The sequence below is a fragment of the Chelonia mydas genome, chromosome 10 (assembly GCF_015237465.2).
Source record: "Chelonia mydas isolate rCheMyd1 chromosome 10, rCheMyd1.pri.v2, whole genome shotgun sequence".
Classification (NCBI taxonomy): domain Eukaryota; kingdom Metazoa; phylum Chordata; order Testudines; family Cheloniidae; genus Chelonia; species Chelonia mydas.
The window spans coordinates 63,578,108-63,832,154 of NC_051250.2; the positions used below are offsets into that span (position 1 = coordinate 63,578,108).

At 41.7% G+C, this 254,047-nt stretch overlaps 1 protein-coding gene and 1 long non-coding RNA gene across 11 annotated transcripts; one reads left to right on the top strand and one right to left on the bottom strand.

Moving 5' to 3' along the window:
- Positions 1–7,357: 7,357 nt before the first annotated feature.
- Positions 7,358–223,556, bottom strand: FBN1 (fibrillin 1). Of its 6 annotated transcripts, none has more exons than XM_043524453.1 (66): positions 223,505–223,556; positions 222,494–222,779; positions 202,011–202,093; positions 200,650–200,748; positions 193,214–193,309; positions 191,081–191,176; positions 140,976–141,173; positions 137,960–138,085; positions 129,951–130,076; positions 125,696–125,854; positions 121,363–121,518; positions 119,033–119,173; positions 117,790–117,909; positions 112,562–112,687; positions 110,113–110,235; positions 104,639–104,761; positions 102,433–102,585; positions 97,882–97,935; positions 96,526–96,651; positions 94,194–94,319; positions 92,977–93,096; positions 91,775–91,912; positions 89,591–89,641; positions 86,287–86,412; positions 85,091–85,318; positions 82,778–82,903; positions 82,554–82,682; positions 80,691–80,816; positions 80,415–80,540; positions 79,226–79,348; positions 74,016–74,141; positions 72,879–73,004; positions 62,080–62,202; positions 61,211–61,333; positions 59,166–59,291; positions 58,053–58,175; positions 57,009–57,131; positions 55,732–55,896; positions 55,263–55,331; positions 55,031–55,156; positions 53,401–53,523; positions 50,801–50,959; positions 49,209–49,280; positions 46,185–46,310; positions 42,068–42,190; positions 37,933–38,058; positions 36,676–36,792; positions 35,670–35,798; positions 34,338–34,457; positions 33,443–33,568; positions 30,308–30,457; positions 27,519–27,584; positions 26,640–26,756; positions 26,293–26,412; positions 25,124–25,246; positions 24,454–24,585; positions 23,870–23,995; positions 23,046–23,252; positions 22,291–22,416; positions 21,934–22,056; positions 19,629–19,745; positions 18,390–18,518; positions 16,782–16,901; positions 13,074–13,305; positions 11,690–11,873; positions 7,358–8,630 (listed from the first exon to the last, which is right to left on the bottom strand). In XM_043524453.1, the coding sequence occupies exons 2-66, from the start codon at positions 222,667–222,669 to the stop codon at positions 8,241–8,243; spliced, it is 8,613 nt and encodes a 2,870-aa protein (XP_043380388.1). In that variant the 5' UTR covers positions 222,670–222,779; positions 223,505–223,556; the 3' UTR covers positions 7,358–8,240. The 6 variants fall into 6 exon arrangements, with proteins under 6 accessions (XP_043380388.1, XP_037766466.1, XP_037766468.1 ...); XM_037910538.2 differs by lacking the exon at positions 223,505–223,556 and adding an exon at positions 223,369–223,502; XM_037910540.2 differs by lacking the exon at positions 223,505–223,556 and adding an exon at positions 223,081–223,502.
- On the top strand, positions 112,108–209,376 carry LOC119567176. 5 transcript variants are annotated; one of them, XR_006284539.1, is made up of 7 exons: positions 112,109–112,432; positions 135,222–135,373; positions 164,864–164,943; positions 192,316–192,499; positions 203,545–203,630; positions 203,760–206,828; positions 208,338–209,376. It is a non-coding gene; the product is annotated as an uncharacterized LOC119567176 (long non-coding RNA). The 5 variants fall into 5 exon arrangements; XR_006284540.1 differs by having other exon boundaries at positions 112,121–112,432; positions 205,724–206,828; XR_006284538.1 differs by having other exon boundaries at positions 112,108–112,432; positions 203,545–206,828.
- Positions 223,557–254,047: the final 30,491 nt, after the last annotated feature.

The following is a 254,047-nucleotide window of genomic DNA, read 5'->3' on the forward strand; positions in this document are numbered from 1 at the left end:
ATTTGTTCCAAATTTGCTCAAGAGTTGGCCCAGGGTTGCTTGAAACAGAGCCCAGTTTCAATGAGAGGTTCATGAACCTTAATAAACCTGGCCCAAGTTTTGGGCTTGTAACGAAACCAGAAACATGCAAGTTTCACCTGGTTTGGGTTTTGTTACAAATGCTTCTCACAGAGCTAGTATTTATTATGATTACAGTTATAAGACATTTAGACGGGCCTGAATGTATACACCATGTTACAAACAGAAAAAGCCCAGACCCATTTTCTGCCCTGTGGAGCTTATAATGTGAATAATATACTGATTTCTGTTTAATTTACATATATGCATAACCAAACATTTATCCCACACCACTTACTTAGCTATTCTAATGGTTTGTTGCAGAAAAGAATCTCCGTGAAGAGGGTGCAATTGGGAGCCATTGGAGTGACAAGAGTTAAGAAAACAAAGCCGAAGCCTTGTGTTGATGGATACATTCATAAAAGTCTGGTTTTGTAGATGACAAAACCGAGATGTTGGCTGAAATGATGTTGTGTTCATCAGGTACATTCTCAATTGTTACTGCAACCTTGGCTCTTCCAAATACCCAGGGAGGATTGGTCTAATAATTAAATCATGGGTCTGAGACTTAGAAGAACTGGATTTTGTTCCTGACTCTGCTACAAATTGTGCTGTGACCCTATGAAGGTACGTAGTGAGAAACCTCTGTGCAGCTGCAACAACCCACCCTGATTGCAACTATCAGCTTTGAGTGTCAAGGGAGAGCGTGGGCCTTATGCTACCACCTTAAACAAGTGGATAGCTGGCTGGGTATGTGAAAAGGGGTCTAGTAAGTTACCTTTCTTATTACCCCAACTCTGTCTGGCCCCAGAAAGGAGCCCTGGGAGGAACTGTGCCTCTGAGGGACAACTTTGTGAGGCAGCAGTACTATGTGCCTTTCTATACTGAAGACTGAGCCTAAAGGCCTTACTGTGTGAGCTTGAGCAAGCCTATTAACTCCTCTGTCCTCCATTCAGAAAATACTTAAACATGTGCTTAAGTCTGTCCCTATTCAGGAAGGCACTTAAGTTAAGCACAAACTTTCTTGAAACAGAACCTCTGTTTTTCAGTTCCCTCTCTGTAAAATGGGGATAACACCACAGCCCTACCTCACAGAGGTTTTGCAAGGATACACACTAATGTTTGCGAGGTGGTCAGAGACTACAGGGCTGGGAGCCATAGAGATGTTATAAATAAACAAACTAAAGAAATATTAAATTGCGGTGCTCAGACCTATGAGAATTCTGGATGCTGTTCAGTATGATGAAAGCTTCCAGCAGGCCTGTGTGAAAAAGTAATATAGTTTTTGGGTACTTAGCAAAGGTTTAACGTAGTGCACGTCTGCTTTGGCAGACGCAATGGGAAATAGTCAGCCTTTCTACACTCTTCTGTATTTAAATATATATGAGAATTCAGAGTTGTGACATAGTGATTGAAACAATTGGCAAGCTCACATGGTTATTTTTTCAGAAATGAAACAGTCTCTGTGCATTAAAGGAAAGGCCCTAATCCAGCCCGCCCATCTCACGGGTAAATTTCATCTTTAGAAAAGTATTTTAGAAGTGGAAGAGAGTCTCTGACATACAGAACACAACATTTCTATGGCCCCAGTGCCTTCACCAGGAGTTGCTTCAGGGCCTTTAGCCCCAAGAGTACTTCTGCTAATGGGGGATTCTAAAGTGTTTCTCTAGCTTTTAAAAACATAAAAAAGCGACGAGTAAAAAACAAGCCTTTTGTTCATGCTGAAGTGAGACATTGTCATTCACACATGAAGATGGTAATAATGTATAGACAACCAAAGTGAAGTATCCCCTAGGAGAAATGGAGCTTCAGAGGGTGAAAGTTTGAGTGCCCTTTATTCCTACTGAAGCCAATTGGAGTTGAGCATGCTCAGCTCCTCGTAGGACTGGGCCAATGGTGCCTTAGGATTTATAGGTGAGCTGCTTTAGGTAGCAGAGTCAGGACTCGCACTCCTGCATCGTCTTTGCCTAAGCTACTGGCATGATGAAAAGCACAGGAAACAGAGGTTAAACTACCCTTCATTTTAATTTCATTACAAACACACAGCATTGGCTTTCCTTAGTTCTCTTCAAGCTCACCTGTTCCCCTCACCCCCATGACACCAGCTTCATTGCTAATTAATTATTGGGCCACATGCAAAATGGCACGGTAATGAGGGATGTTCAGAAACCTCCCTCTTTGGCATCTTCCAGTCAGGCCTTGCTGGAAGTCAACTGACGTCTTGCATTTCAAATGCCCCTCTTGTAGAGGTAGTCTAGGCTCAAGTAACCTACATCTCATCTAACCACCAAGAGCAAGATCCTTCTCAGAGGAACAGTTTATGTGCTAAAGTCACAGAGTGCACAAAGCTTGAGGAGCTCAGGTTTGCTGTGGAGACTCAGTTACTGTATGCTCTATATGCTCATCTTGCTGGCTGACTTAACTCAGAGCACTGAAGACGGCCACTGTGAAGAATACCCTCATGGTCATGCTTCAGGAAGTGGAAGGTTGTGAAAAGTGGCTGCAGAAGGAAAGCGTAGGGGAACAAAGCACTGCATCTGAACTGGCATTCAGGACAGGGCTAAATGTGTTCAGGCAGAGCAAGGACTGCATGCTTAATGACATCTAGGGGTATTAAACAACTTCTATACAATGGGCCTAATGCTGATCTCAGTTACACCAAATAACTCTAATGCAGCCACAGAAATTACTCTGGATGTACACTGGTATCACTGAAATCACGGTCAGGCCAAATACATCACTGCATGCCGTGGGGAAAAAAGGGTAATGCTTCTTTCAATGAGAATGCACCCAGTAGAGTGGATCACATAATTGGTGACCTTTTGCCTCTGAAATGAATCTGAGCATCAGCAAGACTTTAGCCTGCAATAATCCCTACAATACTTTGAAGGGTCTGAACCTTTAATATTACCATGGGCCAATAACTATATTTCAGTGTGACAACCAGCATGCAACTGTCATCAGCTATAATCCCCAACGGCAGTGAACTGTGGGAGAGTGATTCTAAACTTTGCTGATAAAGTATTGTGTCGTGACTAAATTGTAAAGTGAAAGTATGAATGGTCTTTTGCCAGGGCACTTTCACATAAGAACAGAAGAATGGCCATACTGGCTCAGACCAAAGGTCCATCTAGCCCAGTATCCTGTCTTCTGACAGTGGCCAGTGCCAGGTGCCCCAGAGGGAATGAAAAGAAGGGGTAATCATCAAGTGATTCATCCTGTTGCTCATTGCCAGCTTCTGGCAAACAGAGGCTAGGAACACCATCCCTGCCCATCCTGGCTAATAGCCATTGATAGACCTATCCTCCATTAATGTATCTAGTTCTTTTTTGAACCCTGTTATAGCCTTGGCCTTCACAACATCCTCTGGCAAGGAGTTCCACAGGTTGACTGTGCATTGTGTGAAAAAATACCTGTTGTTTGTTTTAAACTTGCTGCGTATTAATTTCATTTGGTGACCCCTAGTTCTTGTGTTATAAAAAGTAAATAACACTTCCCTATTTACTTTCTCCACACCAGTCATGATTTTATAGCTCTCTATCATATCCCCCCTTAGTCGTCTTTTTTCCAAGCTGAAAAGTCCCAGTCTTATTAATTTCTCCTCATATGGAAGCCGTTCCATGCCCCTAATCATTTTTGTTGCCCTTGTCTGAACCTTTTCCAATTCCAATATATCTTTTTTGAGATGGGGCGACCACATCTGCACGCAGTATTCAATATGTGGGCATACCATGGATTTATATAGAGGCAATATATTTTCTGTATTATCATCTATCCCTTTCTTAATGATTTCCAATATTCTGTTCACTTGTTTGTCCGCCATTGCACATTAGATGAGCTTTAGCTGTGGAACACTAGCTTGATGGACACATCCTTTGAAATCTGTGTTTGGTAGGTAATACCTTCTGAGAAGCCCAAGAATAATTTCTTGTCTCATTGATTTTATCCTTTTCCCTTTGGGTGGTATTGCTTGCTCTTGTTTTTCACAGCGTGCAAGCCAACATGACTCCACCTTCTGTTAATCTGTTTTGTGTATTACCTCTGGTAATATCAGCAGGAATGTGTAGAGCAGAGATTGTCCTTGTACAGGTGAAATTTGGGCGCACACACATTTACCCAATACACAGAGTAGGTGTTTAGCCAGGCATCTATACGTTCCTCCCATACTTATGGAGCAGAAGCTAATAGATTTTCTAAAGGTAAAGTTTTCTCTGAGGTGTTATTTTGATATGACCACATTAATGCGATGACTAGCGGTTTGTTCTGGAGAGCGCTCAGAAGGGGACACTCAACTTAGATTTTTCGAGCTGACTACAGTTAATGCCAAAATGTTACAAAGGGCTAAATTCAGGCCACTTTGAATAAGAGAGTGTGAAGAAGGTCACCAAAGTGAGGTGCAATATTTGCACCCAATCCTAGCTCCCCTCACATCCAGAGACCATGCAATAGCATAGAGAGGGTGGTATAGGATGAGGTCTGAAGGTCATGGGCCACCTGTTTTTGTACATACTCCATTATCCCTGGTGCCTCCTTCTTGGCTGGGATTGTGCTCTTGGCATGAGTAATCTGCATGTGCACCCGGGTAAAAGTTGTGCGGGTTCCTTCATGCTGGCTGGAATATGGATATCAAATAGAACTTTCTTGGTCTTTTTATTTTTGTCCCCATTTTGAGTAAAAAAGGAAGAGGAATTTGAACCCATCTGGTATCTATCCAGGTTCCAAGGAGTATGCATATGGCATTTTAACCTTAGTTGCAATGTACTGATTCTGGCTGAAGTAATTCTGATCCATAACACTAGTGTGAGGCTTTATTCACTTTAATGCTGTGGCTTTAAAATGGGAACCTAAAAATTGCTTTTTAAAAAGTGACATTTGCTAGAAAGAGATGTGAAAGGCTCAAAAGGTAAAATCCTGCTCGGTCACTTGGTTTGATTTTAGGTGAGCTCGAATGTCAGCAGTTTGATGTGGACTGGTTAGCATCACACTTACCTGTAGAGACAGGTGTCATCTGAACGTGAGTAAGCAAAACAGTCACAGTGCTCAGAGTCGGTTACAGCAGCAGGCAAAGATCAAATGTATCCGACTCCTAGAGGGCAGTGCCCTACCTATGCTGAGGAGCCTAGACTTGCCTGTGTCAGAGCCCAAATCAGAACTTAAACTACAAGCTAGAAACATTTGCATTAACATTTTACTTTGATATGAAATCCCAGCAAGAGCAGCTACCTGGAAATTGGTCTCAGACCGGCTATAAGAAAGACAAACAGTTTGGGTTCTTTGCAAGACCGTTTAAAAGGGAGACTGTGGAAACAGTCATGTCCTGCCAAAATACACATCATCTGTCAAGCTTACAAGATACTGTTACAATACACAGCAAGTCAAGAGACCGGGTTGATATATACAGTAATGAGACATTTTTGTTAAGCTGTATGTTGACCAGAAATTATAATATTTTGGCACATGCATATAAGTTATGCACAAATTCACTTGCTAAAAGCCACAATTATTTCAAAGAGCTAAAATATGTATCACCATTTCCCCAACTAATATGAAAACTTTTACGTACAAAACCATACTAAAGCTCCTCCTCCCCTTCAACTCTACCGCAAGCTTAGAGTCTCTGTGAACCCACTACCAAGTCAAATACAAGAAAATAATTGTATTTAATTGCTCTTGTAGGTTCCACAAACACTATTGGCTTAGTGCAATATTACTCTTTGTTGTTCACCCCAAATCCAGGAGTAATTAAGAAATTACACTGGCGTCAATAATTATTGAAGCTAAAAGTTCTAAATTACATTGGCAGGATACAGAGGCAAATCTCAATTCAGGGCCCAATCCTGCAAAGAGACACACCTGGGTCTGAATCCTTTAAAGGGACATTGTCAAGATTTTGTAGCATAACATTGGAATTGTTCAAATAGTGTGTTTAGCTGACAGAGAGAACCTTCTGATGATTTCTAAACATCTCTTGTTTGAATATATCACTCCATGGCACAGAAATACTTTAAAATAGTCTCTCTTTTGTGGGACCTACAAAATCACAATATTTCAAACTGCCTTTTTTCCCCTCTGCAGTTTCAGTTAACAAAGATGATTTTCAGAGCTGTGCAGACAACACTGAGGCTGCTGGAGCACGATCAAACATGGTTCGGCATGATAAGGTGTTCTATAAAGATTTACATGTTAAACGAAGAAATCCACTTGACATTGTCTGTAGATTTCTCTAAAATAATTCCTTTTAGTTCCTCTCAGTTTTTATGTACAGGAAAGAAAAAAGAAATATAAACTCCAATGTACATGCCTTCACTGGCATTAAAAAAACCTCACTACCTATTGAAATGGGAATGGTATTTACAATTGTAAAACTCTGAATATGTTTTGCTATATCTAATCAACATGTGGAAAATATGCTGTTCACAACTGTGGCACTATGGTAAATAAAACCAGACACGGCCTATTGAAAACATCATGGTGACCCTCCGTGTGCCAACTTCTTTTTATATTATTAAGCTGGTTATGGAGAAAAAAAAATCTGAGATGAAATCTGATTACAAAAAATACTATTCCTCTGAGTGAATTATTACAGAACCTTTCCCTTTTACAAACTATTGTCGCTCAGTATATTTCCATCTATCAACTACAATGCTGTCCAATCAAGTTTTTCCACTGTATTTTCAGTGCCATGAATTGTTTTCTTTTGGGTATTACATTCTCACATATCAATAGAATATTCTTTTCTTGCTAAAGTGTTAGCTTGTACCACTTCATAGACAAACACTGGCACCTTCACATTATGCATGTCATATAATTTGCAGTTGATTTCAATACTGGATTATCCCTTTGTAATCAGCCTTGGATTATTTGACAATAGCTGTCATGTGGAGGGGAGGAGGAGGGAAGAATGGAATACTTTATGCATGCCAAAGGGGCTTTAGGAGACACGACTTTTGAAAGGAAATGCACGTTTTCCAAATAATGATTTAACATCTGATTTTGCATGTTTTGGCTATTAGTTACTGATTGACAGGATTATTTAGGTCAGGTCATTGGAAATGTTCTAACTTGCCCTTTGGGAGCTACATTTTAAAGAATTCCATTGCTGAATTGAATTGCTGAATAATTCTGTATTTCTCTTCTGTCTGCCTCCGTAGGAAGACTGAATAAACTACAGATGCATATATTCAGTAATGAATCACCTATACATGCAGTATATCCCACACTATACAGGAATGCATGAAGCATAAACATTCAGTCTAGTGTACTGAAGAACTAGTATTAGCAAGAACACAAAGTCACAGAATAAACTAAAAAAACCCACTGTTTTATTGTGACGTTGAACCCTTGTTGATATGAATGATTATGGGTACTCTTGACATGTATTACATAATGTCATGGTGTAGGATGGCACTGATTATCATCTGACTTCTGAGAATGTTTAATGGTCCCTACTGACCTCAGTGCATTTTGGTAAGTCACAGAAATTTCATCATCAGGTTTGTGTATACAGTTAACAAGTAGTTGGTCTTTATAAGCACCATTACAAACCCTCACATTAAGGGTATTATTAATCTAGTTTACAAATGCTTCATTGATAAAAATAGCATGATTACAGTATACACACACTTAATTTACATGTACTGTATTATAGGCATAACTGAGATAAACTACTGAGCTAACTTTGGTTGATTGAAGTATGTAGACTGAATAATTGCAATTTTGGCTTCTAAGTTGTGTAAATATTACAGTGCATTTATAAATCTAGATTGAAAATTTATGAGCACCAAATGGATATCATAAATGGCTGACCTAGTAAGTTGTAGTTGGAGAAGCAAAGTTTAAGAATTACAAAAATAGAGAAGTCCATCAGTTGAAAGCACGTTCTTGTACCTCTGCTGAAATGATGTGTCTCAGCATCAGTGGCCAACCTCCAATGATAAAAGTCCCAGTTTTCAAGATTCAACATATCAAGGTAGCTCAGCTACACTTTAAGAAGCCTGAGAAAGTGGTTGTTTTGAGCTAGGGTATTCATCCTGTACCTTGCTTATGTAATAATATAATAGTGCTCATTCATACAAATGTACTCATGAAAGATTGTACCTATGATATGGAGAATCTGATTGGGAGGAACATTCAGTCCTACCTATCTATCTTTGGTTTTAATTATTTGGTCTTTGGTTGATGAATTAATGAAGCAAAATCTGAATTTTCATTTTCAGGTTATCTCCCAGCTCACCACTGAGGTAGTCTTTGTCATGTTTGTCTTCAAGCTGGTTAAGTTCCTTCTTTTTATAGAGAGGAATACTACTGATTTGTAATGAGTAGGTTCCAGGTATTGGCTTCTTCTTTGTGAAATGAAGGTAGCTTATCCCTTCCTTCTGATTGATTCTAAAGAAACCATCTTCGTTTCCAGAGTCAATTAAATATCGGTTGTGATTTGTCAGTGTTGAGAGAGCGGGAAGAAGTTCCAGGATGCGATCTTTGTTATTAAGCCCAGAGATGTTGAAGGAAAAGACGGCTGTTTTTTCACTATCCCAACTGGCAAGACTGACTTCTGGTTCCATCTCAGGTTGATCCTGCACAAGAACACTAATGTTAGTCTCTGCTTTGCCACAGAACAGTTTCATCCATTTATAAACATTTCTTTCCAACTTAAGAGGCCATCTAATAAAAAAGTTGAAAAGAAAACTATATTGTTGCCTGTCTTAAACGCCAGGCAACCCCACTTGCTCCAACTGAGTTGCAGAGGGTCTAGGTCAGAGCAGGATTTGAACCTTGAACTGAGCAGTTAGTCCTGTGTATGAAGGCAAAAGAAAAGAAAGTCTTAGTTACTTGCAATTAGCATTCTCTGTATGGGTCATCTCAGGCATGCACTGAAAGACGCTGCACGCTGCACATGGCTCTCAGAGCCTTTGAGATGATGCATTTCAGAGTTCAGACCCTTTACTCACCCTCCACACACCTGTGTCGCACTTCCCAGTCTGTCCAAAACAGTAGTGAAGTGAAGCTAACAATGAGCTGTGTGAGGTAATGTGGTTTGTGGAGCAGGCAAGTCATTTACATGCGTGTGACTTAGTTTTCTTCTTTACCAGCTTTCCTCTACCTAGGCACTCTATTGGAACAGGCTTCCAACAGCTTCTGTGCTACAGACTAAGGGAGCTGGAGATGAAGTGGGTGTCAGCTCTTGCCTCTCAGGACACATCTACACTGAAGCCGGAGTTGTATTTTCTTGCTTGAATAGATTGCACTGACTTTGATCGAGCTAGAGCGCTAAAAATAGCAGCGTAGCTGCTGTCGTTAGTGGCAAGAAGTATTAGGTGCCCTGAATACAACCGAGGGTCTTAGGACAGGATTATATTCAGGGTGGCTAATGTCTCCCACCACCTGCACTGTGGCATCTACGCTGCTATTTTTAGCACACTTGCGCTATCAAAGCTAGCATGTGTACATCTACCCTGTGTGGGGGACATTACACCTGCAGTGCCAGTGCAGATATAGCTGAAGTCAAGGTGATTGAGCTCATATAAGACATGAGCTAAACTCCACTGAGATGCGTTATTAGCAACATTTCTATAAGGCAGAGTTTCAAGGAACATAAAAGAATGTCAGCTGGAACGATATTAACTTGGAAACTTCCTGCAGCAGGCAAGGGTATGCCAGTGTAATTCTTCAGCCACAGGGACAAATTGGCCTTCATCAGCTAGCAATCATGCTAAGCTTTGAAACCCTGATGATTTTTAGGGAACAGTTATCAAACCCGTGGCATTCCAGCTTGCTTCACAGTCAACACAGCTTCTTCTTCAAGTATATTTATTGTGCTTTATTAAATCATTGATCTTGCAAGATTATACACTTTGCACCAATTTCAAGGGGCCCAGAGAAGTGCACCCAAAAAACCTTTGTGTGGGCAAAACCCCCCTACTTTTGCACATGTGGATCATGTACCTGTGTACACAACTTGGCTTGCACACACAAACTTGAGTTATTTTACATGTGTGAAGGGTGTCCCTGATACCCCGTGTTAGCACATGAAAAGAAGAGATATCTGCACATGCAAATATATATACGCTGAAAACATGCAGGACGCTTAGCTCGGTAAATGTGCATGTGGTACAGGGACATTTTAGGAGGCCCTTTAAAGTTTTCTGGGTTTCACTCATCACGATGCACAACATAAAACGAAGAGGGCAGGGAATGAATTAAATGCCCTTGGATCTGGTGCCATTTCTAATGTAAATTAATTAAAATTTCTCAAAAAGAAGAATATGAATTTTATAGTATACATTATTGAAGGAAGTTCTCTGGCCTGTGCTATACAAGAGTTCAGACCAGACAATCACAATGGCCCCTTCTGGCCTTACAAACTATCAAAGGAGCCAAATCCTGCAGCCCTCAGTTAGACAAATCTCCCACCAAGGTGAGTGAGAATTCTGCCTGAGTCAGAGTGCAGACTTTAGTTAATGGACATGCAAAGTTGAACCTGCCACTAGGACTTCTTGTGCACAGGCACTGTACGGTGCTGGAAACAGGAGGAGTCTAACATTTTTCTGCCAGGCAAGTTAAGAACAGAACAGGGTTATGACCGTTTGAACACCGAAGTTACTTGCTTTTGTCAATTCAAAACAAACCATAAGGATGAGGCTGATGCAGTGTTTATTTTCCTTTGAATCGATTTTCAGGAATGTTTACTAAAAATGAAAAGAAAACAATCTCCTATTGGAGGGAGTGAAAGGCGACTTGTAAATAGGTGCAGCTAGTTGCATGACACCCTGTTTTTCATGTAAATACAGGTTGTTACGTCATCTATTAACAACATTATTTGGTGCAAGAGGAGGAGGGGGAGTTGGCTGAGCAACACAGCAGATTGTAGTAATTTAAATTTCACAGTCACCCCAACCTAAAGATGTACATTAAATCTACTGGTCACTCCAGTGATCTTCCAACAATTATGTTCTGAATTCAGCTTCCAGCTCGGCTATCTGGGCCACACAGGGAGAACACTATTTGCCTGACTGTCTCTGACAGTCTTTGGTCCAAAGCCAGAGTTGTGTGTGACCAGAAGCACGTCCACATACCTCGTGAAAGGCTGCAGTGACCGGATGTACAGGAATCCCAGCAGTTTCTGTATTTAGCCTTTGGAACACAATATTTTCTTTGGAGAGAGTCCCACAGGCTCCATGCTCAACAGTCCCTTTCAGTGGGGGACTCACCCACTCCCAGAACTAAGCGTCCTTGTTTTGAGACCACAAGGTAACAAAAGTGTTCTACACTCATGCTGTCCTTTGACATCGAGAACTGTTCTCCCTCTTGAGCTCACCCCTTGCTGGAGAGTTCGATGGGCATTTAGCTTTAGTGTTTGACAAGAAACAGGAAATGAGCAAGTGTGTTAGGATCTTCCAAAGATCCAAGGTCTGTATTTTGTAGGTTGCACATGAAGTTCTCCCTGATGACTGTGAGTATCTTCAGAAAGCCCCCCCAGACATGCAAAGTCCCAGAGCAACTCCTTGGGCCATGTTGAACTTACATGCCTGGTTGTAGTCTGAATTTTTCCCTCTAGATTCGTTCTTTGCACCCTAAGTCTCTAATTCTGGCTCTCAGGAAACAGCTCAAATCCCTCCCCAAGAAGGACAATTACCTCTGCTTCATTTGCAATGGTTTCATTAGTGCTTCTGCGCTTCCTTCCTCTCTTGGGATAACCGTTGATTTTACATTCATAGCACGCCTCGGGGGAGAGAGAGTTGTCATCTACTTCATCGCTGATGGGCAATTCTTGACCATGACCATGACCTTTACCCAGTCCCACTCCAGAAACACAGTGTCTGATGAATTAAGAAATGCAAATTAGTTCCATGAAATTAGTTCCACCCCTCAAGAAAAAACCCATACAACATTAAGAACTTGTATTGCTCTAAACACACACAAAAATAACGTAGCCAATTTAAGTGGCAAAATTCCTACTGAGGTCAATAGGCCAAATTCTCTTCTCAGTCACACTTTGGCTTCAGAGAAATTGGCCCAATGGGGCTTTGCCTAAAAAAGGCCTGCAATGTTTGGCCCTATGTAAACACTTAATGATTCATAAACACAGGCCCTGATTTTCAAAAGTAGCTAGTGATTTTGGGTGCCCAAACCGAGACACCTTGATGGGGGATATTCAGGAAGCACTGAGCCTCTTGTCTTAAATGCCTCAAGTTGGGCAACCAAAAATCATTAGTCACTTTTGAAAATGGTGGATGGGACAAAGATCCTGGCCTACAAAGTGCTTGAGCTGAGATTCTTCACACACCTAAAAGTCCCAATGAAGCTAATGGAAGTTTAGGCACCCAAAGACTACAGACCAAGGTCTGTATTTTGTAGGTTGCACATGAAGTTCTAATGAGCATTATTCTCTTATTTTTCATGCCAGCACAGACATATACAGAAAATAATTCCCTTGGAACTTCGATGCCATTCAATGAGAAACTCAGGACCACTCCAATATAATAAGGATATTTCATTCTAATGTCATCAATAAAGACTGGGATAACAGTGATTGTCTTTAGAGCCACACAACTCCCCTTTTCTTAGAGAGGAGCTCTATGCTGCACAGGAATCAAGTTCATACTGAGGGGGGAAAACCTCCCTAGTGCACAGCTCAGGTACGTGGGGTAGGTGCTAGAGTTCTTTGTAGTAGGACAAAAGGAAGGGAGGAATCTTCCCTCCCAACAGGAGTGTCTCAGCAGACACTACTCCAGCTTGTAGTATCCTTTGTGGCCCTGAGCCAACTTCCTTGGCAAGGCCTAGAGAATTCATCGTGCTACAGATCCATCATCCCCACCTTCACCTCTCCTATGGCCCTGCCTCATCTCCCTTGCAGAACTTGGCTCCAAGCATGGGAAGGAGTGTGAAACTCTTGTACGCCTTCCCCAAATCCTACTCCTTTCCCAGCAGCTCTGCTGCCATTGGTTTTGCAGCTCCAGAGGCAAGGGAGCAGATTTTGCCACCTAATGCCTATTAGTTTAAATATGAGAAGCCCTTACCCTTGTCCTATCCTGAAGTAACCAGGTGGGCATCCACAGACATAGCCACCATCAGTATTTGAACAACCATAACTGCATGGGGCTTGCGCAGAACTGCATTCATTGACATCTTGGCAGCCTCCACTAAATTGTTCATACTGAAATCCGGTAGGGCACATACATTTATAGCTTCCCAAAGTATTGTGACAAGATGCTCCTCCACAAACGTGTGCACTGAGGCATTCATTTTCATCTGGAAGGGAAGCACAGCAGATTAGAGACTGGCTTTTATCTTTAGGACTAATTCAGCCTATCCCTCCCCTCTGTAACTTTAGAAAGGCCTAACCTTGATAACTGAACAGATTCAAACATGCTGCCTCATCAGATGTCCAAATCCAAGAACAGGGCTCTGCCTCATCCCTGGTTGCTGCAGCAGGCCCTAGGAGACTACTGCAACCAGAGTAACACAGAGCAACCCTTGGGCTATTCTATACCATACCAGAAGCTGTTTCAGCTCTCAGCCAGCCCAGCTCAAGGGAGCAGAACAGTAGCTTAAGTGCCACCTTCTCCCCCGACCCCCCGCCCCACTTCTCAGCTATGCCAAGTGTAAACTTGATGAAGCTGAAGAGCTGGCCTGGTAACACCATATTTATTATATTGTAAAACATTAAGGGGAAAGAGTGAAGAAATAAAGCATGACAGTTTCTGTAACCACTGAATCTTCTTTTGATTCAAAAAGGAGATATAGATGAGGTACAGTTCCTTACAGAAGAAATGAGCAGGAAAAGCATAGTATTAAAGCACCCTTTGCAAGCATATGTAAATATTAAAGGTGAACAAAGTTTGGACCTGAACTTTCCCCCAGTTCAGTGGTATGGTGAGTTGGAGGTCAGGTTGGACTCATCTACAGTAAATATATGGCTTATTGTTCAGGATGTTTTCTCCAATATGGCAAATTGCAAGAGTGCCTTGAGATTTATTAATGCTACTGTTCTGTGACAAAGTTTAGCTATTTTTCTATATTTTAGAAGCAATCCCTTAAATTTCTTGCAATATTGAGTTATGGCTTGGCACAAAACAGAACTGCCTGGGCTAGAGAAGCAGTCACACACTGTACAAGGCATGGGAGGAACCAAAGCATTTTTTGGTGATTAACTAAATGTGTGTTGCAGCAACATCAGAAAGTCCCTGTACACTTCATGTAATAAGGTCAAAAAGACATAAATTGTTTGCAGAGCCAAGATTGCCAAATTACATGAAGGAAAGATCTTGCAAAAAGCCTATGACACAAATTCTTCCCCTGTGGTATGCCCAGGGCCCCAGCTTAATATCTAACCATACTTAAGACTTTCATATTCTTACATTCAGGAACCAGTAGAACCTAGAGCCTGACCTTGACTCCCTGAAGTCCATAGGAGTTTAGTCATTAACTAAAACGAGGACAGGTTTGGGTTCTATGTCACTAACTATGGCTCAAACCTACATACTTAATTGCTGCTGAACTCATGGTTATCTTGCCTACAGTATGGATGTAAATTTGGGCTAGAAGAAGGTTATAGCAACCACAGCAACTAGGGAAGTTGAACTCATTTTACCTAATTTTGAATCAACCTTTTTGATTTTTTGAATCAAAAGGGTTCTCAACCTTTTTCTTTCTAAGCCGCCCCCCCCGCATGATATAAAAACTCCACGGTCCGCCTGTGCCACAACCTTTTCTGTATATCCAGTAGACGAAAAGCCAGGGCTGGCATTAGGGGGGAGCAAGCAGGGTAACTGCCTGGGTCCCCACGCCACAGGGGGCCCGCAAAGCTAAGTTCTTTGAGCTTCAGCTTCACCCAGGGCAGTGGGGCTCAGGCTTCAGCCCCAGTGAGTCTAACAGCGGCCCTACTCTCCGGTTGATTTTGGCAGACCCTGAAACCAGCTCGCGGCCCCCCAGTGGGCCCCGGACCCCTGGCTGAGAACCACTGAACTAGAATTTAAGTATTGATTTCCATTTATAGGGGGATTGTGATGAGGAAAAGAGGAGAAAAATCCAGTGGAAAATGATATAGTAAATATACCCTATAGAGAGGATCCATTGGTATCAGCCCGGCTTATCAGGGGCTCACTCATTTCTAAGAAACATTGGTAGCATATGCTTCACTTTAGCTAGAAAAATGGGTTTCAACTGTGGAATCATCCTACAAAGACATGGGTTTCAGCTGCAAGCAATAATGATCCAAAATATAGTTTGAGAGAGTTCCTCCATCTTTGATTCAAGAGAGCTGGAAATTACAGTTTATTCTTTTCAGGTTGTTTTTAAAAGGGTGAATTAAATCCCAATTTAAATCAAATCTCCCGCTCCCCCCACATTTAATTAAATCTTTCCATAACCAAACCATTTTTGAATGAGCCTCAAATTCCCCTGCATGTAAAACACACCGAGCGCTGGAGCAGAAATGTCTAGACTCCCCATCCAGGGCTGTGTAATATGTCAGAAAGTTTGGTAAACATAATTAAAAGCAGAGACCTCCCTAGAGCAGCAGAACGATAATGAACAAAGGCATTTTTATATGCTCTTAAAAACAAACAGAGCCAAACAAAGAGTTATGAGGCCCTTAATTCTCAAAGATGGGGTCATCAAACATCTCTCTTTAGCCATCCATGCAAAACTGCAGCTTGTGTGGAACCTAATTAAATCAGACTGGAAATACATGCAATCCTAGCCAGCAGAAAAATAATGTGTCTATCGTTTGAATACGGCAGGTTCATGTTGCCCTGCTGCAGTATAATACAGAGCTGTTTCCTAGGACTTCTGAGACAAGTAGGGCCCAAATCTGTTTGCTGAAATCATATTGAAGATAACATTCTCCATGAGTAACCCCACTGATGTGGGTCACAGCAACCTGGGAAGTAACCAAATTTTAGATGGGGACCAAATGTTTCATTTTAATCTGCAGGTGAATTTATTTCCTAACACACTGAAGAACCAATAGCAGAAACAGTGTTGGGTAGGTGCTCCTTGCGAATTTTACCCCTAAGGTCTGGGGAAGTATCTTTGGGCAGATACAGTCAAATCTGGCTGAATTTTGACAAATCATGTTTTAGATTTGTAATGTGGGCAAACCTCCACAAAGCATTAGGAGAACCTATCATTCACGCATGTGATCTCAGTAGATTTTAAAGCTAGTTCTCAGACACAACAGTCCAGTTGTAGGACTGTAGCTAAAAGAGGGAGATGCAGATGCAGCAGGATTGTTCTGGAATATTAGATGCTTGCAAAGTGTTGTGCTAGATGTTTAATCTTACAGGTCTATTACAATCCAAATACAGCGTTTGATTCTGCCATTTGTTATGTGTCGACAACTCTCAATTAGAGTCCTGTCTGAGTAATGACTGAGAGACCGGTGAGTAAGGTTTTCTGCATTTGGGCCATGTCTGAGTCAACAAAGTACTTATGCATATGAGTAGTAGTTCTCTTGAAGTCAATGGGACTACTCACTAGCGCACACTTAGCTCTGACTAAAGTGCTTTGCTGAAGCAGGGCTTTGGCCATTGGACTTCAATGGGAGTTGAGAGTGCTCAGAATGTCACGAGAGGGCCTCAGTATCGTATCAGGTTTGCCTTCTGCTGCACAGAGTTTTATGAAATACATGGCTAAACAAAATACAGAAACAACCCTCCCCCCTCCATCTTGTTGCTAACACAATTATGGTGTATTTTATTTTGTTAACAAAGACAGTGACTTGCCAACACATTGGTTCCACTGGTAATGCTGGAGATATCCGTGTGGACAGCTACACCTGTATCCTCCAATTATATTCTGGCAACCATGCTGGCACCGGTGGTTTCCATCACATTCATCAACATCTAAAAGGGTGACACACAGTCGAAATGTCAGGAATTCTCTCTTCTCAACGGAGATATTAACCACGTATTTTCCGTGGTTTCTAAAAAAGGTTTTTTTCTTTTCTTTTTAATCCTACTGTCCTCCAAAATCAGTGTCATGTGATCAGTGAGGAGAATTTGTGAAAGGTGGGCAAATATGAGCGGCAATATAAAACTGTAAGATAGAGGAATATCAGAAGAGGAGTAAGCTAACTTCAGTGGTTTCTTGTGTTAGTTCCCTCGTCATCTGGGAATTATTTTATGACACAAAATGTGATCATCTTTTTAAAAAATACTTTTAAAATTGAAAGCAGTGTATCCTAGAAACAGTGGCCTGCGAAATATTTTGCTCAGAATTTAAGCAGTATACATTAAGTACTGTTGCATTCCTTAAGAATGGAGCGTTTATGACTGAATAGAAGCACTGGCAGACAAAAAGATCTAAATGAAGGCCATTTAAAAAAGAATATAATGTGCATTTTAAACCTGTATTGTAAGATTAAATAAAATTTGTCATAAAAAAGGACTGGTTTTTATTAAACATTTCAGGTTCTATCTTTCTGAATCTTTTTCTTCGCAAATTCTATTAACCTTCATTACTCAGGCATCAATCACTCTTCTACTTCACACATGCAAGAAGTGAATTACACGCTGAAATTGACTTTGCACAGTGCTCCTTTGTGCTTCATAGTGTAATCCTTCTTCTAAACTAGACAGAAAGAGCCAAATTCAGAGCTGGTTTAAGTTAATGGCATTGCATGCACTTGCTTATTCCAGCTTTGAATTGGCCCCTGGATGCAAATGACTTCAAATAACTCGGTACAGCTCCTACTTACTTCAGTGAAAGTGAAACTGCATAGCTGAGAGCAATGCGTGTGAGTATTTCCTTGCGTACTCACATCAAATGCATGCTTACTGTTCCCTTCTTCTATGGGGCATGTATACGAGGCCAAATTCATTTCTGGCGCATCCACTGAATTCAGTGAACTTGTGTTTGCTTTCACCAGGGCTCAATAGGATCCACACAGTAGAATTCCCTTCCACACTCGCAGACAGAGCCATCAGAAAATCTAGGTGTCCAGGATTCTCACCTCATTGTCTGTGTTTTGCTTTCTGGATATCTTATTATTTGAATGTATATCAAAGCTGATCTACAAATAGCAACAACTCCCACGGGAAGGGAAGGGGTTCACATATTCTGGGGCAAAATTCAACAGGAAGCCACCAAGCAATGTTGGAACAAAGGTGCTTGGCTCAGCACAGAGGGAAAATCACCGTCTCCTTATGCATTTGGGGAGAAGTGAAGGGAAATCCAAGAGGAACCCTCTTATTCCCAAAATTCCCAGTGGGGCAGCAGAAGTCTGTGTGCTGTTGTCTTTGAGTTTATGATGCCAGATGCCCCAGGCTCATCCTGTTGGGACAACAGAAGACCAGAGGGCTCAAGCTGTCTGTACTATTTACTGTGCCTACCTTCACAGCTGAGTCCAGTCTGGTCAAGGGAGAAGCCACGCTGACATTCACACGTGAAGCTTCCTGGTGTGTTCTGGCAAATACCCCTCGCCCCACACAGATTGATTTCAGAGGCACATTCATTATTATCTAAAGGTAAAACAGATGAAAGTATTACTACTGTTCTGCAAGGTAATTACTCATCTTGAAGATGATCATTCAAGGATGTTAATAGTATAAGAGTGCATGAAAAGCAGAGAAGAAACATAAGTGACACAAGACATTGACATGACTGACACTGCGCTCCTTTCCATCCTGTACCTTGCACCAAAGAAATGGGAAAGAGAAATCCCTACTTTTCCACTTGACAACACTAGCAGGAGATACAATAAGAAGGGAACTGCTCTCAAACCTTCATGCTGGATCCTGACTGATATTCTGCTCTCCTTGTGTACACAGCATGGGCACTGGTGCCGTGGGAGTGCAGAATACTGGAATCAAGATCCAGATTGCAGAACCGAAAAGGAGAGATTCTATTTTACATTGAAACTGTTCTAATATGGATGTATACATAGATCAAGTCATTCAAATGTAAACATTTAGGGCCAACTTATTAAAGATACCTTAACATGGCACCCAACTACAGGCACAACATTGAAACTGCTGATAACTAGTGAAGAAAGGGCCAGAAACATGCACAGTGCTATCAGTGGACAGTCCTTGCACTTGGGGAACTCAAAGACTTGAGTGCAGGAAACAAGGGAAAGGGGGAGGGAGGGAGGAAGGGCCTTTTTTCCACCTCTGCCCCCCACTCTTTCATCCAGTGCAATCCTCCTCTGTCCCTAGGTCTCTAACTACCTGATTTGCTAGTGCATTCATATAGACACCAACACACTCTCATTTACACCAACAACTAATTGCAGTTGCAAAATATAGAGGCTGTTTAAAGAAAATATGGCTCTGTGCACAAACATATCAGTTTCTTCTACAGTAAATAATTGGTACTAGCAGACACAGCAAAGAAAATTTGTTTGCACAATAAACTTATTAGGCCAAATTCCATCCTTTGTGGTTCCCCCAGTGTAAGTGGGAGCAGAATTTGGTCCAGTATTTCAGCATAAACAGCCTCCATTTCTGCACCTCATTTCTTCTGGGAGATGAAGTCACCATTCTGTTACAACACCGTCAGGAATGAGATGCAATAAGAATCCTCAAATGGAAGTTTCCACTTCATGAAGAGCAACGTCTAATGTCACTTACCAATACACGCTGTATGATGCTGAGTGAAACCAGGAGGACACTTACAAGTGAAGCCCCCTATGGTGTTGACACACAGGAACTGGCAGTTATGCTGTTTTGTTGCACATTCATCGAGATCTGAAAGAGTAAGCCAACATTCCTTCCATTTTCAGTCCCTACCAAGGTGCTGACATTTCAATGTCGACACTGAGAGAAGTGGCTGCAAGTTAGCGGTTCAACGTACAAATATTTTGTAGAAGAGTAAAACGTAAAAGTACATTGCACAGGCCTGGCCCAGTACTCTAGCAGAGTAGAACGTGCTACCAGTCAGAGGACCTTGCCTGATGTCAGCTAGTGGGACAGGAGAGCTTCAGGCAAGTAACATTACATTTTGATTGATTTATGTAATGCCCTTAATATCAAAGGGCTGAGTAAAGCCCCTGTAGGTTACAACAGCAATTCCAAACTTGGCATAGGAAATGCCATTTTACTTTGTCATTATTGTTTAAATAGTTCCTTTGGGATCACAGCCCACTTCAGCAGAATACAGTTTATAGCCTGCTGGAGCTCCTTTGGAAGACAATTGACTTCAGTGGTAGCAGACACATATTTTGTAGTAGTATCTATCAGACAAATGATAACGATGGCTCTGATGCTGGAGTGGGTTTCCTTAGTGCAGGCTGTGATGGGGAGGCAGAGTCCTTTTTAATAGAGTAGGACTACATGTGAAGGGAGCTAGAAGCCATTGAAGGATTGGAGATCTGACCTAAAAATGCTTTTACAGATTGAAATAATGCGGGCCAGAAGACAGCATATTGTATAAATTACAGAAATTATGCACCAAATTTTCAAATGGTAGAGTCCCATTTGCATGTATATTAAAATACATATGCAAAGGTGCTTCCACCGTATTGTGCACCTTTACCACAAATACTCACAAACTGGATATTGCAGATGCGAACAGGAATTTAAGTGCACAGCTACCTAGTTGCCTATGCAGTTGCAGTAAATGTATGTGCACTTGCGGATGTGCAATTGTACAAGCTCCTCTTTGCATGTGGCGCTCCACCTCTCAGCATTGAAAAAATTGGTTCTCTAGGATGAATACATGTTAGCATGCAGCCATAAAGCCATCAACGAAAGGAGAGCAAAATGGAAGTTACTGGCGATAGAGAAAATGTCATCATTTTAAGATGAAATTTGAAAAGAGATGGAAATTGGATAAGATGTAGAGCTACAGAGACACTCTTCCAGATGACAAAGCCTGCGGAAGAGAGGTCTCTCCGACCAATGGTTTTGTCGAAAGAGACAAAGAAGAGGCAGAAGCAGTGGAGAGGAAGAGAGACAGAGAATATCCCTGAACTGGATCTGCATGGGGGCACCAGTGAGGCTGTTTGAAAAATGAGGTTTATTGGTAGTTCCTCTTGGGACTTGTGAGAAAGTGGGCAGCAACAGTGGAGAGCTTGATTGTAGGACACTGGGACCTGAAAAAGCCATGGAGCCGGGAGTTGCTTTAGACAAGAGGAGGAGAAATGAAGGCACAGATGAGGGTTTCAGAATTGGTGGAGTCAAAGCAGTTATATGCTTAGGCAATATAGACTCATAGACTTTAAGGCCAGAAAGGACAATCATGATCATCTAGTCTGACCTCCTGCACATCGCTGGTCACAGAACTTCACCCACCCACTCCTGTAGTAGGCCCTTAACCTCTAAATTATTGCCTCTTCCTGTCAAAAGGCAGTTTTGTAGACAGGAGAGGTGTGGCAAGAAAGGTGAGGGTCGAGCATGATGCCAAGGTTACTGGGAGATGGGAGTCAAGGAAGGAAATGGAGGAAACAGAGTATTCTCCTCTCCTTCATTTTCCTCTCTCATCCAGTGCTGCAGGAATGGTTAGTTAAAACACTGCTGATGCTTGACAACGTATTGCAAACATTCAGTCTGAGCTACTATAACTGGCATTAATTAAAATGAAATTATTATTGCAAGGCATGGCTTGAATCAACATGCTTAAAATCAGAAGAAAAATTATTTATACCAGGGAGCAAATATTGAGAAAGAAAAGTCTTAAAAAATATTCACTGCTATAGTTACTGTGACTAGAATATTTCAACTGTCTCCAATATTTTTGGGCTCGCCTCTGCTCTCACATTTACTCCAGTTTTAGACAGCAGAGTTCAGTGGAGCTACTCCTGATTTACACCAGAGTCAGTGAGATCAGAGTCAGACCCTTGGCACGTATGTTGGTAGCTATTTGTCTGTGAAATGTATCTTTGGGTAGATACAGTAAAATCTGTGAAACGTAGAGTTCCTCCATTCAAGTTTTCACCTTTACAGCTTCTCCCATCCTCTTGTAAGATGTACCCTTTTGGACATGAACACTGGTAACTCCCTTCTGTGTTCTTGCAGATGAAATTGCAAGGCTTAGGGGACTGGTTACATTCATTCAGATCTAAAATGAGAAAAAACAGACTCTTTTTGGCACTATCAACCAAGATTTGTAATGAAGAGTTAAAAATATTCAGGAGATTATTTCGCACAAAAATATTCCCCCAAAGCCTGGTAACAAGTGATGTTTTGTTTTCCTGTGATGAAAGGAAACCCTCATTTCTTATTCCTGTAAATTTCCATTCAAGTTCGTCTCTTTAGTAATGTACTGGCAGGTGTAAAATAATGGAAAACCTACCGATGCAAAGGGTGCCCGTTATATCTGGAGTATAGCCAGGTTTACATATGCAGCGATATGATCCTCTCTCATTGATGCACTCTCCATTCCGGCAGACATCGTGAATAACCTTGCACTCATCAATATCTGCAATGCAATAAATATAAATTCAGAGAGAAGACAAATATCTTTAATCAAACCAAACAGGTAATTACACCAAACACAAATGCCAGGTTTCAAGTGTCCTCCATTAGGCACAGACAAAAAGCTCAGATCTGAGTGTGCAAACATCCACGGACACATAGGTGCTGGAACTAAGGGTGCTGCCACACACCCCCGGCTTGAAGTGGTTTCCATTATATACAGGATTTACAGTTTGGTTCAACGGCTCTCAGCACCCCCACTATAAAAACTGTTCCAGCACCATTGCACGTTCATGTGCCAGACTACCTGATGTCTGCATACAAATGTACGTCCTGCCAGCGAATGATCTGGGGAGCCTGCTGAAATTTGGGATTTAGTTGGTGCCTAACCACCTGAGTTGGCTGCTCAAACACCTTTTTGCCTATGCACGAAGGTCCTCAGCAAATTCTGCATTCTCACCGTTGGAAAGTTTGCAGAAAATTTGGACCTAAATGTCTATGCGTTAAAATAAAGGATTTCTGAGTGCTCAAAAATGCAGCAAATGGAGTTTATACTTTATCTCTTGATTTCATAGTCGCTAATGTGGTTTTTTGATTGCAGATTTCCCCTTAAACTTTTACAGACAGAAGTACCTGCTCCATTGGTCATGTATCCTCGGCCATGGGGGCAAAGCTTTTTAAAGGCCACGGTGCCTGGGAAGGGGCAGATCTCACAGTTTGGCCCCCAGCCACGCCCGCCATCGCAGCAGCACTCAGACTTTGTGACAGAGTTCCTATTGCTTGATCCAATCTGACACAGACTTTGTAACACTTCAGTGAAGCAGTAGCCCTCTCTGTTGTCTGAAAGACAAATTATGTTGCAAGTAGAGTACTCGTGGCAATGACTGTAGGGGGGTCATGACATATTAGAAATTTAGTCAGAAATATCAAAGAAAGGGAAGCATACTTAACCCTGGGACTGTGGAAGTGAGAATGAAAGTCTGGCAGCAGCAAGAAAGAGAACATGATGTCTGAGGGAAACAAAGGAGACAAGAAATTTAGTAAGAGGGTAGGAGTGAAGTCACAGTGTGCCTAGAAAAGTTGCACTTCTGTTTGAACCCAGAGAAAAGAAGAAGAAGGGCTGACTGAAAATAGAACGATCATAGACAAAAGGACAGAGTAACTCCCTGCTGATTGATACTAATCAACAGGAGGCTTTCATAATAAGCCAGTGCACTCTAACCAACTGATACAAGAGTACAATTAGCAAAGGAAGAATTTAGTGCCAGGATGGTGCCTAGTGACAGAGGGCTCCACCCTACAGACACTTAGGTAATCCCACTGAGTTCAAACTCTTGAGTAGTTCTGCAAAAACAATAATATATTATTAGCCAGTGAAATAATCCCAACCTACTGCAAACTTCCGGTACCAAATGAGATGCTAGTTGGCTTTGCTAAAGCATTAACCTGGTGCTTACCAAGGCATTCATTCTGGGTGTCACTGGCAGTGAATCCTTCATTGCATTCACATCTATAGCTTCCTATTGTGTTGATACAACGTCCATTCTCACAGATCCCAGGTTTGGTTTGACATTCATTTTCATCTGTATTTTTTTAAAAAGATGTGACAAAAAATAAAATCCATAAACATGTTAGTCCAGGAGTCAAAAAAAAGTATGAAGTTTTGAACTTTGAATATATTCAGCCTGTGGACCCGATTCTCGACTGCCTGTGTCGTCATTAACCTCTGTGCAAAGAGAGTGTACAACGCGGCCTGATTCAAATTCTCCATTCACTAACAATAGTGGTAGCATTTTACACTTATCTTCCATATGTGGCCACATATGTAAGGCATTGGAGAAGTAGGCTCTCCACGACCCTTTACCTGCAATTATGGGCACAATTATACAGGTAGATCTCTCCTCCCCGAATTCCTAAACAATTAGTCAAGTCCAAAATTGCCAATTTTTCTCCAGAATCTGGCTCTATTATCTGAAATTCAGCTCAGCTCTACTGGGAAAACGATTATCTCACAGAAGTTTAACACCTCAGTTTCACTTACCTACACAGCCCTCACCATCCTGTCTGCGCTGATATCCTGGTCCACATATGCACATGTAAGTGCCAATCAAATTTTTACACTCCATTTGTTTTGAGTCACAATCATGAATTCCTTCTTCACATTCATCCTGATCTGAAAGAGTTCATATTACAGAATCATACATACTTACAGAGAGAGATTCTCATGGAAACTCATAATAATGAACTCTTCATTTTGAAAGTGAAATCACAAACAACTTCTTTCTGCTGTGCTAAATTAATAATCGAAAAATACTGGCCTGGAGGTAACTGATTTCACTTAAGGTGGGTAACCCTTTACATTGATACTATTACCCTTTTCATAGATTAATATATTTTAAGACCAATATAATCAACTAGTCTGACCTTCTCCATTATATGAGCAGGCCATAGACTTTCACCCAAAATTTTAAACTTCCCTAGGATGACCAAAGAGCAAGTGTGAAAAATCAGGAAGGGGGAGGAGGGTAATAGGTGCCTATAAAAGACAACCCCCCAAATATCGGGACTGTCCCTATAAAATTGGGACATCTGGGCACCCTAATCTTCCCCTCCAGGGCTCCCCAGGGATTTGTACCTGGGACTGTTAGCATTGAGAGAACTATACCCCAACTTGTCTGAAATTACAGTATCTTCTAACTATGAAACCTTACCTCTGCACATTCTCCTGTCTTCTCTAAGAACGTAGCCAGCTGGACACTTGCATTCATATGATCCGTAGGTGTTCACACATCGGAAGGCACACAGTAGAGAATTCTGAGCACACTCATTTACATCTGTATTCAGACAAACAACCATATGCAAAGTGAAACTTGCTTTTGCAAAAGACACCAGCTGAGAATGTATGTAGTTTAGTTTAGTTATAAATCAGAGATGCTAAATTGCTCAAGGTTAAATTTTACTGTCAGATCTGTGATTCAACTGACTGACTGTACACTTCTGCAGAGGACCAGGGCCACAGAAATCCCTGCTTGCCTAGATTTCCTTATGGGAGCAAGGCAGCAGAAATCACTGCCTGCAGCATCAATCTGGCAATTGGAGTAGTTGCCAGCTTTGTACTGCTAAAATACAATCAGTGTTAAATCAACACCTGCCCCCAGATCTTGTTTACTCTTACACGTGTTGTTGATTCTAGGCATTTTATTTTAGCTACCAACAAGACAACAGGCTCTTCTGTAGCCTGCATTTTACAAAATATTATCCTTATTGTGACCAACATCGCCTGAAACATATTTATTCATGTGCTGTGTAAACTGAACAAAACTACATTTAGTGTTTATGCATTTGATTTACCTCCCACTGAAGTCAATGGGAAACTTTCCACCAACTTCTGTGGGAGTTGGATGAGGCCCTAAGTGCTTATTAACAGTAGCGCAAGCCAATCCAGTGGTAGAATTATTCTCCGGTGCATTGCTGGAGAGAATTAGGTTATGCCAGAAGGTCTGAACTCTCACATCAAAGCCGCATGCATAGTGAATACAATCAGTAACTTTTCTGGAGAGGGTACTGAATGGAACTTGCTTATGTTACTCCCAACTGGGCAATCCATCAGCACGCACTAGCTCAGAAAGTGAAGAAGCTGCTCACTTACCTTTCCAGTTAGAAACAGGGTAACATGGTAAAAGGATTCACATTTGGATTGGGATTCCTGTATTTGAAGTGCTGATGAGGCTAAGGTCTGCCATAGATAGTTGGAGACATTGCACAAGAGTATCTCTAGTTTGCCTGCTTTGGCACCTCAAAATTTATCAATTGTTTCTGAAGTTACTGATGGTTTACCATAAAACTGAAACTGAAAGACCCGTGCATTTGAGAGTCTTACCTTCACATGTCATCATTGGTCCTGGCTCAAATCCCTCATCACAGGTACATTCAAAACCACCTATAACATTCCTACAAGTTCCATTTCCACATGGATTTCCAACAGAGCATTCATCAGTATCTGCAAGCAGTTAAAACAAGACATGAATGCATTTTACAGGAGGCTGAAGCTGCAAGCGTCTGACTCTGATCACGTGCAAGGATTCTGCATTATTCATGAGCATGAGAGTTTAAAAACAAGGAATCAGTAAGGGTCCTAAACTGGAGTCGCATTTATCACTACTACTCTTTATTGTTATACTTGGGCAATTAGGAGTCATTACAATGGAATACAACACTTTTACTTACCTACACATTGAGCTCCCTGAAGGATATAACCAAAAGGACATTCGCAGCGGAAGGATCCATCCGTGTTGATACACTGCCCAAATCTGCAGTTATCTGGGTCAAGGCACTCATCCACATCTTAGCCCAGAAACAAAAATGAAAGGGCTACAGTTAGTGAAATTAATTAAATGCCATTTTTTAGACTAATCTAGCATGACAAACATGAATTTAGGACTGAATATTCCACAACACACAATGAAAATATTTGAAAGGAGATTAGCTCACATGAGGGACAATAGGAACTTTCATGCCAAATATTCCAAGGGCGGCACATAAGTTGCAATGATCTTAAAGGTTGGATAAAGAACCTTCTTAAGAGGGGTCCCAGTGAGAGGAAGCATCATGACATAGTAGCTATCTCACTCTCCTGATACCAAAAGAGTTACCCACAAGATTTGGGCTAGAGTGTTGTTTGTCTACAGAGGGAATTAGACCCAAGAATGTATACAGGTGAATTGGGACTCTGTGGTTTTAGTACTAAGAGATTAAAACTATTTCTTACAGATGAGCTGGTTATAAATGTTGGTAAGAAGCGGAAATATGCAGCTTGGATCCCTTCTCTAGGTTTTTCAGATTTCTCCTGGTATGTCTGCTCATTATAATTTAAGACAGAGAACGGTCTCCTCAAGGTTAATTAATGGAGTGGGAGAGAAGTTCAAGTTTGAATTTTACATTTGTATAAATAATTCCACGCAAAGTGTCTGTACAAAACAAATCCAGGGCTTTTGAAAACATTTGCAGAGAATTGATTTTTAATTGGAAGGGAGGGTGCCTGATGGACAGGAAGTAGCCTGCTAGAGTTATGACCCTACGGTAATGTTCAGAACACCAATCACTTACCAAGCCGTGCATCCCCTGGTCCAATAAGTATGCCAATTCCAAATGGACAAATTTGACGAAATGCCTCTGTAAGTGAAATGCGTATGTTAAACCATGTAACAACAATTAATTACAGATAAATATATTATCAGTTTAACATATGGTGGGACGCAGCTTTCATTTATATATTACATTTAAGAGGGTGTGCGTGTGCACGCACACACACACGTATACATACACACTCAAATGTGGTACATAAAGTATATATACCTACACTCCTTTACATATAAAGTAACTGTATTCACTTCATTTTTATCAGGTACATATATAATCTGACAAACAATTAGCATTGTTTATTTTATCTTTATGGAAGACATTAAGTAAAAGATTTCTATTAAAAGCAGTAAAATGTCAACAACGGTATTCTTTTTTCTTGTAACTAAAATTTCTGAAGAAAATACAGCCTGATCTGATTGTAAACCAATTTGTTGAATCCTGTAGAGCCACAGGTTAATAGCTGCCTTTTATACATCAAGTATTGATTTCAGTACAGATAGACTGAGGTGCTGTTGTCTCAGTTCATCTTAGATTTACAATAGAATTAGTCTGATGTCAACAAACCACTCGAGCTCTTTTTGCAAGATATCAAATGGCAGAAGTCGTGCAAGATCAGGTTGCTGTCCACTCTTTGGTGTGGAGAGCATGTTCCCCCTTGTTTATATGAGTCAGTTAGCACACTCTGGACACTTGAAAAATAAATAAAATCATAAATTTCCACTACACTGAACCAAAAGGTAATGAGAATGGAAATGCTCACAAGATTTCCATCAAGTCAGATTCAGAAAATAGAACCCTTATGATTTTGAGTTAGACCAGGACAAAACCCCCACACAAGCTTTGGGGTTGAATCCAAAACCACCCCTCATCCCAGCCAGCCATTAAATTTGTGCAGGAAAGTGGAGTCTTGGATTTGAGATTAGATCAGACCCACCTTGAGATATTATTTATCTACTCTACACTCAGAATATAACATAGTTATAGTTGCAGATGTTTTGTCTCATGGCTTAATTTTAAAATATTACCTACATTTTGCTGAGATTGTATAAAATGAAATGAAACAAAACAGAACGGTGTACGATAGCATTAAAAATCAATCAAGTGCCAGACCAGCTGTTCCTCACAGAGAGTGAAATTCAGCCCCATGTAGAGTGTCAGCACAAGGGCTATGCATCACACAGGCGTTTAAAGTAGGGCTTAAAATGGGACATAAGTGATGCATAAGCCTTAGGCTGACCACCTGCTCAAGGGCACATTTCACACGGACTGCATCAGGGAATACAATACAATGTTTAAAAAATTCGGCATCCTCCATACTAAGGGAGTTTTCTAGGTTCAGAAATTTGTAAGCAATTTCTTTTTTAAAGATGGAAAAAAATAAAGAGCCTTGATCTTGTCATCTGAGAACAATTCAGACTGGGACAAATGTATGTGTAGGCACTTCAGGAAAACGCTCTGAAGCTCACCATGCTTTTATAATTCACTCTACCTTTTTGACTTGTACAAAGATAGACCAATTTAATCACCCACGCTTAGGGAAGAAGCCTTCAAGAAATAGCACAATAGGGAAACCTGATGTTTTGTTTCTTGGCTTCTGCTCAACATCTCCATGATTTGTTCATGACCTGAACTGCATTAACACATCATTGAAAATAGTAATACTGTTAATCGTGATTTGTCATTCTGAATTAATATACCTGTAACGTAATAGCACTGACACTGTGAATTCCCTAAGTGTCTATTCAGTAAAAAACTGTACACCAATACTTTAACTGAGCACAGCATGTGCTTCAGGGCTATCCTAAATCAGGGCTGCAATGAGTAATCAGTTTCACTGTTCCCCCTGTTATTTGAGTCTTTCATAGCTACAGGATGGAGAAAAACTTTTTAGCAATAAGAAAATGTGCCAAAGACAGGCAAGGAGGTTCAGAGAGGCAAGTGTAATACTTTTAGCTCTACAGTTTTTAAAAAAACTGACTAGATTTCAAGCTTATGGTGGCCCTTCCTAGATTTCATTTTGTTTAGATGAAATTCCCTTGTATCCCATAGATTTTTAAACTAACAGCCTAGCAAGGACTTAATGCTATTCTACCCAAAATTTAAAAAAAAAGATGCATTAGAAAACTTCAGAGTAGAGACTTATCTGACTTTCTTTCCATAAAATAACCCAGAAATGCTACAAATATTTTTTGAGAAACAGGTATGTTTATGCCTTTCTATAGCACAAAGGCCTTTACTTCATCAAAAGAAATATTAAGTGAGATGGTTACTACAGAGAATTCTTTGCTGGATGTCTAGCTGGTGAGTCTTGCCCACATACTCAGGGTTTAGCTGATCAGCATATTTGGGGTCGGGAAGGAATTTTCCTCCAGGGCAGATTGGCAGAGGCCCTGGGGGTTTTTCGCCTTCCTCTGCAGCGTGGGGCACGGGTCACTTGATGCAGGATTCTCTGCACCTTGAAGTCTTTAAACCACAATTTGAGGACTTCAACAGCTCAGACATAGGTTAGAGGTTTGTTACAGGAGTAGGTGGGTGAGATTCTGTGGCCTGCATTGTGCAAGAGGTCAGACTAGACGATCATAATGGTCCCTTCTGAACGTAAAGTCTATGATTCAAACAAAATAATCTGCTAGTCCTTGAGGAAGATCATTCTGTTTTCTAATTCCCACTTCTATGACTCTCAAAGTTATTGTCTGTCTTCTTTCAGTTCTGAGTGCCCATAATACCATGATTGCATTATATCTGATACGTACCATCTCCTTCCTCTGGGCAAAGCTCACATGGGTCGCCCCATCCTTCTCCTTGCAAGGCGCAGCAACATTCTTGCTTGGAATGGTTTCTGGATTTGGGAACTGAGCATTTGCCATCTTCAAATTTGGTAAAGCAATAACTCACTCTCAGATCTGCACAAACAAAAGCACATTATAATACAGCTCTGTATTAAAGACATTAGGACTTGGTGCAATTCGTATGTGAAAATCAAAACTTAAGCTAATTACAAAAGAGCTTCCATATGGATGATCTTAAAAAGCATTGTTGTGGCCAGTGGTTACAGGGGATTGAAACAGAAGAGAGAGCTCTCTCTCTACCAACCAAGGAAGAGAAGATCCATGGGAGAGAATTGTTTACTCTAGCCAGGGAGAAGAGGGGGGAGCTTCCCACTGCTTTAGAAGAGGAGGATGAGCTGTCCTCCTCCCAACCTCACTTTCCTTTCCTGCACCCCCTGAATATTAACTTAATTTATTTACATTCTATTATTAGAGCAATGATCTTTAGCTAATAAACCACGTGGAAACTAAAAAGCGTGAGTTAACCCTTGATGATAATGCTGTATGTAAAAAATAATCGAGTGGCAATTTTCAACAGCACTTTTTTCCTCCTCAATGCTTTACCAAATTAGAGATAAAGGCCCATTGGTTCTGTGGTACCACATTGTGCTCTTACATGTTGGGTAACCTAAACACTGGAACAAAAGTGAGATCGCAGAGCACATGCCTCCAGCAGGCAGACAGCTGGTAACTCCTTAGGTTGGCACTCAGACAGCATAAGGGTCAGCTGCAGAAGCAGCTGCTCATCCAGTTTTCTGGCTACAAGATCAGTGCTGGGCACTGTCCAGACTTCAGAAAAACTCTAGGTAATGTGAAGTTTTAAACAGAAGCTTGTTTGGCTCAGTATACTCAAAAAACCCCAACCTTCCGCTGAAAAAAACACATTGCTTTAAGTTCAATGTACAGAAATAAATTAATTTTCCTGTGACAATCCACATGAAACACCTGTCCTCTTTCAGAAAAGATAAGATGAGGTTGCATTATTTCTACAGTTATTTTCTTGACTTTGTGGGTGATTTTTCAGAAGAAGAGATTGATAGCACATGGGCTTTAAACAACAATGTAAGTGCGGCTACTATTTTCACAGTGCCAAACCAAATGTTTACTGCAGGTTGGATTCATCTCACCAAAACCACAATCTCATTTAGCTACCATGGGATGAAGAGCTCACTAGGGTTTCAACAAGCATCCCTGTCTTGGGCCAAACATAACTACAGAGATCCTGAAAGGTCTTGTCACTGATGATTCTTGCTGGGCCTACTGTACATTGCATTTGTGAAACTGGATATCTGTTTGTGAGTTTGGAAGTTTATATCTACTTGAGCTTCTTCAAAGTCTTTGAGATGTCCAGTAGTTTGCTGCACTTCTGTGCAGGCAGTAACAAGCCTACATCTTTCTATTCCTAGCTGTTCAGTTTTTGATCTCTTTTCTTAGTCAGTTCCATGTTTATGCTCAAAACACTGCACGTGATTCTGGTAGACAGGGCTGGATTAACTCTCCTGTGGACCCGGGGCTATTAGATTTTGTGGTGTCCATGTATACAAGTCTTTTTCCTAATTTAAAACAAAATTATCACAATTATGGCTTCAAGGCTATTAATGCTATACTAAACTTGCCTGTTAATTAACATAAAACCATTCTGTGGTTATATTTCAGTCTTAAAACATGTAGAATATAGTTAAGTTAATTCAAAATAGCCTACCTCTTACCTTACCAGCTGCTATATTAGTTTCTTTCTGGGAGGGAGTTTGGGTGCAGGAGGGGGCTCCAGGCTGGGGCAGATATTGGGGTGCAGGAGAGCGTGAGGGGTGTGGGCTGTGGAAGGGAGTTGGGTGCAGGGGGGGATTCTGAGCTCAGGCAGGAGGTTGGGGTGCAGGAGGTGGTGTGAGGTGTAGGCTCCGGCCGGGAGGCGCTTAGCAGAGGTGGCTCCCAGCTGGCAGCACAGCAGGGCTCAGGCAGGCTGCCGGCCTGCATGCCATGACCCCACGCTGCTCCTGGAAGTGGCTGGCTGCTGACGCGTCTCTGCACACCCCTGGGGGGAAGGGGACAGCGTGTCTCAGTGCGCTGCTCACACCCATACGCGCTGTCCCCACAGCTCCCATTAGCTGGGAACCAGCCAATAGAGGCTGCAGGGACGGTACTGGGGGCAAGGGCAGCATGCGGAGCCACCTCCCCTGACCCATGGGCCACAGAGATGTGCCAGCAGCCGGCCACTTCCAGGAGCGGTGTGGGGCCACGGCATGCAGGCAGCCTGTCTGAGCCCTGTTGCGCTACTGGACTTTTAGTGGCCCGGAGATCACGATCGACTGGCAGAGGCTCCAGAATCGACCAGTTGATCGTGATCGACAGGTTGACCACTTAATTATATATAATTATCGATTTATTTTTGCGGAGCCCCCCTTAGCCCGAGGCCCTGGGCTGCAGCCCCTAAAGCCCCTCCATTAATCCGGCCTTGCTGGTAGAACAAAGGCATCTAAATCCTTTTAAAGCAGAGGGTGTTTACTCTTCTTACAATGCTGCTTTCAAAGGTTCTTTTAGTCTTTTCTTTACCACATCTTCCTGGTGAGGAATAGCATGTATTTGATGCTACTTAACATCTGCTAATCCTTTTTCACATACACTCTGTTCTTTTTGTCTACATTAGTATTACTCTAATGTAAGCTCTTCTGTATATTCATCCTCAGCTCCCACTCCATACACTTTGTTCAAAGTTCAGAGTAGCCGCCTCAGTCTTTATTTTCACCTTTCCCCTCCTCTTTTAAGATTTCTAAACTTTTTCTCCAGGTCGGTGAGGAAAGGTTTCAAGGAGACAGGGTTCCGTTGCTTAACTCTGTGCCTTAACCATATCTTTTCACTCTTAATTGCTCCTCTCTCTCTTGTGCTGAGGAGACAGTGAGAGAGAATCTGGGACAGAGTACATAAGCATGAAGCTTTCTTTTTGAAAAACCACTATTAGATTCTACAGCCTCTTTGTTACTTTAGAAACAGGCATCTAGTAAAGTTTTTAATAAACCCAAAGCAAATAAATATATAAAGACCAAAATGTATAAAATAACTTGCCTTGGCATCTTCTTCCTGTGGAAGACAGTACAAACCCTTCAGGACATAGGCATGTGAAGCTGCCTGGAGTATTGCTGCATGTACCCAAGGCACAGATTTCTGGTTCTTCTACACACTCGTCAATATCTGCAAGAAAAGGAACACAATACTTCAGCAATCAAAACTGCTGTATTGGCAGCTGCAAAACACAAAAGGTAACTGACAATACCCAGCACAGTAATTGAGATCCAGCAGGTATTACACTGCATAGTTTCAGCTGAGAGCAAATCCCTGTGCCTTAACGACAATAAACTTTAGCGCTCTATTCATAATAAATCCAGGTGTGCAATTTGGGACTAACTTCCAAAGATGTTTTCAGTGGGCATGCCCACAATAATGAGACATCTCCAGGCCATACAGGCCTTTAAAAATGTCTTTCCGGGGGTCACGTCCTCCAGTCTTTGCTCAGGCAAAACTCAAGAGGGATTTTTGCTTGAGTAAATACTAAGTGATGACAGCACAGGCTATCTAGCATTTCACATTACCAAGAGAAAAGTAATACTGCGTATTTAGATACCATAGCGATAGGTACCTAGACAGACTAATGGGTTGCCCCCCAAATGAGTAAAAGTCTCTGTGGCTGCATAGCCTAGAAGGATTAATTTAATTATCTATTTTTTTAAATCAATACCATTTATACTTTATCATACATATTATACTGTACACATGTACATAAACTTTACAGGATACTTAATTTTGTTGGAATTATTTTATTTTATGATTAGGTTCAGACACTTGACAGGGGTCAAAAATGACACGTCAAGGCCTAAAGATAGGCATGACTATACATATTATTAGGACTGAGAGCTGATTTTGACCAGGCTGCCATTATGAAATACGAATGACCCTTACATACCTTCACACCTGTCATTTTGCAGAACGTATCCAGGAGGACAGATGCATCTATATGTCCCATCCAGGTTCTGGCACGTGCCAGGTGAGCATCTACCAGGCTCCACTGCACACTCATTGATATCTGCAAGCAAAGAAATGAAGGAACAATATTCAGAACAGTTATTGAGGCAGCTCTAATCCTGCTCACATCAAGTCAAGTGCAAAACTCTCGGTGAAAAGAATGGGAGCATCTATCACTCGCAGGGCTCTCTGAGGGCAGGGAGGCAGTCCTTTTTCACAAGGAGTTTAATGTGCTTATAAATTATCTTATAAATCAAGAAAGACGAAAGATTCCTCAGCCCAAGAATCAATATCAATTCATCCCCATGTCAGACATGGACAGGGATATAAGTGGATTAAATGTATCTGGAAGGGAGCAGGCACCCAAGAAGTGTGAAGTGCCCCCATATGCTGAACACTTTTATTAAGCACCCGAAGCCTTCTGTTACGCTGCTCCCTGTGCCTTAAACAGTCTCCACCACCTTGTCCTCCAAGCATCCACCCTCACCTTCTTTAAAACTGGCCTCCTCCAGGAGTCCTGCCTATCTTCTTCCCTTCACCGCTAATTCCCCACCACCTGCCTTTCCTGATCTGTTCTGTGTCCTGTTGTCTTGCTTTGATTATCTGCCTTACAACCTGATCCTGAAAACACAACTGCATGTATACTTACTTTTATGCACAGTGCCATTGAAATTATACAAAGGAGCAACCATATGGGTGGGAGAAAGGCTCTGCTGGACCAGGCCCCTATGCAAGGGTGCGTGCTGGCCAGGAAAGGTGTCATACTATACATTTGTAAAGTGCCATGGTGATCTAGAGAGCTATGTACATTCTTATTAAGAAGAATCAATAACTATTATAAAAGAATGAAGTAAAATCGGACTCCGATGAAAGGGGAAGATCTGGGAAAGTCACTGGACCTGTTTGTTTCCCTCAAATATATGCAAGATGTTTTTTAAAAAAGATTACACGCAATGGCCTGCAAGGTATTTGACCCCCCCCCGCCAAAAAAAAAGAAAAAGAAATCCCCAGAGAGGAGACAAAGGTAGTTTTAGCCAGTCCTAGAGCAAAATTCCTTCCTGGCTGTGTGCACAATAACTTAATGAGTATTTCAAGGAATACAATATTACAATGCAGCATGCTACCACAGTATTTGTGCTTTTCGACTAGAGCATAGTGATAGCAGGGGAAGTTCTTCTCTAACCTGCCTTTTTCTCACCATTTTACCTGGGAACATGTGCTGAGGATTTACGGTCCTCTTGCCATAGTAACCAATGCTAGATTAAAACCTCACCCACACAGGTCCTGCCCTCGGGGGACACCTCATAGCCATCGTTGCAAAGACACTGGAAAGACCCAACTGTGTTTATGCAGCGGCCATTCCTGCAGAGCATCCCATTTCCACTTGCACATTCGTCCACATCTAAAACAAAAAACTAACATGAGAAATGCATGGCGAATATCCACAAAGATTAAATACACGTAAGAAGGAATTCTGTTTATTAAACTGACTTTCATCCTCACAGCACAATATTGATACATTCAGGGTGGCATAATTATTTATCTGTCTCTTTATCCCCAAATGTGGGCCCTGATTCTTCTAAGGGATATGCACACGTGCGTTCTTTCTCCCACCTGGAGCCCCATTTGCATTCAGTAGGGCCACAGACAGACAGCCTTTCACACACTAGAATCCCATTACTTGCAGAGATTTTAAGTCCACAGTATTCCTGTCCCTTTCTGTCATCTCCTGAAGAAAGTCAAAACAGTTTTCTTCTGTATCATAAATATTTTTGCTTTCCTCAAAAACTATTGGGAAAAAATTGCAGCCAATTTATTGTTTTATGGGATTCTTAGATAGATAGATAGATAGATAGTTAGATAGTTAGATAGATACTTAGAAGTGACTGTATATTCGGAGGCATATGTTCAAGTGGCTGCCAGAAGAGGGGAGTAAATTACATAGCAAGAGATTAGAGAGACAAGGTGGGTGAGGTAATATCTTTTATTGGACCAACGTCTCTTTTATTTTTATTGGTTCAATAAAAGATATTACCTCACCCACTTTGTTTCTCGAATATCCTGGGACTGACACGGCTACAACTACACTGCATAGAGTGTGAGACTGATAAACTGGCTTCCAGAGCAAAGAAATTGCTCTTTACCTCTAATTGTATTGACTATACAGCTGGGATTTGAATTCACTGGAAAAATATGGTGTTTATGACTATGTAATTAGAATAACAGACAATCTTAGAAAACCTGGACTGGTCTCAGCAACAGTTTTAGTACCTCCTTACCTATGCAGTCATTATTGTGTGAGAGAATGAATCCATTGTCACAGCGGCAGTTGAAAGAGCCGACGGTATTTCTACATGTTCCATTGCCACATGGATCTTTTTCACACTCATTAATATCTATGAAAGAAAAGCAGCAACAAGAACTCCTGTTACTAACTGATAGTGAAGAGGGAGGCCAGATAGCCAAACAATGTGCAAAGAAATGAACTAATCCTGGATTACTAAAAGAGCAAATGGGAGAATAGAGATTAAGCTTCCCTAAAAAAAAAAAAAAAAAAGGAAGATATGAGACAGGGTTATACATTTGACTGACAATGTCAAAAGATGGTTTTTTGAGCAAGGGCTGATCCACAACTTGTTTACATGCAGCTTCCATCTTGCCGTTTCCAAAGGAGGCATACATTAACCTTGTCTATAAGGGATCTGCTGTCTTCCCAAGGGCTTTTAGGTGGCTAGCCACTTCTAACCCAGACACGCCCAAAATCTCAGTAAGAAAACTGGGTGAAACCCAGAACAGAGGGTGCATTTCTTCTCTCCCACTCTAATAATGTCCCCATGGAAAAGGGACAAATTGGCCCGAATCTGACTAGTTTTATCTGAGATGAGCACTACGCAAGCAAATGCTTAGAAGGCTTAGATGCAGTAGAGTATATTCTGAATTCACTGATTGCATAAGTGGGCACAAGTCCTCTGAAGTCAGCAAGTAATTTGGCCCTAAACCTGAAGCTTTCAAAGGGCTTAACATGAAAGTTCTTGTTTTACTTAAACAGCTTTGCTTCTGCCTCGCAGGAAATCAGTCCTTTACATGCTTCAGCATTAGACAGTTTTACAATTATTGCATTGCAATGTTGCATTATTAATCTGTGGAACTCATTTCCCCGAGGTATGATTGAAACCAAGGGGTTAGTGAAATTCTAAAAAGGATGGAATATTTATATGAAGAACAAAAACATCTCTCTACAGCTATGTTAGGTAGGATACTTTTTTTTTTTTTAAAGTCATAAGCACTATATGCTTCAGAGTATAAAACAATCACTAGCTGATGCAGAATAAACTTAGCCAATGGTCAGTTCTATCCATAATTGTCAACAAGGTGTTGCTTGCTCCTTTTTCTGAAGCATCTATTACTGGTCACTGTCAGAAGCAGGTCACTGGACGAAAAGTGCCACTGGTCTACTCAGATCTGGCAATTACTATGACAGAGAAAAGGCCTCAAACCCCTTACTCATTAATCTAACAGCATAACTTGATACTTGCCTATGCACATCGTTTGGTCAGCATTGGTTTTGAATCCCGAGTGACATATGCAGTAGAATCCTCCAACAGTGTCAATACACTGGCCATGGCTACAGATATTGGGAATTTCTAGGCATTCGTTGCGATCTGTAAATAAAAGGCATCTGAAAATTGTTCCATAAACCACAAAGCCAGAAACAAACTATAAGTGGCAACTATGAAAACTAGTATCCAATTCATGATTCTAATTTAAAATGACAATTATTCTCTCATGGCAATAAAGTACTAATTTGTTAACACAAAATGGAATATTCATGGTAAATTAATTTTTGCAACATTTGCAGATTTGGAAAATAATTGGGAAAAGTTACTTACAAGTGACTATTTCTAGCTACAGCAACAGGGCACAATGGGAATAAAAATAATGCAATGTAATTGTGTAGGAAAATCTCTCTTATGCTGAATTAAACAGCTTGTAAACAAAGACAATAAACAATTGTGCAGTGGTTTGGGAGGTTTAAGAGCTTTATCTGTTATGGTTATACATACTTCCAGAGGAAAATACTACTTGCTTGCAGACATGTTTGATTATAGTACTGAATGTAATATGATCACCTTGATTAACTATCAGAGAACTCATACAAATGAGAAATGGAGCGAACACTGGCCCTTCCCTGCACTAGGCTCTCAGAAAGCCAAAATCCAATGTGCAAGCAGAGTGGTGCACAAATAATATGGCTACAGTGGTGCACCCAAGTATGGTTGCATCTAAATCTCATCTAAAGTGACATTACGTAAACCACGATCAATGGGAGTGTGATTAGCTTAAAACAGGGACATGCCTGGCAAATAATTTGGACAGCACATTTCCTGACAGTAGCCACAAATGCTTAATAGCACCATCTTGCACAGAAGAGCAACAAAAAGTACCATACCATGCAGTGCTGGCCCAGTGCATGACATGCTGATTTCTGATAGCAGGATGTCTTTTGCACCAGTTGGATATGTGACTACTCACTGCTACCCTTGCTGTGAATGCTTTCCTCTGTAAGTTCAGGATTTAACCAGCAGTCAGAAAAACACATATAAAGAAGCAGAATGTTTACTATTCAGCACATTTCTCCCCATAATAAGAGGAAGTAGAGATGGAAAAAAATCTAGTAAGGTGATCTTGTCTACCTCCATTCCAATGAGGGCTGGTTCCATTCAGTATACTCCTAAGTGTTTTGTCTATTCTCGTTATAAATGACTCAAGAGATGGGGTACTCCCTTTTCTCTTCAAAGCCATTTCACAATCTAACAAATGTGGCTAATTAGGTAAATTTTTCCTTATATTCAGTCGAAAGAAAGAAGCAGCTTCTTCCTGGTGATGGAGAGATCCATGAACAGGAAGTCCCCTGTTCTGTCTTCACAACTTTCAATGTACTCCAAAGTTTGGAGTGCATTCAACTTTCAATGCACTCCAAACTTTATGGCCATCATAGACCCTGGGAGCTTCTTTTGTGATGAACACAGAACATTAGGAACTGGGAAGCAGCACTCTCTTAGGCATTATGAAAGAAAGTTGGATGCAAATTATTATCTTGCCATAACAGGTAACACCTGAAGAATTCTATTTAGATACTGAGAGGAGTAACTAGCTCAATCTGTCTGAGGCAGCAACGGGTCATATTTGGATATAATAGCACACAACCAGTTCTAGTGATACCATTTTCCATGCAGTGGCTGCTCTGTGGGCCCAATCCTACAAGGTGCACAGCACCCTAAACTTCCATTGATTTCAGTAAGGTTGCCAGGCACTTTTCTCAGGGCTTTGCTGGATCAAACCCTTCATCAAACACTTTTATTTTGACTGTGATTGTTCCACCTTATTTTCACTAAATATAAAATAAAAGCAAAATACAGGGAAGTAATGCTTGTGCCAATTTGTATTAGGGTATTGTGGCTCATATCAGAACCTTCCCTGGTTTTCCTGTTCTGTTAAAATGAAGGAATTACAACAACAATCATGTTAACAACATGCTAAATATTTGCACATGTTGCCATGTATCTTAACAAAACAAGCTTTAGTTCTCAAAGTGATTTTCTTTTCTGCCCCTACACCCTTTTCCCATGAAGGTCTCGTAAAACAATGCAAAACTGCACTGCAGTGAAAAGTGCACTTCCTAAAACTCAAAAGCTTAGAAGCAGAAAATCCAAGGAAAATGTTATCAAGTTCCTTTGTAATTATTATTTTGTCCAGAAATGTATACAATGTTTACAGCCACTTGGCACACAATCCCGTATAGAACCTTTGCAATTCTTTAAATAATCAAGATAACAAGAATACCATTCTTGCTATGATGTCATCCTTGGAAAACAGAGTGAATGGAACAGAGAACTGTAGTCCCAGTCAAATAAGTATATTAAAATAATCTCCAGAGTCTTGTTTAAGTCTATAAAAGTGTGAAAAGCTTCTTAAACTTTCTAAGCTAGCTATTGAACATCACCTAGCAGATCACCTTGTCATCAGAGACTACTAAAAGACAGTGATTATTTGTGAAAATCTGAGTGGTAAATAGTGTGCTAAAACTAATGTTAAGATTTTGTCATGGTTATTTTCAGTGAAAGTCACAGACAGGTCGAGAGCAATAAACAAAAATTCACAGCAGCCCATGACCTGTCTGACTTTTACTAAACATAATCGGGGGGATGGGGAAAGAGAGGTGTGTGTGTGTGCTGGAACCCCATGGTGGGGACAACTGACAGCCCGAGCCTTGCCAGGAGGGTGTGGGAACTGCATCGCCACAGTGCAGGGCACATGGCCTTGGCTGAAGCCGTGGGGCGGGGGCACACGGCCCCAGCGGCAGCCATGGGTATATAGTCTCCGGTCCCAGCTGTAGGTGTTGACAGCTGAAGCCGAAAAAGTCACAGGGTCCGTGACTTCTGTGACTAAATCGTATCCTTAGCTATACACATTTAGCAAGTGATAATGCAAACCACAGTAATTATGTAGAGGAAGGGGAAAATACTGCACTTTCCCTGAGATGTTTTTGAATTTTCAGGGCCAGATAACAGTAGTTTTCCTTGGCTTTACCTCCACAGATATATCACAAATGAAAGGTTAAGCACAACAGAGTTCAAGGAAGGAGCTTTAGGGATAGATGGGCACAAATGGCCTATTTAGAAACCTAACTGCCACTTGTGCCTTTGAAAATCTAACTGTTAGTCTTCATGAATTTTCTGACTGTAACACTGACCATGTAAGTTCTTCTAGTTCAGTTTATTCTTAGTTTCATTTTCATTTTTAAGGTTAATTAAATAAAAGCTAGAAAAATATTATGTGTCCATGTATGAGATTCAAATAATCTTTACGTGCTGTATGATACTACTCCATAGCCAGACACTGTGGTCTGTTATGGAGATATATGCACAGGGTCCATCCAGCTAACACTAGTCACGCAGTAAGCACTGTACTGAGTGCAAGTCAAGGCCAGATTTTACTTGTAACCAATAATGAAAATACTTTATTCAGTGTTTGATTCAAAGGATATACTCTTTTGGCAGATGACATTTCAAAGCCCCTCTTTGGAAGTTCTCTGGTTAGACTTATTTTGCAATCACACACCTGAATTTTTGCAGGCATGAAGTGTATTAACCATGAGAGAGATAAAAAAGCAGAACATTCATCAAAACCTTTATATATTGTTAGAAGGCAGGTCCTTACAGCTCAAAAATATAGTCTGCACACATTCCAACTGAGCAGTGGTCCCCAAACTGTGGGGCACTCCCTCTATGGGGGTGTGGAGGAATGTCCAGGGGAGCACCACCCAGGCCCACTCTGCCCCCAGTTCCGCTCCGGCCACAGCCCCAGCTCTCAGCCCCTGGCTACAAGCCCGCTTCCGGCTGCAGCCCCCGGCCCAGGGTGGGGGCGGACCAGGTGGACACATTCCATTACTGGTAAGGGGAGCACGAGAGGAAAAGTTTGAGCACCACTGCAACAGAGGGTTGTTGAGGGGAAAAACCTATCTTCTCCCTACATTTTTATCATCATATTACTTTAGAGTGACACAAACACTACAGCCTTTGTTAAAGAAAAAATATGATTTTAAAGGTTTTATTTTTAAAGCCACTATCTACTGCATACTGAGATACAAACAAGCCTGGAAATACTCACCAGCGCACTGGCCTGTTGACGTGAACCTATAGCCGGCTTTACACTCACAGCGATAGCTGCCAGCCGTGTTGACACATTCTGCATTTCGTTGACACACTGGTCCATTCTGGCATTCATCAATATCTATCAATGCAAGACAGAATATGATTTTTAGGATAAACTGACCATGGACAAGAAAACAAAATGTATTTTTAAACTCAAAGGGATGCTCTCTTACCTACAGTTAAGGAATTTTTTTGTTTGGTACCAAAGGTATTTTTTTGTATTTAATGTATTTTTTTAAATGCAGAGAAAAATACTTCAATGAGAGAAGATTTTTGGTTGGATTTAAATATTTCCCCACCATGATTCTGAACGTGCATGCAATCCATCACTGAAATTCATCCCTTTGCAGGTAGCCAATAGAAGGCTCTTTTGAAATCTATGGGCCTTTGGCTGGCACTCTGACCATGGGTGAATTTCAACCTGTGACCCCAGTCCTGCACTATGAACCCTGCAGGTGAACTGCTGTGTCCACACAAAGATCCACTGAAGTCTCCGAGGTTCCACACTGATCACAGTGCAGGATTGGAGCCCAAGTGTGTAACTCTCAATGACTTTAACAGGAGTTCAACATAATAGTGACATGCAAATAAGACTTTTAATACAATTCTTTCAGTTTTTAATAACCTTAGACTCTAGTAAAAACACAGGTGAGGACAGTTAGGAAAAAAATCATTTTCACCCAACAGTTTTTCTTTGAAATATTTTTTTTTCTTTTGAAAATTCTTAAACTGAATTTAATTATTAATTCTTTACCTGCAACTTAATTGATAAGATTTTTGTTTTAACTAATTTTCCTCCCTGCTGCCTGCCAGCAGAGCAGATGAGCAAATGACACATTTTCCATCTGTAATATTAACCAGTGTCAGTTCCAGTTTATTTACTGTGGGTGGCTGGGGGTTGCATGGGACACACCCATTTACAATAGCTGTACTGTTGTATAGAATTCCTAAAGGCGAACAGGAACTGAAATACCTGCTGTCATGAATAATGCAAGCACTAGCTACCCACAAAGAGGAAGACAGCATTAGAAAGAAGAGAGAGTGTGAGCCAGCCTGGTAGCTAGGGGTAGTAATGTGTAATAACGAACATGCGACCTGGGCCTGAATTTGCATTCTCAGTCCCCAAAAAGGCAAGGGCTGGAAGCATTACAGAGGCAACATGTGCATTTTTCCAGGGGTGGAGTGTTACCTTGGTTATTCAATAGCAACACCTGGGCAGCAGCAAGTGAGTTCTGAAAGCATCTTGCTTTAGCTCCCCTGACTGGCACACACTGTGGTGGGGGAAGGGGTGCACACAAGAAGGTGAGGAGTTATACGAAGAAACAGATAAGGACTTCAAGAAACTAAAGTTTTATTCTGGGTGGCCTATTGCCAAGTGCCTAGCTTTCATGGACTTGTCAGCTTCCCTAGAAGTGCTTCGGTCCTCTTGGGGAGGGTATATTGTTCCCTGGAAAAGTTATTGCCTCCTGGCAGCTGTGTGAAACGGAGGAGATATAGTACCCAAAGCAACTCAGCATTATTCTTCATGAAGAAAATACAAAGCATTTTGTTTGCGTTGTAGCTGTGTTTTTTTAATCATACAGTAGGTTTAAAAAGATATATTTTTCATTCCAGATACTATTTTGAAACTTGATAAATGCATCAGCCACATCCCTTTAAAGAGCATCAGCTAACCTATGGGACATAGCAGATACTCATGCGGACAGACAGTGTGATCTAACAGAAAGAGAACTGGACCGGGACTCTGCAGACATGGGTTCTATTCCCGGATCTGTCACTGACTTGCTCAAATATGAAACGGCAGAACTACTAACTGTGGTATGTAACTGATCATTTAAATCGGCTTCTGTACCAGATGACTGGAGGATAGCTAATTTTTCAAAAAGACTCCAGAGGCAATCCTGGCAATTACATGCTGGTAAGCTAACTTCAGTACCAGGCAAACTGGTTGAACTATAGTACAGAACAGCATTATCAGACATGTAGATGAACATGATTTGTTGGGGAAGAGTCAACATGGCTTTCGTAAAGGAAGTCATGCTTCACCAATCTATTAGAATTCTTTGAGGGGTTCAGCTAACATGTGGACAAGGGTGATCCAGTGGGTATAGTGTACTTGGACTTTCAGAAAGCCTTTGACAAGGTCCCTCACCAAAGGCTCTTAAGCAAAGTAACCAGTCATGGGATAAGAGGGAAGGTCCTCTCATGGATCATTAACTGATTAAAAGACAGAAAACAAAGGGTAGGAACAAATGATCAGTTTTCAGAACGAAGAGAGATAAATAGTGGTGTCCCCCAGGGGTGTGTACTGGAACCAGTGCCGTGCATCATATTCATAAATGATCTGGAAAAAGGTGTAAACAGCGAGGTGGCAAAATTTGCAGATGATAGAAAATAACTCAAGATATTTAAGTCCAAAGCAGACTGTGAAGAGTTACAAAACGATCTCACAAAACTGGGTGACTGGACAACAAAATGGCAGATGAAATTCAATGTTGATAAATGCAAAGTAATGTACATTGGAAAACAATCCCAAATGTATGTACAAAATGATGGGATCTAAATTAGCTGCTACCATTCAAGAAAGATATCTTGGAGTCACTGAGAATAGTTCTCCTAAACAGCCACTCAGTGTGCGGCAGCAGTCAAAAAAGCTAGCAGAATGTTAGGAACCATTAGGAAAGGGATAGAAAATAAGAGAAAATATCATAATGCCTCTATATAAATCCATGGCATGCCCACACCTTGAACACTGCATGCAGTTCTGGTCACCCATCTCAAAAAAGATATATTAGAATTGGAAAAGGTACAGAGAAGGGTAACAAAAATGATTAGGGGAATGGAACAGCTTCTGTATGAGGAGAGATTAAAAAGACTTGGACTTTTCACCTTAGAAAAGAGACGACTAAGGGGATATGACAGAGGCCTATAAAATCGTGGCTGGTGTGGAGAAGGTGACTAAGGAAGTGTTATTTACTCCTTCACTTAACATGCAAACCAGGGGTCACCCAACGAAATTAATAGGCAGCAGGTTTCAAACAGACAAAAGGCTGTACTTCTTCACACAGCGCACAGTCCAGGGGATGTTGTGAAAGCCAAAACTATAACGGGATTTAAAAAAGAACTAGATAAGTTCGTGGAGGATAGGTCCATCAATGGCTATTAGCCAGGATAGGCAGGGATGCAACTCCATGCTCTGGGTGTGGGAGTGGACGACTGGGGATGGATCACTCAACAATTGCTTGTTCTGTTCATTCCCTCTGATGCACCTGGCATTGGCTGCTGTCGTAAGACAGGACACTGGGCTAGATGGACCACTGGTCTGACCCAGTATGGCCGTTCTTATGTTCACAACCACCACAGAAAATGAAGGAAATCCATACCATAATCTTTAATTGTTTCCTGACAGTGACTAAGGGCTTTTGTACATGGCATGGCAAAGCACTCCAGAGAAATGCGATATGTTTTGTGCACTAATGTGCTGCGCTCTAACTCCCTGTATAGACCACGCTGACGTGCTCTAAAAGGTACCTAGTTGTCTAGTCCAGGCAGCTAGAGCACAACATGCGAGCTTTCTCTACAAATCACATCATTCTAGGGCATTCTGCCAGCACCGAGTAGCCAGCCCCTAACACACTGAACATTTATCCAGATTTACTTTACATGAGAATCCACTACAATATTTTTGATCATGCCTTTGATCTTATTTTCATTACGAAAAAAATATCAGCTTGGAAGTGAACGCTGGTCTTGATCTGACATGGGAAGACCACCCACTGCTCATATTTACATCCAGACCATGAAAAGTAAGAAGATTCACTTGCCACAACTGGTTGACTCAAACTCATTCAAGACTTTTATACTAATTGGAAAATCGGGTACTTTGTTTCCAATAGAAAACATATATGGCACCAGATTTTCCAGCAGGAAGCCAAAATGTCTTCATTAAGACATGCCTGGCCCACATTTCTCTGATCCTAGTATATACCCCTGTTATGGATGAATTTCAAGTACATTAGATTTGCCAGTATTTGACCCAATTTCTGTTTGTGATGGAAGTATAAGCCTCTTACCTTCACATATCAGCAACTTGTCATTGTAAAAGAATCCCACTGGACACTCGCATCTGAAGCTGCCAACCATGTTTATACAGACTCCATTCTCACAGACTCCAGGGATCTCTCGGCATTCATCAATATCTGTAACAATCGATTTTTAAATAGTCTGAAAGTGCCAATTCATTCAATCCCCTTCTACAGAAATGTTTTCTTATTATCATGGGATATTATCACAATGTTTATATTAGCAGCATGATCCTGTTACCGTGTAAAAAGGCATCAGACATTCAATAATTCCTACGCATGCTGGAAAACTAACTAGTCTACTCAATGGCTCTCATTTTTCACTATACCCAAGATATACCCAGCCCAGGGCAAGTTAGGCCTGCACAGGACTCTCAAATTCCATCCCCTATCTGATCTGTCCACTTCCTGCCCCTGACATGCCTCCTGCTATCTGTTATGCTGGAGGTAAGGCTGCAGGTGTGAGAAGCAGCAGAACCATCTTCACCAGCCTGCATACCTGCAGACAGTTCCCCTGCATGGGGGTAATTCTTCACTTGCCATTTCTAGCCACTTTAAGGCCACTTTGTGCTACTCACATGGAACAAAGTATCCTTGGGGACCAGAGAATCCAGCTTAACCTATTTTGTTGTTATAAACTGAGCTTCTTCTATATTAATTAAAAAAAGCTCATCATTCTCTAAGAGCCTGATCAAAGAACTCACTGAAGACAATGGAAAGACACTGTCTTTAGACCAGGCCCTCTGTCCTTCAGCATTTGTTATAACAACTTTACATCCACTTCCACCACCTGTTAAAGCTTGGTTAGTTTTATGCTCTTTTACAAAAGTTCTGAAGGTACCAATGACTAATGATATTTTAAATGCCTGAAACATACTATGCTTTTCATTGATTATGTCTACCAATTGTCCTTCCTGTTTTAGCAGATTTGTGAGGCAATTCATTGTTTTTGGCCCTAAAAACGCAGCCAAAACATAAATAGTACAAATCTCACTTATTGGGCTCTTTAGGTGTACGTCTCTTTAGGGGTCTAACTTCAGCATACAGGTCAGAAAATCCATGAAAGCCTTTTCCTTTAGTAAAGAATGCTGTCTGCAGGGATCCACAGAAGCCAATGAACATTAGGGGAAGGGATACACTACAGAGCTCTCTTCACACCTAAGGTACTTTGCTTCTGATTTTGAAGGGGCCAGTTTTGCTCCTGGATTAAGCTTTTAATTTCCTACACAAGATTTGCTGCTGCTGCTGCTGATTTTTAGCCTGCTGATTATAAAAAGTGAGTCAAGGCAGAATCTAACTCGGTCTCTGTCTCCCACCATCAGAAGCAATCATCCCATATAAGGATGCAGAACTCTAATGGCAAAAATGGAACATAAACATAATGGGAAGAAAGTAACTCAGCATTTCCAGCAGTGCACAATGTGGACTGCTGCTGCAGTGGTGTAAGCCAGTATGCCTACTGCAGTGGTTCTCAATCTATTTAACATTGTGGGCCACATATGCAGTTCTCCGTGGGTTATGTGGGCCACATCCACACAATATCTATACTACCTGTAGGGCACGGAGGATGTCACATGGGCTGCAGCTGTGGGCTGATTGGGCCACAAGCGGGCCATGGGTTGAGAACCACTGACCTATGGTGTGTAAGAAGTGGGAGTGGCTACTACTGCCCTCCTGAAGTAGTAAAAGAAGCAGTTCAGGTATCACAACCCAGCAAGGCCTATGAAGATCCCAAGAATCACTGAAAAAGTGTGTGTTTGCTGCACAATGTAGCCCTGAGTGAGCAACTTGTCTCACCAGTGTGGCTAGGGATACACTAGTACATGAGGACACCAAAAGTCAGCTGCATTGGCTGCTGCACTCCAGTTGGAACAGGGCTAGCAGAATAAAATAACTACAGCTGCCAGGGGTGCAGGCTGCAACATGTGCTATTAACTGCTACCGCAGGATCTGCAGATGGTGCACATTTACATTACCCCACCCCTGCCTAGGGTGACTCCATCCTCATTTGCACAGCGCACACCACATTATGTTGTACAGAGAATACTCAGACCAAGCAGGGCTGGACACAGCCTCACATGACTGCCTCTGATTGAGCAGGTGGTGAGCAGGTACTTTACTACTTGCCACCTAAAGCTCATGTGTAACTTCATGTGCTGGTCATAGGGTGCATGATGATTTTGGTCAATGAGATCTGGTGCTTTGCTCCTCAAAAGACCAGGAACAAAATGTACAATATGTTTCTAGTAATTCTTTTTCTTATTATACATTACATCTTATTAGAATTGATTGATTAGACCCAATTGTAGGGTTCTATAGTGCCCATCACCATAATATATGGATATAATTCACTTTGTTGATGTCTATATACTATAGTTCTGCTTGTCTGTTGTACAACGATTGCTCCACCTCTCATTTGTCTTTTTGTGGGAATAAAAACAAAAGGAAGCCCCCACTAGGGATGAATTTGGCCTCTTTGACAAAAACAAAACAAAAAGAGAAAAGGAGGAATTCATTTGTCACACACAATACCAATGTTACACACGATACCGCAATGTGAGAAATATTTTAGTGGAACAGAAAAAAGGATTGTTGGGTTAATTCAATACACAGAGGGATTGGTGTGAAACGTCAGATTAAATCTGTGCTTTAGTCAAAAGGAAACACTCCTAATTCCTCTGAAACCCAATGCCGATTGGCCTTATTCCCAGAACCTCTCCACTCTCTGGTGTCTACAAGCCATTCATCTAGCTCGATTACCGTTTCTTCAGAGCTTTAGATTGTCATGATCACAAGCAGCAATAATCAGAGCTGCCAGCTAGAAGGAGTTAGGCAGAAAGTTTGCAGGATCTGATTTAAGACAAGGGTTAAGGGTTGCACAGAAAGTTGAATTTCGTGGCATTGTTTAGTCTTTATTTCTTTCCAGGAAAGAGCTGACTGTGAAAACAATGCCTTCCTTTCCCTAGTACATACGTAGTGTGGAATTTAACTCAAAACAGAGTAATCACAACTCACCAACTGGTAAACCTGTATAAATGTCAATGAAGAAACCAGGCCTTTGACTTCCACAGAGTGTTGCAAATTCATCTGTAGCAGGAAAAAAAAAAAAAAAGACAACAGTTATCTCGAATGTATCAAATTAAGTGAGTAATTTCACCCCAAGCCTGAGAAAAATGCAGTCTCCACTTTTTTCTGTACCTTTTGAGGGACAGATTTTCACACAAGGCATGTGTACCTTGCATGAGTGCACACTCTCCTGCCAGATTTGTAATGGGGTTCTGATCCCAAGCCCAGTGAAGCCAGTGGAAAGACTCTCATTGGCTTTGGATCGGATACTTCGTTTAGGTATTATTATTAGGTACACACTTGTCAGGTTATGTGGGTGCACTGTACTTTGTATGCACAGGTCGAGCTCTGTACTTCACAAACCGTCATAATTTGGAAATCAACACATAATTTTTGAAAATTGCAAACGACCAGGATGGAGCCAGTTCTCAGGTCTGATAAGTCTGTTTTGCACCAGCTCACCAGCATGAAGCAGAGGAACACCTGGTGAATCCAGCTTGCTGAAGATTCCCCCAGTGTGGAGGAATCATGCAGTGGCACAGGACTGTCACAGTGACTCCTATGCTACACGCTTCCTGTACCCCGCATAGGGTCCATCCTTGGAAGGGGCTGAGGTGCCCCTGCAATCCCTGGCTGCTGGAAGAAGAGAAGAGTGAGGGGAGATTTGATAGCAGCCTTCAGCTACCTGAAGAGGGTTCCCAAAGAGGTTGGAGCTAGGCTGTTCTCAATGGTGGCAGATGACAGAACAAGAAGCAATGGTCTCAAGTTCCAGTGGGGGAGATCTAGGTTGGATATTAGGAAACACTATTTCACCAGGAGGGTGATGAAGCACTGGAATGGGTTACTTCGGGAGGTGGTGGAATCTCCATCCTTAGAGGTTTTTAAGGCCCGGATTGACAAAGCCCTGGCTGGGATGATTTAGGTGGTGTTGGTCCTGCTCTGAGCAGGGGATTGGACTAGATGACCTCCTGAGGTCTTTTCCAACCCTAATCTTCTATGATTCTATGGAAAGGCTCCTTGGGGCTCTTGGCAGCCATGGGTAAAATACAATTGTGTTTTATGATGAGGACTGCGCTGGGCCTGGCTGCCCCAGGATCAGGGGAACATACAGATGTCTTAGCACCACCTATGACCCCGCTCCTGGTCACATGCCAAACACAGCTTGGCTGGCCCATAGCATCTGCCCTATACATGTTTGTCAAAGGGGGCAGATGGACAGTCGTGCAGAACAAAGTCCTCCAGTAATTCACAGAACAGGCTGAGCATAGCAGCAGGAGTGCAGAGTGCTCTACAGTGACCTACTCATGTGCCTCAACCCTTACTTAAAAGGATCATCTCCAGGGCACAAAGTATAATGAGAAATGTATTATTTAATATGTGTATATTTGTATACATATACTTGTAATATTTGTACACATATACGCACACAATTGTACAAAATACATAGCACTTTCCTCTCTCTAGCAATTCATTTTATAGCAGCTTGCAGTAATGTTATCATTAACGGGGCCTTTTTCAGCTCGCTTTCAAATTAAACGTACCGGTGCTTGGGATGGGGCATTGTTCACAAGGCTTATTCCAGGCACGGCCAATATTGTAGGAACAGCAGCACATCTTCTTGGTCATATTAAAGAGCAGTTCTCCATCGCAGGTTTGATTGTCAGCATAATAATTTCTGTAGCACAGACTCCTCCTCATATCTGCAAAGAAAACAAAAATATCATGACGGTACTGAAATACATGAAGTGTCTATGAGAGCCCACTCTTATTAGACAGCCTCCTTTCCCAAAGTTCCTGAGCACAGTTCTATGCTACCTTTACTAGGTCCCCTCTTTTAGTCCCTCAAGCGGTCGCCAAAGGAAGCTTGTTCTGTAGTGTTTTATATCAGTCACCCCCAGCCCTTGTGGAGTCACCCCTAAAATTTGGGTGTTTTTTTTATTTTTGTTGTAAAACTGGCCATAACTCAGATCAGACTCACCAAAGGATTCACTAAGGCCTGCAAACCCTGGCCCAGACTTGAGCAAACCTAAGCACATTTATGGCTGATCTTAAAATCATGCACAGTTTATGACTTCACATCATTCTGATGCAAAACCAGGTGAAACTCAGTGGTTTTCCCAAATTACGCATAGAGATTTTAGGTCTGTATCAGCTCAAAAGCCAAAGTGAAAGATGGAGGAGGCCAAACACAGCTAAACTGAGACCAAAGGAAACAAGATTGCCACACAGTGCAGAAACCACCCAAAACCTCAGGGGAGTCACTGCAAAGCTTCTATGCTGTGATAAATCTTGAGAGGTGGACCCAAATCTGTACTCGCTGACACTGTTCAAGGGTTGTATGGTGTCAGGAACAGGAGCATTTGGCCCATCTTCTCTTGATAAATGTCCTTATAAATAGTGCAGGCCGCTACTGTATGCACTATTTTACAACAGTACATATTCAGGGTGAGATTGTGCCTGGCCCTGCACAGGTTGTTAGGCAAGGGTCACCGGCAGTGGTGAGCTGGAGCCGGTTCGCACCAGTTTGCTAGAACCGGTTGTTAAATTTAGAAGCCCTTTTAGAACCGGTTGTTCCGCGAGGGACAACCAGTTCTAAAAGGGCTTCTAAATTTAATCGGCCAAAAGTGGTGCCTCAGGCACCGACTCCATGGGTGCTCCAGCCCTGGAGCACCCAAGGGGAAAATTTGGTCGGTGCAGAGCACCCACCGGCAGCTCCTCACCCCACCCCCGGCCCCAGCTCACCTCTGCTCCGCCTCCTCCCCTGAACGCGCTGCCCCGCTCTGCTTCTCCGCCCTCCCAGGCTTCCCGCAAATCAGCTGTTGGCGTGGGAAGCCGGGGCGGGCTGAGAAGCAAGTCATGGCTTCCTGCTCAGGCCCAGGGAGGCAGAGCGGAGGTGAGCTCGGGGGGGCGCGAGGAGGGCCGCCCGCGCCGCAGCAGGTAACCGGGGGGGGCTGCGCAGGGGAACCACTCCCCGCCCCAGTTCACCTCCGCCACCCTCAGCCTGAGCGGGAAGCCGCGGCCTGCTTCTCAGTCCTCCCCTGCTTCCCGCCGAATAGCTGATTCATGGGAAGCTGGGGGGGAGGGAGGGCACGGAGAAGCAGAGCAGGGCGGTGCGTTCAGGGGAGGAGGCAGAGGTGGGGGGGGCGCGGAGAAGCAGAGCAGGGCGGTGCATTCAGGGGAGGAGGTGGAGGCGAGCTGGGGCTGGGCACGGGGCGGGGAGGAGTCAGGGGACAGGGGAGGGGGGTGGATGGGGCAGGAGTCCCGGAGGCGGGCAACGACCCCCTCAAGGGGTGACAAGGGAACCTGTTCTTAAGATTTTGGCAGCTCATCACTGGTCACGGGCGTCTCCATCTTCTGGTCCGGAGCAAGGGCGAGGCACTGTAACAATTCTTGAGCACAAGACAGGCATCACAAGGAGTCTGGGATTCTATCAGCACCACTGGTGTTGGACTCCGCAAAGTGGGAGATATAGGACAAGTGTGCAGCCATGGCTAAAATGCCGTTGTGAGCTCCGCTGGGGCGGTGTACATCACTCCTAATACGGCCACTGGTTTTACAGCCACAATTTGGCCTTAATGCTCTACAAAGATACGGTTCTTGGTCTTTTGGGGCCCGATCTTGGTCTCACTAACGTCAGTGGAAGTTTTGTCACGGACTTCAATGAGAGCAAGAACAAGCCCTTGATGTTAGGAATTACCACCATAAAACCATTACAGCCAGCCAACAGTTTTACAATGAACTCTCCAGTTGGGAGGCCTGTGCAGAGATCAATAGCATGATATGGCTCATGAAAACTCAACCTTGCCAAGAGATTAAAATGTGAAATTCATGCCATACAAAGAGTACATATGACACTTTCTGCTGTGGGTAGAAGGAAATGGGAACATGTCATTATGCTGATTTAAACACTCTACATTGATCTGTGAATTGTGTTTTTTAGTAAAACTCTGACAACAACCTGTCTTCATTGACTTAATACAAATAAAGAAATAGGCCAGAACCTTGGTTGGTGTCAATCGGCATTAACTCCATTCAAGTCAATGATAATTCTTTTCTATAAGTGAACTCCACAGAGCTATGCTGATTTACATCATCAGAAGCCCTGACATGCAATGTAGAAGGAACACTTTAAAAAACTCACCCATACAGTTGTTGCCACCATTGACTTGCATGTAGTCGGGAGGACAGATACAGGTGTAGTTCCCAACAGTGTTATAACAAGTGCCAGGTCCACAAATGCCAGGTGTTTCACATTCATTAATATCTATAAGAAAACAATAAGACATTAAATAATTGCAGCAGATTTTGGTCTAAATTTCTTTTGTGAATCGGTGAATTTGGGTTAACCTCTTTTAGCAGCGCTCAGGGTAGCAATGTACTCGCTGGGGACACTTAAAGGAAATCTGAGCAGCTGGGTCATGATGGGGCAGGCCTGCATGGCAGAAGGGGTGATTCCATGATTAGACAGGTCTATAGGTGAGCCTTAAGGGCTCACAACTAGCCAGGGGAGTGGGCCCCTGGCATATTCAATGGGTCCAGAACAGTGAGAATCCATTTCCTCTCTGCACCTGTTATCCAGAAATATTTTGGAGATGCTTTGAAGTAAGGTGGTTTCAGGACAGATCACACATTCTACACTCCTGGTCTCTCTATCTCTTTGTGACAAGAGGGCTCAGTGATCAGTCTGTCCAGGTGTGTCCGCATCCATAAGTCTGACAGGGGCCTACAACTGGTGGACAGAGGCAGAGAGCCCATCTGAACACAGGATGCTGCAGTGGACTGCTCAGGCCTTTAGGGAGTTTGAGCTATTGAGCAGGAAAGGTGAAAGAGCTGCTCCCATCAAATGATGACACACAGACACACACACACCCCAAGGGGTTCCAAGCCACAGGAACAGGATAAAACTGGAAACTTAAAATATATTAAAAAAATCACTAAGTAGCCTTCTGCATTTTAAACAATCTATAGGGATAGGTAGATTTATATCTCCTCTCTACTGCACAGGAAACCAGATGTTGAGCTCTATATGGTGCAGAACTTCATGGAAAGTCTTTGTGTCTGATTTTTAATTTGTAAGCTCTCCAGGGCATGAATCTTCCTGTAGGTTTGCACAGGGCTCAACACGTTGTGGGCCTATGAGAAACAAACAATTATAGCAATGAGCTGGGAGGCTGAAGGCAACCTGGAAAATGAAAAACTAGTGATCAGATTTGGGGAGTTGGGCTAAAACTTTGTACAAAATACAACCTGATGGCTGCGGGACCGGGTTTAAGTATATGGCTGTGATGTTCTGAATGCATGCTACCAGTGGCAGGGGAGAAGGGGAGAGGGAAGGTTGTAATATGACAGATATTTTCAGTCAGAGACTCAGATCATCATGCTTTAGCCTGCAGGAAGACGGACAATAAGCTATGGTTAAAATGGACAATGCCACTTCAGCCAGCCCAACAAACACAAGCAGCAAGCTGCTTGTTGGTTTTAGTGCATGGTCATGTAAAGAACTATATTGTCCATCAGCAAACAGCTATTTCGTAGAGATGATCAAAATTTTAAGCAAACATTTGCAAAAATTTCCATTTAATCAAAAAGGAATTTTCTGTTGAAAAACTTTTTGGAGGAAAACTTTTGTCCAGCTCTACTATTTCTGCAATTACACTGTTGGTTTGACTGTTGGTGTACTTTTAAGGAACAGATAATTTTGATGGATGCTCAGTTGTCAATATTTGGTAAGAAATAAATGCCCATGCCGAGTAAACCCTAAGACTACATACCATCACATACTCGAGAGTCTTCATTCAAATAGTAGCCATTTGGACACTGACAGTGGAAACTACCAAATGTATTAATACATTTTCCTCCTTGGCAAAGTCCAGGTAGTTCTTGACACTCATCAATATCTAACAAAGTAAACACAACAACATTATTTCATGCCATGAAAAATCAAGTTAGTCACAGAACGTTGCAATTTAAGACATGTAAAAGCATGAAAAAAATAAGCATTACCCTCCAATATAACTGTAATAGGGTTTGGTCGGAATCCTTCCCCTCCAGGGCACAGAACCTTATATTCAGCTGAAAACAAAAGAGATTTTATGAACCTAAAATAGTTGAAACATCTTCATCACAATGATCTTTGAACTTGTAAAGCTTATTACAGCACAATATAGAACAGCCTAATACTAAAACAAGGGCCCACTGTGCAAAATCAGGTATCACTTTTCTCATTGGCTAACACAGAGTCTGCTGTCCAAGCAATAGCACAACTATGCAGGAGCCATTACAATGCACCTGCTGATTGATAATATCTGCACCAGCAGATTTTGTACCATAACTGGTGTAATTTTCAGGCAGTTTAGTACTTGTATGTACCCAGTACATGATTTTATTAGCACTCCCACTGTCTAGAGAAAATAGGAGAGACAGAAAGACGCATGCATATATGGTTAGGTATAATCCAGTGAAGCTGACTTACTTGAGTTCACAGGTGGGCAATGTTCACAGGGAATCCCCCAAGCTCTCCCCAGGGAGCAACAGCAAGAGGCCTTGGAAACACCAACCCCAATCTCATTGCTGCAGACTATATCTCCATTGTCTCCTCGCGGTCTAATATCCAAGTAACAGTTGCCAGAACGTGTGTCTATTCAAAATGCACACAAAAAACATACATTACATCTGATGGAGGGGAAGAAAGTTTTGTTTCCTTGTGCTTCCCCTGTCTGTCTGTCTGTCCCCATCTATTGTCTCTTGTCTTATGCTTCGGTTGCAAGCTCTTTGGGGCAGGAACCATCTTTTTGTTCTGTGCTTGTACAGAGCCTAGCACAACAGGGTCCTGGTCCATGATTAGTGCTTCTAGGTTCTATGGTAATACAAATAAATGAATTAATAATATTCGGGCAGTCTCAATGCTGAGAGAGAGAGAGAGAGAGACAGAGAGAGAGGGCGCACTCCAAATTACCTTCATTTCACATAAGAAAGCTGTGGTTGGAAGTAATTTACTCTCACGATTACACTGGGCTCACTCTGCGAACAGTCTCACTGCAATCAGTGGGACTGCTCATAGACTAAGGAACTTCTGAGCAAGAGTGGCAGACCCAGGTCCTTCATCATTTAGGTGCCTATTCTTATTCTCACATCCTTGTATTAGCACCTTCCTCCAATCCTAGGAACTGCTACTCTTTCCTGTCCTTGAAATTGAGATTTACAAATGAAACAATCTATTCAACACATATACTTAGAAATTAAAATGCATTTCAACTGAAGGAAACAATCCAGGACCAGAGAGCTACAGGGAGGTTCTGAGAAAGTTGGGGCCTAATCCTTCAGAATTTACTCACAAGAGTATCTCCTTTGATGATGATAATTAAGTCTGGCCGAGTTGTACTCAAAGCAGGATCCAAGGGGTGTAATACTGATTTTATGCCACACCTTTGTGTTTCTTCAGTCTTAAGGCCAGACAGAGGCTGGTTTGGCCCTGGTGCAATTTAAAGCAGTCTCTAAATTGTGCACAGCTGCAGCAAGTCCCAAGGGGCTGTTCTGGCAGCAGGGAATGGCTGAAGTGCAGTATTGCTCAGGCCACATTCCCTACCGTCCGCCACACCCTGTTAGGCAGCAGCAGTAGGGTGGGAACTGCAGAGTATGCTCCAAGAGCTTTCCATTACACCCTGGGAATCCTCAGATGGCTGTTTAAGCTAGAGTTACTGCCCCTTTGTGCCACTTCATCTCTAAATAATACAGGAAATGACAGCTTACCAACGCAGCCAACACGGGTGGGGTTCAGCTCAAAATCAGGAGGGCACTCACAGGTGTAACTACCAGGGGTATTGACACACGTGCCACTGATACAGGTTGTGGGGTCTGCGCATTCGTTAACATCTGAAACAACAAGGGGGCAGTTAGCGAATTCCCCAATATTCCACCTAAACCAACAACATGCCAGGTGTCAGACTGTCAGTCTCAGGAAATAATCAGTTCCATTGCTTGTTGTGGGGTGTATGTTCCCTCTACAGAAATCTACACACAAAAAATCACTGAAACTGTGGAAGCAGAGCACTAGTCCGACACGAATTCAATATTTCACTGAGAAATACTCCATTTTTGCCAGAAAAAATAATTCTACAAAATGAAATGCACTGTAAGAGAGGCCAAAACATTAATCACATTGATCAAAAATATCAAGCAGAGAAATCATTTTGAGGGCCATACTGTTCCATATGTCTCTGGGAGCAGAAATTACAGGGCCCAGCAGATCCCAACCTGTGGGAGATGTGGAAGGGAAGGCGCGACACCTCTTCTCCATCAATCCCCTCTTCCCTTGACCAGTAGAACCCCAGAGATTCACACCTCAGCAGGGAAAAGATTCGGGGATGACGGCACAGCCCCCAAAATCAGGCAAAATATTTGTGTGTAACTTCCTACTGTCCCTATTTTGCCCACTGTGCTGTTTTGCACTGAAGGATCTAGTACAGTTCCATATTTTCTTATTTATAATCTCATTGTTATGATATAGCTAAAGCTTTGCTTAAGGAGTTGGTCAAGATAACAACAGCTATGTTCAGAGGCCGCTCCAGAGTCTGCCACTCTCGACAAAACTTCGGTGTGCTGCTGCCTCCTTCTAGTCGTAGAGCAGCGGATTTGGCGTTTGAGTGAATGGCATTGTGACCTGACACACTGGGTCATAACAACTCTCAAATTTGGCCCAGCTGCCCCTCTGACATGATGGATGCCGTAGGTAGCAGCCCAGTTCATTGACAGCTAGCTATGTTAAAAATGATCTTGCTTAAAATCAGTCTTCACCTGTGCAGTTACCACCGGTTCTGTCCAGTTCATAGCCTGTCTCGCACTCGCATCGGAATAGACCGGGGAGGTTATGACAAGTCCCATAGACACAGATGTTAGGAAGGGAGCACTCATCAATATCTGTAAGAACAAAAAGGAGGGGAAAATTAGGTTCTGTGATCTTTTCGCTATAAACTTCGGACTAAAAACTTGTCTGAATAAGCATTCAGAAAAGTAAGCATGGAACTGGATTCTGATTGCTCCTGCATGTTTTGTAAAATGTTTTAGATTTGCAATACTAATATATAGGATTTGCATTTGTAGGCAACAGGGTCCAAACTAGAACCCCTTACTAAATTGCTTTGGAAGTGAAATTAAGCTCTATGCAGATGGCCAGCACAAGGGGCTGAAGGGTTAAGTGGGACTTAAGTGATGCACAGGCTTTTGCAAAGAAATTAAATTCACCTTTTATTCAGTTTCACTGCATATGACAGATTTTTAGACATACTGTGCTTATTTCTTGGGTGTAACTTCTATGGTGTTTTGCCTGAGTGAGGACTGCAGTATCAGACTCACTGTTTATAGTATACTTATATGAACTGCATAATGAATGACTAACTTGATCCAGTAACAAAGAGAACATATTTACAAAGGACGTTAAAATACTTCTGCAGTCAGTATACACACCAGCGACTTCAAGAGAAGATTGTTGTAGCAACAGGAGAGAGGCACCATGCAGGCTTTTTAAAGTTAGTTTGAAGATTATATAGTTTCAAAGTAAATGGATTCAGAGTTGAAATACTAAGAAATCTAATTTTGTTTTTAGTTTACATAGAATTTTAACTTTCACAATTCATGCCTCTTCCTTTATAAGTAAGAAACAATACACGGAACAAATTTTGCTGGAAAAAGTACCAAATCCTATTTATAGTGTACCTATGAACTTCATCAAATCAGTGTCCAGATGCATGAACTGAAAAAAGTAACAAAAAACTTTACCCTAAAATATTTTGGAAGTGAATGCAGTTTTCAACAGTAAACACAACTGCAACCAATTGCAACATTTTTCAAATATAAAATATTATTCAGGCAGATTTTGTCGAGTGTTATTTAAAGACTACAGTGAATTACCTTCACATGCTTTCTCATCTGGACTTGGTAGAAATCCCATTTCACATTCACAGCGATACCCTCCTGGAGCATTGAGACATTGCCCATTCTCACAGAGATTCAGGTTTTCTGAGCATTCATCAAGGTCTGTTAAAGGAAGAGGAATTGCATTATATTGTAAATATTTTTCTCATTGATGTTCAGTTCAGCTAAGACACATATATATCCAAAAGTCTTCACTGTTACATTAATTGAGAGCATTTTCAGAAGAAATTATAGTCAGGTTATGTGCAGGTCTTGTCATACTAAAAGGCTTGGGGCATTTCTGTCACTTTGAAAATAAAATTTCTAATGAAAAAGAAAAAAGAAGCAATTAGTCTAGATTTTTAAAAGTGGTTAAAATTAGCAAGAAGTGGAGGGAGATTGGTGACTGCTGTGAAACAGCAGAGCCTAGAAGCCCCAGCTGAGATCAGGCCTCTATTGTACAAGGTGCTGTACAATGTACAAATAAATAGCAAGAGATAGTCTCTGCTACAAAGAGTTTCCACTCTAACAAGGCAAAGACAGACAAAGAGAGGGAGTGGAGACAGAGCCAGACAGCGGTGAAGGTCACCCGACGGGTTAGTGGCTGAGCTGGGAACAGTGCCCTAGCCACTGGACCACACTACCTCTCAGAGAGTTTGGCTCTTAGTCTTTAGCTGACATTTTACACATCACAAAAACAGCACATTTGCTGCAATGCAGTTTGGCTGGCAGTCTCAGCTTATAGAAACCCAGGACTGGAAAAGCAAACATACTGCATATCAAGATTGATGTGCACACATTGCACAGGTGTGCTGGAAACACTACATAGTACTAGTCTAGTGAATTCTATCCAGCTCTCAAATCCGTGAGCAATAAACATTACAAGCATTTCAAGAGGAGTTCTAGCAAAATCCAGAAACTTAATTAATACTCATTAATCCCCTCCTCCCCAAAGATACAGTTCATATACACCTCAAAATTAAGGAAGAACATCTAGAAAATAAAAAAATGGAGGTCACAAAGGCCACTTGAGAAGCTGAATCAGATTCAAGAATTGTATAAAGAGCATTAACAGAATAATTCAAATGTAATTAACTTCAAACGTGGTGCTAGATTCTCAACTGGTGTAAACCAGCACAGATAACAGAGCGCTGCTGATTTACCCAAGCTGAGGATCTGGCCTACTCTCTATATCTCTATATATTGAAGGGGTTTACACTGCAGCCTATCAACTTCTACATCAAATTAGTAGCAATAGCGACTGATGTGACGTGCTAATCTGTGGTCAAAGTAGAAGACTTAAGTCTGAGTGGGGAATGTCTCTGGTGACAATTTACACAAGACATTATTCAAAAGTAGCTACTTTGGCCCATCTATGTATGAGCACCACATCCTAAGGGTACTATGCTGATCATGCAATAAGAGGGCAGTGAACACATGCTCACTTCTGAAAAGGAAAAAAAAAAAAAACATTTTAGGCAACTATATAAAGGAATTTTAACAGATGTGCCCCATTACTCAAATGTTACGTGGGTGGCCAATAATCTGGTTTATTAACTGGTCCAGTTATACCACCATGCACTGTTTTAATAAGTTTGCCACCCACATCTCTTTACAAGCAACTGCCATGAAAACCTTCCATCTTCACAAGGGAAAAAAAATGCTGTCAAGTTATACTGGTCAACTTTTTCTTGCCAGATGATGTCATGCTACCTGAAATGGGAGACACTGCAACATGACATATCATAATGCACCTTAACATGAGGCTGGAAAGTGTCAAAGAAAACACTTTGGTCTCATGACTCACACTGCCAAAGCCTGATCCTGTAATTGATACACACTTATAAGTCCCATTCAATGGGAATTCTGGGCATAGAAAGACTGCAGGATCAGGTTTTAGTTTTCGATTGTAAATATCGACCCAACATTGCACATTTAAATTAGTCTACCTATAAGCAGTGGGTAAATTTTCCCTAGAACTAGTCACTAAGATTCATGGGTATTATATGCCGAGAGTTGCATCACTGCAAAAGAAAGCTCACCTGTACAAGTGAAGCCATCCCCAGTGTAGCCGTCCTTGCAAAGGCAACGGTAAGAGCCCATTGTGTTCTTGCAATTGGCATGTGGGCTGCACATGTGTGTTCCATTGGAGCATTCATCCAGATCTTTAATATAACAAAAATTGCATTAGTAAAACCAAATCCATCGTCAATGCAACCTTTAAAATGCTCAATTCATAGCACAGGGAAACTCTACTTTAAACAATCTTTCACAAAAACAAAAAAACACACATTCATGATTTTTTACTTGACATGTTTTAACAGACTTTAAGAAAACACCCGGCATTTATCACTGGATATTCTGGGTTGGTGCATTCAGTAGTTTAGGGCAGTCCAGCTGTTCTCTCTCATTTTGAAGGGAGATTTCTTTTTTCTTCTGTTCATGACAGGCACTTCCCTTCCCCACTCAGATATTCTTCTCTGACAGGAAAACAGGATTTCCAGCATATTTGCAACTCAGCTAAGAAAGTTTGCTAGGATGTCTGTGTCACTTGGGAATCACCGAGACCCCTCCCTTAAAGATAAAGGGTAAAATGCTGGCTCCACTGAAGTCAATGGCAAAACTCCCATTGACTTCAATGGAATCAGGATATCCCTTCAAGTGCACAAACTATCTCCATACATTGCTTCATTTCCACCAGCCTTGCAAGCCAAGCAAGAGAAACTGTTCATGCTGACATGTCTCCCACATGACAGTGAATTCTTCCTTTGTAGTGTAAGATAAACTGACATCTTTAATGTGTGTGACAATTTATTTTAAAGTTGTGGATACAATGTTGCTTTCCACAGCTGTCTAAACACTTTTATTGATGGCTTACAATGCTAAATCAGACATAATGTATGAAACTCACCTGTGCATTTGATGCCATCTCCAATCCAACCTGAGCTGCACTCACATTTGAAACTCCCTGCCGTATTCGTACATATGGCATGTCTGTCACAGTTATGGGCTCCAATTTCACACTCATTGATATCTGTAATAACACGGGGGGAGGGGTGTTTGTGAAAGAGCTCACACATCAAACTTTTCTTACGTCCAGTAAGACTACGTTTCTTTCTTAAATTGCTTCTAACTGCTAGTAGCATTTAAGCATTAGGCATAAAAGAAAGACTCATTGCAAAGAAAAGCTACTGAATAGTTGGCTTATTTCAAACATGTATTGGCCTACTATTTTGTGTTTTGTTTGGCGGGGGGAGGGAAGGTTGGGCAGTTTTTAAAGCAGCACTTTTGAAGCACATAGCACCTAGGAGCCCTATGGTGTAATATACTCTAAAGCCCCAGTAACATCTGCAGTGCAAGGAGTGCCGTATTTGTTCTTTTCATTGGTGTGATGCTGGAAGAGTGTTGGTATGGGGATTCACAGGCCTCCAGGAAGAAGGGGAACAGCAGCCATGGAGATCGCTAGAGCAGTGAAGCTGCAGCAGATGCTCCGTAGCCTGGGGTTCTGTTTCCCCCAGACAGCCTTAGAAAGCCCTTTGGCAAAACCCGTTTAACTCAGACCCAGTGCCAGGACCAGGATTTGTACCCTACATTAGGGAGACACCGACATTTTACCAGCCTGTATCCTGACCTGTACTTGGTAGCTGAGGAAAAGGATGCAAAGTCTGCATTACACTGTTACCACCCAAGCCCTGGGCGTTGCTGGGGGCTCAGGGCTGCTCTAAATTGCACTGAGCAGTCACAGGCCCCAAGAGGCCATTCTTCCAGCAAGGGATCACCGGGGCGTAGCACTGGGCATACTCCATACAGCATGAATGGGGATGGTGCTATATGCCAGCTCTGCTCCACTAGCATGCCAAGGGTATCCCCCACCACCAGTAAAGCCAATGTTTGCACTGCCAGAGTGATGCAAAGCAGACAGAATGGGAGACGGGGGGGGGGGGGGGAGGGGAAGGATTTGGCCCACTATGTTTGGTCCTTTTGTGAAGGCAGACGGGAGAAAAGCACAGGACTGAGAGTATGTGGGAGTATTATTTATCAGGAACCCAACACATCTAAACAAAGGGAAGAAAAGGACACCATCCTTAAAGACAACATATAGCCAGCTATACTATTCCTCAACCTTCCCAGGCTTGCCAGCACATTCCATTTTAGCACTTGTTGTTTTCCCCTTACTTTGATTCTTGGGCAGTGTAAAATTGTAGAGAGAGAAAAACAAACCTAATGCAGCTCTTTCCTTATCACAACACAAAATTAGTGCTTAATATAAGCACTTGGAGAACTGGTATAAACTCAAAGAATGTTTTCAGAAATGATTTCTGGTAACTAAAACAAATGCTGCAGGAATTCTCTCACACACGAGCCATGGCTTTTACAACATTTACTGTATCCTAGGACTCTAGGTGTGTTTTGTTCTACTTCCATACAAGATGTAAACTGTCTAGAATTCACATCAAGCCTCTTAGAGTTTCTGTCAGTTGTTTCCAGCCCTTTTAACTGCCTTTAGTGGTAACTTAGGCCAAATCATCCCATTCTGCAGAACAGCCGACGGAAAGGAAAAATGAAGGCAAAAAAACCCTACTCTGCATGATTTAACATACAGAGAACCCAACCCATTCTCCTCTTGAGGTAGATTAAAAAGGGTCGGGGATCTGGACTAGGAACCATGGAAATTCCCAGCCCCAAACCCAAGGATCTCAATGCATCTACTATCATGCCTAACAGAAATTGTCCAACTAATACCAGTTAGGGAGAGGAGCAACTGGGGAGAGTTTTATATTTCTAATTTTTTTTTAAATATTAGCTAACTATTGTATAATCAAGATATGTCTAAACACCATCTTGCTTTGTTTCTTGTATTCCTTTCTTCTACCCTTTCTTTGCCTGTCTGTTTGCCTTTTAGACTGTAAGATCTGTGCCCTTCTTAGGGGAAGAAACCTACCTAGAGAACTCACTCCTAGATCCTCCCCCTTCCAGAGGTGCTGTGACTCTGGGAAGAGGGAACTGAGGACATGCAGGCCAACTCCCTTCATTTTGCAAGTTTGGGTGACAGTATTGAGCCTGCTGCATTTTATTTTTTCTCCTCTACGCAGAGCAATGGAGGAGGTAGGGTCCAATTTTTTCTGTGGCGTTTCTACTAAAATGAGAGAGGAGTCTGAAGAAAAAACCTGAGATGAACATCCCCAGTATTTGGGTCGGTCCAAAATTTGGTTGCTGGGGTCCATATCAAGATCTGAATCTGGCAGCCTGAGTCCATTTCTCATTAATGCAGACTAACACTAGCAATCCTAGAAATCATGCAAATGAGCACTTTTTTTAAAAAAGTTTAAAAACAAGGCCAGGAACAGATAACCCTATAACATATTTTCCTTAATCATGTGCAGAAACTTGTAAGATGATAATATTACCCTAGGCAGGAAACAAGTGTCTATTAAAGACCTTAAGGATGGTCAAGAAAGCTAATTTTGGTTTAGAGTGAAGAGAAAGGCTAGAAAGAAGTTCCAGCGGTCAACTACAGTATGTAGTGACAAGAAAAAACAGGCAAGCTGTCTGCATCTTTAATCTTGACATGAATATTTTAAAAAAGTTGTTAAACCACTGGTAATACTAAGGGTGCTCTGTATTTGATTACTTGAGGCTCTGAAATATTCAAGTGATCACATGCTTCTTTATAACCTTTTGAGCACAACAAAACAACATAAAAAAACAACATCATGCCAGATTTTTCTGCCAAGAATTTTTTAAACCACCAGTAAACACCAAATGGAAACTTGCATGCAATAGTTATGCTAGTTATGTTATATTCAGATTCAATTTTGTAAGGCAACTTCAGAAATAGTAAACAGACCTATATCATCTGATCACAGACACAGTCCAGCTCCCATTGACCCCACTGGGAGCAGGGTCCATCCTTCTGCTTTTATAAAGCTAGATGCTGGAAGCTTGATTCTCTCATCATGTCTTGCAATGCCAAGGAACGAATGGACATTCACTCCACTTGGGTCTAGTTATATCCTACTATTTAGTATTCTAATGGTCCAATCTTTCCATGGCAAAAAAACCTACAGGCTAACGGCAGCCCTGTGTAAAGGGGTCAATGAAATTAATGGGAGTTGTGTCCAATTATACTGGGGCTTAATTTGGCCTGAGGATGCTGTAAGTACTGAATTCAGACTTCTCAGGATGACATACAAAAGAGAAAGTGAGCTCTGAAGGGGAAAGCTTTTAGTGAAACAGATCTCTCCCAGAACAGCAAAGGGCCAGATTCTGTCACCTTTCCTCAAAGTATGAAGTGCCCTACTCTACAAATAGTTCCATATATTTGCATGGGACTGCTCAAGGAGTAAAGCACCACTCAACTGGAATAAGAGTACTAAAATCGGGGGCAAAGAGAACACAGGAAAATCCTAGCCAAGCCAGAATTTGACACCAGACTTTAGTCCAACAAAATTCCCATTGACTTTAGTGGGATTCTTACTAAAATAAAGAGTGCAAGGTCAAGTCACTGATCTGTATAAACACTCTCTTTGCCTAAATTTCCTCCAGTGTGAAAGTTTCCCTTTAAATATAACGCTATGGGAAGCCAACAAAAACAAAGGAATTACAATCTAAGGCTCACACCGCATCCTCAGCTGGTCCCATTGTGCGCCCGTACCACAGCACATGTGTTCTCATCTTTGTAATCACATTACTCCCATTGACACCAAGGGAGCTGTCTGACTATAGCAGATGACTATGCTCCTGGTAAATAACAGGCAGCTCTGGCACCATAGCAATTCCAGGCTCAGTGGGGACAAACCGTCAGTCTTCATTTACTGTTAGCTATTTTACTTCTTTTTGACTTCTAATATTCATTGTTCTCATGCATTAAGTAACAAATAAGGTGTCTCCCATTAATCACAGAGGCACAAATGTTTCTAATTGTGCATGAGCAACAATACATATGCACAACTGGCATATGCAATTACTGCACTTATGCTCACAAAAGTGGCAACTGCTTGAACAAATAACCAGCTAACATGCATGCACAATGACTACACCAATTACGTATGTGTATTTCTGCATGTTCTGAAAATCCAGGGCAGAAAGCAGAGATGGCAGAGACCTATTTAGTGGTACATCATCAGAGCCTTGCTCATGCTTTGGGAACCCTCTGCATTTCCTTGCACCTGAATGGAGAAGCCATGCCACCAGTACTGGCAGGAGCAAGGACAGTGGCAGAAGGAGGCCAGACTTTTTGAATAAATTATGTTTTTTTACATTTGGACTGCAGTATCACCCTGAAGCTAATGCACTGAAAGACTATGAAAACTTACACACTCACCCCCAGACAGAGAACCCATGCAAGGTTCTATGAACCATTTACACTTCACATTAAGGGCTTCAGTGGGGCTTAAGTAGACTAGAGGGCCTGGAGCATGCTGTCTATAGGGGTGAATTTAATCCAATATCAATCTGTGAACCAGCTCTGTTTAGCTGGAATTATTTTTTTGATACAGTCTCCCACAATATTTTTGCCAGCAAGTTAAAGAATTATGGGCTGGATGAATGGAATATAAGGTGGATAGAAAGCTGGCTAGATCATCGGGCTGAACAGGTAGTGATCAATGGCTCCATGTCTAGCTGGCAGCTGGTATCAAGCGGAGTGCTCCAAGCGTCGGTCCTGGGGCCGGTTTTGTTCAATATCTTCATTAATGATCTGGAGGATGGCGTGGATTGCACCCTCAACAAGTCTGCAGATGACACTAAACTGAGAGGAGTGGTAGATACGCTGGAGGGTAGGGATAGGAGACAGAGGGACCTAGACAAACTGGAGGATTGGGCCAAAAGAAATCTGATGAGGTTCAACAAGGACAAGTGCAGAGTCCTGCACTTAGGATGGAAGAATCCCATGCACCGCTACAGACTAGGGACCGAATGGCTAGGCAGCAGTTCTGCAGAAAAGGACCTAGGGGTTACAGTGGATGAGAAGCTGGATATGAGTCAACAGTGTGTCCTTGTTGCCAAGAAGACTAACGGCATTTTGGGCTGTATAAGTAGGAGCATTGCCAGCAGATCGAGGGACGTGATCGTTCCCCTCTATTTGGCATTGGTGAGGCCACATCTGGAGTACTGTGTCCAGTTTTGGGCCCCACACTACAAGAAGGATGCTGAAAAATTGGAAAGAGCCCAGTGGAGGGCAACAAAAATGATTAGGGGGCTGGAGCACATGATTTATGAGGAGAGGCTGAGGGAACTGGGATTATTTAGTCTGCAGAAGAGAAGAATGAGGAGGGATTTGATAGCTGCTTTCAACTACCTGAAAGGGGGTTCCAAAGAGGATGGATGTGGGCTGTTCTCAGTGGTAGCTGATGACAGAACAAGGAGTAATGGTCTCAAGTTGCAGTTGGGGAGGTTTAGGATGGATATTAGGAAAAACTTTTTCACTAGGAGGGTGGTGAAGCACTGGAATGGGTTACCTAGGGAGGTGGTGGAATCTCCTTCCTTAGGGGTTTTTAAGGTCAGGCTTGACAAAGCCCTGGCTGGGATGATTTAGTTGGGGATTGGTCCTGCTTTGAGCAGTGGGCTGGACTAGATGACCTCCTGACGTCCCTTCCAACCCTGATATTCTATGATTTTCATGTCTGCAAACTTCCGTAAAAGTATTTTCTGATTTTTATTTATTGGCTCTTTCTGAAAATATGTCAACTTTATCAGACTGATGTTCCATTTGTATTTTGAGTTTGTGCCCAGATCCCATGGAGAAGGTCACATAGAAGTCACATGGCATATACCCTCCTGGGTCCCTGCCTGATGGAGAAAATCCCATATCAGCAGGTGGGTCAGCAGAAGCAATTTGTAGAAAATGGATTTGCGTAGAAAAGTAGAGCTCAGCTGAAATTCATCCTCTGACACAACTAGAGAAACCTAGCGGGGGGAACTTTAATTTCTCCTGGTCTTAGCCCCATGACTTCCTGACTCTGACAAGCAGTGAGTGGCCTAGGAAACCATTACCTTCTTTTGGGAACTGTCTTGCTTTTTATTCAACATAACGGTGAGCATCTCCCAGTTTTACATGGGTCAATTCATTTGCTTGACATACACCATCAGCTTTCTGTACTTCCCCCACTTGATGTATTATCATCATTTACTATTGGACTTGATATAGCCTGCTCCCAAATTCATAAGGGGAAATGTATGTGTTTCACGGACATCAGAGTTCTGCTGTGCCACCAGACTGAGGCATAATGTGTTTTTAATGGATGGAGGCTAGAGGAGGGGCAAGGAAGAGAGGGAGACAGGCTTAAGAATGTAGCACATTTTACACGCTGCAATGTTAGGGCTACTCTGTGTCAATGGGATGGCTCTTGAGCGACAGCTGCAGGGCTGGATCCTTGCTTTTACCTTACTCTTTTGCAATGTGTTTGTTTTCAGGTATGCGGTCATTAACAGTCATACTGACCGCTCTTTTATATATAATCATCTTCACAAGGATGGGTGAGAGTGGGCTTTTTGCTCTAATTCATTTCTCTGTTCAGGGCTGGTGTCAGGGGGTGGCAAGCACAGCAATTGCCCTGCAAAGCTAAGTTGCTCAGGCTTTGGCTTCAACCCTGTGTGGCAGGGCTTGGGCTTTGGCAGGGGTGGCCTTAGACTCACTGGGGCTCAGGGCAGAAAGCCAGAGCAGACCGACCCCCCCCACTCGCAGCACAGGGCTAAAGCCAAAGCCCAAACCCCCCCACTGCACAGTGTTGAAAACCTCGGGTGTGGGCTTCAGCCCTGCATGGCAGGGCTTGGGCTTTCTGCCCTGGGCCCCAGTGAGTCTGACGCTGGCCATGTCTCTATTACACCCATGGCGCTCAATGCTGCTCACTCCTTACTCAACCCATACTCCCACTGATCTCACTGGGAGTCCTGGCTGAGTCAGAACTACAGAATTGTGCCCACATTCTGTTACTGAACTTTTCTCAATTCTCTGAACCTGCTGTGGAGAAGGCTGGTTTATTTTCTGCTGCTTTCGTTACCTGACTTTTATAAACATTCATCTTCAATGCTCTGACGGTTTGAGCCCAATTCTGCCCTAATGTGTACCCCAAGCAAACCTGTTGCAAGAACAGGAGCTTATCTAGTCCCCACACTACTCTCACTGACATCAATAGAAGTTGCATGCATGCAGTGGCAACAGGATAGGATACACGGAGCATAAGTCAGAGCTGAATTTGTCCCTCATTGTGTACAGCATATGTAGATCAAATCCAGTAAATCTATGGCTTTAAATCTACCAGAGTGGGATACTATGAACTCACAGGCAACACTTGGGCATGGGCAATGAACCACAGGGAAGAAAAGGGGAGTTTGTCCCAATACAGGATTTTACCTGTGCATGAATACAAAGAATTTATGTTCCCCACCACATAATGTGCACACACACAGTGATGGGAAATTTTGCAGACAGCTGCACAATCTGGAATGAGGGGAGGGGCTCTGCGCACCTCTATACCTGACCCACAATCCTCTTCTCTAGCAACTACATCCCATTCCCTCTATGAAAAATTAAAATCAGCTCACCTAATTTGGTTATGGGAAAGCCTGTTTTATAGGTAAATAAAAACGAAACATTTGTAGCACTCTCCCTAGACTGGCTTCATAGGCTATGTACATCTTTGCTTAAAACAAACTGTTTTCCTAAACTCTGTCCACATTCTTACTGGGAACTGAAGGGAAAAAACCTAACATCTGTGTGGGATGAGAATGTAAGGCAGTGGGTGGATTCTGAATACTGCTAAATGATTGGGGAAAACAACATGTTTACTTGTTAAAATGGAAACAATCAGTAATGACAAGGGAGGTGAAATATTTAGACAAAACTGTAATGTAACCCAGAGGACATTATTTAGTTGTTCTCAGGAAACAGAGAACCTCCCCTTCGAAAATCCATACACATTTTTGTAATTTTTTTCACAGGAGTGCTTGTTCTTTTAAAAAAGTGAATGATTTTGACTTATCTATACGAGGCAAAGAATTATGCGCTATGACCAGGGCGCTGTTCAGCACAAGTGCACAATCCCTTCTATGATACCAGCACTAAATGCTGCTTCCACAGTGCTCATCTGCTTGGTCACAGGAACTCTGGCTGTAACACTAGATTTGTGCAGAGAATGATGGGAGAGTTCAACAGTCTATAGACAAAAAGCGTTTTTTATTTTAATGCCCAGGAATGTGCACATTTTGACTGCAGTGGGGACTGTACAATCATCCCTTTTCTAGGCCATCAGCTTGGGACAGTCTTCATTTCTCTGTCACCCTTCACACCCCCATCACCTTCACACACTGCCAGCCCTTGTGTTCACGTCCCTTTTGTCTTCATTTGCTGCCCACTAGCTGTGTTTTCAGTAGTAGTGGGATGCTGACACAGCAGTAATCCCAGTGAGCCAGCTGTGATAGGACAAGGAATGCTACTGGGAGAGCACAGCGAGAATGGAGCCAACCTTAAGTGATGCAGTTCTAACCCGATGAGATTTTCTTGTTTTTAAATGCGTTCCATTACCCTGATTCAGTAATGCTCTCCCCTGAGCTGGGCCACCAGCTGACCAAGCATTTGTACACAAAGCCAGTTACACGTAAGGCGAGCCTGTCCCCTCCTGTACACAAACTGCAGGTCTGTGCAGACTCCAGCCCTCTCTGCCTGGCGAGCTGCTGAGCTAACTAGATAGCTGCACAGCAGCGCCCCTTGTGGTGGTCTACAAGAAGCGTTTCCCTCTGCTTTACTATACATACTTCCCCTCCCCAATAACCTGCAGAGCCAAAGCAGCTGCTCTTCAGGCTTTCCGGCCCCTCCCTTGCTGCCACCCTCCTCCCCACAGAAAGAAGCTGCTCTTGAGATACAAAGACCTTTCAGCTTCCCTCTCCATTCTCTTCACAATGTCAAGCCCTCCTCTCCCCCTTGCACTGGCTGTGACTGGCTAAGTGACTCTGTGGCTGAGAGAGTAGTTATACTCAATATTTCGAGCTGAAGATGTAAATTCCAGCTCGAGGAGACATACCCACACTAGCACTGATCAAGCTGGCACACTAAAAATAGTGTGTCTTGGACAAGTATGTACTCAGGGTGACTAGCCTCTCCTTCCACTCACGCTGCCATGGCTTTAGCATTCCAGCTGGATCAGAACTAGCATGGTGGGGTGGCGGGGGAAGGGGCTGTCTGTGTTTGCTCATGCTGGATTTTATATCTCCATCTCGAGATGTAGCGGGGTGACGAGCTAGGATGGGTGAGTAAGGGAGGGGGCGGGAGTGGCTACTTTGGGAAGGATAAAGAGAGGGAAAGGCTGATGAAATACTTTAGAAAACAGAAGTACCAGAAATAGCTGGCTCTTTCTATCTGGATATCAGTGCTTAAATTAGAGGAAAAGGTTGGAAGGAAGAGATTTCTCAGCCGTACTCTATTAGTAAACCAACACTGTCATGGATGAGTTTTCAAGTGAGATTTTTTTCCCAGTTGGCCTACACCAGATGTCACCAATATGGCAAGGATTTCCAGAAACTTTTCCTCCGAATAATACCCCAGATCCTTTCCCTGTAGGACCTTTATTTGCCCTTCCACCTCCTACCAATTACTTAATATTTCCTGGCTGCTTTAACTGACCAGTATAGCCCTGCAGATGTCACAAACCAATATTTGTGTCATCACTTTTCATTTCCCTGAGAGTGATAGCTGCGGTGGATGTGACTGAACATCACAAGGAATTTTCAAGTCTGCAGAACTAAAGCTCTGTATCTTTTTGTGTAATTTAGAGTAGAAACAAAGAATGTTGAAATGTTGGTCTACAGGGTAAAATCAAGGACTTCTTGGATTTAGATCAGTTCACGTCTGTAAAAGGCAGCTGTTACTAATGCACAACTTCAGGCGAGGTCCAATGTACCAAGTAGAACACCAGCTCCCCCATTGTTTTATGTAAGCTGTAAAAAATCAGCATAATCTCTTTTTGACACCTATTGTACAATATTAATAATATACTTCTGTAAGGACAGACTTATCAGCATATATACTTGTCTCATAAAGGTTGCCAGAACTGTGTTTACTCTAAATCCGTATTCAAAATTAAATTAAACATATGTTTGTGCTCATATTTTGGGCAAAGCTCATGACTCTCAACACCTTGGCTCAGATACTAGCATCTTGTGTTTTTAATGCTATCCTCTGAACGTGTAAGTCTGAACCTCAGCACTGTTGGCTAGCTGCTGCTGTGAAATAATTTACATTTTGGTTTTGCCGAAATATGTTTATAATTCAGCTAGTCAGGTATCTGTACTTCTGCCACTTTGCAAAAACTGAAAATATATTTTAGGATAGATTTAAAGCCACTAGTGTTTGCCAAAATAATATTTGGAATAGATGCCTATTACTTGCATATACAGTGATCTAATCCAAATCCAACGTGGTGGTCTTCATGTGGTCTTGTCATGTTACGCTGAATTACATGTTCTTTTCGGTCATACCAGCAACCATATAATAATAGGCCCAACTTTGCTCCCAATGGGATATTTGTCATTCACTTCAATGGGAGAAGGATCAGGCCCAATATTATGCCATACAAACACAACACCAACTCAGTGACTCTGTACAGTGTAACATTTTGCAGAGAACAGAAATCAAACAGATACAAGAGAGGTTTTAAAAGCTAGAAAAGGGAAATGAAGAATCAGATGATGATAATTATTAACTTTAAAATTTACCTGTACAACCAGTGGTTCCTTTTTTGCCTGAATATCCCATATCACAATGACAGATAAATGAGCCTTTTGTATTCTCACAGCTTCCACTTAGACAGATGTTTGGATTCAGGTCACACTCGTTGACATCTAGAAAACATAATTTTAAGATTTTACAAAATTCTTAGACCGTAACTAACCCAATGTCTTGGAGACATTAGTACTGGTACAAAAATGTGTCTACATGTGCAGAGAAAAAAATAAATTAGGCTAAATATTCTTCACCAATGTAAAATACTGTACATTTCCAAATCAGATTTAATATTGCTATGTTATTGCACTGATATTTATTTCCCAGCCCCTCTTATCTTTAATGCCAGCTTTCATTAATAATTACAAATGGCCAGATTTAATGGGGTTACACTAAGGATAAACTTGGTCTATTATCTGTCCTCAATATAGTTTGGTTTTTTTCTGTTGATGTTTCCACAAGGGCAGTAAGTGTGGTTCAATTTTAAAATGTAAAGGTAAAATTCTACTCTTCTAGCCATGCAGCAAATCTTGACTTCAATATTTTGCTCTACCAACACATGCTAAACTCCCACATGGTTTTGTCTTGGTGTAAGTTTTGGCCAGAATTCTGATTTTGGCTCACCCCTAAATCTGCCATCCTACAGCACCCTCTGTGATCTGAGCTGCATAGGGACACTCTGGAATGGGACCCGAAGAGAGACGGCATGGTCATCATGGTCATCCTTAACTCAGCCAAAGCTCTGAACACATGCAGATGATTCTTACTGTTGACAAAAATAGTCTGCACAGAAGGGTTGTCCATGTGGCCATAGCTAGTCAAAATACAGCAGCACTGCTTTTTAAGTTTTAATGTTTGCCAGTTTTGAGGCAGCAGTCAATTTGGCAGAGTGCTGGAACCAAAACCCTTTTTTCACCAAATGCAGGTATCCAAGTATATTTGTAGTCTTGATATGTAATGGCAAAAGACACCCGATTGCCTGGACAGTCGTTATTCTTGCTAGAACATTCACTGTTATTTTTATTTGCTTACGTATTTTAAATAAATCTAGTTTTATCATCATCTTTGATCACTTAATTAAGGAAGATGGCTTGTTAGAAAGATTAGGAATCAGAGGTGTTTTCACTTACCTATACAAGTCTTCATATCCTCAGAGGCCATGAATCCATCATAACAAAGACACCTGTATTCTCCTGGTATGTTAGTGCACTGGCCTCCATCACAGATGTTAGGATTGTCTTCACACTCATCAATATCTATAGGGAAAGTTTACATTAACACATCTTTTAGATAGGTGTTCCTTGTTATGAAACGCACTGCAACGAATGATGGCAAACAAAATTCTTGATGCTTTGTGATATATGTGCATATGATCAATCTTTGCAGTTAAACCAAATATAGTTTTATATAAAACTCCAACTGATTCCAATGAGAGCAGGAGCAAGTCTTGTATGCCCAAAATCACTTGTAGGAAAATAACTAAAGAACCTTTTTCATGCCGTATAACCACGCACAATCAGAAATTTCAGGTCCAGCCTTGCTGTCATTGAAGTCAATGGGAATTTTGCCACTGACTTCAGTGAGAGAGGTATTGGATCTTAAATGATTTTAAATAGCCATTCCACACACCAAATTCCCACACAAGCAGGATTACGCCCAATATTAGAATAACTAACATGTATGTATTTATTTCACTAAAATATTATAAGTTACTTGGATTTTTTTGTCCCTGCTGGCCAGTCAGGCTATATCTTTATGCTCTCCAGCATTTAAAATATTGTTCTGATCAGCACATCAGCCATCACTGGGGATTGATCTGAGGAACTGAGACTGCACTGTTTATTGCAACCATGATGGGATCTGGACTTTTAAAAACTCAATGGAGTAGAATTTCTTTTAAAAACTCTCCAGATTTTTCTTTGTCACAAACAACATATACCAGCACAGTTAAGATCCAAGACTCTGCTCAGTGACTGCATGGAAAAAACAGCAAAACAAGGACATGAATTGAGAACCCCCTGAGAGGGAAAGGGCGTAACTCACTATCAGACTGGTCTGTTGTGGATTTTGGTAATTATGCAGCTGCAGAACACCAACTCACTTTAACTGTTTGTCCTAGAATCTTATGTTTGTTATTCTTTTTTTTTATATTTCTAACAGCAGCAAACAGAAATGGTTGCACCTACAAGTTTTTGTATGGACAACTAACTCTTACTTGGTAAAAAGCTGATGGTTTACTGTTCATCCTACGAATCAAATAATGCTGGCATACACGTTAGCCTGGAAATGTAGATTTGGAAGTGGAATGTGAATTTATATGCAAAGTAAGTGCTGGAAATGAGAATACGAACCACAAACATAAAGAACTTATTTTATAAACATGAAGAACTTTATATGCTAAATTGCAAAGGTTTTACATTCACAGTTAGGGTGGAAAACTGGCTGACAAAGAATTTATTGTTTCTCCTAATTGAATTGATTATTAATGCATAACCTCACCAACCTGACCTACTATTACAGTGAATGGAACTCACAGCAGTTCAATTATGGAGAAATATATTCTGCAAAGGCTTCTAGCCATGTGTCATGTTACAGATAAAATACATTTGTGAACAATGTATAGGGAAAACTGAAAATCATAGTTCCTTATACTCAGTCCACAATGCCACTAAATGTATATGAAGTTGTTTTTACAGTCACGCACTGTCAGAGTAAAGCTACACACTTATCACAATGGCTACTGACTGTCACCAAGTGTACCTTTTCTCATTTCGTTAAAGAAGATTCTTGGGGCCAAATTTCAGTAGACATGCATGTACATTTTTGGCAATTCAATATTTGCATGGGCAATTACATATTTTGCATGTGCAGAAGAGACTATGTGTATATTTTGCAAGCACTGTGAAAGAGGCCCATTAAAATTTGGGGTAGCACCGAAATCCTCTGATTCTGGCTGCTGTTTTCTCCCCACAATGCATTACAGACACAAATAAATACTGCTAGCTAGCTGTCTGGTTACCTGATTTGTAGGAGAAAACACTTGGTGAGGCATCTAATTACTAATATTTGGGCTCACAGTTGCAGTAAATTATGGATGCCAAATTAATCTGTAATAAGAGGCTAGTGCTGAAAATCTGGCACTTAAAGTTAATCTTTTAAAAAGGTGACAAATATTGACAGCATTGCTCCTTCTGGGGATCCCATTCATGTTGTTGATGGAAACGATTTCTAAAATCAAGTTGAACAGCGGTTCAAAGAGAGAGTCTCAAGTTCTTCAAAGGAGCTGCATCTACTACATCCACATACTTGAGATGCTATTTCGTGGCTTTAAGAGCACAGATAAAAATGCGGACTTTTGACTGGCTATCAGTTATGCCATTTCTGTATTAATAAATCCCACTAGATGCAGTGACCTAGGTTTTGTTTTTGTTAGGTATTTTAAACTATTTTAGGGTCTAAGGCCCTAACCCAGCAAGACACTTAAAATATGCTTAATGTTAAACTTGTAAGTGCTCTCATGGAAATCAATGGGACTACCTGTGTGCTTAAAGTTAAGCATGTGCTTAAGTGCTTTGGTAGATCAAGGCCTAAAAAAGGTACTGCACATCCACAACACCCATCGACTTCAGTGGGAGTGGAGGATGCTCAGCACTTCACAGAATTATGGTTTGTTATCATTTCTATTGCACTTTACTAATAAGAAACGGCAAGCAATACGTTTCCAAAGGATTACTGCACTTCACTTGTGGTTGACGTCATTCTTCTGCCTGGTGCTTCCCAATGCAGCAATAATCCAGAAACGTACTGCTTGTTCATGCCTTAATATACTACAGAGTGGCAGGGAGACCGAAAGAGAAAGAACGAAAAGAAACCCTGGAGTGATTGTGTGCATGACTCCACAAATCTTTATTCGTTCCCTCATTCACTCGGCTCGACTATTCACGTAAGTAAGGGCTTGCAGTATCAGGCACTAACTTGTAACTCCATATTCACGTACCTATTATTTCTTTTACTTCACTAACTAAATATTGAGAAACTGCAAGACTAGAGCCTTTGAAATTTTAAGTTTCAAAAGGTGGAAATGTTGGTTTTTGCAGCCAAGACTTTGTAACAACATAGTATGATGGTGGGTAGTTGTGAATAGCTGGCTTCTGAACAAAGTCCTAGCTTGCACAGCACTTAGGGTTGCCAGGCTTCCAGTTTTCAACCGGAATGCCCAATCAAAAGGGGACCCTGGTGGCTGCGGTCAGCACTGCTGGGCCGGTCAGCAGTGCAGTGGAGCTAAGGAAGGCTCCCTGCCTGCCCTGGCTCTGCTCGGCTCCCGAAAGCAGCGGCATGTCTCTCCTGCTCCTAGGCACAGGGGTGGCCTGGGAAGCTCGGCCAATGGGAGCTGCGGCCAATGGAAGCTGGGGGGCAGTGCCTGCGGGGCATACTGGCCACTTCTGGGAGCCGCCTGAGGTAAGCACTGCCTGCAGGCCGCATCCCCTCCCGTACCCCAACCCCTTGCCCCAGCCCTAAGCCCCCTCCCACACCCCAAACCACTCATCCCCAGCCCCACCCCAGAGCCTGTACTCCCAGCCAGAGCCCTTCCCCCGCCCCACCCCAACCCCCTGCCCCAGCTTGGAGCCCTCTCCCACACCCTGAACCCCTCATTTCTGGCCCCACCCTGAGCCCACGCCCCCAGCTGGAGCCCTCCCCCCACACCCCAACCTCCTTCCCCAGCCTGGAGTCCCCTCCTGCACCCTGAACCCCCACCCCCACCCAGAGCCTTCACCTTCCTCCCCCCCACGTCCCAAGCCCTGTCCCAGCCCAGCGAAAATGAGTGAGGGAGGGAGGGTGGGCCTTGGGGAATGGGTGGAGCATGGGTGTTCAGTTTTGTGCAATTAGAAAGTTGGCAACCCTAATAGCACTGGCAGGTATAAATACGCAAAGACTCACAATCAAATTCAGAATTTTTTAGGCCCTTCATCTAGGTCAGATTTGACTAGACCCACCTGTGGACAGGTCTATAGTACAGTCAACTTTTGATTGGAGATGCTAAGAGCCCACCCCTGTCCCTCCAATAAAGGTCAATCAATCATTTTCTTTTGACACTGGAACATGATGAGTTGTTAGATTTATAGCTCTATGGGTTTTCAAATCCAAGTCTGGGGTTTTCTTTTTGCTTCTGTTTGCATTGACAATAGGTTTAACAAGCATTAGGGCCTTTTTACTAGGGCACAGTGTCTCATTTTTCTACTGGCGTGTAGGGGACATTCCTGGGTGGACTGGAGCAGGAGTGGGGCAGAGCCAAAGGCAAATGCTCTCTGGTGATTCCCAGCCAGTGCAGCTTCATAGTCCTTCAAGGCAGCTCTAAGTTATGGTGGAGCCTGTTGAAACCAGTGGGAGACTTTTCATTGACTTGATGGGCTTTGGATCAGACTCTAAAAAGTCCAATACATAAGGTAATACTTTGCACTGGAAGACAAAATTCACCTACTACACAAAATCAGGGCCGCCCAGATGGAGGGGAAGTGACAGTCTGCCCCAGTGCTACCATTTGAAAGGGTCCCCAAACTGAGTGGCATTGTGACCTGGTGCAGAGGGTCACACCACCACTCAGGTTTGGTCCGGCCATCCTGCCTTCATGACAGAGGAGTGACTGGGCCAAACCCAAGCAGTGCTACAACCGCACGTGCTAGGCTGTAACACCCAGAGCAAGAAGCCAGACTTAGGTCCGTGGGACGGGCTGCTACTGTGCGGTGAATGTGGGGCAGGCTTGCTCTCCAACACCCCTCTCCCCGGGGGTCTCATCTCAGTGGTTTTGCACCCTAGGTCGGGGAGCCCTCAGTTTCAGATTTTGCCCTGGGTCCCCAAAAACCTCTGTGTGGCCCTGCAGAAGATAAAATAGTTTTTGCCCCCAGACTCACAATGGACGCTGATCTTTCCTGTCATAGTAGCAGGCTCTGAAATAATACAGCTACAGCCAGCTGTAGAATGGACAGCTAGAAATATGTATCTTTTTTGTTGAAAAAAAGATAGTCCCCTGAGAGCTATTGAGCTGGAAGTTGTGAGGCTGTGACTTCAGTATTGTACTCTTTCACCCAAGGAGAGAACCAAATTCTGCCATGCATAACATCTAGCTACATTATTTATTTTTACTTTACGTAATATTTGTCCAAATGAAATATATTAATCATAACATGTTCAATTCAGAGTTTTAGGCAGTGTGCATGGAGAACTGTAAGAATTAATGAAGATAACAGTATAAATGATTTCAATCTGTACTCCTAAAACTACATCTCACTTTTCAATACAAAGTAAAGAGCTTTCAGTACAAATGCTCACAAAGCTACTTTACCAGTGCAAGATCTGTGGTCTGGCATTAGTGCAAAGCCTGATTTACAGCTACATTCGTAGCTGCCCTCTGAGTTTGTACAGAAGGTGTCACAACCTCCATTCATTATGCTGCATTCATCAATATCTAGAAGGAAAGAAATGAAAGTTAAACACACACACAAATAAATTTTTTTGTTAAGCATATTTCATGGATACATTCTGGGACAATTTAAAAAGAGGGTTCAATCCAGCATCTACATTTGCGCACACAATTTCTGCTCTCTTTTTACACACCCGCATTTGCAGGTGCAGGAACTTGGATGCACATGTGGACAAATATATAGGCACATCAAGGAATGAGATGTCCAATTAATTGAATGCATATGCAAATGATCCCGCACTTCTGTCTCTCTCTGGGTGCCTAGATAGTCCCTATCACTGTAGTTCCTGAATCACCTGAAGTCAACAGAAATGCTTGTGTAAGCGCTTACAGGATTGGGCCGAAGTCCCTGACTGTGTACACCTTATTCAGGGAGGATCAGAGCCACTGTTTTGGCACGTACATCAGAATTTTTCAAAATACGAAAAGTGCAGTTGTATTTTTTGTACACAGTGTCTGGTACGAGCTTAGAAGCCCTTTCTGAACTTATGGCTTTTAAGGAAACTGACAGTAGAAATTTATACAACAGAGATATTTACAGATTAGTTTAAGGATAAGTGTCACTGAGCCGCACACACTATTCTACTCTACCAATGCATTGCAACCTCAGAAATGCCAATCTGAAATAAAATACAGATCTGAGGGATATCACAATGTATTTAAGTGATCTTAGTTACAACATTTTACGGCACTTTAAAAAAAATGTTTTTTTTTGTATCTACTGGTTAATTTACCAAACAAAATAATCCAATAAATAAATATGCTGTGTAAATACTGAGTGTTGGCTGGGCAAATAGCAAAGAAAATGCGGGCACAAGGGTCAGATTTGAAACAGTGATATAACTTCCTCGATCTCAAAGGAAGGGATGTGCACGTTCATGCTACTACACACTGCTCTGACACTGTGCCCGAGATTATTGAATCAGATGTAGATATATTTTATTAGATAGACACAATTCTTTACATCAACTCTTGTTAGTGAAGTGGCAAGCATTAATTGGTATTTTATGTTCATTAATAATTACAGCTGTTCTGAGGATCAAGTTCTTACCAATACAAAATAATTTGTCGGGAGTGGATTGATATCCAGGGTTGCAGGCACACTGATACCTTCCAATCATGTTGACACAATGCCCATTTCTGCACAGGTTGTGGCTTAGGTCACACTCATTGATGTCTATTTCAAAAGAAAAAGGGAACACATTTTACGTCTCTGCACTGCAACAATATTTGAGTAAATGCCATAAATGAATGCATAAACAGAGCCATGAAATGCAAATATAGAAATGACCTATATACGGTGCACATTTTGCTGGCACCATCATACCTATACATGCGGAGATATTTGGAGCCAGTTGATGACCTGGAGGACAGTTGCACTGAAAGCTTCCTTCTGTGTTTATGCAAATGCCACCTCGGCACAAAAGAGGATTTCGCTGACACTCATCAATGTCTGTAAAAGGAAAGGAACACACATCACTGCAGGCACTAAAAGCTCCTGAATGCAACAGAGAATAAAGTGCTGGTGCTAAACAGCAACATCGGGAAATAAGTGTTTGTTTGACCCTTGGAATTCTGAGAGTGCATAGATGCAGCTCCTCCCTATGTATTGCTCCCTCTCCTGTGAATAGTATTCTTACCTCTTCTAGCTGCTGATCCTTCTCCTCCACACATCAACAGACATGCCCTCTTCTCAGGTACTTACCCCCCATATCCTTGGAGAATAAATACAACTGTTCCTCCCTATCCTGTGGACAGTTTCCTCACTTCTCTGTTTGCCTCTCTGCTCTGAGCTCCCTCCCCACCCAGACATGTGCTCCAGGTCCACCAGCTTCTTTTTGCTGGCTGACAACCCAGTAGTCAGCTTCAGACTGAGACAGCAGGAAGGGGCTTCAAAAGGAGCTCCTGCTGCAGAGCTGGAAGGGTTTCAACCAGTGATGAAGCTGGGCAAGACAAGATTCATTCTGGGTAAGAGCCCCAGGCTGCCAACCCATTAATTCCTACTGGAACGCCATTTACTACAATTATTGATCAGAAAATGGCCTGTCTCCTAGGAGCAGGTGGGCAGGTTTTACTAGTATGCATATTCCTAAAAAAGAAACATACTTTCAAAAACGTCACTTCACATCACTAAAAGAAAAGGAGTACTTGTGGCACCTTAGAGACTAACCAATTTATTTGAGCATGAGCTTTCGTGAGCTACAGCATACTGTATGCATCCGATGAAGTGAGCTCATGCTCAAATAAATTGGTTAGTCTCTAAGGTGCCACAAGTACTCCTTTTCTTTTTGCGAATACAGACTAACACGGCTGTTACTCTGAAACTTCACATCACTGTGTACTGTCACTACATGTTTTGAGGCCCCGCATCAGTCATCATTTAAAATGTATATTGGAGCTTTTTCAGTGCTTAAACTGAGCCCCTTGTTGCCCACAGCCATCCCTCCCTGCCCATCTCCCCCTCCCCCAAAGAGTCACATTCTGCTCTCAATTTCCATTAAGTTACACTAGGGTTACTCAGGGCAGAGTCTGACTAACAGTGATGATACATAGTAAAAAAAAAAAAAACAAAAAAACAAAAAACCTGCTACTAATCATGCTATGCAGGGCTGTGCTGCCAACTAGGAGATGGGGATCTTGGGGATGAACTGAGAATCCTTGCCCTTTGTGCATTTGTGCTTTGGCACCCTAGAGAGGCCTAGAGAGAGCAAATTCATTTTTGGGGTGAATCCTAAGCACCCACTTTAGGGTCAGCCCTGAAATGAGTTAAGTAACAATATTTACAACTGAAAATTTCAAGCACAAAACCCAATGAGTTTAGAGTATGTTGGAATAACAATCCTTTGTGTGGAGACAGGCCAAGCCCAGGATCTTTTATCCTAACTCTCTCCCAAACCCAGCTCCTGAATGTTAGTGGTTCAGATAAAATGAACCAAGAACCAACTGATGGATTTGACTAATAAGATTCTGCAAATCCAAAACCAGCCTGATTTACCCACTGTGGAAATGGAACAAAACCAGAACCTTCTATTTGCCTTCCCAGTAATATGGAAGCTAGATCTGGAAACCAGATCAAGAAACCAGTCCTGTTTCAGTTTCCAAAACAAAACCTGACTAACAAAAGGCTTTGCAAAACCAATCCCAACATAGAGACTCTGTACCCCTCTTTGGAATATGACATAAAACATACCCATGCAGTTTTTCATCATCATAAATCCACTTTCATAGCCTTCAAAACATTTACATTCGAAGTCCCCTGGGGTATTGACACAGATGCCTTGACCACAGAGATCAGGAGATATGCGGCATTCATCAATATCTGAAATACAAATAATTTTAAATGCATGTTAAAATATAATTTAACATCTGTGTTTTCAAGACAATGTTCTGAAAGCTACCAGGTAAGACTTTTACCTGTACAATTTCTTTCTTCAGAATCAAGTGCAAATCCGCTGTCACATTTACACTTGAAACTGCCAATGGTGTTTCTGCATTTTCCATGGGTACAAAGACTTGGGATCATTTTGCATTCGTTGATATCTAAAAACGAGACAAAGAAAGGTTTGGTTATTTTTAGTAACCATCCAATTTAGTAAAACTTCACTGAAAGAGATTCAGGTTAGTAAAATTCTAAATCCAGCAATAATGACCAGCTTCTCCAAAGCTGCAACTAAAATTTTGTGCATGCAAACCACTACATTCAAATAATAATGACAACATGTAAGCAATTATATAGCCCTTTTCATCCATAGATCTCAAAAGTGCTTTACAAAAATAGGAATGTATTATTATTCCTATTTCACAGCTGGGGAAAATGAGGTACATCCTGTTCAAATTTCATTTGGACATATGGGAACAAAAAGAATTTATGTGACAAAGAATGTATTTGCAACACACAGTAACAAATGTAGAGAATGATTTGAGTGAGGATCTTCTGAGAATTTGATCCTGTGTATTTATTTAAAGTAGTTCATTCCCTTTTTATGATTTTACAGATGAACACAAAGACCTTCACGGATGATGCTGTCAGTAGGAGGTGGAGTGAAGTGACTGCACATACTGAGTTACTAGGGAGAGTGGAACTCTGTGAACCAGTACTGAAGTAACAGTAAGATTAGCAGCATTTGCTATGTAAGTAGGTTCTAATAGAGGCCTTCATTCAATGCAAAGCTATTCAAGCCCCATATACCTCCCAGCTCCTTTCCTTTTATGATCCTCACCATAAAATAGGGGGCTGCTGGGAGGCAGGATTTGGCACTAAGACAACCGGTGATCTAAAGTCTTGACTTCACATCATCTTAACAGACCACATTACTAAGCTCCTATAAACCATTTTCCACACATATGACAGCAAGAACTAGGCGCACATACCCCCTAAAACATGCAATAAGGGGCCATCATGTGAGCAGTACAAAGGACTCACTACTTTCAGTGAATCACATCTATCATACTCCCACCTCTTTCATAGCCTGGAGACCGCAACAAGAATTCATACTGAGATTCACCTACGTAGTAATGTAAAGCACTAACACACATGAAACTGACCCCCAATTTCTTTTGTCACGAAAGGCTATTTTTTCCCCTCCTTTATCTAACAGAGTCGATCCAGGGCTCACTGAAGTCAATGGAAAGACTTTTATTAGCTTCAGAGGGCACTGGATCACGCCCAGAGTGGCCAAAGAGAACTGCCAAAAGAATCACTCCATCCCCTGATTTCTGAAGAAAATGAGACTTCCATGAGTCAGAGAAAATATAATTACCCTAAACAAAAGCACATGTTACACTTCTTTATGGATAATTAAGAGCCTGGTAACTGTTTATAAAACTGATCCTGAAACAATCACCACCATGTGTCATTCTCATTTGTGTTTCCCCTTCCTTTCAAATATTAAAGCATTTGGGTTTTCAGTTAACTAGTTTCTTTAAATGCCTTTTCCCAAACACATCCACATCCCCTTTCACTTTTGATACCATGTTGCTTAATCTAACTGGTAACCAAGGAAGAAGCTTTCAGAATGAGGTTCCATTAATGCTGGAAATTTACCCCACAGAGTCATAAAATGACCTAAATGAATGAAGTCTTCATTTGCTGTTTCTACCATTAGAATATAACAATGGCTAACAAACTCCATGACTCAGACTCTAGCGTAGATTCACTTTTGCACGGCTGAAGCTATCTTTACAGAACATGGTATGTTTCTCCCTCCTCCTCCAACAGCTGTGCAAGGATTTTCAAAGTGTTGAGAGTCTCTTTCTCCCTTGATTTCCAAGGCAATTTAAACATATGTATCAGCCACAGTAAGCAGTGGTTCTATAACAATTCCAAAGTTGGCTACTCATTTTGTTTCAATTTATAAGGGGCCGGAGCCAGATTTTCAAAGGTATTTAGGTGCCCAAAGATGCAGACAGGCACCTGGTGGAACTTTCAAATGTGCCTACAGTAGGTTAAGGGCCCAGCTCCCAATGAAACCTATGGGAGTTAGCTGCTTAGTCACTTTTAAAAATCCCACAAGGCACCCCTTTGCATCTTAGGGTGCCTAAATACCTTTGAAAAACTGGCCATATGTCCTTACTCAGTAATCATTCCACCCTTAACCAAGCCCTATCTCCTGCAGACTTCAAGTCCATAGGAATATAACCTGAGTAAGAAAAGAGTAAAAACTAAGGAATGCCATCAAGATGTGGCCCCCAATGGCTTTATATATGAATTGAAACCCCCTTACATACCTTTAAAGAATGGCTTTCCATTTATAATCTCTCCCCTACTAGCAAATCCAGGTCCTCTTGGACAAAGAGCTTCAAATTCAGGAGTTGCCTTCACAGGACATTCCTCGCATTCAGGGCCCCATGCTGCACCAACAGAACAGCAGCAACTATCCATTCGGTGCCGGCCTGCTATCGGTAATGTACATTCTTCATCTTCATGCTTCAAGTAGCAAGTCTCCAAGCGAATGTCTGTTGGGTAATTAAATAGTGAGATGATAAAAACTATGTGTGCGCAGTACATGTGTGTGTTTAACGAGCACGAGTGTTTGAATTTATGCGTATTTGACAAAAAGTCTGCCTCACTGCGGGGCTGGAGGGAAAGCATAAACACAAGAATCTTCTCCCAGAATCCCTTCTCAGTAGGGCTTGCTCCATTTCCTCAGATCAGGAGGATGCCAGAAATACCACACAGTTCTTTTCACTGGAATTACTGGCACTAAGCTCTGGAATTAACAGGCCTAAAACTTTCCAGGAAATGGGGCTCAGCATTTGAGGTCAGTTTTGGATCAGGGAAGAAAGGGCCTCCAGCATTCCAGTTCCGCCATAACCTATGTCTTTGTCCAACGAACACTTGAAGATTTGCTGTTAAAAAGAGGTGAATGCACTGCAGATGAAGTCTATAGATAGCACCTGAAACGGAAGACTTTTTCTGGACTTTCCTCACAAAGAGATGTAGACTGGGGAGAAGCATTACAGTCTCTCTCAAACTCATGTGTACCTCAGCCCTGGCTTGGAGAGCCCACCTCTGGGGATGAGTGGGACTAGTCTCCACGTCCATTTTATCCTTGACTTCTTGTTGAGGCCAATCAATAAATGTTACCAAACATGTCCAAATTTGCTGGGGGTGTTATAACATTGACACCTGCCCTCTGGGAAATGGGACCAAGGCTCCCATCTCATTTCACATAAGTTTCTGACCCCCCATCAGATGAGTTTTGGTCACTAACTATGCTACCTAGTCCAAGCTCTAACTGGCAACCTGAAGTTGAATGGCTCTGTACACCATTACTGATCCCATTTTAAAATGATTATGAATAAAATCTATTTCCCTATTTACAAGAAAGTATGGAATGCAAATCATTGTTTGACATACAGAGATTTGGGTTCCCTCCCCGCCAAACATCAAAAAAAACCCTGTAAAATAGCTTAATACCTACCAAGGCATGTCCGTCCAGAGACATCTAAAATCATTCCACTAGGACACTGGCAAACAAAGGAACCCAAGGTATTGACGCACTGACCGTTCGGACACACCCCAGGAAACACTTCGCATTCATTTACATCTATTTCCAGACAAAATTATAAAAATGAAAATCAATGCAACAAACATACCCAAATTAGAAATATATAACATTTTAACACTCCCATTTTAGACTGACTAGGAATCAATCTGCAAAGTCTGGCAAAATTCCAAACTCTTGGGCTTTCCTACGCAAATCAGACCGAACTAATTAATTACAGCCCCCTGTCACTGATTAAAACATATTAAAAATGTGCTGTCATTGCACCTTTGATATGTCTATTGAAATCAGGTTTATAAATAAAACAAAATTAGGTCACTGAAAAAAGCTGTCCTGCTGTATGTTCATTATGGGACAGATTTTTAAAAGTATTCGGGTGCCTAAAGATGCAGTCAGTCATCTAGTGGAATTTTCAGAAGCGTCTAGGTGTCTAACTCCCATGGAAACAAAATTATGCTAATGTTTCGGCGCTTTTGGAACTCCCACTAGACACCTATCCGCATCTTTAGGCACCTACGTACTTTTAAAAAACTGGCACAATTGCTTTTTCAACCACTTGTAACATTACCGATTAATTTAAGTTCCTGAACATATCCCTGGTGAGCATGGAATTTAACTTGATTGTGTACAAGCATCTGAATTGTATTTTTTAAGAGGAAAATGTTGTACTGTTTTGTACGACGAGGTGTAAAGCATAATTCAGACTGCTGAACTAGGATGGCCTGAATATAAATAAGTGGTTTGCAAGGCCCTTCCACCTCCTCCTTCTGTGGAACATACTGTATTTCACACAAAAACGGCTTGACCGCTTTTGTTGAAAATTGTCTTGGAAATTAAATGATAGGCCGAGACGAAGCATCAGAAATTTAAGCAAGTTAGGAGGGGGTGAGCATAGGAGGTTAGAATGGAAAGGCTCCCACAACCTGCAGTTGCATTGCACATTCAGAGAGTGAAGCCAGGAAATGGGTCGCTCAGATTTGTAGCGTTGCTGATTCTCGCAATATCTTCAAGAGTGAGGTGAGTCTGGCCTATGACAAGGCTCCAGATCACTTATGAATATCAGTTTCTGAGGTAAAACTCTGCTGATTGGCTGCCTTCTCTACTACCCCCCTCCTGGGAAAGAACCCCTTATGGAGCTGCTTCAGGCAGAACTTTCTGCCCATCCCCTCAGGCAGCCAACCCCATTCTCACTGGAGGGAGGGAAGGAGGAAGCAGAAAGAGTCCAGCAATTCAGGAGGTTCTATTATCTCTTCCCATCCTGTGAGCAAGGGGTCAGGCAGACATGGAGGTGAGAGCTCCTGCACCAGGGGCCAAAATCACCTTAATACATTTGGGAATAATGGCAACGCTAACCTGTCACACACGTTGGGGGAGGACAGAGTGAATTCAACAATCAAAAGACAGACTCATAACACATCATCTCTCTTTTAAAAAAATCTCCTGATTTTTGGGTGAATCACATGATTTTTGGGGTGTGAATTTTTGGGGTTGGCAATACTGGATTCATTAGGCTTATAGGGTGAAATTCAAAGTAGGGAAACAGCCTACGCGAGACTCTTGAGCTGGTGGGAGAGGGCAGTGTGGCCAGAGCTGCCACTAGGGGACCTCTGCATTTCTTGCACACTCCAGAGGGGTGAGTGACAGCTCCACGATGGCTGGGTAGTAAGACCATTGGATCCATGATTATGTGAAACAAATGGAACAGACTTAACTGCACAAGGTGGCAGATCACCTGTGGACACTTTCAGCTTCAGGGTTTGTCTGTGGGTTGGAGGCGTGTTGTTAATTCCATCCCACACACCTCAACTTATTTCCCTGCACAAAACCCATTTTACACAAACTGTGCATGGGGAGAAGCGAGTATCACCTTGGGAAGCCACTACTACCATTTGGCCCCTCCCCCCCCCAAATAAATTTCCTAGACAAGTATTTTTCCTGCATCCTCTGATTTGAACAGTCCTTACGTTGGTGGATGCCAAAGGCTACTTTAACACAGAAGGAACCAGGGTAACTAGTGAGAGAAAGTTTGGGCTATTTTGGCCCACTGGAACGAGAAGGATTAAAGCATATAACAGTTGTAAACTAAAGTGCTGGTAAAAGAAATGCTGAAAGCACGGTGTTCACATCTTGGATTAATAAATTTTCCATCCCAGCAGTGTTGAAAATGTTCTAAGTCTTTCCTCGTGAATAGAGATAGGTGGGGCCACTCCCCCCCCCCACCCTTTTCTTTCACTTACACACTCCAGAAAGTATTGCTGAGGTCAGAGAAGTTCTATACAGTGGGTCTGGGGTATAGAAGTGCCAAGGTATTCAGTCACCACTTGGAAAGCACAGGATACATGTGGGGGTGTTCTACTTATTCGATTTTTTGGTTCTGTTTAGTTTGTTCATTTGTCAAAAAAGTGCTTCTTTCTAGAAGCCACATATGGGAATAATTTGTTTTTAAAATATTTTAACTGCAGTGTCATGTCAGATTGTGTCAGTCATGATGACCTGCTACATTTTGAGACTCTCTGAGCGTGTGCATAGTAGGGAAATATACAGTACAGCTCTTTGGCTGGGGTTCAAATTAATCCACAATAAGGAGGGAAAAGGGCGTTGGGGCTTTACATTTTCACTGCACAATATGTGATGATCTCACACACTGAAAAAAAAAGTTTTAAAAACCAACCTTTTCTTGAATTAATGTTTAACCGTGGCCTGAGACGGATTTCTTATATAACAAGAGAATGACTGAAATCTAAAGTTAGAAATTATTAAAAAAGAGAAATAAATTATTTAAATTTGATTTTAAATCCCTTTTTACAATTCTATTTTATTTGTATATGCTTAAGGAATGTTTTAATGACAAAATACTTTTATTATATCATAATGCTACACTTCTGTAATTGTTATTATGGACACAGGATGCATTTTATTTTGACCCAGTATTTTACTCCCCAATCAGTAACAATATTAGAAAAGACAGAATGCATCTCCATAGACCACTCTAGCTTGTATTTGCAAAGATGTGCATTCTGAGTGAGTAGCATCAGTCTATATCATTGTCGTATATCACACAGTGAGACCATATTACCCCTGGGTGTAAATCTAATGAGGACAATAGAATAACATCAGGGATGAATTTAGCTCTGTTCTTCCATGGCAACTATCATTAAACCTAAACACCAGTATTTCATCATTCAAAACATGATTTATGTTTGAAAGTAACAGTAAATACCTTCACATAATGTTCCCCTTATTCTTGAATATCCTTTTGAACAGATTGGGTCTGTAAATAAACAAACAAACATGAACTTTCAGAGTCCAGAGCTTGCTGCTATGATTTACTTTATTAACAAAAAAGAAGACCCGAAACAGTAACATTTCTTCCTGGAGTGTAATTTCTGAGATAATAAAGACACAGAACAGGATAACTACATTAACAATGGAATGGACCCTTTCCTTACTAACCAAACTAAACTAAAGGTGGAGTTAAATGACTCCAGCTTCATTCACAGCAATTAAATACATTAAAATGTTACCCTGCAGAAGTCACAATACTTTATAGTCCTTGAGCTCTTAGGGCCACATTTACCACTGGGATAAGAGTTTCCAGTGAAGTTTGATAGATGAATTTAGTGCAGAGACTTCAATAGTAGGCAAGTTTCAGCCTTAGGGAGCAAGATCCTCTTTAAATGTCTGGGTTTTCCACTTTTCCCTGCATCAGAGTATTTCCACTGAACACTTAGATCTAATTATCAAGCAAATAGACAAGGATCTCAACCCATTCTTTCCTCAGATGTAGGATTCACTGTGTTATTAAGTAATCCAGGGTTTGTTACAACAGGGGGTAAAACCTCCATTACTAGAGCAAGGTCCATATGTCTGCTAACCGTTTAGTGAGAGCTCTGGAGCCATCCATCTAATGTTGCCTGGCAGGATCCCTATATCACTAATTAAGACAAACTATAGTACAGCAATATGAAGTATCACAGAATGTAGGTGTGATCCAGTCCTTCAAATCTAATTGCACAATATATTAACCTAAAGCTCCAAGTTCAGGACAATATATGACCAACCGCTGACCGTCCAGCATTACACTAGCTCTTTTCCATGCTGGGTGGGAAAAGGGTGAGCAACATTATTTTGCAATGCAGATTTTACCAACCTACGCCTGGCTCCTATGGAAGTGTTGTTGGCCTGACTCTAAATAGACCTGGCTGAAATTTTCAGAAATACTGAGCATTGGTGTCCCTAATTGCTATACCTGCCTGTCATTGTACACCTACTCCTTTATACCATCTCTTAATAGGGCAAGCAAGGCACAGAAGTAGCTTTGTAGGTCCCAGCCAATGCTAGCTGACCTCCTTGCCCTGTTGGCCAAACCCACAACATGTAACATTTGTGCAGAGCTGGCCCTACATATCTAGAGATTAAGACCATGTCTGCTATCACTTTTTAATGTGCCATGGGTACATAAATGGTCACTGGCCTCTGTTTTAGTCATTAGAAGTGTAAATTAGGTGCCAAATAGTTTTGGGAATCCCAACCACTTGTCTTTTTTGTAGGCTTAGACCTGCTATACCAAGCCCATCTGACTGAAATACTAGGGTATTCATGCATTTTTATAAATTAAAATGTAAGGGGAGAGGAGGAAGCAGACCCATTAATATGACTCTTATCACAGTTGTTAAATAGGAATATAGAGGAACTGTCAGAGTAAACCAGAGGTTTGCAAACTACAGCCCTGGGCCCGCATCCAGCCCTTCAGATGTTTTTACCTGGCACTCGAACTCCCGCTGGGGAGCAGGGTCCGGGGCTTGCCCTGCTTTGGCGCTCCAGCCAGGAAACAAGTTCGGGGACTTGCCCCGCTTCGCATGGCTCCTGGAAGCAGCAGTATGTCCACCCTCTGGCTCCTATGGGTAGGGACAGCCAGGGGGCTCCGCACGCTGCCCCTGCCCCAAGTGCCGCCCCTGCAGCTCCCATTGGCTGGGAACCACAGCCAATGGGAGCTGCAGGGATGGCGCATGCAGATGGGGCAGCATGCAGAGCTGCCTGGCCATGCCTCCACATATGAGCCGGGGGCGGGAGGGGGGACAAGCTGATGCTTCTGGGAGCTGCTTGAGGTAAGCGCCGCCCAGAGCCTGCACCCCTGCCCCCCTCCCATGCCCCAACCCCCCGCCCCAGCCCGATCCCCCTCCTGCCCTCTGAACCTCTTGGTCCCAGCCTGGAGCACCCTCCTGTACCCCCAACCCCTCATCCCCACCCCAGAGCCCGCACCCCCAGCCAGAGCCCTCACCCCCTCCCACACTCCAACCCCCAATTTTGCGAGCATTCATGGCCCGCCATACAATTTCCATACCCAGATGTGGCCCTCGGGCCAAAAAGTTTGCCCACCCCTGGAATAAACCAATGATCTTACCTCGTTCACAGGGTGTACATGGGCTACCCCACGCAGCACCTAGCGAAGAACAGCACTGGGACTTTAGAGTTGCCCCATTAATATTTATTTCACATCTTCCATTCACAATAGTCTGCCAACAAGTGCCTTTAATAGTTTCTGTTGGAAAAAAAAACACAAGACGCTGCCATACAGAGTACCTAGCATTACATATATTCACATAAATACACAACACACACACATATATAATGGTTAATATATTTGTCAATATACTTGAATTTCAGCATGCAAAATGTATAACTGACAATATTAGAATGGAATATATTTAAAAGGTTCTTATTGTACACTTCCCTCTACTGAGCCACATCCTGAAACCTGGCTCAGTATTGAACACCTACAGCTCCCACTGACTTTATGTCTATTGACCCCAGTGGCACCATTCAGAATCTGGAGCACTATATTTACTGTGACTCAGATTGTATGTCCATGAAGAACAGTAAGAGGGAGACCGAACTCCACTTACGCTCCTAGTTGATCCTTGGGACTGGGTGCATGAGAGTAAGCTGGGCTAATGTCCTGCCTTCTTGGAGCAGGTGGGCAGGGATTGGCAAAGAATAAGCGAGGACTTAATGGAGGGTGGGTCTCCACCACACTGCTTACTGGCCAGAGAAGATGAGCCAGCACAGGAGTTGGGTTTAGGAGTTTACTGCTGGTATATGTCAACAGTAAATTACTGACTCCCAGGAGCAAGCAGTGGAGGAAATGTGACTCAGGGGAGTATCTCCAAGTCACAATGTCTTCCAGAGTTATTCCTGGGGTGGGACAGCCTGCACAGCATCTCTTGCTCAGGCTCCACCTCAAGTCACAAACTAGCCCTTCCTCAAATTCTAATCTGTGCCCATTTGGTAGCCTCCCTTGTAGAAGCACTCAAATGGGCATGTATAGTTTTGAGGAGCTGGCCCTGTGCATCTGTATAGTATGCACAAAATCTATCACCTCTCTCTCAAATCTGATATAAAAACACATTGTGTTCCCAATAGCTAGAGTCATGTACCCAAGGTAATGGTGAAAACAAATACTTTCTTAACATTTTTTCTGTAACATTTTCCCCTAAACTTATCTATCTAAGTTATTTTTAAATGCTTTCTGGACTTGGTGTAGAATATTTGTATGTCACCGGACATTTTCAACTAATGAACATATAATCTTTGATGAATAAATACCTATGCAGATGGTTCTTGTTGTATCCAAAGTACTTTCAGGGCTACATTCACAAGCAAAAGAGCCAAGTGTATTTTTGCATATTCCATTAACACAGGGATTAGACTCACACTCATTAATATCTAGAAGAGAAACACACTCACATTAGTGCCTTTTGCTGCCAGTAAGACTTCAGAAGGCCTCCTTCAATCTAGCTAAAACAGAAAGAATCTTCCTACTTGATAGGAAAGTCTCTTGATATTTTGGTTTCCAGCTATGGTGCTCTTCCTAGAAGAGTGATGGGATACATGACCAAAAAATGTGCTAACTCGTTACTTTGACAGGAAAGCTCTACTCAGCGGCGGCATCTGGTTTTTTCAGTGAGGTCCAACTGCCCGTTTTTGCAGCTGGACTGACGGAGTTGGTCAAGTGATTTGGCCACACGTTAAGTCTGTGGCTCAAACTGGATTTGAAACTCGGACTCACCTGGCTCAGTTGGACTTTTACAGCCTATTCTAAAACACTTGGGCCTCATCAACACTAGCACTTTCTCCACTATTGTCACAAGCATTTGTGCAGTTCCGCTGGTGGTAGTGGTGGGGGCAGTGCTGACTTAGACCAGACCCAGGTGTTTTTACCATCATGTTGTCTAACCCTCATATGTTGCATTCTTGTCCCCCACCCATCATTTCCCTTGGTCTTTCTAGACTGCACATTCTTCAGGCCAGACACTGTCTCCTCCTTGGTGTTTCAAATACACCCGGCACATTTTCAACATTACCACATGGTAAATAATAAAAACCTTAACTGTCGGCATCACTACCTGCATTGCGTATACTAAATAAATAAATAGGGCAAGAAGCTTTGTTATGTAAATCTGACACGTGTCTGTACAGCAGAAGTTAAAACCTTACCCCTGAAACCCTCTCAGGAATACAACTAGCTTATTTTTTTTCTTTTTTTATATTCAGAGTCAAAGTTATAATATTGATAATCTCCATGCTGTTCTCAGTAGGCTATTAATACATCTCGAGTTTGCACTGGAGATTTTATTAGATTTTAAGCTTTCATGGATTGAATTTACACTGACTAGTTTCTATGCATTAGTAGAATATATAACAATTCTATTCTGCCTTAAATGGAAATCGTATCAACGGCTGGCAAAGAACTCCAGTAATATGGTAAAATGTTTTAAACTGTAATTAATATAGCTAGAATGTAATGGGCTGTTATCAATTACCTTCACATGTTTTTAGATCAGGCTTGTATATAAATCCTTTGGGACAGGTACAGGTGAAGCTTCCAGGGGTATTTCTGCATTGTCCATTGTCACACAGCAGCGTGTTCAATGCACATTCATCAATGTCTGCAATGAAATTTAGAAACATTATGAGAAAAAAACATGCCTTGACAAGAGGCCATGAAATAATTCTGTTTCCAAACAGCCACATTTCATTAGGACTGATCTTCTGGGGGTGGGGGAGGGGTGGAGAGGGGAGAGAGAGATGCCTTGCATTGTTTTGCAAAGCCACTGAAAGAGCAGCTCCTTGGAGATGTTTAATAGCTTACAGGAATGGCCCTTGAAATTATTTAAAATAAAAAAATGCCCAGTACAAATGTAACTATAGTCATACCAGAAAGTAAAAAATTAAGATGATATATCCTTTTATTTTACAATTAATGTACTTTATTTCTTAACTGCTGATGATCTGCCATGAAAGTAAGAGTAACAATAACAGATGTATTAATTTAAACTACCTGGGTATCATTTCATTCTTTCCTGTTTACTTTATTTTATTCTTTTTAAAATTGGGGAAATTTGAAAAACTTGTTTATATTTTTCTGGATCCCTTTCCTTCCTCCCTCCCTTTCCCAGTTCTCTATTATTTTAATGAATAGAGAAGTTTTGCCATTTCCTCTTTAAAAGATTTATCTATTTGGCACAGTCATAATGCTGAAAATCACCCTTTGGTCTTGTCTACATTAGAAATTATCTTGAAAATTTCTCACCCTTCATACTACTGCTGGAGTTGCTCTACTGATTGTAGAAATGGTGAGAGCACTAGTTTAGATTGGCTGCTGGTAGCCACTGGCATTTAAACCCCCATGTTTTCTAGACCTGTTCTGGGCTGGGTTAGATGCTCTGGTGAAAGAGACTAGTCTACACTAGCTGCAGGGGTGGGAAATTTGAATAAAAATGCTAGTGCAGACATGATCTTTGGGAAGCCAAAGCTCAAGAGTCCTTGGGGATCTTTGCATGAGTTTGGTCATTTGAGAGAAGCTGCAAGAAGGTGGCATGGGGCTATAAAGGATAGGTGAACTTCAGTAAGGCCAAGACACAGAGGTGAAAGTAAGCCAGTCCAGCCCCGTCTGGTGTACCGGCAAGAGCCTGTAAGCCATACCAGACTGCCTTCCCCAGGCAGGTGATTTAAAGGGCCTGGGACTCCTGACAGCAGCTGGAGCCCTGGGCCCTTTAAATTGCCGCCGGAGCCCTGCTGCCAGAGCCCCCAGGTAGTGGAGGCGGCTGGGAGCCCCAGGGCTCAGACGGCAATTTAAAGGGCCCGGGGCTCCGCTGCGGTAGCGGCAGCCGGGAGCCCCGGGCCCTTTAAATCACCGCCAACGCCCTTGCTGCCACCACTACCCCGAGGGCTCTGGCAGCGGGGCTCGGGCGGTGATTTAAAGGGCCTGGGGCTCCAGCCGCTGCGGGGAGCCCTGGGCCCTTTAAATCGCCGCTGGAGCCCCACTGCCAGAGTCCTGGGGTAATGGCGGTGGCTCCAGGCAATTTAAAGGGCCCGGGGCTCCACTGTGGTAGCAGCGGCTGGAGCCCCACGCCCTTTAAGTTGCCCCTGAGCCCCCAGCCGCCTCTGAAGCTGGTAGCTCCAGGGGTGATTTAAAGGGCCCGGGGCTCCCAGCTGCCGCTACCACACCCAGAGCCCTGGGCCTTTTAAATCTTAATTTAAAGGGCCTGGGGATTTAAGGGCCCCGCCTCTTCCGGTTGAGGCCCTGCCCCCTGCTCAGGACTCTGGCATACCGAGTCCTTTCAGTTACTTTCACCCCTGCTCAGAGAGCAGTTAGGCAGAACTGGACGTGTCAGAGAGACCTCAAAAAGCGTTGAGAGAAGCTGGGAAGGCAACAGCTGAGAACAGCAGAACGTTACAAGGGGCAGGGAGATTTGGGAAGTAAAGCAGAAAGTCCCAGAAGCTTCAGAGTAGGCCAGGAAAGTAGATGGAGAAGGTCAGGAGAAAGACTTCAGAGAAATGGGAAAAGATTTGTGATGAAGCATGGAAACATACTGGTGCAGTAACTGGGTGGGCTTGAAAGAGTGGCTGGAAAAGTCAGAGTTGGGTAGGACAGAAGACGTGCAATAAGTAGGGGTGGACACTGTGGAAGCTGGAAGTTTGACACAGCATGCCGGAGGACAGGAAGAGCATTGAGGAGCACGGACAGGAAGGTGGACAGATCAGGTGAAGCCTCAGAGAATATCAGTGGAGCGGATGGGAAGGATCAATGGAACACTTGGGCGGAGGGAGTCAAACATCAAGGTTTGATAGGGAAAAAGGGAACTTTCATACCAATGCAGTTTTTCCCGCTTGCATCCACTTCATACCCAGAATTACATATGCATTTATATGTTCCACGCAGATTCTCACAGATTCCATTTGGGCAGATATCAGGATTCAGTGCACATTCGTTAATATCTGCACAAACACAACAAAGTTCATGATTTCCTTTGGACGATCAAATTCACTAAACTAGAAAAAGTCATCTTTTTCAATATCAAGAACATTGAGTTTCCACGTTTTCACGAGGATGCCTTTCTAATTAAGAACTCCCATACAGAAAGTCACTCTCCCAAGAATGAAGACCCCCACCTTCATGGTGATTAACCTCCACCGCTAACCCATTGGTGTTTGAAGTCCTGCAGAGGTAAACAGGAGCTGGAGATTACGTGAAATCACTTAAACTAGTGTTCTCCCATGTGAAAACAGAGTGCTAAGGAATCACTGCATAGCCCACTTCATTACACTTGCAGGGTAGTGCTCTGTGGCCCTTACTCCTGAACACTGCCTGCTTTCTATGCAGCACAGTCCCACTGACTTTAGTCATGAGCACTGTTTGCAGGAGGAAGGCTTTGCAGGAACTGGCTCTAAGATTACAAAGCTTTAAAGGGAACCACAAGAACCTGCTAATCTCTGATCAATCCTGCAGGACCATAATACTGTTAAAACGAAGTCACTGCTTTATGCACAGCTGAGCACACATTGCTCCTGATCCCACTGCAGAATGTGCCATGGGCCAGTTGCTCACTGGAGAGTAAGTTGGGAGGATGAGGGATCATTGGATAAAGAGAGAATCAACAGCACAGAGTATTTTCCTCTTTGATGGTTCCCTTTTTTCCTCTCTTCACAGCTGGTGTTCCCTGCTACAGCTATGGTGCTGAAAATGAGGAGCAATCCATCACAACACAGTTATTTGTGAGGCAATTCACGAACATCTGCCCTGCATTTAAGGTCAAATGGGTGATTTATCAGGCCTCCCAGCACCATCCCAGGGGATGGGCTATGTTAGTTAAAGTATCCAGTAAGCTAAATGCACACTGTGTTTTGTTGTTCTGCGTGGCTGCAGGCTGGGGTTCTCTAGATAATGAAATGTATAATGCTGCAGTAAAAATACATGGCTTACAAATCTGCTGCTCCCAAAGAGCATTCCTATGTAAGCCTGATGAGCGTATGTGCTTGAGCAGCCATTAGAGTGAAATGAGGCGTTCCATGGGTTTAAACCTAGGCTTATTTCTTTGAACATGCTGCAAACCATTCACAGACCCTTCCTCTCACTGTTTCCCTAAAGCAACCCCTTTTACAGTAACTCATCGCATTGACTCTTTTACCCTGGTCTAAATTTCAAGTGATACTGTTCTGTGCTCTTACCTCTTCCTTCTAAATCCAGGCCTGGTCCACTGCTGCACAGAGCCTGGTACTCAGCTGAAAAATATTAAAAATAGATGTTTATTTGGTTTCTTTTTAGCTAATTGTTTGCAAGGTCGCCTACAAACAGATTTATTATCCCATTGCAACAAAGCACCTTGCCATCACTTTAAAAATGTCATTACCATCACCTGGCTCTAAAGCTCATCAACTTTAGGATATTTTAGCAAAAATACACAAAGGGGACATGCAAATTAGCCACATGTGTGTATTTTGTGACAAATCCAGGCCACAATGATATGTGATTATCTGTAAGGTGGAGAAGCAGGAAAGTTTTCAGGCACTCACAGGAACTCATTTTTACAAGGAGTTTCACAAGTTTCTGTGCATGCCTAAATTCTTCTGATGCGCTCACAATGCTCAGACAGCACTGCACAGCCATAACCAGACTAAATACCACCACAAGATACAGGTCATCACCTTCCACCGCATATGTATTTTGCTAACTGCCCAGATAATTACACTGCTGTTAATTTAAGTAACAGCCATCCCTATATACCTAGCGGTCTCTCTCTTTTTTTTCCAATACTGCCACATGCAAAATGTGTTCCACTGCCATCATAACGAGCAATTTAATTTGTGTACCAAAGACCCTATGTTTAACAGATGTTCTAACTCATTCACACTGTCAATAACTTGGATCAAGTGTTTAGTCCCTGGTCCCAAAGGAATTGAAACAAAGATATCCTGGGTTAAACATCTTGCAAAGGGACTCTGCTGAACACCTTGTTCTGGCAAAACTCCCATGTCAAGATTGGGCCTGAAGTAATCTTACACACATACATTTAAAATAGATTGCTTTCACTGCCTTGAGTCACATAACCACTTTCACATAAGATGAAAATAATCTAACACACACTGGAGTCAGCACATGGCTACCTTTAGAACAGGGGCAGGATACATTTTGAATGGAGCTGTAGGGTTAACGTGGGAGGAGTTTCTGAGCAGCAAGAGATAAACTCCTTCCTTTGAGGAAGTTCTTCGGCTCCTGAAACAATAACTTATTTCTGAAAAATTCTCTCCTCCCTCCTGCCTCGAAAGCTGAAGATGTCCTATATTTTACCCTTCACAAGTTGGCATCTTTAACAATAGAAGAGGAGGGCAAAAGATCCCAGAAGAAACAACTTCCACATGTGTAAATGTTCTGTTAAATTTATTCAAATATAAAACAGAAGTCAATGGCATTGGGCCTTACATTTTCAAAACGTTTTAACTGTACTGTGCAGTAAAAAGGGAGCACTGGTATCAACAGGTTTTAGAGTAACAGCCGTGTTAGTCTGTATTCGCAAAAAGAAAAGGAGTACTTGTGGCACCTTAGAGACTAACCAATTTATTTGAGCATAAGCTTTTCGTGATACTTTCCACAGTATGCATCCGATGAAGTGAGCTGTAGCTCACGAAAGCTTATGCTCAAATAAACTGGTTAGTCTCTAAGGTGCCACAAGTACTCCTTTTCTTTCTGGTATCAACAGACACTGACGGAAAAGCTCTTTCCTACTCTGATAACATTCTGGTGTTTTGTTGCTATTCTAACTAACGTGGCTTATTGTCAACTGGTGAACAGCAAGGTTTCTTTGAAGATCACATGTCAACTAAACTAGGCTAATTTGTTCCAACTGGTTACATCTCCCTGTCCCTTTTTGTAAGATTGCCAATTAAAACTAAGATCAAAAAAATCCTGAACTATCTTCGCCTACAAAGTAGATACCAGATTATCTTGAGATCCTTCTGTGCTATGCATTTTACGGCATATTTCGCTTGAATACAATAACTATCTTCTATCTGTTACCCAAGAGCCATAAACCTGGAAATCCTGGACGCCCCATCATCTCAGGCATTGGCACCCTGACAGCAGAATTGTCTGGGTATGTAGACTCTCTCCTCAGGCCCTACACTACCAGCACTCCCAGCTATCTTCGAGACACCACTGACTTCCTGAGGAAACTACAATCCATCAGTGATCTTCCTGAAAACACCATCCTGGCCACTATGGATGTAGAAGCTCTCTACACCAACATTCCACACAAAGATGGACTACAAGCCATCAGGAACAGTATCCCCAATAATGTTACGGCAAACCTGGTGGCTGAACTTTGTGACTTTGTCCTCACCCATAACTATTTCACATTTGGGGACAATGTATACCTTCAAATCAGCGGCACTGCTATGGGTACCCGCATGGCCCCACAGTATGCCAACATTTTTATGGCTGACTTAGAACAACACTTCCTCAGCTCTCGTCCCCTAATGCCCCTACTCTACTTGTGCTATATTGATGACATCTTCATCATCTGGACCCATGGAAAAGAAGCCCTTGAGGAACTCCACCATGATTTCAACAATTTCTATCTCACCATCAACCTCAGCCCTCTAAACCTACAGTCCACACAAGAGATCCACTTCCTGGACACCACAGTGCTAATAAGCAATGGTCACATAAACACCACCCTATATTGGAAACCTACTGACCGCTATGCCTACCTACATGCCTCCAGCTTTCATCCAGACAACACCACACGATCCATTGTCTACAGCCAAGCTCTACGATACAACCACATTTGCTCCAATCCCTCAGACAGAGACAAACACCTACAAGATCTCTATCAAGTGTTCTTACAACTACAATACCCACCGGCTGAAGTGAAGAAACAGATTGATAGAGCCAGAAGAGTACCCAGAAGTCACCTACTACAGGACAGGCCCAACAAAGAAAATAACAGAACGCCACTAGCCATGACCTTCAGCCCCCAACTAAAACCTCTCCAACGTATCATCAAGGATCTACAACCTATCCTGAAGGACAACCCATCACTCTCACGGATCTTGGGAAACAGGCCAGTCCTTGCTTATAGACAGCCCCCCAACCTGAAGCAAATACTCACCAGCAACCACACACCACACAACAGAACCACTAACCCAGGAACCTATCCTTGCAACAAAGCCTGTTGCCAACTGTGTCCATATATCTATTCAGGGGACACCATCATAGGGCCTAATCACATCAGCCACACTATCAGAGGCTCGTTCACCTGCACCTCTACCAATGTGATATATGCTATCATGTGCCAGCAATGACCCTCTGCCACGTACATTGGCCAAACTGGACAGTCTCTACGTAAAAGAATAAATGGACACAAATCAGACATCAAGAATTATAACATTCAAAAACCAGTTGGAGAACACTTCATCCTCCCTGAACACTCGATTACAGACCTAAAGTGGCAATTCTTCAACAAAAAAACTTCAAAACCAGACTCCAACAAGAGACTGCAGAATTGGAATTAATTTGCAAACTGGATACAATTAACTTAGGCTTGAATAAAGACTGGGAGTGGATGGGTCATTACACAAAGTAAAACTATTTCCCCATGTTTATTCCCCCCCCCCCGCTGTTCCTCAGACGTTTTTGTCAACTGCTGGAAATGGCCCACCTTGATTATCACTACAAAAGTCCCCCCCATCCTCCCCCGCTCTCCTGCTGGTAACAGCTCACCTTACCTGATCACTCTCGTTACAGTGTGTCTGGTAACACCCATTGTTTCATGTTCTCTGTGTATATTAATCTCCCCACTGTATTTTCCACTGAATGCATCCGATGAAGTGAGCTGTAGCTCACGAAAGCTTATGCTCAAATAAATTTGTTAGTCTCTAAGGTGCCACAAGTCCTCCTTTTCTTTTTGCGGATACAGACTAACATGGCTGCTACTCTGAAACCATTTGTAGACAGTGAAGAGAACCAATAGATTAACTATGGCCCTGATTCTGCAACTGGCTCAGCACAGGGATCCCCGTTGTCTTATTTACTGGCTTCTGTCCCGGGACCGTGTCAGCACACTGTTCCTGTAAAAAGTGCTTTTCTAGCAGCAGCACCTTCACAGCGAAAATTACTAGGATTGCAAGCTTGCCAGAGTGTAGTTATGGTCCAAAGAAGTGAACGGTATTGTCTTGGGGAGTTTCGGGTTAGAGGCTCAAGTATCCTTCACTGGGCTCCCCTTTTTGCATCCACAATTGGAAGACATGATTTTGACTGATCCCAGTTATTTGTGGACACAACTTAGGTCATTTAGTTATCCAGAACAGAAGGTACAATTAACTATTCAGACACCCTCAGTTACCTAAAATGTGCCCACAAATAATTTTGAGGTCAAAACTGTGTCCACAGTTATTCATGCTGACAACAATGGAGGCCATTGCTTGAAAATCTGGCATAATGCTTGCAGTGATCATGGGCCAGATTCTTGGTGTTCATTTATGCCTCTTAAAAAAATATTCACCCCTGTACTCTTCATACATGCACAGTAGCAGATGTTCCAAGACACAGCAATGTGTGTGTCATGTACTTGAGGTTACACTTCTCCAGATTTAGGATTTATGAATGACAGGATCAATGCATGTGACTTTCTATTTTAATACTGTCAGAATTGAGACCTTTGTAAAAATTAATTATCAATGAAAAGTTTAGGTCAAATTTCGTACTTCTTAAACATACAGTACCTGAATTTTGAGCAGGACATGGCTGACAAGGTTCTCCAAAGGCATAGTCAGTGCTGGCACAACAACATTCCGATTTAGTAACAGCGCCAAATAATGGTTTAACACATTGACCTCTCTTGTATCCACCATAGCATGTGCTTCGCATGTGCGTATCTAAATGAGAAACGTAATCCATCAGGGATCTAGCAGAGTCACAAGAATAATGCCATAAATCAAAATATATTCAGTCACACCTTTAAAACCAGATTTTAAACACTGTGAAATAGCTGAAATATATAATTTTTGCTCATCATTTTCTCAGTAGATCTCACTCCGATATAACCTCTCTCATCACTTAGTGCTCAGCTCAATGCAAAGAATTCTGCCTCTTTGCACTGTAAGCCTGACAGGGGCTGAAAATGCTGAGGAAAATCAATTCTCCATAGCTACTGCATGCTAAAGTAAGCTTACTAAGTTGAGCCCTTATAGAGATAGCCTGTCAAAAAATCAGCTTTTGAAAACTGAACAATTCAGCCAGGCTATTAAACAAGAGATAATTTTACATTACTCTGGGACCTTTCATCTTAAAATATTTATTAATGAAATCTTGCAACTTCCATGTGAAGAATGTATGTATGTAGGTATATCTGTATTATTATTATCGTTATTTAATGGCATGGTAATTGCAATTTTTAACGGGCAACCACTGTAGTAATATATATTTGAATATAGGATGGCTTCAAGACCGAAAGGTAGTCTTGGGAGTCAGTCATGTGACAGGGGCATTAACTTTTCATAACATTGACCCATGTCACATGACTGGATTCCAGAAATGCGGATTAGCACAAACCAACACTCTGAGCTGTCACACCATTTTTGAAGGAAAAAAAACTATATAAACAATGTTATTTTGGAATATTCCACTTTATTCTCAGATTTAAAGGGTGATTTCATTTTACATCAAATTGTTTTCCTTCTGTTTCTATCTAAATGTATTATTTGTTCCTGACTCATACAGGCCCAAACATACATGCTGGAACTAGGGGTGCTCCTGCACCCCCTGGCGTGAAGAGGTTTCCTTTATATACAGGGTATACAGTTTGGTTCAATGGCTCTCAGCACTCCCACTATCCTGGCTCTGTTCCAGCACCCATGGGCCCAAATTCATCACTTGTGAAACTCCAGGGATTAAGCCCAGTGAGTTTGTATTTTGTGCAATATAAGGGTCAGGACAGAAATGCTGAGCTAAGCAACTCCATTCTGCCGCCTGACTTCTAAATGGCCCACAAGCTATCTCCAAAACAAAGTGAGAATCTGCAGCCACACTGCAGCCACTTCACTGTTTTTCCTTAGAGAGACAGAATATGCACAAAAGCAAAAACACGGATGCTTTTGTTTTAAATTGATAACTCGTAGGTCAAAAAAAAGGGCTAGACATTTGGAAGTTCACATAATTTGTAACAGTAAACAGAAGAAGAGGGGGTAAGCAGATGGGACATAGGACCTCTGGCCCTGATCCTTGAAACACTAACAAACAAGAAGTTAACCAGGCTACTCCTGTGCATAAAGTTACACATTTCTGTGTTTGCAGGATTGGGGCCTATACAAGGTACGTGATTTTTTTTTTCAATCTACGAGACTACAAATTATTTTAAAATGGGTGGTAATTTTTCTTGGTTATGCAAAGAGATAGATCTCTAGACACTGGAAAAGTTCTCATGTCCCACCTTAAAAAAAAACTGATATGTTGACATAGAAGAAATTTACGTGATAGGAAAATTTTATCTATAATGTTAATGACAAAACTAAAAAATATTGTGATATTGGGAGAATTTCTCTCTTGTGTAAAGCAGTGATGTGCTAATGGGAGGTACTTCTTCTTACGAACGGTTTTATGCACCTGTTTTAAAATACAGTGGCCAGATTTTCAGCTGATGTAAATTGATATTGTGCCATTGACTTTAATAGAGTTATGCTGATTTACATCAGCTAAGAACCTTGCCCGAGAAATTTTTTGAAAAGAAAAGAAAGGAAAAAGAAAATAGAGAAAAGTGAACAATTATAGTGAGCCTCACAAATAAAGACATTCATTAGTTTGGGAGCACCTACCAATCCAGTGTCATGTGGTATGTGCTATGAGCTAAACCATGGTGTGTCCATCATTGCAATTTTAATGCTTTTGCTCAGTTAGTTAATTGTGACTTGTCTCACAATGAGTTTGTCTTACCAACGCACACACGTCCATCTAGTCCAACTACAAGACCTGGGAAGCAGTCACATCTGAAAGAGCCATCAGTGTTCACACAGCGCCCGTTCATGCATATTCCAGCTGTCTCACACTCATCGATGTCTGTTAAAGAACAGAATAAGCTTTATTAGAAATTAAATTAAACAATCTTCAATGCCTGACTGAAACTTGCATTTGTAAGGCTTATTTTCAATGTATTCAATAAAAACAAACAAAAATCACTTCACCAAATGAAATATGAGTGCAATTTTTTTTTATTAAAAATAAAAAACCCTCCAACATTAGTTCATTCTATGAAGCACAAAGAGCAAAATTCAGGGCAAAAAATATCCTGCTTTCCGTGGATTTTCCTCCAGTTAAGAGAGCTACATTTTCCTAATATGTTCCCAAGAGATGCATAATCCAAAATAAGGGTCACTCAGGCAAAAACAGAATTGGAGGAAGGAGGAAACCATGACTGTTAAGACAAAGGACTTGTGTAGTGTTTAACAGGGCATTCCCTTTCTGTGTTACCATTTAGTTTGTGCTGTAAGAAATCAGGCCAGATAGCAAATTAAAGCTTTGACCCCTATGACTAGTCTTCACGGGGCCCCCAAAGAATTTTCTTCTTCCTGCTGTGTGTTCAGTTTTTGGGAGCACTTCTGAATGCTAAGCGTCCAAGCCCAGCCCACACATCATGTCCCCGTGGTGATCTGCATGACAATTGGGTTTTTATATCAGATGCTTGTTACAGCCCTTCACATAAATTTTTTAATGGGAAAATTACACACCAGCCTCGTAAGGAATTTTTTAATGAACTGAACCCTGAACAACTGTTAAATAAAAGCTATCATCTTTGTCCAACAATAGCTACATGGAACAATAAGTCCTGTTGCACTGAAACACAAGGTTAAAACTATTTAACATTTGAGTTGGGAGGTCAAATTAGTCAAACATTTTAATAGACTGCATACCCTGCCAGCAGAGATAGCATTTTCTTGACACAGGGAATAAGCTATTTTTCTACAATTAGGAATTACAGAGGGAATGTTTTAAAATATTGTTTGGAAGCATGTATAACACTTACAAAATAATCACTTTAGAACAACTCTCAAACAACAGATGACAATTTCCTTTTTTTCTGACCTTAAAAGTGAAAATTGAGAGTGAAACACCTCTATGTTTTTCTTGGGTTGTGTTGTTTGACACAAAACATAGCTTGTATGATCCAAGATTCCTTGTTCAAAATATATTTTTAATAGAAGTTATATTTGATTACATGGGCTAAATTAATTTCAGTTAGCCTGCAAGCTTTTGTTCTGTTTCAAACAGACAGATAAATCATGAATTCCTTCCCTACTTTACACTCAGTCCTTACTCAGACAACACTCTCGTAGAGTTTTGTTGGAGTAAAAGCTGAGACAGAACTTCAGGATTTGGGCCACAGTGTGTATCAGTGGAGACTGTTCTTGACTAGATGACAAGCAAATCCTTTTAGCAGGTATACACGTTCTATAAAACGTCATCTTAAACTTTTTCTAAAGTTTATTTTTAGGGGTTATTTAAAAGAAAGAACTGAACAAGCATAAATGTGTATATTTTTCCTTTCTCGTTTTAGTGGGTTTTTAAAAATGTTTTGTAACTTCATAAAAATAAAGACTGGAATATAAAACACATTTCTTTCCGTACAACTCAATGCACTTTACAAAGATAGGTAAGCATGATCACCACCTTCTTAAAGATCAGGAAACTGAGGCACAGAGAGGTAAAGTGATCTGCCCCAAAAAATCACACACATCAAGCGAAGTGCTAGCTTCACTGAAATCAATGGCAAGAGTCCTATGGACTTCAACGTGGCCAGGATTCCATTAAGCCTATTACAGAACCAGGAATAAAACCCAAATTCTGGCTCTGACTGGACTATGTAGCCTCCTTCCATGAAAGGATGACATTTTGACAACCCCAACAACTGTAAGTTGTCCCCCACTGACTTAGCCAGCATGTCTCAACCTTGTTCTGAAGAAACTTATCTACAGGATTCACTCTCCATGTCTAATCCGTCTTTGTCCTTTCCACTTAGATTGCCAATTAGTGGCAACTGTGAAGGACCTTTCAGATGTGCAAGCAAGTTCCCTAAATTCTGAACTGAAAACAACTTATTTCACAGGCCACTAAACATTCACTTTCAGTCCTGCTGACCAGGGCAGGATTTGTGATCTGAAGGTGAAACCATTTATTAAATGTATAAAACAGCAACAATGCGCCCAACATGTAAAATATCATAAAAGGAACTGTCATGGTAAATAAGTTTAATGTCCTCTGTATTACAGGGAATACTCACAACTATGGTGTAATATTCCTTTTGGGTACATTATTTCATTAAAGCTTGAGTGAAATTTTTCAGACAGCCAGATACATGCCCCCTACACATACTTAAATGCCAGTTTTATGGAACTAAGGGTCAATTTCGACATCCTAACAAGGGGTTAGGAAAGTGTTTTTACGGCACCCGTGTTTCAAAACTCAGCTTACGGTGCATCAAATGAGATCCTTATAAGAGTGGGATGGTGTATATTGTAGATCTTATATTCCTTTTGATCCCCCAACAAGTTTGGCAAAATACTTTCACACCAAAACTGTAGCCAGTTTCCTGCATAGCTGTCAGTTTCTGTGCACACATACCCAACTTGCATGTGTAATGATAGTAATTGCATGTGCAAATTAGAGGCCAGATTCTCAGTTAGTGTAAACTGAGGTATCACCGTTGACTTCAACAAAGGTTTACCAGAAGAGAATCTGGCTCTAGGATTGCAATTGCATGTGTTTGTGTAGGTGCATGCAGTGCAAAAATCTGGCACGCAACGCTTACTTACTGAAAATACTACTTTTTAGCCAGAAAGAAACCATTTACTCTGTAATGGTGTATACAGAGAGGAGTTAATGAGGATGAGCAATAAAATCAACAGGAAAAATCATTAAACAGATTTTTTAAAACACATGTAGCTGTTAATGTGATGACAGAAGTTGAATAGGGAATTATGTTAATTTTAGCCACAATGTATTTCTGGGAGCTAATAAATGTTATTTCAGGAAGGTCTGTGGTTGGAGGTGGGGAGGAGGGATAGTTGAGGTGAATATAAAGTTGAAAGCAAAGTGAAAATGGATTTTGACCAAATAACAATCTCACCTTTCCTGGCTATTTATGTGCTCATTCTTAGAGCTCAAGGTTTACTATGAGTGTTGAAAAGTAATGGGGGAAACCCTCTATTTTATTGCAAAATCTGTTCCAGCTTTCAGCAGGAATCATTTGAGTTGCCTGCAATTTTGGATAATTTTCAAACCTTTTCCCTTTGATGCACAGAAGTAACATTTCTCTGGGCCAGGAATACCTTTTTGTCTGGATCCTCACTACTGTTTGGCCCTCAGGCACACAACTGAGGTTGGGGAAGCGGCGAATCACAGGTTTGTTTTTTTAAGACCATGAGTCAATTTATCTACTGAACTTTTGATCTAGGTCATTTCCTTGCAGAAATTCACTTAAAAAAATCATTAAGATGATTATGCCAAAAGTGAAAGTCAATGAGGGCTTTTGGAATAAGTCCCTGTGGGGGGCTCAGGTTGCTGGTGGCACCACATGTCAAACTTCATGCCAGTGACACTGGTGTTCTGCAGCAGATGGCTTCCAGGGGCCTTATGCCACGGCAACCTTCCACCCACCTATGAGCCCACATTCCATTGCCATTCTGCACCCTCACCAGCTGAGACATTGGCAGTGATTCTCTTCATGCTAGGATGACGGCAGATGCAGATACAGTGTTACTGGCCACATCTGCTTTAAGAGATGAAGGAACAGTATTGCTGGTGGCTGCCAACATTATTAGTGATGGCAGCTGTGTGTCCACAACAAATAGAGAGCAGTCACGAGACAGTGGTGCTGAGGCAAGGACAACTATCATGGGGCTTTAAGTCTGAGTTAGTGTCTTGCCCATGTTTGTATTTCCTCTTGCTGCCCATTCAGACACTGACATACAGAAAAAGACAAGTTCTTAGTCCTCTACTTCTCATTTGCATCCTTATCACCCTTCCCTCTCCCGCCCTAACACACAAAGAGGCCGAGTGCCCATTCTCAAAAACCAAAACAAAACTGAACCAAAATGCATTCCTGTGTGTCTGTGCAAGTTACAGCTGGCTCAGCCAGTGACTAAGCTCCAAGGCTGAGGAGACACTTGGGCAGAGGCAGCGGAGTGTGTGTGTGTGTGGGGGGGAGTTACATGTTTGTTTGAGAAATTAGTGGAGAGTTGTTTCTTCTATGACCATCTTGAACAAACAGCCCTATAGGCTCTATGAGAATAAGCTGCTCTCTGGCACAAAACATGCAACTCTCATCCAGTTTCCTGAATTCTGGATAGATCTGCCTTGCAGCTTCAGTAGGAGAGGTGTCAAATTATTATTGTATTCGCTTTTCAGAGCTCTATGAGATCTGTTGAACCTGATCTGGTTCCAAGTTCTCAGACAAGGTGTGGTTCCAATCCAGCCCTTAAGACATGGATTCACATTCATTCGTCTTTTGTATTAACGATACTTTAAAAAACAGAGTATTAACTGAAATCAAAACCATGATTTTTATTACTGCTCTTCAGGGGAAAAAAAAAAGAAGCAAACCTCAAGTGTGCTTCAATGAGCTGAGTTTTTTTTAAAATTACCCTAGGGTATTGTTGACTTGATCCCCAGAGCTAAAAGATTTATAATTTTTAAAAAGAAAAAGTAAGGAACTTGGCTGAGCGTTTGTTTATTCCTTGCTTCAACTTCTGCTTTGTGCCTATAAAAATTGTTGAAATATGAGATTTATACACAGAAAACTTCCAGTTCTTTAAGGGACAGGACGGAAACTATGATGACATAGCCAGCAAAGAGAATGCTACATTGTCATCCAGTGAGGGTGAGATGAATTATCATAGCAAAGGGGAAAGACTAAACTACTGTGGTACTCTCATCTAGGTCCCCACCAAGGAGGGTGCTGTACAGGGTGGGAAGCACAGAGACAGGAGTGTGAGAAAGATCCAAGGAGGGCAGAGAGTCAGGATGTCTGGGTGGCCAAGGAGAGAGGAGCAGGAGAAGACAAGAAAAGGGAAAGCATGTGGGAACCAAGCTACAGAAGATGTTACAGGTAAAGACCAGGAGTGTCATTGGGTCAAATCCTTCAGTCTTCGCTCAAGCAACATTTCCCACTGATTATTTGGGAGCGTTGCTAACACTGTGGATAGGAGAAATTGCCTTGGTCCATGACAGATCTTTGCAGCTGATTAAAGAATTTATTTGATGCAAAACTTGCTGAATCCTTCTTGGTCTCAAGGGTCAGTGTGGGGTGGAAGAGTAGGAAGAAATTCAGTGATTCTTTAAGCTGTCACAGAGATATGAATCACAGGCCCTTTGAAAACACTAATGTATTGTAATCACTATTGTCAAATACTCACCATTGCAATAACGTCCATCAGATGCTAACTGGAAACCAGGTTTACAAATGCACTTAAAGCTGCCGTCTTCATTGATACACATCCCATTAAGGCACATGTTCCTTATGCTACATTCATCCATATCTGAAATTGCACACAATGGATACAAATGTTCACACTGATGAAACAATAAGAGAGATTCTGTTAACTCCCTCCTCAAGATAATGAACCAAACCAAACTTATGTGGCTGTGTGAATTTATGATAAATATCAACAGGTGATGGAATCAAAATCCAGTGTGGAGGATGCCCCAGAGAAATTACTCATATTTGTAGCAATGAATCATTTGTCGATGAAGGAATAGGTTTGAAATCACTGAAAAGCACAAAAAAGACATTCAGCCTCTTGAAATCCTTAAAACTGCCACCTGGGAAAACCCTTGTGGCTTTTTTAATTGAGACCTAAACCTCCCTTGGTGAAGAGGAAGTATGGTTTTCAGATATGTGAGAGCTTGACTATAGGCAACCTCCAGGCTGAAAGGTAATCACAATTTTTTTTTATCATTAAAATAAGAACACCTACAGATGGATGGAGGAGAAGATTGTGTTAGGAGTGAAAATTTCTCTAACCCCCATTAGTCCCAAATTTGTGTTATGTAGACTCCCTAGGATGTTGCTCAAATCTGCACAGGAAAATACAATGGGGCTCTCTTCAGATGCTAACATTCTGATCATTAGCTTCCATTTAAAATAAAAGTATCACTTCACTTTCTTTCGGTGACAAGTTACCTATTAAAATACTTGCTGACTAACCACTGAACTGTACAAGCATGGGGTATCCTCTGTGACCTCGCTGTATAGCATAAAAGATACTTTGCTATTGTCTGAGAAATGTCTAGGTTGTAATATGAAGAAAAAACATTTTCAATATTTCAAAACAAGTAATCTATTGGTTAATGCTGACACACAAGTTATAAATATAATAGACAAATTCTCCGCAACTCTTACATATATAGTAAAGTATTAATTGGGATATTAAAAGAGAGCTAAAGGGGGTCAATTCGTTGCTGTCCTGCACCTTCTGCAATCATTCACATCAATGCTCTCTCTCATTTTGGTAACATTTTATACTTTGCTTTGCATTTATTCTGCACTGGTATAAATAAGCATGCAAGACAGCAATGAATTGGTCCCATTAAATCTACCAAAGATCAGGACTGGTCATCAGTTTAATCTAAAAGGCTACACTTATAATCTTACATGTGCAGCACAATTGCCATGGTCTTTAATGAGAACTGGATGTGAGAGCAAACTTTGATCTATTACAGTGCAGCCGATGCAATGAGTTTAGAAGTTGATGCAATACACAGTGCTCAGATACATTCTGGCAACATGCTTAATGGAATGACAAATGTTTTATCAGATTGTCATAATTACTGCTCTGGTTCTTATTAGCACATGGAGTTTAGTGGGAAAGGAAGAAGTCAGGCCTTGGGTAACAATGGATTTTCATTTGTATTTAGATGACGTAGTTACATATTTGATATTTAAAGAGAAGTCCATAGTGTTAAATTAAACCTAAAGGGAGCAGGACAAATAGATCCCTAAAATATCTGTCTCTACCAAGGATTAACAAAAGCACTACTAACATAAAATCCCTGGATCATAATGACATTACAATATATTCAGAATCATGCTATTTTCCTTAATTTTGCAGCTGTCTTGGATAGAAATTATACTCCTAGACATAGCGTGGTTTCTTTTTACTTACAGGCTAAGTCTGACCAAAATTATTTATGATTTTTAAAAAAAATTGTGTATCTATCCCAACCAGGAATTTTGGCACTAAGTCTTTGAGCTGAATCACTGAGATAATATTCTGCCAAAAACATTTCTAAGAACAGTGCTTGAAATTCTTTTAACATACGAATAGATCATTGGGAACTTTCCCAAGGACCTTGGGAAGCATGATAAAGAACATTCTTCATTTTTTTCACTATAGGTCTATGAGGTAGGAACACATCAGTTAAGTTCACATTTTCAAATTTTGAAACACCTAGTTTTTTGCAGGTTGGACCAAACTAAATCCACATGAAGCACATTGCTAGTCACCCAATAAAGTTCCATTAAAGCGTGCTGTTAATCTCACAGTAAGATCATGAAGTGTGTGACTTATGCTCCACTCTAAAACATACCACTCCCATCAAAGGAACTCTACATTTTGTGATAGTGGTATGAACTATTTCTTTTGCTGGACAGACATCCTGTTGCCAATTGCCAAGCCACGGCTCCAGAACTGGCTGCAAAGGATGGTTTACTTGCCCTCCCAGACACAGGAAAAGGTATTTAGAAATTTGATTCCCAGCTCCTTCTCTCCCTCCACCCCAAAGACTTTTTATTATTTTTTAAAGTGAGTAATCTCTTGGAATTGTAATTACCGATGGGAAATAACTTCAGAAAAAAACTCTTACCTTCACAGTTTTTTCCATCGACTGCCACATGAAAGCCAGCATTGCAAACACAGTGAAAACTGCCATCTGTGTTTATGCACCGTCCATTATTACAGATCCGGCCATTCTGTAAACATTCATCAATATCTGAAAGACAAGCCAAAAATCAAAAATATAAGTGTGATTTCTTTTCCAGTTTTTTGATTCCATGTAAAAATTACCTTTGCCTGGAAAAGTTTGATTTGCATAACTGAACATTAAGAAGGTGGAAAGAGTATCAAATGATCAGTTTGAAAGAAATTTCAATTTGCAGTAGGAACTGAACCTTAGTTCAGAAAACACTAGACTGTAACTTGCTAAAATAGGGTTCAGGCTCCTTCTTACTGTTTCTTTGTGGGTTTCTGCATTTCAGTTCCTTACAAAAAGGGTTTTCACTAAAATCTAAACTTACTAAAAGCGAAAGGTTAAACAAAATCAAAGGTTTTTTGTCTTTTGCTGTTGCTGTCTGAAGTAAGAATATAGTGGGAAATTTTGAGACTTTCCCACCGCCAAAATATGTTTTCTGCTCATTTTTATATTTAAATCATGAGATCCTCATTTCCCTCTCTCTGCTGGAGGCCCTTGGCAAGATCTTGGAGGACCTGCCTAGTGGTATCACACAAGGCTGGCAGCCCTCCCTCTCCCCCTAATGAGGGGGGAGGAGATGCTGAGACAGACTGTCTAGACATTTTTTAGATTGCTCAGTGTTCTTCATCAAGGGCTGGATCATCTCCCAGAGATTCTTGCACTCAGGGGACTCTGTGCACAAAGATCTCAACCAGTTCATGCAAATGCCTCCTCAACTACCCAGTCACTCTCCATTTCCCCAGACACGCTGCAGATGCCCCCTGACAGGTGTTCAGGACCAAAAGGGCTCTGCTAGGGGTTGGGGATGAGCAGAGAACAGACTGCACTCCAGACTCAAGTCCCCTGCTAACTATGTTGGTATCTGAGGCAGAATTATTGGTGCTTGAAATCCACAGTTCCCTTCCATGGCAACCCATCTTCACTGAGCACCTGTAGAGGGAACCCAGTCAATGGTTGGGCTGCCAGGGAATGGAGGTACCAGCAGAGGCAAGAATCGTCACATGGACAGTTTCTGCCTCAGCAGATCCCATTCCCCATGATTCCTAGGAACTGTGTGAAGACCTGCTAAGCCTCCCCTCAGAGTGACAGGGGTGATGGACAGGAAATGAGGCACATGGAATTTTCCTGCCCCTTGGGCCCCTTCCTTCAGCCTCCTGGTACAAAGTTGAGTGTGGGGCTTGGTCTCAGGTAATTATAATGGCAGTTCTTAAGGATCTTCACTTTTATTTACCTGCTGCTATCTGACTTGTGGTGAAGAAACTAATATTTGCAATTTTGTTGTTCCCTATAAGAAGATAGAGGGCAACAGACGCAACAGTATGTTTTGTTCCACTTGTGGTTTTTAATTATAACATTGTTGTTGATTTTTCTTTTCAGAACTATTAGCAACCACAATGCTGTCTTTCACCTGAGAGAGCCGTGCATGTTCTTTAGCTTCTACCTTTTTGCATGACCCATCTCCTCTTGCTCTTTGAAAGGTTATAGCATAACAACATGATGAAGTTAGATTACCAGTTTTTGGCTCTCTGACTCCCAGATACACATGACTCTTATGGTTGATCCTGATAACATTTCTTATATTTTTCAGTGCTATTTTACTTGCCTCCTTATGTCACTGAATTAAGTTCTCTAGGTTTTAATCACTATTCACAGAGCTGTCAGCTTTATTCAGGAAAATCTCTTTACTGGGCCCATATTTGAGATCCTCACTAATTTTTACTCAGTCAAACTCCCACTGAAGTTCTTGGGAATTTGACTGAGTAATAATTGAGTAAGTACTGTGGGATCTGGCATGCTATGTTTAATAATTACATCAGTGTAAGTTATGGTCCCACAAGGGCACCCACTCTAGGCTTCAGGCTCCCTTGGCTGTTATCTCTTCTGAGTGGAGACATGCACCTCACTCCCTTCTTACCAGGGTAGTTTCAGGCTGCATAGCCCCTGACAATACTGTCATATCCAAGCAAGCAACTCTGCTTAAGCAAGCCTGCTTACTTTCTCTTTGGAGACTAACAATAGACTAATTGTCCACCATTATAAGCACAGCACTTCCTATGCAAGCCTATTATATTCTTATGGTAAAAGCACTCCAGAGAAAACAACAGAAGAATCTATATGTGTGCTAATAAACCTACCAGAGATCACCCCAAGCCTAAAATGGGCTCTGGCAGAAGAAGTCCTTCAAACCCCACCAAGAGGTTTCCTGTGGTTTCAAGTTCATCACAGCCTCAGCTCAGAACAAGCACACAGTGTTATGGGGCCCTCTATAGGCCCAGTCCTTCTAAGGACCAGGGGTCCTTATTTGTGGACCGGGGTCCTGTCCGTTTGCTGGATCAGGAAGAAGGCCTGGAGCCTGTTTAAAACCAGGCTATTTAATCAAAAAATCCTTTGTGTGTGTGTGCTGGTCCCTGGAGAATCCAGTTTGAATTAGATGCAAACCTCTCCAAAGGGCTGATAAGCAGAGGAATTACATTAGCACATCTTAAGTTACATAAAATCACACAAACAATTGCATGTTTAATACAATGTACCCAAAAGCATTGAATCTAATTCAATCATATTTATCTTCATTCCATAAGGTTTGGGCAGGATATTATCGTGTCTGTCACAGATTCATCCCATGGTACCTTAGAACCAGGAATCTATAAATGTCTTATGATTACTCAGGATTTTTCAGAAAGGGGTGCCCCTGTAAAGATGTACATGCAACCGTACAAACTCACATTGGTAGGTGTTACAGAAATGCTCGTGCAGGCAGAATAGGCACTTGCACGTGCAGTTGTTCACTGTAAGTGTAAATGCTGTTTTTTCAGACACAAAAGGAGCATGCAGATTTTGGCAAAGACACTTTTGAATAATTGTTCCTTAAAGTCCTTTGTATAGCAGTGGTCCTGCCTGTTTTAGCATATTTTAAAACTGCAGCTAGACAAGCAGAGCTGTGATGGATTGCAAAGGGCCTGTTAAGTGACCACACAGTAACTGCAATGGCCACCAGGCTTTAGACATTTATGTGTTTAATGAGTCACAGCCAATCAAAGTAAAGCAGTGTAACAAACATGCCTCATGACTAAATTCATCCCCTGAAGTGCACATCATTGGCACTTTTTCTGCATGCCCTACTGTTCTGCAGACAGCTGTTTGTACTATTGCTGTCCTTTTGAGTCAGAAAGGAAAATCCCACACCAGTGCTGGTGGCTTTCTTTTCAAGGTTTTTTGGCAATGAGGCACGTGGTCATGAGCCTCTCTCGTCCCCTCACTGCTAAGACTGCTTGCAGATGTTTTCTCTGGGCTTTGTTTTTTAATTCTTTGCTTCCATCTCTGATCCCCTAATCCCACTCGGATTTCCGAACTCTGCTTTCTTCTGAGTGTCCGATAATATATCTTTAACCAAGCATAACAGCCCTGAATTACTTCTTCTTGAGACTCCTATGTGTAGTTGTCTTAAGAGTATCCAATTCTGACCTCATTAGGTTCTGTGATTCACCCACACCATATATATTAAATTGCTGGCTTAGGCACCACTGGTTTGGTGATTATCTTCACTTCTTCATTTGGTCTTTCCTATTGCAGAATGTAGAGTACACGAAGAGCTGGTCTACACTGAAAGGTTATATTGGCCCAGCTACATCTTTTGAGGGGCATGAAAAATCCATACCCCGGAGAGACGTCGTTAAGCTGAGCTAACTCCCCGGTGTAGACAGTCCTAGGGCAACAGCAGCTGTAGGAAGAATTCTTCCATTGACCTAGCTACTGCCTCTGGGGGAGGTGGACAACCTACAGTGGCGGGAGAACCCATCCCGTTGCACTGTTAAGTGTCTACATTGAAGCACTACAGTGGCATGTCTGCAGCTGTGCCATTGTAATGTTTTAAGTTTAGACACAGCCTACCTCCCAGATTTTCATCAGCAACTGGTCTTTGCTTAGCCATGTAGGGGGCTGAGAGACAGGAGAATGGACACCCAATCCTGGCCTCCCAGAAAGGTATACAATAGTTCACCCTAAAAACAGTCACTGCAGCCTTAGGTTCTGTAATGACTGCTCACAATCCCCTTCTGGGTTTAATTACTATTTTCATTGCACAGTGGGAAAATAATTTTCAGAGCTTCCATAATCAACAGTAACCAGAAATACCCGTCTCATTCATCTTCTGTGCCACTGAGTCCCTTCGCAGGGACTCCGCCTCTTGGAAGTCTGATCATATTGTAGTAGCAAAGGGGCTGGAGGGGTGGCAAGGATCCCGTCCAATCACCTTTTGGAGTAGAACTGCACTTTATGTGAATTCACTTGTGTGTCCTTGTAACTTCATTCAGCATGGTCACTAAATGTACCCTATTGGTTTGCTGAAGAAATGGTTCACAGGACTCTTGTGAAAATGAAGTTGATGAGGCAGATTCTTATCCCAGGTAATAATTTTAAATTAATATAAAGAAAAAAAAAAGTCTTCCACTTCATGTGAGAACTTTTCAGTAGGCATTAAAAGCTACTCATTGAAGGCTGGGGAAAATTTGAGATCTTCCCATTTTTCTTTTTGGTTTCAGTCATCTCCATTACCACACTCAACTTCAGAGTGGGTGTATGGCTAGGGAATCGTCTTCTCTGTACAGAGAGGGAAATATGATGAAGGCAAATCTGAGTCTTTGAGCATTCAAACTCACCCTATTTCATTTGCAAGGCTCTCTTCCTCTAATATATCCTGATCATGCCCTCGCAGAGTAGTCAAATTCTCTCTCAGTAGAAGTGTTTCATTATCAGTTAACTAGCGAGGAAACAGATCCACCTTTAAAGCCAAATTCATATCCCAGCACTGACCAGGAACGTCTGAGAGCAGTGAAAAATGAATCTTGCACCTCAGAGGTAGGTAGTGCTGCCAGATAGATTCCTCCCAAGCCCAAATGTCTTTTCATAATCCTGGCCTCCGAGAGTTAGTACTTTGCGCTACCAACTCAACCATCAGGTAGGTTTGGGTCAGCCTTTTTGAAAGAATATTTTTTACTCAAGTATTTAATTTATTTTTAAAAGTTCTTATTAAATGCATATGTTTAACTTTGCTTAAGAATAACTAATATTTTCCCTCCTTAGTGTGTATACAGGAGTACATCTAGGTATATAATATTGTACTTCACCTCGACACTCTGTCCTAGTTAGTGTGCTCTGATATCCAGCACGACACTGGCATATGTAGGATCCTTGGGTATTTATACAGTCTCCACTAATACAAGGATTCTTCTCACATTCATCAACATCTGTAAAATACACACAGTATATTTTTAGTAAGACATTGTTTGGCAGGTATTCAGGCCTGAGGGCTATTTTATTAGTTTATTTTACATGAGCAAAACATATTGTTTTTAAAAAGAAAAGGAGTACTTGTGGTACCTTAGAGACTAACCAATTTATTTGAGCATTAGTCTCTAAGGTGCCACAAGTACTTCTTTTCTTTTTGCGAATACAGACTAACACGGCTGCTACTCTGAAATATTGTTTTTATAAACTCTATTATGCAATACTCAAACATTAAGAATATTTTTTCTCATCAATGTAAGTCTACATTATGTAGTATTTCATATTCAAAAGTTCTAGGCAGGTACTGGATACTAAATCAAACAATATTTCCCAGATAAACATTGTAGCTTCAAATAAACTGAGCAAGCCTCAATGTAAATTTCTGCATTTACATTTTAAAATTACCAGTATTTGGACTAACCTCTAGAATTGCACATTCTAAATCAGGTTGCTACTCATGGACAAATGCAAAGGGACTCATGTAAACACACTGTTATATATGTGGTTATTAGCAGCAGATCTATGCAATCTATACCTTCTGTTATTTACAATAACCTTCACTTTACAATGAGCTAAAGCCTCCTTATTCATTGCTTATTTGGGTAAAATGCCAAAAAATCAACAGTCATTGAAGTCACTAGGCATTTTGCTTTAGTAAGGACAAGATCTGAGCCTATTTTTATAAATGTTACTTTAATCTGTGATTGTAAATTGCATATTTAAGCTGCAGGCAACACTTTAAACTGATTACGTTTTAACCACAATCAACCACATTATATTTCTAAGAAAAATGTGCTTAATTCTGCATACTTAGAATAATCAGAACTTAATTTATCACAAGGTTTATTTGTTTTTACATGTATTATGCTAGAGGTAAAACTATTATAAATATGCATTTACATGTGAAATCAAATTAAGTGTTACACCCATTTTAAACATGGAGCCTACTTCTGTTTTTGTTTGTTTGTTTTTTGTTTTGTTTTACTAAGAAATTAATGAAGGTCTTTATATCTTATGGGATCGGAAAACAGTTTCATACAATTATCACTGTCTGATTTACAGAGCACAAGGAAAATCTCATACCAATGCATTCCCCTCTGACATCCAGTTGGAATCCTTTGTTGCACTCACAGCGGTAGCTCCCAGGAGTTGGAATACAGCGCCCATTAAGACAGAGATGTCTGAATAGCTGGCAATAGTCAGTGAAATTAACTGGCAAAACCACTGAAATGAAAAATTTACAAAAGTAGATTAATAGGTTATAATAATGATTTTCTGTAATACTTTCTCTAATACAACTCATATAGCATTCTCCATTAAAAGTTAACATTTACCTTCCATCACCACATAGATTAGAGAAGAAATTGGACAGCACTAAGTGTGCAAAAGCAGCGCTATGTCCCAGACAGCACTGTTTGAGAATGGCTGGTAAATGTTGACTTTTTGATGGTGACAGCTATAATCTGCTTTCCCATCTTGCAGGACACAACTTTTAGGGCTAAACCCATGCATAAGGAGGTGTGTGGTATTATATAGGGACGATAAAAAGCCAGCATTAGCCAACAGCTGCGACACAGTAGCACAGTACCTCAAATATCTCCATTTTTATAGCTAGGAATTGGACAGATACTGAGAAGATTACTGTGGTAACTATGTGGTAGTTGCATCCGATGAAGCGAGCTGTAGCTCACGAAAGCTTATGCTCAGATAAATTGGTTAGTCTCTAAGGTGCCACAAGTACTCCTTTTCTTTTTGTGAATACAGACTAACATGGCTGTTACTCTGAAACCTGTCATATGTGGTATCAGTTGGCAAGTGCTTACTGTGGGCTGCATTGGCATTTTGCAAACCAGTCTGAGTAAGGGACAGGATAGGGAATGAATTGACACTCTGAAAGTCAGAGTTCTTTTCCTGCTTCCTCCTTGCACCAGACACTCCTAAACCTTCCCCTAGCCTTTTCCTTGGCACAGTTTACTTCTCTCTCCACAGTGGCTCACTTGCATGGGCCAGTTCACTGGATGAGTATGTGAGGCATGGTGAATTGGAGCTCTGGTTCCACCTTCTCCCCACACCTCTCTGCTTAGTCCCCACTCACCTAAGGAACAGTGGAAGTAGCAGCTGGCAGCAGCAGTTGCTCTCCCCTATGCAAGTGTGAGAGATACAGCAATTTCCTGCCATACCCTTGGGAGATCTTACTGTATTCAATTTAAGTATCTTTGGGGTTCATTGTATCAATGTACTACTGTGGGCTGGGATTTTACGAAACCTCTCAAGTGGGGGAGGATGTGACAGATGTGAGACCTAGGGGTTCAATTAACTATATTGAACAATGTACCTGACAAGAACAGACTTTTGGAACAAAACAAGTTAAGTGGTTTTCCTGGTGAATATCTAGAGGAAGGTGAATGCTAATTCCTTAACCTCCAGTTATACAAAATCCCAGTCTGGGGAGTGGGCCATTGTCTGTTGATCACCTGCTGGATGAGGCCAAGATCATAGGCCCAAAGTGTATAAAGGAAGGACTGAACTATTCACTGCTGTTCTGGTTCTGAATGTGAGATGGTTATGAACTTGTAACCACAGGGAAAACCCAGTTGTGGGTTTTGAGGGACCGACACCTATCAGAGCCTAAGGTTGGAGTCAGGGTGACCTGTAGTAAGCTTTATAGCACGTTTGTGGGTTCTTTTATTGTTTTTAATATGTTTTCCCTGTAATGCTTTCAGTCTTAAGAATAAATATACTTGCTTATAAAGAGCTGGGTGCTAACTTATAGCTGGGCAATTATACTGTTCATAACTTCTGGAGAGAAAGCAAAAAGCAAATGCTGGCTTGCTAGGCAGTCTGGCTTGCTGGGGATATCACAGTGTAGACAGGGAATTGTGTAGCCTGGAATTACCCTGGTCAGGAAGGAGAGAGATGTGGGTCTCTGCCCAAGAGAGGTGATTGCTGAGGAGCCAGGATCTTAAAGTGGGTGCCAGACCATAGAGGGGGGAATAGAGGTGCTGCTGCCCTGAACTGTGACAGCAAGGACTTGCAATATGAGTAGCCTGCACAGCGAAGTGAGGGAACTCATTATAGTCCTTACTCCCTTGCGCAGACATGTAGTTGGGCTCAAGACTGAGCCTTAAAAATGACAATCAGCACAGCACATAGGCCACAGTAAATATAATGTAGGAGTAAAAATGGTATCTAATTAAGAGGGGATGGTGTTACAGAGAATGCAAGTCTACCACAAGGGTTACAGGGAAAACAAGACATGGTTATCCTGAAACCCAGTCAGTGCACATGCAACCACCCAAAGCAAGCACAAGACAGCAACAATAGGAGTGAGCACACTGCTCCTAAGAAATTCACATTTTAAATGTGATAAAGACCTAGTATCCTGCAGGGAAAGGGCTAATATTTATTCTTACCATGTGGAGGTGGACCGCGTGATGGAGGTGGAAAAACAATGTCTGGCCGCTGTGGTATCACAGGAATCAGAGGAGGATAAACATCAGGAAGGCCTGGAGGAAGATCAGGTCTCCCAGGCGTTAGACCAGCTACCACACATAACTTGCGATACTCCTCTGAAACATGAATACACAGCACTTTAGTCTGGTGATAGTAAACATGAAATACCCTCTTGGAAAACAGAGACCAAGTGAACTTGTTTCGTAACAGAGGACCTCATTCTGTGAACTGTCCTTCCAGTCCAAAGTAGAATTTAGTACACAGTTCATCAAAACACTGCCAGTAAAGAGAGAACATGTCACTGGAAATCTACATTTAAAAGCCACGAGGGGGCATCAGGGAACCAATCCTATTCTATTTATTTAGTCCCTTTCAGGCAAAACCTCTGCCAAACTCAATGGGAATAAGAACTTTTGGACTGGGCCTCAAATTATCTACCATCCTGAAGTCTTAAAAATTCAGCCTGTCCTGCAGGCTGACATCATTCCACAGAAAAACACTGAGTTTCTGTTAAAGGAAAAGAAAAGAAACAAAACAAAAAATAAAAACCTTCTTTCCTGTATGTCAAGTGAAATTTTCAGGCTCCAGGGTTGTATTTTTGGCTCTCATTAGCATCTCAAGTTGTAAATCCCTTTATTAGCCCAGAATAAGAAGAGTGAACTTGAAGGCTACATAACTTACATTAACAAAACCTATAATACGTAAAGTGATTTTACATATATTTTCAAGGTATAATATACTGGTATAACTGATGACCACAAGGCCACATTTTCAACTGACCTTTTTAATCAAGTCCGCAAAATATGTATATACAAATAGTCATTAGTGCATGCAAATCTGAAGGCTTTGGGGCAATAATGAAGGGGTTCAGTGAAAATGATGCTAAGAGATAAATTAGTCCTAAAAAAATAAAGCAGTATGTATGTACAAAACACTTAACATAACAAATTATAACCTGTTCCTAAGGACACTGCCAGGGAAGTTAGACTGAATGCTTTAGTCTTCAATCTGACTGTCCAACAGTTTATATGCTGTTCAATATGTTAGAGTAGATTTGTTAAAAAAGATATTAACCTAAGATTTTCTTTTCCCTGTCATGATCCACTGCATTTGTCTTGCTTCTCTTGAACAACCAGGCTGCTTTACGTTTCACTGTATTTCCCTTTCCTGCTCTTTAAAGTGTCTTTACCTTTAAAGTCTTTCCCGATATTTTTTTATTAAGTAAGAGATTTTTGGGTTTTGTTTTTTTATTTAAACTTGTAGGATTTGTTTTAACTTTCTTTTTCACTCCTCATTCAGAAAATGTGTTGAATCTGCTTTCACTTAGTCTAACGGCTATAAAAATAACCTTTACGTTAGACATTCAGAAGGAACAGTGTGTGTGTGAGAAAAAGGCAGACACACAGAGATTTAAATATCTGTTAATGACCAAGTGTAACTTTAGAAGAGGAGAGGTGACCAGGGGAAGTATCCAGACAGTGGAGATACAGGAGAGCAACACTGACTGCCCACTGGAATACTAGATCGCTTATCATCACTGGGGCATAAGAGTGTCTAACCCAGAGAGACTTCGTTCCCCTGGGAAATACAGATTGTGAGCCCAACTTTCAAACATGGACATCTAAACTGCAACTCCCAATCCCTTATTGGTGTGCTCAAATCAGCAAACAGTTGCTGTAATCCCCTTTTTAAACACCTACATTTGAGCATCCTAATTTAAGTGCCCACTTTAGAAAATTTGCCTTTGTGAGCCAACAGGGAACTTCTTTGATGCTGTGCGTGACTTGAGAGATTGTTAGTATTGGATCACAGTATTGTTGAAATTTATCACAGTTAGCGGGAATCTAGTTACATAACAACACCTATATGTAATTAACCAGTTTCTGAGAGAGGAAATACTGTATTTTAAAGTCTGGTGGTTTATCAGCAAAGTAGCTGAGTGTAACACATTCTTGGACAAGCCCCTCTCCACTAGAACAAATCACAGCACCCCTGTTAGCAATCTACCGAATGGAGCCAAGAGACAATACTAGGAAGTGTTTAGGTGAGAAGTGGACCTACTAGGCTGAAGACTTTAGACACCAATTTAAAAGTATTTATAGTTTTAATGGTGAATCCTGCCCTTCAGTATAAACAATTATTGCTGTGGTATGCAGCAGAATACAGAGCAGGCCTTTTTTATTGGAACTTTAATCTCCATGTATAATTGCCAGCAATAAACAGCCTATTTTATAGTAACAGCTGCAAGAGGGTCTGCTGCCCACATTGAAAAAGCAACTGCCTGGTTATGCAGCCAATGCTCTACTTTGTATTACATTAAATTTCCATATCAGAGTTGGAGAGACTTGGCCTCACCAATGTCATTCACGGACAGCCCTAAAATTCCTAGATTTGGGCTCACTCTTAGGACGTATTTAGAAATCAGTGAGCCTGTAATACTATTGATGATAATGCTGTGTGTGTATGTGTGCATATCTAGCCTCTCTCACCAGAGGGTTTGAAAGCAGTTTAAAAAGGAAAGTATAAATTACTAATTCCATTTTAGGCTAGGTCTACATTATGGCTGCATGTACGGTACAGACACTTCACGAGCCCCTGGCGTGTATAAATAGCCATGTAGAAGGTGAGACACTGCTTAGGCAAGTAGAGACACGCTAGAATCTTAGAGTACATACCCTGCATGGCTCTCTACACATGACATGCTACATGCTTCCCACATCCACATTGCTGGTTTTAGTGTTCCGAAGCCTCCCTCATGCCAGAGCCTTTCCCCACCACAATGAAAGACTCTGACAGTGGGGAAAGGCTCTGGCATGGTAGAGGTAACTAGGAAAGGCTCCTGGAGAATTTCTCCGCTGCCTCCCCCTGCCAGAGCCTTTCACTGCCATGTGCAGCTACACACTGCAGCGTGGATGCTGCCTAATTTTCACTGTGGCATTTAGCTACATTGTACCCCACACGCTGTTACTCTGTCTTTAAGGCCTTTTCTGGTAAGAGAAGCAGAGAGAAGTTAAAAAACTTGCCCAACGCAGCATGAGCTGTCAAGACTTAGCACAGGTGTGAGAGTCAGGAAGTCGTAAGTTCTCAATTCTGCTCTGCCATTGACTTACTATGTGGTCTTAGGCAAATCACTTTTCTGCCTCAGCTTCTTTAGCTGTTAAATGGGAATAATCAGGAGTTGTGTAAGGGAAAGTGGGCAGTGTGTTAAAAGCAGAGGGGAGCTCCCACTCCTCCCCACTGTCTTGGGAAAAAGCACTCCCCTACAGCTCCCCATCCTATTTTAACCTACTTTAGCCAGGGGATAATACTACTTCCTTAGTATTAGTCTAGTATTCTAATCGTTGTCTGTACACTGCTTCGAACATGTAAAGTATTATATGAATTTGAAGTACGATCATTCAAGTCACTCAATAAGACAGTGACAGAGCCAGGAATAGAACCCAGGTTCTGACCTTAGAACACTGCTCTCACCACTAGATCATGCTGCCTCACTCAACTGGTTAAAAAAATAGGGATTGTAAACCCTCCCCCATTCTGTGAACCAAACCTGCATTTTTTCATATTTACATTGCTTTGCAGAAAGAGACCACTCCACCTCCTCTCTAGCCTCCTCCCTCTCCCTAGCTCCTGATCTAGTGTGAGCTCCCTCCCTGTAATCTTCCTCAAGTCTCTTGCACTCTTCTTTCCTGTGACTTTCCAGTAGGCCTTCAGTCCACCTTCTCTCCTAAACACCCTTCAGCAGACCCATCCTCTGGCCCTTTCCACTCGGTTTCACAATCCACTTGTGCTACTACTCTGTTGGGCCCCGGCCAGCTCTGACTCCATATGTCATGTTCCTTCGGACACTCAATGCAATGTAGGGCAAACAACTGCAGAGCGCATGAATTCAGTGACAGTCAGGACCGGCCATGAGGAATCACATGGTTTAAATGAACGGACCCTCAGTGGTTACAGGCCCTCAGAGAAAAGGGGCCAATCAGAAGATTGAGAGACAGGACAAAGGGAGATAAAGACTATTGGAAGGTCATGGTGTGAGGAGAGATGGGAAGGAACTAGAGCCTACTACAGGATTATGGAGGGAGTAGCCTGTGCCTATTGGCAGGATTTTTGAGAAGGACGCCTAAAAATTAGGTTAAGACTGAACATCCAGTCCTTTAGAGATTGCTCATCACTAGCCATAATCCTTTTCATAAGATTTCAGCTAAGTTTACACTGCAAACATTACTCACAAAACAGGATAACTGAACAGGAAAGTGCTAAACCATTATTGTAAGAATACAAAATGATCCATACCAGTAGCTCGGATGGGGCACATTTCAGGGGCACTTGTTGCCCCAGGAGACCAGCATCGTCCGGTGTCACAGCAGCATTGCATTTTAGTTAAAACCTGGGGTAGCTGATTGCCACAACGGCCATTGGTCAGAGAAGAAAAACAGTATCCAGGACGTACATCTAACAGAGGAAAAGAAATACACATGGAAATATCAGCCCGATAAAAAAGGCATCTTTCATTTACAAATCCAATGCCTATTGCTCCGAATGCTGCCTTGACAGCAAATGTATTGGTTTGCTTGGTTGAGTAGAATTGATTCAGTATCAATATTATTAATTTTAAAAAGTTGAAAGCAAAACAAGAAATTGGGTGATTTTTTAAAACCCAAAACCCAGCACAACTTTCTCAAGTGTCACCAACTCTCAGGATTTTTATTGTGAGTCTCAATACATTTGGAGTTTTCTTTAAAGCCCCTGAAGTCAGGTGATTACGTGAAAAATCTCAGCTTTCGTTTTAAAAAACCCTAATTATCTAGCCCTAATGGTTGCAGAGTAAAGCTTGAAAATGTGAACCATAAGGACTCAAAATCCAGCAAGCAAATAAAAAGAACCCAAAAGGGATTGTTTTCAAAATCTCATGATTTTAAGCCAACTCGTGATATTTGGGGCCTGGTTCACGATTTGTGAACGAGGATGGCAATACAGAGAGGTTCCCAAACCTTTTGTGTCAGCTTGGACCCACTTCTCAGCCATCAAACCACTGGTAGATTTATAGTTTCACTTCAAACCAGGTGGAGTGCCATGATTTTTAATGAGACTTTGCTGTGAGTTCTTAGACTCATTGAAACCTGAAAGCTAAAGTGCAGTTCAGAGGTGCAAACCCTACAGGAAGTAAAACCAAAGAAAATGTGATGTGGAAAAAAACTCTTCAGCTAAGAGTCCCATGTTGTAATAAAATAATAAATGTAGAAAAGGAGAAAGAAGAAAAAGTTTATTCAATATTTAATGCTTCAGCACCTTCAAGGAAAAGCCCTAGGGTGCTATAACTGTCAACATTATTACAGGCAGCATGAAATCATTATTGTTTCAGCTTTAATTTAAAGGCTGTAGATGTACATTAACAAACAAACTACAGCTCCCACAGCCACAAAGTAATTTATTTTTCATTAGTCCTGGCTTTTGAAGCTGAAGTGCATGCTGACTGAAATTACATATAGATGGCAGAGCAAGAAATTACAATACAATTGCAACAGGTGCCAAATTGTTTATGGAGATGTGTTAGCTTCATATCTAAAATGGGCTAGCACGTGCTCTACAAACAACAGCTTGTACCCAGATTTCACCATCTCAGCTCTAGCGACATTTTACAAACGTCTCCTATCTGAGGGGGGAAAAGAAAAACACCTGAACACCTTTTCAAAGTCTATGATACAATTTGCAGCTTTGAGGAATTCTTTTACAGTGTGTCACATCATGTCAGCATAATTCAACTTAAAACAAGCTGTAGCATGATTTGATGTTGCACGATAAACCAGAATGATTTTAAAGCAGAAGAATGTTCACTGTCAAAATGTAGAAGAAAAACATGGACGTAATCGTATATCAGCATGCAACATTCCTGAAAGAAAGCGTTTCAGTTATCCAGGATGTGGCAGATTCTGCTGTCCAGCATCTCAGTTATCCAGAGCTTAGCAGATGAGATACTACAGTTTGTATAAAAATTCAAGGACATTTCTTATTATTTTGAGGGAACTGATGATATCCAATGATCTGATGAGAGAGTCTGTAATGGTTTTGCCTTTCATTAGCTGGAATCCTAAACAAAGATATTAGCGGTACTACAGCCAATGGAGACAGTGAGCCATTGCTTCAAGTTTTAGAACTAATTCAATTCAAATTACAGAATCATGAAAATTTGAGATAGAAAAGACTTATTAGATCATCTAGCCTATGGGTTCTCAATTTTTTTCCATCCACAACCCAAAAATTATCCCATGATATACCATGTTAAAATGAATCTCAAACTGGGCCAATACAAATGAAACATCTATGTATTGTTCTCCATGCTACATTAATTTCTTTGTTAGGTTTCATTCTGACTGCAGAATTATGAGGCTAGGGGGAAGTGTTGGAAGGATGACAGGGTGAGGATAGAAGTGGTTCTAATCCCTGCTCCTTAATCCAGGGGACCTTTATTTGTAGACCCAGAAGCCCCCTCCATGTCCCCGTTAGCTAACACTTATCTAACACTTTTTACTTGAGGACAGACATATTGTAACTGAATCAAGATTAGATAGTCTGCCTAGCTCTAATGCAGATTTTGGCTATATCCTTGTTAATACTGCAAATGCACAGCTTGCAAATTAAGACATAAATCTAAACTACGTGCAGATAATTAAGAGTGCTTCACATTTAGCACATTTCTCCTTCGACATGACGCGAATATCTATGATGGCTCACGGCCTGGTATATCATTTACATTGCTTCTTGTCATCACTTCAGTACCCAATTGTTAAACTAAACTACTTCAGCCTGGAAATAGAGGGAGGGAGCGGAAAGTATGCTTGAAAATCTGTAGGAATCTAATGTGAGTGATGGCATCAGACAATCTTGACTGCACAGTATCTATAGAACAGCAGAATTTGCACTACAGTAGTGAGTTAAATTCAGAATATTAACAACTAGCATTATACTGGAGGGAAAATGCACTTCTTATATCATCTCTATAGCAGTCTGCATTGCTTTATGTAAACAAACATCTAATATATTTAATAACTAGTGAGCAGCACAGTCCTTAAGGAGCTACTTGTCCAAAGCAAGAAAAGCAATGACCAGGTGCATTCTGTACCCTCCGAATATCATCTAACTACACACACAAATACTGTGTCTGATAGTGGAAGAGATACTGTTAAAGGAAATGCATTTCTGAACATATACAAAAGTATAATGGCAACCTTCACAATGAATCACGTCCTAAACTAATGTCTTTCCAGATTTCTAGGGAAAAGCACTTTTTGCTGGGAAAATTACTCTCCCTTCATACTTTCCTTTCAAGAGTTATTTTTCTGCTCTGTCCTTTACCAACTGATCTCTTCTGAAAGGCGCTCATATGGGGAGACTGTCTTATTCCGCCTGGTTTTCAGAGTCCTTTTGCATTTTAAATAAACCAGCCAAAACCATGGAAATTTAATTTTCATTTAATTTGAAAATGACTATGAAGGCTCTGGGTTTCAGGACTGAATAGAGAACAACATACTTGCAATAAGTTTAAAGGAAAGACAAGAAATAATGGTGCATCCTAAAATACCTGACCCAGCGGATCTTATTCTAGACTGGGGATATCATCAGTCACCAAGGAGCAGGCAGACTATATCCTTCCCAGAAATAGTGTTACTCCAGTGCATTGTACTTTGGAGACCATGACATCAAAGTGTCAGTCAGTGAGTTATGACAACCCCCGATACCTTGTCTGGAAGCACAGTAGCAACCTCAGGGATACTGCTTTGGGGCATTATGTGATGCAGCATGACAGAAACACTGCTTTGGAGGGTCATATCCATTCCGTCACATTCAAAGTAAGACAACAGCACCTCCACACTATCAATGTCACAAAATCACACTACTGCATGTACTTTAAAGATAGCAGCCACCAGCCAGGCTGATTAAAGAAAATAATGTGTAATGACTCTAATGAAAAACATTTGAATAAAACCTATAAAGACTGTGACTGGCAATGTTTCAAATTTCTATGTCTATGATTTTATTTCTTGGGGGTTGTTTTTTTAAAAATAACCATGCAGTGTAACACAGGCTACAACAAAGATTAATGTGGGAGAATAGGAAAATAAGGGGAACCCTGTAAAATAAGTTCAGCTCATTTTAATGCAACAAACTTTTTTTTAACAACATTCTAGAGAAACCCTGAATAAGAAGAGAAGGGGAAAGATCACAACAAAAGGAGAGAGGAAAAGGGCCAGACTACAGTTAAAAACTGTATATCACCACCCATCTTTGTAAGCTAAAAATATCAAATCATTTCAGAAAGGGAGTAGCCACATGGACATTGTGTTAAATTGCAAGAGTATCATTAGCTACAACAGCAAAAAGAAAAATAGAAAACTAACCTCTGATGACAGCTGTGGGCACTTTCTTTCAAGAGGGATTTCAAGAGAGCGCCTACAGTTATTAAATATATTTTGTACGCTATTATCTACTTTTATGGATATATGCATGTCAATTGCATCTACTACTCTAACGCTTATGATTTTATACTCACCTATACATCTTGTGCCATCAGGAGCTGTATAAAAACCAGGTGGACATTTGCAAAAGTAGCTGCTAACAGTGTTAGAACACTCTCCTCCATCACAGATTCCAGGAATAGTGCTGCATTCATCAATATCTGCAATAAAAAGAGAGATCTGATCAGCTTAATTATCAAGATTCCAGCATTAAAATATTTATCATTATTGTTATTTAAGGTCAAATTCTTTTACTACAATGGAGTTACGCCAGCAATGTTTAAAATATGGTACCGATACGTGGCCGTAAAATGGGAGCAGAGCCTTATTTTGTTAGGCATCATATAAATACATATAAAATACAGTCTTAGCCCTGAAATACTTTGAATCTAAGGAAATACCATATTTTCTAAATTCCAGAAGCACAGAGAGTACAGTTCACTGTTTAATAATGATGGGTGCAACCCTGAAACTTGATTTAAAACTGTCGAGGGAACTTATTGAATGTAGGCAAAATGCAACATCCCACATTTAAATTTAGCTAGTGCACAGGAGTTAGCAGTCTAATTTTAAGAAAACTGCCATTAGATCCACAAGTGGTCCGGAGCGCCGTTTTATGTCTCATGGTAATTCCAGAACTACAGTAACACTACTAATTCAACTCTGGGCACTAGTTCAACTCTGACACAAAGGGAAGTGTACCACTTACTGAATCACCAACACCACTTCCTACCATGCCTAGGTTTTTCTTGGAAGCCTCAAATATTGACCAGACAGACCCAATTTAACTAATAAGCTCTGTCAGCATGACAGCACAAGGCAGTCAATGAACATCAACCTTCCTGCATCTTCCATCTTCAAATGCTAAACAAAAGGCTCATGCAATGGATGCAACCTATACTCTTTTTTACCAGCATTCAATATTTGTCTGAAATAGAGGTTTTCATGTGCTGTAGATTTCTAGACATAAATTGAAGTATATAGGACAACACATATGGCAGAAAGCAGATCACATCCATGAACGTCTTATACATTGATCATCACTTTTAAACAAAAGGATCATGCAATGGATGCAACCTTTAAGAGATTTATTGCCCAAAATCTTCAAGTGACAAATCATTTACAGGAAGTTCTTCACTGTCAGCATAAAAAAATGACAGCACATGCCTCCGTATACCTGATCATATCTACTGACACTGATAACAGAGTCTGTAATGCTGAAGGTTCTATTCCTTCCACAGCAAGGGGCTTATGTGACCTGCAGTGGCATGTCAATATCAACCGATACCAACGTCCATTGTTCATCAATTACTGGCGGTAATCAGCCTATAGTACTTTGTCATCCCTTTATTTTTCAGTGGCTGTTCCCAGTCTGCAGCTGGTACCACTTAGCACTCTAGGGAGCTCAAGCACACAGGAACTGAAAGACAGACAACTGTTTCCATCATCTGCCATATAAGTGCCTAAAATAAGAACACATAACTATCAGCAAACAGGAAGAAAGAGTTCTGGCAGCTAAAAAGACAGACTGCATTCTAGAAGATGCTCTGGAAACCAATAACAACCACCTGTCTAAGTGTCTGTAACATCAACATGCAGCCCTCAATGTGATGAGAAACCAATGGCACCAAAGGCCCAGATGAATCAAAAAGGTATAGAAAATAAGTGAATATAACAGGGGTCAAATTCAAATCAAGTAGCTGAAGAAACTTAACCCCAACTTATTAACAGGAAGGAACAGTCCCTCTTATGGGCAGCAAAGGAAAACAAGGGATAATGTCCTTGTCATCTGTATGTCTGATTGTGTGGAACATGGCAAAGACTTTATTGCACCTTTCATCCAGAGATATACAAAACGATAGACCAATTTTATACATGTGTATGTAGGAATTGCTTCTTCCATCAATGAAATATTTGAGATGAAATATAGCAGCTGGTTAACAGCTATACCACACAACAAGTTAGGGCACACTGTGAAGATATCTATTTTATGTATTAAAAATTATTTGAGGGAAGTTTGGCCACAATAGCTGGGCTAATACCTTTACTAATTCCCATAGGATCTTTAATGAGCACAAATAGAGAGGACCTCAGTTTCACATCTCATTGGAGGTGTCAAGGCAAGAAAAAAAATAAATGTTATTAATTTGTCTTCCTACCATTATCAGCCTGAAGAATCAGGTGCTTTAAACCACCCTATAGTGAGATCTGCTTATTCTGCAAGGAGAGTACAGACCACCTAAGAGTATACAGAGATTGATTCATTCTAAAACCCTCATGTCCATCAAAAATGCATTCTTCTGAACATCTCAGTGAGCTGTTATGATGTCATTTGTGTGGGCCACATTCCACACATGGGTGTATGGGAGAGGTGTAACTTCTTGGTCAGTGCTACTTAAAGGGCGTTGTCAAAGCCTGGAGTCTGAGCTCCCTGGGAGCAGTGCTGAGAGACTTTTGGCTTCTGCACCAGGATTATACTCCACAGGAGTCCCAAAAATCTCAGAAACAAAAAAATGTGGAAATTGAATTTTGGTCTGAATAAAGCACTTAATTAACAGAGAAAAATGTAGTTGTAAATGGATCAGATTCAAGTATCTTCTGACTCAAGTTCACCACTGTTTAAAGTCAGTGTTGCCACTGTTTATATAGATTCTGACCTTTTTAAAAGCAAGATCACCACTCTTTATTTTAGGTTGAGCCTAACCCAAACAGCATTTCACTGTTTATTTTACTGTTGATATTAATATAAATAACAGTGTCATTGTTAAGCACGTGAGTTTTATAAAGGTAAGTGTGTTTGAGGTACTTGTAGACATAAAGGTCACTGCAAAAAGAAAAGAATAACCCACCATCACCACCACCGGAAAAAAAAAACTTGGCTTAGCATTAGTGAAACTGAAATGAAGATGATGGCATGAATCAGTGAAACAATCGAATATTTAATGTTCTAAATCTAATCTTCCATCGCCTGTGCCGGTAAATAGCATCATAGCTAAAAGGTTTTTGGCTTTCCAACTAGGGCTGTTGTTTCACAAGCTAAGAAAGGTCAGAGTTGATCAGAACTTAGATGGAAGACCTCCATGGAAGAGATACATACTGTGGGAAGTAAAGCGTTGGTGAGTCAGTAGACAGCTGAACCAGATCTACTGTACAAATGCCAGAGATGGTATTAGGGCTACCAGAGATGCTACTTAACAGACAAGATGTAGAACCAAGGACTTGACCACTTGTGATAATTACTGATCCCTGGGGTGTCCTAAAAATGATTCCAATTTGATTAAAGTACATTGTGCTTAGCTAAATGATCCCTTCAGTATTTTGAAATGTGGTGTAATGACGTTGTAAACTGTTCAACAGACATCCCCTTTCATATCAGAGGGAGCTGAAGTGTTATTTTTAATTATTTGCATTGTAGTCGTGTCCATAGGCTCCAATTGAGAGTAGGCCCCATTGTGCTGGGCACTGTTCAATCATTTAGTAAGAATCAGTCATTGTCTCACAGAGCTTCCAGTTTAAACAGACAAAAGGTGGGAAAAAGGAAGTATCGTCCCTATTTTACGGATGGGGAACTGCTTCGCAGAGATATTAAATGAGTCGCTCAAGACTACACAGTAGGTCCATGGCAGAGCCTGGAACTGAACTTAGATATCCTGAGTCCCTGTCCAGGACTTAACTCACAGACCACCCTTCCTTTCAACAAAGTGATTCCTGCATAAATATTTGTACTGTTTGTAAGGCACTTAGAGATCCTTTGGGATTAAAAAAACATACAGAAATGCCTGTAGTTAAAAAGCTAGTTTCCACTTTGGTGTACAAAATTTGTCAGAAAATTCTGCCATTATTTAATCAAACTTCAGCATAATGCTGAGGCAGCAGACAACTAGAAGTACGGTCTTTTAAATGAAACCTAAATCTAAGGGCCTGCCTGGTAATTCATGGTCATTAATTATTGTGACACTGCACTCCAAAGTAGCACCTTGTAGTCTGCATATTCATCATTGGGGATGGTTGTGATATTCCATACAAAGCATGCCATGTAAGATATCATAGGAAAGGTCATGATCTGCTGAAACCCATTGTTCTGTCAAAATATGTATATTGTTAGTGTTAGTATGAAGTTAGGAGATTTTGCTGTATGGCTGTTATTGAAATATGTTGTGAGTTTGCCCACTGCTAGTTCTCCAGTGACAACAAAGGAGGTGACCAATGCCCAGGAGGGCGTTAAACGGCCATTAATCCGCAGGGGAGTTGTAAACAAAGGATTTACAATTCTTTAAGAGAGTTGCACAAGACCACACCAGGGGGATTGCTCAACTCTGTGACTCAGCAAGGCCCACCACGACATGTCTGTGCTAGTATTTTCAAGCCACATGGACTGAGGGTATAAAATAAGGGACAATGGCATCATGTGATTACCTTTCTCCTCCCACACCTACGCTGAAGGCAACAAGAATGGACGGAAGACAAAGACTTGAACTGAGGTGACTGGTTGCAGGCTTAAAGAGAAAGTCTGTATATTGCAGTCTGTAACTTACCAGGGGTGAGAAAAACTGCTTGATCCAAATACTGCTTAGTGTAACAAGGTTTAGGATTTAGACTGCATGCTTACTTTTTATATTCTTTGGCAACTATCTTTGACCTTTTATGCCTACCACTTATAATCACTTAAAATCTATCTATCTTTCTATAGTCAAACTTATTTTAATGTTTTATCCTTACCAGTGAGTTTGTCTAAAGTGCTTGGGAAATCTGCTCAGGTTACAAAGGCTGGTGCATGCCCACTTTCCTTTGATGAAGTGGTGAACTAGTTAATAAATTTGCACCACTCAAGAGAAGAGCTTGAGCAGTTCAAGGTGGCATATTCCTGCCGTGCAAGGCTGGGGGCTTTGGAAATTTGCTGGTGTTTTCCTGTGTATGGTTCATGAGGGACTTGGGGAGCCTTCATGCAACGTAGCTGGGCGTGCCTCTGCATGCTGGTGGCTGAGTGATAACAGCACCTGGAGGGGTTCGTTGCTTGTTATTGGCAAAGAATTTTGATAGACAGCGGAGGCTGCAGAGTTAAGGGGGCACAGCGGTCCCACAGTCCCAGGTTGTACCTCAGGGATCCTGTGCCATCTCTTAAAAATAGTGTGTTAGCCCAGAAGTCCTAGCAAAATTTCAACGTGTGTAACTGCATTCATAGAATCACAGAATATCAGGGTTGGAAATCTGGTATCTGCATTCCCCATGTTTCTTCAACGAGGGAAGCCGATACCAACATAAATAACTAAGTAACATTGTGATGTTATGTTCCATTATGTTTTCAGATCTGTACTATGCATGCTGATTGAAGTATGGACTAACATCTAGCTGAGGAAAATATAGCAGACTCTTCACTGCTTACAGAACCTGCACATGTCTCTGCAGCAGTCTTCAAAAGAATTTTCATTCATTGCAATGTAACCACAGGATACACCAGGTATAACACATGGAGGTGGGAGTTTCCTGCACAATTCATCATTGAAGGGCCTGGAAATTGAAGTAGCGGTGTTTGCTGGGATGTCCAGGTCTACAAGTTTCAGTTTTCCCATCATTAATATTTCACAAGACACAAGTTCAGTCTTTATTATTCTCCATCTCCTCAGTGCTCTATCCCCTAGAAGGAAAGCCAAGCCACCAGCAGCCAATGTGAAAAACATACTGTATGTAAATTCTTACAAAATGGTTTTCCATAACCTACAATTAAACTAAAATGTTTGTAAGAAAGATATTTATTACTCAAAATAGGGATTTTTCCTTTTAAATGGCTGTGCTCCAAATTTTCGAAAATGACTAGTGATTCTGGGTCCCTCAATTTTGTGGTGCCCAAACTGAGAGTCTTGAAAGAGGGATACTTCCCCTGCCATATTTTTTAAATATGAATATATAGTACTATAGTAAATGAAACAATGAATTCATACTACTGTGGCTCTTTTGGGTAGTGTTGATCGCTAATTTGGCTCCTCAACCACTGCGGTCTGAGTATCACTGCCCTAAATGAATACTGTCAGGATAAAAAGCTATAGGTAAGGAGGAATAAATTAAAACCATATGCACATTATTGGCCTGTGTAGTCAACCGTCATATTTTAAAGGCTCAGTTCTGGATCCCTTGTGACCCAAAATTCCCAATGAAATAGATGGGAGTTTGTGTAAGCAAGAAATGGAGGATCAGTACTTGCATAGAAACATGCTACTGATTAAATCCTCCTCGGGCCATATTCTGATGCACTCGCTTACACTGAATAGTACCCTAGTGAAGCCAATTGGAATTGAACCACCTGTGGAGTAAGGAGCTACTCACCATGAGTCAGAGTATCAGGCAGGGTCAATTCTAGGGGGACCACGCTGGGTGCCAACTTTCAGGGGCCGCTGACCTACTGTGGCCTCAGCTTTTTTTTTTTTTTTTTTGCGTGCTCTGCTCTGATTGGCCAGGTATTTGTTTATTTGTTTTCTCTGCCACTCAGGGGGTGGTGGTGCCAAAAACATTTTCCACCCTGGCTGACAAAATGACTAGGGCCACTCTGGGTATGAGGATTGGTCCCCAAATTAGTTAACTAACGTACATTGGAAACAAGCATTTTTATAGCTAAACAACGCAAGCAAAGAGGGATGAGAAAGCTTTGGAAATCACCCTCCTGTCATTTAATCAGAAAGAAATCTTTTCTGAGGACTGGAGCCTGCAAGATGCTAAGTGCCTCAATCCTCATGGCCTCACGACTTTGCAGCAGCATGTGACGCCCGGTCCTGCATTATTAAAGACACTGAGACAGTTGTCATTGACTTCAATGTAAAGGATCAAGCTACAGTGTTACTCAATAAGGCTTGGGATGAAAGAGGGAGAAGGGCTTCCATTTTCAAGGTCTGTTTTTTTCCCTGATGGTGAAAGCTCTACGTATCCCATTTTCCGGTTACATTATTTTAAGAAGAAAAAGGAGTTAATATTGTCAAGTCAGGGTTAAGCAGCAGTAAAATCCCCATGACCATGTAACTATATGGATCATCAGGACGTGCAAACAGGCCTCCGGCGTTAGTAGGTGACTGGAATCTCCACGCTGCCACCCAAAGGCAGCTGTAACCAGACTGCTCCCTGTGATCCACAATCCACAGAAGTTGAACACCATCGGAAGTTCCACTTCAAGTGATCTGACTGACAATTGTTTTAGCCATCCCTAATTGGCTCCTTGACCCTATAGAAGCCCATGAGGTGTACCAAGCAGTATCCAGGCAACAATGTGGACCCCTAGCTAGCTGCCATGACTGCCCTGCTTCTCTGCTTCTGAACTCCTGGTGTTGACCTAAGCTTTGATTTGGATTCTGACCCCTGATCAACCTCCAAAACCCCAACACTGACTATGATACTAGGTACTGACCCTCAGATTGATTCCTGACTCTGTCTCCAGCACTGACCCATGGCTTGACTTCCAACTCTGACTCCGGTTTTGAGCCTCTGTTTGACTCTTGAGCCTGACACCGGCTCTGACCCCTGACTCCAAGGTCCTGCCACTAGTCCTGCCTCCTTTGCCCAAGCTCCTGACCATAATGCACATTTCTGCATTGCCATCGGCCACTGATCTACACAAGGAGGACGACAGCATTGATAAAGGAAGAAAAAACACTTCGTCTAATGTAGAAAAGAAAAAGGGGAATTGGATCCTGCATGTCATATAAGCATTCTTGTAAATCAAATTGTGCAAAGACATGTGCCTCAAATATTTCTAAAGCAAAATATTAGTTCATAAATATTTTATGTTTTCATGTTTAATTTGATTCAGATGTACCTTGAGTTTTTAAGTCTGTAAAATGTTACATGAATAAAACTGGAAAAAGCTGCAGGGCCAATATTTAAGATTCTCTGGTTTAGAAGGAGAAAGGCATATTGTTCATATGTGCTGTGTGCAATATCATTTGCATACTCAAGGAAATGAGAGAGACTGGAACATTTGTGACAATCTTCTAAACAAAGCTGGCATCAAACCAAAGATTTCTCCCCCTTACTTTGAGACGAAAGTTCTGAAAGTTCTTACCTTCGCATTTTTGTGTCACTTCATTAAACTTGTGTCCAGCTGGGCATTTGCACTCAAAAGATCCAACAGTATTAATACAATTTCCCCCTTGACAGATCCCAGGGATGGCTTGGCATTCATCCACATCTATCATATAATAAAGGAAAAACACCCACATTTAATTCATTCCTCAGAAAGAGCCATAACAATTTGTCCATGCAGAAACTAAATAAATATGCCTAAATCTGTTGGTCATCCCATCATAATATTATGATTCTTGCCCATGTAGAGACTGATTTTGTAATTACATTATAGAAAGAATGATTAATTACAATTCTCTAAATGTTTTTCTGTAAGAAATTGCTAGCTTATTATTGTTTCACCCTTTCAGCTTATTGCTATAACATTTACTTCTTTTTTTCAAAACATTTGGGACATTTTCAGTACAGGGAACACTGTCCTCTGAAAATCAGTCCCCTTTAAGGCTTCTCAAATTGAGCACCCAAAAATCACTAACCCCTTCTGAAAATCTTGGCAAGCATGTATAATAGGTTATCCCCAAATGAGGCATATGCAGAAATTTTGGATGAGCCAGAGAGCTGCAAGCTACAACCTGTGAGAGAGACCCTTGTTCTTCGTGGTATTCAGTCTACTATTGATGGGGAGTTTTTATTCTTCACTCCCATGGGGCAAGGTGCCAACTTCCCTTAAATAAGCGGTGGTTAGGACCTGGTTTAAGAATTTATGACTGACATTAATGAACAATGTACCTAGACATCAATGATGTAGCTTTTTCCTTCCCCTTTTTTCCCCTCCTCCTTATATTTAATCTTTGTTTTTAAGAAAATGAAACAGCAAAATTGATGGCAGCTTGTGGGTAGGAAATTAAATGTGAACATTTCAAGGGATCCCCATTTTTTGTCCCCACATCAACCTTAACGAAGCAAGGCTGCACATAAATATTAAGGTGCAAAAGTCTGGCTAGACTGTGACTTTCAGCAATGGCTGCACTGGAAAGTGGAAGGGAGGAGGAGCAAAGCAGCAGTACGAGGTCTTGGAGGTCTCAGAGAATTCTTCTGGGAGCTGCATGGTAGCACAAATTGGACCCTGAGCTCCACCATCTGTGGGAGCATTCAGAATGGTCTTCCCACCCTTGCACTTGTACTACCATGCAGCTCCCAGATAAATTCCCTATGAGAATGCCAATGGAATTTGTGCTTGTAAATTACTTGAACACTTGAACATCTCCTCCTCCATCTTTGATTCCCCTGATTTCTAAGTGTTTAAAACCTCAACCATGACACTTTATTAACTTAACTTTCTGCATTTTAAAAATATGCCAGATAGACAGACAAAGAGCAGATTTGAACAGTGGGCAACAATTTTGTATTTTGTATTTATTTATATTTTATATCTTAAATGTGTGTCCATTTGTCTTACTGACTCTCGAACATCATGGGCTTGTTCTTTCTTCAGAGAACCTGTGGCAACAAGGCTGGATTTTATTGAACCTGCTTTCATTTTACTATTTAGATCAAATATAGATGTGAAATAACATCCACTAAGACTGAAGACATTTAAGTTATCTGATTTAAAGAGACTGGATGTCATACAACTGCATGAAGAATAAAGATAACATATAGTTCCATACCTGATCTGTTAAAAGTATGGACACAGGAGAACAGATCAACTGGAAGTACAAGTCAAACCTACAGAGCCAAAACTGGATTGTCATTGCATGTAGCTGCGTGCTAAGAAACATGCAGTGTGAAGAAGCAGCCTTGTTCTGGACCATACAAACCATCAGAGGTTGTTCTGCAGCATTCCCATGACAGGAACAATGGAGAGGTGTAACAAGGCATAGCCTAAGAGCTGAGGGGCATGGGTCAAACATTTAGGTACATACAGTCCCTGACCTGTCAATGACTTCAACACTCAACCCTCTACACAATTTCTCCCTGCTCTTTCACAGGGAGAGAGAACTGTGCCTTAGGATGGCAGAGGTCAGAATATGGGCACATATATCCTACAAAAGCAGCATTAACATGTGTTCATCTAGAGGTATATCAGGCCTGTTTCAGGTACCAGACAGGACTTGACGAGTGGTACAAGATGTCTAAATGTTTTAATGCAATGGAATGCCTTGAAGTTCTTCACAGGAATTTCATGATTAAATAAAATTAGAAATAGATTTATAATCTTTATCTTCTCTATTCTCACAATACAAAATATGTTAGAAAGGTCTAAATGAACAAGTCCCAAAGATACAGTCCTGGGAATTTATAATCCACACCAGTTCAGTACATGGCTGCCCCTGTTAACTTTCTCCTATTTCCTGCCAGACATCCAGACAATAAAAGAATTTGTACAGCTGGAAGTATTAGAATAAAAGCCAAAAAAGCAGTGTAAGGACTTTCTAGGGTGAGGCATGCTCAAAAAGAAGCAAGCAACATCTGGGTGGATTTTACAATTTGAACTAAATGCAAATGTATCTCCAAAATTGTTTAAAATGTACAATAGGGCATTTTAATTTGGGCATTTTAAACGGCACGGGATGCCGTTTTCTCCAGGTTAGATGAATGTAGCTCAAAAGACGAGACATACAAAATGAACCTAATGCCAACAAACTGAAGTAAAAAAAAAAAGAATTAAGATAAGCAGAGAGAACATCATCCTCACAGGTTTGATTTTCTGTTTGTCTATCTCGAGTACAGTTTGAAACAGAACAAACCCCTTCTCAGAGGTGCAGTGTGTGTATAGAGAAACACCACTATCCAGTCAAATGAAGGAGCTGCTGGCGGTGAAAAATTCATTAAGAACCTGGCTGCTCTCTCACATGACCTAAGTTACTAATGCACTTACTTGAACATCATACACTCAGTGAACCATAAAGTAATGTATCTGACATCGTTTTTCCATTCTTCCCACGTACAGCAGAGAATGGCTTAGGACAGGTTATACAAAGCAATGTAACTCAATCAAGATTAAGCCATTAATAATTTTAGCAGCTCTTGGTGAAGCTTTGCATCTAGCTTACCTTGACAGGCTCCTGTGCGAATATTTGGAATGAAACCCCGGCGGCAGGGATGAGGCTGAGCTGGACACATTTCACAGGGGTGGCCCCATGCTCTCCCAACTGTTGCACAGCAAAGGGTTTTTGTACAGACTATTCCAGTGAGCTGTCCCTGGCACATCTGATTGGTTACCAGTGTGAAGCATGGGCCAGTCCTATAATCTGAACCAAAGAAAGGAAAGACATTACATAACTCATAATAAAGCAGAGCTGGGTAAATAATTCAGAACTAATAATTTACCCCATACAAATCCCAAAAAATCCCTCTTTCCAACATAGTGATTATCCATGGGCACATAATTTCTCTCAAGTTTATTTTTAATTGTCAATATATTTGAATACGAAATAAACATCTCTGTGGATTGATCACGATTACTTTACCATGAATATTTGATATTCAAGATGCTCCAAGTCTCCTCATAATTTTCAGGACTAAATGTAAGCCCCGTTTCTTTGGCTTAGCTTTCTTACCATTGCTCTTCATAGAGCCTACATATGTTTGGGTGAGAGGTAGAAGTGAGAAGAAGAAAAATAATTCCACTACTTTTTAAGGTATTCCTGCACATGATGAGGAGTGAGAGTTTTGTTGTTTTCTTTTATTTAACGGGAGATGCTCAGATATTATCATGATGAGGCATACCTCTGTAAAATGGTAGACGCTCAAACTTATTTGTAACTGGTCAGATAAGTCAGATGGTATTGTTTGTTCCTTAAGGGGACGCATCTTTGCATGGGTACGTTTAAAATCAGTCTCCAGAGTTATTCACCAATGCAGCTAAGCAGGTCCCATTCTGTAAATGGCTGTGTCAGTAAAATTCAACCCCACAACTGTACACAGAAAGCCAACACTATAATGCACATGAGCATGGCTGAAGCTAGTTCAGTTACAAATTTGATTGAATATTTGTGTGCCTTTTTTGCTTAATGCATGCCTTTATTTCAGATGGCCCCAGAAGGAAAACCCCTCCTTAAACTGAATGACTCGCACAGTTTGGGGAAGCTAAGCTCTAGATTTGGATCCACTTTGCAGCTTGGGATCATATCTAGTAATAACATCAGTGAGGTCTTTTCATCAAATTGACTGAAGTTTGTTTTAATATTTAGCACAGTACTTAAAATTACACTGATAAAAGAGGTTCTGTTTGTTTCCACAACTGTTGTTTTTAAACGGGTCTCAAGGGTATGTAGTCTACATGAAGTTTATTAAGCATAATTTTCACGGTTACACAGACATGTTCCGTACCAAGCATATGGGTAAACTTTGCCTACAGCTGGACTGAAGGCATGTGGAATATGTCTACTTTGATTTGTTTATGGTAGAACAGGCCATTTATCCAACAGACAGAATTAAACTGGGATGTTAATAAAATATTAGTAGCCTTTATTTTGTTCCATTCTCCCACGGCAACAACAAAATAGCAACACCAATTCCTGCTGTCTCTGGGACATGCCAGACTCCACTCGTCAAATAAAATTTTCATCTTTTTACAGAAGATTCATCACTCCCCGCTTCCCCCCCTCACCTTTGAATGGAAAAATCTAGAGGCCAATAAAAAGGATTAGTAAAAAGATTAATTTGGATGCTCATGTTAACATGTGTTCACAGAGAAACCCATGCGTTTTTCAGCTCCAGTTTCTCATAGAAGGGCCTGATCCAATGCCCTGAGGTCAATAAGACTCTTATCACTAACATCAGTCGGCTTTGGATCAGATCCTAATAATATATGCTGATACAGTACAAGGTGAATGCTTAGGAGAAAAAAAGGTGAAATGAGTTCCATTCAAAATATTAGAAGAAACTGTAATTGTAGAACAGGTAAAGACATTATAAAATCACAGATATGTAGGGCTAGAAGGGACCTCAAAAGGCCATCTAGTCTAGGCCCGTCCCCATGCAGAGGCCGGACAAAGTATACCTAACACATACAAACTTGTGTGTGTGTCCCCCGCTCTCCTGCTGGTAAGAGCTCACCTTACCTGATCACTCTCATTACACTATGTACGGTAACACCCACTGTTTCATATTCTCTGTGTATATAAATCTCCCCACTGTATTTTCCACTGAATGCATCCAATGAAGTGAGCTGTAGCTCATGAAAGCTTATGCTCAAATAAATTTGTTAGTCTCTAAGGTGCCACAAGTACTCCTTTTCTTTTTGTGAATACAGACTAACATGGCTGCTACTCTGAAACCTATACTTATATCACTCACACTATTTACATTCCTTTAAAATAACATGTTTGGCTTTGTAAATCATGCTGATTTCAAGAGGTTATAAATCCTGGGCATTCTTCTACAAGAACTCAGCTCTCACTGACTTGGGTCTTGATCCCGCAAACTCTTCCTCACATTCCATCCGAGCTCAAGTCAAGTCAATGCAGCTACTTCAATGAGCAAAGGGTCTGCATGATCAAGCCCTTAGTTAGGATTTGAGAGTAAAGCTAGTTGAAAAATGCCAGGTAAAAAATAAGAAAAAAATTCAAAAGTTTTCATTGAAAATTTTCACTTAAATTTTTGAAAAATATGACCCTTTTTATAAGCTGCTTGAAAAACAGAAGAAAAAACCACCCTTTTAAAATATATTTTAATTTTGCAAACATTTGCTGTTGAAAACACAAACATTTTCACCTAACTCTAGTTGATGGGACTCAGCACTTCACTACAGATGCTCACCAGATTGTTGGATAGGGCCTTATTCATTTCATGGGCATTCCACAATTGTATACATTCTTTCATGTATCTACTAGTTATTTGCATAAGCCAGTTCCAATGACAGTTTGTCTCAGAACATGCCTGCCCTGTAGCACTCCCTCCTGACCTAGTGTGGTGTCATAGACACTCGTTGCCTTAGTTTCCCTTCTCTCAGGGCCCCTTAAGAATTCCACCCCATCCAAATGGGTATAAGATGTAGAACCCCAGCAGGGGTATTGTTTTATTAAATTCAAATCAACCTGAAAAAAAATCTCTCCCCTTGGGTTCAGGGGGTTATACAGTCCCATTTTTGGGGGGGCTTGAACTTCTCTGGGAGCGACTTTCCCTTAGGAGAGCTTCTCTTTGTGTGAGCACCTACCTGCAACTGAGTCTTGATAGCCTTTTATCAGGCTCCGGTGCTCGTTCTTCCATTAACTGCCTATATAGGCTCAATCTCCTTAAATGAGCTTGTCATAGGTTCAGGCTTGCCTTAAAGGGAGTTCATAAAAGGATGGCAACTGTAACAGCACTTGTGCTCTCAGACATTGTCACAAAAAGAATACTGAAATCAATGGAGTTAGGCCAATTTACATGAGCTGAAGATCTGGCCCATTAAGTCACAGGGAAGGAATGAGGTTGTGTTGCAATGGGTCTCTCCTGCTCTGACTACAGCACCTAGACAATTGTATGTATTTCTTTAAAAGATTCCTTGTGTTCATCAAGCCACCACATTGGCTTCTGAAATACGTACCGTTGACAGACTTGGACCAAAATGCAGCACCGTGATAAATATCGATAATTGGTCCAAGTACAGACTGGATGGCATTGCCCAATGCGACTCAGAGCATTAGGCCATCTGCAACAACTACAACACCTGGATATGCATCACCCTGGGGTCTTTAAGTGCTCAAATAACATTATTCTTGATGTCTGCAAGTACAGTTTGTCTTTCTTAAATGTAAACGTATTGTTTAAAAGTAAATTTTAAATGACTGGAGCATTGATTTTAAAATTCAAATCAGTCTAAGGACCAGAGGTGAAATCCTGCTTGCCTTACTCACAGGAGTTACCATCCTTAAGTTGGCGGGAATTCTCATGCAGAGACTTTGCCCCAGCCTTAGAGGACAATGGTTCAAACTAAGGGCCTCATCCTGCATTATACTTGATGACAGTCCATGTAGATGTGTGGATAGTTTCAGGAATGGCTGATAGCTAAAGCCGCCAGACCCGCCTCCAATTTTATGTTAGGACCACTGATTTAAAAACCATCTGTACAAGTAAAGACCCCTTTTCCACATTGGGGCTCTGATTATAAAGTACTAGAGCCCTTCAAAATCAATATACAATTTCACAAGGAAATACCGCCACTGATGTTCATTGGAGTCACATGTATCTAAATGCACATGAACGGCTTTGAAAATTACCTTTATATTTTAGTTGAAGATGAGACTAAGAAGACTTAAGTCATACTAAAGAAGTAAACTGGGAGAAGGAGTTTGCTTTAGTCCATTGTGAAGCAGGGTGGAGAAAGAAGAGGATTGTACACTTTAGAGCACTAGGTAGAAAAACGAAGTCTACAAAGGTCAGAGTAAATGAAATATTCCATGTACTACTACAGCTAGCCAATGATCAAGAACTGTTAAATCAATCTCACCAAGCATACAAGGAAACATGTCAAAAGAGAAGGAGTTACTTAACACTTGGAATCTGGTCAGTGAATAATTTGTTACAAAAGTATCAGAAGAAGGAAGAAAACACCTACTGATTTCCATGTTACAGTGTCACCAACCCAGGTTTCTGAAACAACGCAAGGAGGATCAAGGAGAAAAACAAAATAATGGAAGAACAATATCAGGAAATATCTTCAATATACTATTACAGCATACAGGGAGAAATTTCTATTTTTGCCTTTCACATCAATGGTATTTGTAGCCTATATTCATCCTGTCCTTTACAGGAACTTAGCGTTTTTCAACTGAATTCACCCTAAAAGGGCCAGGACTTTGATCAGGACTCTAGTTACTAGTAAAAGGATGAGCATTTAATTTACTAGATAATTAAAATGCAGCGAACAGTAATATGATGGTAGGTGCTACATGAGAGATAGTTTCATTTTTTTGTCCCAGTCCCCTTCTCCCTGGAACGGCAGAGGCTGAGTGTGCTATAGCCACACATCCAGTTCTGTGGAAGAGGGAAGTATTTGCATTGCTCAAGAGTATCCCCATCAGTTGAAAAGAAAAGTTGATGGATTCCAAAAGGAATTTCATCCAGTCCTTGTCTAGAAGTATGTGGCAGCATCATTTATTTTGGGGGAGAGAAAGGGAACACAAGCCAAAAGGTTGGATAGGAAAGAAAGGGAACACAAGAGAATCCCTAGAAATCTAGAAGGGATTCCAAACAATGCAGGACAGTTTTGATCTGACTGAGTAAAAAAAAAATTCTATACTGTACCTCAACTGTCCAACACACAAAGTTGGAATTTACTACTTTGGGTCAAATTTTCAAGAGGCCTCAACCCAGTTTCATATCTTGGGCCTGCAATTTTGTAAGCACAAATTCAGAGCATGCAAATTCAGGGCATGCAAATTAGCTGTGTCTCTAAAATCACAGCAACAAATTTAGAGACTACTTTTGAAAACTGAATCTTTATTGGGAGGTGGGAGTACACCGAGTATTTTATTTTTCAAAGAATTAATACTAAAAATATCCTTATGTCTATTATCTAACTATCATGGTAAATACTACATTTACCTAGACTGGTACAAAGAAGATTCATGACATGATAGAATTCCCAAAGTTGCGACCTGATCCTGCAGTGCTTACCCAGGCTAAAAAACTCCCATTAACTTAGCTGATGTTACAAAGCTGTAACTACATAATTATGCTATCACGTACTGTTAAAGAGCTTGAAACCAATGACCACATAGTATTTACTACAGCATTCACACTGCTGCTATCTGTTACAGTTGTGACTCTTTGGCAAAACATTCTTTCTTGATAGGGTTGGAAAGTTTAGATTCTAAAGCAAAAAGTATTACCTTGGATTATTTAGAGTCTCTTCCCTCAATTTTAAGCCACAAAAGACTTCCAGGTCCATGATTACTTCTGAGACAAGTACAGATGCTTTAACAAACATCTTATGTTTATATGTTACTTTTAAATTGTTTTGAACACCTGTAACAATATAACACGAGTCCTCTTTTAATCTTCTATTTGTGTATATCTGTGATGATTTGAAGATGGGATCATGATGGTCTTGATTGTAGCAAAGATTCCAGATCAGATGCAAACTTTAAATAAGATCAGCATCAAATACATCAGTGCTGCAATCTAGAAATGGGATGGAATCAAAACTTTGAATCCATATGTTGAGGGTCTTCAAAATCCAACCACAGATACAGATCTTGATTTTGCAAATGAATCCTGGTCTTTTTAGTGGATCAAAGCAAAACTTCGCATCTGTAAACCTCTGAGCTTTGGGACATTCAAAATGTGCCCATGGAACATTCAAAATTTGTGGCTTGAGCCCATCTCTATTGTAAACACTAGTGAGAATCACTAGCACAAAAAGTGGGAATGTGCTAATAAAGTTTCGGATGACACAAAGCTGGGAGGTATTGCCAATACAGAGAAAGACCAGGATATCATACAGGAAGATCTGGATGACCTTGTAAACTGGAGTAATAGTAATAGGACGAAATTTAATAGTGAAAAGTGCAAGGTCATGCATTTAGCGATTAATAACAGAAAATTTTGTTATAAGCTGGGTACGCATCACTTGGAAGTAACAGAGGAGGAGAAGGACCTCGGAGTATTGGTTGATCACAGGATGACTATGAGCCGCCAATGTGATATGGCCATGAAAAAAGCTAATGCGGCCTTGGGATGCATCAGGCGAGGTATTTCCAGTAGAGATAAGGAGATGTTAGTACCGTTATACAAGGCACTGGTGAGATCTCATCTGGAATATTGTGTGCAGTTCTGGCCTCCCATGTTTACGAAGGATGAATTCAAACTAGAACAGGTACAGAGAAGGGCTACTAGGATTATCCAAGGAATGGAAAACCTGTCTTATGAAAGGAGACTCAAAGAGCTTGGCTTGTTTAGCCAAACCAAAAGAGGGCTGAGGGGATATATGATTTCTCTCCATAAATATATCAGAGGGATAAATACCAGGGAGGGAGAGGAATTATTTAAGCTCAGTACCAATGTGGACACAAGAACAAATGGATATAAACTGGCCACAAGGAAGTTTAGACTTGAAATTAGATGAAGGTTTCTAACCATCAGAGGAGTGAAGTTCTGGAACAGCCTTCCAAGGGGAGCAGTGGGGGCGAAAAACATATCTGGCTTCAAGACTAAGCTTGATAAGTTTATGGAAGAGATGGTATGATGGGATAGCCTAATTTTGGCAATTAATTGATCTTTGACTATTAGCAGTAAATATGCCCAATGGCCTGTGATGGGATGTTAGATAGGGTGAGATCTGAGTTACTACAGAGAATTCTTTCCTGGCTGCCTGGCTGGTGAATCTTGCCCACATGCTCAGGGTTTAGCTGATCGCCATATTTGGGGTCGAGAAGGAATTTTCCTCCAGGGCAGATTGGCAGAGGCCCTGGGGGTTTTTTTGCCTGCCTCTGCAGCGTGGGGCACGGGTCACTTGCTGGAGAATTCTCTGCACCTTGAAGTCTTTAAACCATGATTTGAGGACTTCAATAGCTCAGACATAGGCTAGGGGTTTCTTACAGGAGTGGGTGGCTGAGATTCTGTGGCCTGCATTGTGCAGGAGGTCAGACTAGACAATCATAATGGTCCCTTCTCACCTTAAAGTCTCTGAAAATCTATCAATCACTGGATATCTCAGTAAGAACCCTGCTTTATGACAGCAAGAGGAAAGATCACTGAAAAAAGTACTTAACTTGACTCTTCCTACTGAAAGATCTCAGCTAAATGCTCATGCCAAGATAAATCTAACCCTGGTGACCTTGCAAGCACACAATGCTTCCTGTAATGAATTAATTAGCATCAGAAATGCAGCAGCACAGAAGTAGCATTTCTGGCAAATTAATTTTAGAGAACTACATGTATTCTGTAAGAACGAACACCAGTCTGTAAACAATCTCGTGTGGCAAGGCCTATGATGCGGGGCAATATATTTACTCTAATTAAAACAGATGCTACTGACACCCCACAAAGAATGGAACCTACAAGAAGGTTTCTCTGGGTGGTTGTAATTGCCTCTACCAGTAAAAACATGGGGCCAAATTCTTCTACTCTTGTTCAGACAAAGCTCCCAAAGAACTCAACGGGAATTTTGCTTGAGTAAAGATTGTAGGATTTGGCCCAAAGATTGTAGGAATGGGCAATATATGCATTCCACAAGCAATAATATTGTTCTGAAGAATCCGTATTTTATCTATTTTGTTGTTTGTGACTCTGCTGTCAAGAAGATGCAGATATTTAATCCATTGGTTTATTGTACTGTTCACTCTAATAGATGATGTTAAGGTTACATACAGAGTAGAGACCCACTCTATTTCCACTTGCTCTTAACTTAGAGGGAAATTACTCTGTGGGGGTGAAACCTTACAAATAAAATATAGGTGGTTTCTTATTTTCTCTTTTCTTTTTCTTGAAAAAAACCAAGAAAATTAAATGCAAATAACTATATGGATGTGATTTTTCTCTCAAAACCAGTATAAAGCATTAATAACTCCACCTAACCATAGAAGCTTACTTGGAAAAAATATTGAGTTTGCCCCATAAACTGCAGTATTCATGTTCCAAACTGTTGTTTTGTGTATTAATATTGTAGTTTATATAGAGCACGGGGCATGTGTTATACAGAAGCATAACCATTTGCCACAGCAGAGTGTGTGTCAATAGTCTATCGATACACAGCTCCCTTATGCATACACCAATACTTTACTATTACACATCTGTGGGGCTAATTTCTTAACTGACTTACTTTTCTAGAAGTCTTGAACTGAGCAGCCACCTGTTATGAGTATATATTTGTGCTGAGCAGGCCTTCAAGACCAATACAACTTAAAATACTAGTTGCCTCACTTTCACTTTTAATATACACTTACCTCCCACCAACTACAATATTAACAGAGAAACACTGTTTCAGTTACCCCATGTTCCACAGTATTTCAGTCACTACTGTCTCCTTCCTGAACTCAAAGAGTAACAGAACTGCATGTAAGGAACAAAATGACATAAATTCATCCATCAGTCTCCAATTATTTCGAATCCAAACCGTTATAAAAATTATAAACAAAAGGAGGAGCTATAAATTTATACATGACAGAGAAGGTCACAACGTGCCTCTTTCCAGAAGGCAATGTGTGTGCTATGACTAAAACAAGATTAGACTTCATTCTACAAATTACTATGGGTACAAGAACTGATGGGAAAGTGACAGAAGACTGAGCATAGTAGTAAACTGGAACATAGCTGTGGACAGTTAAAGAAAACAAAAGTTAGGAGTTGGGCCTCAAATTTGCAGTGCTCTTGAGTCTCTCAGAGTGCTCCTAAATATCTCAGAAATGCTCAAGGTCCTATGATAGAGGAGGGAGAGCTTGTATTTTTTTTAAATGAATATTATATACACACACACACCCCTCGCAAAAAAACCCAAATAATGCATTCTAATATATTTCACTGCAGTAGAGAGGTGGGGAAGGCAACTACACTGTGTTCCTGCTTCCCTTACACAATGTCCCTGTCAGTTGCTTGTATGCTACCACTGTATATAGCACTTTTAACTTGGTTATGTGACTCACCTAACTTCACAGACTGAGTCAGCAAGCAGACCTAAGACTCAAGAGTTCCTGCCTTTCATCATCTAGCTTGCTATTTTGTATAAAGTTGTCCCTTTAATAGTGTATCAAACTATGTGACAAGAAGAATTTCAACCAATCAGCCCCAGAGCACCCAATTACAAGGGTTCTCCCTTCACAGGTGACACTGAAATTCTGCTACATGATAACTGCATCCAACCACAACACTCCTTTTTCAAAATGGGCCATTTCCTCAAAAAAATATTCACTGTTTAACACTCACACTCTCTGGCATACACTCATCCTAGCCAAACCCTAAAATGTATCATTACTGGAAAATCCATGGTAGAAGCAGCAGGGGGCTTTCATGAGAACAGAAAACAACAACATTTTGTAAATATTTTTAACACTATTTCTTAGTATGCTTAGCTGCCTCTCATTATTTTCCTTAGTCATGTAATAGGAATAATGATCATGATGTTGGCACTCACAGTACTTGCAATAAGCTGCTTTTGCTGTTATTATATTGCTCTGTTTAACTTCAGCATTTAATCAGCCACAAAAGTTGTTTACTGCTTCATATACTGCAGCACCACAAATGTCATCCCATAATTTATAACTTCAGTGACCCCATTTCCCCATGTCTCCCCCACCTTTGCTTGTTGCTCGTACTGTAGTCATATATTGCCTTGCTGGCACAGTTTAACCTAAATTTATTTTCCATTCTGTAAGCTTCTTCAAAAATCCATCTTTGCAAGATGATCTTTTTAACATGTCTATCTAGCAAATGCTATCTAGTACTCCTGGGTACTGGTTAAAGAACAGGACTTTTAAATAATAGTTTATTATCCACATAAGCCTAACTCTATCTTTTATCAGCTGCATTTGATGTACAGAACAAATCAGGCTGACCATTTAAAAAAGTATTTTGGCAATCCATGTTCAAGAGCAAATACACAACTCTTTTCATGCCAGTTTTGTTCTTGCAACTGACCCACTTCTCAAAGTCTTTCACTGAAAAGTAAAGTAATAAAATAAAAAATAATATTCAACAATTATTATAGAATTTGAGTGATTTGTTGCACACATTTTAATCCAACATGCAGACTAAGCATTTCACCAAAATCAAGGCTTTAGCTCTGTTGGTCCCAATTATGTGCAGCAGTAGTCCAAAATACAGAAAATTGTTACCACATTTTATTCTTTTTCATGATGAAGAAAACAGTAAGCAATGCAACTAAACGGAGAACTTCGCATTTCTGAATAATCAGTTACCTGACACATTCTTCCCCTCACCCCCATTTCCTGTAAATCCTGAAAAGGAATGCTCTGTTGTAGCTTTTCATTTTTTCAGTTCTTCTCAAAAGATTATAACAATAATGAAATAAAATTCAAACTGATTTTTTTCTCTCCTCCCTTTTGCAAAGAATAAAAATTTTGGTGACATATTTACTGTCGAGCCCGGATGATTATTAAGGAGAATGGGTTCAATTTAAATAGTCTGGAAGTTCCACTTAAAAAGAACAAGTTGGCTGCAGTTATTACTTCTTTTTAAAAAGAGTTCTTAAGAAGTGCCACGTTATAGAAACTCTCCTAACTCACCACAGATATTAACTATTAAACAGCAAGGTAAAGACAACACTAGTAGACTAACTTTTTGGGTCTGTTTTTCTATTTGGCTCCAAAGGATACTGACTAGAAAATAGTTTTGACTATCCAAAAGCAGTGCAACCTGTGTAAGAAAAATAGATCCTAATGAGCTACAGTAGATTAAATAGAGCAATCTCTGGGTGCAGGGAGAGAGGGAAAGAGGAGAGGAAATGCTCTTACAAAGACAGTATAACACCCAGAACTAAAAGGAATACGTCTGCGATTTCTTTAAAAAAGGTGTGGGCTAATTTTTGTAAAAAAAACCCGAGAATGTTCTCTTCGTTTCTTTTTTTAAATATACATATTCCTCAGCAGTGTGGTGAAGCCAAATGCGACTGTAGTGTGCTGGGATGAGACCCAGTCCAGAAATAAAATGGATTACAAAGAAAAGGGGGAGGTGAGACAAAGGGAACTGGCCAGTTTCAACATCCAAGCTAAGTGAAATGCAAAGAGTGAACGCACAATGGAAATGGTGGGAAAGAAATTAGAATATGTATTTCAGATTGGATAATTTAAAGTGATAGCAATAAATGTGGTAAGGAAATTTTTTGATAGGTGTATGCTTGCATTTGCCATAAATATAAAGGGAACGGTAAAGCCCTTTAAAATCCCTCCTGGCCAGAGGAAAAAGCCTCTCACCTGTAAAGGGTTAAGAAGCTAAAGGTAACCTCGCTGGCACCTGACCAAAATGACCAATGAGGAGACAAGATACTTTCAAAAGCTGTGAGAAGGGAGAGAAACAAAGGGTCTGTGTCTGTCTGTATGCTGCTTTTGCCGGGGATAGAACAGGAATGGAGTCTTAGAACTTTTAGTAAGTAATCTAGCTAGGTACGTGTTAGATTATGATTTCTTTAAATGGCTGAGAAAAGAACTGTGCTGAATAGAATGACTATTCCTGTCCTGTACCTTTTTTGTAACTTAAGGTTTTGTCTAGAGAGATTCTCTATGTTTTGAATCTAATTACCCTGTAAGGTATCTACCATCCTGATTTTACAGAGGTGATTCCTTTACTTCTATTAAAAGTCTTCTTGTAAGAAAACTGAATGCTTTTTCATTGTTCTCAGATCCAAAGGTTTGGGTCTGTGGTCACCTATGCAAATTGGTGAGGATTTTTACCAAACCTTCCCCAGGGAGTGGGGTGCAAGGGTTGGGAGGATTTTGGAGGGAAAGACATGTCCAAACTACGTTTCCCAGTAAACCCAGTTAAAGTCTGGTGGTGGCAGTGGAAATCCAGGGTCAAAGGATAAAATTAATTTGTACCTTGGGGAAGTTTTAACCTAAGCTGGTGAAAGTAAGCTTAGGAGGTTTTCATGCAGGTCCCCACATCTGTACCCTAGAGTTCAGAGTGGGGAAGGAACCTTGACAGCTTTATATATATATATATATATAATCGCTTTTGTGATCCTCTCTCATAGTGCAGGATTTCTAGACTTCTGGCAGTTCCTTAGTGACATCAGAGCAATCGCCAATCTCTTCCTACCCCATTCTAATGGCTGCCAAAAAAGCAGTTGGCTTGGGAGGAGAAAGTCTCTCCCTCTTTACCATAACAAAATGGAATCAGCACTCAAGGGAAATCATGGCTATGGAAAAGTTTCCCCTATGCAGAAATAATAAGCATGCAGAGTGTACTGGAATGTGGACTCTCTCTGACACACAGCACACACTCACCCATCCAACTCTGTTCTGCCAGGCACTTGTACAGATTTTCACGTTAAAAATCTAAGCATTTCAGAAAAGTTTGATTAGTCACAGATCTGATCTGCTGTAAAATTGAAGTCCTTCATTACTCAATTTATTCAATTATCAGTGCCAATAAGCAATAAACTATCACTATTTTTTGCATAAGGTAGTGGAAACTTATATAATTCCATGCAGTAACTGGTTGGCTAAATGCACCAAAAACACTATTTGGAGACAATAATAAATAATATACAAATATTCTATTTCATCTTCACAGTGTGACCTTGATCATGGTTTTATATCCACATTGCACTTTGCATACCAAAAGGTCTCAGAGCGTCTTATAAACTTAAACTGATATATAAACAAATCACATCAGACACCAATATGGTGCATTCAACTCAGCAGCTAACAGCACTCAGCAGCACTGCACGACCCTTTGTGTCATGGGACCAGATTCTGACCTCATTTACAGTGCTGCAAATATGGAGTAACTCTGACATCAATGAAGTTATTCTGTATTTACATTGGTATAACTGAGATCAATCTGGTTCATGTTTAGCCATCAAGGTGGCGTTCATTTTAGCATGTATTTTAACAACGAATGCCTGTAGTAATGATACTCTAATTAGACTGAATAACTCTGATTACACCATCACTGAGATTTGATGGGAAAAGTGTACAACAGGCATGAGAATAAATCAGGTCTCCATTACATATGGTAATTAGGAAACACCTACTTTTCTCTTTGTAGGCATAGGAGCTGATCCACCTGCATAACATTGTAACCTATAACCATTTGGGGTTTAATTCAGGCTCAGTCATAGTTGCTGAGATTCCACTAAAAACTGGAAGCTGCCTATGAAACACCGCCAATTCCAACTTACTAATATTTGGTTAGAAAAAACTAACCTCTGATACAAATGGAAAGTGGTAATGTTCTTTGGAAGGATCCTAACAGCCATTCATTTCTTGGTCATGCATAGCAGCCATAGTGGATGCAGTTCAGGGAGCATTCTGCTCGTGAAGTTCTGTTGTGTGTGCAGGTGTTCCAAATACAGCAAACAGCTCAAGTCTGTGTGACTGATGCCTGCAGCATTGCTCTGTGGGATGTTCATCACCCCAGGGACAATGAAACTAACTGATTTCAACTCACAACGTCATCACCTTTATATTAAAGCTACAAAATCCAATTTTTCTAAGGAATAAGAGAGGCATCAAGTTAGCCAAAAATAAACATCAGTCAAAATAGAAACCAAAACCTGGAATCCTTAGCCATAGGCCGTTACCAAGTTTAAGGTCAAATTCTGCCTTTATATGCATGCTGGGCGGGAGATCGTACTGAACTTCCCAGTAGGCAACTTAACGAAGATCACCGTTATTTAATATTTGTTAAACTTGACATATTGGTTAAAGTAGAATCGTAAGTCTTCCTAAAAGGCTTTGGGCTTTTTCATGCATACCGACTATGGCAGACCTATTGTTGCTATTCAGTATATAAAAATAATTCCACATTCTCAGCATATTGTTTAACATTTCCTGAATGCTGTACAACATCTGTGATGATGTAATTTGCTTTTCCTTAGTCTTCCTGCTAGCTATGTGTACCTTACTCTAATGTAACAGGTACTGCAAAACTATTATTTATCTAAGCATTCAAAAAAAAAAAAAAAACACACACACACACACACACCCAAAAAACCCAACCCCAATTCTTCTACCACTTGGTGGAGTTTCTAAGATTCCATTTGTCCCGTGCTTGGTGCCAGTACAAGCCACTAAGTCTTGGAAGGGGGTCGTTCCCATGGGAAGCCTACAACATACATTGTTACCTGCCAAAATTTAATTTCCTCACTAAAATTAATTGCTGTAAACAAATGACTGATATAGACACAAATTTTCAAACATCTCTACTAATTTGGGGCATGTCAGTTTCTAAAGTGCTCAGCTTTAGAAGTCTATGGTGAAATTCTGGCCTCAATGAAGTCAATGAGAGTTTGTTGCCAAGACAATCATTTACATAACACCGCTACATCCTCATTTTCAGAGATGCTTAGCACCATCCACCCCATTTGAAGTCAATGGGAGCTGCCGCTGCTCAACACTTATGACAACCCATCCCTATGGGTGAAACCCTGGCTCCACTGAAGTCAAAGGCAGAACTCTGAGTGATTTTAATGGGACAGAATTTCATGCTCAGTGACTACAGTTCTGCATCCAGAAACAGAACCCCTGCAAAGTTAGGAGCCTCTTTTGAAAATCAGGCCCATATTGGCTCAATCATAAATGACATGGTCCAATTGTATTTTACTAATGATCTGCTCCTGGGGAAGTGTCAAAAGCTTGGAAATCTTAATTTATACCAAGTAGTCCACTGCATGATTTGCTGTTTAGTTCTGGAAGCTTCCTAGCTAGTTATTTTGAAGATCTCCTTGCAAAAAAATACAGGCTTCTCTCACCTCCACACTGTGTAAATCCCAAAGCTCCTTCAAAGTGGAACTTTTTATTTGTTGCCAGGACAATCATTTAAATATGTCAATGTAAATATGTAAAACATCTGGATCTAATGGAGTCAAGCAGTTGATCCAGAACAGTGGTGCTCCCAGAATCCATGTCAATGGGAACTAATAAATAGGAACATTTTCTCAGAGGGGAGTGGAGAGAAGGGGAGGGGAACAGAGGGCTCAAGCAGGCTGTCAGCAGAAATTCAATTACTACACTGACATGAACATGTAGTTCTGTTCATTCCTTGCGTGCTTACACAGAATACTGTTGCTGCCACACAAAACAGCATGAGATCCCTCTTGATTGGGAATGGAGAGCATATATGAAAGGGAGACTGTGCTGTGTTTCCTTCCCCCTTTACTAGTTGGGGGGGGCCAAGTGACTAAAGCAAAAGCTTTGATTTTATTGTATACTTTGCTATATACTATATATTTTATGCTATAGTATATAGTACTGTTTATTTTATAGTACAGTATATACTATACTATATATTTTACTATGATACTGTGGGTATAAATAGAATTCAATCTCACTTTAGTGTTCATACCTGGCATTGGAGAGAATATCTCAAATGTAGGCCTACGTGTTGGAAACCTCGCTAAATCCCAACGTGGGAGTTCCTAACACTCAAGTAGAGTCGGGTTAACCTGCCTCCCCTTTCTCTCTCTCTCTCTCTCTCTCTCTCCAGGGTAACATAACTGAGCGTAATGTACTACTTAACCAGGCATGATGCATCATGGTTAATTCATCATGAGAAATGAGCCATGGCTGGAATTTATAATATGAACATTACTGAAAGCCATGGAGTGTGTGGGGGGTGATGGTGGTGGTCATGAGAGTGTATTTAAAATACATAATACTTAATATCTTTTCAAATTTGTCATAGTTAAATGTATTATTTATGGCCTACTGCTAAACTTTTTATAGATAAAAGAAGTTTGGGAAATTTTATGAACTGCATAGCGTACTCCTGCTAACAGGTAAAAACAGATGCAGGAACTGAGGTCCAGATGCCTGTCGAATGTACATGTATCATGTGATAGTTTTACCAAGCACTGTACATAATAGGCTGGAAATTGCTTACTGACTGAATCATTAGAGAGGAAGGATGCTCCTCAGTTTAAGACAGATGGCTGGGACTCAGGAGACCTGAATTCAGTTCCTAGCTCTGCTACAGATTTCTTGTGTGTCACTGGACAAGTGACAATTTTCTGTGCTTCAGTCTCCCACCTGTAAAGTGGAGTTAACAGTACTTCCTTCACAGACACACAATCCGTGAGTTCTGCCTAATGAGACTGTAATCGCTTCGGGGCAAAGATCTAGTATATGTTTGTACAGCCCTTGGCACAATAGGGCTCAGAGCTCATTTGAGACCTCGTGGCACAACTGTAATACAAATAATAAATAAGAACTTTCATGTAACATTTTTTCATGCTAACATCCTCTAACTTTCTATGCACAGTTGGTCATCAGCTTCTAGTCAAAATCCATAGGAATTATTTCTTGAGATTTTCTGTGTTGTACAAGCGTACCGGCAATAGAACACATTCCTCAGAGGAATTCATGTGCAATCAATTAGATAGTCTAATTAATTTTCCAACTCAATAAGTTGCATGAACAATTTTTACACAAAAATGTACCTCATCTGGGCATTTGCGAAAAGGCAATCCACAAGCCTCAGAATCTGTCTTTTGGCAGCTGGACAAGGGGTGTTCACTCACAGTAACACACTGCCATGTGGCAGCAATGCCCTCTCAGGTGGGATTCATATTTCTGACATGAGAGGTGGCTTAACACATCAGGGAGAAAGAAGAGGGGTTTTTTTCCAATACAGACAATGTTTGAGAGAGTTGCCCTAAAAGGACCCCATGGGGCTGATCTATCAATCAGTACTGATAATACTTACGTAGCTTTCAGCCGGACGGAAAGTGACATGCTACACAGCAGCTAATAAGGGGCTCAATCATGCAGTTCTTAGTTAGGCAACATTTCCACTGAAGTCAGTGGGAGCTTTTGGCTGAGTACGGAGTGCAAGATTGAGCTTGAAATACATGAGAAAGGAATACTCTATGAAATGCAGCACCTCATCTTACTTGGGAACTTCTTTTTTAAATACCAGGTTCTTCAGCAAACTTCTATTTAGCTGCCACGATATTTGCCTATACTTCCTTTCCCATCATTGTGATCACTAAAAAAAATTCTTATTCCACACTGACATAATGAAGTGTTTGTGAGACCACAATTGCAATTGTAATGTCTGAAACAGTGGGCTGAAGCATTTCTAAAGGAATCCTGCAGGAGACAATTGCCAATTATAGAAGAGAAAAGCTGTTATTTGATACACAGATTTCTTGGTAGACAACAATGATGGGTATGAAGATACAGAAGAATTATGTGACACTTTAATAGGGTTTCTATCAGATGTATTACTGTAAGATTTGCTTGAGTGTAGACTGGGCTCATAAATCCGTGAAGTTCAGGAAAGAGAGGCATATACTAAGGGGGAATCTTCACAAGCCACCAAAATAAAACCCTCAAAAACATTCTTAGATGGTGTTTTAGTAACAATATCATTTCCTCTGTTTTAATGAAAGTGGTTGCTAGGTTAGGCTCCCTAGGCAGTGCCCCCAATGCACTGGGAGGAATGGAACAAATTTGAGGAAAAGGGGGAAAACAGGAGAGAAAAGGGGTTAGAGAACAGGTGTGAGGGAAACAGGGACAAACAGCCAACAAAGAAAGAGAGCGCACAGGAAAGAGGGATGTAGCAAGGGAGAAAAGATCAAAGTGAATAAAACAGGTGGGGAGGCAAACAAGAAGGTGGTGAGGGGAGCAAGAGGAGAGACAAACTATGGGAGTGAGGAGACCCATGGGGAGGAAGAGAGGGGGAAAGAAGAAAAGGAAGAGATGGGTCAGCCAGCCATGAGGGGCCAGCCAACCAGGAGAGGGAAGCTTGCCAGCAAAGGCCAGCCAACCAACTAGTTAAAAGGGAGGCATAGCCAGGAGCAGCCAGCCAAACAAAGCCAGCTAGGAAGAGAACCTGAATACCAAGCTGACCCCAACAAATCTTGGTTCCACCCTGGGAGTGGGGTGCCTTGCCTTAATGGATGTGATTTTTAAGGAAAGGAAGGGACAAAAGCAAGGTTCTGTTCATATTCTGTCCAGCAGAAAGGTATCGGCTTGAGAAATGCATGAGAATATAAAAGCACTGTGATGAGTAGATCATTAACATAATACACTAGACTGTCTCATCTGGCTATTTTCTCTGACATATTATGTACTAGCTAGCACTAGGCGACCACATATGAATAAACAAAAGTTACATAAATTGCAGCTATTAACCTCATATTTTCCAAAAGGACCATTTCCCATCTGTAGACAGTTGATTTCCACATTCTTTTTGGCCTGTTCTCCTCAAACTGATGTGGTCCAAATGTTTTGCCCTGATATTATTCTCATACTTGATTGTCAGACAACAGGGAAAACAAATGCTTCACCAGATGAAATAAGAGTTAAAGGGTTGCAAACTACATCAGGAATGGCTTAATCCAGCTGCAGAGATGACATATGCCATACGTGACATAACCCCCACCCACCCACCTCACACACACAAAATGCAGTAAATTGGCAAATGAAAATAAACCTGAAGTCAGTGAGAATCTATTACTTCAACAGGCTTTGAATCAAGCCCATGGTGTTTAATAGTTGGGAACCTGTTCCAGCCAAATCCAACTCTCCCAACCTCTCAGCCAATACAGATTCACACTCCAAAGCAGTGGACATTATGCCTATTGGGGCCAATTTCTGTCTGGGATTTAAGGCAAGAGAACCATTAAGCTACATGAGAGTATGGGGCTTCCCATAATTGTTGGGAGGAGAGTGGAGAAAATGGAAAATAGGATGGGGTTAACCAGTGATAAACCAGACCTCTTCAAATTGAAGTGTTAAGGAGAGTAAGCTTATAGAGTGCAGTACAGTGTATACAGTTCCTCTGCGGGAGCTCTGGCATCAGCCTGAAATGCAAGGTTTAGTAGTTATGGTGCCAATTCAAACTTGTACTTAAAAAAAAAAATTCACTATAAGTTTGAAAGGAAGTTTTTGGTTTTAATTTGTAACTGAATGGGAACACTTAGGGATCTAGATGGCTACTGATATACACACATCAGCCCCAGAAATGTGAATGGCAGAACAGACTATTTTCATAGAATCATAGAATATCAGGGTTGGAAGGGAGCTCAGGAGGTCATCTAGTCCAACCCGCTGCTCAAAGCAGGACCGATCCCCAATTAAATCATCCCAGCCAGGGCTTTGTCAAGCCTGACCTTAAAAACTTCTAAGGAAGGAGATTCTACCACCTCCCTAGGTAACCCATTCCAGTGTTTCACCACCCTCCTAGTGAAAAAGTTTTTCGTAATATCCAACCTAAATCTCTCCCACTGCAACTTGAGACCATTACTCCTTGTTCTGTCATCTGCTACCACTGAGAACAGTCTAGAGCCATCCTCTTTGGAACCCCCTTTCAGGTAGTTGAAAGCAGCTATCAAATCCCTCCTCATTCTTCTCTTCTGCAGACTAAATAATCCCAGTTCCCTCAGCCTCTCCTCATAAATCATGTGCTCCAGCTCCCTAATCATTTTTGTTGTCCTCCACTGGACTCTTTCCAATTTTTCCACATCCTTCTTGTAGTGTGGGGCCCAAAACTGGACACAGTACTCCAGATGAGGCCTCACCAGTGTCGAATAGAGGGGAACGATCACATCCCTCGATCTGTTGGCAATGCCCCTACTTATACATCCCAAAATGCCATTGGCCTTCTTGGCAGCAAGGGCACTCCGTTGACTCATATCCAGCTTCTCGTCCACTGTAACCCCTAGGTCCTTTTCTGCAGGACTGCTGCCGAGCCATTCGGTCCCTAATCTGTAGCGGTGCATGGGATTCTTCCATCCTAAGTGCAGGACTCTGCACTTGTCCTTGTTGAACCTCATCAGATTTCTTTTGGCCCAATCCTCCAATTTGTCTAGGTCCCTCTGTATCCTATCCCTATCCTCCAGCGTATCTACCTCTCCTCCCAGTTTAGTGTCATCTGCAAACTTGCTGAGGGTGCAATCCACACCATCCTCCAGATCATTTATGAAGATATTGAACAAAACCGGCCCCAGGACCGACCCTTGGGGCATTCCACTTGATACCGGCTGCCAACTAGACATGGAGCCATTGATCACTACCCGTTGAGCCCGACAATCTAACCAGCTTTCTATCCACCTTATAGTCCATTCATCCAGCCCATACTACTTTAACTTGCTGGCAAGAATACTGTGGGAGACGGTGTCAAAAGCTTTGCTAAAGTCAAGGAACAACACGTCCACTGCTTTCCCTTCATCCACAGAGCCAGTTATCTCATCATAGAAGGCAATTACATGAGTCAGGCATGACTTGCCCTTGGTGAATCTATGCTGACTGTTCCTGATCACTTTCCTCTCCTCTAAGTGCTTCAGAATTGATTCCTTGAGGACGTGCTCCATGATTTTTCCAGGGACTGAGGTGAGGCTGACTGGCCTGTAGTTCAGTATTTTGACTGATACTGAAAGTTACAGCTGCATTCACACCAATATTGTGGGAAAAGTAGGGCTTTAAAAAGCAAAGCAAAACAAAAACATCCCATAAAACAATAGAAAGCCCGTAATTTGGGACACTTCAGGGGCAGAGAAAACTTCCTCCTAATGATCACAGTTATTTTGCATTCTGTCCAAAAAGCAAGTTCCCAGAAAGTATGCCATTTCTCCATATCATTCCTGTTAGGGGGTGCTTGGGTTAGGAACAGCCATGAACCCTTATTTTAATAATTAAGCTTCTCTTTTCATACCGTACTTCTGATAGATAAATTGGAATTAGAAAAATGTTTTTAAGGCATTAAATTGTTTAGTGTTATAAAATAAAATCAGCTTGATGTGGTTAGACTGCCCTTAAACACAGCTTTTATTAGTGTGTGAATATACTGTAAGCCTAAATTACAAAGATAATGTAGTTTAGCCCACATGTTTAAAATGAGAACCACCAGACTGGAACTCTCACTTGGCAAGACGACTGCTTTGACACCCCTCCCCCCCTTCAATTCACTTAATTAGGAACGAGAAATTGAATCAGTATCTTTTAAATAGCTAATTAAAACCCTGTTCATACAATGATCTTGTTGGTTTTTCACATAAATCTTCATGTTTTGTTTTCAGGAAAGTAAAATACAGCATGCATGTTGCATGTCTGGAACCAAATACTGCTCATGGCTGGATGCATGGGATCCCACTGACATCAACGGGTGCCCTGTATTTGTAGAATGTCCTTATGTGTAGGATGACCAGATGTCCCGATTTTATAGGGACAGTCCGATTTTTGGGTCTTTTTCTTATATAGGCTCCTATTACTCCCCACCCCTGTCCCGATTTTTCACACTTGCTGTCTGGTCACCCTACCTATGTGCAGTTGCAAACCAGGTTCAGGTTTGATTACTAAAAGATGCAGTGCCCTCACTGAAAAAAGAACTCAGGACTTTTCCGTACACCAAAGTCAGGGACTGAGCCAAAGCTCACTGAACTTAATAGAAAAATGTAATGGGATCAGGCTCCTAGTAAGAAATGCGTACATTCCCTTTGTAAAGTTAATGGGCTATCTGCTTTTCATTGGTAGCATTGTTTGGGGTACACATGCACACGCTGCGTTCTCACATTTCTATATGTGACCTCTAATGCATACATGAACATCCCAACATCCAAGGAACACATATTTCTAAAGCATACACATAATACGAAAAAGACATGGTTTTCAAATGCAGGGTACTAAGCCCAAAATAAAGAGTAGACGGCATTATCGGCTATAACAATAGCATACCTACTTAGTTTGCCATCATTTTAATACAGTATCTTTCCCTACCCATAATCACCAATTTATTACAAGACCTAAATCCCCCTGACCAGGTAATGACAATCCCCACTTGGCACCCTGAGCCTACACAAAAAAAGAGAATCTTCTTTGCTAAAAGTGATTTCATATTTGTAATTGAAAATGTCTTACATGTAACCAAAATGCCTGTGCCTATTCACAGAACAAAGTGCCTCCAACCCCCTTACACCCCTCACTGGAGTTGGCTGACATAAGCATCCAGGCTTTATTTCCCCTGACAGTACAGAATTTCTATATCTGAGTCTCAAAAAAAACAAAGTGCCCATGTGTTCTCATATACGACCAATTCCTTTGTGAAACGCATGTAGAATTTATCCTCTGGATATGACAAAATGAAGAGTTGTGGAATAAATGCAAGCCAGGCCTGTGCGGCTTGGGCACCATTTTTCAAACGAGAAATCATTATTTCTTTTGGTATTCACTGTTATTGTGTTAATCACCTTGAATTCTTTTGTGACTTCTTTGAATGCACATGCCTAGGAACTCAATTTTACTTAACATTATTTAATGCAGAGCTGGTATATGAATATTTTTACAAGATTACGCATTTATTTATGAAGAGAGGATTAAAAGCTTCATATGTGTAAAAACCTTACCATTTATTTGAATGTGTTCATGGGGACTAAAAGTAGTACCATTAAAGGGAAACTAGATAGTCATGAAGATATAGTGGTACTAACAGGAACACCCCAATAAGGCCACATTCATGAGCCTGGCACTGAAGGAGTTAAAGTCAACTCCTGTCTTCTGAGCAAATCAAAACACCTCAGGTGAAATCCTGCTTCTCACCCCTCTCTGAAGTCAAAGACAAAACTCCTATTGGCTTCATTTGGGCCAGACTATCGCTCCTGGTATGTTTAGAAGACAGCTGAACCTTTATAACAGCAGAAATACTTCACATCAGTTTAACAAAGAGAAATGTATTCCAGTTTGGGACTGATGTGAACAGCAATAATATATGCTGAGGAAAATTGTTATTATTTCTATTCAAAATTCTAAACAGCTGTTTTCAAGGCAGATTAAAAGATTTTTCAGCATTTGGACACGACTCAAGAGCTTTATCTAATACATACTTTGCATTTGAGTCTTTGTTGAATTAGAAATTTAATAGAGCAGCTGAGTATTTTAAAATCTTTTGGAAGACGTAAAAAAGGGATGTGAACTCTAGCACACCCTGTAAAACATAAATTTCTTACCAAAAGAATATGTTATTCATGTGCACTGTACATTAGGTCAATTATTACTCACTTTCTTTGGAGAACCACCAAGTGTCTCCACCCTTTATAACAGAGAACACTGTAATCAACTGTAATAAGGAGAGCAGAATCATTCTCACACACATTGGTGGCTTTGGTCTTACCCCCAAGAAGTTTAACCAAGAGTCTACAATTGAATTTGACATAATTTTTACAATTTTTTTTAAAATAAATAAATTAATTTATTAGAAATAGTAAAAATCCAGAGGATTTTTTTTAACTGGCCTCAAATTTAAACAATCCAGTTATTCAATGACAAATTATATAAACACCTCTTCTACTACACTTCTTTAGTTTCCACTAACCTAATTTACCCTCTCATCTTCCTTTCAGACAGCAGCCATAATAAGAAGCACTTTTTCTTTCCTATATGGATGTCAGCAAATAGCTGAAACACTGGTGCTAGATTCAAGGTGGGTTTCTAAAAACATAACTCCCTGGACTGTATTTGGAACTAATTTTGCTCCGTTAATTTAGTACATCAGTTTTCTTCCATGTAGCCATGTCTTACTAGGTTCCTGTTGGAACAAGAAGGAAAAAACGATGGGACTATTTCCTCAGACCATGGTAGCATGAGGCAGAAAGCATGCCCCCTCACTTTGTCCACTCTGTCTCAGGCCAAGAGAAGTATTTCACATGATTTAGATAACCACACAGGTTAACTACCCAGCTAGGTAGCTTGCAGAGGCTTTCATCTTTTATTGCTTATGCTTGTGTCCCAATAATGTTTTTTACAGAACAGCCATGCATCTCTATTAGTTTCCCTCCCCTCGTCTAATATTCAGTCTAAACTCCTTATCCCTGCCTTCAATTAAATCTCAGGAAAAACTTCCTAACTGTAAGAACAGGAGGACAATGGAACAGACTGCCTATGGAGGTTGTGGAAACTCATTTACTTGAGGTTTTCAAAAGTAGGCTGGATAACCAGCTGTCTTGGATGGTTTAGACACAACAAAGCCTGCATCTTGGCAGGGAGTTAGACCAGATGACCCTTGCGGTTCCTTCTAACCCTATGGGTCTATGATTCAAAGCTCTTCACAGCTCCGCCCCTGTTTATGGTACATCTACACAGCCCATGGTAGCGAGTCACAGAGTCCTAGGGAGGGGCTGGGCTTCATAGCCTGAGCTCCAGCCCAAGCCCAAATATCTGCACAGCTATTTTTAGGGCTGCAGCATGAGCCTGCAAGCCCCAGTCAGTAAACCTAGGCTCTGAGACTCACTGCCATGGGCTGACATTTGCTATGTAGACGTGCCATGAATGTCAAAAGCTTTGGGCGTAAAACTGCTCCCTCAGCCCCTCTGTTATTGATTCCACACTCTTTTGCCTCTCTTTCCCTCACCTGTTTCTATGTCACCTTTATGATACCCCTTACTAATGGAATGACCTTCCATTTCCAGTCTGCGACATTATCTGAATAAAATATGACCGTGTAGATCATTGTTGCTACCACTGTTACATAATAGCAACAAATCTTATATAAAAGTGTGTCAAGTAAGGCGTTGATAGAAAAGTTATGATTTGTTGAATATGATTATGCTATTTATATGCACGTATCATTTTTGTATCTGAAGTTATGAATATAACTATGTACCTGTATTTTAAATGTCTGCTCATGTGGTAACAACAACAACAAGGTATTTAGCTTGCACATCTTGAAGGGACTGTTCAAGTTAAATGGCTCATCAAGGAGCACTTAACTCACAATGGACCAAGGGAGATACCTATCTACCCTTAATAGACTTTCCTGTGAACCTTCTATCTGGAATATAGGTAATGGCTTCTGCTGTGACTAAGCGAAATCATGCATGGACATGTGACTTGCCAATGTGACTCCAAACACCATCTTGTTACCTGTAATTTTCCACAGTGAGAACAATGGGTTTCCCTTCAGTTGGCAGAAGCTATAAAAGGCCCGGGAAACATCTCCATTTTGCCTCTTTCTTGCTCAAACCTCTGGACTATGAACTTACATTAATGGGAGCATTCTAACCAAAGGACTGAGGACCTTCCAATGATTTGGAAACAACCAGAGACTTAACTTAACAAGCCAGCAGTTTATTCCATCACTGCTACAAGCCTGATCCAAGAACTCTGTAAGTACTGTATGTATTTAATTCCTTTAACCAATTTTAACTCTCACCTTTCTTTCTTATAAATAAACCTATAGATTTTAAATACTAAAGGACTGGCAACAGCATGGTTATTGGGTAAGATCTAACTTATATATATTGACCTGGATGTGTGGCTGGTCCTTTAGGATCAGAAGAACCTTTTGTTTGATTAAACTGGTTTTAAATAACCACTCATCTTTAAGTCTAGTGTCTGGGTGTTGAATCCAGGACTGGAATGCCTAAGGAGACTGCTTTTCTGACTTCTTGTTAGCCAGTGTGGTGAAACAGTAGTTTACTTTTGTTGCTGGTTTGGTGTATCTCATGGGAGAATAACCACCAGTTTTGGGGTGTGGCTGCCCTATTTCTCAGCTGTTTGTCCGGAATTTGGTATTCTCAGTTGTGATCCACAGAGCCACAGTGACACACTCATAGGGTAGGTCTACACTGCGATCAAAATCCCACAACACTCAGTCTCAGAGCCCAGGTCAGCTGACTCAAGCTTGTGGGGCTCGAGCCATGGGACTAAAAATAGCAGCGCAAATGTCTGGGCTGGCCCAGGCTCTGAGATCCCCAAGCCCAAACAATACGCTGAAATTTAATAGCCCCGCAGCCCCAGCCCGAGTCCCAAGAGAGCTGCCCCGGGCCAGCCTCAGCCATGCCACACGTCTTTTGTTGCAGTGCAGACATAGCCACAGGGTAAGAAAGGTCCCCTTTCTTCTATTTGTTTATATAGTTGTAGCTGCCTTCACTTTCCCTCTAAATCAGGTCAGTTTTTTTAACCATACCCAAAATGTGGCCACTCTAGCCCTCTCTCAGTATTGCAGTGTGGGAAAACTTGACTGTCCCCCAAAGTTGACCATCCAAAGGACAAAGAAAGTTGGTCATAGGATTGTGGGATACTTTTGGCAGACTCCCAGAGAACGACTCCAGTGGGGCTGTGGCCACACTGCAAAGCAATAGGGCTTGAACCCTGGGTCATGCCTTGACTCAGGCTCAGATCCTCCACCCCTGTGGAGTCTTGGAGCCCTAGGTCTGAGCCCTAAGTTAGCACAATTTGTGTGTGTAGATGAAAGGAATGGGTAGGCGTAAGCCTGAGTTTGAACCCTAGGATTACACTGCTGTGTAGACAGAGCCAGTGAGATTTGGGCTCTGACTCACCCCCACCCCCCACCCCCAGCAGGGTCCTAGGATCTGGGTACCGAGGGCTTGCTGACCCAAGTCAGATTGATGCGTGTGTGGACAGGAGGAGGACTTGAGCTCAAATCTGTTTCAGAGCCCAGTCTTAGTGTGCAGTACAAACATACCCATAGACTCACAGATTCCAAAGGCAGAAGGTACCATTGTGATCATCTAGTCTGACTGTCTTTATAACACAGGCCATAGAATTTCCCACAAATAATTCCTAGAGCATTTCTTTTAGAAAAAACATCCAATCTTGATTTTAACATTGTCCATGATGGAAAATCCACCACAACCCTTAGCAAATTTTTCTAAATTGTTACCCTCAGTGTTAAAAATGTAAGCTTTATTTCCACTCTGAATTTGTCTCGCTTCAATTTCCCCAGCCACTGTATTTGATTATATTATTCTCTGCTAGATTGAAGAGCCCGTTACTAAATATTGGTTCCCCACATAGGTACTTATAGACTAATCAAGACACCCATTAACCTTCGCTTTGTTAAGCTAAATAGATTGAGTTCACTGAGCCTATCACCAGAAGACATGTTTTCTAATCCTTAGTCATTCTTGTCACTCTTCTCTGAGCTCTCTCCAATTTTTCAACATCTTTCTTGAATTGTGGACACCAGAACAGGACACACTATTCCAGCAATGGTCACACAAGTGCCAAACAAAGGTAAAAATATCTCTACTGATAGTTGAGAGTCCCCTGTTTATGCATCCAAGGATCGCATTAGCTCTTTGGCAACAGCATCTCCCTGGGAGCTCATTTTCAGCTGATTATCCACCACAACTCCCAAATCTTTTTCAGTCACTGCTTCCCAGAATAGAGTCCCCCATTCTATAAGGATGGCCTACGTTCTTTGTTTCTAGATATATACATGACCTTTAGCCATATTAAAATACATAGTGTTTGCTTGCAGCCAGGTTACCAAGCAATCCAGATCTCTCTTTATAAATGATCTGTCCTCTTCATTATTTACCACTCCCTCAATTTTTGTGTCATCTGCAAACTTTATCAGTTAAGATTTTGTTTTTTTCCGGGTCATTGATAAAAATGTTAAATAGCACAGGGCCAAGAACTGATTCCTGAGGGACACGCACTTGATGACAATTTCCCGTTTACAGTTACATTTTGAGACCTATCCATTTGCCAGCCTTTTTATCAATTTAATATGCTCCATGTTAATTTTATATTGTTCTAGTTTTAATTGTTCTAGTGCACCACTAAGTCAAAGGCCTTACAAAAGTCTAAGTATATATTACATTAACACTATTGCCCTTATCTACCAAACTTATCTCATTAAAAAAAAATTAAGTTAATTTGCCAGAATCTATTTTTCATAAACCAATTTTGATTGGCATTCATTATATTACCCTCCTTTAATTCTTTATTAATTGAGTTCTATATTAGTTGCTCCATTATCTTGCACGGAATCTATATTAGACTGACAGATGACATGGGTCACCCCATTTACTCTTTAAATAGTGACACAACATTAGTTTTCTTCCTGTCTTCTGGAATTTCTCCAGTGTTCCATGAAAATCAACATTAATTGTCCAATCAGCTCCTCAGCCAACTCTTTAAAAACTCTTGGATGCAAGTTATCTGGATCTGCTGATTTTAAAATGTCTAACTCTTGTTGTTCCTGTTTAACATCCTCCTTAGGTACTAGTGGAATGGAAAGAGTGTTATCATCATCCTCTGATGAGACTATATCACCTGTTTTTCCCCAAATACACCCAAGAAATATATATTGAACACTTCTGCCTTTTGTGCACCATTATTGATGATTCTGCCATTCTAGTAATGGATAGATACGATTGTCGACTTCTTTTGTTCCCAATATACTTAAATTCCTTATTATTGTCCCTAACTTTGCTGGCCACATATTTCTTCCTCTTTCTTCCATTTGTTTTATATATATAAAATAGGAAGTGAAGGCAGATATAGATATTTGCCTTCACTTCCCCTCTAAATCAGGTCGGGTTTTTTTTAACCAATATTCCTCCTTCCTTAATTGTGAGATTGTTGGTTTTTGGGTATCTAGTAAGGTGTTTTTAAAGGATTCCCAATTATCAATTACATTTTTCTGGTTAAATGCTTCTTCCCAGCTGATTTGGCTCATGATTGCTTTCATTTTTGTGAAGGTGGCCTTTTTAAAGTATCAGGGGTGTGTGTGTGTGTGTTACTGGTGTGCACTTTATTCTGTTTGCACATTATAAATGTGATCAAATCATGATCATGTGTACCTAAGCTACAATTAATTTTTAGTTCTGTGATCAGTTCCCCTTTATCTTTCAAGAGGAGGTCTAATATAGAATTCCCCTGTTTTGGTTGCAAAAATTTTTGAGTTAGAAATTATCTTCTGTAGTATTTAGAAATTCCAAGGATGTTTTAGTACTGGCAGCATTAAACCTCCAGCATATATGTCACTCAAGTTGAAATCCCCATGATCACACAGCTTTTTGTCCTACACATTGTAGATAGATGTGTAAGGAGCTGGTCATCCTATTCCGTAGTGTGATTTGGTGGTCTCTAGCAGACACCAACTAATACCCCATCTTGTACTAATCCACCTCACTCTCCTCAGTCAAATCCCTCCTAAAGACCCCCATAAGAACTAATTCATGTTATTCAAATCTCCTCTCTTCCCCAATTATTATGGAATAGGGCCAGGGTCAAGGAAGATCATAAAAAGGAAGTAACATTTTAAGTTATGCCCAACTTCTGATCATTCAGCATGTTTTGTCCTTCCTTAGTACACAGGAGAGAGTAAGATGCTGTGACACTATTGACTTGAACTGGGACCGTGTAGAACATTGTTGCAACCAAGGCCATGTAGTGGCACCAAATCTTGTACAAAAGGGGGTCAAATAAGGTGTCTAAGACAAGGTTATGGTTTGCTGGTTATGATTATGCTATCTGTATGCATGTAACATTTTTGTATTTAAAGATATAAGTATTGGCTCTATACCAGGGGCGGGCAAACTTTTTCACCTGAGGGCTACATTGGGTTTCGGAAATTGTATGGAGGGCTGGTTAGGGGAGGGGGTTGTGGCCCAGCCCACACCTCCTATCTGCCCCCCCCCAGGACTCCTGCCCCATCCAACCTCCCCTGTTCCCTGACAGCCCCCCCAGGACCCCTGCCCCATCCAACCTCCCCTGTTCCCTGACGGCCCCCCCAGGACCCCTGCCCCATCCACACACCCCCCCTGCTCCCAGTCCCCTGACCGCCCCCAGACCCTCACCCCAACTGCCCCCCGCCGTCCCACCCAACCCCTCCTCTCATTCCTGACTGCCCCCAGGACCCTGCCCCATCCAACCACCCCTTCTTCCTGTCCCCTGACTGCCCCCTGCTGCCCCATCCAAGCCCCCCTCCTTCCTGACTGCCCCCATTCAACCCCCTGTTCCCGCCCCGACCCCTATCCACATCCCCGCCCTCTGACCTCCCCCCTGAACTCCCCTGCCCTCTATCCAACCCCCCTGCTCCCTGCCCCCTTACCGCGCTGCCTGGAGCGCTGGTGGCTGGCGGCTCTGCAGCCGCACCACCCAGAGCACCGGGTCAGGCTGGGCTCTGCAGCTGCGCTGCCCCAGGAGCTCACAGCCCCGCCACCCAGAGCATGGCGACGCCACAGCTCACTCCACTGCCTTCGGGGGAGGGGAGACAGCAGGGGAGGGGCCGGGGGCGAGCCTCCCGGGGCAGGAGCCCAGGAGCTGGGCAGGAGGGTCCCGTGGGCCAGATGTGGCCCGTGGGCCATAGTTTGCCCACCTCTGCTCTATACTGTCTGTATTTCAAACTTGTGCTACGCTTCGGGTGACACCTCAGACAAGTTGATGTCAGCTCTGCGTAGCCTGCTTGACGGCCCATTAAGGACCATCAGCTATACCAGGGGTCAGCAACCTATGGCACACATGCCAAAGACGGCAAGAGAGCTGCTTTTTAATGCCATGCTGCTGCCTGCCGAGTCCCAGCCACCAGCCCCACTCAGCCTGCTGCCGAACCCAGGCCGGGACCCCGGCAGGCAGCAGCGTGCCATTAAAAATCCTGCCCGCCCCGGCCCACTCTTCTCCGCCCCCCTCCCTTCCCCCTGGGCAGGGTGAAGAAGCTTGGTCCAGCCGGCTGCTGCTGCAGAGCAGGCAAGCTCCCCCCTGCCCCCCAGCCTCTTCCCCCAGCCTGCTGGGTTCCTGCCCCTCCTCCTCTCCCTCCCTGGCTTGGATCAGCTGATGGCCCTTGCGAGGGAGAGGGAGAAGCAGAGCCGCAAAGTGCTCGCTGCTCCTGCTCCGGGGAGGAGGCAGAGAGGAGGTGGGGACGGGGGGTGGAATCAGGGCATATCCCCTCCAGCCCCCTGCTGTGAGCCGCTCAGGGCAGGGGGCTGGGACCACCCCTACGACTCCAGCCCACACCCGGAGCCCTCTGCCCTGACCCCTGCACCCCCCTCACACACACCCAGCCTCCTGCCCTGACCCCTGCACCGCCCATGACCCCAGCCCTGACTCCAGCACCCCCCCACACACACACCCAGCCCCCCCACAGTTCTTGCCCTGACTCCTGCACCCCCTCACATGCCCCCAGCCCTCTGCCTGACTCCTACACCCCCCATACCCAGCCCCCCCGTACCGCATGTCCTGACTCTTGCACCCCCCACATTCCCATTCCCACCCCCACCCCTCACACCAAATGGGAGCTGCCCAGGTAAGCACTCCACTTACTGGCACTGGTGGTGATACTGGGAAACTGGAGTGTCTAAGGGAATTGCTTGTGTGACTTGTTGTTAGCCAGTGGGGTAAAACCAAAGTCTTCTCTGTTTGGCTGGTTTGGTTTGGCTTCGTATGCAAAGGAACCCCAGCCTTGGCTGTAACTGCCCTACTTTAAGCAATTTGTCCTGAACTGGCACTCTCAGTTGGGTCCCACCAGAACCAGCGTCGTTACAGATGCACAGCTTCAACATCATACTGACATCATACTGGTACCTTAAATCTCGACCAACAAATCAGCTTTTCACCTGTATTGCTTGATGCCTTGCTCCATCTACCACAGGCTTGTTCCTTGAGTTGTCAGGGACACAAGGCAAAGGTGAGATGAGGTTCTCTCCCCCTCAGATTGCAAGCAGGAGGTCCTCTCATAGGGATGAACAAGTAGCATAGGAACGTTCAGCCAATAATAGTGAGAAACTGAATGTATACAGCAGAGATTCGGTCAACAAATAACACAAGGTAAATATTTGAGAGGCTGCTCTGGTTCTTCTGGCTCTTAAGAAAAATTAAAGTTCCCACCCTTCTTTGTTCTTTCTTAACAACCTGACCCAGTTCAATCTTTCTTCTTTCCCATGTGCACACTGGCCCTTCTGGCTGCTCTAGCTTATATCAGTGCCAACTCTGGACCCCGAACATCCTGGAGATAGAGAGAGATGTAAATGTGACTTAGAGCCCCCTTTGCCTCTCCTCCCTCAGCTGTATCAAGGGGGAGCTTGGCCCAGATGAGGATAAAGCCCCAAACATACAAACACATAGACTGTAACTACACAATAGCAGAAAGACAGACCTCAAATAATGCCAATAAGTCTGGTGTTGAGAAGGAGCACAGGCTCCAAAACCAAGGTAAACATCAAGTAAAGAATGAAAAGTGAGTCTTTCCTGGCTTGTTGGCTTCTCTAACACACAGTTTCTTGCACGTCATTGGCCTGCATCCGACACTCTCTTCCCGACTGAAGAATGTTAGAAATGAAAATGAAAGGCCGACTATTTTCCCATTGGCTTTACAGCGATTACATGATATCAATTGCTCACGCCAGCCAAGAACCACAGTAAGGAGACACCAGCCCAGCAAATCCAGGTAAAGGGAGGACTCCAAACTGTCTTTCTGTGTGTGTGCTGCAAAACTGTTACATTTGCACACAGCTCCGCAGATACAGCCTACCCTCACAGAGCAGCAAACAAGTTACAGTGGTATGGCAATATTGTCTCAACTGTCTCCTTCTAATCTAAAAACTGTCCATAGCATGAAAACAGGTCTTTAGCAGGCAACTCTGTATTTGTTTACTTTACCACCTACATGACCCTTAGTTTTCTATTCCCTCTCTGTGGATATAGTAACTAGAAGGCAGTTGTGTTAGTCTGATTTCTTCAACACATTGCTGTTCCTTATAATAATGGTCACAAGGAGAGAAAAATAAAGACACCCAAGTTCTTCTCAGCTACAGGATGAGTATGAACAATAATGGGAATTGCGCTCTTAAGAGAAGAGAAACACTTCATTCACATAGGAAAATCACTTCACAATTACTCTAATTATGCCAGAATGATTCCTGGCCTGTCTACTTCTATAAAAAATGTCACCAAAAAGCTCACTCACACAGTCTGTCTCATCGTGCAAGAGTAGGGTGACCAGACAGCAAGTGTGAAAAATCGGGACGGGGGTAGGGGGTAATAGGAGCCAAATAAGCCCCAAATATCGGGACTGTCCCTATAAAAATCAGGACATCTGGTGACCCTATGCAGGAGCTGCCCTCTGGGTATCTAGTCAGACAATTTAGGAAAGCTCTTTTCTTGTTTTACCTAGTATCAAGGAGCAGTGATTTCAGATAAGATTCCAACCTCCTTTTTAGGACTTCTATAGATGGGGACACTCAGGAAAATTAATCTGAATTAATTAAATGTGTGGATTAATTTAAAGGCATTAAAGACCTGTGGACACTCTCACTTAGAATTAAGAAGGCTTTAATTCGGTTTAGTTTAATTCACTCCTTCACCTTTTGATAAATACTCCTTCCACCACCCAATGAGTCAGAGCCAAACACCGACTTGGCATAGAGAAAGTTTTAACCAGGGTTCCTGAAATGATGCTGATTGTGGTTGGTCATGTCTGCGCTTGTAGCTAATTATGTTCAGCACTGGTTCAGCTTCACCAATTGCTGACAATGATTGCCAGCAAACACCTGTGCTCAACCTGGGGTCCCATTTCAACTGACTTCCAATATCAGGCCACAAAATAAACATGTATGGAATGATCTTCCCAGGCCCACAGCACCCAAGGAGACTACTCCTTCTATACCTCTCAGCTGTTGCATCAAAGAAAAACATGAAAAAGTGTTAACTGTAGTCCTCAGTTACCAAGATGGGTTCCACAGATACCCTGCCCCAATCCTGACCTATTATTATCCTATGACCAGTCTCTAAACACAACAATGTGGTTGGTTTTACAGTGCAAAGTAATGCACACTAGAAAATGTAATCCCAACTATACATACAAAACACTGGGGTCTAAATTAGCTGTTACCACTCAAGAAAGATCTTGGAGTCATTCTGGGTAGTTCTCTCAATGTGCGGTGACAGTCAAAAAAAGCTAACAGAATATTAGGAACCATTAGCAAAGCGATTGATAATAGGACACAAAATATCATAATGCCACTATATAAATCCATGGTACATCCACACCTTGAATACTGAGTGCAGTTCTGGTTGCACCATCTCAAAAAAATATATATTAGAATTGGAAAAAGTACAGAGAAGGGCAACAAAATGATTAAGATATGGAACATCTTCCATATAAGGAGAGATTAAAAAGACTGGGGCCAGTCATCTTAGAAAAGAAATAACTAAGAGGGGATATGATACAGGTCTATAAATCATTAATGATATGGAAAAAGTGAATAAGGAAATGTTATTTACTCCTTCACATAATACAAGAACCTGGAGTCACCCAATTAAATTAATAGGCAACAGGTTTAAAACTAACATAAGGAAGTAGTTCTTCACACAATGCACAGTCAACCTGTGGAACTCATTGCCAGGGGATGTTGAGAAGCCCAAAAGTATAACTAGGTTAAAACAAATAATTAGATAAGTTCATGGAGAATCAGTCCATCAATGGCTATTAACCAAGATGGTAAGGAAGGCAACCCCATGCTCTGGGTGTCCCTATGTCTCTGATTGCCAGAAGCTGGGACTGGACAACAAGGGATGGATCACTTGATATATGCCCTGTTCTGTTCATTCCCTCTGAAGCACCTGGCACCAGCCACTGTCGGAAGATTGGATACTGAGTTAAATTGGCCATTGGTCTGAGCCAGCATAGCCATTCTAATGTTCTTATGCTCTAATACAGCAGTTCTCAAACTTTAGTAACCCAAGGACCCCCATATTGATTTAAAATTTGTCGTGGACCCCCCCACCCCTCCCACTCAGCCCCAGGCCCCACCCTCACTCCACCCTCATCCCCCAGGCCCCACCCCCACCCACCTCTTCCCGCCTCCGCTCCACTCCTTCCCGTCCTCTTCCCCGCCTCTTTCCACCCCCTCCCCCGAGGGCACCCCATCCCCACTTCTCCCCTCCTTCCCAGCATCTCCTACATGCTGCTGAACAACTGTTTCCCAGCATGCAGGAGGCCCTGGCAGGAAGGGAAAGGAGTTAATCAGCGGGGCCAGAGGACCCCCTAGTGTACCCTTGCAGACCCCCGGGGATCCGCAGACCCCAGTTTGAGTAACGCTGTTCTAATACACTGGTTTATTAAAGATCCCCAAAATATATGGCTCAAAAGTAAAATCAATGGCACCACAAATGGGAAGTTTACAGGTGTAAATCTCACTGATGCCCATAGGCCCTAAGACTACATCCCCTACACATCACTCGGAAAGCAGGTTTCCCCCTCCCCCATCAACCATTGTAACTTTGTCAGCTTGAATTTTTTAAAACTAGCTGTTCCATTTTCAAGATTTTATTAGGCAAGTTCATTAGGTATTGTCAGCATAACATGTGCTTTCCCTTCACATCACTCAATTAATCATTGCTCCACTCACTGGATAGCACAGCACATGCACAACAGAGAACTCAAAACATTCTGGATTATGAACACACTGGCAACGTGGGCACTAGATCTTTCTTGGACTGCTAAAGTGTTCCACTGATGCCATTAGTTAGGTCACAAATTATAGGCAAATGCACATTTGTGTCAGGTTCTCAAAGCCAAAGTATTATTTTGAAATAATGCTTTCTCTCCAGTATTCTTCCAGGTGCCACACACTTTTCAAAATTTATATAAAAATAAAAAAAAAAAGTCGTCACATCCCTGGGATCAGCAGCACCCTAGAGACCTGCAGACACATTTTTATTATGTGCTCGGTTTTCGGAAGAAATGACAGCAACTCCCCTGGCCTTGCACAAAGCTAACCAGCTAATACATTAAATGAAGCTAACATGGGCAAGCGGAGATAAGGAAGGAGTTCTGGGAAGGATGGTGACACTGAGACTGACTGAAGTTCAGAGCCCTGCAGGTGGACACCCTGGCAAAAACAGGAAATATATTAAATAAACTAAAATAAAGGGTTGAAATGCCATTTCTTACCTTCCTGTTGAACTCACTACTATTGCTGCAGTGCCAGAATGTCACCCGAGCTGCCAACCTGCTCCTGCCGGTAGGAAGTGGGCAGCAGCTCAGGCTGAGTGTAGCAGTGCCAGGTTGATACTCCCCTTCCCATGCAGACAGGAATTGGAAGTGGAGCCTTGGCTATACTCCTCTCAGTGCACCAGCCAGCACAGCTGAACTGGTGCACAGGGAGGCTGGAGTAGCTTATTTCCTCCCCTCCAAGTAAGGGGGAAGCAAGGACTGTATTGTTGCTCCTTCATTCACAGTTCAATCCCTGCTCTGCTCCTGGGTCAGCTCAGGATAAAAATCATGGCTGGTAGCATTTACGGATGCCTCAAAGATTAGCAGAATGGTCAATAATGAGAGCAGGGCAGTCATACAGAGCAACCTGGATTGCTCGGTAAGCTGGGCCCATTCAAGCAAGTTGTATTTTAAGACAGCCAAATTAGCAAAGGTATACGTAACCCATGCTTCTGTCGCATGTTTGAATAGGAGAAGTCATTTGCGGGGGCGGGGAGGGGGGGAAGGGAGCCTGCCAGAAGAGTGGACCAGCTGTCCCCTGACTCCAGCTACTATGGGACTAGCTGGTAAACAAAGGAAAAAGGTCACAACCCCTTGAAGAATGGTTAATAGGGTATCTCCAAGGATGGGAACCAATTCCACTCTAAAAAGGCATCAAATTCTTCAGTGCTGGATCCAGAGGGAGACAGCCATACCAGAGGGAAGGTGAAAATCTCTGTGCCTGAGGAGTGATGCTCACAGGGCTGCTTTTACTAATTGCAGCAAGAAGATAATCACAAGGAAGAGGATACCAGCCTATTTACAGAATTAGGCTCATGCTGCTTGTTCAGCTCAGGACAGTGTGGGGACATTAATGCCAAATCGGTAGTGCATATTTTAAATGCCCAGGATTTGTGGCCTATGTACCATTTTGGTACGGACGATATCGGTATGCCTGATACTACTATTTTTTGTTTGCGTAGTTAGAGCCCTGCAAATCTGCGGATATCCACTTAATATCCACGGACCATGTTTGCGAATCGCGGATCAGATGCAGATACAAATTTTTGCTGTACTGCTGCAACAATAAGTTTGTGTTTAGATTTCTGAGGAGTCTTAAGTAAACCCTCAAAGCGTCCTCTTAGAAACTTAAAGATTTGTTTTAGTGTGAGCAGCTTTGCTACATTGTGGTGTCTTTATTCCAAACTGGAGCATCCACGACTGTCCAAATTTGCTTATTTATCTTATATGTTATCATCCACAGGTGGGAGCTCTGCTGTGAAAACCAGACTGAACCCGCTCACTATTCCTACAGTAAAATGGAATTAGAGTGGGTACTTCTGTAATCAAAGTTTAGTGGGTTACACATACATCTAGCAACAAGGAATGCAGGCCACACCTAATTAATTAATCTTTAAATATTCATGGTAAATAGGCCCAATGGCCTGTGATGGGATGTTAGATGGGGTGGGATCTGAGTTACCCAGGAAAGAATTTTTTGTAGCATCTGGCTGATGAATCTTGCCCATATGCTCAGGGTTTAGCTGATCGCCATATTTGGGGTCGGGAAGGAATTTTCCTCCAGGCCAGATTAGAAGAGGCCCTGGAGGTTTTTCGCCTTCCTCTGTAGCATGGGGCACAGGTCACTTGCTGGAGGATTCTCTCCTCCTTGAAGTCTTTAAACCATGATTTGAGGACTTCAATAGCTCAGACATAGGTGAGGTTTTTCGCAGGAGTGGGTGGGTTAGATTCTGTGGCCTGCGTTGTGCAGGAGGTCAGACTAGATGATCATAATGGTCCCTTTTGACCTTAGTTTCTATGAATCTACTCAATGGGGGGGCTGTGTACTGTAAAGCAGTGACTCTGAAAAGGATTTCGGGGTGATACTGAATGAGCAACTCAACATGAGCTCCCAGGGTGGTGCTGTCACAAGAAGAGCTTTTGTGACCCTTTGGTGTATACACAGGAAATGAGCAAGTAGGAGTGGGGAGGTGATTATACCTATGTACACGGCCTTGGCGAAACCGATATTGCAATACTGTGTCCCATTCCAGTGCTCACATTTTACAAGGCTCTTGAAAAACTGGAGAGGATGCAGAAAAGAGTCACAGAAATGATTCGAGGCAAGGAGGAAATTCCATACAGTGAGAGACTTACAGAGCTCCAGCTGTGTAGCTTATCAAAAAAAAAAACAAAAAAAAAAACTTGAGACTGAGAGGTGACTTGATTACAGTGTATAAAGATATTCACAGGGAGAAAATACAACATATTTAAGGACTATTTAATCTAGCAGAGAAAGGCAGAATAAGAACCAATGGCTGCACACAACAGCCAGATAAATTCAAATTAGGAATAAGGCTCAGATTTTTAATTAGGGTGATTAACCATTGGAACAAACTACTAAGGAAAGTCCAAAGTCTTCAGATCAAGACTGGATGTTTTTGTGGAAGACATGCTATAGCTAAACTTAAGTTATTGGGCTCCATACACAATAATTGGGTACCAGAGTAACAGCCGTGTTAGTCTGTATTCGTAAAAAGAAAAGGAGTACTTGTGGCACCTTAGAGACTAACCAGTTTATTTGAGCATGAGCTTTCGTGAGCTACAGCTCACTTCATCGGATGCATAGCATATCGTGGAAACTGCAGAAGACATTATATACACACAGAGACCATGAAACAAAACTTCCTCCCACCTCACTCCCCCGCTGGCAACAGCTTATCTAAAGTGATCATCAAGTAGAGCCATTTCCAGCACAAATCCAGGTTTTCTCACCCTTCCCCCCCCCCCCCCCCCACACACACACATACAAACTCACTCTCCTGCTGGCAACAGCCCATCCCCCTTTGAAACCCCTCTTTATAATGCGCATGATAATCAAGGTGGGTCACCTCCAGCACTAATCCAGGTTTTCTCGCCCCCCCCCCCCCCCCCCCCCCTTTTTTCCAAAAACCACACACACAAACTCATTCTCCTGCTGGCAACAGCTCATCTTACAATGTGCACAGCAATAATCCAAGTTTAACCAGAACGTCTTGGGGGGGGATTAGTGCTGGAGGTGACCCACCTTGATTATCATGCGCATTATAAAGAGGGGTTTCAAAGGGGGATGGGCTGTTGCCAGCAAGAGAGTGAGTTTGTATGTGTGTGTGGGGGGGGGAAGGGTGAGAAAACCTGGATTTGTGCTGGAAATGGCTCTACTTGAGGATCACTTTAGATAAGCTGTTGCCAGCGGGGGAGTGAGGTGGGAGGAAGTTTTGTTTCATGGTCTCTGTGTGTATATAATGTCTTCTGCAGTTTCCACGATATGCTATGCATCCGATGAAGTGAGCTGTAGCTCACGAAAGCTCATGCTCAAATAAACTGGTTAGTCTCTAAGGTGCCACAAGTACTCCTTTTCTTTTTAATAATTGGGTAAAATATAATGGCCTGTGATACGCAGGAGGTCAGCGTAGAAGATCCAATGGTCCCTTCAGGCTTTAGACTCATTAAATCTATGAGCTATATGCTGCCCTTTACTAAGGGCAGATTGTAAGACTGACACAGAAATACAATATTTATAAGTAGCATATTTTAAGTAGCATACCCATTTGGGTAGGGCTTTGCCTCCTCATTAATGACTGGTTGGCGGTAAAGCCCTTTAGTCCAAATGTCCATCATCTGAGATGAAATGCTTGTGGTAGGGATCACTATTGCTACTGTTGTCATCATCATAAGCTGAGCCATAAAATAAGAACATGAACTAAAAATAAGGTAAGGATTATTATGTGTGTTAATGGTGAAAGTTATACCACCAATTAAAACTGGGGATCAAACTTTCAAAAGCACCTAAATGACTCAGGAGCCTAAACCTCATTTTCAAAAGCGGCTTATGCAATTCAGAGTCTAAATCTCACTGAATTTCAGTGGGACATAGGAGCCGAGGTGCCTACATCACTTTTGAAAATGTGACTTAGTCACTTAGGTGCTTTTGAAATTCTTACCCTAGATTCTCAGCTGCTGTAAATGTGTTACAGCTGAGGTACTGGCATTGTGATGTGAAGGAATCCTGCACTGCTTGAGTCCTGTACTGTAGCTTTGCTGCGGAGAGAGGATTTTAGTCTCCATAAGTCTCTATCCAGCTGTTTCCTAACCACTATGTGCACTTAAAATAAATATATTAAAAGAAAATTTAAAAAGAGAATAAATGAGAAATGTGATTTTCAGAGTAAACTGTGGAGAACTGGAGTACTGCTACAGCACAGGAATGTTCTCTCTAGGGCAGCAGTTCTCAAACTGTGGATTGGGACTCCAAAGTGGGTCATGACTTTATTTTAATGGGGTCGCCAAGGCTGGCGTTAGACTTGCTGGGGCTTGAGGCTGAAGCCAAAGTCTGAGCCCCATTGCCCAGGGCTGAAGCCCTCAAGCTTTGGCGCCCCCCAGGGCGGTGGGGCTCAGGCTTTGGTCCCCCTTCCCGGGGTCATGTAGTAATTTTGGTTGTCAGAAGGGGATCACAGTGCAATGAAGTTTGAGAAGCCCTGCTCTAGTGCAAAACCACACAGGTGGCAAATGGATGCACGGGAGAGCCCTATGATAAATCTTTACGTTAGAAGTACAATATATTGTATTAGGACTTGAATGACAATCGGTAAATGAGCTGGCTAGATGAGTAACTTAACTGTCCTATACTGTCTGTGGATATTGATATTTATAATTGAATTTTGCTGATCTCTGTTGCCCAAAGTTCAGTTAAAGAGTTATGGATATTTGTTTTAAAATAAATATGTAATTTTAAGACTTCTAGTGGTGTTCATTTTTAACAATTGTAGAGGTTTATTGGTTACTTCCCCCAATCCTTAGGCATTAAAACCTTTTTACGAAGAGAAATACTCAACCCTGCTTTCTTTACTCAAGTAAAATGCCTATTAATCTCAACAGGAGTTTTGTCTGGTTAAGGAGTGTAAAACTAGCTCTTTATTTTATAGCAGAGCAGAGTTTGGAGACAGATCTTTCTCTTAGGGCTCTTTCCTTTTCAGACCTTATTTAGGCCTCTTTTCTTTTCCTACAGCATTGCTCCAGAGTGCCAAACAGTACATGCTGTCACTGAAAAATATAAAATCCACTCAGTCATTATTCCTGAATTTCCCAAGGCTAACTACAAGTGTGAATGTGGCTGTTGTAACAGTTCTTAAGTAGTTATTTCCTATCTTCTTTTGCAATTTTTATGCTGAAATTAAATTAGGAAATTATTTTGAAATGCAACATTTACTGTACAAAAGCATTGACTTTGATAGGGAAAACATTAATCAACTTTGTTGTAAGGGGATATGACAGGATAGTTGCACTGACCATTCTGACCACCTTTGCTTAAGATCTGTCTTCATTACAGATAACCCCCATTTTGCAGCTGACCTACACACAATCGTTTTATTTGAAAATGCCCTTGTCAGTTTATCCTTACATCAAATATGATCTATGATGTTTCAGATGAGGTCTCTTTCCTTTATTAGAACTGATCATTATTCACGTTTCAGATCATTTATTTAAAAAACAAACAAAAAAAAACACCCTCACATACTCAACTATTTGGAGATCATATGCATTGGAATTTCACTACTCTGTCTCTTTCTGTTGCAGTTGTAACAAAACTTGCAGCCTAACGGCTCAATAAAGGGGAAAGGGGAAGTATGAATGGAAAATATTCACATAAAATTTCTTGGTGATTCACAAAGAAAATATTTGTTTTCACAGCAACAAATCAAGTGATTCTAGGTACTTGTGCTTTCTTATATCAAAACACAAAGGCCCAGAGCAGAACAAACATTTTTCTCCATAAATGGCTGCATGCATAGTTAAATAGGTTCTCGGCCTCATTTATTCATTCTTTTTATTATTTTAACCCCAGGAGTTATCATTTAGGAAGCCAAACACCTCTCCAGCCAAAGCTCCTACAGAAATTCCTTTTTCTCGGCTATTGTATATTCTAGGAAATATGTACTGAGCAGTAAGCTGAGAGGTACCTGAAATGTATGTAACTGGGGACTATATTTGTAATGTTGGTAAAAAGTCAAAATAGCTTGAATGTTCATGCTCATCATGGAGGCCAGAGATGTATCTGTATGGAGACAGCTCAAAAGCAAAGAACAGTCATTCCTGCAGTTCCTTCAGTGCATGAAACAATCTGATCTTCATAACATAATACACTTCTATACAGATTCCTCCAAATTCCCTACAGGACTTCACAGAGTGCAAATCTAGCAGTGCAAGCTCTTCAGGGAAGTTACATTCTTCACCTATCTGCACTGTGTATGTAAGTCATATCAGTACTAATGTGAATACCTACAGTCAAGCAGGCGTGGACTTCCCTTCTTGTATATAATCTCAGCAGAACCCATTGATGTAATTATGTCCTTGCACACAAGGCTTCTTAGATACTAAGGGCCAGATCATGTACAACAGAAGTCAATGGGAGTTTTGTCATAGCCATCAATGAAAGCAGAATCCAATCCTTAAGTAATAATTATGAGTCATACACACATGTACCCCCAAAGGAACTGGTAAAGTGCTCAATCTTTGCAGGATTAGGATCATAATCTGGGTAACAAAACTCCAAGAATTATTTCAATCCATTATTATTTTTAAAATATCTATATTACAATTTATGACATCTGTCTGCCTAAATTGATACAGTTAATTGCTGATGATGGGTTCCATCTTTTCTACACTGAACACAATGTGGAAACCTTGATTTTCACTTGAATTTTTGCACACCTCTACCAAAACAATTTTAAAAAACCCCAAAACCTAAAACCCAGTACATCATTGCATATCTAGAGGTCACTGGCCTTAACAGCCTGTAGATAAGGTAGAGGTTTTTATAATGAAAATCTTTGTACACTTTATTGTGGCATTTGTGAAAAAACACAGGAATTCCTGTTGATTTGCTGGAGGGTTGTTTGGTTGATTTTTGTTGTTGGGTTGAACTGGAGTGTGTGTGATGGTTTCCCTTCTCCAAACAGAGCCTTGAATTCAACAACAATTTAAAAACACCTGACACTATGCATGAAGAATTAAGCTCCTCCCAGAAGCCCTAAGTCCCTCTGCACTGAAGCATATGTATCATGATCAGCTTTATGTATATCTCTTAATACGCACTTTTTAAAGATGCTATTTAATATCTGGCAATTCACAAGGTATAGAATAAGCAACAATATATGGCTAGTTAGATAATTATATCAGATACATATATGCAAGGAACAGAACAATGGTCAAGTCCTTTCCCCACTCAGGAATTACCAGTGCCTAGTACAACTACCCCATCTGAAGTGTGTTATTGCTTACTCAAAATCCTTGCTACATTTGTTGCTTTAAACAACTCAGAGTTTTAAGCTGAATTTATCAAATTCAGGCCTAGAGATCCATTGATTATACTGTTGTGTATTTTAAAGCATCTTAAATTGGGTGAGTTAATTGTGTAATGTGGACTATTGTCCACAGGATTAAGCTACAACCTCCATTCCAGAAGAGAAAAACTCAAGTGGATTATCCATGTAGCTCACTCTCTTTTATGCACAAAAATACTCCAAAGCACTAGCTCATTTGGAAAGAAGAGCTGCAAATTGGGTTTTAAAATTGAAAATATTTTATAATACAGACTTACAAAACTGTGTTCAAAATATCTTAAAGGAAAAAAAAAGTCACTCCAAGGCTGAGACGGAATCGACTGAATTTCAGCCTGGAGCAAATTTTCATAATTAAGTTATAAACTCATGAAAATAAGGGTCTACAATAGCAACAGTTATTACAGGCCTTCAACTACAGCTGTGTTAGAGTGTGCTGCTATAATACTATACATGCATTAACGTTACTGGGCTGCAGAAATTACATGTCTATGTCAACAGATGTGTTTCTTGGAAGCCAGCTACAAAAATCAAGTTTATTCAAATGTTTGCCAGCTACCATATGCTGCAATCCTACTTTAAATGCGACATAAGGCTTTGAGAACATACTTTTACTGCTATCTACACTTTGTTATTTACTTTCCATTTAGACTAAATACCAGAGACGGGGCACGCTAAGGGGTGCAGTGTCCTTGCTGTAAAAACATATTCTACCAGTTGTAATATTTAGAAAGAAAAAAAATATGCATAGCACTAAGGCCTGGTTTGAGCACAGTTAGTGTTCGCACTCGCATAGACGATTTCTGGGAAAGATAATTTTACATAGGGCATTCAATTTGGGAACTTTTAATAATGGCCAAACATAATTAAAAATCATGCAAAAATCCCTGCACGAAGATAGCAGTACAGGAATGACTCGGTATGCAGAAAAAGAATTCATTTGCTCATATTCAGAGTACAGAAAAAAACCACGATATATTTTAAATAATATTTGAACTACCTTGGGCCCAATCCTACTCCATTGAAGCCAATGCCAAAAAGCCAGTAAGCTGCAGGATTGGGCCCTTTATGGTGCCACAAGGACTTGAACAAATAAACAGGGCTGAATCATGTTCTAAGAGCTTCTACTATGTTTCTCCAAATGGGTCTAAGTAGCAAAAGCATGTTTTTCAGGTCATTTTTGCAGTGCAAGTACAGCAACCATGTACAGCATCAATTGTACATTATATACAGTTCACCCTACTAAAGTACAATTATCTGACTGTAACAGGGGAGAGTGATACGTTCAGAAAATCGAGGGAGCTTTCAATGTAATTAGCAGGCAGTGGAGGGTCTGAACCTATTTTGGATTATAGGGGATTTCTGATCATTAAGTTTGTACTGTCTTTTCTGAACTGAACTTTTTTGTTCATAAAGTGCACGATTTGTTGTGATATTTTGAGTGGCAGAAGGAAATCTGATTTTTGGTTTATTAATCTATTATTTGGAATTTATTTTCATTAAGAACTTCATCCTGAGAGACTCAAATACGCTCAAAGTTAAGCATGTGCTTAAGGGCTTTGAACACTTGGGCGCTTATCCAGCTAAGCACTTAAGCACATGCTTAACTGCAAGCACATGAGTCTCTTGGGTTTAAAGTTCAGCACATGTTGAAGTACTTCATTGGATCAGGGCCAGAGCACTCAGCACCTTGTAGGATGGAGCCCTAAAAGCTGAAATCCTTTCAACCAAGCTAGGCTCCATAAAATATTCTCCCGCCTAGTTAATACATCTTAAATCGGTCTTAAATTCTTTTAGGAAACTTTTCCAATTCCATTACCCTTTCAGTGTTTAATTTATGCCATGTCCATCTTTCCAATACACATTATCACAAAGAAATACCAAGTCAGTTTTATTCACAATGATGCATCTGCATATACTTGGCACTACGCCCAGTAGGCTTCCCCTGCTCTGGAAAGGAGCCAAATACTGTACTCAGCAGCTTAGGAGTTATCGATACAGGTATATGACTAATGCAATCATGCCATAGCCATCAAATAAATCAGTCTCTAAGAGAATATTCATCATTGGTGGCATAACATACCCTCCCACAATGTGCTGAAGATCTCCAGCAAAGTAGTAAGTAAACAACATTCCTTTTGGCCTTGTTTATAGTATTTTATGTCAGGAAGGCTTCCACTCATCCATACAAAATGTAATTTGTATGCTCTAATCATCCAGGGCCAGATGCTGCCCCTTCCAAGTCAAAAGTACTCACGCCACAGATTTCGGCAGATCTCACTGCGCTATCATGGCAGCAGGATTTCTATTGTAATAGGCCCTTTGATTTGTTTGGCTCGGTGCTTGAAGGAGCTGGCCTCTGGGAAGGGCTTGTAGATCTTCATTTAGCAAGCACATGGCCAGCATTTTACTCAGATAACATTAATCCAGCTTGTCTCAGGTTACATATATGGACCAAAATATATGTAACAGAAATTCTATTTAAAACAGCATAATATTAGGGGCAAGACCATGTTGCATACCTCGGGATCTAAAAAACAGACACAATCTTTGCTACAACAATAGAGCCTTTTCATAGTTTTCCACCTCAGATTATTAGGATGCTTCCAAACAATGTATTAATTGTTCAACAATACACTGTATAAGAATGCTATACACGGCAACATCATGTAGTAAGGGTTGCAGGATTCTTTGGCTTGTGACATACATGAACTAAAAGGCACGCCACAAACATGCTTTTTGACTGTAATGATTAATGTTTGTAGACAGAAGCACTGTATAATTTGGAGCCATAATACATGATCTAGACCATTGGCACAACCCAGAAGTCAAACCACAGCCACACATGTATGATGTGCAAGGCACATACCACAAAACCCGGCAACTCCATCTCCCATTCCGTTTAGCTAGAAATGGTACTGTCAAACAAGAAAACTGGGTCTATTTTGCTCACTCCAAAATTGAGAAGTTTTAAAAGAATGCCACCAGATGTAGTTCTCATTTTACTCATGCTTAGATAAAGGTGCTTCCCCTTTGACATGTCAGGTTTGGTCGGAAGAAAATAGATACTGTTTTACTTTACACAATATGCATTTCACTGTAATCCACTCATTGGATCACATCCATCCATATACATCTAATAAGTCCTCCAGGGAGAGTCAAAAATCTACATCATGTTCCTGATGCTAGAGTGTGCATTTGGATCTCTGATTCAACTGACAGATGTGTAAAATCACATGCAGCCAGAGTGCCAGACAACTCCCTAGCGACAACACAGGTGCAGATGGTGAACAAGGCAAGTTATTCCAGCTAAGGTCGGCATTAGCTTATACTCAAAATGCTCCCTTCAGAGTGGAGTTTTTCTGATGACGTAGTCTGACTCAGGGATCTGGAACCCAGCCCTTTCCGGTGGACAGGAATATATTAGCTCAGTTGGGTACAGAGGCTGCAGGGATGAAATACATGCAGCATGTATGAAAGAAGTCAAACTTCGAAGATCCCCAGTGGGCCATATCATTTGGCCTCAGCTTTGCAATAATCATCACCAAGAACAATTAGGGTGTGTTAATCACCATTCTCTCTTTTTTCTGATAATTATGGAATCAAACACATATGCTAAGAAAATGCCTGATGGAAAAGGCATACAGATTGAAGATTCTAGGCCAGGCCCTGACCCATGCTTCAGCTGCTTTGCTCCAGTCCACTGGCACCAAGTAGCGTGGAGGTGGCTCAGTTGCCTGCCCAGGATTCCACAATGGCATAAAGGTTGGCTTAGCCAGCTCTCTGGCCCCTCTTCCATCCTTATATAGGCAGTGTGGCTGGGGAAGTGGGGCATAGCCAGAACACTGCTTGGCTCCAACAACCCCCACCTGGTGTAATGGTTTGCAAGCTGTTAATGCTAGACGCACACTTGAGCAGCCGACCACTGCTCTAACATGTGCTGGGAATTAAACTGGCCCCTGGCAGCCCCAGGAGCAGGGGGCATAAAGGTGGCATACAGCCACCACTGTTCTCTCCCTCCTCAGATCCTGCACCGGGCAGAGCCTCACCAAAGGCAAAGCTTGAGCCCAGTGGCTGCAGTAACAAGCTCTGTCTGCAAGGCTCTATGAATAGTCCCTGTCGAGTAATGTTCAGTACTCCTGAGTACAATGCAAACACTAAGACGATTTTATTTCCTTCAGATTTAGAAATCTTTAATCTCAGATCCTTTAGCGCTTTTTGACTCCTCACACTCCTCCCCACCTCACAGACCTGAACGGCACCTATAATCTGTACCATCCCCACATGACGTACAGGGCCAATTTATCCAAGTAATTGCAGGAACTGCCCATTTGCACAAGCACAGATCAGGACCTGTGCAAACCCTATTTGTGCACATTAAGTTTGAAAATCTAGACTACAGTGGTAATGGTCAAATGCAGAGGTGGTAAGTAAGATGCTGTGGGTTATATGTCAAGAAGCAGCTAAACATGATTGTATAGCCATCTATGGAGTTTACAGTGGCACATAATTAATACTCTGAGGAGCTGGAAGAAGGCATAAGAAAGAGTAAATTAGAGAAGGGCACTCCTCCTTTAGCTTACATATTCATATATCTTCCAGCTGTTAGTTGTTTTTCTTGCTACACTTGCGTCTTATAGCCTCTTGGCCATCTGCACCAACCTAGATTCCTTCACACTCAGTGGGTCAAATTCAGATTTGATGTGCAAGGGGATTCAAGTTACACCTCTAAGCTCGGGTAGAATTTAAGCTAGTGTAGTGTACATGCAGAGGGTGCCATGGGAAAATGCAAGATGCATACACTTTAGACTCCCCACAGAATCAGACACTATAGCTTCTTTAATATCAGTATCATTCTCCCTAAAAAAACCTCCAGAAATCTCCAGTTTAAAATATTGATGGCAAAAAACCAAACAGAGGATTTATATGGTGCACCCACACAGTGTGCAGAAATATTTCACCAGCAGCTTTGATCATAAGAGCAAAGCCATACCCAAGTGAACTGTATGCAAGACTTTTCTTAATGCCAATTGTAGTTCTCTCTCTCCCCCTAAGCATAGTAGGAAATACCTACTACTTCCCACCTCGTAACCAAAGACAGAATAAACAACCATATATTTTGCCGCCTCTAATACACAGCTGCTTTAGCCTTTAGGTAACCACCTATTCTGCCTGTATAGGAGAGCCAGCCACAATTCAAGGGCCCAAACTTGAAGGTTCAAACACCCAGAACACTCATGGAAGTCTAGGGGAGTTTTGGATGATCAATACCTCTCAGGGTCAGGCCCAAAATGAGCTCTGTAATACCTATAATACATGTTTCTTTAATATTATCGAGCATATAATAACTTCTAACTTATGGGTGATCTAGATGAATTTTCAAAAGCAGCAAATTAATAGACCATTTAATCAAATTTAAACAAACGTTATTTTCAAGACTACAAAGAGTTCAACATGAGGATTACAATAAAACAATGATGCCTGGCCTCTGTCTCCAGTGAGCCATTAAACTGATTTAATTTCCTTGAAACAACCCAGTAAAGCAGATAAGGCAGTTGGTATGGCTGTGTTTTCCTCTGAAACAGCTGTGTTTGTTGCTATGGATATTCTTAAGCAAAAAGTTTCAAATCGGTAACAACAAATTCATATAAGATGTAAAGAACTGAGTAAATCTTGCCAAAAAACAAAACACAAAAAGAGTCAGGATGCTGCTTATCATCGTTAATTAAATACATCAGTCTGATTGATCTGAAAATAACAGAGCTATTCTCATAATTGAAACACAGAGCTAACGCTTATGTAAAAATATGTCTTGATGCTTTCATTTGACAGCTCTTGGATCTAGATGTTTTCATGAGCATCACAAATGGAACAAAACATATGCCTTAATCAGTTTCATATGTCTTTTGTTCTGGGTCCTATTTTTAAAATCAAACTTACATATTTCTATAACACTGAATATTTATTTCCAGTCTAAAAGTTAAAATAAGTCTCATTCAGTTGTGGGGGAAATGTGACATCTCTACATCCCCTGCAACAGTAATTAAGTGGGGAGCTTTGCAACAGAAAAATAAAATAAGACTTGCAAAAATCTATCATTGGGCTGCATAAGGACTATAGGACCATGCCATCAACCAGGTACACAGAATGGAAAGTTAAGAAAATAAGAGATTGAACTGTTAGTCCTATACAGAAGGTAAGGATTCCATCCATCAATAGATCATCCTTCCTCAGAGATTACATCCATAAACTAGTCTTATTCCATAATTTTGCATGAATGCATATAAAACCTTCACAATTCTCTCGGACTGAACTTTTGCTTTCAATGAAGAATTTGCACACTATTCTTCAAGAAGAATCTTATTTACATTTATCATTGTCAATAATAAAATTCTACAGTCTAAGTTGTGTCACATCATCAGTATTCTCAATTTACAATTATAATAAATAACCATTAAACCAGTTTCACTAGAATGCGAACACATACACCAGTGTTCGTGATCTAGAGCACATACCTCTTTCACACTGAGGTCCAGTGAAGCCATATGTACAAGCACATCGGTTTGGAGCCACACATCTCCCTCCATTAAGGCACCCATTTTCACAGACAGCTGCAAGTGGAGGGGAGCAAAAAATAATCTTAATTGACATACTTTCATAATAGACGTTTTACCAGCTTCGGGAAAAATGGTGACAACGGGGACTCTAATGAGAATGAATATTTTACTTTAATTTAGATTAAAAGTAATTGAAAAATAGATCCTGTAAGTCTAAATTTCAGTTTTTACACAACTTCACAGACTAAACTGAGTGAAGAATATTAATTTTTCCAAGGGCATATATTGCAAACACCTTAAAAATCAAAATCCCTCTGGGCTTCTGGTGTTTCCCCTGTATGGTACAGTCTAATTGTACTAGTTTCAAACATCCCTTTACATTCGGCATTAATTTAAGTGACGTTTAATTACTAGAGAGTACACAGATTAGGGCTGGGAAAACACATTATCTCCAAATTCTCCAAGTTCTGTCCATGCCTTTGTATAGTCCAGGAACAAATTAACAGACTGATTTGTTCACTCAGACCTATCAGAAATATGATTAAATGTCCCAGGGTTTCTTGTCGACAACCAGTAAATCATGGTATCAGACAGGATAGTCAAAAAAAGATATCAGCTATTCATGTTTCATTGTTTGGATCCAAACAGAGGAACACCAGGTCTTGCAGCCTCATATGACATGTCATGTCATGAGATATAGAACCCACTTCTCCTGACATGAAAGTCCAAAAGCATAGTTCCAGTTGTCAAAGATAATTCAGTAAATGTAATATTCACATGAAACAAACCTACTGGATTTTACATATAATTTGTTTTTGCAGAACCAATTGAAAAGGCAACTGATCTCTTTCCAAATGGAGCAGCCCCACAGGGTTTGCTCTCTGAGGTGACTCCGTTTAAGCAATATCTGTCTTAGTGACCCTGACTCTACTGAAGGAAACATCTATAAACACACTTTGCAAGACCGTCTTCCCTTACCTACTTGCTATTTCACATCCAAACCACACACATTGATTCCACCTACTCATTCATAACAAAGTTCTCTCTCCCCTTCAAATTCCTATGATGAAATTCTGGCCCCACTAAAGGCAATGAGAATTTTGCCATTGCCATCAATGGGTCGGGATTTCATCCCTAGTTCTTACCCAAGGAAGAAATGTTTTTGTCTGTATTTAAATAAATTTTCTTTGTAGGACTAAAGCAACATGACAGCACTGGATTCAAAAGTGATCTCTGAGTTTATTAGAACTGTTGCAGCCCTGATGGGAAAGACACAATTAGCATCAGCCTTTGGTACTCTTCAAACAGTGGAGTCTGAAATGCCGGTGGAGACTCTCCCATGACTGCAATGTTCCTGGTTGTTACAGAGGAGAAGAGGTGGGTTTATACAGGATCTCACTAAACCTAGCAAATATCCTGTCTAAAAGAAGCAAAGGACTCTTGTCATCCATTACAGAGATCTCACATAGGGCTGCCTAGATCAATTATGCACTTCTTTAACAGAGCAGCACCTATATTAAAGGCGTTCCCAGTTATTTGTATTGCCTAGTTAGTATAGCTCCAGTCTGAACACAACAGCTAAGAAGAGATATGTAATTCAATGCAAAATATGTTGGTCAAGGAGAGTAACTATGTCAAGCAACCTTAACTAATGCCAAAATGAACAATCTGGTTATCAGGTACACTACGTAATTCTATATTTAAAAATACACATATTACATAAAGTTACTATATTAAAAAAATCCTTGCGAAACTCTACTGTATGGAAACTGAATCCCCTGATAATACTGAAATTTAGGGCCTACTGCTGCAATGTGTAAACCCCTGGAGGCCAATGCGACTTTTGCTAGCATAAGGATCAGGTTATATCCAATTATTATGAATTTATTTGATGTTTATTTTAATAGTTCTGATCAGAAAGAATTCACTTGGCACTTAATTCAAAGTCACGTGTGTTCCTGTAAAATTCCACTGTAGTTCACCAAAAGCGAGTCCAGTGTTAGCAGAGAGTTAGATTTGAATTGTGACTGATCAGTCTCTCTCAATATTGTGTACCTTTACAGTCTACATATGTAAATACTGGTTACTTACGCTGTCCACAATGTGTTCCTGTATATCCTTTCTGGCAGAGACAATGGTCATCACTGCAGCTACCTCCATTCATACACCTGATGTTGCAGTGTTGTACTTGAAAGAAAAATAATAATTTTTCACAAGTTAGCAAAATAGTCAGGAATAGCTAAATGGCTCAGTCATTATTTTAGGGTTTCATTCTGTGAAGAGCTGAGCATCCAGGGCGTCATTAGAAATAGAGGGTGCTTAGCATCCTTTACAATTAGGTCTCTGGTATGTAGAAAGTGGAAGAGAAAACAATATTAAGTTTCAGTATTAAGGGACTCAAAACACTGCCAGAAACAAACGAGGGTACAATCTCCAGCTCCTATTCATTGAACTAACTAGAATTTCACACACAAGTGAGGGCTACAGGATACAGCCCCAGTTTACAGTGGTGAAACTAGGCCAGCAGAAAAGGGAAAGCAAAGATGTTGGCAGACACTACCAGGCAGTAGCACCAGTGCTTAGCATCAGCACAATGGAGGAATAGGCTCATGTGGGGAGCCAGCAAGACCCCTGCTCCTGTTAACACATGCAGACCAGGAAGGGGACCTGCAACATTAGGCCCTCTAGTGGGAGAAGATGGAACTGCAGTGCAAATTCTCTGACTTGTCGATGTAGGGTCTTTACATCACCAGACAAAGGTGCTGATGGTTGATGTGCTGGGGGGGGGGGGGTGTGGAGGAGGAGTTTAGGGCAGCAGTGCTCCCCAAGGCCAGAGAAGGGGGAAGTGCTCCCCCACCTGTTAACAAAGGAAGGGTAGCTGTATTTCATGCTCCCCGAAACCTACGCATTTGCCATTTATGAATGGTTAACATGCAATCTACCTCTTATGCCAATAAAGCTGAAAAGCCTGCACTACACTTTTCTGATAATAAGGACAAATATGTTATTCAACTAAGATGTCAGGAACCACTTAAATATCAGGCACTTCATTTGCATGGAAGCGGAGAGGCCTTGTGATTTCATTCTCCCCACAGTTCCCACTGTCTAATAGATTCCAATTGAGGCAGACATTCTGAATATGTAGCCAGGAAATGGTTTCCTTCTTAACAGGAACCACATGAAAGGCTCCTCCCCAGATAGGATTACTGTCAGATTAACATTTTGGTAGATTGGCACAGAGCATAGGATACCTACTACGTTGTCTGAAATGCTTAGAAGGACTAAGGAAAAGAGACTGCGCAAGCAACCACTGCATGTTACTGACAGATGGCAAATCACCACTGAAAGTTTGCTGCAGCAAAGCTCCTTAGATCCCTTGGCAATTTAAGCTCCACAAAGATGCAAGTGAGATGGTTGTTGGGTTTTTGTTGTTTTTAAGGAGAAATAATACTTGTAGCTATTGTTGCCACTGGTACATACTACCACTCTATAATAGATCCACCAATATAAACACAGACTGTTAATGTTTAAATTGAATGAGGTTAAAACTAGAATTTATATTTCCCATGTTTCTAATAGTTGTGATACATCTTTGCTTTGCTATGGAAGTACTTTAGGCAACAAAAATAGTAACAACATTCCTCAACAAAAAGTGAAAATATCTGAAAATATTCAGAGTAAGTGTCTAAGTGAAGGTTTTTGGACAGCATCCTAAGTAGGTCAGAAAAAGGTGTATAGTTACTTTAAAATGTGTAGTTCAACTTAGCTTTATACAATCTTAGAAAAACAGAGGGGATTAGAAAAAGCATAGGAAATGATATCATCTGTCAAGCAGGGTAGGAACTTAAAAACCACAAACTGATTTCAATTAGAGCAAACCAAGCCAAAAGCTAATTTACATTCCCACATGAGTACCAAAGCCATTTAAATACTTTGAACTACATCTGAGATAAAAAGGTTAACAGTAGCTTAACTGCTAAGTTTTATATTATTTGTTCAAGTTGAAAGCAAAATGATATTTCCCCATTTTGGGAAAAGGGATGGTTTTACATAGAATTCTGAAAAAAAATAGTTTCCATCATTTGTCTTACTTCTCAAAGGCACTCTTCCAAAGTAAAATATTCCTCTCTACTTTTTAATGCATGGGAGTTTGGTGGTACATACAGTTATCATTACTAAAATGGCCCATTCAAGTCAGTGAGCTGTCTCCCCTAGTGCTATACAGCAGAACCAGTGACATACAACATGGAATCTAAACACTGACTTTGGATCCTCTTTTGACAATTTTTGGAAACACCAGTAAGAAACCATACTGAATATTCTAAAACATTAACCTTCCAAAGATGTATAGAAACACATGCATAGCCTGTCCAGAGTTCAGGTCTATGATTGAAATTTTGAAAACCAGCATACTAATAAAGAGCCAGACACTCCCCTTGGTTACACCAGCAATTTCTTCATGTTCAGCTGTGTTATTCTAGCTGGGAGCGAAGAATCTGGCCCCAAAATTGCAGAATCAAAAAAAAAAAAAATACAGGAATTACTTGGGACTGGTGAGCTAGTACACATGGCTTTGCCATGTCTTAGATTGCACAGGAGATGGTTAAAAACCCAAAATGGTTGTTCTTTCAGGCCCAATTCTGAAAATCAATCCATCTACACTCAGAGCTGCCATGGACTTCAAACAGGAGTAGCTGCAGGAAAAGGGCCTCATAAATCTGCAGATTGCCCTGACAATTAACACTCAAAACAATACGTACGTAATCTTAAAGTTGCTACACAAATGGAAAAAATGGGCAGCACATTCAAAAGTAACAAATCCTGAAGTTCTAACTAAATTTTCAGTGAATACGAGTAAGAATTTCAGGATTTGGCTTCACACTGAGTTTCCATAGCATATCATCATACCAATATAGCTCATGACACATTCAAAAGATGATTAAGCAGTAACAAGATAACACGCATTGTCCAGTCAATGATTCCAAGCAGGGAAACATAAAGGTCTTCAGTTTTGATGTTAAGAGTAAAAGCAGCAGTAGGATCAATATCTCTGGAAAGAGGGCACTTTGTAGGATCAAGCACAGGGATTTCAGTAAAAATATTAGTGGTTATTTTTATAGAATTCTGTGACAAGAAAGAACATTTCCATTCTAGCCCAGGTATTGTATAGAAGAGTTCCAAACAGCAGCTGTAAATATGAAATGAGACCTTCATGGCAACCCAAATGCAAAAGACATGTACATCCTAAGCATGCTTTTTTTGCGGCGTGACTGACTCAGAAGACTAGAGTTAGGCGGTGGACACTAAACCCACTGATCATGAAAGAAGGTGCATTCTACCTGGCTGCATGCATGGTAGGAAAGTTGTGATGGTCCCAAAAGCCTTGGAAACATTAAAAATTTAAGATGATATAGCTTCTTCCTGATGGCAGCAAAAAGAAGAAAGGCATGAGCTTTGGGAGGTTCTGTTTGGTTTGAACAAGGACCTGGAGTCAGAGTCCTGACCCAAAGTCCACTGAAGTCAATGGAATTCTTTCTGCTTGCCTTGCATTTTTAAATTACATTTTAGTCAGGGCTTTTGTGGGATGGTTGCGATAATGTCTATGGACTGACCCATGACCTCAGACAATCTCAAATACCTACAGACCTGCTGACTGACTGGAAACATTTTTGAATCGGAGAATTCTCCAAGCCCAAAATGACTCAAAAGGAGGAAGTTCTTCCATTTACAGAAAGGTGACAATTAAATCCCATTGGGTGATGTCACTGACCTCAGAATCCCCCATTCCAATTCACCAAGGGATCCTGAGGAGATGTTCCAAGAGGGAGGAACCAGGCAGGTCAACATCTTAAAATACCAAAGAAAAGCCTTTGCTTGTTGGCTTGCTTGACTGCAATGGCTGCTGCCATTAGCTGCTGGCCTCGAGACATGAATGCCACTATGACTGACCAAGAAGCCAGTGTTTCCTATGTCCTCCTAGCTAGCCACCAAGGGGCAGGAGTCCAGCAGCATGAAACACTGGAGATTTGACATTTACAAGGAAGGAACCTCTAGTAAGTCAGCAAGTCTGTTGAGATTAAAACATCTAAGCCAAGAAAACCACCAGCTAATCTTTTCAACCATGTACCAGCTTCCTAAAGCTGAATTAAACCAAAAAAGAATTGGGACAACCCCAACCATCCTGCATAAATAGCAACCTTTTTGGTTTGCTTTTCTTTTCCAGTCTTCTTAGTAGAGTAATTATTTGGGCAGGCTGCCTTAACTGGCACCAGAGCATTAACTTCAGCTTGGGAGCTCCCTGTATCAGCTGTGTGACTAGGACTTGAATGTATCCACTGAGATTGAGAATGCTTGCTATTTAGGGGACTGATAATAATTTGGGAAGGCAGCAGTCTTGTTTATGTAGAGCTCAGAGAGAACTGTTGGTTTATTTGATATGATTTAATCAACATGATAATTAGATTAATTTGATATTAACCTACTTCCTTTAAATTTAATTTTTTGTACTTATTTTATGTTTCTGCATAGTTTAGTTCAGTTAATAAAATTTATACATGTGGAAACCTGTGTGGTTCACACATTTCTTCCACAGACATCAAACCTGACCTGAAGAGTCCTGAGGTAAATAAGAGTAGCAACTCTAAGACCCACCAAATGGCGATCCACAGGACTGCTCTATAGTCCTCCCATAAGTGGGGCCCAAACACTGTTAGCTTTTGAAGGAAAGCTGACTTCTGTAAACACAATTTCTTTCAATAAGCAACTTAAGTTCCAGAACTTTTGAGGGCCCGGGGTGCAGGATTCCAACTGATCAACATCAAGGCTGATCAATTCCCCATACTGTACACCCTATCCCACCCCCACAGGATGTATTATGGATGGAACATCAGTCTTAACTTTGAATTTTCACTCCTCCTTAGGTCTGTCACAACCTTATATATTGTTGAATCAAACTCATGTTGTGAACAAATAATTTTTTTTTGCCCATGTTAATAATGGCACTTTAAGGGCTAGCTTGTGCATTCGTTACTTAGGTTGGTGAGTACTGACTCATACAAGATGTCTCACTGAAGTCAACAAGACCACTCATATGAGTGAGTACTCACCAGTGGTAAGGTTTGCACTATCCAACCCTATACTGTGAGAAGTCAATGTTTAAAATACAACATGCTTGACACTGCATGTTTCCTTTTGTATGTCTCTCAGGTGGGACAGTGAAAACCAGTGAAGTTTGTTTCACTGTTCTTTATATGGTTAAGTTTCAGCTTCTTAATCTGCAGTATTTGGGTTTCAAAAATTGCAGGGCACAGACTATTGGTTTAAAAACAATTGTTTTAAATCAGAATTTATATTTATTAGCATCATTTGAAGAACATTTCCATTTGTCTTTGGTTTTATGAAAGCTTGTTTTGACAAAATTTTAATCTGGAGCCAGATTTCAGTTGACAATATCCCTTTAATGTTAAACAGGTTTTTTAATGTCACATTTCCTTTGTTTCTTAATGGCAGCTCCAAGCTATTGTGGTCTATTGTCTATTCATGGAATCTGTCTATGATGCCAACTGTGCTAACCATTCACACAAAGTCTACTTTCTTGTGCAGTTGAAGTGCTTGGTGATAAAAATTACTACACAAAAGCTCATCTAGGCAGTAGCCTGTATTCTAATTAACATAACTCAGTCACTTTTTATTTTAAACGCTGGTTTGCTTTACTGATTAAAAACAGTGTGACCTCCAAAAGTTTGCCTAAAACTACTGTCCCATTTAAACAAGTTCTGAGTGATTTTTTTTAACACAAACTGCATGTAAAGTGTTAGTGTTTTATAATGTATATAGGAAATCCACAATGTTAAAACAGCCAAAATCTAAGTAACAGTATAAGGGAAAAATTGTCAGCACTGATTAAAAACGGTGATTAGTATAATACCCTAACATATAACAGGAAATCACTTGACAACAGAACAGTATTGGTCCTAACTGTTACTTTACTCAAAACTGCAGCAGAATCTCCGGCCTCCTTTAGCCATGCATGGAACTCCCATGAAAGCCATTGGGAGTTTGTGCAGAAATAAATGGCAGGATACAGCAGAAAAAAAAAAAAACTGGGTCAAATCCAAGTCTTTACTCATAATTTTTTAATTCATGACTCAGAAGAACCTTCCACTGAAGTCAATGTTGCCCAAGTAAGGGCGGAGCAAGTGCTAAGGGCCAGATCGTGCCTGGCTCTTACACAGATGTAGGAACATAAAACAGACTCAAAGACGACTTCCTTGGTGCATCTCAAAGGGGGCCAATGCACATAGTTAGGGCAGTACCATGCACCCTATGCAGGGAGGCAATAGCAAGCACATTCCCCCTGAGCAATGGGCACCTCAAAAGAAAAATTCTTCCTCCTTGAGGTAGAATTCCTCCCAGAGCTCTTCTGGGACTGTGTGGCACCATCCCTCAGGGCTCTACCTGCTAGGAATGACAGAATCCAAAATAAAGACTTGGGAGCTTGATCCATTAAGAACAAAATTTGCTATTATAACACGTCCCTCACTCACATTCCACATTTTCTTTTACTGCTACTATGTGAAAAAAAATGTTAAAACCACAGACAGAAATGCTCAGCTAATATTAAAGCTCTTACACCTCTAAAAACAAAAGGAAAGAAGAGGTGCCAACCTGAAAACCCCCACTGAGGGTCCTGAAGAGATATCCACAAAGTGGAGACTCAATGTATTGTAACACAAACAGGCAAGATAATATTGCAGACCTCAGTCAAACACAGCTCCCCTTGACTTCGGGTTTAGACACTCGTGACAACCATGTAACTTTTACCTGAATATGGTCTTCAGGATCAGCCCCAGAAGGTGGACACCGAGCCTGACTGCTGATTGCATTTAAATGGAAATGGCCAAATTCTGTTTTCTGTTACACCTGGTTAATCCCTCTGAAATCAGTAGGATTACCCAGCTAAATAAGAACAGAATCTGGCCCACCAATGCCCCATATGACTTCACTGGGGTTATATAAGTGAATAGAATTTGGCCCATTGTCTGCAATGACGGGTCTATCATGATGCATTTTGTGCTGTTGATGTGTGTAAGTCTAGTGTCTAGCAGAGAAGATAGGTTTCAGAGGGGTAGCCGTGTTAGTCTGTATCAGCAAAAACGAGGAGTCCTTGTGGCACCTTAGAGACTAACAAATCTATTTGGGGATAAGCTTTCATGGGCTATAACCCACTTCATCATTTTTAGTAGAGAAGAGGAATTTTCCAGAAAGTAAAAAATGCTGGAATTAGTGTGACTACTGGCAAGCTAATATGGTTTCTAATACAACTAATTTGGTTTTAATTTGGCAAAAAGGAGTATCTTCCATAGCTAGCTTCTGAGTCATTGTTCAGTTTTCATCACAGGGGACTAGGCCTTCTTGGCTGTGGTAAGCAATTCTAGTGATTCAGAGGTTAGTTGTCTGAAACATTATTGACTGCTGATAGCTTGATCGACTGCAAACAGGAATAGAAGGTACAGCAAAATACTTACTTGACTTTGAACCACAGGAAGGTGCTATCTGGCCATTTGGACATGTGCACATGTTTGGTCTTGAACAAAATCCATCCCCACAGGAATGTCTGCAAATTGCTATAAATAAAATAAAAGAGGCTTTAAAATATGTTTTTAAAAAAAGCCATAAAAACACAAAAGGCACCTGATTCACAACACAAATAGAGTAGAATTACTAAAATATCTACAGAGACAAGGTGGGTGAGGTAATATCGTTAATTGGACCAACCTGGACACCGATAGCTCGCAGAGAAGCATGCAGGTCACACCTCTAACTCCAGAAGCCTGCCTATGGCACAAGAACCCCGCCCTGGCTTCTGCCCGCTTTGGTTACTATTTGCAGGGTGACCCCAACACACTCCCAGTCCCAATTTTCCCCAAAACCATCTGCCCTGAAGTGTCCAGCCCTCTCCTTATGCAATAGATGATATTCTCTCACTCACCTTTTCTCTCTAATATCCTAGGACCAACACAGTTACAATAACACTGCAAACAAAATCTCGGCACACAGAAGGCAGATTCTGTGGTGGGAATAGAGAGCAAAGTGGGCCGGTCCCATTATTTGTAGCGGACAGCCAGACTCTTGCTCCCTAAGAACAAGGCACGGTCAGGCATTAGAACCACCTGTAGTACTAGGTGCCCAAAAGAGGACACGCCTTAGGAGCCATGTGACCATGGTGTTGCCTACTGCATCACTAGTGAAGGATGGGGCTGATGGGAGTGCAGGCCTGCACCTTTCATACAGCACCAGAGATGTACACAGCAATGTAGTTGTCACCTCAGATATTACTCTCCCGGTCTCTGTCATCCACAGTCAAAACACCTCTGACACCTGTTGCTGGTAATATACACATACAGAAACCTATAGTTGTAGATATATTTTATACCCCCTACGTATATTTCAGGACTAAAGTATAAAGAGGTCCAGCACTTACACATAGCATAAATTCCTTTGCCATGTGGTGTTGCCTCCCTCCTAGATTATGAAAAAGCATTTGTGTTTAAATGGGCAAACAAAGGAACAGATTCCATAGCTCCTAACTCCTGAAGAGCCTGAACATCGCTTGGTTTAGGGGATTTACCACAAACTCAAGAGGAACATATCTGTGGGACTCCCTTGTCCAAATATTTCCAATACATCAACTATATACATGCTGTACTGTAGCTCAGAGGGGGTTTTATATTATCTTGCATACGTTAAAATAGTAAATAAATGCAGTATGGCAGGTACTGAACTGATACCAGCAATAAATTCAGTTCTGCACAGTCAAGACAAACACGCACACAATGCAATGAGGAAAGATAAATCTTGGCCATAATGTTCAACGACAGTAACTTACGGACTATGCACTGATTTCCACCAGGTAGCGTTTTCCATCCAGGGCAACAGTAGGCATTGTAACGTGATCCACACACATTGGGTCTAGAAGAAAAATTGGTTCTTGTTTTTCTCCAAAATACATTTTAATAACCAAGATTTGAAAATGTCAAAAATAAAATCAGTGCAGTACACATTATGGGAATCGGCTCTCAGGATAAATGTAGCTAGTGGTCTATGCCTATTTAACAGGAAGTATTTATACTAGTTATTGGCTTTAGGGATGCCTACCCTCTTGTGATGCCAAAGATTACATTGCAAAAATGTGAAATTAATTAATATAATTAAAACTATTCAAAGCAAAAGAAAAAATGTAACAGATCTGGTAACTCAGATGCTACTGAGTATTTATGTGGACACTGTTAATTTAACTTAGGAAACAGAACAACATATAGAGGGTTCAACCCTGCATTCCTCATGCCAGCAGAACTCCCACTGAAATAAGGAGTGAGGGATCAAGCCTACGATCACTGAGTAAAGAGAAAGTCTAGCAGGCTCAGAATGACTCCTGACTCCTTGCAGCCTCATGTACTTTTCTATGTCCTTTTCCAGCTCTAACATGCTATACTACTCTTATTTTGACCAGAATAACAGGAATGCAAACTATTACATTAGACAAAATTAGAAAGCCAATGCATGTAAATATATATATAGTAAAAATGTGTCGTTAGCAAAAAAAAATTAAAATGTGTGTGCTCTAGTGAGCTGAAGCGCCTGTGAACTAAATACTAAAGCACCTGGTATACTCAGAACCTATTATTGCTACTCACTTCTTAGACATAGGAACCAGTGGGGTCAATCCTTCAAACTCATACTTCCAAGCAGTAATACCTTTAAAGTGAGTGGTAGATAAATTTTGCAGTAGAAGTTTGCAGGATTGGGCCCTGCAGTGTCATATTTCTAAGTCAGTGAAAATACACAAGTTGAAACCACCATTCTGTGCCTCTCTCGGATCAAATCTTCGTTTTACTCCCATGTGTAGTCCCACTCAATGGAACGCCTCCTGTAAGGAAGACTAACATGATATAGCTCCAAATGCAAGAAAATAGATCTTCCTTTTCTTTTATGTACCATAACCTTACTAGGGGACAGACCCTACAACCCTTACTCAGGCAACACAGCTGGAGTAAAGTATGCCAAAATCTAGACCTTGGTAAATATGGGTTCCTTCGTATACACTCTAACATACAGACAGATTAAATGCTTGTTTTTATTTTTAGGACATCGTTTGACCTTGTTTAGATTTTTTTTACTATGGAACATAGATACAGAAAGTTCTTCAGCCATAGTATTACCATGTCTAAGTAAACATCTGCCCTGCATGGTGAGACAACTCAAGCACAGATTTCCAAATTTCTTTGATATTTATAAACATTTATTTGTGTGTATGTCCCAGTAATATTACTGCCTTATATTTACCTAGTGATATGCATTATTAATAGAATTTTATGTATTATTATTTCACCAACTTCAATGGCATCACTCTGGTGATTAAGGACCTGACCCAAAGCCCAATGCAATCTATGGCAAGACTCTCATCAACTTCAGTACGTTTGGGGTCAATGGCTCCATGCTCAGCAAGGTAAGTACGGGCTGTATAATTGGGCCCCGTTTCTCAGAACATCTCACTGCTCTTTTTTCTAACTGCTTTTACAGGTTTTAAAACTCCCCATTCATATATTTTCAACATACTAAACTGTAATTGTTTCAGCTACATTCTCCAGGACTACAACCATGTCACTTCCTAGGAGTTCCCCTCTCATCAATACAAAACTGCTCCAGTATCTCATGCCAAATCAAGACTGGGAACCAGGCAATGAGATTTCCTTTCACCTTCTCCTGTCTGAAGAACTAATGGAACTTATTAATACAGACTGGGTGGCATTGTTGGTACCTGTTACAGCTGGAAACATAAATTGACAGTATCCAGTTTTGGTTGGTGATAACCTCTAAGCATAAAGCCACAAGACAACAGTTACACACTGGGCCAAATTTTGATCTCAGTTACACCAATTAGAGCAGTGTAAATCCAGAGTAAGTAGATGGTCTTGTGGTTAAGACACAGGTTAAGAGTCAGGAATAAAGCTAGACAGAAACTGGAACTCCTGTTCCATGGGAAATTGTGAAATGTAAAAATTAATAATGAAAAATAAATCCAAAATGGGACCTGGGGAGCTAACTGCCCTGGAGCCAATGACATGAGAAGCCTTGGGAACCCCAACAGAAGCAGCTGGGACCTGGCTTTTTGAAGCCTGCATGGCAAGCAGGATCCCGTTGGAAACCTCTTGGTTTCCACTGGAATTTCATCAAACTTGGCATGTTCCTGCAGAATGTTTCAATTTCAACAAGTTTGCATTTTTTGACAGAAAAAAAACCGTAGTTTCTGACCAGCTCTAGTGAGGAGATCAGTGTTCAATTCTCAGCTCTGCCACAGATGGCCTGCGTAACATTACCCTGTGTGCATCAGTCTGCCTATTTATAAAATGGGGATAAGGATTCCCGAGTTGTGAGCCTAAAATTCATTAACATTATGAGACACTCAGATACTATAGTAATAAATATCATAGAATAAATACAATAATTGAATGAGATTAGAATCTAGTCTACTTTATCTTCTGTAATGTTGTGATAGTAATACATAGGTTGGACTAAATTAATCAATGATTTAAGTGGACACAACTCCATTGATTGCGATCACTTACGTTCCTGGCCAATTTTGGTCACTGCATCTAAATATATAGATCAAGGCCTATAAAGTTATGTAAGTCTTGCTTTTCACCTGCTTATACTGAAGAAGCCATGTCAATAGTCTAGATACGCCAGTCATATTCTTCCCTTTCCTACCATTCCCTCAGTACAATCAAATTTAAAGAGGGCAACTGAATTACACATCTTACTTCATAAGCAGTAACTTGGGATAATGAAACAAAATTATAACAAACGACTGTAACATTTATTTTGAAGGTAAAGAAAAAATGTAAGAGAGACAAAAGCTCATATTTAAGTAATACTTTTTGATTAAAGTATACATCTATAAAAACAGATAAGATATATAGTACAATAAACTGTTTGTTGTCCACAGCAAGTTATGAAATGGAGCAAATTCACCAGGTTTCTTTTTTAAATATACTATATTTTAAGATTACTTATTATTGTCAACCAGTTAATTTTTTTGTTATAGCACAGTCACAAGGTCATATAGTCAGAGGCTATAGAGAAACATTAGCTTTTAACAAATACACGTTCAAAGCACAATTTTTTCTTTTGAAATTATTGGTTATAGACACTAATGATGCATTATGAGGCACAACACTAAGGAATATAACAATTTCTCTGACTGGCGTTACATGGAGAATGCATTTTTATGAAAAGGTAACTTATAGAGAAGGTCTTTACTTTTGATTGAGATAGGTGTCTTTTTAAGAACAAAGAAGTTGCCATATTCTTCTTCCAACACTGGGCAACACCCAGTGTTCAAGGGAAAAGAAATCCTTTTAATGCAGCTAGGAAATGTAATGCTGTCTATAGGGGAACACACACGCCAGACCCCAATGGGAAACCATGCTTATACCTGAAGCAGGCCATTCAGTTATATTATTATAGCCTTATTTTGTATAGCTACAAGTGGTTCAAATAATAATAAAATTACCCAATTTCTCCCTCCCCTCAACCCAGTGTTCATCTTGGTGACCTACTCCGGAAGTGACTTTCCCAACTCACAGATTGTACACTTCATAAAGAAATACATCCTAAACTTACCGCCGTTAATTTTCACAGAGCGTCCTCTTGTTCTTGTATCATGGAACAGTGTAAAAAGGAGGCACTGAGAAATTCTACACTTACAAACCTAATGACTCTGACTACCTCTGTTAAGTCGCTCGCTCCATCTCTCCTCTACTTTGGAAACTAAACAATCTAAGTCTTTATTATACCTCATCATAATTATCTATCCAGATATTTATAATGCACCCATCAGACAACTTTCTAGCTTACCAGAGATAGACACTGTTGTGTAGATGAGGGTGTACCGCTGTAAATTTACAAAACTACATCATCCTATTTTCTGTGTGGGGGGCATTTGGGGAGGGAGAGAAGTTCCAAGTGAATTTAGTGCTGGGAAAGGTACTAGGACAGTCCTGGACCCTGCAGTCCTCTTTCCAAAGAAGGGGTCTGCAGAAAGTGGGCTGTGATCTTCCGGTAGCTTATGAAGCCTTCTCAAGTAGCTCCCTGTTAGCTCTTCCCTCTCTCCCCATCCAGCAGCACCAGTGGAATTAGCAGATCTCTCTCTCTCTCTGCATCACCTCCTGCTGCCTCTATGGCAAAGGAAGGTACAACAGAAGGCAGAGAGACTCTTTTTACTCCTGCTCCTATTGCAGCTGATAGTGGGGAAGGGAGGGAACAGCACACACATACACAGCCCCCCCATGGGTTGAAAATGAAGATCTCCAGTGGCTGGCCCCCTCTATCCCCAAGCCTGAGGTGGGAAGAAGTTCTCCTTGCCTCTGCCTCACTCCCCAGGCCTACGATCACATCCACTGCGGATGGGAGGGGAGGTATATCGATGGCAGCCCCCGCAGCCTGCAAGAGATTGAAGGAAGAGCTACAGCAGCTCCTCTCGCCTCGCAGAGGGCACTGTGAAGTGGACAGAGTAGTGAAGAAAGAAAAGGAGTACTTGTGGCACCTTGGTCTCCTCTGCTGCTTATCCAGTTACCCTCCCTCACCACAGTCAACAGATGAAATGGAGGAGCAGCCAGGACACAGAGAGGGAAACGCCGGAGAGGTGAGCTGGAGAAGCACTCAGATATGAGCACAGCTGTGGGCTTCGGCTGATATTCTGGCCTGCTTCCATATTCAGCGAGCATGCATTGCTTCTTTTACATAAATGCTCATTACCATCAAATCCTTCAATTCCTTGCTCTTCCCTATCAAACCTATCGTTTGCCTCCTTAAGTTTCCCACCCAATCCCCCAGCCCAGTTTCCTCTGCTCAAATTTCCCCCTTCTCCCTAGTCTGGGTCCTCCATATATCCCCCCCTCATGCTCTGGTTCCCCGCATCCCTCCTCACTACATCCCCCATTTTTCCTCTGCCTCGAGCATGGTCACCCACACACCCACAGCCATAGAAGCATGGCTAGAGTGACCCCCTACATCACTCTGCACTGCATTACCCTATACCAATATGAGTACAGCAGGTTGGTGCTATGCTGTAGATATGATCTCTGTAGCCAGTCCTCATCTAGAGAGGACTGCGCAGAATGCCTCTCCCACAAGTCTGCAACGTCTGTATTTGGGAGAATGAAGCCGCTGCTCAGGAACGCAGCACAGAGAACAGAAAATCAAGAGTCTCCCAGACAAATTGGGAAACTGAACAAGTCTGGATGACGGAGGGGGGAAGGGGGGGGGGGAAGTCAGCCAGACAACCCACTAAAGCACAAATGACTTAGCTGTACTCTGGAAAAGAAGCAGAAAATGCACCATTTTCATGAATTTATACACACAAAAGGGAGCTACTCTACTGCTTATATTGTACCTCATCCCCCTTTTGTCTAGCTCTTACCTTTCAGACTGTAAATTTTTCAAGGCAGAGACTGCATCTTCCTGTGTCGCTATTGCACCTAGCACAGTTTGAGTACTACCCTTTTAAATAAATATAATTAATCAGAGTGGAAATATAAGAGTTTATGTACAAAAGAAAAAAGCCAGCATGGGCAGCTCATACATCACCCCAAAGCTGCTATTGGCAAAGAGGGTGATTTGGACGGTCAACTTCACCACACCTCATGAGAAACATGAAGACTATCCCAAAATCTTCAAATTCAGGGCTATATTCTGCTATTCTTACTTCCACCTTCCCCCTCAAGTAGTCCCATCAAAGTCAATGCAACCACCCACCCAGCATAAGTAAGGATGGCAGAATCTGGCCCAAAGAGAGCACATGCATTTTGAAAACTTAGACTACCATATTTTCAAAGCCTTAAAAACAATGGGGGGGGGGGGGGGGGGGAAGACGCGGAAGAGTTTTTCAGAGTTACTTATATACTCGCATTTTTCAGAGTTACTTATATACTCGCAAACCACAAAGAAGGCTTTCCCTGATCGCATGGTGGTGAAAAAAGCCATGACTGAAGCCCACAGCTTTGTTCAAAGACTTCCAAAATAAACAAATTCTGTCTTCAATTAATAACATGCGGGTGAAAATGCAGTAGCGAGATGAGTTGAATTATTGTCAAAGGATGTTAGTCATCTCCTGGAAAACTGATAAATGTGTATTAATGTTTTTCTCTTTCAGTTTCCATTAACTGATACATGAGACTGACAGGCCTGGTGATACTTTTGCGTCTGATGCTTGAAGACAGTAGCTCAAAGAAGGCCGTTTCGATAACTATACCATTAAAGAATGCAGGATGTATGTATGTGGTTAGCAAGAAAGGGAACACGCCCCATCTAACACTGGACTTGAGGCTTCATTGCTCACCATCCTCAGCAGGCACTCTGTGAAGCAACAGACTCAATATGTCATGGGAGTAGTGGTTAATATTGTTAATTGCATAGAAGTCAGATGCCTTCAGCATCACAAGTGCTGTCAGTTTTGTGTACATATTAGGTACATTTCTATGAAAGATGCCTAGAGCGTTGGATAGATACTTTTTTCTTTCAATAAAAAATCTCACCCTAGAATTTTGGACAGTAACCTCCTACCGCACATCATTAACACCACCTAAGCTCATTACATTGGACTAATATAAAACTTAAGAGATCTAAAATGCAACAAAGTAGCTCAGCGAAAAGACTGGAGAGGCCTGAACTAGAACATGGTAGGCAGCAGAGCAAGCCACAGTGCCCTAGCCACATATCTCAGCTGTGTTCAGACCTCTGTGGGGGGGACTTGATCCTTCAAGAGCTCTGCTTCCCACTGACGTTACTTGGATATGAACATTTGTCAACTAAAACTGGATTTAGACCACCAAATCTTCACTGAGTTAACCAGGATGGCTCCCAGGTCTCATTTCTCAGAGGATCAATGAATTTCAAACCCCATCAGTAAATATGAGAAATGGATTCTTTTTGCCAATATGCCCTTAAACTATGAAAATTTACCTGGCATTTTAGTTGTGTAGAATCAAAAAGGTCAGTAGGCCACAGGCACCTAGAGTCAGAAATGGCTTGATGGCAACTCAGTCATCTCTACCCTGGACACTGAACTCTTCACTGTTGAAACTGGTTTTAAAATAACTTTTTTCTCACAGAAGAGGACAAAAACACTCCTGTTGTCTGGGGAAAATATATGGGTGGATGGGGAGATGTTTTGGAGGGAAAAGGAAATCATGGTCCACATTAAAATCCATCTGCCATCTCTTGCTGCTTAATCTTCCTGTTTCTGAAAGCCTTCTGGAATTTGTCATAATTGTTCTAAGCAGGCAAATGCTGACAGTTATTCTTGCTTTTTGCAACATATTTAGTACTGTGGACTGGCTGCAAAGATATGCACTCCTAACATGTGAAAGATGGAATTAAAGGATTTTTAATAAGAGACTTAGGTACATACGAAAAGCAACCTCAGATCTCTGTGATGGTATCTGTGAGCCCAATCCTGCTCCCACCTCTGAGAAACTGCCAGGACAAAGACACAGCAGAACTAGTCTGGAAAGAGAGGGTACAGGATTTGGGCCAACACATGGAGTCCTCCCATACTGCGTACAACCAAATCTGGTTCTGTGGTGACTCCTTCTATAGCTGGATTGGGGTCGGATGGAGGTAAAGCAGTGGCAAAAAGACAAGAGGCAGGGACAGAGCTGATAGACACACTGCTATGTAGACACACAGCTATTGACCTCTGTGAAGGGGTGCAACAGCAGAGCATTTCTACTGCGAAGTGAAGGTTCCTTCGCCCATCATCCCCACTGAACTACCTTGCATCAAAGCCTCAGACTTGGTGCACGTGCAAGGACCTGGGCACAGATATACAGTGCTGCTTCTTCACAATTTTAACACAGGTCTAGAAGAGAAGCAGCAAATCAATGACCCTCTAGCCAGTGTCCCTCCAATCATGATTATGCATGCACAACATATATGATGTACATGCATAATCATGATACATTAAGCATTCATGAATCCTCCTTGTTCTTTTGTTTCATTAATACTACCCTAGTATCAGCTTATTCTGATAGCCATGATTATTCAGTGACCCATCATCAATGAAGTTCTGTATTATACTATCTGCTAGTTCTGCTACATCTCTACACCGTGCAGCACTGTCCCATTGTTTTGTCTTCCTTTCATCAACCAGTTCCTCCTTTGCCACTTCAGCTTCACCCTGAAATATCGCCTGGGAGCGGCTGCCTGCTTTTTTTCAGAATGGAACTTGCTTACAGAGAATCTGTTTGAGAATTCGTAAGAGACAGGAAGATTCCATGAACCAGTGTAGCAGAGTCACTCCAATATCAAGCACCATCACCCAAGCACTATGACTGCCAAATAGAGTGACAGGAGCTGGGGAAAGGGAAGAGTTTCCCTTAATGAGGCAGCAGCAGGAGTGGGGAGAATTCGATTCCAGGGAAAGGTTGGTGGCAGGTACGCTGCTGCCCTTCCCATGGGTTTTGACAGGGGAAGACAGATCTGAAATGTAGCCAGACTAGTGTAGGAGCCCCATGGTGAAATCTTCCCGGGGTGGTGCTGAATGGTCACATCCCCCAGTTGCCCTGGCCATGACCCTTCACAGAAAACACAGCTCATTACTGGGGAAGACACTGCCCATCTGTGCATGAGAGTTGCTGGCACTGCTGGGAGATGTACCACAGACAGACAATCTGCCAGGAGCCCTGCCATACACTAGTCAAAGCTGGCGTTTCCCAGGGATGAATCAAGCGTGGGTTTGGAATAAATTAGACAGAGGCTAGACAGAGTGGGCAGAGTAAGGCTGAGAGAGTAGCAGAGACAGTTTGCTTGCCAGATAAAGACTGAACTGAGATGGAGAAAAAGCAGTTAGTTAAACTGGACAAGGGGAAGGATGTTGTAATGATCAGATACAGTACAGGGTGAAATCTCTAACCTCTCTGCTCCCCATTCTCCCCTACCACAAAAAAAATGCACCTGTACTCTTATTTTTAAGGAAAAGTTTGTTGATGTTAAGAATGGTTTTTCTTAATTCCTTAGCTCCAACAGTTGGCATATGCTTCATGTAAAAAGGCAGTTTCCTGGTGCCAAAGATAAAAATCAAACTAATACAACAGGCCAGATTTTTAAAGGGGCCTCCATCCAGTCTCCTCCTTCTCTGAGCAAAGTTGGTGCCTGCAAACACTGCACCCAAAAGTAATTGCAGAAACAAAACTGACCACTTAAACATGGTACTTAATTATGAATGGAAATGAGGTCTTTGGCTAAGTGTTCACATTCACACATGCAGTTAAAGTGCCTGGCCTTTACAAATTTGGTTCAATGTGTTAAAGTTTATCCAATATGCCAGTAAATGCCACTGAAGAATTCTAAGTGTATGCAGGGTTGGCCTTATTACCCTGTTTAAAGCCATCTATAATCATATCATTACCTCTTACTGTAAAATGGCTTTGTGGACACCTGTGTGTGCCTATCTGCGTGCAGAGCTCCCCAGCTTCCTGCAGCGGGGCCCATTTAACAGCTGATGGGTAGCTCCACTGACTGTTGACTTGGACCTGAAGTTTTAGTCCAGGCTTAACCTACTCCCTCAACTCCAACAAAACTGTGAAGCAATGAACTAGAGCTTTAAAAATCATGTATTTCCATGACAGCTGATTTTCACACATCCCACTGATAATTAAACTAGTTTTGCCAATTATTATCCTCAAGCAAAATGAGACATTTTTATCATTGTGCTTTGTCTAACTAAGATCTTGGTCCACCTAAGATGCTGGGGGCGGGGGCGGGGGGGGGGGGAGAGGGAGAGTGTGTTGAAAACTTATAACAGCAGTGTAGAAGAGAAATCCATGAAAGCATTCAGGTCTCAGTACAACAACCAGAGTGCTCAGCCACAGTGCTTATTATCCCATAAAGAAGATATTAAGCATCTGCCCCATGTCACCAAAATCTTGTGCCATGTTTCATGCACATGTATGTGTGACACAGACAGTCATAAGAGATCCTGTGTGATTTTCTTCCCCTGTAGTGTGAGAGTATGGTATGTCTATGCCGTGCAGTGAATTTCACACGATAATTACTCCTCACTCTCACAGGATGGTACTACTGTCCCAGAATCTTGGCTCAGTTCAGCTGAGGAAAGAACAGACTTAGTAGCTCCAGGGGTGTCCTTGGCTCTGCAGTCCTGAGGCCAATGCGCATGTCAGGAGCTCAAATGACCTGCAAGATCTTTCCTTCAGCAACACGGAACATCCTGCAAACCCCAGCTCCGATCACACTGTGGCCGCTAAAATACAGCAATTGGGTGATGGTATTTGACATCATGGGGACTCTGCTACACTGGTTCACGGAATCTTTCTGTCATCATTTTGCAGGGACAGATTCATCTGACCTGACAGCCATGCATTGTTCTCACCACTTAGCCATAGAATGGAAAATTCTTAGGCACATTCTCTCATTGTTCTACATGCTAATGTCAGTGGGTCCAGCCCTAGACCCAATTTATGCAGTGGTATGAGGCACATGAGCCCCAGCATGCCATGGAAACTAATGGCATCCTGGGCCAATCAAGCATGGTCCATAAAAGGGAATGAAGGGTCTCCCATGCATTCCATGAGCAAGAACTATAGACATGCTCAAGGGACGGCATACCTCAAATCCTTCCTCTCACCTCACCTTTTAGGGCCAAGGCAGATGTCTGTAGTCTCCCTGATGTAGGTCCAGCCAGGGAGAGAGGGAGTGACTAGTCAAGGTTTCCGCACCATTGCCAACATTCAGACTTTGGTTGCTAGTGATTGGGGTCAATTGTGGGAGTCTCTTACAGTCTCACAAGGAAACAGAAGCAGCTCAGGAATTTTGCGGGATTTGCATGGCGTTTCCCGCTTCAGCCGCTAGAGGCTGCTTGCACACATCTTGCGTACCCTGAGTAGAGCAGGCAAAGCACAGCACAGCTGAGCAGCCTCTCTCTGAGGACAGCAGTAGCAGTCTCACCTCCACCACAGGGTATGAAGGTGTGTGTGTGTGGGGGGGGGTTTGGAGGAAAGAGTCCAAGGGAATCCACCCTACCCCTGCAGGCTAGAGACTGGTAGCACCTGTTGGAAGCTGGCAGAGGATTGGAGCTGCAGGATGTTGCCAGAGAGGCGTGGGGCAGGAGCGTGGGGGACTGGGAGAGACGGCCAAGGAGGGGCAGGAAGGTTTGGTGGCACTGAAATGGAAGGGAAAGGAGTAAGTCAGGGAGCAGGTGAACAGGGGAATGGGGACCTGAATATGTGTGCACACACTTTGCATGCTCTGAAGGTTGAATTTTCAAGTTGAAAACATGTTGGGGGCAGTTGAGAGGCAGGGGGAGCTCAAAATCCAGACAGATGGCCCACACAGCATGATTTTGGGAGAGATTTTCAAAGGCACAACTGGCCCTTGAGAACCTCCCTGCCATTGAAAGCTAATGGGGACTAGGCACCTAATTGCTGTTCATGCCTTTGAAAATGTGCCTGAACTTCTTCCCCAACCCCTGTGATTTTTAGGCCAGTCTAAGAGTGAGAGGACTTGTGGTTTTTGAGTTCCTGCTGTTAGCAATACTGTTCCTGTGGTTTTTTAAGTAAATTAAATATGTCTGGTATGGAGGAGTGGGAAAGGGCTGCTGCTAGTGGACACTCTACTTTAGCCCATTGAGGGTGACCACACAGCAAGTGTGAAAAACCGGGACAGGGGGGTGGGAGGTAATAGGAGCCTACATAAGAAAAAAATCGGGACTGTCCCTATAAAATCGGGACATCTGTTCACCCTACCATCCCACCTCCAACAGCCACAGGAAGGGAAATAAACCATCTTTAGCTTTGGAGTTGTCAACCAACCCATTGTCTTTGAGGCATGTGCTCCCATTCAGCATCTCTCTCTAGCAGACTGCTGTCCAGCCACAAAGGAACCTGCTTTCCACACTCCTCCCTCCCCAATCCAAGAACAAAGAGGTCCACATGAAACAGGACAGTCTGAGATGAGTTTGTGGCCCTGGGAAAAGAGGCAGGGGAAGGATGTGCGGCTACATATACATTATATGGACTCATTTGGGGAGTGCTTCCTTCCTCCTCAGAAGTGGTTTAGCCTCAGCAGCTGTGCAATCCAGGTGGATCTCTCACCTTTTGTGCATTCCATTCCGTTTGACCCAGGAATGGGCCCAAAGTGACTTCCAGCCACCAAACAAGGGGAGAATATTACTCCTAAGTTTTATGTCCTGTAAGACATCAAATGGTATTACAGAGCATAGTAATTGACCTGAGCTGGAGCTCTCAAGAAGAGCTATTGAAAGGTACTTCGCAGTTCACTTTAGACAGGGGGACGAGCAAAAAACGTTCTATGCAGGAGGCTCTCACCTACATGTCTCAACCACCTCTGTGTGTCCAGGGTTCCTCATGGATCTTCAGATATCTAAAGGTTTAGGGGAAGAAGATCCTACTTCCAGCTTGGTGTGGGAGGAATACAAATTACTCCCCCACCCCAGAATGATTCCTAGGGGCCTCTATGAGTCGAAGTTCACTAGTTCTTATGAGGGTTTTTCCAAACAGTGGTAGGACATGGCCCATGTGTCTTTTCTCAATTCATTTCTATGGAAAGGAGTTCTCTTTTGCTTCGTTATGCAAACAGTTCAACAGTGCTTTTGTTAGGTCCCCATGTTGTCAATGTGCTAGTAATCAGATGCATCTAAATGCACAGATGTGTCCAAAATGACCCCAATGAAAACTTTCATCAAAGTCCATACAGAGTTAAATATGGAACACAAGTCATAACAAACAAGACATTCTTTGTACTAACTAAGCAACACTTTTGCTGAATGGCAGCATGCCAATGAGGGGACAAATGAACCTGAGCAGAAAACAAAGGCTGCAACTTTATTCAACAACAGCCAATGTAAGAGGGCAGGTAGGCAGCCCAAGCCAAATGTCCCTCCTACTTCCTCCAAAGAGGCTTATAAGGACGTAGGCCTACATCAAATTGCCAGGGTCCTTGAGCCCAAATACAGGTCCAAACTACCCGGAATAGGTGTGTTCAGCCCCACGCAGAGTATTTTGCCTGCGTAATGGGACAACCACATGAGGTCAAGCTGAATCTAGCAAGCAGCATGCAGACTGGCCCCCAACCAAGAATGATCAGTATTTCATGTACCACGTGCTGGGTAATACAATGAGAGGCCTCCATGTTTCTAAAACTAGACGTCTTTATTAAAAACTATAAACAGAGGTGCTGCAACTTCAGCTACAATTCCAGCCACGTGCACACAGACTGGCTTCCTGGTGCGTTCTCCAAACTCTTCCCTCCTGCAACCTGTGCCCCTCCCTTCAACTTCCAAGCAGGTTACTACAATCAGACTCTATTCTGCCACTGTTACTCTTCCTTCAGCCCCATTCCAACTAAGCATGCAGTTTCTATGCACTGGTTACCACTCACCCGTCTTTGGGTGAGCACTGCCCATCTGACCTAACATGGTAAACTGCAGCAAATAAACTGTCTGCAGATGGACACAAATCAAAAGGTACAGTCCTATGGGCAAGGCAATACAGGAAATAAAAAAGACACCAATACAAAATCAGAAGCCATAACACACACGGATACAAAACCATGAAAAGCCAACACCCTATATATACACCCTACACATCCCCACAGGAAAATGATGCAATGCAACAGGCGCGTGGAAACAGATTCAAGTCCCATTTTACATATCTAGCCCTGACTGAAATCCTAGCAGACCCCACTTCTGACCTGCCAACCACCTGGTCACATGTAGCCAGCCTTGCACATAATCTTTCCTAATCCATGACAGACTACTGTGTTTCACTTTCCAGGCTACAGGGCTAGCCAACACATCACGAAACCCCCAGCCTGTTGGACAGGCAGAAGGTGGTCCAATCAAATACCCTGTCCAATGGCCAGTTGTGACCCCCACCTTGCAGCCTGCTAGGCAGCCTGCCATGGTCTATCCTGTGCAGTCAATTAAGCAGGCAAAAAAAATCTCACCCTGATCTGCACATCGAAATCTCACCCTGATGTGCACATCTGCACATCCTGGCAAAGTGGTACTTGGTGATCAGGCTTCACCTGACTGCCTGGAGCCAGTTTTACAATACTTACGTTACAGCCATGTTTCACCCTGTATCACAGAGCAGCTGTGCTGTATTCGGTTTACTATAGTCTGTTTACTCTCTCTGTTCTAGTTACGATTTATTACTGATAACCTATAGAATAACTTATTTTTTTCAGTTGAGAATTTCTGGCTCAACTATCAAATAATACACAACCAGCATGTCAAAAGATATTTGTGCCTTGTTTCAGAGTCCAGTTAAAACATCTACGTTTGGTAGAAGACAGACAGACAGACATGCTGGGGAGCAGGGTGGCTCAGGGGTTTCATAATGGAATATATAGCCTCCGGGTCACTTGCTGGTTGGAATACAGCCCTTAATGGTATGGACTTGACTGCTTTTCAGTGATCTGCCTGAAATTATTTGGATGGGTCCCCGATCCTAAATTGTGATCCACACAGGCCCAGGAATCTGCCAAAACAGATCACAAAGCAGGATCTTTGGGGTGTCTTGCAGATCCAGTTTATAGATAGCTGATGGTCACACCACAATAATTAGAAGTATAAATGGAGAGCACAAGGACCTCATGGACCTGGAGACTGAATAACTCTCTCACCCCTAGAAGCTCCAGAACAAGACTGACATATTGGCCTGGGGATACTTGCACTGCTACTGGCTGTGAATAGAGGACTCCAGGGCTATCAGACAACTTTCACTAAATTCATGGAAAAATAAATATTTTAATCAAAAAAACCAACAGACTAATTAAACACAGCACACAGAGGAAGACATCTGCATTATCAAGGATTAAATGCGATTTCTTGTTTTCTTAAATTTTCATGCTCCAGAAAGTGTTGGCACTGGTTAGCACTAGCCACAGCAAAGGTAGACTTTGCACATGCTTTCGTGCAGGGCTTTGTATATGCTTCCCCACTCCCACATCACACCTTTATCAAATGGTATCATACTTTGTTTTTTAGGCACGAGGGGACCCACATGTGCATTGGGGACTAAGCCAAAAATCTCTTCACTCATTTCATTCTGAGCTGAATTAAACCTCAATTCATGTACAGGAAAATGTAATTGTAACAACCACCATCAATGGCAAGTAGACTCAGGGACAAGTGTAGTACCTGAAACTACTTTTAACTGTCAAAGGCCTTAATTCTGCCTCAGGATCTGCTAGTACTGGAATCCAGCATACATATTGGCTTTAAATTGTAAGATCTATTGGACTTGAACTATGCCTTCCTCTGTGTTTGTAAGCCACCAAACACAGACTGGTTGCTATCACATTGTATATTAAAAAAAATATATATAGTAACAGTTTGTTTATTTTTTTAATTGGCCAGATTTCAAGTTGGTGGTGTTCCCTCTTAAGTGCTACAATTTACATGAGATATATACTAGCAAACATCTTTGAAGCCAAACGACCCAATTTGCCCTGCATTTACATTCTTTTCACTTTGTTCCCAATTCAAAGTTTTCAGCTTTCAGTTTAACTCAGGTCCAGAGTCGGACACTGACTGGGTGTGGCATAAATGGACAGCCAGAGGTGTGTAGGCCAGAAGTGGTAAGAAAAATGTTTGAGGTTTTCAGTATAAACCAATATTTACCAGTACGGTAAGTCTGCTTTTCTTCAGCAGGTTTTTAGTGGCAAGTATTGGTTTTAAATGAAAACCAGAAGCCTTAATTATATATTAGAAAACTGGAATTATGTTATAGATTTATAAGACTTATTTTATATCAGTGAGCAGTGATGCAAATGAAAGACCAAATCCTGCCTGGTTTATTTAGGCCCTGTAAAACCAGTGCATCTTGCTTTCAGGAGTAAGGCAAGCAACATTTAATCCCAAAAGGATAATAATCTGCTGTAGGAGAGTTTCATTTGTTTCACTCAGAGTTTCATGAATTAGATCAGTGCCAACTATTCTGTTCTGTAATATTCACTATCATTTCCAATTTAAAAAAAAAAAAACCAACAATCATACAGTTCTAGTATGAATTTATTTAATTATGGTCTTTAGAATAATCTGTTATCTCATGGTTCAGCTACCTCAAAGAAAGCTTAGTCATTTTAAAATTTCAGTTTCAACTGATTGTTAAGCTAGGTATTACCCTCATCCACCTTATACTTTGAGAGGAAGCAAATAAACACTTATCTTTTTTTGTAATTGTTCCATTTTTTCTTAAAGTTACAAGGTCTTTGCCTCATTTTGGGGAGAAATTCTAATCAATGTAGATAACCAAAACAAAACAAAATATATCTCTGCCATTAAGTCCAAAAGGGACCAGATCATAAGAAATAATTGACTTTTACTTTATATCCAAGGGTTAAGTTTACACATCATGTTCTTCAAGTGTATATTATTTAGGAAGTTTCCCATTGGAGGCCCAGTCCTGCACTACTTACTTGGGCAAAACTCCAAGTGACAACAGTGAGAGTTTTAGGAGTTCAATGGTTACAGGATAAGACCCTTGCAATATAATATACTAACAGTCTTTAAAGCTCTTGGGACTCTTCTGAATGAAAGATCTATCTATACACACATAAGGTGTTTATTATTTTAAACATGCTATGGGGTAAATCATAATGGATTCCAGAGATACTGCAACTTGGTAAACAGACCTATGTATTTGGATGGGGAAACTGACACAGAAAAATCAAATGATACTTTCTGAAAAAACAGCTACTACCTTGATAATAGTTTTCTGATCAACTAATAACAATATGAAATTAGCATGTAAACATGCATGTTAGAGGAACTGATTTAAAAACACAAAGGATTCAGCTTTTGCTAAAATGCCATTTGCTCAATGGCATAATGGTTGAGTCAGAATTCTAAGTTACAGGACAAGCAGCAGGCTTGAATCTTAAAGCTCAGACTAACATAGAGGAGCATCTGCTCCAGTTAAAGCCCTCTTCTAGCTTTCAGCCATCTCATCAGCATAACTGATGAAACAATGATAGTGAGAAAGAAAATAACCAACTTTAAACTTGCAATAAAATACAGAATTAGTATGAAATTAGATACAAATTAACAATAATCTAATTGTATTTTTTTACATATAAAACCAAACATCTGCCCATAGAATCTTAATATTTTTAAAAGCTACATGCTGTTCAGTGTTAGTTTAACCAAACACTAACTACAATTTTTTCCTCTGAAAATCTTGCAAGAGGCTCCCATGTCCATGCACTGACAATCAATAGCAGAAAACACTGTAAAATCAGATTCAGACTTACTCTCCCCCCGCCCAAAAAAAGAGCTATCTGAACTATAGTAACACGAAAACAAAGTCTACCATTATGATTTATATTATAATCCTCAGAGCTCCAAAGATATTTGTACTGATGGACAAATGAGAAAAATAATGTGAATGTGTCTTCTCCTAAGTCAAATGAATTTTCTAATCATGTTTTAAGACTATTTAACAACCACTGATTCTCTGTCTAATGTACCTGCAATTCCTATATACTCAGTGCCTATTTTCCATATGGATTTCCACAGACTTAACCCCAGCCCTGTCTGTTAAAATGACAGCTCTTTTTAAGAAACTCATTTTGTACGTTAGACTGCCACACCAAAGAATGTCTGTGTTTTCCAAATTGGAAATGTCCAACAGGACTTTTCATAACAATGATAAGGATGTTTATATGGCTAACAGAAGAAAAGATTTCCAACTGCTTCAACAATTTGGTCACTTTTTACTGTCGGCCTTAAGTATGAGGTGCAAAAAAGGGACTAATAATGACTGAATGAACTAATGATTTGTTTTGTGTTTTCCTGGATCAGAACCTTTGGCAAAATGCTATAAGCTTGTTAAGTATCTGCTTTCCAGGGCACTAAATCAGAATTGTAATATTCCAAATAATTAACCAAGCCATGGTCAAATGGAATGTCTAAAACTAATGTTGCTGTTAACTCTAAACTCTCGTGTTGTCTAAAATACATTAACTCACTCACAAATATTTCTTATGCAATTGCTGCAACATATTTTATAAATAAAAGATGTCTAACTCATGAAGCAAATCACAGGACTAGACAGTTGTGCTATTTCTTCAGTTTTCAGCAGTAATCAACACTTGCAATATCATCTTTGAAAAAGCTGTTGATTTCAACTGTTTGTTCTTTTCTATTACTTTCTAAACAACCCACAAAAAGACAGTGATGCTTATTTTCAACAAAGCAATTGTGTCTTCCAATGCACACATGCAACTCCCACTGAAGACAACACATGTACTAGAAGGCAGAATTTGGCCCCATGATTAAGTAATAGTGTTTTTCAACTTGATATTTTAATTCAGAACCCAAATTATGCAAAGGGGGAAAAAACGGTTGAAACTCATAGTACAAATAGTAATTATCTGTCTGAAAAGTAATTCTCTAACCCTTTGAGTGCTTTTATTATTTACAATTATCTTTGCAATCTTTGCTTGCAGTCTTGCCATCAACAGCAGTTTTGCCCAAGTAAGAAGTGCCAGAATGTGCACTGCCCAGCTCTCTCTCTGGTGACAAGACACCTGGAAGTAAAACAAGAGGGTCTGACCATGCAAACCCAGGTTGTTGAGACTATTTGGATGAGTAAACACTGATCACTTGACTATGCTTTTTTGCAAGATGATGCCCAGAAAGGATAAAGTAACTTGAGACACCTCCTCACTCAAGGAACTATAAAATTACCACATTGCACACTTACATATAGATATACGTCATGATCATTATATGCATAATTTGGCAAAAGAATGAATTCCATGTATCTAACCCTCTGAGAATAAAACTGTAATGTTTCCTTATTAGGCAAATAATGAAATAAGGAAAAAATATAAGGACCAATCTTGCACTTCTCATTCAAGCAAAACTCCCACTGATTTCAAGAGAAATATTTGCAAGATTAAATACTGCAGAATTCAGCTCATTTGTGGTGCCTGCCAATATCGATATAGCTAGGCTTGTATCAGAACATTCATATAAACTCTATTTTCAACCGTTGAGAATTTTGCCCTGGTGATGGGGCAGGAATCCACATTACACACCCATACAGTGATGAGGTATTATTTTGAGGTTTCCCATTTAACAAAACAATTAAGTTTTGAAATGTGTTGTTTCAGCATTTTTAAAGATATTTTGTTTTACAGGTTGAAATCTTTAATATTGAAAATAAACTACTAAGACTGCACCATGACATTTTACCATGATTTTATTACACTTAGGAGTACTTAGGGCATATGCCAATGTAGCTACTAATACTAGATATTAATAGCTCCAGAAGAATGGCATTGTGAGAATGGTACATATTTTATATATCAGACCACAATGGTACCAAATGAGCAATGATACATATTGCAAAATGGTCTAGATAGGCATGACAGCCCATAATTGATCTGAAAGGGCAGGAGTTATGGGCATTCTTTTTTAGGCAAACAATGGGAGTCCTGTGTGAACAAGGAATGATGGACTGGCCCTAATTATTCTTTAAAATGGGAGTGGAGGTTTTTCTATTTTCTTTTCTAGAAGTTAAATTAACAAACAACAAAACATTAAAATATAATAATCTTTAATATGAGTTAAAATTAACAGTTATCAAAAAAGCAAAGACTGGATTGTACAATCCTGGTTCATCCAAATCTCCCACTAAAGTTCCTGGAAGTTTTGGGCACACAGGGAATGCAGAATCAGGCCGAAAACTTGTCCTTACCAGTCCTGTTGTGCTCTGTGTGTAATGTAGTGCACATGGTATGTCTAAGACCAGCTAAGGACAGAGCAGCAGGGATCTCGGCCACAGCCTTAGCTTGGGCTTTCCTTGCTTTTGTCAGCATGATCACACCCTTTGACTGTATTTAATAGGCGAGGGCAGGATATTGCAGATCAATAGGAACCACTACCCCACACTCCGGAGCTTGATTTGGGGGGAGTATAATCCACCCCAAACCCTCCCTAAACATAAGAAGACAGAGACAGCCAGATCTTGCCTCCTTTCAACTTCAGCGGCGCCAAGGAAAGTACCATCCCAACTGCACTAGGTCTCACCAGGCTGGGTAATAACAGGGGCTTTTCTTCTACTGTAACAATCGAACGTGTCCCAAACTCTCGGACGTCTGACCTCCCTTTCGCTGAAGCCCACTGGGGGGAACTGGACGCTGCGAAAACACTAACAAGTCCCAAGGATGGCGCCACTTCACAGCAATTCCCCGTCTAGCTTTAAGGTGCACCAGGTTCTGTTATGTACGAACACCCCGTGGTCCCCCCCATCCAATTACCCTTTGAGCGCATCGTGCCCTCCTCCGCCTCCTCCTTGTCCTCTCCTCTTGGCTCTGCTGGCTCTGGTTTCCTTCACGCTATCAGCCTCCAAATTCCCTTCAGCACCTTCGCTCGTATAGGAAGATAAAAGCACTGTAAATCCCAGGGCGAACTTCAGCAGCCTACCCAGCCGCATCGCGCCGCCTCCCTTCTCCGGCTCGCCGGGGCTCGGGGCGCTGCAAGTGGCTTCTCCTTCCTCCCCAGCCGCCTAAGTCCGCAGGTCCCAGCCGACCGACTCCCGATCAGCTGCAAGAGGAGAACGGAGGGGAGGGGAGGAGAGGGGTTTTCAGTGACACGGAGCGAGACCTCGGCCATTCCCCACACCACCTCCAGCCCCATCTGCCCAGCGCGCCATGCGCAGCTCCTCCGCTCGCCCTACCCCAACGCCCGGCCACTGCGCAGCCTGTCCCTTCCCCAGCCGCCCAGGCTGCAGCCCGGCGGAGCCCCGTCCCGTGTCCCCCCCCCGGCTGGCTTCTCCTACTGCCCGCTGCGGACGGCGCGAAGCGGCTGCCGGGGCTGGCCAGCGGGCTCCCCATCGCTCCCGTACCTTCCCTCCGACAGCATCAGCAAGGGCTGCGCAGCCCGCCCAGCGCACCGAGCGGCGGCTGCAGCTGCTGAGGCTGCTCTGGGGCTGGGACTGCCTCCAAAGCATGAACCTGGCCAGGCTTTGCAAAGCAGCACCAAAACAACCGGGAGGCTAAGGCGGCAGGGGAGAGGTGTCAGGCTGGGGGCAGCCCGGGCGAGCCAGGCACGGGGCGGGCGCTGACACCCGTGCCCAGCCGCAACGCAACCCGAAAAAAACAACCACCACCACCACCCCGCTGCCTTCACCCACGGGAGCCGCCGCCACCGCCGCTGCTGCGGAGGCTGCCGCCGCTGTTCCCGCCGCTGTTCCAGCCGCGGCCGCTGCACCCACCGCTGCTCCGGCGGCCCCCTCCTTCCCTTCTCCCTCTCCCCTCCTCTTCAAGTACCGTCCGCGCAGCTGTGTCTCGCGAGAGGCAGGACAGCCGGCCTCCCCTCCCCACCCCGGCTCCTGAGACCGGCCGCGGGGCTCCCGGGCCGGGGCGGCGGCGGGCGCCGCGCCCCCGGGGTCCCGGGGCGCGCTCTGGTGCCAGCCTCGGGAGCCTAGACGGCGGCTGAACCTCTCCCGTGGGGGCGGGCGGCACCTGCGCCAAGAACGCCTGCGGGCAGCCAGCGAGCCGCAGGGAAGGTGGGGATGCCCGTGGGCCGAGGCCAGCAGCAGATCCTGGTCCCACCCTCCCTCCGCGCTGGAAAGCGAGGACCAAAAGGCAGAAGGACCCAGATGCTCTTCCCCCGGCATTGAGGGTGGAGAAGGATACCTGCCCTGCAGGGCTAGGTGCCTTCGGTGGCCCCACGCCCTGCAGAAAGCATCAGGTTCTTACAGTACCTAACTGGGCCTGAATATAACTGCATGAGGAGGAGAGGATTTGCCCATTTAGCCAAGCCCCAGCCTGGCGTTAGTGTACCATCTGGGCACAGGGCCTAGTCCCAGGAGGGTACGAGGACTCAGAAGTGTCCAGCTCACTTCCTTGCTAGGTTGGATCAGTTTAAAGTTAGGCCAATCAGCAAAGCAATTTATAAAACCGGGGATGGAGACAGTGATGCAGCTGCACCCAGAGGTGAAAGTAAACCAGTACACCCCAGTACGGCGTATAGGTAAGAGCTGGTGCACCATACCGGGACCGGCTTTCCCAGACAGCAATTTAAAGCCCTGAGTTAGCAGTGGTAGGGCTGTAGTGGGGACTTAAAGGGCCCCGCAGCTCCAGCCGCTGCTACCGCCCCGGCCCTTTAAATCTACACCTGAGCCCTGCTGCCGAAGCCCTGGGGTAGCAGCGGGGGCGAGGCTCCAGCCCCCACTACCACCCCAGCCCTTTAAATCCCCACCACTGCTACCCCAGGGCTCAGAGAGCAGGGCTCAGGCAGGGATTTAAAGGGCTCGGGCAGCCGCTACCACAGCGGAGCCCCAGGCCTTTTAAAGCTCTGCCAGAGCCCAGAGCCCCGGGGTAGCGGGGGCAGCCGGGAGCCCCCAGGGCTCCTCAGTGATTTAAAGGGCCCAGGGCTCCGCTTCGGTAGCAGCAGCTAGAGCCCGGAGCCCTTTAAATTGCCCCCAAGCCCTGGGGTTCCCAGCTGCCTGTGCAGCTGGTAGCTCGGGGGTGATTTAAAGGGCCCCGGGCTCCCAGCCGCCACTACCGCAGCTGGAGCCCTGGCCCTTTAAATGAAGATTTAAAGGGCCCAGGGATTTAAGGCCCTGCTTCTTCCAGTTAAGGCCACGCCTCTTCTGATTGAGGCCACACCCCCTGCTCAGGACTCCGGTGTACTGGTAAATCCTCTAACTTACTTTCACCCCTGGCTGTACCCCAGGGCTTGAAGTAGTAATAACAAACACCAAAGACATACAGCAGCACCCCCACGAAAAAAATAATTCCAGCACCACGGGGTGGGAAAGAAAAAGAAAAAAAAAGACTGAAAGAGGTGGATTCCTCAGCCTCTGTCTGAAATCATGTATTCTGGAGGTGCAGCAGTTTAAGTCTGATTGAGTGGCTTAGAAGCATAATGGTATTTATATTTCCCTTATAAGGGAAACAGCACAGATGTTGACTTTACCTTGGAGGTTGCTGAATAATGAATAAAGTGCTTGCTCTTGAATTGCTTCAATCTGCCTGGACATTCTATAACAGATTTTAAAGTAGCCATACTTGAACAAAAACATTTCAAAAACAGACTTTAAAGAAAAACTACAGAACTAAAATTCATTAGAAAATTTAACACTATTAATTTGTGCTTGAATGGGGACTGGGAGTGTTGGGCTCACTACAAAAGCAACTTTCCCTCTCCTGGTATTGATACCTCCTCATCAATTATTGGGAGTGGACTACATCCCCCCGCTTGAATTGGCCCTGTCACCACTGATTCTCCACGTGTAAGGTAACTCCCTTCTCTTCATGTGTCAGTAGATTAATGCCTGCATCTGTAATTTTCACTCCATGTATCTAAAGAAGTGAGTTTTTTTACCCACAAAAGCTTATGCCCAAATAAATCTGTTAGTCTTTAAGGTGCCAGCGGACTCCTTGTTGTTTCTGATATTGACTAGGGTCACTGGAAGATAGAGAAGTCCAAGTGCAGAAATACAAGGCAAACCAGGAGACCAAAACTGCAGCAGATAGTAAGATTTAAAAAAATTAATAAATAGAATAGTGAAGCCAACAACTAGAAGCTTTTCCTTTGTGGAAAGTCAATATCACATTCTTCCAGACTTAGAAGTGGCACAATCTTGGCCTTAATAGAATTATTCTTTTTGGCCCACAAACAACAAATTAAGTCTCTGCTGATTTTCAAGCAATCTTTCTTGTAAAACGGAGAAGCATGGTGACTGTATGATTAATTATTAGTGCTTTGCATTTCTGGTCGCCTGCTTTACAATATGTATTTGGTCAGCCCTTGGTGTCAGGTTTGGTGCAGAACTAGAATTGCTGCTCTTAGGAGCTTACACACTAAAAGATAGGTACAAAGAAGTTAGAATGCAGTGGGAAATCCAGAGAAAGAGATCAGATCATTATAAAAACATAAATAAACTTATGCTATGATGATGTGTGGCACACAGAACCATACAACTAACTGATAAATCAGACTGCCTATAGAAAATCACTAAAATGAGAGAGAAGATCTGCACAGATTCTGCTGCATTCTAAGAGGAGTAAGACTCCTCTAGGAACTCAATTCTCAAGTAGCTGCTTATTTTAGGACTCACCATGTATGTTTATAATATTATGCACAGCTCCCACTGATGTTCTAAAAATGGAATTATACCCTTTTGATAGGAAGTTTGGATGCTAACAGCTTGCACCCGATAGGCCTGATCTAAAGCCAACAGCAAGGAACAGAAAGACTTCCATTGACTTCAGTGAACTTTAGATCAGGGCCTAAAAGAGTAACAGAAGTCAGTCTCCCCTTTAATTTTAATAGCTCTGGCTGCATAGCACTTTTGTAGCCGTGTCTGTGGGGTTGATAAAGGTTTATAGTGTCCATTCATGCTCCTGTAGTTACTTTTATTACTTCAATTTTCATAAAACACCTTGCAAAATAAACCTAATCTCACTCCCCCTCCCTAACCCATTTATTTATGCTTTTTTGGATCCATTTAATTGTCCATAATCAAACAGGTCAGTACTGTAATTAAGCTATCCTATATATCAAAACTTATGTACTTACAAAACACAACTGAAAGCACACAAGCATCTTAGGGCTTGTCTACACTTCCTGGGGGATCGACAAGTGGCGACCAATGCATCAGCGGTTGCTTTAGCAGGTCTAGTGAAGACCTGCTAAATTGACCGCAGATTGTTCTCCCATCAATCCTGTACTCCACCGGATCAAGAAGAGTAGGGGGAGTCAATGGGAGAGCATCTCCCATCGACATCACGTAGCGTGAACCCCATGATAAGTACCTCTAAGCTATGTCTATTTGAGTTACGCTATTCATGTAACTCAAATTGCGTAGCTTAGATCGAATTTCCCCTGTAGCGTAGACAAGGCCTGAGTGTGAAGACAATAAATATGAATGTATTCATCTCCTTGCTAATAAGTATTTTGGCAGACACGTTACATTTTCAAACCTGAAAATATTCCAGGTTGTCAGTTTCAACCAGCTATTCAATTGTGAATGGTCCTACATTACAAAACGGGTCTTCTAAAGTCTTTGCTCTCAGTTGTGTTTTGTAAGTACAGAAGTTTTGAGATATAGGATAGCTTAATTACAGTACTGACCTGTTTGATTATGGACAATGTACAACCTTACAGCAAGTAGCTAACCACCCTCACGTATGCCACCCTGCCCAAAGTATGCATTAGGTAAATGCAAGCTACATCTGTGCCATGAGTACATAATTAGAATAATGCAAAGCTTTGTATGGTTACATATTGCATATTTTACATACTGTGCTTACAACTCTAATCTAATCTTTTTAGGTGACAGATCTGAGGAACTGTCCAAGATTGAGGTATCATTAGAGGAGGTTTTGGAACAAACTGATAAATTAAACAGCAATAAGACACCAGGACCAGGTGGTATTCATCCAAGAGTTCTGAAGGAACTCAAATGTGAAATTGCAGAACTACTAACTGTAGTCCGTAACCTATCATTTAAATCAGCTTCTGTACCAGATGACTGGAGGATAGCTAATATGATGCCAATTTTTAAAAAGGGCTCCAGAGATGATCCTGGCAATTACAGGCTTGTAAGCCTGACTTCAGTACCAGGCAAACTGGTTGAAACTGTAATAAAGAACAATATTGTCAGACATGTAGATGAGCATAATTTGTTGAGGAAGAGTCAACATGGTTTTGTAAAGAGAAATCATGCCTCACCAATCTACTAGAATTCTTTGAGGGAGTCAACAAGCATGTGGACAAGGGGGATCCAGTGGATATAGTGTACTTAGATTTTCAGAAAGCCTTTGACAAGGTTCCTCACCAAAGACTCTTATGCAAAGTAAGCTGCAACGGAATAAGAGGGAAGGTGCTCTCATGGATTGGTAACTGGTTAAAAGATAGGAAACAAAACAAAATGGTCAGTTTTCAGAATGGAGAGACGTAAATAGTGGTGTCCTCCAGGGATCTGTTCTGGGACCAGTCCTATTCAACGTATTCATAAATGATCTGGAAAAAGGGGTAAACAGTGAGGTAGCAAAATTTGCAGATGATACAAAATTACTAAAGATAGTTAAGACCCAGGCAGACTGCGAAGAGCTACAAAAGGATCTCTCAAAACTGGGTTACTGGGCAACAAAATGGCAGATGAAATTTAATGTTGATAAATGCGAAGTAATGCACATTGGAAAGCATAATCCCAACGATACATATAAAATGATGGGGTCTAAAATTAGCCATTACCACTCAAGAAAGATCTTGGAGTCATTGTGGATAGTTCTCTGAAAACATCCACTCAATGTGCAGCAGCAGTCAAAAAAGCGAACAGAATGCTGGGAATAATTAAGAAAGGGAAAGATGAAGGACAGAAAATATAATGTTGCCTCTATATAAATCCATGGTACGCCCACATCTTGAATACTGTGTGCAGATGTGGTCGCCCCATCTCAAAAAAGATATATTGGAATTGGAAAAGGTTCAGAAAAGGGCAACAAAAATGATTAGGGGTATGGAACAGCTTCCGTATGAGGAGAGATTGACAAGACTGGGACTTTTCAGCTTGGAAAAGAGACAGCTAAGGGGAGATATGATTGAGGTCTATAAAATCATGACTGGTGTAGAGAAAGTAGATAAGGAAGTGTTGTTTACTACTGCTCATAACACAAGAACTAGGGGTCACCAAATTAAATTAATAGGCAGCAGGTTAAAACCAAATAAAAGGAAGTATTTCTTCACATAACACACAGACAATCTGTGGAACTCCTTGCCAGAGGATGTTGTGAAGGCCAAGACCATACAAGGGTAAAAAAGAACTACATAAATTCATGGAGGATAGGTCCATCAATGGCTATTAGCCAGGATGGGCAGGAATGGTGTCCCTAGCCTCTGTTTGCCAGAAGCTGGGAATGAGCAACAGGGGATGGATCACTTGATGATTACCTGTTCTGTTCATTCCCTCTGGGGCACCTGGCACTGGCCACTGTCAGAAGACAGGATACTGAGCTAGATGGACCTTTGGTCTGACCCAGTAGAACATATGTTCTTATGTAGTAAAAAAAACTTGATGGACATCACTTAAAATGACTATAAGGAGCTGAAATCTCTTTTTACAGCAGTTCTTTAAATTTTATTCAACATACACTTTATCCTTTTAAATAAAGTATGTGGGACCATTTTGCTTTAAGCCATCCAAACAAATACAGTATCTTTTGCTTAGTCAGTAGAAACAGCATTTTACTAATTTTATTTTGGCAGAATTTTATTAAGGAGATCAATTAACTTTATATTTGTACCCCACTCGTTTCATTTTGACCATTTCAGCGTAACTAATCGGTTAACACTAACTGGACCGACAAGCACACAGAGGAGACCATATTCCAAAAGGTAAACATTTTTCATAGATTCATAGAACCATAGATGCCAAGGCCAGAGGAACAATATTGATCATCTCGTCTGGCCTCCTTACAACTCCCCAGAAATAATTCCTGGCGCATATCTTTTGGACAAACATCCAATCTTTAACATTTGTTAGTGATGGAGAATCTACCACAATGCTTCGCAAACTGTTGTAATGGTGACTTTCACCATTAAAAATGTAGGCATTATTTCCAGACTGAATATGTCTAGCTTCAATTTCTAGTCATTGGATTGTGTTCTATCTTTCTCTGCTAGAAAGAAGAGTCAATTATTAAATATTTGTTCCCCTCGTAAATAGTTGTAGACTGTAATCAAAACATGCCTTAACCGTCTCTTGGATAAGCTAATAGAGCTCAATTATTTTTGTGGCTCTTCCCTGAATCCTTTCAAATTTATCAACACCCTTTTGAATCAACACCCGGCACTGGAACTAGGAACAGTATTCCAGTGGAAGTCACACCAGTGCCAAAAAGATTATCCACCACAATCCCTAAATCTTTTTCAGAGTCACTGCCTGCGTCCCTGGATAGAGTCCCCCATCCTGTAAGCATGGCCGACATTCTTTGTTCCTAAATGTTTATGTAACCCTTCTGCCAGTCAGAGTTGGCAGCAACAAGGGCCGGGTTCAGTATCTAGGGGTTCCATTCCAACAACACAATGCAAAACCGGCTCGAACCCCCACCCAGTGACCTGGGACAAATATATACCACCCCCGCTGGGCATCTCCAAGAGGCAATACTTCCCCTCTCGCAAGCACAGAGTCTGAATGTAGCAAAAGCCTTTTAATAACAGAGAGAAACAATGTGGCATTATGTTGGGAAAACACCACCAACAGGATTCATAACACAATCCATGAGCAAAAACTCACCCCAAGCAAATTGGGCCTTTGGTTCTTGAGTCCAGCAACCCAAAAGTCACCCAAAGTCTCAAAAGTCCAACAACCCAAAAGTCTCTGTCCCTGGTCAGTGCAGCCCCAGAGTTCAAAAGTTTATCTGCAGAGTTTTACCTCCCAACCTGGGTGAAAATGCGGGGGGCTAAGGGGCACCTTACATGGTCCGAAGCCAATTGCCCCACCTCTCCGTAGGGCTCTGCTCTGCTCCACGAGCCATCCCACGAGTCACTCTGCTCTGGCAGCCGCTCCGCTCCACCAACCATCTTGTGAGCTGCTCCAGCCATCTCGCAAACTGCTCCGCTCCGCTCCACCAGCCGTCTCACGAGCTGCTCCACAATATAGCTTCGGGCCCCCCCACTACCTAACGCAATGCTCAGTGATTTCAGTTCTTCATAATTTTAGCTCTTTAGTGATTTCAGCTTGTAGTAGGGGAGCCTCAGTGCTGATGCACCACTGGCCCAAAGTGATTTCAGCTTAGCAGCCTGTAACTAGACTCTTATTGGAATCAAAACTAGCTCTGGTATTCCACAGTAGAGAGAGGAGACGGTGCAATTGTCATGTAGGACCCTCACCAGGTGGCCCATACCACCAGACATTAATACCTGTCCCCAGCCTCTCTCCATTCACTAAGTTTTGGAACCCATGACCATTGCCTAGCGAGTGCTGCTTAGTTGATGGTCAGTCCCTCCATCATAACAAAAGGCCAAGTACAGTTCCGCTGTCCTTGATTCACATAATCAGGATAATAACAGTTTATTCCTGCCGCAATAACAGAGAAACTGGGGCTCCTACAGCAGCCAAAGTGACCATCTAGGCGGGGTGGGTGTGCCTATGCAAATGAGATCAGCCCCTGAAGTTCTTTTCCACAACCCACCATGACTCGCCACCAGATATCAGGGTAGAGCTCATCTTGACTCTGCTTACGTTTATATTTACATTTAGCCATATTAAAACATGCATTGTTTGCTTGCACCCAGTTTACCAAGTGATCCAATTGCTCTGAATCAGTCACTTGGTCCTTGTCATTATTTACCACCAACTACCCCCCAGTTTGTGTTATCTGCAAACTTTATCAGTGATGATTTTATGTTTTTTTCCAGGTCATTTTGATGTTTAATAAATCCCTTACACCTTGCAATTCAGATCTCCTAACCTGGACTCCCAAGAGGGTACGAACAAAAAAAACAAAGAAGGATGCACAGGCAAGGTAGGCTGGATTTACAGGATGGGTGTGAAGTCCCAATGAACAGGTAAAATACAGATATCCATTGAAATATTATGACTGGCAGGCTGGGCAATGGGATACAGATCTGATTCTGGCCCAGGGTGGTAGTGACCCAAAACTTATCACGACCATTCAGTGGCCTGTGTGAAAAAAGTTGTTTATGTACAATAAGGATCCAGTCACTAATTTGTACCTTGTTGGCACTTTCAGAAGAGTGTGTCCTTCCAGGGAATGTTTAGTATGGAGGCTGAAAAACATTTACACATCTAGAAAAGCTAGTTTGGTTTTAGGCACACTCATGAGGCAGTGGGGAGAAAGCTTGCATTGATGCCACTCAGACTGAATTCTGGAGATAAAAAGGAAAGTAATTTCTTCAGAGCTGTTCATTCAGATTCCCACCCACTCAACACTATCCTCTGAAACAGACATACACATACACACATATACACACACACACACACACATATATGTATGTATGTATGTAAGTAACTGCTAAAGTGAAGAGAAGACGCTGTGCAAGGGATTTTGCACTCCTTTTGTAATGACAAACTTATTTTAAAAAGGAAAGTTTAGATGGGGTGGTGGTGCAGTAGCTGAGTTCTTGCTACTACAGAAGAATACAGATCAAATGTGTGTAATGGGGCAGTCATCTTTGGTTCCATTACTTTGGTCTTGCTCTGTGTGAGCGAAATCTACACATTTACTGAAGTGACTCCGAAAGCAGAGTGCTTTTAAACTATATTGTTGCCAAAACTGCTGTTAGAAAATGAGGTTTATAATGAAAAAGACACAAATGTCAACAAGTAAACAAAAAGGTAACAAGTCATGAAAAGTATTACCTTAGCCCTGGTCTACATTACGAGGTTAGGTCAAATTTAGCCGCATTAGGTCGATTTTATAAGCAATGTATCTACACAACCAACCCCGTTCCGTCGACCTGAAGGGCTCTTAAAATTGACTGCTGTACTCCTCCCCAGTGAGGGGAGTAGCACTAAAATCGACGGTGCTGGGTTGAATTCAGGGTAGTGCAGATGCAATTTGACGATTTTGGCTTCCAGGAGCTATCCCAGAGTGCTCCAACGTGACCGCTCTGGACAGCACTTTCAGCTCCAATGCACTAGCCAGGTATACAGGAAAAGCCCCGGGTAATTTTGAATTTCATTTCCTGTTTGATCAGCATGGCGAACTCAGCAGCACAGGTGACCATGCAGTCCCAGAATCACAAACGAGCTCCAGCATGGAGCAAACGGGAGACACTGGATCTGATTGCTGTATGGGGAGAAGAATCTGTGCAGGCCAAACTCCAATCAAAATCCATTCTCCCCGGCAGCCAGGACCTTTCTATCACCCTGGAGCCAATATCCTCCCAAGGCGGGTTCCCGGACCCTGAAACCGGAGAAGGCACCTCTGGTGAGTGCACATTTGTAACTACAGTACAGGGTTTAAAAGCAATTGGGTTTAATGTTTTATTTGCCCTGAAGAATTGGGATGCATTCGCAGCCAGTACAGCTACTGGAAAAGTCTGTTAACATGTCTGGGGAGGAGCGGGAATCCTCCAGGGACATCTCCATGAAGCTCTCCTGGAGGTACTCTGAAAGCCTCTGCAGAAGGTTTCTGGGGAGGGCTACCTTATTTCATCCTCCACGGTAGGACACTTTACCACGCCAAGCAGTAGCAAGTAGTCTGGAATCGTTGCAGCACAAAAGCATGGCAGCGAATGGCCCTGGGTTTTGGTCACATTCAAGCAACATTCAGTCTTTATCTTTCTGTATTAGCCTCAGGAGAGTGATATCATTCACGGTCACCTGGTTGAAATAGGGAAATTTTTGTAAGGGAACAGTAAAAGGACCCCATTCATGCTGGGCTGTTTGCGCTTGGCTAAAAGAGATCATCCCAGACAATAGCCATGTGGTAGGGCGGAGGGAGGCGTGTGCTGCATATCCACCTGAAAACCGCAGCCCCTCCTTTTAAATGGCAAACCCAACCAGCATTGTTTGCTATGGGAAAGGAGAGCGCTGCAGTTTGAAACCATTCCCATATGTTATGAAGGTGGAAGAAGCCAACCCCGCGTACCCTTTGGCTTACCATGGTTGCCTGGAAACCAGATTCTGTTGCCCAGCCGTGTGTGATGTGTCACCATACTGGCAGGTGCTCAATATAAAAGGCAAAATGCGACCTTGTGCGGTCTGCTGGGAATTGCTTGATTCACTGTGAAAGAGTCTCCCCTTTTGTTCTCAGAAATGTATCATCTTAAATTTTACTCTCCCTTTTTATTCCCCCTCAGGTACAAAATGTTTCTATGCTCCCCCTATCATCTTCGTCCGTGAGGTTATTGCAGATTAGAAGGCAAAAAAAAAAAAAAATACGCACTCGCGATGACATGTTTTCCGAGCTCGTGCAGTCCTCCTGCACTGATAGGGCACAGCTGAATGCACGGAGGCATTCAGTGTCAGAGGCCAGGAAAGCATTAGGTGAGCGCTATGAGAAGAGGCAGGAGGCGATGCTGAGGCTAATGGGGAAGCAAACGGACATGATCAGGCATCTGATGGAGCTGCAGGAAAGGCAACAAGAGCACAGACCGCCGCTGCATCCACTGTATAACTGCCTGCCCTCCTCCCCAACTTCCATATCCTCCTCACCCAGATGCCCGAGAACGTGGGCAAGGGGGAGGCTCTGGGCACCCAGCCACTCCACTCCAGAGGATGGTCCAAGCAACAGAAGGCTGTCATTCAAACAGCTTTGATTTGTAGTGTGGCTACAATAAGCAATGTGGCCTTGTCCTTCCCTCCTCCCCCACCCCATCTGGGCTACCTTGTCAGTTCTCACTTTTTTTTTTAATTAATAAAGAAAGACTGCATGGTTCATTCAGGGTGGTTGGCTTACAGGGAATTAAAAATCAACAAAGGGGGCGGGTTTGCATCAAGGAGAAACACACAACTGTTACACCGTAGCCTGGCCAGTCATGAAACTGGTTTTCAAAGCCTTTCTGATGCGCAGCACACCTCACTGTGCTCTTCTAATCGCCCTGGTGTCTGACTGTTCAAAATCGACCGCCAGGCATTTTGCCTTAACCTCCCACCCCTTACTCTCACAGATATTGTGGAGCACACAGCAAGCAGTAATAATAGTGAGAATATTGGTTGCGCTGAGGTCTAACCTCGTCAGCAAACAGTGCCAGCAAGCTTTTAAACATCCAAAGGCACATTCTACCACCATTCTGCACTTACTTGCTCAGCCTATAGTTGAACTGCTCTTTACTACTGTCCAGGCTGCCTGTGTACAGCTTCATGAGCCATGGGAGCAAGGGGTAGGCTGGGTCCCCAAGGATAACTATTGGCATTTCAACATCCCCAACGGTAATATTCTGGTCTGGGAAGTAAGACCCTTCTTGCAGCTGTTCAAACAGCCCAGAGTTCCTAAAGATGCGAGCATCATGCCCCTTTCCCAGCCATCCCACGTTGATGTCGGTGAAATGTCCCTTGTGATCCACCAGTGCTTGCAGCACCATTGAGAAGTCCCCCTTGTGGTTTATGTACTGGTTGGCAAGGTGGTCCGGTGCCAAGATAGGGATATGCGTTCCGTCTATTGCCCCACCACAGTTAGGGAACCCCATTGCAGCAAAGCCATCCACTATGACCTGCACATTTCCCAGAGTCACTACCCTTGTTAGCAGAAGGTCAGTGATTGCATTGGCTACTTGGATCACAGCAGCTCCCACTGTAGATTTGCCCACTCCAAATTGATTCCCGACTGACCGGTAGCAGTCAGGCGTTGCAAGCTTCCGCCACTCGCTTCTTGACTGTCAGGGCAGTCTCATCTTGGTATTCCTGTGCTTCAGGATGGGGGAAAGCAACTCAAAGTTCCAGGAAAGTGGCCTTACGCATGCGAAAGTTTCGCAGCCACTGGGAATCATCCCATACCTGCAACACTATGTGGTCCCACCAGTCTGTGCTTGTTTGCAGCGTTCCACTGTATCAACCTGCCCCAGTGCCACCATAATATCCCAATTGCCACATCCCGTGCTTTCAGGAATGTCTGTGTCCATGTCCTCCTCACAATCGTCCTCGTGCTGGCGTCTCCTAGCCAGGTTCTGCACATACTGCAGGATAATATGCGAGGTGTTTACAATGCTCACAACAGCAGCAGTGAGCTAAGCAGGCCCCATGCTTGCCATGCTATGGCGTCTGCACGGGTAACCCAGGAAAAAAAGGCGCGAAACAATTGTCTGCCGTTGCTTTCACGGAGGGAAGGAGGGAGGAAGGGGAGACTGACCACATGTACCCAAAACCACCTGCGACAATGTTTTTGCCCCATCAGGCATTGGGAGCTTAACCCAGAATTCCAGTGGGCAGCGGGGACTGTGGGATAGCTACCCACAGTGCACCGCTCTGTGAGTCAATGCTAGCCACAGTATTGAGGACGCACTCTGCCGACTTAATGCGCTTAATGGGAACATACACAATCAACTGCATAAAATCGCTTTCTAAAGATTGACTTCTATAAAATCGACCTAATTTCGTAGTGTAGACATAACCTTGGTGAGGCACTTATAAACATTCATTTGGACTCAGATTTTCTCTTATGATTGCTTTCATGGTCCGGGTTCAGCTTCTGAAAAGTTAATCAGCCTGCATAACAGGTTAATTAAAATCTGATGACTGCTATCTGATGAGACATTTATGATGTATTTGGTATCTTGCATGGTTACAGAAATGTAGATTACAGTATATGAAGTAATGTTATATGACAAATAAGCTGCTCATCAATTAATATAGGGAAATATGGAGATCATCAGTTTTTGGTGTATGGCTTTTTTAAAGACCATCAGCTTATACATACTAAGGGGGAATATTTATCTGATTTGTTTACAGATTTATAATGGCGTCTATCTGGGCATTTTAGATCCTTTAAAAAAAGCCAGCCAATAACAAATACCTTCTCCAAATCAAAAGACTTAACAGAACTTCTTTTCTGTGCTACTAAATTGATTAATCCTTACTAGCAAACCAGAGACCTACAAAAATGGATAACTCTGGCAGAGCCACTTGAAGCTTCCCAAACCTGGACTCTAGAACACATCTAGAAGAAAGAGGTTCCTTGGCCCTCCAACTATGATACTCTGCCATCCATTCAAGAGTATTTCACTCCAAGAACAGACAGCAGGAATCATCCAGCATCTCTCTGCTACCGGCACAGGCCACAGGGGAAGACCTGATCTCTTGGATAACTGAGATCCAGACCTTTGATGACTTTTTAGAGCATAACCAACACCTTGAACTGCACCCAGAAATAAACCAGTAATCACAGCGGATCAGGTAACACCAGTATTGCATGCACATGACAACTTACCTCCCTTGAGAAAATGTTCCGGATGATTTTCAGGAGTAACCCCAAGTAGAGCGCATTGCAGGTAACAGTGGTGTGGGTTATGGTGGCAGGGTCCACAGCAAGAAGGAACAGTGGCAGCTGATTGGGTCAATCAAAGATTTGGGGTGGGGAGATGTGTGCTGCCTCTGGCATGTGGGAAAACAGTAAGAGTGATAGATCCTATATAAACTTAAGAGTGGAAATTATTTTTGCAAAGGTCAGGACTGCATCTTTAATAAGAGAGACACCCTTACAGCCACCCCCCACTGCTTTGGAAGCATCTGTGCTCATCAGCATAACTTCCTTAGTATCTGCTTGTTCTCCACTATTACTTAGATTGTAAACTCTCTGAAGCAGAGACCATCTCTTTGCTGTATATTTGTACAGTGCCTAACACAATACTGCTGGGGCCTCTAGCCTCTACCATAGCACAAATTGACAGTTAGACATAAATGGTTCCGTTCATTTTATAAAGTGGCTGAGTTATTAAAATAATAATAAAATCATTCCTCCCTACCAGTTGTACCAAGCTACCTCTCCAAGTAAACACAATTGTAATTCCATTTTAGTTCTGTTAGGAGTCTGTGTGTCTGGAACTAACTTGCGGATTTTTTTTTCACTCACACTGGCTAAGTCTGACAGATTCTTTTGCTCAGGCTGCTATGTAGTAACTTAAAAAACCCTAGTCTATAATTGTGTTCTATAGAGTATGCTAACAGGAATTGGTCTTTAGGATTCTCATTGATAATTATTCTGTTTTTCTGGATATTAAACTCTCTTGGAGTGGACCTGCAAATCTAGGATGGTCTCATAATTTGTCTAAAAGACAATTAAATTGCTCATCAATGCTCACTGTATGTAGCTTACCTTCAGGCAAATACCCCAGTTTACCCTGCTATACGCTTCTCATGAAGACACATAACAGACTTTGGGTTTGGAATATTGGTGGTTCAGAAGTGCTTAGTCTGTTTGCACTGTCTTTCCCTCCATTTGAACTTTTACTGCTCAGACAGTTGATTTTGTTCCAGTATAAAAAAAACCTCTCTCTCCCCTCTCGTAGAGCCAAATATTGATTTAAAAAAATGTTCACACTTTACACTGAAATGTTTTTTTATTTGTGATAAACAAAGCAGCAATCTAATGGGACAGAATTAAGTACTAGTCTCTAGCTAGCTAGCTGTATATTTTTTTTAATGCAACCACCTGAACTTCCGCAGTAAGTGAATATTTAGATCTGTAAATTTTGTTAATCTGTTTCAACCGACATGGACAGAAATAATACGTTCATGCTTTTGAAAAGGTCTGGATATCTTAGTTCAATTGGCTACATATTTCTTAGTTAGTAAAGGAAACCTTGATTATGCCAATGAAAACAAATAGTGTGGGAAAGATTTTTTTTAAAAATATAAGTATTCTAGAAGCACAAATAGTAATAACACAGGTTTTGCCTGAATGTAAAGTTAGATCAAGTGGCTGGTTTAAATCTACAAAAGCCAAAGCGAATTTTGAAACTCACCAGTAAACCACCCTTTTTCCTGACCGTGTACAATCAGGTCATCTGTGATAACTAGACCCAAGAAGATATGTTATGGATGAGTTTCAGGGGTAACTCCTCAGAGACATGTGGCTCTGGGGCCACAGATTTCTATTTAATTTTTGCTTATGGTTTTCTTCTGAGTTTTCATTTTGGTTTGAAGTTTTCATCTCTCAGCTGAGTTGGTAAAGATGAAGGAGGATGAAATCCTAAGCTAGCTGAGCAAACTGTTCAGTTTGTTAGCCTGTATCAACTAAGGAGCATGTCTGTCACTGCATGACACAATGTCAGACCTGCTAAGGGGTGTGCTGTGCACCCCACTGTAATACAGCAAAAACTAAAGAAGATTATCCTCTAGTTCACATTTTCTGGTCCTTATCCAAAAGCGCACACAGGCCCCTAGTTCTATTCCAGCTTGTAACCACAAAGTCCTGGCTGACCATGGAGCTGTTACACTTCGTACAGGCTCAAAAAAAATCTCTCTCCTTTGCTATTACTTCCTGTGCAAGGTGAAATGCTTGCAGGATTTGTAGTCTTGTATCCCTTCAAGCAAAACAATCCCTTAAAGTTACGGAATTGAGAGAGTTTGATGGCTCCATACTGAAAACTGGAGGCAATTTGGGCAAGAATCTGATTGCCCCCTCAAAGTCTAAAGGAAACAGATGTGCTTCATCCTCTAATACACCTGGCTTCATAAGTCAGGATGACAAAGAAAAGCAACAGGGAAAAAAAAAAAAAAAGATGCCCAAATTGAAACACCTTTCTCTACGTGTTTATTATTTTTAGGGGTTGTCCATTAACACTTTAGTGTTTTTTTCCCCTTTCCTAAGGTAGGTCAATTTTAAAATTAATCTTTACCCTCCTGAGAAAAGGGGAATGAGATTATTACCTTTTAATGGATGGAGATGTAATCCAAGCCGCTATTAATACCAACATAGTTATTCATGAGCGCCCCTACACAGAAGTTTATTAATGAGTCAGAAAACCACCAGCTACTGGGGCTTTTCTGGTACTTCTGGCGCCCAGGGAAGGTGGAGTTTGACCTAGTTTTCTGCATGACTGATGTCAAATGTAATACAACTAAATTAAAATAAAAGTCTCTCCTAGCAGGGATGCAGGGGAAGGCTTTGAACATCCAACCTTTGACGGTGGTTTTACACTGTATTGGGAATATGTTATGTACTTAAGGAAACATATCTACCACTATATAGGTATGTAGGTAAGCCAGTGGTTGCAAGAGAAATTCTGTTTCTTTGATTTAGATGTAAAAAAATTAAATGCAGGTTTGAGAACTATGTAAAATATAAACAAGAAATGTTTATGACATGTCCTTCCTGGTCCTCCAGTGACCACTCAAGCATAACTCCTATGGACTGAAATGGGAATATTGGCTGAGTAACGTCTGCAGATCAGCCCACTGAACTTAAGCCAATGCTGAAGCCAAATAATAGATGACTGGTAGGGTCTTACTTTGGACTCCTTTGCTGTCACAAATGACATTTTGCATAATAACCATCTCTAGGTTCAAAACCAAAAGTAAATTGCCATACCTATCACTGGGTGAGCTTTCAGACTGAAGTGCTGAGCAAAATGGATGCAGCTTCCTTTTCAGCTACAATGTTACATGCCAAATGGCTGAAAGCCAGCATCTAGTGTGTTCCTGCAGCTCTCACTCATGCAAAACTCCTCCCTGACCTGAGTAATGACTGTAGGATCAGGCCCTACATTCCTTACAACATTGTGTCAGCAGTGGGATTGGGCGTCTCTGCTGAGATATTCTCTCCCAGCATTCCTCTGGCAATGAGATGTTTCAGTTCAATGGGAGTTTCCCCACTGACATCGTTTAAATAACAACATGGCTAGCAGAGACCTGGGATTAGACCCTGAACACACCGTGCTTTCTCTGCCCAACTTTTCACATGAGAAGCACCAGTGCCATGGCTTTGGCAATGGCACTCGTGCATGGCCGTGGTCAGTCTCCAGCCAGTTCAAAGCTCTGATGAATAGTTCACTATAGCTCTGGTCTGCCTGAGTCTGCACTTTCACTTATTCAGTAAGAGTTTCCAAAGTATGACCTCATTTCCTCAGGTTTTCTAGATACTGGCTTAAACTAAGTGGGACAATCTGATTTGGAGTCCATCACATTTTACGGGGTGTAAACCCATTGGGGGATTATTTTCCATGTCTGCCTTAACTGCTGATTTTCGAGTTAAAATAGCCAAGTGGTGATTCTTATTAAGGGGTTTTCATCAGATCCAGATTTGGCATTAGCCAGTCCTCAGAAATCATTAATTGCCTCAAACTGCACTGGAGATTATAAGAACTCTTTGCAGAGTGCTAGAAAACATGTTCTAGCTTTATTATAGAATACATATATTTTAGTATTTTGCATCCTTGTATTGTGGAGTGCAGGGCTCAAAATACTGTCACCTAAGTGCATCTGGGGCCTGATCTAAAGCCCACTGAAGTCAATAGAAAGACTCCATTGACTTGAGTGTGGGCTTTTTTGGTTATTCGTCTCATTCACTTATACACTGGGTTGGAGAAACACTTTAGGGTACGTCTGCATTTGAGCTGGGAGGTGTGATTCCTAGCTCATGTAGATGTAACCCACACTTGCGCTGCTCAAGCTAGCACCTAAAAATAGCAGCGTGTTCCCAGCATCTCAGGCTAGCCACCCAAGTATGTCCCCAGGCTGTGGGCAGGATTCAATTCAGGGCAGCTACCTTGAGTGGCCCGCTGCGGACACACTGCTTTTTTTTCGGCACCAGTTCGAGCGGAGCTAGTGTGGGTATGCTTATGTAATCACACCGTGCAGCTCGAATGTAGGTGTATCCATAAACTCATACTGTAATTCATGACAAACTGCCTATTTTCAAAGAATGCTGGCATGAAAGGTGTGGATACTCTGATAATGAAAACACTGCAGTTGCACACAGGAAAGAAAGAGGAAATAACAATTGGAGTCAGGACTGAAACATTACATTACTTGCACAAGTAGGCTTATTGAAGTAAATGGGTAAGGCAAGAGGAACTAGGTTCCAAATACTAAGCCTGAAACCCTTAATAGTGAGAGAAAAAGCACGCATTTTTGCTACATGCAGATTTGAGATGAATTAGAAGTATACTAGAATATCTAGGTTTAAAGGGGATATTTTTAGGGTAACCTGGTTTACACAATAATTTCTATTTAACATATTGCTGATATCAACAGTGAAAAATCTTGATAACACATTTGTGATACAAATTAGTCAGAGATTGTATTTTGAATGGGGAAGACAATTCTAACATGCAAATGCTTCCAGTTTGGGGGACACTGGATTTACAAACAAAAATTTTGAATTGAAAATTACCACCAGAACTAGGTCTGGTGTTCATATTAGCTTGGGGTGGGGGGTGTGATGGGGGCGCACTACTCATTGCTGGATGGCACCTCCTCCTGGCTGCTCTGGGGATTAGCTCTGTGAAGCCAACACCCCTTCCTGCAACTGCACCCTGTCTCTTTGTCACGGTCTCTTGATCTGCAGCTCCTCACTCACTCCAGGAGCTGCTGCTTGCTCTTCATGACTTGTCCCTCTGGCCAGGTTACTATACATGTTTTCCCCTTCCAGAGTATCAAAGTCTTTCTTCAGCAATCTTGGGCAGTCTTCCCATTCACTGCCCCAAGTGCCACTCCCTCAGTGGCTAGTAGGGGAACCTGGACCCATCCTCTACTCCAGGCTCCAACTCAGGGACCCTCTAGTCAGCAGCCAAGTTCTCTTCCCTTCTGAACCTTGCTGCCTTTCCCTGAACCTCTTCTGTACCTTCTGGCTCTCCCCCCTCCTCTGGGTTTGCCAGCCCAAATGCCATCCTCCCTGGGAATAGTTGTAGGCTACCTGCCTCTGTAGCTTCCAAACACATCTCCCTTTCCCCTGGGAGTGACTGTACTCTACTTCCCTGCAGCCCCCTTCTGTTGCTTTATAAGGCCAGCCCAGCTCCTCCCCCGGCTGGACTTCATCAGCAAATTAAGCCTTAGCACCCCCGACTTTCCTCCAGGTCCAACCTATGGGTAAATTGGTCTAGTTTACCCCTTCCGGCCCTGTGTAGGGTGGGCACAGGGGAAAGTTACGTTTGTATTGATTTAAAAAAAAAAAATCTTGATCGACTGACACTTCATGAATTGTAAATAAAAGTGTTGAAAACAGTTTTTAACTTTGTGAACTCTTGTCCATACCAAAGAAAATACCACATTACTTCAGACGATTAAGAACAGAGGTTGAGCAGGCACACAGTCAACAGAGGAAGTGTCATCTGACACTCACAAGGGAGAGCCAAGTCAAAATACTCATGGGCAGGAGATGCCTGAAAGGGAAAAACATTTTTGTATATATAGCCCAGCAGACTTTTCCCACTCCTGTCCCTTAGGAGTAAAGCCATAAGGAAAAGGAAGCCTAATTTATTGATGGAAAGGTGGAGATTATAAATAAATTGAATCTGTGGGTGCCCCTTCAAGTTGAGAGGAACACTGAGAGGCTGCAGTCTTCACTCATTACAATAAAATGTAGAGGAGATAGCAGAATTTCCCACTCTTCGGTGGCTGTGAAAGGATTTGCTGGGCATTAAGGGCCTAATACAAAGATCACAGAGGTCAAAGAAAGACTTTCCACTGACTTCAATGGGCTTTGGATCATCTGCTATCTTCAATATGGAGTACTTTACCCTACACAGCCCTTTTATCTTACACCAGTGGTGCTCCTGAAAACAACATCAGGTTGAGTCTAGTGCATTCTGGAGAATTGGAGATGTCCTAGCACAGAAGTGGGGTACTCTTTGGCCAATGAACAGATCGTTCCTCACTTTCTGGGCATTATGATCTAGGCTAGTGGTTCTCAAAACTTTTCCATACCTTGACCCCCAACCCAAGAATCATTTCCCACCTAGCGGGGTTCCCTGTCCTATTTAATTATATGGTTATAACACCCCTAACTGGGAACCCATGGTCTAAGTCTTAGACTCTAAAAGGAGGAAAATATACTTTAAAACAAATGCCTAGATAACTCTTCACACAGCTTATTATATGCAAGATACTTATTCCTCCTTTGAAGCTGCTGCAATTTAGCTGGTAAATAATGAATTTTCAGAATTAGCATGTGGATCAAGCTGTTTGTTTACTTGAGACCTATGGTCAATGGACTAGCTAACTCAGATTTTGAAAATGTAATAAGTACTAAAATACCTGCCTTGCTATTACAGTCCAAAAGGCCTACTCTAGAACGCTGGCTCCAACATTTTCACATTTTAGTTCTTTAACATAGTTAGAGACACACAGCCACACACACAAGCCAACCAAAGGAATCCCCTATTGCTTTGCTGCAGTATCCATATGAAAGAAAGAATATAAATCTGACAGTACATGGATTTTGTCAAGGGTAGCACAGCAAGATAATGTAAAGTAGCCCTGGTGGCAACTTCTATTTGCCCTGCTTTGGTTGGTTTGTTTCATAAATCTAAACCTTTTTTTCCCCTCCCAATAGCTGTATGTCAACAGTGTGGTAAAAATCATATTTATTTATTGGTTTATGGCTTCGACTGAAGCACGTGATACAGGAAGTTTAGCAACATGCTTAATCAACTCTCATCCCCCAGGACAGAGTTATTGTATCACATTTGGAGCTAAATTCTGCCCTCTGCTGCATTGTTGTGCCAGGACTGGGCTAGAAAATGGGCATTCTTCACCCATGCAAGCACAGGGCAGCAGCTAGCATCACGGAGTGCTCCAAGCTACGCCAGCAAGCGTGCTAGACTGTGCATCTCATCCACAAAGGTTTGTGGGTCTGCAGTTCAGGAGGCTGTTTCGCCCGAACCCCTGAGTTGACCAGCACATATGTTGCTCTCAACAAAATGCTAGCCAGCAGCAGGCAGAGATTATGTTACTGATTCTTAAGAGGAGAGGCAAAATGCATTCTACAGTTGGAAGCTTCCTACAGCAGAGGACACACTGAACAGCTTATGGCATTAGCTTATGGCATTAGTATGTGTATTAACATCTACTGTCACCAAGCAAGATTGGGGATCTACTGCACTAGGCATATTGTAAAGAGACAGCCCCTGCCAGAGTGCTGGTTATTTGGCAATCCATAAAAGGCCTAGGCACAAACGGATGAGTTAAAGGAGAGACTTTGGGCCTTGTGTTCTTTTTCTAGCTTTTGTTGATTTCAGACAGCCCTTCAAACACAAATGGTTTAAATATATTTTTTTAAAATTGAAAATGTCAACATATTCTCAAACAAAGCATGTGCACTGCTCAGCTACCATTAACCTTGATCAGTCGGTCCTTCAGCCTTCATAAGATGGCGCTGATCACAACATGTCTTCCATTCTTCTCATATCCTGGCCTTCCTTCTCCATGTGCGGCCATGTCTTTTCACAATAAAATCTTCCCATCTCTTTGGAGGTCGGTCGAGTGGTCGTTTCAGTTCCCATGAGTACCACTCAGTGATAGCTGCAGTCCACTGATGGTCAGCGAGCCTCGCTATATGCCTGGCCCATCGCATTTTACTATGCCTGCTCTCAACAACGACATCCTGCACTCCACTCTGCAGTCTGATCACTTCATTGGGAACTCAGTTGCGGATTGAAATTCCCAGAATTCTTCTTTCCATCGCCCTCTCTGAGACAGTTGCTGCTCCTCTGTCTTCGTCAGCAGCCACATTTCACTGCCGTACAACATTGCTGGCAGTATTGTTGAGCTGAAGAGGCTGGTGCGTGTTGCCTCGTGGATTTTTCCTTGGAGGACATCCTTGATAGAACTGAATGTGCACCACCCTGCTTTCTTTCTTCGTGAGAGTTCACCTTTCTGATCATGGCGCATGTTAATTTCTTGGCCCAAATAGACATATTGCTCAGCTTCTTCTATTTGTTCTCCCTTTATTGTTATTTGGGCTTTTGGCAAGGTATCAGACTGCATACCTTTTGTTTTGGAGCAGTTAATTTTCAGTCCAACTTGCCTGCTCTTTTGGTGTTGAGTTCTCACAACGTTTTCTGTAGTTTGATAGTATTTTCAGCAAACACCACAATAGTGTCCACAAATATGAGATGGTTTAACTGCTCTCTATTGATGTTGATTCCACCCTTCCAATTCATCCACCTCATTACCATTTTGAGGCAGGCTGTGAAGACTTTCGGTGAAACTGTGTCTTCTTGTTTCACACCTTTCTTAACTGAGATGCGAAGGGGGGCATCAAATCACATTATATCTGTAGTTCACTCAGAATTTGATTCCTTTAATAGTTTGATATAGTTTGTGTCGAAGCCCTCTTCTGCGAGAGCTTTCAACGCTGCATTCATCTCTATGCTCATGAAAGCTTTTTCATAGTTGACAAAGGCAATACATAAAGGGAATTTGTATTCCCTTGAGCATTCCAATAGGTGGTTTATAGTGAAAATATGGTCCATTGTGCTGAAATTCCTTCAAAAGTCTGCCTGAATGAGCAGCAGCCGAGAGATCAGACTGTGAGAGTCAGTTTATTATTTTGGTGAACAACTTGTAGACATGTGAGAGCAGGCATACTGGACTATAGTTCTTTAGATCTTCACGTTGGCCCTTGTACAGCAAAATGGTGTTAGACTCCTTCCAGCTCAATGGTATCTTCTGCATTTCCAAGTAATGGCTAAACCTCTGAGCAAGGGTTTTCCAGAGGTCTTGGCCTCCATCTTTTACTTCAATTGTCAATCCATGTTTATTTGGGGCTTTTCCTACCTTCATTTGGTGAACTGCATGTCGAACTTCGCTGACAAGGATTGGGACTACGTGCTTATTGGTCTGTTGAAGTGTTGGTACTGGGACATTTATCTGAGACACGAACAGTTTGGTGTAGAAATCTTTGCAGACTGCTCCCATCCCTGTTCTGTCAATTACTGGTTTTCCATCCCTGTTCTTCAGCGCCATTATTGTTGACCTGTACAGTGTCAATTCCCTTTTGCATTTTTTGAGGCTTCTGCGATCTTCAGCCATCTTTAAGAGCCTTTCATTTTGGTACTTCTCAAAGTCCTCCTTTAGTCTTCTTCTTATCAACTTGCAAAGGAGGGAGTACTCAAGTTTGTCACTTCATATTCCTCCACTTCTCTAGCAAGTTCCACATTTCCTTAGAGATTCTTCCCTTCACTCTTTTTGGTCTTTCTGTCTCAGCTAATTTCACACTTTGCCTCAATTTATCAGTGAAGTTTTTATAATCCTCATCATAGTTATCTATAAAAGTCTCCAGTCTTCCTTGGAAATGTTCGCTTTCAAGATTGCCTCATTGAATATTTTTGGCCGCTGTCTCTGATTTACCATCTGCAGCGCTTTCTTCTCCACCTTTTCATTGAAGTTGAGCCGTGCTCTGAGCAAGCAATGGTCACTACCGGTGTTAAATGATGGTACTCCTGAGATCTCTTGTACAATGCACCACTTATACCATTAACATGCAATTAAAATCAAAAGGATCTGCCTCTCCCTTCCAGCAGCCCTGCACTGTGCCCAGTTTAGCTCTATCTGGCGGTAGCAACAGCAAGCACGCTAATGTAAACAATGTGCTGGCATCTGGCTGTGTTCTAAGCACCATGTTATGTGGAGCTACTCTCAGCAGTTAACTTTTTAAGCACAGTGTCTGCTAACAGGTGCCTGGAGCCCCTGCTACACTGATTCCATCCCCATCCCCTCTTGCTGCCAGCAGTGGAGCTGAATTGGTTGTAGCAATAGTGGTTATTTATTATTATTTTAAGATCCTGATGTAGACACACCCTGATACATATGGTGTGAGGTAATAGTGACCTAAAGTAGTCAACAGCTGAAGGCTTCAGGGAGGAGCATGTAATTCACTAAATCTACTAGATCTACTGGCATAAAGGGAAGGCCACCTGCTGGGTTGCTACATACAGCCATCAGGAAGCAATGGTTTTCTTTTCCATTGAAATAGGATCTCTCAAAAAATCCTTGGTAATCTGGATTGTGCTTTTCATTTTGCTTCTTTAGGACTTGGTTAGAAGGGTTGGATGGATTTTTAAGTCTTATTTTCCTTCTCTCCCCTGTTCATTCCTACTTTAGGAATATCAGGGACATCAAGTCCATTCTTCCCTGGGTTTTGGTGGAAAATGGGATAGGAGTTTCACCAAAATATGCAGTGAGCCTTCACACCTCAATTACAGGTGCAGGAGCATTGAATCGTTAGCAAAGATGTCCTTCTGGTGAAATGGTTATTAGGCATTGGAGTAAAACTGGCATTACCAAAACCCAGCGCATTTTCATCTCTTTGATTAGACGTTCCTTCCCTTCTCAACTGTTTAGTTCTCAATGTCTTGTGATGTTAATCTCAAATGTAACCCAGTCACCAAGGCACACAACACCAGCATTTCTAAACAAACAAAATGAGTTTGTTTGCATAAATGCACAAGCCCATTTCTCCCCCCTCCCCACTTTATAGGTCATCTTTAAAAGAAAAACAGAATTCATATCCTGACATGCCTGCGAACCAAGAACAGGGGATCAGATATGGTAATAAAACCAGGACAAGAGGAGTACATATACAACCTCTGGACACAATAAGACAACCATGCAGCTTTTAAGATTCCGGAAACAATTTCTTCTGAAGAGAATAAAATGGTTATTTTAATTCATCTGTTTCGTTTAGAGAAAATTTTCTTCTTACTCTGCAAGGCACGTTTGAGAGGTTTCATATATGCATAGTTATAAAGATACTTCATATAAGAAATAATCATTCTACATGGGTGTTTTGAAACTGCTGCACAAGGTACAGTAGAACCTCCGAGTTACGAATACCTCAGGAATGGAGGTTGTTCGTAACTCTGAACAAAACGTTACGGCTGTTCTTTACAACTGAACATTAACAGCTTTGAAACTTTACTATGCCGTAGAAAAATGCTGCTTTTAACCATCTTAATTTAAATTAAACAAGCACAGAAACAACTTCTTTACCTTGTCAAATTTTTAAATTTTTTTCCTTTTTTTAGTAGTTTATGTTTAACACAGTACTATACTGTATTTGCTTTTTTGTTTGTTTGTTTGTTTTGTTTCTGCTGCTGCCTGATTGTGTACTTTTGGTTCCGTGTGTGATTGACCGGTCAGTTCATAATTCTGGTGTTCATAACTCTGAGGTTCTACTATAATTGTTAGTTGCCTTGACACTGACATGTTAAACTGTTTAATTATCTGCTAAATTGGTGCAAGTCCTATTCACACACATGCAGTGATGTAGGGGAGTCAAAACAACAGTGGCTCATGTGTATTGGAAGTGTCTATTAAAGACCTACAGGGAATAATCTAGAGAATTTTGGAGATATTATTATTGGGTAATCTACTGTGTGCAGGTATATGGTCACAGAACATTTATCTATGGTTGTGCAGAGGATAAAAATTCCATTTTGTGAAGGATTTCAAGATTTCTAAATTTGTTTTCATTCCGATGCAGAAAACCCCAAAATTTAGTTGCAGATTGCAAAATTAAAACAATATTTGGACCTTAAATTTTCCTAAGACAAATTTAAGATTTCAAAAGTCATTTCAAGAGAGACATCGAAATATGGTTCCAAAAGTGTCAAAACAGGACATTTTGACAATCAGAACTTTATTCCCCCTTTTTTCTCTCCAAAATGAAATTTCAGAAAAAAAAAAAAATCTACAGCTTCATGAAGGATTTCAATTTCAAAGGAACTAAATATTCCAATGGGAAATGGTGCCATCAAAGATTTCAGTTCTGTCATTACACCTCTCCCCTTCTCCCCTCAACACCAAAAAAAAAAAAAGAAAGCCCATTCTGTAATCATGGATTACAGCCTCAGGCATGAAAGGAAACCTGGGCCAAAGATTTGTTCATAATACTGCAGTTTATTAGGCCTGTGATACACAATTCTTTACTGCATGTTACACCATCAGTGATTTAGGAAGGAACCACTCCTGGTGAGGTATAAAAATAACTGCAGACCTAGACATCTTCAATATTCTCACAGAAGCTCTTGTCTTTCTTTGCCTGCTGAAGGGGACCATGTTTAGTGTAAGACTAAGCGCCTCTATTAAATAAAGTTTCTATAGCTTTTGGCTGTGCTACTTGAGCCGTAGGGCTGTTAACATTAATGATGGCACTATGTGTAGTATGTAGCACAAAAACAACTCTCTCTGGAATTTATCTGCAGATTTTGGCTTTTTAAATACATGCATACACTCTCACCTTTGATGAGCAGCTATGGTTAAAACACATAGGGTAATAGCAGTCTTTAGGCAGATGGCTGTTCTACAGGGAAGAAAACTTCAAGGAACTATGTGAATGCATTTCACCCAATAGGAAGAAACAAGTACGGAGGGGAACGAAATGTAATTGCAGACATTTGTTCTTTACAATGCCTTAACTCATCATCCAGTAAGTCCATTGCGATGGATTGCTTCATGCTATGCACCCTATAGAAAACCACTAGAGGGGAGTAAAGTAACATAAAAATGCAACTACTTCATCTCAGACTCAGCTTTGCTGTACAAATTGCAATTGCACCAGTTAATTAATAGCTATAGTAAAACCAGAGTGTTAATGAATTACATTTGCTTCACAATCAAAAGTGGAGTTGATTAGATAATTACAATATTGTGGTCCCCTCTTACTACGTTGCAAGGCTGACAGGGAACATTCGTCATCTGGACAAAGTCATAACACCGAACACGGCGTTTAGCCAAAACATTTGCCAAAAGAGGTGTGTTCGTTTAATTTCTTCAAGCGTTGATGAGGTTTAGAGGGAAGCACGCTGAGTGGGGCTACCATGAGCCGACGAAAAGCTCTCCGCTATCACACAGGCTCTCACGCTGATCATTATTCCTGTGGCTCTCTGCCTCACTGTCTGAAATCGACACAACAGGATAACGTCTACCCAAGTAGTGAGGGTGGGGAGGATTCATTAACAGTGAAGCTAAAAAAGGGCTCTGCATGCAAAGAGCATTATCGGGCGGAAAGCACTGAGTTAAGTCTCACTACGGTCACAAGTATTGCTGGTGTTCCATGTCACTTTCAGGTTACCGCAATTTCTACTGTAACTCACCTACACCCGCAGAGATGAGGCAGATGGCACAGTGATGAACTTCACTTCAGAGCAGAAGATCGTATATGAAATAGCAAAAGAACTACTTGAAATACATTTCATTGGGAAGTCTGAATAACCTCCACTGAACAAAGGGAAATAGGAGGATGCAAACGTTAGTGGAACGAGCTTCAACAACAAAAGAAAGCTCACAAACAAAGTCAGAGTGGCTCTCACAGCAGACTTTAAGGACAAGTGACAAAGAAGGGGCGAACTAAATGATGTATATAACAACAACCCATTGTTCCTGGAAAACATGCCTAGAAAGCTTCTAAACAAATTATGTAAATGTGGGTGTGAGATCCCAACGAGTTTATATACTTCACTTACAAGCTTTTCTTTGCAAGGTCTTGTATTAAAGACATTTATGGACTATCCTAAGAACGTTGCACTTAACAATTCTACATGCAGTCCACTTACCTGTATAGACAATTAGCTACTTAAGGCTGGTCAGTTTGTTACATGGATGAGGATATTTCCCAGAACACAGGCCCTGCAGACACAGTATAAAAACGATAAAGCAACTAGAAAGTAAAAGGATTTTGTAGCACAGCATGAACGTGCCACTGCAGTCTGCTATTAGGTTGAGGGGCTTCAGCCATGAATCTTTTTGAATGCAGATGAAGTAAAAATAGTGTTGAACTGAAACAGTAACAGAACAAGCAGAGAACTATTGGCTGCTGGGGCAGAAACAAAGTGTTAAACTAAGCAGCAGTCTGAATAAGGAGCTGCTGGCAAAGTCTCTACAGAGCACAGAAGAAGGAACAGATTCACATAATAGTAAATGATGAGTTATTGATTAAGACAAATATGTTATTTCAGCAGTATATAACCAAGTGGGAGAAGACACATGGTAAACTTATTTTGCGACATTCTCTTTTAGTGGCTGCATTACAAGCCTTCATGCAACTCTACAAATCCAACCACAAATTGCAACACTAACCTTTCCCATCACTCACAGTTTAGTTCCAGGGGCTGCTACTGTTTTAGTCAGTTATTGCTTCATTCTTCCCTCTTGATATTAGAGGAGCAAGGGCCTAGGAATTGCTATTCGCAAGGGGGCTTAGATTTGTTGTTGTCCCGGCCCTCACAGGGACTCAAATCCTTACTCATCAGGAAACTCTTGTTGCTGCTTGTTTGGGGTCATCTTCCCTTCAGTCTTCTGCAGTGAAGTCTCATTAGGGAGGCTAATATACCATTAACACTGAGCAGGGGAACACTTTAACTACTTTTCCAGCTACACATACAATATTACTGTGTGTGAAGATTTTTATAGTTGCTATGGATTAGTAGCTGATGTCTACTGCTGTGATACTTTATGGGACATTAAATTATTAAACAGGAGAAGATTGGTCAATGGATCTCAGATTTAATTATCCTTATTTTTTCAAACTGTGAGAGAGGACTTTTATCTTACCTCCTACCTATATAAAAAAAGCCTTCTACTAGGTAGTGGAGAAAGGCAGTGCATAAGAGGAAATCCTTCCCAAACCAAGACAAAAGGTGCTTCAGTTTGTTAAACAGAGTTTACCTGGTTTCCTCAACACTATCAATCTGCTTTAGCCTGCCATAGCTTGCTTGAAAGCAATTGTTGTTGCAGGAAGGTTGTCTCTGCTCAGTGTAGCTCTTCTTTTAATCCAACATGTGACTGAATTTTATCAGCTGTTCAGACTTGAGCTTGATTTGGATGTTTATTACTTCAGTTTGAACTGGATTCACTGGCCTTCAAACAACTGCTTACGACAATTTTTAAAAACTACAACAAAACTAAAATGCAAGTTGTATATTATATGTCTAAGATTGGTAGCTATATTAATAAAAGGTAATGCAATACGTCGTAGGAAGTTAGAAGTTTTGAAAGGGCATTTAAAAAGCTTTTTTGCATCAGAATAAGACTACTGGAAGATTTAAGATTTAGAAAAAGTCTGGATTTGTTTATTACTTCTGGAAAAAAATAATGAGCAATCCACTTGAATCATTATAGACCAATCTTTTAAACAGTGCTTATGCTTTGGAACTTTTTGATCAATAATGGGGGAAGATGAATTTAGCTGTTTTGAACCACAAATCAGGCAGCTGCCCAGTTTGTGTGCTCAATTGCTTGTTTTGCAGAACAGCTGCATATTAACTTTTACAGTCCCAGGATTGTCTACATGAAAAAGGTGTTTTGGTATAATCTCCGGTGTGAATTTAAACAGGCACAGTTAGTCCGTTACAAAGTCTGTATGGGAACTCTTATTCTAGTATAAGTGTGCTTTTCTCAGCTCCCTTTATTGTGAAAGAGTTAAACCAAAAAAAAAAAAAAAAAGCCACTGATACTGGAAAAAGTGTTCAGATGGGAGGGTTATAGAGATATAACTGGTAAAACTTTCCCCTGTACAGACGGCACAGTTATTTACTCAGATAAAAGCTGGGAATCGGGCCTTTGAGCTTAGCTGCTGTTCATGCTGGTTTAGGCACAAGAGGTCTCTTGTGGCCTGATCTTGCTCCCATTGAAGATAATGGCAAAACCTTGCCTACAGAGGAAGCAGGATTGGGTTTATGGATAACATGAAAGGACCACCAAGAATTTCAGAATTCTCATATTAGAGCCCTTGACCTAATTTCAAATCAGGGAGATGTAATGCATATCTGCCAAGCCAACTAGCATGAAAGTTAAAGTAGCCAATTAAGACATTTTTGTAGAGCAAATTAAATACATTTTTCATTTGAAGTTTTTGTTTTTATTTAACCCTGCTCTATCCTTTTTTTAAAAGTAGACTATATTGCTCATAAAACTTTGTGCAGTTCAAGTTTTAACCCCGAAGACTCAAAAAACAGTCCTAACCATAGCTGTATGTTGTGCCATCGTCCTTTTTCCACCCTAGAATAAGCAAATATGAAAGATAAAAGTACTCCTAGTGAGCTTGTAACTCAAAAACTTTGAAGAGCAAACACCTCATAGAAAACTGATTCGCTGGAGAGTGATCTGCTTCTATAGTTCTTTTCTCTAATTATTGCGGACATTTATACAGAAAAATGATTGTTACTTAGACGTTCATCTGTGGCTGCGGTTTATGCCACTCTTCAAGTGAATCCTTGGGTTATAACTGTACTATTAGTCATAATGGATGTTGTATTGTCACAACAACTTTGGACTTTGTGTGAGAAACAAACAGCAGGAGCAGATGAAGCAAACAGCAAAATTCATGTTTTCATATAAATATCCTTAGAAACAAAAGCAAAGGCAACCCAAAAGTAAAAAAATAGGTTAGAGACAGAATGAGCTAAAGAGAGTGTTTCAGAGAAACACAAGCAGGTCTTTAATGGAAGTTATT

Excerpts from the sequence above, each read along its gene's own strand:
- FBN1 (XM_043524453.1), bottom strand. The coding sequence starts at position 222,669 with ATGCGGCTGGGTAGGCTGCTGAAGTTCGCCCTGGGATTTACAGTGCTT. Across the intron at positions 59,292-61,210 it reads GGATGGCTTCACTTGTACAG|ACCTTGATGAATGCTCAGAA; the intron begins GTGAGCTTTCTT and ends TTCCTTTAACAG. Across the intron at positions 55,897-57,008 it reads CACCCGTGTTGGCTGCGTTG|ACACACGTTCTGGCAACTGT; the intron begins GTAAGCTGTCAT and ends CATTTTGAATAG.